The 235,558-nt window shown below is 50.8% G+C and overlaps 2 protein-coding genes across 5 annotated transcripts; both read right to left on the bottom strand.

The window, feature by feature from the left end:
• Nucleotides 1-14,349: 14,349 nt before the first annotated feature.
• LOC140714846 (rab11 family-interacting protein 4B-like) lies at nt 14,350-150,444 on the bottom strand. The gene is made up of 15 exons (XM_073026511.1): nt 149,977-150,444; nt 60,942-61,029; nt 43,441-43,532; nt 42,512-42,714; nt 39,751-39,924; nt 38,706-38,840; nt 36,346-36,381; nt 35,870-35,963; nt 33,366-33,469; nt 31,112-31,252; nt 28,718-28,799; nt 17,846-17,983; nt 17,078-17,236; nt 16,708-16,845; nt 14,350-16,360 (listed from the first exon to the last, which is right to left on the bottom strand). Exons 1-15 carry the CDS (start codon nt 150,133-150,135, stop codon nt 16,244-16,246), a joined length of 1,860 nt encoding a protein of 619 aa, XP_072882612.1. The 5' UTR covers nt 150,136-150,444; the 3' UTR covers nt 14,350-16,243.
• Nucleotides 150,445-189,334: 38,890 nt separating this feature from the next.
• coil (coilin p80) lies at nt 189,335-199,820 on the bottom strand. 4 transcript variants are annotated; one of them, XM_073026512.1, is made up of 7 exons: nt 199,535-199,818; nt 197,626-198,634; nt 195,348-195,434; nt 194,350-194,397; nt 193,791-193,860; nt 192,807-192,898; nt 189,335-189,553 (listed from the first exon to the last, which is right to left on the bottom strand). In XM_073026512.1, the coding sequence occupies exons 1-7, from the start codon at nt 199,768-199,770 to the stop codon at nt 189,467-189,469; spliced, it is 1,629 nt and encodes a 542-aa protein (XP_072882613.1). In that variant the 5' UTR covers nt 199,771-199,818; the 3' UTR covers nt 189,335-189,466. The 4 variants fall into 4 exon arrangements, with proteins under 4 accessions (XP_072882613.1, XP_072882615.1, XP_072882614.1 ...); XM_073026514.1 differs by lacking the exon at nt 193,791-193,860 and having other exon boundaries at nt 199,535-199,820; XM_073026513.1 differs by lacking the exon at nt 195,348-195,434 and having other exon boundaries at nt 199,535-199,819.
• Nucleotides 199,821-235,558: the final 35,738 nt, after the last annotated feature.

Raw genomic sequence — 235,558 nt, forward strand, 5'->3', positions numbered from 1 at the left:
GTGGTCCAAAGGTCTAGGTGACTTATCCACCTTAAGACCTTTCAGTCAGTTTGCCTAGCACATTTTCCTTTGTAATAGCAACGGCACTCACTCCTGCTCCCTTACACTCATGGACCTCTGGCATACAGCTAGTGTCTTCCACGGTGAAGATTGATGCAAAGTACCCATTAAGTTCATCTGCCTTTTCTTTGTTCCCCATTACTATCTCACCAACATAAATTTCCATTGGTCCAATATCAACTCTCACTCCCTTTTATTCATTATATAACTGAGAAAACTTTTCATATTCTATTTTATATTATCGGCTAGGTTGCCCTCATATTTCATCTCTTCCCTTCTTAGAGCTTCTTTAGTTGCCTTTCATTGGACTTTAAAAGCTTTGCAATCATCCATCTTCCCACTCACTTCTGATAGTATATATGGTCTTTCCCTGGCTTTCATGCAGTCCTTAACTTCACCTGTCAGCCATTGTTGCCTACCCCTGCCATTTGAGAACTTCTGTGGGACATATCTATCCTGCGCCTTGTGAACTATTCCTAGAAACTTCAGTCATCTCTGGTCTGCTGTCATCCCTGTCAGTATCCTCCTCCAATTCATCTGGACAAGCTCCTGTCTTGTGCCTCTGTAATTCCCTTTATTCAATTGCGATACTGATACATGTGACTTACGTTTCTCCCTCTCAAATTGCAGCATGAATTAAATTATATTATGATCACTGCCTCCTAAGGGTTCCTTTATTTTAAGCTCTGTAATAAGATCTGGGTCATTACACAACACCCAGTCTAAGATGGCCTTTCCCCGAGTAGGCTCAAGCATAGGCTGCTCTATCAAGCTATCTTGTAGGCATTCAATAAATGTGATCTTGTGATCCGACACCAATCTGATTTTCCCAATCCCCTTGGATATTGCATATCCCCATTACAATTGTGTCATTGCCCTTATTTGATGCCCTTCCCAGCTCCCTTTGCAATCTCAACCCCACATCTTGGTTACTATTAAGAGGCCTACATATGATTCCTATAATTTTTTTTATCTTTGCAATTTCTTAACTCCACTCACAAAGATTCAATATTCTCTGACCCTGTCACCTCTTTCTAAAGATGTAATTCTATCTCTTACCAACAGAGCCACACCACCGCCTATGCCTTCCTGCCTGTCCTTTCGATACAAAGGATATCTTTCAATGTTGAGCTCCCAAATGTGACCTTCTTTCAGCCACGACTCAGTGATGTCCACAATGTCATACTGACCAATCTCTAATTGTGCCAGGAGTTCATCCACCTTATTCCAAATGCTACATGCATTAAAATACTACACCTTCAGTCCTGCATTCTTCACCCTTTTGAATTTTGCCTCTATGGTATAATTTCACTCTTTGCTGTCTGCATTTGTACCCAATCATTGGCTTGTCCTTCCTTACATTCATGTTACACCCATCATCTACTGTAAACCTGCTGGCTCATCCTCAGCTCTGTCATACTGGTTCCTGCTCACCACTGCCCAGTCTGTCCTGACCCCCAAGTCCTGTCCCAGCTCACCACTTCCCTATTCCTCCTCACACCCCACATCCTGTACCTGTTCACCACCTCCCAATCCCTCCTCACCACCCTCCACCCCCTGCGCCCTGTAAATGGTCACCACGGCCCAGTCCCTCCAGAACCCCAGGTCCTGCCCCGTTCATCACTGCACCTCACCTCCCATGTCCTGTACTTGCTCACTACAGGATAGTAAAAGCTTCTTTAGGTATGTGAATAGCAAAAAAATAGTTAAGACCAAAACTGGGCCACTGAAGACAGAAACGGGTGAATTTATTATGGGGAACAAGGAAATGGCAGACGAGTTGAACAGGTATTTTGGATCTGTCTTCACTAGGGAAGACAAAAACAATCTCCCAGATGTAATAGTGGCCAAAGGAACTAGGGTAAAGGATGAACTGAAGGAAATTTATATTAGGCAAGAAACGGTGTTGGATAGACTGTTGAGTCTGAAGGCTGATAAGTCCCCGGGACCTGATGGTCTGCGTCCCAGGGTACTTAAAGAGGTGGCTCTAGAAATCGTGGATGCCAAATTTCAAAAATATATCATATTAATTTCTTAAATTATAAGTAATTTTTTCAAGTGGAATGCAGCTATATATTTCATTATTCCAATGGTCCATAGTTAAGTATGAATCTGGTTTCCAAGTAACTGCAATAGCTTTTTTGGCTACTGCCAATGCAATTTTTATAAATGTTTTCTGATAGTTATTCAATTTAGGTTTCGATATTATCCCTTCAATATCGCCTAATAAAAATAATGTTGGGCTATGTGGAAGTTGTATTCCAATAATTTGTTCCAATAAAAGTCTTAGATTTATCCAAAAAGGTTGAATTTTAAAACAAGACCAAGTAGAGTGTAAAAAGGTACCGATTTCTTGATTACATCGGAAATATTGGTCAGATAAATTTGGGTTTAATCTATTTATTTTTTGTGGTGTAATATATAATTGATGTAAAAAATTGTATTGTACTAATCTAAGTCGGACATTTATTGTATTTGTCATACTACCAAGGCATAGTCTTGACCAATTTTTTTCATCAATTTTAATATTCAAATCAGTTTCCCATTTTTGTCTTGACTTATGAATTCCTGGTTTAATTGTCTGTTTTTGAATCAAATTTTACATACAAGACGTAATTTTTTTAATTTTTCCTTTTTGAATTAAAGTTTCTATTTTATTAGGTTTTGGCATTAACATTGTTTGACCCAGTTTATCTCTTAAATAGGCCTTTAATTGAAAATAATAGAAAAGAGTGTTATTTGATATTTTATATTTATTCTTTAATTGATCAAACCACATCAATATACCTCCAAAACAGTCACCTATATATCTGTTCCCATTTTGAAACCAGTTATATAAAAGTTGATTATCCATTGTAAAAGGAATAAGTCTATTTTGAATTAGGGTTCTCTTTGCTAATAAAGATTTCTTTATCTCATCATCAACACTTATCTTATTCCATAAATCGATCAAATGTTTTAATATAAGAGATTCTTTCTTTTCCCGTATCCATTTGGATTCCCATTTATATATAAAATCTTCTGGTATATTTTCTCCTATCTTATCTAACTCTATTCTAATCCATGCCGGTTTTTCTTCATCAAAAAAAGATGCAATAAATCTAAGTCCTAACGAAGGGTCTCGGCCTGAAATGTCGACAGCGCTTCTCCCTATAGATGCTGCCTGGCCTGCTGTGTTCTACCAGCATTTTGTGTGTGTTGTTGCAATAAATCTAAGTTGATTTACTTTATAATAATTCTTAAAATTTGGGAGTTGTAACCCTCCTAGGTCAAATTTACATGTCAGTTTTTCAAACGATATTCTTCACATCTTACCTTTCCAAAGAAACTTCCTCACACATTTATTCAACTCTTGAAAAAACTTCTGGGGCAGTTATATTGGTAATAGACAATAGGTGCAGAAGTAGACCATTCGGCCCTTTGAGCCTGCACTGCCATTTTGAGATCATGGCTGATCAATTACTATCAATACCCGGTTCCTGCCTTGTCCCCATATCCCTTGATTCCCCTATCCATAAGATACCTATCTAGCTCCTTCTTGAAAGCATCCAGAGAATTGGCCTCCACTACCTTCTGAGGCAGTGCATTCCAGACCCCCACAACTCTCTGGGAGAAGAAATTTTTCCTTAACTCTGTCCTAAATGACCTACCCCTCATTCTCAAACCATGCCCTCTGGTACTGGACTCTCCCAGCATCTGGAACATATTTCCTGCCTCTATCTTGTCCAATCCCTTAATAATCTTATACGTTTCAATCAGATCCCCTCTCAATCTCCTTAATTCCAGCGTGTACAAGCCCAGTCTCTCTAACCTCTCTGCGTAAGACAGTCCAGACATCCCAGGAATTAACCTCGTGAATCTACGCTGCACTTCCTCTACAGCCAGGACGTCCTTCCTTAACCCTGGAGACCAAAACTGTACACAATACTCCAGGTGTGGTCTCGCCAGGGCTCTGTACAAATGCAAGAGGATTTCCTTGCTCTTGTACTCAATTCCCTTTGTAATAAAGGCCAACATTCCATTAGCCTTCTTCACTGCCTGCTGCACTTGCTCATTCACCTTCAGTGACTGATGAACAAGGACTCCGAGATCTCTTTGTATTACTCCCTTACCCAACTCTATACCGTTCAGATAATAATCTGCCTTCCTGTTCTTACTCCCAAAGTGGATAACCTCACACTTATTCACATTAAACGCCATCTGCCAAGTATCTGCCCACTCACCCAGCCTATCCAAGTCACCCTGAATTCTCCTAACATCCTCATCACATGTCACACTGCCACCCAGCTTAGTATCATCAGCAAATTTGCTGATGTTATTTTCTATGCCTTCATCCAAATCGTTAATGTAAATGGTAAACAACTGTGGTCCCAATACCGAGCCCTGTGGCACCCCACTAGTTACCACCTGCCATTCCGAGAAACACCCATTCACCGCTACCCTTTGCTTTCTATCTGCCAACCAGTTTTCTATCCATGTCAATGCCTTTCCCCCGATGCCCTGAGCTTTGATTTTACCCACCAATCTTCTATGTGGGACTTTATCAAATGCCTTCTGAAAATCTAGGTACACTACATCCACTGGATCTCCCCTGTCTAACTTCCTGGTTACATCCTCGAAAAACTCCAACAGATTAGTCAAGCATGATTTACCCTTGGTAAATCCATGCTGGCTTGGCCCAATCCTATCACTGCTATCTAACTGTTTGGAATAAATATTGTAAACTGGGAAATATATTCATTTTTACAGCATTAACTCTACCTACTAATGTTATTGGTAACATTTATCAAGATCATCTTGTATTTTTTTCAATAATGGCAAATAATTTAATTTATATACTTATAATTTAAGAAATGAATATGATATATTTTTGAAAATTTGGCACCCCTATCTACAAAAGATAGGATTAAATATATAGGTCCCTTTGAAGATAAAATTATTAGTTATTTGGGGAAAAAATAAAGATATATCTGAAGTTATTTTGAACTCCATGGTGCATGTAGGGATCCTCGATATCCAGGCAATTCTTCTTTCTTTCTTCTTTCTTTTTTTTTCTTTTTCCTTTTTTTTAGACAGGGATGTTAAGGGCGGAAGGGTTAAGGGGAGGGGGAGGGCTAATACTAATTTTCATTACTTTATTATTCTATTCATTGTATGTAATTCTCTTAAAAATTTAATAAAAAATATCTAAAAAAAATAGCAATCGTGGACGCATTGGTAATCACTTTCCAATGTTCTATAGATTCAGGAACAGTTCCTGCTGATTGGAGGGTGGCTAATGTTGTCCCACTTTTCAAGAAAGGAGGGAGAGAGAAAACAGGGAATTATAGACCGGTTAGCCTGACGTCAGTGATGGGAAAGATGCTGGAGTCAATTATAAAAGAGGAAATTACGACACATTTGGATAGCAGTAGAAGGATCAGTCTGAGTCAGCATGGATTTATGAAGGGAAAATCATGCTTGACTAATCTTCTGGAGTTTTTTGAGGATGTAGCTATGAAAATGGACAAGGGAGAGCCAGTGGATGTAGTGTACCTGGACTTCCAGAAAGCTTTTGATAAAGTCCCACATAGGAGATTAGTGGGCAAAATTAGGGCACATGGTATTGGGGGCAGAGTACTGACATGGATCGAAAATTGGCTGGCTGACAGGAAACAAAGAGTAGCGATTAACAGGTCCCTTTCGGAATGGCAGGCTGTGACCAGTGGGGTACCGCAAGGTTCAGTGCTGGGACCGCAGCTGTTTACAATATACATTAATGATTTAGATGAAAGGATTAAAAGTAACATTAGCAAATTTGCTGATGACACAAAGCTGGGTGGCAGTGTGAAATGTCAGGAGGATGTTATGAGGATGCAGGATGACTTGGACAGGTTGGGTGAGTGGGCAAATGTATGCAGATGCAGTTTATTGTGGATAAATGTGAAGTTATCCACTTTGGTGGCAAGAACAGGAAGGCAGATTACTATCTGAATGGAGTCAAGTTAGGAAAAGGGGAAGTACAACGAGATCTAGGTGTTCTTGTACATCAGTCAATGAAAGCAAGCATGCAGGTACAGCATGCAGTGAAGAAAGCTAATGGCATGCTGGCCTTTATAACAAGAGGAATTGAGTATAGGAGTAAAAAGAGGTCCTTCTGCAGCTGTACAGGGCCCTGGTGAGACCCCACCTAGAGTATTGTGTGCAGCTTTGGTCTCCAAATTTGAGAAAGGACATTCTTGCTATTGAGGGAGTGCAGCATAGGTTCACAAGGTTAATTCCCGGAATGGCGGGACTGCTTGAAAAGATATGTTGAAAGATTGGAGCAACTGGGCTTGTATACACTAGAATTTAGAAGGATGAGAGGGGATCTGATTGAAACATATATGATTATTAAGGGATTGGACACACTGGAGGCAGGAAGCATGTTTCTGCTGATGGGTGAGTCCAGAACTAGAGATCACAGTTTAAGAATAATGGGTAGGCCATTTAGAACAGAGATGCGGAAAAACTTCTTCACCCAGAGAGTGATGGATATGTGGAATGCTCTGCCCCAGAAGGCAGTGGAGGCCAAGTCTCTGGATGCATTCAAGAGAGAGTTAGATAGAGCTCTTATAGATAGTGGGGTCAAGGGATATGGGGAGAGGGCAGGAACGGGGTACTGATTGTGTATGATCAGCCATGATCACAGTGAATGGCAGTGCTGGCTAGAAGGGCCAAATGGCCTACTCCTGCACCTACTGTCTATTGTCTATTACAGCTCACCCCTCCTCACTCCCACACCATGTTCCCACTCACCACTGCCCATTCCCTTCTCACCATGTCCTGTACCTGCTCACCTCTGTCCAGTCCACTCTGACCCCAAGTCTTGACCCTGTTCACCACTGCCCAGTCCTTCTTCAGCCCACCATGACCTGTATCTGTTCACTACTGCCCAGTCTGTTCTGACTGCAGTCCAGCACCTGAGTACAACTACCCAGTCCGTCCTTACCCTGCTACGTTCTGAACTGCACACTACAGCCCAATCCCTCATCACTACTTCATCCCATGCCTGCTCACCACCGCACAGACCTTCCTCACACCCTGTCCTTTACCTGCTCACCACTGCCCAATTCCTCCTCACCCCCATTTCCCATACCTGCTCACCAATGCTCAGACCCGATTCACCCCAAAGTCTTGTACTTGCTCACCACTAGCCATTCCCTCCTCACCATTCCCCACTGTATCCTGTACCTGCTCACCACTGCCCAATTCCTCCTCACCCCCATTTCCCATACCTGCTCACCAATGCTCAGACCCGATTCACCCCAAAGTCTTGTACTTGCTCACCACTAGCCATTCCCTCCTCACCACTGTATCCTGTACCTGCTCACCACTACCCAAGCTCTCCTCAACATGCCCCCCTGCATCCTTATCTGCTCACCACTGCCCAGACCCTCTGAACCCAAGTCCTCTACCTTTTCACCACTGCCCAGACCCTCCTCATCCCTGCATCCTATACTTGCTCACCACTGTGCAGACCCTGCTTACCCTGGTGTCCTGTACCTGCTCACCACTGTGCAGTCCCTCCTCACCACTATGTCCTGTACCAGCACACCACTACCCACTCCTCACCACCATGTCCTGTATTTGCTCACTACTGCCCAGTCTGGCCCCAGCATCTTGGACTTACACCTGCTCACCACCCCAGCCCTATGTCCTATACCAACTCACCACTGCCCAGTCCCTCCTGTCCCCCACATCCTGCTCTTGCTCACCGCTGCCAAATCCCTCCTCACCCACTACATATACCTGCACACCACTGCCCAGTCACTCTTCACCCTGTACTTCCTGTACCTGTTCAGCATCCTGGAGTCTGTCCTCATCCCCTGTGCCCTATACCTTCTCACCACTGCTCCTTCCGTCCTCACCACCACTTCCTTTAACTGCTCACCCATCCTGTGTCTGCTCACCACTGCCAAGTACCTCCCCAAACCCCCCTGCGTCCTGCACCTGCTCACCATTCTGCAGTCCCTCCTCACCGTGCATCCTGTACCTGCTCACTGTGCAGTCCCTCCTCACCGTGCGTCCTGTACCTGCTCACTGTGCAGTCCCTCCTCACCGTGCGTCCTGTACCTGCTCACCATTCTGCAGTCCCTCCTCACCGTGCATTCTGTACCTGCTCACCATTCTGCAGTCCCTCCTCACCGTGCGTCCTGTACCTGCTCACTGTGCAGTCCCTCCTCACCGTGCGTCCTGCACCTGCTCACCATTCTGCAGTCCCTCCTCACTGTGCGTCCTGCACCTGCTCACCATTCTGCAGTCCCTCCTCACCGTGCGTCCTGTACCTGCTCACTGTGCAGTCCCTCCTCACCGTGCGTCCTGTACCTGCTCACTGTGCAGTCCCTCCTCACCGTGCGTCCTGTACCTGCTCACCATTCTGCAGTCCCTCCTCACCGTGCGTCCTGTACCTGCTCACTGTGCAGTCCCTCCTCACCGTGCATCCTGTACCTGCTCACCATTCTGCAGTCCCTCCTCACCGTGCGTCCTGTACCTGCTCACTGTGCAGTCCCTCCTCACCGTGCGTCCTGTACCTGCTCACCATTCTGCAGTCCCTCCTCACCGTGCGTCCTGTACCTGCTCACTGTGCAGTCCCTCCTCACCGTGCATTCTGTACCTGCTCACCATTCTGCAGTCCCTCCTCACCGTGCGTCCTGTACCTGCTCACTGTGCAGTCCCTCCTCACCGTGCGTCCTGTACCTGCTCACTGTGCAGTCCCTCCTCACCGTGCATCCTGTACCTGCTCACTGTGCAGTCCCTCCTCACCGTGCATCCTGTACCTGCTCACTGTGCAGTCCCTCCTCACCGTGCATCCTGTACCTGTTCACTGTGCAATCCCTCCTCACCACGAGTCCTGTACCTGCTCTTCACAGCTCAATCCCTCCTCTTCTCCCCCGCATCCTTTACCTGCTCACCACTGCTCAGTCCTTCCTCATCCCCAAGTCCCTTTCTTGCTTAGCGCTGCCTAGACCCTCCCCAAATCGTCCGCATCCTGTACCTGTTCGCTACCACCCAGTTCATCCTCAGACCTCATGTCCTGTCCATGCTCAGTCACTCTTAACCCCACATCCGGTACCTATTCTCCACTGACCATTCCTTCCTCGCCCCAGCCCCCACCAGAGAACGTATCTTTGTTGGTGGAATTAAGAAACTTCAAGAGTGAAAATACCATTATAGAAATCATATATAGGCCTCCAAATAGAAGCCAAGATGTAGGGTTGAGATTGCAAAAGGAGCTGGAAAAGGCATCTAATAAGGGTAATGACACAATTTTAATGGGGGAAATTCAATAAGCAGCAAAGGGATTGGGAAAAATAGGTTGACATCAGATCACAAGAGAAATTGTTAAATGCCTACAAAATGGCTTTGTAGAGCATCTTGCGCTCGAGCCTACTCAGGGAAAAGGCTATCTTAGATTGGATGTTGTGTATTAACCCAGATCTTATTAGTTAGCTTAATGTAAAGGGACCCTTAGGAGGCAGTGATCATAATAGGATTGAATTCATACCGCAATCTGAGAGGGAGAAGCACAAGTCACATAGAAACATAGAAAACCTACAGCACAATACAGGTCTTTCAGCCCACAAAGTTGTGCCGAACATGTCCCTACCTTAGAAATCACTAGGCTTACCCATAGTGCTCTATTTTTCTAAGCACCATGTACCTATCCAAAAGTCTCTTAAAAGACGCTATCGTACTCGACTCCACCACCATTGCCGGCAGCCCATTCCACACACTCACCATTCTCTGCATAAAAAACTTACCCCTGACATCTCCTCTGTACCTACTCCCCAGCACCTTAAACGTGTGTCTCCTTGTGGCAAACATTTCAGCCCTAGGAAAATTCCTCTGACTATCCACACGATCAATGCCTCTCATCATCTTATACACCTCTGTCAGGTCGCCTCTCATCCTCCGTCGCTCCAAGGAGAAAAGGCTGAGTTCACTCAACCTATTCTCATTAGGCATGCTCCCCAATCCAGGCAACATCCTTGTAAATCTCCTCTGCACGCTTTCTATGGCTTCCACATCCTTCCTGTAGTGAGGCGACCAGAACTGAGCACAGTACTCTAAGTGGGGTCTGACCAGGGTCCTATATAGCTGCAACATTACTTCTTGGCTCCTAAATTCAATTCCACAATTGATGAAGGCCAATACACCATATGCCTTCTTAACCAAAGTCAAACTGCATAGCTGCTTTGAGTGTCCTATGGACTCAGATCCCAAGATCCCTCTGATCTTCCGTACTGCCAAGAGTCTGACCATTAATACTATATTCTGCCATCGTATTTGACCTACCAAAATGAACCACTTCACATTTATCCAGGTTGAACTCCATCTGCCACTTCTCAGCCCAGTTTTGCATCCTATCAATGTCCCGCTGTAACCTCTGACAGCCCTCCACACTATCCACAACACTCCAACCTTCATGTCATCAGCAAACTATTAACCCATTCCTCCACTTCCTCATCCAGGTCATTTATAAAAATCACGAAGAGTAAGTGTCCCAGAACAGATCTCTGAGGCACACCACTGGTCACCGACCTCCATGCAGAATATGACCCATCTACAACCACTCTTTGCCTTCTGTGGGCAAGCCAGTTCTCGATCCACAAAGCAAAGTCCCCTTGGATCCCATGCCTCCTTACTTTCTCAATAAGGCTTGCATGGGGTACCTTATCAAATGCCTTGCTGAAACCCATGTATACTACATCTACTACTCTTCCTTCATCAATGTGTTTTGTCACATCCTCAAAAAATTCAATCAGGCTCGTAAGGCACAACCTGCCTTTTACAAAGCCATGCTGACTATTCCTAATCATATTATGCCTCTCCAAATGTTCATTAATCCTACCTCTCAGGATCTTCTCCATCAACTTACCAACGACTGAAGTAAGACTCACTGGTCTATAATTTCCTGGGCTATCTCTACTCCCTTTCTTGAATAAAGGAACAACATCCGCAACCTTCCAATCCTCTGGAACCTCTCCCGTCCCCATTGATGATGCAAAGATCATCACCAGAGGCTCAGCAATCTCCTCCCTCGCTTCCCACAGTAGCCTGGGGTACATCTCATCCGGTCCCAGTGACATATCCAACTTGATGCTTTCCAAAAGCTCCAGAACATCCTCTTTTTTAATATCTACATGCTCAAACTCTTCAGTCTGCTGCAAGTCATCACTACAATCACCAAGATCCTTTTCCATAGTGAATACTGAAGTAAAGTATTCATTAAGTAATTCATTAATGTATCAGTATCACAATGGAATAAAGGGAATTACAGAGGTATGAGGGAGGAACTTGTCCAGGTGGATTGGAGGGGGATACTAGCGAAGATGATGGCTGAACAGAGGTGGATGAAGTTTCTAGGAATAGTTCACAAGGTGCAGGATAGATGTGTCCCACAGAAATGGCATATAAGATGGCATGTATTGTTCATGTAGCACCATGGTCCTGAAAAATGTTGTCTCATTTTTTACTGTGTACTGTACCAGCAGTTATGCTCAAAATGACAATAAAAGCAGCTTGACTTGACCTGAAAAGTGAATGGGAAGTTGAATGATTGGGAAGCTTTTAAAATCCAACAAAAGGCAACTGAAGAAGCTCTAAGAAGGGAAAAGATTAAATATGAGGGCAAACTAGCCAATAATATAAAGTAGGATATGAAAAGTTTTTCAGTTATATGATGAATAAAAGGGAGGTGAGAGTTGATATTGGACCACTGGAAAATGATGTTGGCGAGATAGTAATGGGGGACAAAGAAACAGCAGATAAACTTAATGGGCACTTTGCATCAATCTTCCCTGTGGAAGACACTAGCAGTGGGCCAGAGGTCCATGAGTGTCAGGGAGCAGGAGTGAGTGCCATTGCGATTACAAATGAAAAAGTGCTAGGCAAGCTGAAATGTCTTAAGGTGGATGAGTCACCTGGACCAGATGGACTACATCCCTGAGTCCTGAGAGAGATTGCCGAGGGGATAACGAATGCATTGATCATGATCTTTCAAGAATCGCTTGATTCTGGTATGATCCCAGAGGACTGGAAAATTGCAAATGTCACACACTCTTTAAGAAGGGAGGAAGGCAAAAGAAAGGAAATTATAGGCCAGTTAACCTAAACTCAGTGGTTGGGAAAGTATCAGAGTCCATTATTAAGGATGAGGTTTCAGGGTACTTGGAGACTAATGATAAAGTCAGTCAAAGTTGGCATGGTTTCTGTACAGGAAAATCTTGCCTGATGAATCTGTTAGAGTTCATTGAGGAAGTAACAAGCAGGGTAGACAAAGGAGAGGCAGTGGCTGTCATTTACAGTACTTGGATTTTCAGAAAGCGTTTGATAAGATGCTACCCATGAGGCTGCTTAACAAGAACAAATCCTAAGGCATTACAGGAAAGATATTAGCATGGATAGAGGAATCTCTGACAGGCAGGAGGCAGCAATTTGAAATAAGGGAGGCCTTTTCTGGTTGGCTGCTGGTGACTAGAGGTGTTCCTCAGGGGTCAGTATTGGGACTGCTACTTTTCACGTTGTTTCTCAGTGATTTGGATAATGGAATTGGTGGCTTTGAGGCAAAGTTTGTGGATGATACGAAGACAGGTGGAGGGGTAGGTAGTGCTGAGGAAGCAATGCAATTGCAGCAAGACTTAGACAAATTGGAAGAATGGGCAAAAAAGGGGTAGATGGAATAGTGTTGGGAAATGTATGATAATGCATTTTGGTAAAAGGAACAATGGTAATTATCTAAATGGGGAGAAAATTCAAACATCAGAGGTGCTAAGGGACTTAAGAGTCCCTTAAGAGTCCTCATGCAAAATTCCCAGAAAGTTAATTCACAGATTAAGTCTGTGGTAAAGAAGGCAAATGCAATGTTGACATTTATTTCAAGGTGAACAGAATATAACAAGGAGATAATGTTGAAGCTTTATAAGACACTAGTCAGGCCACTTGTAGTTTGTCAACTGTTTTAGGCTCCTTATTTCAGAAAGAATGTGTTGTCATTGGAGAAGAGTCCAGAGGAGGTTCACAAGGATGATTCTGGGATTGAAAGGGTTGACATACGAGTGTTTTGCAACTTTGGGCCTGTACTCACTGGAATTTCTCATTGAAACCTGCTGGATATTGAAAGGAATAGATGAGGGTATGGAGATGATGTTTCCTATGGTGGGGTATCCAGAACTGTCGTGAACGGTTGTGGGCCCAGCACTGATCCCTGCGGCACACTGCTCACCACTGATTGCCAACCAGAATATCATCCATGTATCCCAAACTCTGCTTTGTATTGGTTAACCAGTCCCTCTTCACTCCCACGTCCTGTACCTGTTCACTAATGCCCATTCCTTCCTCACCCCCATGTCCTTCACTAACTTACCACTGCCCTGTCCCTCCTCATCCCGCTGTGTTCTGACCAGCTCATCACTATCTAATCCCTCCTCACTCCCCCATCTCCTGTACCTTCTCACCACTGCCCATTCTGTGCTTTGGATCCAAAAATGGCTCCAAACACACACCCAAGAAGTGGTGGTAGTCATTAAGGCAGCACCCAACCAAGTAAGGCAGTGAGATCTGGTAGCTCTAGTCAATGGGGAACTGCCTAGTGGTTTCAGTCAACCCCCACGCCAATGATGGAGAGGAGTCATTGCACTCAGTGTGGGATTTGTTCTAGATGGTGACCTGGGCCCCCTCAGCTCAGTGAACTGGCATGTGGGTCCTGTAAATGTTGGGCGTTAAGAGCGGGCCGGGCCCATAATCAATATTCCAGCACAATATTGTTCTCCGATCCCTGGGTCAGAGTTACTCCAGCTGGGGGATTGTGAGTGGAAACCCTTGCCTATATGGTCTGGGGCTACAGGATCAGTCTGAGATTGGACAAGAATAGATTCAGAGTGAGGCCATTCTGCCCATTGCCATTTGTTTGCCCACTCCCAGTCCTCTTCAGTGTCTATCCAAGTCCCAGGAGATTCCGAGTGTTCTGCTGTAGGTAGGCAAAAGTGACCAACTCCCCTTGCTCCATCTGGGTGATGCAATCTGCCTCTCTGACAAAGACAGAGCACGGATACTGGCCCTTTGGCCCAAATGCTCCATACTGACCATGGCACCTACCTGAGCTTCTCCCATTTCCTGCATCTGGCTCATATCCTGTCCAAGAGTAACTAAGCACTGTAAATGAACTCACCTCCAGCAGCTGGTTCCACATACCCACCTCCCATCTGTCTATAAAACCTTCCCCTCAGCTCCCCTTTCTTCCCCCCCCCCCACCTTAAACCTGTGCCCTCTAGTTTTAGGCTTCCTGATCCTGGGAAAAACGCATGTGACCCCCCCACCCACACTTTATCTACTCCCTGCAGGATGTTATAAATGCCCCTCAGCCCCCTACACTCCAGGGGATAGCATTCCAGCCCATCCAGCCTCTTTTGCTATACAGTTACTACTTATAATTCAAGCCCTCCTTCCTTGTGAATCTCTTCCTCATCCTTCCTATCTGAATGACATCTTTCCTAAAGCTGGGTGACCAAAACTGCACACAATACTCCAAGCATGGTCCCATCAATGGCTCGTACATTGTTAACATAAAATCCCAGCTCCTGCACTCAATGGGCCAACCAGCCAAGGCCAGTGTGTCATACATCTTGTTTACCCGTATCACCACTTTCATGGAACTATGTACTGATAGTAGATACTTATATTAATCCATCTACCAATTAACTTTGACCTCTGCACCAATAACTCAGCTACTCAAGCTTCCTCATACACAGTCTGATCATGCCACGCTCTGTCACTCCCTGAAGGACCCAGCCACACCTGCTGCGTCTGCACCCTTTTGTCCTACCGCCCCCACCTGCACACTCCGCCTTTCCCTGTTCCCTAACTTGTGTCATTTACCCACACCCTCATTTGCACCTTAACCCTGGAAACACTTCACCCCCCCATAGCAACAGAATTAGGCCATTTGGCCCATCGTGTCTGCTCACCACGGCTGATCTACTTTCTCTCTCAGCCCCAATCTCCTGCCTTCTCCCTGTATTCTTTCATGTCCTGACCAATCAAGAATCTATTAACTTCTGTTTTAAATATACCCAATGACTTGGCCTCCATGGCCGTCTGTAACAATGAATTCCGCAAATTCACCACCCTCTAGCTAAAGAAATTCCTCCTCATCTGTGTTCTAAAAGCCTCTTCCAAACATCTGTAGATCTCCCTCTGAGACCCCCTCCCATATACTCCATCTTCCCACCTCCGACATCAAGCAAACTAGGCTGTCCAGACTGGGGTTGTCTCCTTCACCATACCCCAGCCCTGGCTCTGTGTTCTATCACCCCACCACAGAACCAAGCCAGGCATGAGTTAGGAAGTCCTCTGGCATCTTCCACAGCCCAGCTGGAGTTTTCCACTCCTCATTGGCATTGGTTCACCTGCTGAACCCCTCCCTCAAACAGCTCTTGCCCCATGAAGCCAACTCCTCTCTGCCTCCTCAGTCCCACCCACTGGCCATTGAACCAAATTCCCAAAAATATCACTGCTCACTTCTCACAAATCCATCTGCACACTGCCTTTCATCTCACTCTGTCTGGGATGGGTCAGGTGCTGTCTGTGGTCTGAGGAATGGGACAGGTGCCATGTGTGGTCCGTCTGGGATGGGGCAGGCACTGTCTGTGGCCTGTCTGGGATGAGGAGGAGGAGAGGGTGAGGAGTAGAGAGGGAGGGCCCCATATGCAGCTTTAGGTGAGATTTGACTCCATATTTGATCTGCACCTTAAGACTAGCCTCAACCCTGAGTGACCCGTCTTCCAGGAGAACACCCACATCACTGTCCTGGTCACTCAGCAAACCCCACACTGGACGGGCAGAGACTCTCCCACAGATGCCGACCAGTGATCGGACGGGGTGGACAGAGGTGTCGGGGTTTCACTTCGTCTACGTCCCTGCAGAGTAACGAGAGTCCCATTCAACGTTTGTGTGACGTGGCTGATCACTGTCCTGTGAGGGACCGACATATGAACGTTAGCCAGGGTTCGGTGAGCAATAGCACCCAGAGCTCGCTCCCTCACTGGACATTCGGTGTGGACGCTCCCTCGGTGTGGCTGTTCACTCAGTGTGGAGGCTCCCTCAGTGTGGACGCTCCCCAAGTCTGGACGCTCCCTCGGTGTGAATATTCCCTCGCTGGGCGCTACTTTTTGATCTCAAGGATTGAGGGGTTGTGGTCAATTATTGCCAGGATGATTCGGTCCATGTACTGACGCAGACGCAGGTTAATCTCCTCCCGGTCCCTCAGCGCCTCCATCAGCTGTGGCACAGGGTCAGGGTCAGGGTCAGGTTCCCAACTTCATCCCCTCAATTCTCCCAGCCCTCCCTCTGCCAGCACACCCCTCCCAATCATCCTACACACCACCGTCAGCTGCGGCACACCACCATAACCACTCCTCCCCTCTACCCCAGCACAGTCAGGTACCCCTCCCCTCCCCCACCCTAAACCCAGCTTTTCCCCACCCTCTCACTCTGAAACCCACCACCCACGCTTCCCTACACACCCTGCCCTCAGCTGCCAGCACAGTGCTTAGGACCCCCTCCCACTTTAACCTTCCAAACTCTCCTCACTCACCAGCCCGCAACCCCTCCCAGATAGGTTCGCACCTGGTCACGGCTGGCGGTGTCGATTTCCGTGGCTAGGCTCTGCGCTGGGTTCTGGAACAGGCCAGCCGCCTCGCTCAGACTCAGGCCCAGGACCTGCCCGTTTAGCTCCACGTTCTGTTCCCGGAGCCTTGCGTTCTCCTGTCGGGGGTGGACACAGTCAGAGCACAGGTGAGAGACCGACCCGCGGCAGGGGACACTCAGCAGCCGGACACTGATTCATCCTTGCGGATTCCCACCCTGACCCAGTCCCAGGGGTGCGTGGGCTGCCTCCGAGATACCCACCTGCACTGGGGACACACACAATCCTCCACAGGCGCACTCACGAGTCTGCCCCGGGGAACATGCCAGCACCCCAGGATCCCCCACCCACCTGCCTCAGTCGGCGGACCTCGTGTTCGAGCTCAAGCTCCCGGGAGCGGAGGGAGAGGCGGTAGAGGGCGGACGGTGAACCATGAGCCCAGCCTGGCCTCTCAGTGTCCAGCTTAAAGAGGTGAAGGTGTTCCAGCTCCCTGCGCAGGTCTTCAATCAGCTAGAGGACAGGAGAGGAGAGGGGGTGAGGAGAGAGGGTGAGGAGATGGGTAGGAGGAGAGGGGGTGAAGAGAGGGGGAGAGAGGGAGAAGAGGGAGGATGAGGAGTGGGTAATGGGGTAGAGGGGGAAGAGAGTTGAGACAGAAAAGAACGGGGAGTAGGTAAGGGGGGAGAGAGAGAGGAGACAGTGAGAACCAGTGGTTTGGGGTCTGTCGGTACATCACTGATCAGAATGGGGTTGGGATAGTGGAGCATGTCTGTCTCTTGCCCTGTTGCAGGGGTTCACCAGGCTGTAGGGGCTATATTCGGTCTGAGCCTGAGGACACAGACTGGGAAGCTGAGCCCCATACTCACACCCCCCTTTGTACCCCCTCCCACAGCTGCCAATTCAACATCATCCACTGTCATTGCAGGATCACCATCTTCTCCTGTGCCACTCCATCACCCTCCCTCTCCCTTCCTGCCCCTCCCTTCCCAACATCCCCCATTCACACTGTTCCCTTATCCCCTCTTGCTCGCATCTCTCTCTCCCTCCCACCCACTCTCTCTTCCCCCTACCACCTGTCGCTCCGCTCTCCCTCTACCCAAAGCCGTCAACACCCTCCCCCACCTCCTGCATAGCCTCGCGCTCTCTCTGGAACTCCTGCCGGTTTTGCCTCATCCTGTCCACCATCCTGCGGTACAGATCCACCTCGTCCCGCAGGCGCAGGCTCGTCTCCTCCAGCTTGTACGAGATCCGCTGGTGCTCCTGAGTCGCGGGAGGGTGGGAGAGAGGAAGTGAGGGAGGGACGGGGAGGAGGAGAGGGATGTGTGAGGGACAGAGAGAGTGAATGAGGGAGTGGGAGGGAGGGATGGAGGGTGAGAGAGAGGGAGTGAGGGAGGGAGAGTGGGAGAGAGGGAGTAAAGGAGGGAGATGTGAGGGATGGAAAGGGAGGGAAGAAAGGGTGGGAAAGGGAGGGGAGAGAGGGTGAGAGAGGGAGGGGAGTGAGAGAGTGGGAGGGTGGTAGAGAGGGGACAGGGAAGAGAACGGGGAGTTACAGAGGTATACAACACAGAAACAGGCCCTTTGGCCCAACCTATCCATTTTAATCCAGATAGCTGACTAAACTTCTGTCATTTGCTAACATTTGACCATTAACTTTCTAAACTTTTCCAATTGACTTTTAAAAGCTGTTTACTGCTTTATTTTACTTAAGAGATACAGCGTGAACTGTTCTTCTGGCCTAACAAGCCATGCCACCTTGCAACCCACCGATTTAACCCTAGCCTAATCACAGGACAACTTACAACGACCAATTAACCTACTAACCAATACGTCATTGGACTCTGGGAGGAAACTGAAGCACCCAGAGAAAGCTCACGCACACAGAAAGGACAGACAAACTTCTTACAGATGGCAAAGGGAACTGAACTCCGTACTCCAACACTCCGTGTCTGCTAACCATTATGATATGTTAATGTACTTGGCTCAACCACTACCTCTGGCAGCTCGTTCCATGTAATGGCCAACCTCTGGGTGAACAAACTGCCCGTCAGTCTCTCCTCTCTCACCTTAATCCCATGCCTTCTTGTTTGTAATTTCCCAATTCTGTCCATCCCTCTCATGATTTGATACAGCTCTGTAAGATCACCTCACAATCTCCCTCATAAGGTATAAAGTTCTAACCTACCCAACCTTTCCTTCCATCTGAGACCCTCAAGTCCTGGTAACATCCTTATAAATCTTTTCTGCACTCTCTCCTGTTTATTAACATATTTTCTATCGCAGGGTGACCAAAACTGTACACATTATTCCAAAGTGTAGCCTCACCACTGGAGTAATGGACAACTGCACTGTGATCTGCCAAATATTATAGGGCATTGAACATAGTACAGCGCAATGTTGTACCCAACCAGCTAAAAAGCAAATCAAAAACACACAAATACTAGTCCCTCCTACCTACACCATGTCCATATCCCTCTATCTTCCTTATATTCATGTGCCTATCCAAACATCTCTTAAAAGCCTTTAATATATTTACTCCTACCACCACACCAGGCAGCGTATTCCAGGCATCCACAACTCTGAGTAAAAAATTCGTCCCTCACATCCCCCTTTGAACCTACCCCTCTCCCCTTCAATGCATGCCCTCCGGTATTAAGCATTTCAACCATGGGAATCAGATACTCTCTGCCCACTCTATCTATGTCTCTCATAATCTTGTAAACCTCTATCAGATCTCCCTCAGACTCCGACACTCCAGAGTAAACAACCTAAATTTATCCAGCCTCTCGTGATAGTACATGGCCTCTAAACCAGGCAGCACCCTGGCAAACCTTTTCTGCAGCCTCTCCAAAGCCTCAACATCCTTCCTCTAGTGGGGCAACCAGAACTATGCGTAATTCTCCAGATGTGGCCAAACCAGAGTTTTTTTAAGTTGCAACATTATCTCTTGAATTTTGACCTCATGACTAATAAAAGCAAGCATTCCATAAACCTTCTTAACCATCTTATCAGCCTGTGTAGCCATTTTCAAGGAGCTATGAACTTGGATCCCAAGATCTCTCTGCTCAGCAACACAGTTAATGATCTTGCCCTACTGTCTCCTACCCATTTGCCCTACTGAGGTGCAACACCTCACATTTGACTGGGTTAAACTCCATCTGCCATTTCTCTGCCCATATCTGCAACTAATCTACATCGTGCTGTATTCTTTGCCAGTCTTCTACCCTATTCACAACTCCACCAATCTTGGTATCATCCGCAAACTTACTAACCCACTCATCTACATTTTCATCCAGGTCATTTATATACATCACAAACAGCAGTGGTCCCAGTACAGATCCCCATGGAACACCACAAATTATAGACCTCCAGCTCAAATAAGTCACTTCAGCCATAAGGCCATAAAATATAGGAGCAGAATTAGACCATTGGGCCCGTCAAGTCTGTCTGCTATTTTATCTTGACTGATCTATTTTCCCTCTCTGCCCCGATCTCCGGCCTTTTCCCTGTATCCCTTCATGTCCTGACCAATCAAGAATCTATCAACCTCTGCCTTAAATATTCATAAAAACTTGGTCTTCACAGTTAAGTCAACTTTATTGTCATTTAACTACATACATGTATATAACATATATAATCATATAATGTATATGGAGATGAGAGAACGTTTCTCTGAACTAGGGTGTAAAGCACAGTAGTACTCATAACACACGATAACTTATGAAGGTAAGGATAAAGTCTACTGAGGAATCACACATAAACAGCAAACTAAAGTGCATTAATATTATATATTGTAAGGTACGGAACAGATTAACCATCACGTGGAGGAGTCATGTATTCGCAGAGGGGGATGGTTCATCTGCACCTTCCTGAAATCCACAGTGATTTCCTTTGTCTTCTCCACGTTCAGGCTTAGGTTGTTTCTCTCACACCAATCCACCAGCCACTCCACTTCCTCTCTACACTCTGTCTTGTCATCATTCTTGATAAGGCCAACCACTGTTGTGTCATCGGCAAACACAATGACACAGTTTGAGCTGGATCCTGTGACACACTCATACGTCTGCAGTGAGCTGAGCACACGGCCTTGGGGAGCGCCAGTGCTCAGTGTAACGGAACAAGAGACGCTGCTGCTCACACAGTCTGACTGTGTCCTCATTGTTAAGAAGTCTGGTATCCATTACAGAGGGAAGTGTTGAGGCCCAGCGAGGACAGTTTCCCCACCAATTGTTGGGGTATGATAGTGTTGAATGCTGAACTGAAATCTATAAACAGCAGTCTGGCATACAAGACCCCATTTCCAAGATGGGACAGGACAGAGTATGTGGTAAGTGGAGTGGTAAGTGAACTGGAAAGGGTCCAGTGTAGCTGGGAGAAAGGCTTTAATGTGCTCCGTGATGAGCTGCTCAAAGCATTTCATAATGGTTGGTTAATATCATCAGACACAATAAGACATTTAGGCAGGTTACTGTCGCCTTCTTTATTGCTTCTTGGTTGCCACCTTGAAAACCGAGAGGACAATGGATTGTTCCAGAGATATGTTAATTACATCCATTAGTCTCTCTGTCAGCTGGAAGGCAGTTTTTCAGGACCCTACCTGGTATATCAACAGACCCTGCAGCTTTGCGTGATTTCACTCATCCAGGGCATCCCTCACCTCAGCTTCAGCTAGAGAGTGTCTGCTCCCCTGAGGTGAGGGGTGTCTTCCTCGCCAGCATTTTGTTCTGCATATCAAACTCAGCCTCTCGGAGAGTGAAGCATCCTGGTTACTGACATGCAGGATAGATCCTGTGATCCTTTGAATTCCCTGCCACATGTTTCTCGTGGCAAAGAGTTCCACAGATTTACCACTCTCTGGCTAAAGAAATTCCTCCTCATCTCTGTTCTAAAAGGATGCCTCTCTATTCTGAGGCTGTGTCCTCTGGTCCTAGACTCTCGCACCGTAGGAAGCATCCTCTCCACATACACTCTATTAAGGCCTTACACCATTCAATAGGTTTCAATGAGGTCACTCCTCATTCTTCTGAATTCTTGTGAATACAGGCCCAGAGCCGTCAAACATGTTTCATATGACAAGCCGTTCAATCCTGGTATCATTTTTGTCAACCTCCTTTGAACTCTCACCAGTTTCAGCACATGCTTTCTAAGATAACAGACCCAAACCTGCTCACAATACTCCAAATGAGGCCTCACCAGTGCTTTCTAAAGTCTCAACATTACATCTTTGCTTTTGTATTCTAGCCCTCTTGAAATGAATGCTAATATCACATTTGCTTTCCTTACCACAAACTCAACCTGTAAACTAACCTTTAGGGAATCCTGCACAAGGATTCCCAACTCCCTTTGCATCTCAGTTTTTTTTTGTATTTTCTCTCTATTTAGATAATAGTGATGCACCATCAATAACTCTCTCTGAGACGTGAAGGCGAGATATCGGCTTTTATTGACTGGAAGAAAGAACAAGCAGTAGTTGACCACCATACTACATCCTGGAGACTGAGGGCAGGGCTCAGGCCTCAATCGCCTTTATACCGGGGTCTGTGGGAGGAGCCACAGTCAGTGGGAGGGGCCACAGGAGCAGCCATCAGGGGGCGTGTCCAGACAGGTATATGTAGTTCACCACAAATAGTCAACCATTTCAGTGTCCCACCAAAATGCATGACCATACACTTCCTGACACAGTATCCCATCTGCCACTTCTATGCCCATTCTTCTAATCTGTCTCTCTGTAGCCTCCCTGCTGCCTCAAAACTGTCTGCCCCTCCAAGTATCTTCATGTCATCTTCAAATTTTGCAACAAAGCCATCATCACCAGCAGCCAACCAGAAAAGGCTCTCTTTATTCCCACTCTTTGCCTCCTGCCAGTCAGCCATCACTTTATCCATGCTAGAATCTTTCCTGTAATAGCATGGGCTCTTAATTTGTTAAGCAGCCTTGTGTGTGGCACTTCGTCAGGGGCTTTCTGAAAATCCAAGTTCACAACATCAACCAATTCTCCATTGTCTAACCTGCTTGTTATTTCTTCAAAGAATTCCAAAAGATTTGTCAGGTAATATTTTCCCTTGAGGAAACCATGCAGACTATTGCCTATTTTATAATGTGCCTGAAAGTACCTCAAAATCACACCCTTAACAACCAATTCTAACAATTTCCCAACCACTGAGGTCAGACTAACTAGTCCATAGTTTCCTGACGAAGGGTCTTGGCCTGAAACACCGACAGCGCTTCTCCCTATAGATGCTGCCTGGCCTGCTGTGTTCCACCAGCATTTTGTGTGTGTTGTTTCCATAGTTTCCTTTCTTCTGCCTCTCTCCCTTCTTGAAGAGTAGAGTGACATTTTCAATTTTCCAGTCTTCCTAACCATTACACAATCCAGTAATTCTTGAAAGATCATTACAAATGCCTCCACACCCTCTCTTCATCTACCTTTTTCAGAACCCTGGGGTGTACACCATCTGGTATGAAAGGGATAGATAAGATAGAGGCAGGAAAGACGTTTCCATTGGTAGGTGAGATTAGCACTAGGGGACATAGTCTCAAGATTTAGGGGAGTAGATTTAGGATGGAGATGAGGAGGATCTGCTTGTTCCAGAGAGTGGTGAATTTGTGGAATTCTCTGCCCAATGAAGCAGTGGAGGCAGCCTCAGTAAATATATTTAAGAAAAAGTTGGATAGATTTTTGCATAGTAGATGAAATTAAAGGTTATGAGGGGAAAAGGCAGATTAGCCATGATCTCATTGAATGGTGCAGCAGGCTCAACGGGCCAGATAGCCGACTCCTGCTTCTATTTCTTATGTTGTTATGTTATTTAGCTACTTTCAGACTTGTTCTGCTGTCATCCCTGCTAACGTTCTTTTCCAGTAATTAACTGGCCTATACTTTCCTTTCTTCTGCCACTCTCCATTCTTGAAGAGTGGAGTGACATACGCAATTTTCTAGTCTTCTGGAACCATTCCAAACTCTAGTGATTCTTGAAAGATCATTACTAATGTCTACATGATCTCTTCAGCCACTTCTTTCAGAACTCTGGGGTGTACACCATCTGGGGTATACACGTCCAGGTGACTTATCTACTTTCACATCTTTCAGTTTCCCAAGAACCATCCCTCTGATTATGGTTAACTTCATGACCCCTGACACCTGGAACTTCCATCATACTGCTAGTGTCTTCCACAGTGAAAATTGATCCAAAATACTTATTCAGTTTGTCCGCAATTTCATTGTCCCCCATTACTATCTCTCCAGCATCATTTTCCAGCGATCTGATGTCCGCTCGCCTCTTTTTTTTACCCTTTCTGTATCAGAAGCAACTTTTGCAATTGCCTTTAATATTATTGGCTAACTTACTTTTGTATTCCATCTTTACCTTCTTAATTACATTTTTAGTTGCCTTCTGTTGGTTTTTAAAAGCTTCCCAATCCTCTCCTCTTAAATTCCCACTAATTTTTGCTCTATTACATGTTCTCTCCTTGGCTTTTATGTTGGCTTTGACTTCTCTTGCTAGCCATGTTTGTGTCATCTTTCCTTTAGAATACTTCTTTTTCTTTGGGATGTACAGTGCCGATAAAAAGTATTTACCCATTTGGAAGTTTTCACGTTTTATTGTTTTACAACATTAAATCACAGTGGATTTAATTTGACTTTTTTGACACTGATCAACAGAAAAAGATTTTTTTATGTCAAAGTGAAAACAGATCTCTACAAAGTGATCTAAGTTAATTGCAAATATAAAACACAAGATAATTGAATGCATAAGTAATAACCCCCTTTAATATGACACACCATACCATCACTGGTGCAGCCAATTGGTTTCAGAAGTCACATAATTAGTTAAATGGAGATTGATTGTAATAAAAATACACCTGCATCTGGAAGTTCCAACTGTGGGAGAATCAGTATTCTGTCAAAAACTACACCATGAAAACAAAAGAACATTCCAAGCAACTCTACAAAAAGGCGGAAGAGGGTTCTATGGTCTGATGAAACCAAAACTGAGCTTTTTGGCTATCAAACTAAACACTGCACGTCATCAAAAACACACCATCCCTACCGTGAAGTATGGTGATGGCTGCATCAGGCTGTGGGGATGCTTCACTGCAGCAAGCCCTGGAAGCCTTGTGAAGGTAGAGGGCAAAATGAATGTAACAAAATACAGGGAAATCCTGGAGGAAAACCTGATGCAGTCTGCAAGAGAACTGAGACTTGGGAGAGAAGATTTGTTTTCCAGCAAGACAATGACCCCAAGCACAAAGCCAAAGCTACACAGGAATGGCTTAAAAACAACAAAGTTAGTGTGCTGGAACTGCCAAGTAAGAGTCCAGATCCCAATCCAATTGAGAATTTGTGGCTGGATTTGAGAAGGGCTGTTTGCTCATGATCCCCATGCAATCTGACAGAACTCAAGCAATTTTATAAAGAAGAATGGGGAAAAAAATTGAAGTGTCCAGTTGCTCAGTGTTTCCTTTCACTGCTGTCGCTTGTTCTCTGTGGTACAGCAGAGGGCGCTCTCGTGTTGCGCAGCTTGAACAGATTTCGTCCAGGTGGATCTATTGAGTGCAATGTTTTCCCAGTTTTTACACTGAAGCTTGAGTTTCTTCAGGATCATTTTGATGTTCAAAGTAAATTTATTATTAAAGTACATGTATGTTACTCTATACAACCCTGAGATTCATTTTCTTTGGGTCAAGAAAGAAAGAAATACAATAGAATCAATGAAAAGTCACTCCCCTATCCACACAGACTCAAGCCTGTCATTGCTGCCGAAGTTGCACTTACTAAGTACTGACTTGAAGAGGGTGAGTAATTACGCAATCAGTTATTTTATATTTAATAACTGGAATAAAATTAAACTAATTTGTAGAAATTTGATTACACTTCGATACAAAAGAGTCCTTCCTGTTGATCAGTGTCAAAAAAGCCAAATTAAATCTATTGTGAATCAGTGTTGTAAAACAATAAAACATGAAAACTTCCAAGGGGTTGAGGGGGTTAATACTTTTATAGGATATATATATATATATTCTATACCTTCCAAATTGCTTCAAGAAATTCTAGCCATTGCTGCTCTGCCATCATCTCTGCCATTGTTTTCTTCCAGTCAATTCTGGCCAACTCCTCTCATGCCTCTGTAATTCCCTCTACTCCACTGTAACACTGATACATCTGACTTTTGCTTCTCCTTCTCAAATTTCAGGGTGAATTCGATCATAATCTGATCACTTGTCCATAAGGGTTCTTTCACCTTAAGCTCTCTATCAATTTTGGTTCATTGCACAACACCCAAACCAGAATAGCTGTTTCCCTAATGGGGTCAACCATGAATTGCTCTAAAAGGCCATCTCTTTGGCACTCCAGAAATTCCCTCTCCTGGAATCCAACACCAACCTGATCTTCCCAATCTACCTGCATACTGAAATCCTCCATGACTATTGTAACATTACCCTTTTGTCATGTATTTTCTATCTCCCATTGTAATTTATAGGCCACATCCTTACTACTGATGGGGGTCTGTATACAACTCCCATCAAGGTCTTTTTACCCTTTACCCTTAGCTCTACCCACAACAATTCAACACCTTCTGACCCCATGTCACCTCTTTCTAATGATTTGATTTCATTTTTTACCAACAGAGCAGCACTATCCCCTCTGCTTTCCTGCCTATCTTTTCGATGTAATGTTTGTCCCTGGATGTTAAGCTCCCAGCTATAATCTTTCAGCTATGATTCAGTGATGCCTACAACATTATACCTGCCAATATGTAACTGTGCTGCAAGTTCATCTACCTTATTCCATATACTGTGTACATTCAGATACAACACCTTCAGTCCTGTATACACCCTTTTCAATTTTTTTTTATATTGCATCTCATCCTGTTGACTGCAAGTTTGCCCTTTCAACTGCCTCTCCTGACTGCACACTGCCTCTGTTTGTAAACCAGCTACCTGATCTTCAGCACTATTATCTGCCTTTCCTACGACACTTCTTGCATTGAAATACAGGCAGCTCAGGAGAGTGGTCACACCGTGTTCAACCTTTTGATTCCTAACTTTGTCTGAGGTCTTACCAACATCTGCCTCCACAACCTCTCCACTAACTGTTCTGGCACTCTGGTTTCCATCCCCCTGCAACTCTAGTTTAAACCCCACTGTGCAGCATTAGATAGATAGATAGATACTTTATTCATCCCCATGGGGAAATTCAACATTTTTTCCAATGTCCCATACACTTATTGTAGCAAAACTAATTACATACAATACTTAACTCAGTAAAAATATGATATGCATCTAAAATCACCCTCTCAAAAAGCATTAATAATAGCTTTTTAAAATTTCTTAAGTAGTTTACTTAAATACATTGAGTCCTAACCCCGGCACTTTAACATATCTTACTCCTGGCGGTTGAATTGTAAAGCCAAATGGCATTGGGGAGTATTGATCTCTTCATCCTGTCTGAGGAGCATTGCATCGATAGCAACCTGTCGCTGAAACTGCTTCTCTGTCTCTGGATGGTGCTATGTAGAGGATGTTCAGGGTTTTCCATAATTGACCGTAGCCTACTCAGCGCCCTTCGCTCTGCTACCGATGTTATACTCTCCAGTACTTTGCCCACGACAGAGCCCGCCTTCCTTACCAGCTTATTAAGACGTGAGGCGTCCCTCTTCTTAATGCTGCCTCCCCAACACGCCACCACAAAGAAGAGGGCGCTCTCCACAACTGACCTGTAGAACATCTTCAGCATCTCACTACAAACATTGAATGACGCCAACCTTCTAAGGAAGTACAGTCGACTCTGTGCCTTCCTGAACAAGGCATCTGTGTTGGCAGTCCAGGCTAGCTTCTCGTCTAACTGTACTCCCAGATACTTGTAGGTCCCACTAGGATATTAGACCCCATCCAGTCCAGGTACAAACTGTCCCTTCTGTACAGGTCCCACCTGCCCTGGAAGAGAGCCCAATGATCCAAAAATCTTATGCTCTCCCTCCTACACCAACTCCTTAGCCATGTGTTAAAAGGTATAATCTTCCTAGTTCTGGCCTCATAATCATGTGGCACGGGTAGCAATCCTGAGATCACAATCTTGGGTGTCCTGCCCTTTAACTTATCACCTAACGTCCCTGAAACCCCTATGCAGAATCTCGTCACTCATTTTACCCATGTCATTGGTACCTACATGGAGCACGACTTCTGGCTGTTCACTCTCCCTTAAGAATGCTGAGGACTCGATCTGAGATCTCCCAGACTCTGGCACCCAGGAGGATCTGAGATCCCAGACTCTGGCACCCAGGAGGATCTGAGATCCCAGACTCTGGCACCCAGGAGGATCTGAGATCTCCCAGACTCTAGCACCCAGGAGGATCTGAGATCCCAGACCCTGGCACCCAGGAGGCAACATACCATCTGGGAATGTCATTCTCGCCCACAGAACCTCCTGTCCATTCCCCTAACTAATAAGTCCTGTCACCACAGTGTGCCCCTTCTTCCCTCTTCCCTTCTGAGTCACAGAGCCGGACTCAGTGCCAGAGACCCCTCTGTGACTCTCCTCTGTTAGATCATCCCCCCACCCCCCGACAGTATCCAAAATGATGTACCTGTTATTGAGGGGGATGGCCACAGGGGTACTCTGCACTGGCCATTTAACCCCTTTTCCTTTCCTGACTGTCACCCAGTTTCTTGGTGACAGTCCTGTACCTTGGGTGTAACTACCTCTCTATAAGTCCTATCTATCACCACCTCAGCTGCCAAAATGATCCAGAGTTCATCCAGTTCCAGCTCCAACTCCTTAACACAGTTTGTTAGAAGCTGCAGCTGGATGCACTTCTCACAGTTGTAGTCGTCAGGGACACTGGAGGCCTCCCTGTTCTCTCACATCCTGCAAGAGAAGCATTTCACTATCCAATCCTGCATCACTGCTGTCCCAGCTATGCAGATATAAAGAAGAGAAGGAAAAAACGAGCCCCAACCCCTCCCCCTCCTCATCTCCCTGCCCCCACCCCTCACCTGGTCAAGCCGTTGGGTCTGGGTCTTCAGCCGGGTGGCTGTCTGTCTCAGCTGCTGTGACTCCTCCTCTAGCTGCTGGGCCCTGAAGCAGAAAGAGGGAGCACGTTACCTATCACCGGGGAGGGGATGGGAGGGTCAGGGACGGGCACGGTACCTACCACCGGGCCGGGTGAGGGGGGGTCAGAGATGGGCACGTTACCACTGGGGAGGGGACGGGAGGGTCAGGAATGGGCATGTTACGGCTGGGCCAGGTGAGGGGGGGTCAGGGATGGGCACGTTACCACTGGGGTGGGGATAAGAGAGGATGGGCTGGGGATAGGAGAAAGATGGGGTTATCAGCTGGGCTGGAAAAGGGGAGGGATGGGCACATTACCATCAGGATGGAGGAGGGTTGTGAGGGGGTCGGTGACGGTCAGTGAAGGTGGGTGGGGATGGTCAGAAGGGGTGGGTGATGCTGATTGGTGGGGTGGGTGGTGATCATGGGGGGCTGGATGACGGTCAGTGGGAACGTGAGTGGGTGACGGTCAGTGGGGAGGGACAGTCAGTGGGGGTGGGGTGGGTTGGGGTGGACGGTGGGGGTGTTTGGGGATGGTCAGTGGGGTGGGTTGGGGTGGACAGTGGGGGTGTTTGGGGATGGTCAGTGGGGTGGGTTGGGGTGGACGGTGGGGGTGATTGGGGATGGTCAGTGGGGTGGGTTGGGGTGGACGGTGGGGGTGTTTGGGGATGGTCAGTGGGGTGGGTTGGGGTGGACGGTGGGGGTGTTTGGGGATGGTCAGTGGGGTGGGTTGGGGTGGACGGTGGGGGTGTTTGGGGATGGTCAGTGGGGTGGGTTGGGGTGGACGGTGGGGGTGTTTGGGGGTGGTCAGTGGGGTGGGTTGGGGTGGATGGTGGGTGTGTTTGGGGATGGTCAGTGGGGTGGGTTGGGGTGGACGGTGGGGGTGTTTGGAGATGGTCAGTGGGGTGGGTTGGGGTGGACAGTGGGGGTGTTTGGGGATGGTCAGTGGGGTGGGTTGGGGTGGACGGTGGGGGTGTTTGGGGATGGTCAGTGGGGTGGGTTGGGGTGGACGGTGGGGGTGTTTGGGGATGGTCAGTGGGGTGGGTTGGGGTGGACGGTGGGGGTGTTAGGGGATGGTCAGTGGGGTGGGTTGGGGTGGACGGTGGGGGTGTTAGGGGATGGTCAGTGGGGTGGGTTGGGGTGGACGGTGGGGGTGTTAGGGGATGGTCAGTGGGGTGGATTGGGGTGGACGGTGGGGGTGTTAGGGGATGGTCAGTGGGGTGGGTTGGGGTGGACAGTGGGGGTGTTTGGGGACAGTCAGTGGGGAGTGTGGGGACGGTCAGTGGGGGTGTTTAGGGATGCTCAGTGGGGTGGGTTGGGGTGGACGGTGGGGGTGTTTGGGGACGGTCAGTGGGGAGTGTTTAGGGATGCTCAGTGGGGTGGGTTGGGGTGGACGGTGGGGGTGTTAGGGGACGGTCAATGGGGAGTGTTTAGGGATGCTCAGTGGGGTGGGTTGGGGTGGACAGTGGGGGTGTTAGGGGATGGTCAGTGGGGTGGGTTGGGGTGGACGGTGGGGGTGTTAGGGGATGGTCAGTGGAGTGGGTTGGGGTGGACAGTGGGGGTGTTTGGGGACGGTCAGTGGGGAGTGTGGGGACGGTCAGTGGGGGTGTTTAGGGATGCTCAGTGGGGTGGGTTGGGGTGGACGGTGGGGGTGTTTGGGGATGGTCAGTGGGGTGGGTTGGGGTGGACAGTGGGGGTGTTTGGGGATGGTCAGTGGGGTGGGTTGGGGTGGACGGTGGGGGTGTTAGGGGATGGTCAGTGGGGTGGGTTGGGGTGGACGGTGGGGGTGTTAGGGGATGGTCAGTGGGGTGGGTTGGGGTGGACGGTGGGGGTGTTAGGGGATGGTCAGTGGGGTGGGTTGGGGTGGACGGTGGGGGTGTTAGGGGATGGTCAGTGGAGTGGGTTGGGGTGGACAGTGGGGGTGTTTGGGGACGGTCAGTGGGGAGTGTGGGGATGGTCAGTGGGGGTGTTTAGGGATGCTCAGTGGGGTGGGTTGGGGTGGACGGTGGGGGTGTTTGGGGATGGTCAGTGGGGGTGTTTAGGGATGGTCAGTGGGGTGGGTTGGGGTGGACGGTGGGGGTGTTAGTGGATGCTCAGTGGGGTGGGTTGGGGTGGACGGTGGGGGTGTTAGGGGATGGTCAGTGGGGTGGGTTGGGGTGGACAGTGGGGGTGTTTGGGGACGGTCAGTGGGGAGTGTGGGGACGGTCAGTGGGGGTGTTTAGGGATGCTCAGTGGGGTGGGTTGGGGTGGACGGTGGGGGTGTTTGGGGATGGTCAGTGGGGAGTGTTTAGGGATGCTCAGTGGGTGGTGCTCTGCAAGGGCAGGAGGCTCAGATGAACCTGGAGTTGAGGGTGAGGATCTCCTCCTCCTTCTGACGCTCGAGTCGGCTGAGCAGCTGTCGCTGTCGTCGCAGTTCCTGCTGTAGCTCCTCTTGCGCTCGGCTCTCCTGCTCCCGTAGCTGCTCCTCCATTGCATGTACCCTGCATTGGTGGGGGCAGGGTCAGACACACACACACACACACACACACACAGACTGACCCTCACACACTCACACACACACACACACACACACACACATAGACACACACACAGTCACACACTCACACATACACATTCACACCCTGCAGGGGGCAGTCAGACATTAGTCTGACCTTCGCACCCCAAATTCCACACAATCCCGATTCTTCGTTGCAGTCAGCACCATGCACACAAACTTCACACCACACCCTGTGGGGGTGTTGGGTCAGACAATGCAGCCCAGTCACACACCACACCCACCTGTGCCCCAAACCCCACCACCCTGTCCCCACCCCACCCTGCAGAGACACCAATCACCCTGTAGCAACGTAATCTCTCGAGCTGATTATGATGCCCTCCTAAGAGATTTCCATTGGTGGGTCCCCAGGTGGCCATAGAGGCCGATACAGGACCCACATATTCTGCTACAGTGTGGACAAGAGTAAGTGTTGGCTGTGGTTAGTGGTTGGGTCTTTAGGTTGTTCAGTGTCTCCTTTCACTGCTGCTGCTTGTACTCTGCCGTACAGCAGAGGGCGCTCTCGTGTTGTGCAGCTCCCTTGAACAGATTTCCTCCAAGTGGATCTATTGAGCACAATGTTTTCCCAGTTTTTACACTGAAGCTTGAGTTTCTTCAGGATCATTTTGATGTTCAAAGTAAATTTATTATCAAAGTACATGTATGTTACTCTATACAACCCTGAGTTTCATTTACTTGCAGCCAAGAAAGAAATACAACAGAATCAATGAACTGCCACTCTCAAGACAGACAAATAACCAATGTGTAAAAGACAACAAATTATGCAAGTATAAAAAGCAAAAAAAAACATAAAATGATGACAATTAATAAGTAAGCAATAAATATCGAGAACATGACTTGAAGAGTCCTTGAAAGTGAGTCCATTGGTTGTAGGAACATTTCAGTGATGGAGTTAGTGAAATTGAGTTAAGTTATCCCCTTTGGTTCAGGAGCCTGATGGTTGAGGGGTAATAACTGTTCCTGAACACAGTGGTATAAGTCCTGAGGCTCCTGTGCCTTCTTTCTGATGGTAGCAGTGAGAAGAGAGCATGGCCTGATGGTGGAGGGTTTTCTGCTGTGTAGATGTGCTCAGGAGTGGGGAGTACTTTATCTGTGATCGAGTGGGCTCTAACCACTGCTTTTTGTAGGATGTTCCGTTCAAGCCTATAGGTATTCCCAAACCAGGCTGTGATGCAGCCCGTCATTATACTCTCCAACATGTATCTAAAGTAGAAGTTGGTCAAAGTTTTAGATTTCATATTGAATCTTTACAAACTTTGAAGGAAGTAGAGGTGCTATGTGTTTTTAAAAATTTTATTATATATTTGAGAAAGGGATGAAATGTAATTGTAGAAAATTTGGGGGAAATGGCACAGACAAGCAGTTCAGTCCAGGGGCTCATCAACCATGATTACAATGAATGGTGGGATAGGCTCAAAGAGCCAAGTGGCCCTCGTCCCAGGATCTGATGTGTTCCATGGGTTGGATTGTAGCTGCTCATCTGTTCAGCTACACACAAACACCTCACACTGTTCAGTGTAACAACATTGCATATCTGCAACAGGTTCAACTGCACAGTATCATTTCCTGTGATATGGTTCTGGCTCTCAGTCAGTATCTGTGGCTGCTGGGTTCATGTAAATCCATGCAACCACTCAGTACACTCTCCATTATGCATCTATAGAAGTTTTCTTTGAAGCATTACCTTTGCCCACCAAAGGCTCACTGACCTTCCTTCAACTGGGAATGAAGGATCTGTTTGGGGAGATGTGAGTTAGGCATCTGGATGACATGGCCTATCCATCAACTCGTGCTGGAGTTGTTGTCCATGTTGGCGTCCTCCTGTACGCTGGTGTTAGTGCATCTCTCCATCCAGATGATCCTCAAAATCTTTGGAAGGCTCTTTGGTGGTGTGGTTCCAGGGCTTTCAGTTGTCTACTGTAGGTAGTCCAACACTCACTACTGCACACACACCCTCCCTCTAGGACCCTCACCCCTTCCTCTGGTTCCATCAATTCCAACGGCCTTTTGGTTCCCTTGACCCTCATCCAGGACATTACCTGTGGACCAGGTGAACATTCTCCTGTTTCAGTTTACTCTTCTGGTCGCCCTTAATGATTCGTTCATTCTCCAGCTCCGAAACCTTCCTCTCCAGGTAACACACCTGACAAAGAAAACCCAGTTCAGTTTATTGTCTCATCACACATTCCCAGGGTCAGACACAGAGTGAAGCTCCCTCCACACCATCCCATCACACACCCCTGGGGTCAGATACAGAGTGAATCTCCCTCTACACTGCCACGTCACACACTCCCAGGGTCAGACACAGAGTGGAACTCACTCCACACCGTCACGTCACACATTCCCAGGGTCAGACACAGAGTGGAACTCCCTCCACACCGTCACGTCACACATTCCCAGGGTCAGACACAGAGTGGAACTCCCTCCACACCGTCACGTCACACACTCCCAGGGTCAGACACAGAGTGGAACTCCCTCCACACCGTCACGTCACACACTCCCAGGGTCAGACACAGAGTGGAACTCCCTCCACACCGTCACGTCACACACTCCCAGGGTCAGACACAGAGTGGAACTCCCTCCACACAGTCACGTCACACACTCCCAGGGTCAGACACAGAGTGGAACTCACTCCACACCGTCACGTCACACACTCCCAGGGTCAGACACAGAGTGGAACTCCCTCCACACAGTCACGTCACACACTCCCAGGGTCAGACACAGAGTGGAACTCACTCCACACCGTCACGTCACACACTCCCAGGGTCAGACACAGAGTGGAACTCCCTCCACTCCGTCACGTCACACACTCCCAGGGTCAGACACAGAGTGGAACTCCATCCATACCGTCAAGTCACACACTCCCAGGGTCAGACACAGAGTGGAACTCCCTCCACACCGTCATGTCACACACTCCCAGGGTCAGACACAGAGTGGAACTCCCTCCACACCGTCACGTCACACACTCCCAGGGTCAGACACAGAGTGGAACTCCATCCATACCGTCAAGTCACACACTCCCAGGGTCAGACACAGAGTGGAACTCCCTCCACACCGTCACGTCACACACTCCCAGGGTCAGACACAGAGTGGAACTCCCTCCACACCGTCAAGTCACACACTCCCAGGGTCAGACACAGAGTGGAACTCCCTCCACACCGTCACGTCACACACTCCCAGGGTCAGACACAGAGTGGAACTCCATCCATACCGTCAAGTCACACACTCCCAGGGTCAGACACAGAGTGGAACTCCCTCCACACCGTCACGTCACACACTCCCAGGGTCAGACACAGAGTGGAACTCCCTCCACACCGTCACGTCACACACTCCCAGGGTCAGACACAGAGTGGAACTCCCTCCACACCGTCACGTCACACACTCCCAGGGTCAGACACAGAGTGGAACTCCCTCCACACCGTCACGTCACACACTCCCAGGGTCAGACACAGAGTGGAACTCCCTCCACACCGTCACGTCACACACTCCCAGGGTCAGACACAGAGTGGAACTCCCTCCACACCGTCACATCAGACACTCCCAGGGTCAGACACAGAGTGAAACTCCTTCCACACCGTCACATCAGACACTCCCAGTGTCAGACACAGAGTGAAACTCCTTCCACACCGTCACATCAGACACTCCCAGGGTCAGACACAGAGTGGAACTCCCTCCACTCTGTCTCCGCCATCCGAGGGTCTTGGAAACGGGTAGCGGGAGGATCTCCCCGGGCAGACTGCCTGGCAATGTTTAGAGGGTATGTTCGTGCCCGGGTAAATATTGAAAAAGAACACGCGCAGTCCATGGCAACGTTACAGGAGTTTCGAGACCGTTGGGCTCCGCGGGGTGTAAATGCCATCTTGGATAGAGATGGCAACATTTTGGTGTAATGTCTATTGTCTATTTGTAGTTTAGTAATTGTGTTTGCCACTGTTTTGTATATATTGTATAGCACCGATATTTGTAATAAAGGATTTTGTAATTAAAAAAAAGTACATTGAGCTGCTCCCCAATGGTGTAGTTTTTCTCCCAACAGTGACCATCAGGCTGTGTGGGAGCTTTGCAAATGTGGGATGTGGTCACCTCCTGCAGGGCCCTGTATACCATGAGAGAGGTTACAGTCTGTTTGAGAGTGTGAAGCAACATAGACCGTTCCCATATGCAGGGCCCCGGCCGGATCTAAGGGTGTAAAGGGACTGTTTCTCTGGCTCCAGTCAGACTTCAGCCTCATCCCTCTGACCCCTGGGCTGATGTGGAGGATTGTTGGGGGAGGTCAGTCGGGGGATCCCTCTCATCAGGCTGTTTCTGGGCCTGACCTGTGTGGTCATTCATGGGCCCAGGCCCATGGTGGTCAGTTGCGACCTCCTATCCCTCTTCCAAGGGTGTGACTTTGCCTCCAGCCATTGGGAACAACAAGGTGTAGCGGGCACCTCAGACAGACAGTTGCAGTTTATTTTAAAATGTAAATGACATCACTTTAAAGAATAAAATCTTATGAAATGAGCAATAATGAGCAGCAAGCAACAGACTGTCTGCCTCTCACCTTCTGGGCGATGTCGTCCTCACAGGGGTCGATGGTGTCCCGGAACAAGTCCTCAGAGCTGTTGCTATTGTAGTTACTGGTGTAGAAGAGTTGTCTTGAGGAGAGACGAGACATTATTGTGTTCACCAAACCGTGGTCTGAGAGAAGTCCCCGCACCCCCAGTGCTCCAGCTCTAACACCTAGCAAGACCAGCTGACCTTCCCCCCCACACCCTTCCAAAAAAAGTCCAGGCTCCTGAGATCTGTTGGCCCCCAGCACCCTGGCTGCTTCGCTCTCCATCCCAGCGAGGTCAATTACCTGATTTCTCTCCTGTGCCTCCTGTCGCTTCCCTGCCCTCTTCACACTAGCCCCTTATTCACCACCATTGGGGAAGAATGGGGAGATGCTATGAGGTGTGGAGTTGGGTTCGGGAAGGAAAGGAAGTAGACAGGAGGAAAGGGAAGAGGTGGGGAAGTGAAGGGAGGGTTTACTCTCACCTTCCAAATGCTGTAGATGACAACTTCCTGCTGGAGCTGGAAAGGCAGAGATAGAGAAAGTTGCAGATCAGTGCATGGATGCACTAACCATAAAGCATAGGAACAGAATTAGGCCATTCAGCCCATCGAGTCTGCTCTGCCATTCCATCATGGCTGATTTATTATCCTCCTCAACCCCATTCTCCTGCCTTCTCATTGTAACCTTTGATGCCCTGATTTATCAAGAATTTATTAACCTCCAGCTTATATATCCCTCTATCCTGAGGCTGTGCCTTCTGGTCCTGGACTACCACCCCACAAAGGGAAACATCCTTTCCACATCCACCCTGTCGAGGCGTTTCAATATTTAATGGATTTCAGTGAGACACCCCCAATCTGTCTTAAGTCCTTCTGCACAATCCCTGCTTCCTCAACACTACATGCCCCTCCTCCTACCTTTGTATCTTCTGCAAATTTGGCCACAAAACCATCAATTCCATCATCCAAATCATTGACATACAACATAAAAAGAAGTGGTCCCAACACAGACCCCTGCAGGACAGCACTAGTCACCCACAGCCAACCAGAATAGGCCTCATTTATTCTAACACTTAGCCTCCTGCCAGTCAGGCAATCTTCTAACCATGCTGGTATCTGTCCTGTAATACCACTGGTTAAACAGCCTCATGTGTGGCACACTGTCTAAAAATCCAAGTAAACAACATCCACTGACTCTATCTTGCCTGTTACTTTCTCAAAGAATTCCAATTGATTTGTCAGGCATAATTTCGCCCTAAGGAAACCATACTGACTTTGGCCTACTTTATCAAGTATGCCAAAACTTCCTTCTTAATAATGGTCTCCAACATCTTCCCAATCACTGAAGGCTAACTGGCCTAATTTCCTTCCCTCTTCCCCTCTACCTCTTAAAGAGTGGAGTGACATTTGCAATTATCCGGTCCTCTGGAACCATTCAAGAATCTAGTGATTCTTGAAAGATCATTACTAATGCTGCCACAATCACCTCGGCCGCCTCTTTCAGAGCCCTGGGTGTACACCATCTGGTCCCGGTGACTTATCTACCTTCAGACCTTTCAGCGTCCCAAGCAACTTCCCCTTAGTAATAGTAACTAAACTCACTTCTGCTCTCTGACACCCTTGAATTTGAAATCTGCTGATGTCTTCCACAATGAATATTGATGCAAAATACTTATTAATTTTGTTTGCCATTCCTTTGTCCCTCATTACTACCTCTCCAGCATCATTTTCCAATGGTCCGATACCCACTCTCACCTCTCTTTAATTCTTTAAAAAAAAATTAAAACTTTAAAAAAACTATCTGAAAATAAAACTTTTGGTATCCTCCTTTATCTTATAGTCTAGCTTCCCTTCAAATTACATATTTTCTGTGCAATTGCTTTTTAAGTTGCCTCCTGTTGATTTTTAAAAGCTTCCCAATCCTCTACTTTCTTATTAACTTTTGCTCTATTATATACCCTCTCTTTTGCTTTTATGCTGTCTTTGACTTCTCTTGTTAGCCACAGATGTGTCATTATCTCTTTAAAATACTTCTTCATCTTTGGGACGTATCTATCTTGTGCCTTCTGAATTGCCCCCAGAAATTCCAGTCTTTGTTGTTCTGCTGGTCTCCCTGCTCATGTCCCCTTCCAATCAACTTTAGCTAGCTCCTCTCTCACGTCTCTGCAACTCCCTTTATTTTTCTGTAATACTGATACATCTGACTTTATCCACTCCCTCTCAAACTTGCAGAGCGAATTTAATCATATTATGATTACTGTCTCCTAAATGTTCCTTTATCTTAAGCTCCTGATCAAATCTGGTTCAATACACAATCAGGAACTACCTTTTCCCCTGGTGGGCTCAACCACAAGCTGTCCCAAAAAACTATCTCATAAACATTCTACGAACTTCATCTCTTGGCATCCAACACCAACCTGATTTTCCCAATCTACCTGCATATTGAAATCCCCCCATGACTTTCATAACATTTCTCCTATTACACAACTTTTCTATTTCCATTTGAAATTCATATGCAACATCCTGCTGGAGGCTTGTATATCACTCCCATCAGGGTCTGACCACTGACCAATGCCATCCCATCCACACTGTCCACTAATCAGCCTCACCCACCCCACCCCTCAACCCCAATCCAACCCTCTGCCATCACTGCCAACCCCAAACCCTCACTCTCCACCAACACTGACTGCCTCTTGCCCCACCCCATCCACACTGACCACTCCCTAATGCCCCTCACCACCATGCCCAATGCCTCACACATCACCACCCACACAGACCACTCTCCATCTCGACCCCCACCCCACCCCTCGCAGTCCAATTGCCGTGGTGACGGCCTTCCTCACCCTTCAGCCTTGAGCTTGCGGAGCCGGGTCGCCAGGTCACTGAGCAGATCAATGCGGCGGCTACACTGAGCACAGAAAACCTCGAGACCCGTCCTGGGAGAAACGGCTCCCCCTCTCCGCGGGGTCTGTCCAGCGCTGTAGGTATGAGAGAGTCACCGCTGGGTGTAGCACACTCTATCCTTCACCCCCACCACCCCACCACCCCACCACCCCTCAACCCCCTCACCCCCCCACCACCCCTCACCCCCCATTCCCCTCTTCGAGGGGTCTGTCCAGCACCGTAGGCATGAGAGAGTCACTGCTGGGTGTAGCACACTCTGTCCTTCACCCCCACCACCCCTCACTCCCCACCACCCCACCACCCCTCACCCCCCATTCCCCTCTTCGAGGGGTCTGTCCAGCACCGTAGGCATGAGAGAGTCACTGCTGGGTGTAGCACACTCTGTCCTTCACCCCCACCACCCCCACCACCCCTCAGCCCCCTCACCCCTCACCCCCCCCACCACCCCACCACCCCTCAACCCCCTCACCCCCCCACCACCCCACCACCCCCACCACCCCACCACCCCTCAACCCCCTCACCCCCCCACCACCCCTCACCCCCCATTCCCCTCTTCGAGGGGTCTGTCCAGCACTGTAGGCATGAGAGAGTCACCGCTGGGTGTAGCACACTCTGTCCTTCACCCCACCACCCCCACCACCCCACCACCCCTCACCCCCCCACCACCCCACCACCCCTCACCCCCCCATTCCCCTCTCCGCGGGGTCTGTCCAGCACCGTAGGCATGAGAGAGTCGCTGCTGGGTGTGACCCACACCGTCCGATGGGTGGGGGAGACAAAATACCTCAGCAATACCGGGTTCAAGGAACACCCAATGTCAGAGGGAAGTGTGCAAACTTCACACACACAGTACTGGGGATGGGATCGAGTCCAGGTCCCTACTATGTGCATGGGGGTAGGGATCAATCCAATTTCAGGCGCAGCGGTACTAATCATTACACTTTGCCACCCCGATTCCTGTGGTGGAAGGTTGCTGCGACTCACCTGGAGCAGAGGGACGACCCTAGATCAGAGCAGGCATGTGTCCGTCCCTCCTCGTCGGCAGATGGGCTGCCTGGGGAGACATCTCCCTCCCCGTAATCCTCAAACTGTTCTTCGCCACTGTGCAGGGAGCTCACCGCGGGTGACACGTGTCCACTCTCCACGCAATGGCTGCTCCTGTAACATAGGGTAGCACCCAATCTCATCCCTGCACAGAGGTTGATGTGTACAGGCAGTGTGGTGTACAGGGATTGAGGTCTACAGGTGTTGAGGTGTACACACAGCATAGTGTACAACAGTTATGGGGTACAGGCAGTGAGGTGAACAGGTGGCATGGTACACTGAGGTTGAGGTATACAGTTGGTGTGATGTACAGGCATTGAAATATACTGGCGGAGTGTACAACAGTTCAAATGTACAGGTGGTGTAGTGCACAGGGATTGATGTGTACAGGTGGTGAGGTGAACAGGCAACATTGTGTACAGGCATACTGGTATACACAAGTTTAGGTGTACAGGGTTTGAGATGTACAGGCAGTGAGGTGTACAGTGATTAAGGTGTACAGGGGTTGTAGTGTACAGGCAGAGTGGTGTACACAGGGTTGAGTTGTACAGATGGCATGGTGTACAGGGGATAATGGTGTACAGCATTTGAGCTGTACAGCCAGTGTAGTGTACAGGCAGCATGGTGTACTGATGTTAAGGTGTACGGGGGCTGAGATCTACAGGTGGTGTGGAGCATGGGTTGATTTGTACAGATGGCGTGGTGTACAGGGATTGGGATGTACAAGTGGTTTGGTTTTCAGGGGCTGACATGTTCAGGTGATGTGGTGTACAGAGGTTGAGGTGTACTGGCAGAATGGTGTATAAAGATTGTGTACTGGTATTGAGATGTACAGTTGGTGTGGTATACAGGCATTGAGCTCTACAGGCAGAGTGGAGAACAGGGTTTGTGGTGTAGAGGGTTTGAGGTGTATGGGGGATGTGGTGTCTGGGGTGATGTGCACAGGAGGTATGTACAGGGATTGAGGTATACAGGCAGCATGGTGTACAGATGTTGAGATGTACAGGTGGCATAGTGTACAGCAGTTGAGGTGTAAAAGTGGAGTGGTGTATAGGCGGCATGTTGTACAGAGGTTGTAACGTACAGGCGGGGTGGTGTACAGGGGTTGAGTTGTACTGGTGGAATGATGTACAAGGATTGAGGAGTACAGGCAGTGTGGTTTACAGGCATTGACATGTACAGGTGGAGTGGTGTACAAGGGTTGAGGTGTATTGGCAGCATAATGTATAGGTGGTTGGTTGTACATGCATTGAGATATACAAGTGGCATGGTGTACAGGAATTGAGTTACCTATAATACACTCACTGTACACCTCAAACCCTGTATACCATGCCACCTGTACACCACATTGCCTGTACACTTCAATCTCTGTACACCTCACTGCCTGTATACCTCAAATGCTGTACACCACAGTGTCTGTCCACCTCAACCCCAGTATACCACTGCTGTAAACTTCAACTACTGCACAATGTAGCCTGTGCACCTCAACCCCTGTACACTACATCTCATGTAGATCTAAACTATGTACGCCACACCAATTGAACACCTCAACCCCTGCACATCATGCTGCCTGTACATCATGCTGTCTGCACACCATCACCTATACACCACGCTACCTGTACATCTCAATCATTGAACGTCACATTGCCTGTACACCTCAGCACCCGTACACCACTCCATCTGTACACCTCAACCCTTGTGCACCACACTGCTTGTAAACCTTAACCGCTGTACACCACAGCACTTGTGTACAATGCACCATCTGTACAACTCAATCCCTGTACACCATATCCCCTGTACAGCATGCCACCTCACAAACAAGAGAAAGTCTGCAGATGCTGGAAATCCGAGCAGCACACACAAAATGCTGGAGGTGCTCAGCAGGCCAGGCAGCATCTATGGAAAAGAGTACAGTCCACATTTTGGGTCAAGCCTCTGCTGAAAGGGTTGAGGTGTACAAGCAGCATGGTGCACAAAAGTTGTAGTGTATCAGGTGGTGTGGTGTACAGGTGCTGCGTTGCACAGTGGTTTCCGGTGTACAGGTGGTTGTGGTGTACAGGGGTTGAGGTGTACAGGTGGTGTGGTGTACAGGCATTGAGATCTACAGGTGGTTGTGATGTACAGGGTTTTTGGTGTACTCGGGTTGAGGTGTACAGGTGATGTGTACAGGCATTGAGGTGTACAGGGGTTGAGGTGTACAGGTGGTGTGGTGTACAGGCATTGAGATCTACAGGTGGTTGTGGTGTACAGGGTTTTTGGTGTACTCGGGTTGAGGTGTACAGGTGATGTGTACAGGCATTGGGGTGTACAGGGGTTGAGGTGTACAGGTGGTGTGGTGTACAGGCGTTGGGATCTACAGGTGGTTGTGGTGTACAGGGTTTTTGGTGTACTCGGGTTGAGGTGTACAGGTGATGTGTACAGGCATTGAGGTGTACAGGGGTTGTGGTGTACAGGTGCTGAGGTATACAGGTGGTGTGGGGTACAGGCCATGTGGTGTACAGGGGTTGTGTACAGGCGGTGTGGTGTACAGGCTTCGGACCTGTGCTGGTTCCATTTCTCCATGGAAATACCCATTTGTTCTGATTCCATGATATTTCAGAATCTGATCAGGGAAGCATAAACCCTGGCTCTCTCTCCTCCCTCCACCCCTGGGTCACTGGGCAGTGATCTCTCAGAATAAGCCAGCCTGTGAGAGACTTACCGCTGTGGGATCTGTACGGAGAGGCCATCTTTCCCCTCGCCCCTGCTGCTCTGCATGCCTGAGGTCCGGATTCTCTTGAAGGAGCCGTCCATGTCAGATTCGGGGTGCTCATTTTGATGGTCGATGGTCAGGATGAGATCACTGGGATAGTGGTTGCATCCACTGAGCCCCCTGTGGTAGCCCATGGACCCCCCAGCAGCTGCCTGTCAATAGGAGCAGACTTACAGGTCTCCAGCTTGAACATAACGTCACATTTTCTGTACTCCGTACTTTGATTTATGAAAACTAATGTGCCAAAACCTCTCTTTACGACCCTATCTGCCTGGGCCACTACCTTTGATGAATTATGTACCTATTTTCCCAGATCCCTTTGTCCCACCACACAGGCCTTACCGTTCATTGTGTAAGTCCTACCTGGGTTGGTCCTACAGAAATGCAATACCTCACACTTGTCTGCATTGAATTCCATTTTTCAGCCCGTTTTGCAGAGCCATGATAACCATTCTCACTGTACCCTACACCCCCAGTCTTGGTGTTATCTGCAGATCTGCTGATCCAATTAACCATATTATCATCCAGATCACTGATATAGATGACAAACAACAATGGATCCTGCAGTTATTCAGGGAAATTGAATCTCCCCACCTCCCCCCCCCCCCCCAGGAATGTGACTCCTGCCCTAGCCCTTGCTGATTTGCTCACATATCTCTCTCCTACACCCTACTCTCACTGACTGTTGGGGGGGGCGGCGAGCTGCAGCAGAGGAAGGGAGAGGGAAGCAATGAGATGGGAAAAGAGGCTGACAGGTAGCTTCCTACGCCGTACCTCCCCAACTCCCCTGTCCCGCCAGGTTGTGTAAAGGGGAGAGTGGGCAGTGAGGCTGAGGGCTGGTCACTGCCGGAAAGACTGGTGACGAGTGACCCCATTACCTGGTGGTATGCATAACCTCCATCCTGTGTGTGGTAATGAGCGACAGGCGAACTCTTGGCACACTCGTCCTTGTCCAACAGGTCACCACACCCTGTACAAATCAGAGACAGGTCAGCTCAGACAGATGGTGACCACTGTGATCAAACTCTGTGAACTCCACATGCACCCCCACACCCACCCTGACCCAGACAGTGAGAGTCCCACACACACACTGACCCTCACTGGGGGACAGTCCCACACAAACACTTACCCTCACTGGGGGACAGTCCCACACACACACTGACACTCACTGGGGGACGGTCTCACACACACACTGACACTCACTGGGGGATGGTCCCACACACACACTGACCCTCACTGGGGGACAGTCCCACACAAACACTTACCCTCACTGGGGGACAGTCCCACACACACACTGACACTCACTGGGGGACGGTCCCACACACACACTGACCCTCCCTGGGGGACAGTCTCACACACACACTGACACTCACTGGGGGACGGTCCCACACACACTCTGACCCTCACTGGGGGACGGTCCCATACACGCTGACCCTCCCTGGGGGACGGTCCCATACACGCTGACCCTCGCTGGGAGATGGTCCCATACACACTGAGCCTCACTTGGGAACAGTCCAACACACACACACTACCCTCACAGACCCACACACACACTGACCTTCACTGTGGGATGGTCCCACACACACACTGATCCTCACTGTGGGACGGTCTGAAACACACACTGATCCTCACTGGGGGACGGTCCCACACACACACACTGACACTCACTGGGGGACAGTCCCACACACACACTGACACTCACTGGGGGACAGTCCCACACACACACTACCCTGACAGACGCACACACACTGATCCTCACTGGGGGATGGTCCCACACACACACTGACCCTCACTGGGGGACAGTCCCACACAAACACTTACCCTCACTGGGGGACAGTCCCACACACACACTGACACTCACTGGGAGACAGTCTCACACACACACTGACCCTCACTGGGGGACGGTCCCATACACGCTGACCCTCCCTGGGGGACGGTCCCATACACGCTGACCCTCGCTGGGAGATGGTCCCATACACGCTGAGACTCACTTGGGGACAGTCCCACACACACACTGACCCTCACTGGGGGACGGTCCCACACACACTCTGACCCTCACTGGGGGACGGTCCCATACACGCTGACCCTCGCTGGGAGATGGTCCCATACACACTGAGCCTCACTTGGGGACAGTCCAACACACACACACTACCCTCACAGACCCACACACACACTGACCTTCACTGTGGGATGGTCCCACACACACTGACCCTCGCTGGGGGATGGTCCCACACACACACTGACCCTCACTGGGAGACAGTCTCACACACACACTGACCCTCACTGGGGGGCGGTCCCACACACACTCTGACCCTCACTGGGGGACGGTCCCACACACACACTGACCCTCACTGGGGGACAGTCCCACACACACTCTGACCCTCACTGGGGGGCGGTCCCACACACACACTGACCCTCACCGGGGGACAGTCCCACACACACTCTGACCCTCACTGGGGGGCGGTCCCACACACACTCTGACCCTCACTGGGGGACGGTCCCACACACACACTGACCCTCACTGGGGGACAGTCCCACACACACTCTGACCCTCACTGGGGGGCGGTCCCACACACACACTGACCCTCACCGGGGGACAGTCCCACACACACACTGACCCTCACTGGGGGGTGGACCCACACACACACTGACCCTCACTGGGGGACAGTCTCACACACACACTGACCCTCACTGGGGGGTGGACCCACACACACACTGACCCACACTGGGGGACAGTCTCACACACACACTGACCCTCACTGGGGGGTGGACCCACACACACACTGACCCTCACTGGGGGACAGTCCCACACACACACTGACCCTTACTGGGGGACAGTCCCACACACACTGACCCTCACCGGGGGACAGTCTCACACACACACTGACCCACAATGGGGGACAGTCCCACACACACACTGACCCTCACTGGGGGACAGTCCCACACACACACTGACACTCACTGGGGATGGTCCCACACACACACTGACCCTCACTGGGGGACGGTCCCACACACACTGACCCTCACTGGGGGACGGTCCCACACACACACTGACCCTCACTGGGGGACGGTCTCACACAGACTGACCCTCACTGGGGGACGGTCTCACACACACACTGACACTCACTGGGGGACAGTCCCACACACACACTGACCCTCACTGGGGGACGGTCTCACACACACACTGACCCTCCCTGGGGGACGGTCCCACACACACACTGATCCTCACTGGGGGGGACGGTCTCACACACACACTGACCCACACTGGGGGACAGTCCCACACATATACTGACCCTCACTGGGGGACGGTCCCACACACACACTGACACTCACTGGGGATGGTCCCACACACACACTGACCCTCACTGGGGGACAGTCCCACACACACACTGACCCTCACTGGGGGACGGTCCCACACACACACTGACACTCACTGGGGATGGTCCCACACACACACTGACCCTCACTGGGGGACGGTCCCACACACACTGACCCACACCGGGGATGGTCCCATACACACACTGACCCTCACTGGGAGATGGTCCCACACACACACTGACCCTCACTGGGGGACGGTCTCACACACACACTGACCCTCCATGGGGGACGGTCCCACACACACACTGATCCTCACTGGGGGGGACGGTCTCACACACACACTGACCCTCCCTGGGGGATGGTCCCACACACACACTGACCCTCACTGGGGGACGGTCCCACACATATACTGACCCTCACTGGGGGACGGTCCCACACACACAATGACACTCACTGGGGATGGTCCCACACACACACTGACCCTCACTGGGGGACGGTCCCACACACACTGACCCACACCAGGGATGGTCCCATACACACACTGACCCTCACTGGGAGATGGTCCCACACACACACTGACCCTCACTGGGGGACGGTCTCACACACACACTGACCCTCACTGGGGGACGGTCCCACACACACACTGACCCTCACTGGGGGACAGTCCCACACACACACTGATCCTCACTGGGGGGGACGGTCTCACACACACACTGACCCACACTGGGGGACAGTCTCACACACTCTGACCCTCACTGGGGGACAGTCCCATACACGCTGACCCTCACTGGGGGACAGTCCTACACACACACTGATCCTCACTGGGGACGGTCCCATACACGCTGACCCTCCCTGGGGGACGGTCCCATACACACTGTGCCTCACTTGGGGACGGTCCCACACACACACTGACCCTCACCGGGGGACAGTCTCACACACACACTGACCCACACTGGGGGACAGTCTCACACACACACTGACCCTCCCTGGGAGACGGTCCCACACACACGCTGACCCTGCCTGGGGGACGGTCCCACACACACACTGACCCACACTGGGGGACAGTCTCACACACACACTGACCCTCCCTGGGAGACGGTCCCACACACACGCTGACCCTGCCTGGGGGACGGTCCCACACACACACTGACCCACACTGGGGGACAGTCCCACAGAAACACTGACCCTGCCTGGGGGACGGTCCCACACACACGCTGACCCTGCCTGGGGGACGGTCCCACACACACACTGACCCACACTGGGGGACAGTCCCACAGAAACACTGACCCTGCCTGGGGGACAGTCCCACACACACACTGACCCTCGCTGGGGGACGGTCCCACACACACTGACCCTCACTGGGGGACAGTCTCACACACACCCTGACCCTCACTGGGGGATGGTCCCATACACACTGACCCTCACTGGGGGACAGTCTCACACACACACTGACCCTCCCTGGGAGACAGTCTCACACACACACTGACCCTCCCTGGGGGATGGTCCCACACACACGCTGACCCTCACTGGGAGACGGTCCCACACACACTGACCCTCACTGGGGGACAATCTCACACACACACTGACCCTCCCTGAGAGACAGTCTCACACACACACTGACCCTCCCTGGGGGATGGTCCCACACACACGCTGACCCTCACTGGGAGACGGTCCCACACACATGCTGACCCTCACTGGGGGACAGTCTCACAAACACACTACCCTGACAGACCCACATCCTGACGGTCTCACGCACACGCTGACCCTCACTGGGAGATGGTCCCACACACACACTGACCCTCGCAGGGAGATGGTCCCACACACACACTGACACTCCCTGGGGGATGGTCTCACACACACACTGACCCTCACTGGGGGACGGTCCCACACACACACTGATCCTCACTGGGAGATGGTCCCACACACACACAGTGACCCTCACTGGGGGACAGTCTCACACACACACTGACCCTCCCTGGGGGACAGTCTCACACACACACTGACCCTAACTGGGGGACGGTCCGACACACACACTGACCCTCACTGGTGGATGGTCCCTCACACACACTGACCCTCACTGGGGATGGTCCCACACACACTGACCCTCACTGGGGGACGGTCCCACACACACACTGACCCTCACTGGGGGACAGTCTCACATACACTGACCCTCACTAGGGGACGGTCCCACACACACACTGACCCTCACTGGGGGACAGTCCCACACACACTGACCCTCACTGGGGGACGGTCCCACACACACACTGACACTCACTAGGGGACAGTCTCACACACACACTGACACTCACTAGGGGACAATCTCACACACACACTGACACTCACTGGGGGACAGTCCCACACACACACTGACCCTTACTGGGGGACAGTCCCACACACACTGACACTCACTGGGAGACAGTCTCACACACACACTGACCCTCACTGGGGGACAGTCCCACACACACACTACCCTGACAGACGCACACACACTGATCCTCACTGGGGGATGGTCCCACACACACACTGACCCTCACTGGGGGACAGTCCCACACAAACACTTACCCTCACTGGGGGACAGTCCCACACACACACTGACACTCACTGGGGGACGGTCCCACACACACTCTGACCCTCACTGGGGGACGGTCCCATACACGCTGACCCTCCCTGGGGGACGGTCCCATACACGCTGACCCTCGCTGGGAGATGGTCCCATACACGCTGAGCCTCACTTGGGGACAGTCCCACACACACACTGACCCTCACTGGGGGACGGTCCCACACACACTCTGACCCTCACTGGGGGACGGTCCCATACACGCTGACCCTCGCTGGGAGATGGTCCCATACACACTGAGCCTCACTTGGGGACAGTCCAACACACACACACTACCCTCACAGACCCACACACACACTGACCTTCACTGTGGGATGGTCCCACACACACTGACCCTCACTGGGGGACGGTCCCACACACACACTGACCCTCACTGGGAGACAGTCTCACACACACACTGACCCTCACTGGGGGGCGGTCCCACACACACTCTGACCCTCACTGGGGGACGGTCCCCACACACACACTGACCCTCACTGGGGGACAGTCCCCACACACACTCTGACCCTCACTGGGGGGCGGTCCCACACACACACTGACCCTCACCGGGGGACAGTCCCACACACACTCTGACCCTCACTGGGGGGCGGTCCCACACACACTCTGACCCTCACTGGGGGACGGTCCCACACACACACTGACCCTCACTGGGGGACAGTCCCACACACACTCTGACCCTCACTGGGGGGCGGTCCCACACACACACTGACCCTCACCGGGGGACAGTCCCACACACACACTGACCCTCACTGGGGGGTGGACCCACACACACACTGACCCTCACTGGGGGACAGTCTCACACACACACTGACCCTCACTGGGGGGTGGACCCACACACACACTGACCCTCACTGGGGGACAGTCCCACACACACACTGACCCTTACTGGGGGACAGTCCCACACACACTGACCCTCACCGGGGGGACAGTCTCACACACACACTGACCCTCACTGGGGGGTGGACCCACACACACACTGACCCACACTGGGGGACAGTCTCACACACACACTGACCCTCACTGGGGGGTGGACCCACACACACACTGACCCTCACTGGGGGACAGTCCCACACACACACTGACCCTTACTGGGGGACAGTCCCACACACACTGACCCTCACCGGGGGACAGTCTCACACACACACTGACCCACAATGGGGGACAGTCCCACACACACACTGACCCTCACTGGGGGACAGTCCCACACACACACTGACACTCACTGGGGATGGTCCCACACACACACTGACCCTCACTGGGGGACGGTCCCACACACACTGACCCTCACTGGGGGACAGTCCCACACACACACTGACCCTCACTGGGGGACGGTCTCACACAGACTGACCCTCACTGGGGGACGGTCTCACACACACACTGACACTCACTGGGGGACAGTCCCACACACACACTGACCCTCACTGGGGGACGGTCTCACACACACACTGACCCTCCCTGGGGGACGGTCCCACACACACACTGATCCTCACTGGGGGGGACGGTCTCACACACACACTGACCCACACTGGGGGACAGTCCCACACATATACTGACCCTCACTGGGGGACGGTCCCACACACACACTGACACTCACTGGGGATGGTCCCACACACACACTGACCCTCACTGGGGGACAGTCCCACACACACACTGACCCTCACTGGGGGACGGTCCCACACACACACTGACACTCACTGGGGATGGTCCCACACACACACTGACCCTCACTGGGGGACGGTCCCACACACACTGACCCACACCGGGGATGGTCCCATACACACACTGACCCTCACTGGGAGATGGTCCCACACACACACTGACCCTCACTGGGGGACGGTCTCACACACACACTGACCCTCCCTGGGGGACGGTCCCACACACACACTGATCCTCACTGGGGGGGACGGTCTCACACACACACTGACCCTCCCTGGGGGATGGTCCCACACACACACTGACCCTCACTGGGGGACGGTCCCACACACACAATGACACTCACTGGGGATGGTCCCACACACACACTGACCCTCACTGGGGGACGGTCCCACACACACTGACCCACACCAGGGATGGTCCCATACACACACTGACCCTCACTGGGAGATGGTCCCACACACACACTGACCCTCACTGGGGGACGGTCTCACACACACACTGACCCTCACTGGGGGACGGTCCCACACACACACTGACCCTCACTGGGGGACGGTCTCACACACACACTGACCCTCACTGGGGGACAGTCCCACACACACACTGATCCTCACTGGGGGGGACGGTCTCACACACACACTGACCCACACTGGGGGACAGTCTCACACACTCTGACCCTCACTGGGGGACAGTCCCATACACGCTGACCCTCACTGGGGGACAGTCCTACACACACACTGATCCTCACTGGGGACGGTCCCATACACGCTGACCCTCCCTGGGGGACGGTCCCATACACGCTGTGCCTCACTTGGGGACGGTCCCACACACACACTGACCCTCACCGGGGGACAGTCTCACACACACACTGACCCACACTGGGGGACAGTCTCACACACACACTGACCCTCCCTGGGAGACGGTCCCACACACACGCTGACCCTGCCTGGGGGACGGTCCCCACACACACACTGACCCACACTGGGGGACAGTCCCACACACACACTGACCCAGCCTGGGGGACGGTCCCACACACACGCTGACCCTCGCTGGGGGACGGTCCCACACACACTGACCCTCACTGGGGGACAGTCTCACACACACCCTGACCCTCCCTGGGAGACAGTCTCACACACACACTGACCCTCCCTGGGGGATGGTCCCACACACACGCTGACCCTCACTGGGAGACGGTCCCACACACACTGACCCTCACTGGGGGACAGTCTCACACACACACTGACCCTCCCTGGGAGACAGTCTCACACACACACTGACCCTCCCTGGGGGATGGTCCCACACACACGCTGACCCTCACTGGGAGATGGTCCCACACACATGCTGACACTCGCTGGGAGATGGTCCCACACACACACTGTCCCTCACTGTGGGACGGTCCCACACACACACTGACCCTCGCTGGGAGATGGTCCCACACACACACACTGACACTCGCTGGGAGATGGTCCCACACACACACACTGACCCTCACTGGGGGACAGTCTCACACACACACTGACCCTCCCTGGGGGACGGTCCCACACACACACTGATCCTCACTGGGAGATGGTCCCACACACACACACTGACCCTCACTGGGGGGACAGTCTCACACACACACTGACCCCCCTGGGGGACAGTCTCACACACACACTGACCCTAACTGGGGACGGTCCGACACACACACTGACCCTCACTGGTGGACTGGTCCCTCACACACACTGACCCTCACTGGGGATGGTCCCACACACACTGACCCTCACTGGGGGGACGGTCCCACACACACACTGACCCCACTGGGGGACAGTCTCACATACACTGACCCTCACTAGGGACGGTCCCACACACACACTGACCCTCACTGGGGGACAGTCCCCACACACACTGACCCTCACTGGGGGACGGTCCCACACACACACTGACACTCACTAGGGGACAGTCCCACACACGCTGACCCTCGCTGGGAGATGGTCCCGATACACGCTGAGCCTCACTTGGGGACAGTCCACACACACACTGACCCTCACTGGGGGGACGGTCCCACATACACTCTGACCCTCACTGGGGGACGGTCCCATACACGCTGACCCTCGCTGGGAGATGGTCCCATACACACTGAGCCTCACTTGGGGACAGTCCAACACACAGCACACTACCCTCACAGACCCCACACACACACTGACCTTCACTGTGGGATAGTCCACACACACTGACCCTCACTGGGGGACGGTCCCACACACACACTGACCCTCACTGGGAGACAGTCTCACACACACACTGACCCTCACTGGGGGGCGGTCCCACACACACTCTGACCCTCACTGGGGGACGGTCCCACACACACACTGACCCTCACTGGGGGGACAGTCCCACACACACTCTGACCCTCACTGGGGGGCGGTCCCACACACACACTGACCCTCACCGGGGGACAGTCCCACACACACTCTGACCCTCACTGGGGGGCGGTCCCACACACACTCTGACCCTCACTGGGGGACGGTCCCACACACACACTGACCCTCACTGGGGGACAGTCCCACACACACTCTGACCCTCACTGGGGGGCGGTCCCACACACACACTGACCCTCACCGGGGACAGTCCCACACACACACTGACCCTCCCCTGGGGGGATGGTCTCACACACACACTGACCCTCACTGGGGGACAGGTCCCACACACACTCTGACCCTCACTGGGGGGCGGTCCCACACACACAGCTGACCCTCACCGGGGGGACAGTCCCACACACACACTGGACCTCACTGGGGGGTGGACCCACACACACACTGACCCTCACTGGGGGACAGTCTCACACACACACTGACCCTCACTGGGGGGGTGGACCCACACACACACTGACCCTCACCGGGGGGACAGTCCCACACACACACTGACCCTCACTGGGGGGTGGACCCACACACACACTGACCCTCACTGGGGGACAGTCTCACACACACACTTGACCCTCACTGGGGGGGTGGACCCACACACACACTGACCCTCACTGGGGGACAGTCCCACACACACACTGACCCTTACTGGGGGACAGTCCCACACACACTGACCCTCACCGGGGGACAGTCTCACACACACACTGACCCTCACTGGGGGGTGGACCCACACACACACTGACCCCCACTGGGGACAGTCTCACACACACACTGACCCTCACTGGGGGGTGGACCCACACACACACTGACCCTCACTGGGGGACAGTCCCACACACACTCTGACCCTTACTGGGGGACAGTCCCACACACACTGACCCTCACCGGGGGACAGTCTCACACACACACTGACCCACAATGGGGGACAGTCCCACACACACACTGACCCTCACTGGGGGACAGTCCCACACACACACTGACACTCACTGGGGATGGTCCCACACACACACTGACCCTCACTGGGGGACGGTCCCACACACACTGACCCTCACTGGGGGACAGTCCCACACACACACTGACCCTCACTGGGGGACGGTCTCACACAGACTGACCCTCACTGGGGGACGGTCTCACACACACACTGACACTCACTGGGGGACAGTCCCACACACACACTGACCCTCACTGGGGGACGGTCTCACACACACACTGACCCTCCCTGGGGGACGGTCCCACACACACACTGATCCTCACTGGGGGGACGGTCTCACACACACACTGACCCACACTGGGGGGACAGTCCCACACATATACTGACCCTCACTGGGGGACGGTCCCACACACACACTGACACTCACTGGGGATGGTCCCCACACACACACGGATGGTCCCACACACACACTGACCCTCACTGGGGGACAGTCCCACACACACACTGACCCTCACTGGGGGACGGTCCCACACACACACTGACACTCACTGGGGATGGTCCCACACACACACTGACCCTCACTGGGGGACGGTCCCACACACACTGACCCACACCGGGGATGGTCCCATACACACACTGACCCTCACTGGGAGATGGTCCCACACACACACTGACCCTCACTGGGGGACGGTCTCACACACACACTGACCCTCCCTGGGGGACGGTCCCACACACACACTGATCCTCACTGGGGGGGACGGTCTCACACACACACTGACCCTCCCTGGGGGATGGTCCCACACACACACTGACCCTCACTGGGGGACGGTCCCACACACACAATGACACTCACTGGGGATGGTCCCACACACACACTGACCCTCACTGGGGGACGGTCCCACACACACTGACCCACACCAGGGATGGTCCCATACACACACTGACCCTCACTGGGAGATGGTCCCACACACACACTGACCCTCACTGGGGGACGGTCTCACACACACACTGACCCTCACTGGGGGACGGTCCCACACACACACTGACCCTCACTGGGGGACGGTCTCACACACACACTGACCCTCACTGGGGGACAGTCCCACACACACACTGATCCTCACTGGGGGGGACGGTCTCACACACACACTGACCCACACTGGGGGACAGTCTCACACACTCTGACCCTCACTGGGGGACAGTCTCACACACTCTGACCCTCACTGGGGGACAGTCCCATACACGCTGACCCTCACTGGGGGACAGTCCTACACACACACTGATCCTCACTGGGGACGGTCCCATACACGCTGACCCTCCCTGGGGGACGGTCCCATACACGCTGTGCCTCACTTGGGGACGGTCCCACACACACACTGACCCTCACCGGGGGACAGTCTCACACACACACTGACCCACACTGGGGGACAGTCTCACACACACACTGACCCTCCCTGGGAGACGGTCCCACACACACGCTGACCCTGCCTGGGGGACGGTCCCACACACACACTGACCCACACTGGGGGACAGTCTCACACACACACTGACCCTCCCTGGGAGACGGTCCCACACACACGCTGACCCTGCCTGGGGGACGGTCCCACACACACACTGACCCACACTGGGGGACAGTCCCACACATACACTGACCCTGCCTGGGGGACGGTCCCACACACACGCTGACCCTCGCTGGGGGACGGTCCCACACACACTGACCCTCACTGGGGGACAGTCTCACACACACCCTGACCCTCCCTGGGAGACAGTCTCACACACACACTGACCCTCCCTGGGGGATGGTCCCACACACACGCTGACCCTCACTGGGAGACGGTCCCACACACACTGACCCTCACTGGGGGACAGTCTCACACACACACTGACCCTCCCTGGGAGACAGTCTCACACACACACTGACCCTCCCTGGGGGATGGTCCCACACACACGCTGACCCTCACTGGGAGATGGTCCCACACACATGCTGACACTCGCTGGGAGATGGTCCCACACACACACTGTCCCTCACTGTGGGACGGTCCCACACACACACTGACCCTCGCTGGGAGATGGTCCCACACACACACACTGACACTCGCTGGGAGATGGTCCCACACACACACACTGACCCTCACTGGGGGACAGTCTCACACACACACTGACCCTCCCTGGGGGACGGTCCCACACACACACTGATCCTCACTGGGAGATGGTCCCACACACACACACTGACCCTCACTGGGGGACAGTCTCACACACACACTGACCCTCCCTGGGGGACAGTCTCACACACACACTGACCCTAACTGGGGGACGGTCCGACACACACACTGACCCTCACTGGTGGATGGTCCCTCACACACACTGACCCTCACTGGGGATGGTCCCACACACACTGACCCTCACTGGGGGGACGGTCCCACACACACACTGACCCTCACTGGGGGACAGTCTCACATACACTGACCCTCACTAGGGGACGGTCCCACACACACACTGACCCTCACTGGGGGACAGTCCCACACACACTGACCCTCACTGGGGGACGGTCCCACACACACACTGACACTCACTAGGGGACAGTCCCACACACGCTGACCCTCGCTGGGAGATGGTCCCATACACGCTGAGCCTCACTTGGGGACAGTCCCACACACACACTGACCCTCACTGGGGGACGGTCCCACACACACTCTGACCCTCACTGGGGGACGGTCCCATACACGCTGACCCTCGCTGGGAGATGGTCCCATACACACTGAGCCTCACTTGGGGACAGTCCAACACACACACACTACCCTCACAGACCCACACACACACTGACCTTCACTGTGGGATAGTCCCACACACACTGACCCTCACTGGGGGACGATCCCACACACACACTGACCCTCACTGGGAGACAGTCTCACACACACACTGACCCTCACTGGGGGGCGGTCCCACACACACTCTGACCCTCACTGGGGGACGGTCCCACACACACACTGACCCTCACTGGGGGACAGTCCCACACACACTCTGACCCTCACTGGGGGGCGGTCCCACACACACACTGACCCTCACCGGGGGACAGTCCCACACACACTCTGACCCTCACTGGGGGGCGGTCCCCACACACACTCTGACCCTCACTGGGGGACGGTCCCACACACACACTGACCCTCACTGGGGGACAGTCCCACACACACTCTGACCCTCACTGGGGGGCGGTCCCACACACACACTGACCCTCACCGGGGGACAGTCCCACACACACACTGACCCTCCCTGGGGGATGGTCTCACACACACACTGACCCTCACTGGGGGACGGTCCCACACACACACTGATCTCACTGGAGATGGTCCCACACACACACACTGACCCTCACTGGGGGACAGTCTCACACACACACTGACCCTCCCTGGGGACAGTCTCACACACACACTGACCCTAACTGGGGACGGTCCGACACACACACTGACCCTCACTGGTGGATGGTCCCTCACACACACTGACCCTCACTGGGGATGGTCCCACACACACTGACCCTCACTGGGGGACGGTCCCACACACACACTGACCCTCACTGGGGGACAGTCTCACATACACTGACCCTCACTAGGGGACGGTCCCACACCACACACTGACCCTCACTGGGGGACAGTCCCACACACACTGACCCTCACTGGGGGACGGTCCCCACACACACACTGACACTCACTAGGGGACAGTCTCACACACACACTGACACTCACTAGGGGACAATCTCACACACACACTGACACTCACTGGGGGACGGTCCCACACACACACTGACACTCACTAGGGGACAGTCTCACACACACACTGACACTCACTGGGGGACGGTCCCACACACACACTGACCCCGCATTGAGGGACGGTCACCACACACACACTGACCCTCACTGGGGACGGTCCCACACACACGCTGACCCTCACTGGGAGATGGTCCCACACACACACCTGACCCTCGCTGGGAGATGGTCCCACAATCACACACTGACCCTCATTGGGGACAGTTTCACACACACACACTGACCCTCCCTGGGGGACGGTCTCACACACACACTGACCCTCACTGGGGGACGGTCCCCACACACACTGACCCTCACTAGGGGACAGTCCCAACACACTGACCCTCACTGGAGACGGTCCCACACACACACACTGACCCTCACTGGGGGACAGTCTCACACACACTGACCCTCACTAGGGGACAGTCCCACACACACTGACCCTCACTGGAGACGGTCCCACACACACACTGACCCTCACTGGGGACGGTCCCACACACACACACTGACCCTCACTGGGGATGGTCCCACACACACACTGACCCGCATTGAGGGACGGTCCCACACACACACTGACCCTCACTGGGGGACAGTCCCACACACACTGACCCTCACTGGGAGATGGTCCCACACACACACTGACCCTCGCTGGGAGATGGTCCCACACACACACACTGACCCTCACTGAGGGACAGTCTCACACACACACACTGTCCCTCACTGGGGGACGGTCCCACACACACACTGACCGTCACTGGGGGATGGTCTCACACACACAATGATCCTCGCTGGGAGATGGTCCCACACACACACTGACCCTCGCTAGGGGACGGTCTCACACACACACTGACCCTCACTGGGGGACGGTCCCATACACGCTGACCCTCGCTGGGAGATGGTCCCATACACGCTGAGCCTCACTTGGGGACAGTCCAACACACACACTACCCTCACAGACCCACACACACACTGACCTTCACTGTGAGATGGTCCCACACACACTGCCCCTCACTGGGGGATGGTTCCACGCACACGCTGACCCTCACTGGGGATGGTCCCTCACACACACTGACCCTCACTCGGGGACAGTCCCACACACACACTGACCCTCACTGGGGACGGTCCCACACACACACTGACCCTCACTGGGGGACAGTCTCACACACACTGACACTCACTGGGGGACAGTTCCCCACACACTGACCCTCACTGGGGGACAGTCTCACACACACTGACCCTCACTAGGGGACAGTCCCACACACTCACTGACCCTCACTGGAGACGTTCCCACACACACAGACACTCACTATGGGACAGACCCACACACACACAGACACTCACTAGGGGTCGGTCTCACACACACACTGATCCTCGCTGGGGAACGGTCTCACACACACACATACACACACTGACCCTCACTAGGGTCAGTCCCAGACACGCTGACCCTCACTGGGGGATGGTCCCACACACACCGACCCTCACTGGGGGATGGTCCCACACACACACTGACCCTCACTGGGGGACGGTCCCACACACATGCTGACCCTCACTGGGGGACAGTCCCACACACACTGACCCTCACTGGGGGACAGTCCCACACACACACTGACCCTCACTGGGGGACGGTCCCACACACTCACTGACCCTCACTGGGGGACGGTCCCACACACACACTGACCCTTACTGGGGGACTGTCCCACACACACACTGACCCTCACTGGGGGACAGTCCCACACACACTGACCCTCACTGGGGGACGGTCCCACACACTCACTGACCCTCACTGGGGGACGGTCCCACACACACACTGACCCTTACTGGGGGACTGTCCCACACACACACTGACCCTCACTGGGGGACAGTCCCACACACACTGACCCTCACTGGGGGACGGTCCCACACACACACTGACACTCACTAGGGGACAGTCTCACACACACACTGACACTCACTAGGGGACAATCTCACACACACACTGACCCTCACTGGGGGACGGTCCCACACACACACTGACACTCACTAGGGGACAGTCTCACACACACACTGACACTCACTGGGGGACGGTCCCACACACCACACTGACCCGCATTGAGGGACGGTCCCACACACACACTGACCCTCACTAGGGGACAATCTCACACACACACTGACCCTCACTGGGGGACGGTCCCACACACCACACTGACACTCACTAGGGACATGTCTCACCACACACACTGACACTCACTGGGGTACAGTCCCACACACACACTGACACTCACTGGGGGACGGTCCCACACACACACTGACCCTCACTTGTGACGGTCCCACACACACACTGACCCGCATTGAGGGACGGTCCCACACACACACACTGACCCTCACTGGGGGACGGTCCCTACACACACGCTGACCCTCACTGGGAGATGGTCCACACACACACTGACCCTCGCTGGGAGATGGTCCCACAATCACACACTGACCCTCATTGGGGGGACAGTTTCACACACACACACTGACCCTCCCTGGGGGACGGTCTCACACACACACTGACCCTCACTGGGGGACGGTCCACACACACTGACCCTCACTAGGGGACAGTCCCACACACACTGACCCTCACTGGAGACGGTCCCACACACACACACTGACCCTCACTGGGGGACAGTCTCACACACACTGACCCTCACTAGGGGACAGTCCCCACACACACTGACCCTCACTGGAGACGGTCCCACACACACACTGACCCTCACTGGGGGACGGTCCCACACACACACACTGACCCTCACTGGGGATGGTCCCACACACACACTGACCCGCATTGAGGGACGGTCCCACACACACACTGACCCTCACTGGGGGACAGTCCCACACACACTGACCCCTCACTGGGAGATGGTCCCACACACACACTGACCCTCGCTGGGAGATGGTCCACACACACACACTGACCCTCACTGAGGGACAGTCTCACACACACACACTGACCCTCACTGGGGGACGGTCCCACACACACACTGACCGTCACTGGGGGATGGTCTCACACACACAATGATCCTCGCTGGGAGATGGTCCCACACACACACTGACCCTCGCTAGGGGACGGTCTCACACACACACTGACCCTCACTGGGGGACGGTCCCATACACGCTGACCCTCGCTGGGAGATGGTCCCATACACGCTGAGCCTCACTTGGGGACAGTCCAACACACACACTACCCTCACAGACCCACACACACACTGACCTTCACTGTGAGATGGTCCCCACACACACTGCCCCTCACTGGGGGATGGTTCCACGCACACGCTGACCCTCACTGGGGATGGTCCCACACACACACTGACCCTCAATGGGGGACAGTCTCACACACACTGACACTCACTGGGGGACAGTTCCCCACACACTGACCCTCACTGGGGGGACAGTCCCACACACACCGACCCTCACTGGGGGATGGTCCCACACACACACTGACCCTCACTGGGGGACGGTCCCACACACACGCTGACCCTCACTGGGGGACAGTCCCACACACACTGACCCTCACTGGGGGACAGTCCCACACACACACTGACCCTCACTGGGGATGGTCCCACACACACACTGACCCTTACTGGGGGACTGTCCCACACACACACTGACCCCTCACTAGGACACGGTCCCACAATGGAAGGGCTGGAAATACCGTTTATGGCAAAGATTCCTCTGCAGAATTCATGGAAGGTGATGAGACCCAGGTTGTGGGGATCAAGCAGTTCAGCCATTCTCTGCAGCTGGAAATACAGGGACTATTAGACTGGCACCCAAGGCCTCACCCCACCCACCACATGGACCCCAGCTGGCAATGCAGACAATCAGAACAGTCACTAGACATGGTGCTGGTTCCAAGTTCAGAGAAGGGAGAGGCTGCTAAGCCTTCCTGCCGCTCCGTCAAGGTCAATGTCAGTCTCCATCTTATGGCAATCAAGGTTCTACTGAGCCTGAGAGCAACATGATCGATTACATTCCCAGGAGTTGATAACCCCATCAGCACACTCCCATTCCCAGGAGTTGATAATTCCATCAGCACACCCCCATTCCCAGGAGTAGATAATTCCATCAGCACACCCCCATTCCCAGGAGTTGATATCCCCATCAGCACACCCCCATTCCCAGAGGTTGATAATTCCATCAGCACACCCCCATTCCCAGGAGTAGATAATTCCATCAGCACACCCCCATTCCCAGGAGTAGATCATTCCATCAGCACACCCCCCATTCCCAGGAGTTGATATCCCCATCAGCACACCCCCATTCCCAGAGGTTGATAATTCCATCAGCACACCCCCATTCCCAGAGGTTGATAATTCCATCAGCACACTCCCATTCCCAGGAGTTGATAATTCCATCAGCACACCCCCATTCCCAGAGGTTGATAATTCCATCAGCACACCCCCATTCCCAGGAGTTAATATCCCCATCAGCAAACCCCCATTCCCAAGAGTTGATAATTCCATCAGCACACCCCCATTCCCAGAGGTTGATAATTCCATCAGCACACCCCCCATTCCCAGGAGTTGATATCCCCATCAGCACACCCCCCATTCCCAGAGGTTGATAATTCCATCAGCACACCCCCATTCCCAGAGGTTGATAATTCCATCAGCACACTCCCATTCCCAGGAGTTGATAATTCCATCAGCACACCCCCATTCCCAGAGGTTGATAATTCCATCAGCACACCCCCATTCCCAGGAGTTAATATCCCCATCAGCAAACCCCCATTCCCAAGAGTTGATAATTCCATCAGCACACCCCCATTCCCAGGAGTTGATAATTCCATCAGCACACCCCCATTCCCAGAGGTTGATAATTCCATCAGCACACCCCCATTCCCAGGAGTTAATATCCCCATCAGCAAACCCCCATTCCCAGGAGTTGATAATTCCATCAGCACACCCCCATTCCCAGGAGTTGATAACTCCATCAGCACACCCCCCATTCCCAGGAGTTGATAACTCCATCAGCACACCCCCCATTCCCAGGAGTTGATAACTCCATCAGCACACCCCCATTCCCAGGATTTGATAATTCCATCAGTACACCCCCATTCCCAGGAGTTGATAATTCCATCAGCACAACCCCATTCCCAGGAGTTGATATCCCCATCAGCACACCCCCATTCCCAGGAGTTGATAATTCCATCAGTACACCCCCATTCCCAGGAGTTGATATCCCCATCAGCACACCCCCATTCCCAGGAGTTGATAATTCCATCAGCACACCCCCATTCCCAGGAGTTTATATCCCCAACACTACCCCCCATTCCCAGGAGTTGATATCCCCAACACTTCCCCCCCCCCACACCATTTCCCAGGAGTTGATAATTCCATCAGCACACCCCCATTCCCATGAGTTGATATCCCCATCAGCAAACCCCATTCCCAAGAGTTGATAATTCCATCAGCACACCCCCATTCCCAGAGGTTGATAATTCCATCAGCACACCCCCATTCCCAGGAGTTAATATCCCCATCAGCAAACCCCCATTCCCAAGAGTTGATAATTCCATCAGCACACCCCCATTCCCAGAGGTTGATAATTCCATCAGCACACCCCCCATTCCCAGGAGTTGATATCCCCATCAGCACACCCCCATTCCCAGAGGTTGATAATTCCATCAGCACACCCCCATTCCCAGAGGTTGATAATTCCATCAGCACACTCCCATTCCCAGGAGTTGATAATTCCATCAGCACACCCCCATTCCCAGAGGTTGATAATTCCATCAGCACACCCCCATTCCCAGGAGTTAATATCCCCATCAGCAAACCCCCATTCCCAAGAGTTGATAATTCCATCAGCACACCCCCATTCCCAGGAGTTGATAATTCCATCAGCACACCCCCATTCCCAGAGGTTGATAATTCCATCAGCACACCCCCATTCCCAGGAGTTAATATCTCCATCAGCAAACCCCCATTCCCAGGAGTTGATAATTCCATCAGCACACCCCCATTCCCAGGAGTTGATAACTCCATCAGCACACCCCCATTCCCAGGAGTTGATAACTCCATCAGCACACCCCCATTCCCAGGAGTTGATAACTCCATCAGCACACCCCCCATTCCCAGGATTTGATAATTCCATCAGTACACCCCCATTCCCAGGAGTTGATAATTCCATCAGCACAACCCCATTCCAGGAGTTGATATCCCCATCAGCACAACCCCCATTCCCAGGAGTTGATAATTCCATCAGTACACCCCCATTCCCAGGAGTTGATATCCCCATCAGCACACCCCCATTCCCAGGAGTTGATAATTCCATCAGCACACCCCCATTCCCAGGAGTTTATATCCCCAACACTACCCCCATTCCCAGGAGTTGATATCCCCAACACTTCCCCCCCCCCCACCATTCCCAGGAGTTGATAATTCCATCAGCACACCCCCATTCCCATGAGTTGATATCCCCATCAGCACACTGACCCTCACTGGGGGACAGTTGATAATTCCATCAGCACACCCCCATTCCCATGAGTTGATATCCCACACACACACTGATCCTCACTGGGGATAACTGGGGACACCCCCATTCCCAGGAGTTGATATCCCCATCAGCACACCCCCATTCCCAGGAGTTGATATCCCCATCAGCACACCCCCATTCCCAGGAGTTGATAATTCCATCAGCACACTCCCATTCCCATGAGTTGATAACTCCATCAGCACACCCCCATTCCCAGGAGTTGATAACTCCATCAGCACACCCCCATTCCCAGGAGTTGATAACTCCATCAGCACACCCCCATTCCCAGGAGTTGATATCCCCATCAGCACACCCCCATTCCCAGGAGTTGATATCCCCATCAGCACACCCCCATTCCCAGGAGTTGATAATTCCATCAGCACACCCCCCATTCCCAGGAGTTTATATCCCCAACACTACCCCCATTCCCAGGAGTTGATATCCCAACACTTCCCCCCCCCCCACCATTCCCAGGAGTTGATAATTCCATCAGCACACCCCCCATTCCCATGAGTTGATATCCCCATCAGCACACTGACCCTCACTGGGGGACAGTTGATAATTCCATCAGCACACCCCCATTCCCATGAGTTGATATCCCACACACACACTGATCCTCACTGGGGATAACTGGGGACAACCCCCATTCCCAGGAGTTGATATCCCATCAGCACACCCCCATTCCCAGGAGTTGATATCCCCATCAGCACACCCCCATTCCCAGGAGTTGATAATTCCATCAGCACACTCCCATTCCCATGAGTTGATAACTCCATCAGCACACCCCCATTCCCAGGTGTTGATAACTCCATCAGCACACCCCCATTCCCAGGAGTTGATAACTCCATCAGCACACCCCCATTCCCAGGAGTTGATATCCCCATCAGCACACCCCCATTCCCAGGAGTTGATATCCCCATCAGCACACTCCCATTCCCAGGAGTTGATATCCCCATCAGCAACACCCCCATTCCCAGGAGTTGATATCCCCATCAGCACACCCCCATTCCCAGGAGTTGATATCCCCATCAGCACACCCCCATTCCCAGGAGTTGATAATTCCATCAGCACACCCCATTCCCAGGAGTTGATATCCCCATCAGCACACCCCCATTCCCAGGAGTTGATAACTCCATCAGCACACCCCCATTCCCAGGAGTTGATAACCCCATCAGCACACCCCCATTCCCAGGAGTTGATAATTCCATCAGCACACCCCCATTCCCAGGAGTTGATAATTCCATCAGCACACCCCCATTCCCATGAGTTGATATCCCCATCAGCACACTGACCCTCACTGGGGGACAGTTGATAATTCCATCAGCACACCCCCATTCCCAGGAGTTGATATCCCCATCAGCACACCCCCATTCCCAGGAGTTGATAATTCCATCAGCACACTCCCATTCCCATGAGTTGATAACTCCATCAGCACACCCCCCATTCCCAGGAGTTGATAACTCCATCAGCACACCCCCATTCCCAGGAGTTAATATCCCCATCAGCACACCCCATTCCCAGGAGTTGATAACTCCATCAGCACACCCCCCATTCCCAGGAGTTGATATCCCATCAGCACACCCCCATTCCCAGGAGTTGATATCCCCATCAGCACACTCCCATTCCCAGGAGTTGATATCCCCATCAGCACACCCCCATTCCCAGGAGTTGATATCCCCATCAGCACACCCCCCATTCCCAGGAGTTGATATCCCCATCAGCACACCCCCATTCCCAGGAGTTGATAATTCCATCAGCACACCCCCATTCCCAGGAGTTGATATCCCCATCAGCACACCCCCATTCCCAGGAGTTGATAACTCCATCAGCACACCCCCATTCCCAGGAGTTGATAACCCCATCAGCACACCCCCATTCCCAGGAGTTGATAATTCCATCAGCACACCCCCATTCCCAGGAGTTGATAATTCCATCAGCACACCCCATTCCCAGGAGTTGATATCCCCATCAGCACACCCCCATTCCCAGGAGTTGATAACTCCATCAGCACACCCCCATTCCCAGGAGTTGATAACCCCATCAGCACACCCCCATTCCCAGGAGTTGATAATTCCATCAGCACACCCCCATTCCCAGGAGTTTATATCCCCAACACTACCCTCCCCCCCCCCACCATTCCCAGGAGTTGATAACTCCATCAGCACACCCCCATTCCCAGGAGCTGATATCCCCATCAATTCCCCCATTCCCAAGATCTGATATTCCTGTCAATCCTCATTTCCAGAATCAGATAACCCATCACCCCCCGCCCCATTTTTTTGCTTAACAAGATAAAATCCTATAGCATGCAGGAGAGATACTGGCTTTGATAGAGGAATGGCTGATAGGCAGGTGGCATCGAGTGAGAATAAAGGGGGCAGTTACTAGTGGGGTTAATCAGGGGTCAGTGGTATTGTTTATGAATGATTTGGCTAGTGGAATTGATGGCTCTGTGGCAAAGGTTTTTGGATGATATGAAGATAGGTGGAGGGGTAGGTAGTGCTGAGGAAGCAATGCAATCACAGCAGATTTAGACAAATTGGAAGAAGTGGCAGATGGAATACAGTGTTGGGAAATGCATGATAATGCATTTTGGTAAAAGGAACAATTGTGCGGACTATTATCTAAATGGGAGAAGGTTCAAACATCAGAGGTGCAGAGGAACCTAGGAGTCCCTATGCAAGACTCCCAGAATGTTAATTCACAGTTTGGGGTCTCTGTTAAGAAGGCAAATACAATGTTGGCATTTATTTCAAGGGGAATAGAATATAAGAGCAAGGAAATAATGCTGAGTGTGGCAGTTGCTTTAGATGCAAAAAACATTTGATAGATTGGAATGGGATTTTTTATTTAAGGCATTGGAAAAATATGGATTAGGAGTATCTTTTATGAAATGGATTAAAACCTTAAATACTAATCCCAAAGCTAAAGTAGTGACAAATGGTCAAATTTCAACATCATTTCAGTTAACAAGGTCATCTAGACAAGGTTGTCCATTATCACCTGCTTTATTTGTGTTGGCGATAGAACCATTAGCTGAATTAATTAGAACGGACCCAGATATTATGGGTTTCAGAGTTAACCAGGAGGAATACAAGATTAACTTATTTACTGACGATGTTCTGCTTTATTTAACAAACCCATTGTATTCGCTGCGTAAATTATCTTCTAGATTGGAAGAATATGGGAAAATATCAGGCTACAAAATAAATTGGGATAAAAGTGAAATTCTACCCCTTACTAAAGGAGATTATAGTCAATATCAATTAATAACTCAATTTAGATGGCCGATAAATGGTATAAAATATTTAGGTATAAGAGTTGATAATGATATAAAGAATTTATATAAATTAAATTATTTACCATTATTGAAAAAAATTCAAGAAGATCTTGATAAATGGATGATGTTACCAATAACATTAGTAGGCAGAGTAAATGCTGTAAAAATGAATATATTCCCTAGATTACAATATTTATTCCAAATACTACCAATACAATTACCGCAGAAGTTTTATCAAGAGTTAAATAAATGTGTGAGGAAGTTCCTTTGGAAAGGTAAGATGTCAAGAATATCATTGGAAAAATTGACATGGAAATTTGATTTAGGAGGGTTACAACTTCCAAACTTTAAGAATTATTATAAAGCAAATCAACTTAGATTTATTGCATCTTTTTTTGATGAAGATAAGCCGGCATGGATTAGAATAGAACTAGATAAAATAGGAGAAAATATATCAGAAGATTTTATATATAAGTGGGAATCTAAATGGATACGGGAAAAGAAAGAATCTCCTGTATTAAAACATTTGATTGATTTATGGAATAAGATAAATGCTGATGATGAGATAAAGAAATCTTTATTAGCAAAGAGACCTTTAAATCAAAATAAACTTATTCCTTTTACAATGGACAACCAACTTTTATACAACTGGTTTCAAAAAGGGATTAGATATATTGGAGACTGTTTTGAAGGAGGTATATTAATGTCATTTGATCAATTAAAGAATAAATACAAAATACCAAACAACACTCTTTTTTGTTATTTCCAATTAAGGGCTGGGTCAAACAATGTTATTGCCGAAACCTAATGAAATAGAAACTTTAATTCAAAAAGGAAAAATTAAAAAGTTTATTTCTTGTATGTATAGTTTGATTCAAAAACAGGCAATTAAACAAGGAATTCATAAGTCAAGACAAAAATGGGAAACTGATTTGAATAATAAAATTGAAGAAACAAGTTGGTCAAGACTATGTCTTGACAGTATGACAAATACAATAAATGTCCAGTTAAGATTAGTGCAATATAATTTTTTACATCAATTATATATTACACCACAAAAAATAAATAAATTAAACCCAAATTTATCTGATCAATGTTTCCGATGTAATCAAGAAATTGGTACCTTTTTACATTCTACTTAGTCTTGTTTTAAAATTCAACCTTTTTGGACAAATTTAAGAGTTTTATTGGAACAAATTATTGGAACACAACTTCCACATAACCCAATATTATTTTTACTAGGCAGTATTGAAGGGATAAAACCGAAACCCAAATTGAATAAATATCAGAAAGAATTCATAAAAATTGCATTGGCAGTAGCCAAAAAGGCTATTGCAGTTACTTGGAAATTGGACTCATACTTAAGTATAGATCGTTGGAAGAATAAAATTTTCAGCTGTATTCCACTTGAAAAAATTACTTATAATTTAAGAGAGAAATGCGAAATATTTCTGAAAATTTGGTGCCCTTATTTACAAAAGATAGGATTAAATATATAGGTGCTCTGAAGATAAAATTACTGGTTATCTGGGGAAAGAAATAAATATACCGGTATATACTAAAGCTATTATGAACTCCATGGAGCATGTGAGGATCTTCCGATATCCAGGCATTCTTTCTTTCTTTCTTTTTTCTGTTCTCTCTTTTTTTTCTCTTTCTGTAGGGATACGTTAGGGGGGAGGGTTTAAGGGGAGGGGGGAAGGGTTGATAATTTTTTTTTCTTTCTGTAACCACTTGAAAACTCAATTAAAAAAAAAAAAATTTTTTAAGACTCCCAGAATGTTAATTCACAGTTTGAGTCTCTGGTTAAGAAGGCAAATACAATGTTGGCATTTATTTCAAGGGGAATAGAATATAAAAGCAAGGAGATAATGCTGAAGCTTTATAAGACACTAGTCAGGCCGCACATTTGAAGTATTATCAACAGTTGTGAGCCCCCTTTCTCAGAAAAGATGTATTGTCATTGGAGAGAGTCCAAAAGAAGTTCACGAGGATGATTCTGGGTTAATATATGAGGAGCATTTGGCAGCTTTGGGCCTGTACCCACTGGTATTTGGAAGAATGCTGGGGGATCTCATCGAAACTTAACGAATATTGAAATAACTAAATAAGGTGGATATGGAGAGGATATTTCCTAAGGTGGGGGTATCCAGAACTAGAGGACACAGCTTCAAAATTGAGGGGTGACCTTTAAGAACAGAGGTAAAGAGGACTTTTTTTAGCCAGAGAGTAGTGCATCCGGAGAATGCTCTACCATCGACTGCAGTGGAGGCCAAGTCCATGGGTATATTTAAGATCATTTCTTGATCGGTTAGGGCATCGAAGGAAATGGCGGTAAGACAGGTGTATGGGGTTGAGTGGGATCCATTAATAGCTTAATCCTGCTCCTGTGTCTTATGGTCTATTCTCAGGATGTGAAATCACTAACCCATCCTTCCCCCCCAATTCCCGGGAGCTGATATCACCATCATACCTCCATTCCCAGGATCTGATATCCCCATCACCTGCACATTCCCAAGAATTCATATCCCCATCACCCTGTTACCAGGAGATATTCCCATGATAACTCAATCCCAGAAGAACTATCCTCATTACTCCCCCCCCCCCATTTCCCAGAGTAAAAATCCCCATCAGCTCACATTCTCAGGATCCGATTCCCATCACCCCCCCCCCCATTCCCATGAGCTGATATCCCCATCATCGCCAACCTCCCAGGAGATATACCAACACCACCCTCCAGCGGTCTTGAGATCTAATATTCCCATTACCATCCTATTCCCATGAGCTGATATCCCCATCACTACCCCATTCCCAGGTGATGAATTCCCCATCATCATCTGTTTCCAATCACCCCTCCCCCCCCCCATTCCCAGGACATATACCCATCACCCATTAGCAGGAGCTGATATTCCCATTACATTCCTCCCCTATTCCCAGGATATGATATCCCCATCACCCCCTATTCCCAGAATCTGGTAAGTGTCACACCCTACTCCCAGGAACTGATATCCCCATCACCCCCCTATTACCAGGAACTGATATCTCCCACCCCCCATTACCAGGAAATGATATCCTCATCATCCCCACCCCCATTACCAGGAAATGATATCTCCCCCCCCCCCCATTACTAGGAACTGATATCCCCATCACCCCCTATTACCAGGAACTGATATCCCCATCACCCCCTATTACCAGGAACTGATATCTCCCACCCCCCATTACCAGGAAATGATATCCTCATCATCCCCACCCCCCATTACCAGGAACTGATATCCCCATCACCCCCTATTACCAGGAACTGATATCTCCCACCCCCCATTACCAGGAAATGATATCCTCATCATCCCCACCCCCATTACCAGGAAATGATATCTCCCCCCCCCCATTACTAGGAACTGATATCCCCATCACCCCCTATTACCAGGAACTGATATCTCCCACCCCCCATTACCAGGAAATGATATCCTCATCACCCCCCCATTACTAGGAACTGATATCCCCATCACCCCCCATTACCAGGAACTGATATCTCCCCCCCCCCCATTACCAGGAACTGATATCCCTATCACCCCCCCATTACTAGGAACTGATATCCCCATCACCCCCTATTACCAGGAACTGATATCCCCATCACCTCCTATTACCAGGAACTGATATCCTCATCATCCCCACCCCCATTACCAGGAAATGATATCTCCCCCCCCCATTACTAGGAACTGATATCCCCATCACCCCCCCCCATTACTAGGAACTGATATCCCCATCACCCCCTATTACCAGGAACTGATATCTCCCCCCCCCATTACCAGGAACTGATATCTCCCCCCCCATTACCAGGAACTGATATCCCCATCACCCCCCCATTACTAGGAACTGATATCCCCATCACCCCCTATTACCAGGAATTGGTATCACCCAACCCCCATTACCAGGAAATGATATCCTCATCATCCCCACCCCCCATTACCAGGAACTGATATCCCCATCACCCCCCATTACCAGGAACTGATATCTCCCCCCCCCATTACCAGGAACTGATATCCTCATCACCCCCCCATTACTAGGAACTGATATCCCCATCACCCCCTATTACCAGGAATTGGTATCACCCAACCCCCATTACCAGGAAATGATATCCTCATCATCCCCACCCCCCATTACTAGGAACTGATATCCCCATCACCCCCTATTACCAGGAACTGATATCTCCCCCCCCCCATTACCAGGAAATGATATCCTCATCATCCCCACCCCCATTACCAGGAAATGATATCTCCCCCCCCCCCATTACTAGGAACTGATATCCCCATCACCCCCTATTACTAGGAACTGATATCCCCATCACCCCCTATTACCAGGAACTGATATCTCCCACCCCCCATTACCAGGAAATGATATCCTCATCACCCCCCCATTACTAGGAACTGATATCCCCATCACCCCCCATTACCAGGAACTGATATCTCCCCCCCCCATTACCAGGAACTGATATCCCTATCACCCCCCCATTACTAGGAAACTGATATCCCCATCAGCCCCTATTACCAGGAACTGATATCCCCATCACCTCCTATTACCAGGAACTGATATCCTCATCATCCCCACCCCCATTACCAGGAAATGATATCTCCCCCCCCCATTACTAGGAACTGATATCCCCATCACCCCCCCCCCCATTACTAGGAACTGATATCCCCATCACCCCCTATTACCAGGAACTGATATCTCCCCCCCCATTACCAGGAACTGATATCTCCCCCCCCCCCATTACTAGGAACTGATATCCCCATCACCCCCTATTACCAGGAATTGGTATCACCCAACCCCCATTACCAGGAAATGATATCCTCATCATCCCCACTCCCCATTACCAGGAACTGATATCCCCATCACCCCCCATTACCAGGAACTGATATCTCCCCCCCCCATTACCAGGAACTGATATCCTCATCACCCCCCCATTACTAGGAACTGATATCCCCATCACCCCCTATTACCAGGAATTGGTATCACCCAACCCCCATTACCAGGAAATGATATCCTCATCATCCCCACCCCCCATTACTAGGAACTGATATCCCTATCACCCCCCCATTACTAGGAACTGATATCCCCATCACCCCCTATTACCAGGAACTGATATCCCCATCACCCCCTATTACCAGGAACTGATATCTCCCCCCCCATTACCAGGAAATGATATCTCCCCCCCCCATTACCAGGAACTGATATCCCTATCACCCACCCATTACTAGGAACTGATATCCCCATCACCCCCTATTACCAGGAACTGATATCTCCCCCCCCATTACCAGGAAATGATATCTCCCCCCCCCCCATTACTAGGAACTGATATCCCTATCACCCCCCCATTACCAGGAAATGATATCCTCATCATCCCCCCATTACTAGGAACTGATATCCCTATCACCCCCTATTACCAGAAACTGATATCATCCCCCCCCCATTACCAGGAACTGATATCCCTATCACCCCCCCATTACTAGGAACTGATATCCCCATCACCCCCTATTACCAGGAACTGGTATCTCCCCCCCCCCCCATTACCAGGAACTGATATCCCTATCACCCCCCCCATTACTAGGAACTGATATCCCCATCACCCCCCATTACCAGGAACTGATATCTCCCCCCCCCATTACCAGGAACTGATATCCCTATCACCCCCCCATTACCAGGAACTGATATCCCCATCACCCCCTATTACCAGGAACTGATATCTCTCCCCCCCCCCATTACCAGGAAATGATATCTCCCCCCCCCCCCATTACCAGGAACTGATATCTCCCCCCCCCCATTACCAGGAACTGATATCCCTATCACCCCCCCATTACTAGGAACTGATATCCCCATCACCCCCTATTACCAGGAACTGATATCTCCCCCCCCCCATTACCAGGAAATGATATCTCCCCCCCCCATTACTAGGAACTGATATCCCTATCACCCCCCCCATTACCAGGAAATGATATCCTCATCATCCCCCCATTACTAGGAACTGATATCCCTATCACCCCCTATTACCAGAAACTGATATCATCCCCCCTCCATTACCAGGAACAGATATCCCTATCACCCCCCCATTACCAGGAACTGATATCCCTATCACCCCCCCATTACCAGGAACTGATATCCTCATCATCCCCCCCCCATTACCAGGAAATGATATCCCCATCACCCCCCATTACCAGGAAATGATATCCCCATCACCCCCCATTACTAGGAACTGATATCCCTATCACCCCCCCATTACCAGGAACTGATATCCCTATCACCCCCCATTACTAGGAACTGATATCCCCATCACCCCCTATTACCAGAAACTGATATCATCCCCCCCCCCATTACCAGGAACTGATATCCTCATCACCCCCCCATTACTAGGAACTGATATCCCTATCACCCCCTATTACCAGGAATTGGTATCACCCAACCCCCATTACCAGGAAATGATATCCTCATCATCCCCCCCCCCATTACCAGGAAATGATATCTCCCCCCCCCCATTACCAGGAAATGATATCCTCATCATCCCCCCCCCCATTACTAGGAACTGATATCCCCCCCCCATTACCAGGAACTGATATCCCCCCCCCCCCATTACCAGGAACTGATATCCCCATCACCCCCTATTACCAGGAACTGATATCCCCATCACCCCCTATTACCAGGAACTGATATCATCCCCCCCCCATTACCAGGAAATGATATCCCCATCACCCCCCATTACCAGGAACTGATATCTCCCCCCCCATTACCAGGAACTGATATCCCTATCACCCCCCCATTACTAGGAACTGATATCCCCATCACCCCCCCATTACTAGGAACTGATATCCCCATCACCCCTCATTACCAGGAACTGATATCCCCATCACCCCCCCATTACCAGGAACTGATATCCCCATCACCCCCCCATTACTAGGAACTGATATCCCCATCACCCCCTATTACCAGGAACTGATATCTCCCCCCCCCATTACCAGGAAATGATATCTCCCCCCCCCCATTACTAGGAACTGATATCCCTATCACCCCCCCATTACCAGGAAATGATATCCCTATCACCCCCCATTACTAGGAACTGATATCCCCATCACCCCCTATTACCAGAAACTGATATCATCCCCCCCCCATTACTAGGAACTGATATCCCTATCACCCCCTATTACCAGAAACTGATATCATCCCCCCCCCCATTACCAGGAACTGATATCCCTATCACCCCCCCATTACTAGGAACTGATATCCCCATCACCCCCCCATTACCAGGAACTGATATCCCTATCACCCCCCATTACTAGGAAATGATATCCTCATCATCCCCCCATTACTAGGAACTGATATCCCTATCACCCCCCCATTACCAGGAAATGATATCCTCATCATCCCCCCATTACTAGGAACTGATATCCCTATCACCCCCTATTACCAGAAACTGATATCATCCCCCCCCCCCCATTACCAGGAACTGATATCCCTATCACCCCCCCATTACTAGGAACTGATATCCCCATCACCCCCCCATTACCAGGAACTGATATCCTCATCATCCCCCCCCCCATTACTAGGAACTGATATCCCTATCACCCCCCATTACTAGGAACTGATATCCCCATCACCCCCTATTACCAGGAAATGATATCCTCATCATCCCCCCCCCATTACCAGGAAATGATATCTCCCCCCCCCCCATTACCAGGAAATGATATCCTCATCATCCCCCCCCCCATTACTAGGAACTGATATCCCCCCCCCCCATTACCAGGAACTGATATCCCCATCACCCCCTATTACCAGGAACTGATATCCCCATCACCCCCTATTACCAGGAACTGATATCATCCCCCCCCCCATTACCAGGAAATGATATCCCCATCACCCCCCATTACCAGGAACTGATATCTTCCCCCCCCCATTACCAGGAAATGATATCCCCATCACCCCCCATTACCAGGAACTGATATCTCCCCCCCCCCCCATTACTAGGAACTGATATCCCCATCACCCCCCCATTACTAGGAACTGATATCCCCATCACCCCCCATTACCAGGAACTGATATCTCCCCCCCCCCATTACCAGGAACTGATATCCCTATCACCCCCCCATTACTAGGAACTGATATCCCCATCACCCCCCCATTACTAGGAACTGATATCCCCATCACCCCTCATTACCAGGAACTGATATCCCCATCACCCCCCCATTACCAGGAACTGTTATCCCCATCACCCCCCCATTACTAGGAACTGATATCCTCATCACCCCCCCATTACCAGAAACTGATATCATCCCCCCCCCCCATTACCAGGAACTGATATCCCCATCACCCCCCATTACCAGGAACTGATATCTCCCCCCCCCCATTACCAGGAACTGATATCCCCATCACCCCCCCATTACCAGAAACTGATATCATCCCCCCCCCCATTACCAGGAACTGATATCCCTATCACCCCCCCATTACCAGGAACTGATATCCCCATCACCCCCCCATTACCAGGAACTGATATCCCCATCACCCCCCCATTACTAGGAACTGATATCCCCATCACCCCCCATTACCAGGAACTGATATCTCCCCCCCCCCCCATTACCAGGAACTGATATCCCTATCACCCCCCCATTACTAGGAACTGATATCCCCATCACCCCCCATTACCAGGAACTGATATCTCCCCCCCCCCATTACCAGGAACTGATATCCCTATCACCCCCCCATTACCAGGAACTGATATCCCCATCACCCCCTATTACCAGGAACTGATATCTCCCCCCCCCCATTACCAGGAAATGATATCTCCCCCCCCCCATTACCAGGAACTGATATCTCCCCCCCCCCATTACCAGGAACTGATATCCCTATCACACCCCCATTACTAGGAACTGATATCCCCATCACCCCCTATTACCAGGAACTGATATCTCCCCCCCCCCCATTACCAGGAAATGATATCTCCCCCCCCCCATTACCAGGAACTGATATCTCCCCCCCCCATTACCAGGAACTGATATCCCCATCACCCCCCATTACCAGGAACTGATATCCCCATCACCCCCCCATTACTAGGAACTGATATCCCCATCACCCCCCATTACCAGGAACTGATATCTCCCCCCCCCATTACCAGGAACTGATATCCCCATCACCCCCCATTACCAGGAACTGATATCCCCATCACCCCCCATTACCAGGAAATGATATCCCCATCACCCCCCCATTACTAGGAACTGATATCCCCATCACCCCCCATTACCAGGAACTGATATCCCCATCACCCCCCATTACCAGGAACTGATATCCCCATCACCCCCCATTACCAGGAAATGATATCCCCATCACCCCCCCATTACTAGGAACTGATATCCCCATCACCCCCCATTACCAGGAACTGATATCTCCCCCCCCCATTACCAGGAACTGATATCCCCATCACCCCCCATTACCAGGAACTGATATCCCCATCACCCCCCCATTACCAGGAACTGATATCTCCCCCCCCCCATTACCAGGAACTGATATCTCCCCCCCCCATTACCAGGAAATGATATCTCCCCCCCCCCATTACCAGGAACTGATATCTCCCCCCCCCCATTACCAGGAAATGATATCTCCCCCCCCCATTACCAGGAACTGATATCCCCATCACCCCCCCATTACTAGGAACTGATATCCCCATCACCCCCTATTACCAGGAACTGATATCTCCCCCCCCCCCATTACCAGGAAATGATATCCCTATCACCCCCCATTACTAGGAAATGATATCCTCATCATCCCCCCCCCACCATTACCAGGAACTGATATCCCCATCACCCCCCATTACCAGGAACTGATATCCCCATCACCCCCCCATTACTAGGAACTGATATCCCCATCACCCCCCATTACCAGGAACTGATATCTCCCCCCCCCCATTACCAGGAACTGATATCCCTATCACCCCCCCATTACTAGGAACTGATATCCCCATCACCCCCTATTACCAGGAACTGATATCTCCCCCCCCATTACCAGGAACTGATATCTCCCCCCCCCCATTACCAGGAACTGATATCCCTATCACCCCCCCATTACTAGGAACTGATATCCCCATCACCCCCCATTACCAGGAACTGATATCCCTATCACCCCCCATTACTAGGAACTGATATCCCCATCACCCCCTATTACCAGGAACTGATATCTCCCCCCCCCCATTACCAGGAAATGATATCTCCCCCCCCCCATTACCAGGAACTGATATCTCCCCCCCCCATTACCAGGAACTGATATCCCTATCATCCCCCCATTACTAGGAACTGATATCCCCATCACCCCCCATTACCAGGAACTGATATCCCTATCACCCCCCCATTACTAGGAACTGATATCCCCATCACCCCCTATTACCAGGAACTGATATCTCCCCCCCCCCCCCATTACCAGGAAATGATATCTCCCCCCCCCCCATTACTAGGAACTGATATCCCTATCACCCCCCCATTACCAGGAAATGATATCCTCATCATCCCCCCCCCCATTACCAGGAACTGATATATCCCACCACCACCACCCCCCCCATTAACAGGAATTGATATCTCCCAACCCCCATTACCAGGAAATGATATCTCCCCCCCCCCCATTACCAGGAATTGATATCTTCATCACCCCCCCATTACCAGGAATTGATATCACCCAACCCCCATTACCAGGAAATGATATCCTCATCATCTCCCCCCCCCCCCCATTACCAGGAACTGATATCCCTATCAACCCCCATTGCCAGGAATTGATACCCTCATCAACCCTCCCCCATTGACAAGAGTGGATATCCCTGTTACTCCCCCATTCCCAGGACTGGATATCCCTGTCACTCCCCCATTCCCAGGAGCAGATATCCCTGTCACTCCCCCATTCCCAGGAGTGAATATCCCAATCACTCCCCTATTCCCAGGATTTTATATCTCCAACACCACCCACAGTTCCAAGGAATTGATATCCCTATCACCCCTAGACCCAGAAGTTGATATTTCCATAACCCCCTATTTCCAGGAGCTGAAAGCCCCAACACTCCCATTCCCAGGATCTGATATCTGCCCCTAACAATCTGTCCCTTGGTCACTCCTCTCCCCTTACTCACAATCTCTTCACTCTCCCAACCACCAGTCCTGCCTCTCCCCTTTCTGCCAATTCATCAATCCCCATCCACTCTTCCCCACCCACTAATCACTTCCCCCTCCCTACAACTCCCAATCCTTTCACACCTCCCCCCTATCCACATCCCCCACACCATCCCCTCCATCAGTCCCTCCCCTCCCCTCAACACTCACCAGTCCCCTCTCTCTGCCTGAACTACTCATTACAATGGACCATTGTAATCAACTTCTGATGCACTTTTGAGAAGGGATAGGATTTCTGCTGCGCCTTTGGGAAGGGACTGGATCTCTGATGTGCCTTTGGGAAGAGATTGGATTTCTGCTGTCCCTTTGGGAAGGGACTGGATTTCTGCTGGGCCTTTGGGAAGGGAATGGATTTCTGCTGCGACTTTGGGAAGAGTGGATTTCTGCTGTGCCTTTGGGAAGGGACTGGATTTCTGCTGTGCCTTTGGGAAGGGACTGGATTTCTGCTGTGCCTTTGGGAAGGGACTGGATTTCTGCTGTATTTTTGGGAAGAGACTGGATTTCTGATGTGCCTTTGGGAAGAGACTGGATTTCTGCTGCGCCTTCGGGAAGGGACTGGATTTCTGCTGTATTTTTGGGAAGAGACTGGATTTCTGATGCGCCTTTGGGAAGAGACTGGATTTCTGCTGTGCCTTTGGGAAGAGACTGGATTTCTGATGTGCCTTTGTGAAGGGACTGGATTTCTGATGTGCCTTTGGGAAGGGACTGGATTTCTGATGTGCTTTTGGGAAGGGACTGCACTTCTGATGTGCCTTTGGGAAGGGACAGGATTTCTGCTGTGTCTTTGGGAAGAGACTGGATTTCTGATCTGCCTTTGGGAAGGGACTGGATTTCTGATATGACTGAATTTCTGATAAATTTTTGGGAAGGGACTGGATTTCTGCTGTGCCTTTGGGAAGGGTCTGGATTTCTGATGTGCCTTTGGGAAGAGACTGGATTTCTGCTGTGCCTTTGGGAAGGGACTGGATTTCTGCTGCGCCTTTGGGAAGGGACTGGATTTCTGATGTGCCTTTGGGAAGGGACTGCATTTCTGATGTGCCTTTCAGAAGGGACAGGATTTCTGATAAATTTTTGGGAAGGGACTGGATTTCTCCTGTGCCTTTGGGAAGGGACTGGATTTCTGCTGCATTTTTGGGAAGGGACTGGATTTCTGATGTGCTTTTGGGAAGGGACTGGACTTCTGATGTGCCTTTGGGAAGGGACTAGATTTCTGCTGCGCCTTTGGGAAGGGACTGGATTTCTGCTGTGTCTTTGGGAAGAGACTGGATTTCTGATGTGCCTTTGGGAAGGGACTGGATTTCTGATATGACTGAAATTCTGATAAATTTTTGGGAAGGGACTGGATTTCTGCTGTGCCTTTGGGAAGTGTCTGGATTTCTGATGTGCCTTTGTGAAGGGACTGGATTTCTCATGTGCCTTTGGGAAGGGACTGGATTTCTCATGTGCCTTTGGGAAGGGACTGGATTTCTGCTGCATTTTTGGGAAGGGACTGGATTTCTGATGTGCTTTTGGGAAGGGACTGGATTTCTGCTGCATTTTTGGGAAGGGACTGGATTTCTGATGTGCTTTTGGGAAGGGACTGGATTTCTGCTGCATTTTTGGGAAGGGACTGCACTTCTGATGTGCCTTTGGGAAGGGACTGGATTTCTGCTGAGACTTTGGGAAGGGACTGGATTTCTGCTGCGCCTTTAGGAAGCGACTGGATTTCTGCGCATTTTTGGTAAGGGACTGGAACTCTGATAAATTTTTGGGAAGGGACAGGATTTCTGCTGCGCCTTTCGGAAGCGACTGGATTTCTGCTGCATTTTTGGGAGGGTCTGGATTTCTGATAAATTTTTGGGAAGGGACAGGATTTCTGCAGTGCCTTTGGGAAGGGACTGGATTTCTGATGTGCCTTTGGGAAGGGACTGGATTTCTGCTGTGCCTTTGGGAAGAGACTGGATTTCTGCTGCACCTTTGGGAAGAGACTGGATTTCTGATAAATTTTTGGGAAGGGACTGGATTTCTGATGTGCCTTTGGGAAGGGACTGGATTTCTGCTGTGCCTTTGGGAAGGGACTGGATTTCTGATGAGCCTTTGGGAAGGGACTGGATTTCTGCTGTGCCTTTGGGAAGGGTCTGGATTTCTGATGTGCCTTTGGGAAGGGACTGGATTTCTGCTGCATTTTTGGGAAGGGACTGGATTTCTGATGTGCTTTTGGGAAGGGACTGGATTTCTGATGTGCTTTTGGGAAGGGACTGCACTTCTGATGTGCCTTTGGGAAGGGACTGGATTTTTGATGTGCCTTTGGGAAGCGACAGGATTTCTGCTGCGCCTTTCGTAAGCAACTGGATTTCTGCTGCATTTTTGGGAAGGGACGGGATTTCTGCTGTGCCTTTGGGAAGGGACTGGATTTCTGCTGTACCTTTGGGAAGGGACTGGATTTCTGATGAGCCTTTGGGAAGGGACTGGATTTCTGATGTGCCTCTGTGAAGGGACTGGATTTCAGCTGCATTTTTGGGAAGGGACTGGATTTCTGATGTGCCTTTGGGAAGGGACTGGATTTCTGATATGACTGAATTTCTGATAAATTTTTGGGAAGGGACTGGATTTCTGCTGTGCCTTTGGGAAGGGACTGGATTTCTGCTGCATTTTTGGGAAGGGACTGGATTTCTGATGTGCTTTTGGGAAGGGACTGGATTTCTGCTGCATTTTTGGGAAGGGACTGGATTTCTGATGTGCTTTTGGGAAGGGACTGCACTTCTGATGTGCCTTTGGGAAGGGACTGGATTTCTGCTGAGACTTTGGGAAGGGACTGGATTTCTGCTGCGCGTTTCGGAAGCGACTGGATTTCTGCTGCATTTTTGGTAAGGGACTGGAATTCTGATAAATTTTTGGGAACGGACAGGATTTCTGCTGCGCCTTTCAGAAGCGACTGGATTTCTGCTGCATTTTTCGGAGGGTCTGGATTTCTGATAAATTTTTGGGAAGGGACAGGATTTCTGCAGTGCCTTTGGGAAGGGACTGGATTTCTGATGTGCCTTTGGGAAGGGACTGGATTTCTGCTGTGCCTTTGGGAAGAGACTGGATTTCTGCTGCACCTTTGGGAAGAGACTGGATTTCTGATAGATTTTTGGGAAGGGACTGGATTTCTGATGTGCCTCTGGGAAGGGACTGGATTTCTGCTGTGCCTTTGGGAAGGGACTGGATTTCTGATGAGCCTTTGGGAAGGGACTGGATTTCTGATGTGCCTTTGGGAAGCGACAAGATTTCTGCTGCGCCTTTCATAAGCAACTGGATTTCTGCTGCATTTTTGGGAAGGGACTAGATTTCTGATGTGCCTCTGGGAAGGGACTGGATTTCTGCTGTGCCTTTGGGAAGGGACTGGATTTCTGATGAGCCTTTGGGAAGGGACTGGATTTCTGATGAGCCTTTGGGAAGGGACTGGATTTCTGATGAGCCTTTCGGAAGGGACTGGATTTCTGATGTGCTTTTGGGAAGGGACAGGATTTCTGCTGAGACTTTGGGAAGGGACTGGATTTCTGATGTGACTTTGGGAAGCGACAGGATTTTTGCTGCGTCTTTCGTAAGCAACTGGATTTCTGCTGCATTTTTGGGAAGGGACGGGATTTCTGCTGTGCCTTTGGGAAGGGACTGGATTTCAGCTGTGCCTTTGGGAAGGGACTGGATTTCTGATGAGCCTTTGGGAAGGGACTGGATTTCTGATGAGCCTTTGGGAAGGGACTGTATTTCTGATGTGCCTCTGTGAAGGGACTGGATTTCTGCTGCATTTTTGGGAAGGGACTGGATTTCTGATGTGCTTTTGGGAAGGGACTGGATTTCTGATATATTTTTGGGAAGGGACTGGATTTCTGCTGTGCCTTTGGGAAGGGACTGGATTTCTGATGTGTCTTTGGGAAGCGACAGAATTTCTGCTGCGCCTTTCGGAAGCAACTGGATTTCTGCTGCATTTTTGGGAAGGGACGGGATTTCTGATAAATTTTTGGGAAGGGACAGGATTTCTGATGTGCCTTTGGGAAGAGACTGGAGTTCAGCTGTGCCTTTGGGAAGGGACTGGATTTCTGCTGCATTTTTGGAAAGGGACTGGAATTCTGATAAATTTTTGGGAAGGGACTGGATTTCTCCTGTGCCTTTGGGAAGGGACTGGATTTCTGATGTGCCTTTGGGAAGGGACTGGATTTCTACTGCGCCTTTGGGAAGGGACTGGATTTCTGCTGTGTCTTTGGGAAGGGACTGGATTTCTGATGTGCCTTTGTGAAGGGACTGGATTTCTGATGTGCCTCTGTGAAGGGACTGGATTTCAGCTGCATTTTTGGGAAGGGACTGGATTTCTGATGTGCCTTTGGGAAGGGACTGGATTTCTGATATGACTGAATTTCTGATAAATTTTTGGGAAGGGACTGGATTTCTGCTGTGCCTTTGGGAAGGGTCTGGATTTCTGATGTGCCTTTGGGAAGGGACTGGATTTCAGCTGCATTTTTGGGAAGGGACTGGATTTCTGATGTGCCTTTGGGAAGGGACTGGATTTCTGATATGACTGAATTTCTGATAAATTTTTGGGAAGGGACTGGATTTCTGCTGCATTTTTGGGAAGGGACTGGATTTCTGATGTGCTTTTGGGAAGGGACTGGATTTCTGCTGCATTTTTGGGAAGGGACTGGATTTCTGATGTGCTTTTGGGAAGGGACTGCACTTCTGATGTGCCTTTGGGAAGGGACTGGATTTCTGCTGAAACTTTGGGAAGGGACTGGATTTCTGCTGCGCCTTTCGGAAGCGACTGGATTTCTGCTGCATTTTTGGTAAGGGACTGGAATTCTGATAAATTTTTGGGAACGGACAGGATTTCTGCTGCGCCTTTCAGAAGCGACTGGATTTCTGCTGCATTTTTGGGAGGGTCTGGATTTCTGATAAATTTTTGGGAAGGGACAGGATTTCTGATGTGCCTTTGTGAAGGGACTGGATTTCTGATGTGCCTCTGTGAAGGGACTGGATTTCAGCTGCATTTTTGGGAAGGGAGTGGATTTCTGATGTGCCTTTGGGAAGGGACTGGATTTCTGATATGACTGAATTTCTGATAAATTTTTGGGAAGGGACTGGAATTCTGATAAATTTTTGGGAACGGACAGGATTTCTGCTGCGCCTTTCAGAAGCGACTGGATTTCTGCTGCATTTTTGGGAGGGTCTGGATTTCTGATAAATTTTTGGGAAGGGACAGGATTTCTGCAGTGCCTTTGGGAAGGGACTGGATTTCTGATGTGCCTTTGGGAAGGGACTGGATTTCTGCTGTGCCTTTGGGAAGAGACTGGATTTCTGCTGCACCTTTGGGAAGAGACTGGATTTCTGATAAATTTTTGGGAAGGGACTGGATTTCTGATGTGCCTTTGGGAAGGGACTGGATTTCTGCTGTGCCTTTGGGAAGGGACTGGATTTCTGATGAGCCTTTGGGAAGGGACTGGATTTCAAATGTGCCTTTGGGAAGGGACTGGATTTCTGATATGACTGAATTTCTGATAAATTTTTGGGAAGGGACTGGATTTCTGCTGTGCCTTTGGGAAGGGACTGCACTTCTGATGTGCCTTTGGGAAGGGACTGGATTTTTGATGTGCCTTTGGGAAGCGACAGGATTTCTGCTGCGCCTTTCGTAAGCAACTGGATTTCTGCTGCATTTTTGGGAAGGGACGGGATTTCTGCTGTGCCTTTGGGAAGGGACTGGATTTCTGCTGTACCTTTGGGAAGGGACTGGATTTCTGATGAGCCTTTGGGAAGGGACTGGATTTCTGATGTGCCTCTGTGAAGGGACTGGATTTCAGCTGCATTTTTGGGAAGGGACTGGATTTCTGATGTGCCTTTGGGAAGGGACTGGATTTCTGATATGACTGAATTTCTGATAAATTTTTGGGAAGGGACTGGATTTCTGCTGTGCCTTTGGGAAGGGTCTGGATTTCTGATGTGCCTTTGTGAAGGGACTGGATTTCTCATGTGCCTTTGGGAAGGGACTGGATTTCTGCTGCATTTTTGGGAAGGGACTGGATTTCTGATGTGCTTTTGGGAAGGGACTGGATTTCTGCTGCATTTTTGGGAAGGGACTGGATTTCTGATGTGCTTTTGGGAAGGGACTGCACTTCTGATGTGCCTTTGGGAAGGGACTGGATTTCTGCTGAGACTTTGGGAAGGGACTGGATTTCTGCTGCGCCTTTCGGAAGCGACTGGATTTCTGCTGCATTTTTGGTAAGGGACTGGAATTCTGATAAATTTTTGGGAACGGACAGGATTTCTGCTGCGCCTTTCAGAAGCGACTGGATTTCTGCTGCATTTTTGGGAGGGTCTGGATTTCTGATAAATTTTTGGGAAGGGACAGGATTTCTGCAGTGCCTTTGGGAAGGGACTGGATTTCTGATGTGCCTTTGGGAAGGGACTGGATTTCTGCTGTGCCTTTGGGAAGAGACTGGATTTCTGCTGCACCTTTGGGAAGAGACTGGATTTCTGATAAATTTTTGGGAAGGGACTGGATTTCTGATGTGCCTCTGGGAAGGGACTGGATTTCTGCTGTGCCTTTGGGAAGGGACTGGATTTCTGATGAGCCTTTGGGAAGGGACTGGATTTCTGATGTGCCTTTGGGAAGCGACAAGATTTCTGCTGCGCCTTTCATAAGCAACTGGATTTCTGCTGCATTTTTGGGAAGGGACTGGATTTCTGATGTGCCTCTGGGAAGGGACTGGATTTCTGCTGTGCCTTTGGGAAGGGACTGGATTTCTGATGAGCCTTTGGGAAGGGACTGGATTTCTGATGAGCCTTTGGGAAGGGACTGGATTTCTGATGTGCTTTTGGGAAGGGACAGGATTTCTGCTGAGACTTTGGGAAGGGACTGGATTTCTGATGTGACTTTGGGAAGCGACAGGATTTTTGCTGCGTCTTTCGTAAGCAACTGGATTTCTGCTGCATTTTTGGGAAGGGACGGGATTTCTGCTGTGCCTTTGGGAAGGGACTGGATTTCAGCTGTGCCTTTGGGAAGGGACTGGATTTCTGATGAGCCTTTGGGAAGGGACTGGATTTCTGATGAGCCTTTGGGAAGGGACTGTATTTCTGATGTGCCTCTGTGAAGGGACTGGATTTCTGCTGCATTTTTGGGAAGGGACTGGATTTCTGATGTGCTTTTGGGAAGGGACTGGATTTCTGATATATTTTTGGGAAGGGACTGGATTTCTGCTGTGCCTTTGGGAAGGGACTGGATTTCTGATGTGCTTTTGGGAAGGGGCTGGACTTCTGACGTGCCTTTGGGAAGGGACTGGATTTCTGCTGAGACTTTGGGAAGGGACTGGATTTCTGATGTGTCTTTGGGAAGCGACAGAATTTCTGCTGCGCCTTTCGGAAGCAACTGGATTTCTGCTGCATTTTTGGGAAGGGACGGGATTTCTGATAAACTTTTGGGAAGGGACAGGATTTCTGATGTGCCTTTGGGAAGAGACTGGAGTTCAGCTGTGCCTTTGGGAAGGGACTGGATTTCTGCTGCATTTTTGGAAAGGGACTGGAATTCTGACAAATTTTTGGGAAGGGACTGGATTTCTCCTGTGCCTTTGGGAAGGGACTGGATTTCTGATGTGCCTTTGGGAAGGGACTGGATTTCTGATGTGCCTTTGTGAAGGGACTGGATTTCTGCTGCGCCTTTGGGAAGGGACTAGATTTCTGCTGTGTCTTTGGGAAGAGACTGGATTTCTGCTGCGCCTTTGGGAAGGGACTGGATTTCTGCTGCGCCTTTGGGAAGGGACTGGATTTCTGATGTGCCTTTGTGAAGGGACTGGATTTCTGCTGCATTTTTGGGAAAGGATTGGATTTCTGATGTGCTTTTGGGAAGGGACTGGACTTCTGATGTGCCTTTGGGAAGGGACTGGATTTCTGCTGCGCCTTTGGGAAGGGACTGGATTTCTGCTGTGTCTTTGGGAAGGGACTGGATTTCTGATGTGCCTTTGTGAAGGGACTGGATTTCTGATGTGCCTCTGTGAAGGGACTGGATTTCAGCTGCATTTTTGGGAAGGGACTGGATTTCTGATGTGCCTTTGGGAAGGGACTGGATTTCTGATATGACTGAATTTCTGATAAATTTTTGGGAAGGGACTGGATTTCTGCTGTGCCTTTGGGAAGGGTCTGGATTTCTGATGTGCCTTTGGGAAGGGACTGGATTTCAGCTGCATTTTTGGGAAGGGACTGGATTTCTGATGTGCCTTTGGGAAGGGACTGGATTTCTGATATGACTGAATTTCTGATAAATTTTTGGGAAGGGACTGGATTTCTGCTGCATTTTTGGGAAGGGACTGGATTTCTGATGTGCTTTTGGGAAGGGACTGGATTTCTGCTGCATTTTTGGGAAGGGACTGGATTTCTGATGTGCTTTTGGGAAGGGACTGCACTTCTGATGTGCCTTTGGGAAGGGACTGGATTTCTGCTGAAACTTTGGGAAGGGACTGGATTTCTGCTGCGCCTTTCGGAAGCGACTGGATTTCTGCTGCATTTTTGGTAAGGGACTGGAATTCTGATAAATTTTTGGGAACGGACAGGATTTCTGCTGCGCCTTTCAGAAGCGACTGGATTTCTGCTGCATTTTTGGGAGGGTCTGGATTTCTGATAAATTTTTGGGAAGGGACAGGATTTCTGATGTGCCTTTGTGAAGGGACTGGATTTCTGATGTGCCTCTGTGAAGGGACTGGATTTCAGCTGCATTTTTGGGAAGGGAGTGGATTTCTGATGTGCCTTTGGGAAGGGACTGGATTTCTGATATGACTGAATTTCTGATAAATTTTTGGGAAGGGACTGGATTTCTGCTGTGCCTTTGGGAAGGGTCTGGATTTCTGATGTGCCTCTGTGAAGGGACTGGATTTCTCATGTGCCTTTGGGAAGGGACTGGATTTCTGCTGCATTTTTGGGAAGGGACTGGATTTCTGATGTGCTTTTGGGAAGGGACTGGATTTCTGCTGCATTTTTGGGAAGGGACTGGATTTCTGATGTGCTTTTGGGAAGGGACTGCACTTCTGATGTGCCTTTGGGAAGGGACTGGATTTCTGCTGAGACTTTGGGAAGGGACTGGATTTCTGCTGCGCCTTTCGGAAGCGACTGGATTTCTGCTGCATTTTTGGTAAGGGACTGGAATTCTGATAAATTTTTGGGAACGGACAGGATTTCTGCTGCGCCTTTCAGAAGCGACTGGATTTCTGCTGCATTTTTGGGAGGGTCTGGATTTCTGATAAATTTTTGGGAAGGGACAGGATTTCTGCAGTGCCTTTGGGAAGGGACTGGATTTCTGATGTGCCTTTGGGAAGGGACTGGATTTCTGCTGTGCCTTTGGGAAGAGACTGGATTTCTGCTGCACCTTTGGGAAGAGACTGGATTTCTGATAAATTTTTGGGAAGGGACTGGATTTCTGATGTGCCTCTGGGAAGGGACTGGATTTCTGCTGTGCCTTTGGGAAGGGACTGGATTTCTGATGAGCCTTTGGGAAGGGACTGGATTTCTGATGTGCCTTTGGGAAGCGACAAGATTTCTGCTGCGCCTTTCATAAGCAACTGGATTTCTGCTGCATTTTTGGGAAGGGACTGGATTTCTGATGTGCCTCTCGGAAGGGACTGGATTTCTGCTGTGCCTTTGGGAAGGGACTGGATTTCTGATGAGCCTTTGGGAAGGGACTGGATTTCTGATGAGCCTTTGGGAAGGGACTGGATTTCTGATGTGCTTTTGGGAAGGGACAGGATTTCTGCTGAGACTTTGGGAAGGGACTGGATTTCTGATGTGACTTTGGGAAGCGACAGGATTTTTGCTGCGTCTTTCGTAAGCAACTGGATTTCTGCTGCATTTTTGGGAAGGGACGGGATTTCTGCTGTGCCTTTGGGAAGGGACTGGATTTCTGCTGTGCCTTTGGGAAGGGACTGGATTTCTGATGAGCCTTTGGGAAGGGACTGGATTTCTGATGAGCCTTTGGGAAGGGACTGTATTTCTGATGTGCCTCTGTGAAGGGACTGGATTTCTGCTGCATTTTTGGGAAGGGACTGGATTTCTGATGTGCTTTTGGGAAGGGACTGGATTTCTGATATATTTTTGGGAAGGGACTGGATTTCTGCTGTGCCTTTGGGAAGGGACTGGATTTCTGATGTGCTTTTGGGAAGGGGCTGGACTTCTGACGTGCCTTTGGGAAGGGACTGGATTTCTGCTGAGACTTTGGGAAGGGACTGGATTTCTGATGTGCCTTTGGGAAGCGACAGAATTTCTGTTGCGCCTTTCGGAAGCAACTGGATTTCTGCTGCATTTTTGGGAAGGGATGGGATTTCTAATAAATTTTTGGGAAGGGACAGGATTTCTGATGTGCCTTTGGGAAGAGACTGGAGTTCAGCTGTGCCTTTGGGAAGGGACTGGATTTCTGCTGCATTTTTGGAAAGGGACTGGAATTCTGATAAATTTTTGGGAAGGGACTGGATTTCTCCTGTGCCTTTGGGAAGGGACTGGATTTCTGATGTGCCTTTGTGAAGGGACTGGATTTCTGATGTGCTTTTGGGAAGGGACTGGACTTCTGATGTGCCTTTGGGAAGGGACTGGATTTCTGCTGCGCCTTTGGGAAGGGACTAGATTTCTGCTGTGTCTTTGGGAAGAGACTGGATTTCTGCTGCGCCTTTGGGAAGGGACTGGATTTCTGCTGCGCCTTTGGGAAGGGACTGGATTTCTGATGTGCCTTTGGGAAGGGACTGGATTTCTGATGTGCCTTTGTGAAGGGACTGGATTTCTGCTGCATTTTTGGGAAAGGATTGGATTTCTGATGTGCTTTTGGGAAGGGACTGGACTTCTGATGTGCCTTTGGGAAGGGACTGGATTTCTGCTGCGCCTTTGGGAAGGGACTGGATTTCTGCTGTGTCTTTGGGAAGAGACTGGATTTCTGATCTGCCTTTGGGAAGGGACTGGATTTCTGATATGACTGAATTTCTTATAAATTTTTGGGAAGGGACTGGATTTCTGCTGCATTTTTGGGAAAGGATTGGATTTCTGATGTGCTTTTGGGAAGGGACTGGACTTCTGATGTGCCTTTGGGAAGGGACTGGATTTCTGCTGCGCCTTTGGGAAGGGACTGGATTTCTGCTGTGTCTTTGGGAAGGGACTGGATTTCTGATGTGCCTTTGTGAAGGGACTGGATTTCTGATGTGCCTCTGTGAAGGGACTGGATTTCAGCTGCATTTTTGGGAAGGGACTGGATTTCTGATGTGCCTTTGGGAAGGGACTGGATTTCTGATATGACTGAATTTCTGATAAATTTTTGGGAAGGGACTGGATTTCTGCTGTGCCTTTGGGAAGGGTCTGGATTTCTGATGTGCCTTTGTGAAGGGACTGGATTTCTCATGTGCCTTTGGGAAGGGACTGGATTTCTGCTGCATTTTTGGGAAGGGACTGGATTTCTGATGTGCTTTTGGGAAGGGACTGGATTTCTGCTGCATTTTTGGGAAGGGACTGGATTTCTGATGTGCTTTTGGGAAGGGACTGCACTTCTGATGTGCCTTTGGGAAGGGACTGGATTTCTGCTGAGACATTGGGAAGGGACTGGATTTCTGCTGCGCCTTTCGGAAGCGACTGGATTTCTGCTGCATTTTTGGTAAGGGACTGGAATTCTGATAAATTTTTGGGAACGGACAGGATTTCTGCTGCGCCTTTCAGAAGCGACTGGATTTCTGCTGCATTTTTGGGAAGGGACTGGATTTCTGATGTGCTTTTGGGAAGGGACAGGATTCCTGCTGAGACTTTGGGAAGGGACTGGATTTCTGATGTGCCTTTGGGAAGGGACTGGATTTCTGCTGTGCCTTTGGGAAGAGACTGGATTTCTGCTGCACCTTTGGGAAGAGACTGGATTTCTGATAAATTTTTGGGAAGGGACTGGATTTCTGATGTGCCTCTGGGAAGGGACTGGATTTCTGCTGTGCCTTTGGGAAGGGACTGGATTTCTGATGAGCCTTTGGGAAGGGACTGGATTTCTGATGAGCCTTTGGGAAGGGACTGGATTTCTAATGTGCCTTTGGGAAGCGACAAGATTTCTGCTGCGCCTTTCATAAGCAACTGGATTTCTGCTGCATTTTTGGGAAGGGACTGGATTTCTGATGTGCCTCTCGGAAGGGACTGGATTTCTGCTGTGCCTTTGGGAAGGGACTGGATTTCTGATGAGCCTTTGGGAAGGGACTGGATTTCTGATGAGCCTTTGGGAAGGGACTGGATTTCTGATGTGCTTTTGGGAAGGGACAGGATTTCTGCTGAGACTTTGGGAAGGGACTGGATTTCTGATGTGACTTTGGGAAGCGACAGGATTTTTGCTGCGTCTTTCGTAAGCAACTGGATTTCTGCTGCATTTTTGGGAAGGGACGGGATTTCTGATAAATTTTTGGGAAGGAACAGGATTTCTGATGTGCCTTTGGGAAGAGACTGGATTTCTGCTGTGCCTTTGGGAAGGGACTGGATTTCTGCTGTGCCTTTGGGAAGGGACTGGATTTCTGATGAGCCTTTGGGAAGGGACTGTATTTCTGATGTGCCTCTGTGAAGGGACTGGATTTCTGCTGCATTTTTGGGAAGGGACTGGATTTCTGATGTGCTTTTGGGAAGGGACTGGATTTCTGATATATTTTTGGGAAGGGACTGGATTTCTGCTGTGCCTTTGGGAAGGGACTGGATTTCTGATGTGCTTTTGGGAAGGGGCTGGACTTCTGACGTGCCTTTGGGAAGGGACTGGATTTCTGCTGAGACTTTGGGAAGGGACTGGATTTCTGATGTGCCTTTGGGAAGCGACAGAATTTCTGCTGCGCCTTTCAGAAGCAACTGGATTTCTGCTGCATTTTTGGGAAGGGACGGGATTTCTGATAAATTTTTGGGAAGGGACTGGATTTCTGCTGTGCCTTTGGGAAGGGACTGGATTTCTGATGAGCCTTTGGGAAGGGACTGGATTTCTGATGAGCCTTTGGGAAGGGACTGTATTTCTGATGTGCCTCTGTGAAGGGACTGGATTTCTGCTGCATTTTTGGGAAGCGACTGGATTTCTGATGTGCTTTTGGGAAGGGACTGGATTTCTGATATATTTTTGGGAAGGGACTGGATTTCTGCTGTGTCTTTGGGAAGGGACTGGATTTCTGATGTGCCTTTGTGAAGGGACTGGATTTCTGATGTGCCTCTGTGAAGGGACTGGATTTCTGATGTGCTTTTGGGAAGGGACTGGACTTCTGATGTGCCTTTGGGAAGGGACTGGATTTCTGCTGCGCCTTTGGGAAGGGACTGGATTTCTGCTGTGTCTTTGGGAAGGGACTGGATTTCTGATGTGCCTTTGTGAAGGGACTGGATTTCTGATGTGCCTCTGTGAAGGGACTGGATTTCAGCTGCATTTTTGGGAAGGGACTGGATTTCTGATGTGCCTTTGGGAAGGGACTGGATTTCTGATATGACTGAATTTCTGATAAATTTTTGGGAAGGGACTGGATTTCTGCTGTGCCTTTGGGAAGGGTCTGGATTTCTGATGTGCCTTTGTGAAGGGACTGGATTTCTCATGTGCCTTTGGGAAGGGACTGGATTTCTGCTGCATTTTTGGGAAGGGACTGGATTTCTGATGTGCTTTTGGGAAGGGACTGGATTTCTGCTGCATTTTTGGGAAGGGACTGGATTTCTGATGTGCTTTTGGGAAGGGACTGCACTTCTGATGTGCCTTTGGGAAGGGACTGGATTTCTGCTGAGACATTGGGAAGGGACTGGATTTCTGCTGCGCCTTTCGGAAGCGACTGGATTTCTGCTGCATTTTTGGTAAGGGACTGGAATTCTGATAAATTTTTGGGAACGGACAGGATTTCTGCTGCGCCTTTCAGAAGCGACTGGATTTCTGCTGCATTTTTGGGAAGGGACTGGATTTCTGATGTGCTTTTGGGAAGAGACAGGATTTCTGCTGAGACTTTGGGAAGGGACTGGATTTCTGATGTGCCTTTGGGAAGGGACTGGATTTCTGCTGTGCCTTTGGGAAGAGACTGGATTTCTGCTGCACCTTTGGGAAGAGACTGGATTTCTGATAAATTTTTGGGAAGGGACTGGATTTCTGATGTGCCTCTGGGAAGGGACTGGATTTCTGCTGTGCCTTTGGGAAGGGACTGGATTTCTGATGAGCCTTTGGGAAGGGACTGGATTTCTAATGTGCCTTTGGGAAGCGACAAGATTTCTGCTGCGCCTTTCATAAGCAACTGGATTTCTGCTGCATTTTTGGGAAGGGACTGGATTTCTGATGTGCCTCTCGGAAGGGACTGGATTTCTGCTGTGCCTTTGGGAAGGGACTGGATTTCTGATGAGCCTTGGGGAAGGGACTGGATTTCTGATGAGCCTTTGGGAAGGGACTGGATTTCTGATGTGCTTTTGGGAAGGGACAGGATTTCTGCTGAGACTTTGGGAAGGGACTGGATTTCTGATGTGACTTTGGGAAGCGACAGGATTTTTGCTGCGTCTTTCGTAAGCAACTGGATTTCTGCTGCATTTTTGGGAAGGGACGGGATTTCTGATAAATTTTTGGGAAGGAACAGGATTTCTGATGTGCCTTTGGGAAGAGACTGGATTTCTGCTGTGCCTTTGGGAAGGGACTGGATTTCTGCTGTGCCTTTGGGAAGGGACTGGATTTCTGATGAGCCTTTGGGAAGGGACTGTATTTCTGATGTGCCTCTGTGAAGGGACTGGATTTCTGCTGCATTTTTGGGAAGGGACTGGATTTCTGATGTGCTTTTGGGAAGGGACTGGATTTCTGCTGTGCCTTTGGGAAGGGACTGGATTTCTGATGTGCTTTTGGGAAGGGGCTGGACTTCTGACGTACCTTTGGGAAGGGACTGGATTTCTGCTGAGACTTTGGGAAGGGACTGGATTTCTGATGTGCCTTTCGGAAGCGACAGAATTTCTGCTGCGCCTTTCAGAAGCAACTGGATTTCTGCTGCATTTTTGGGAAGGGACGGGATTTCTGATAAATTTTTGGGAAGGGACTGGATTTCTGCTGTGCCTTTGGGAAGGGACTGGATTTCTGATGAGCCTTTGGGAAGGGACTGGATTTCTGATGAGCCTTTGGGAAGGGACTGTATTTCTGATGTGCCTCTGTGAAGGGACTGGATTTCTGCTGCATTTTTGGGAAGCGACTGGATTTCTGATGTGCTTTTGGGAAGGGACTGGATTTCTGATATATTTTTGGGAAGGGACTGGATTTCTGCTGTGCCTTTGGGAAGGGACTGGATTTCTGATGTGCCTTTGGGAAGCGACAAGATTTCTGCTGCGCCTTTCATAAGCAACTGGATTTCTGCTGCATTTTTGGGAAGGGACTGGATTTCTGATGTGCCTCTCGGAAGGGACTGGATTTCTGCTGTGCCTTTGGGAAGGGACTGGATTTCTGATGAGCCTTTGGGAAGGGACTGGATTTCTGATGAGCCTTTGGGAAGGGACTGGATTTCTGATGTGCTTTTGGGAAGGGACAGGATTTCTGCTGAGACTTTGGGAAGGGACTGGATTTCTGATGTGACTTTGGGAAGCGACAGGATTTTTGCTGCGTCTTTCGTAAGCAACTGGATTTCTGCTGCATTTTTGGGAAGGGACGGGATTTCTGCTGTGCCTTTGGGAAGGGACTGGATTTCAGCTGTCCCTTTGGGAAGGGACTGGATTTCTGATGAGCCTTTGGGAAGGGACTGGATTTCTGATGAGCCTTTGGGAAGGGACTGTATTTCTGATGTGCCTCTGTGAAGGGACTGGATTTCTGCTGCATTTTTGGGAAGGGACTGGATTTCTGATGTGCTTTTGGGAAGGGACTGGATTTCTGATATATTTTTGGGAAGGGACTGGATTTCTGCTGTGCCTTTGGGAAGGGACTGGATTTCTGATGTGCTTTTGGGAAGGGGCTGGACTTCTGACGTGCCTTTGGGAAGGGACTGGATTTCTGCTGAGACTTTGGGAAGGGACTGGATTTCTGATGTGTCTTTGGGAAGCGACAGAATTTCTGCTGCGCCTTTCGGAAGCAACTGGATTTCTGCTGCATTTTTGGGAAGAGACGGGATTTCTGATAAATTTTTGGGAAGGGACAGGATTTCTGATGTGCCTTTGGGAAGAGACTGGAGTTCAGCTGTGCCTTTGGGAAGGGACTGGATTTCTGCTGCATTTTTGGAAAGGGACTGGAATTCTGACAAATTTTTGGGAAGGGACTGGATTTCTCCTGTGCCTTTGGGAAGGGACTGGATTTCTGATGTGCCTTTGGGAAGGGACTGGATTTCTGATGTGCCTTTGTGAAGGGACTGGATTTCTGCTGCGCCTTTGGGAAGGGACTAGATTTCTGCTGTGTCTTTGGGAAGAGACTGGATTTCTGCTGCGCCTTTGGGAAGGGACTGGATTTCTGCTGCGCCTTTGGGAAGGGACTGGATTTCTGATGTGCCTTTGTGAAGGGACTGGATTTCTGCTGCATTTTTGGGAAAGGATTGGATTTCTGATGTGCTTTTGGGAAGGGACTGGACTTCTGATGTGCCTTTGGGAAGGGACTGGATTTCTGCTGCGCCTTTGGGAAGGGACTGGATTTCTGCTGTGTCTTTGGGAAGGGACTGGATTTCAGATGTGCCTTTGTGAAGGGACTGGATTTCTGATGTGCCTCTGTGAAGGGACTGGATTTCAGCTGCATTTTTGGGAAGGGACTGGATTTCTGATGTGCCTTTGGGAAGGGACTGGATTTCTGATATGACTGAATTTCTGATAAATTTTTGGGAAGGGACTGGATTTCTGCTGTGCCTTTGGGAAGGGTCTGGATTTCTGATGTGCCTTTGGGAAGGGACTGGATTTCAGCTGCATTTTTGGGAAGGGACTGGATTTCTGATGTGCCTTTGGGAAGGGACTGGATTTCTGATATGACTGAATTTCTGATAAATTTTTGGGAAGGGACTGGATTTCTGCTGCATTTTTGGGAAGGGACTGGATTTCTGATGTGCTTTTGGGAAGGGACTGGATTTCTGCTGCATTTTTGGGAAGGGACTGGATTTCTGATGTGCTTTTGGGAAGGGACTGCACTTCTGATGTGCCTTTGGGAAGGGACTGGATTTCTGCTGAAACTTTGGGAAGGGACTGGATTTCTGCTGCGCCTTTCGGAAGCGACTGGATTTCTGCTGCATTTTTGGTAAGGGACTGGAATTCTGCTAAATTTTTGGGAACGGACAGGATTTCTGCTGCGCCTTTCAGAAGCGACTGGATTTCTGCTGCATTTTTGGGAGGGTCTGGATTTCTGATAAATTTTTGGGAAGGGACAGGATTTCTGATGTGCCTCAGTGAAGGGACTGGATTTCAGCTGCATTTTTGGGAAGGGAGTGGATTTCTGATGTGCCTTTGGGAAGGGACTGGATTTCTGATATGACTGAATTTCTGATAAATTTTTGGGAAGGGACTGGATTTCTGCTGTGCCTTTGGGAAGGGTCTGGATTTCTGATGTGCCTCTGTGAAGGGACTGGATTTCTCATGTGCCTTTGGGAAGGGACTGGATTTCTGCTGCATTTTTGGGAAGGGACTGGATTTCTGATGTGCTTTTGGGAAGGGACTGGATTTCTGCTGCATTTTTGGGAAGGGACTGGATTTCTGATGTGCTTTTGGGAAGGGACTGCACTTCTGATGTGCCTTTGGGAAGGGACTGGATTTCTGCTGTGCCTTTGGGAAGAGACTGGATTTCTGCTGCACCTTTGGGAAGAGACTGGATTTCTGATAAATTTTTGGGAAGGGACTGGATTTCTGATGTGCCTCTGGGAAGGGACTGGATTTCTGCTGTGCCTTTGGGAAGGGACTGGATTTCTGATGAGCCTTTGGGAAGGGACTGGATTTCTGATGTGCCTTTGGGAAGCGACAAGATTTCTGCTGCGCCTTTCATAAGCAACTGGATTTCTGCTGCATTTTTGGGAGGGTCTGGATTTCTGATAAATTTTTGGGAAGGGACAGGATTTCTGCAGTGCCTTTGGGAAGGGACTGGATTTCTGATGTGCCTTTGGGAAGGGACTGGATTTCTGCTGTGCCTTTGGGAAGAGACTGGATTTCTGCTGCACCTTTGGGAAGAGACTGGATTTCTGATAAATTTTTGGGAAGGGACTGGATTTCTGATGTGCCTCTGGGAAGGGACTGGATTTCTGCTGTGCCTTTGGGAAGGGACTGGATTTCTGATGAGCCTTTGGGAAGGGACTGGATTTCTGATGTGCCTTTGGGAAGCGACAAGATTTCTGCTGCGCCTTTCATAAGCAACTGGATTTCTGCTGCATTTTTGGGAAGGGACTGGATTTCTGATGTGCCTCTCGGAAGGGACTGGATTTCTGCTGTGCCTTTGGGAAGGGACTGGATTTCTGATGAGCCTTTGGGAAGGGACTGGATTTCTGATGTGCTTTTGGGAAGGGACTGGATTTCTGATGTGCCTCTGTGAAGGGACTGGATTTCTCATGTGCCTTTGGGAAGGGACTGGATTTCTGCTGCATTTTTGGGAAGGGACTGGATTTCTGATGTGCTTTTGGGAAGGGACTGGATTTCTGCTGCATTTTTGGGAAGGGACTGGATTTCTGATGTGCTTTTGGGAAGGGACTGCACTTCTGATGTGCCTTTGGGAAGGGACTGGATTTCTGCTGTGCCTTTGGGAAGAGACTGGATTTCTGCTGCACCTTTGGGAAGAGACTGGATTTCTGATAAATTTTTGGGAAGGGACTGGATTTCTGATGTGCCTCTGGGAAGGGACTGGATTTCTGCTGTGCCTTTGGGAAGGGACTGGATTTCTGATGAGCCTTTGGGAAGGGACTGGATTTCTGATGTGCCTTTGGGAAGCGACAAGATTTCTGCTGCGCCTTTCATAAGCAACTGGATTTCTGCTGCATTTTTGGGAGGGTCTGGATTTCTGATAAATTTTTGGGAAGGGACAGGATTTCTGCAGTGCCTTTGGGAAGGGACTGGATTTCTGATGTGCCTTTGGGAAGGGACTGGATTTCTGCTGTGCCTTTGGGAAGAGACTGGATTTCTGCTGCACCTTTGGGAAGAGACTGGATTTCTGATAAATTTTTGGGAAGGGACTGGATTTCTGATGTGCCTCTGGGAAGGGACTGGATTTCTGCTGTGCCTTTGGGAAGGGACTGGATTTCTGATGAGCCTTTGGGAAGGGACTGGATTTCTGATGTGCCTTTGGGAAGCGACAAGATTTCTGCTGCGCCTTTCATAAGCAACTGGATTTCTGCTGCATTTTTGGGAAGGGACTGGATTTCTGATGTGCCTCTCGGAAGGGACTGGATTTCTGCTGTGCCTTTGGGAAGGGACTGGATTTCTGCTGCATTTTTGGGAAGGGACTGGATTTCTGATGTGCTTTTGGGAAGGGACTGGATTTCTGATGTGCTTTTGGGAAGGGACAGGATTTCTGCTGAGACTTTGGGAAGGGACTGGATTTCTGATGTGACTTTGGGAAGCGACAGGATTTTTGCTGCGTCTTTCGTAAGCAACTGGATTTCTGCTGCATTTTTGGGAAGGGACGGGATTTCTGCTGTGCCTTTGGGAAGGGACTGGATTTCTGCTGTGCCTTTGGGAAGGGACTGGATTTCTGATGAGCCTTTGGGAAGGGACTGGATTTCTGATGAGCCTTTGGGAAGGGACTGTATTTCTGATGTGCCTCTGTGAAGGGACTGGATTTCTGCTGCATTTTTGGGAAGGGACTGGATTTCTGATGTGCTTTTGGGAAGGGACTGGATTTCTGATATATTTTTGGGAAGGGACTGGATTTCTGCTGTGCCTTTGGGAAGGGACTGGATTTCTGATGTGCTTTTGGGAAGGGGCTGGACTTCTGACGTGCCTTTGGGAAGGGACTGGATTTCTGCTGAGACTTTGGGAAGGGACTGGATTTCTGATGTGCCTTTGGGAAGCGACAGAATTTCTGCTGCGCCTTTCGGAAGCAACTGGATTTCTGCTGCATTTTTGGGAAGGGATGGGATTTCTGATAAATTTTTGGGAAGGGACAGGATTTCTGATGTGCCTTTGGGAAGAGACTGGAGTTCAGCTGTGCCTTTGGGAAGGGACTGGATTTCTGCTGCATTTTTGGAAAGGGACTGGAATTCTGATAAATTTTTGGGAAGGGACTGGATTTCTCCTGTGCCTTTGGGAAGGGACTGGATTTCTGATGTGCCTTTGTGAAGGGACTGGATTTCTGATGTGCTTTTGGGAAGGGACTGGACTTCTGATGTGCCTTTGGGAAGGGACTGGATTTCTGCTGCGCCTTTGGGAAGGGACTAGATTTCTGCTGTGTCTTTGGGAAGAGACTGGATTTCTGCTGCGCCTTTGGGAAGGGACTGGATTTCTGATGTGCCTTTGTGAAGGGACTGGATTTCTGCTGCATTTTTGGGAAAGGATTGGATTTCTGATGTGCTTTTGGGAAGGGACTGGACTTCTGATGTGCCTTTGGGAAGGGACTGGATTTCTGCTGCGCCTTTGGGAAGGGACTGGATTTCTGCTGTGTCTTTGGGAAGAGACTGGATTTCTGATCTGCCTTTGGGAAGGGACTGGATTTCTGATATGACTGAATTTCTTATAAATTTTTGGGAAGGGACTGGATTTCTGCTGCATTTTTGGGAAAGGATTGGATTTCTGATGTGCTTTTGGGAAGGGACTGGACTTCTGATGTGCCTTTGGGAAGGGACTGGATTTCTGCTGCGCCTTTGGGAAGGGACTGGATTTCTGCTGTGTCTTTGGGAAGGGACTGGATTTCTGATGTGCCTTTGTGAAGGGACTGGATTTCTGATGTGCCTCTGTGAAGGGACTGGATTTCAGCTGCATTTTTGGGAAGGGACTGGATTTCTGATGTGCCTTTGGGAAGGGACTGGATTTCTGATATGACTGAATTTCTGATAAATTTTTGGGAAGGGACTGGATTTCTGCTGTGCCTTTGGGAAGGGTCTGGATTTCTGATGTGCCTTTGTGAAGGGACTGGATTTCTCATGTGCCTTTGGGAAGGGACTGGATTTCTGCTGCATTTTTGGGAAGGGACTGGATTTCTGATGTGCTTTTGGGAAGGGACTGGATTTCTGCTGCATTTTTGGGAAGGGACTGGATTTCTGATGTGCTTTTGGGAAGGGACTGCACTTCTGATGTGCCTTTGGGAAGGGACTGGATTTCTGCTGAGACATTGGGAAGGGACTGGATTTCTGCTGCGCCTTTCGGAAGCGACTGGATTTCTGCTGCATTTTTGGTAAGGGACTGGAATTCTGATAAATTTTTGGGAACGGACAGGATTTCTGCTGCGCCTTTCAGAAGCGACTGGATTTCTGCTGCATTTTTGGGAAGGGACTGGATTTCTGATGTGCTTTTGGGAAGGGACAGGATTTCTGCTGAGACTTTGGGAAGGGACTGGATTTCTGATGTGCCTTTGGGAAGGGACTGGATTTCTGCTGTGCCTTTGGGAAGAGACTGGATTTCTGCTGCACCTTTGGGAAGAGACTGGATTTCTGATAAATTTTTGGGAAGGGACTGGATTTCTGATGTGCCTCTGGGAAGGGACTGGATTTCTAATGTGCCTTTGGGAAGCGACAAGATTTCTGCTGCGCCTTTCATAAGCAACTGGATTTCTGCTGCATTTTTGGGAAGGGACTGGATTTCTGATGTGCCTCTCGGAAGGGACTGGATTTCTGCTGTGCCTTTGGGAAGGGACTGGATTTCTGATGAGCCTTTGGGAAGGGACTGGATTTCTGATGAGCCTTTGGGAAGGGACTGGATTTCTGATGTGCTTTTGGGAAGGGACAGGATTTCTGCTGAGACTTTGGAAAGGGACTGGATTTCTGATGTGACTTTGGGAAGCGACAGGATTTTTGCTGCGTCTTTCGTAAGCAACTGGATTTCTGCTGCATTTTTGGGAAGGGACGGGATTTCTGATAAATTTTTGGGAAGGAACAGGATTTCTGATGTGCCTTTGGGAAGAGACTGGATTTCTGCTGTGCCTTTGGGAAGGGACTGGATTTCTGCTGTGCCTTTGGGAAGGGACTGGATTTCTGATGAGCCTTTGGGAAGGGACTGTATTTCTGATGTGCCTCTGTGAAGGGACTGGATTTCTGCTGCATTTTTGGGAAGGGACTGGATTTCTGATGTGCTTTTGGGAAGGGACTGGATTTCTGATATATTTTTGGGAAGGGACTGGATTTCTGCTGTGCCTTTGGGAAGGGACTGGATTTCTGATGTGCTTTTGGGAAGGGGCTGGACTTCTGACGTGCCTTTGGGAAGGGACTGGATTTCTGCTGAGACTTTGGGAAGGGACTGGATTTCTGATGTGCCTTTGGGAAGCGACAGAATTTCTGCTGCGCCTTTCAGAAGCAACTGGATTTCTGCTGCATTTTTGGGAAGGGACGGGATTTCTGATAAATTTTTGGGAAGGGACTGGATTTCTGCTGTGCCTTTGGGAAGGGACTGGATTTCTGATGAGCCTTTGGGAAGGGACTGGATTTCTGATGAGCCTTTGGGAAGGGACTGTATTTCTGATGTGCCTCTGTGAAGGGACTGGATTTCTGCTGCATTTTTGGGAAGCGACTGGATTTCTGATGTGCTTTTGGGAAGGGACTGGATTTCTGATATATTTTTGGGAAGGGACTGGATTTCTGCTGTGTCTTTGGGAAGGGACTGGATTTCTGATGTGCCTTTGTGAAGGGACTGGATTTCTGATGTGCCTCTGTGAAGGGACTGGATTTCTGATGTGCTTTTGGGAAGGGACTGGACTTCTGATGTGCCTTTGGGAAGGGACTGGATTTCTGCTGCGCCTTTGGGAAGGGACTGGATTTCTGCTGTGTCTTTGGGAAGGGACTGGATTTCTGATGTGCCTTTGTGAAGGGACTGGATTTCTGATGTGCCTCTGTGAAGGGACTGGATTTCAGCTGCATTTTTGGGAAGGGACTGGATTTCTGATGTGCCTTTGGGAAGGGACTGGATTTCTGATATGACTGAATTTCTGATAAATTTTTGGGAAGGGACTGGATTTCTGCTGTGCCTTTGGGAAGGGTCTGGATTTCTGATGTGCCTTTGTGAAGGGACTGGATTTCTCATGTGCCTTTGGGAAGGGACTGGATTTCTGCTGCATTTTTGGGAAGGGACTGGATTTCTGATGTGCTTTTGGGAAGGGACTGGATTTCTGCTGCATTTTTGGGAAGGGACTGGATTTCTGATGTGCTTTTGGGAAGGGACTGCACTTCTGATGTGCCTTTGGGAAGGGACTGGATTTCTGCTGAGACATTGGGAAGGGACTGGATTTCTGCTGCGCCTTTCGGAAGCGACTGGATTTCTGCTGCATTTTTGGTAAGGGACTGGAATTCTGATAAATTTTTGGGAACGGACAGGATTTCTGCTGCGCCTTTCAGAAGCGACTGGATTTCTGCTGCATTTTTGGGAAGGGACTGGATTTCTGATGTGCTTTTGGGAAGGGACAGGATTTCTGCTGAGACTTTGGGAAGGGACTGGATTTCTGATGTGCCTTTGGGAAGGGACTGGATTTCTGCTGTGCCTTTGGGAAGAGACTGGATTTCTGCTGCACCTTTGGGAAGAGACTGGATTTCTGATAAATTTTTGGGAAGGGACTGGATTTCTGATGTGCCTCTGGGAAGGGACTGGATTTCTGCTGTGCCTTTGGGAAGGGACTGGATTTCTGATGAGCCTTTGGGAAGGGACTGGATTTCTAATGTGCCTTTGGGAAGCGACAAGATTTCTGCTGCGCCTATCATAAGCAACTGGATTTCTGCTGCATTTTTGGGAAGGGACTGGATTTCTGATGTGCCTCTCGGAAGGGACTGGATTTCTGCTGTGCCTTTGGGAAGGGACTGGATTTCTGATGAGCCTTTGGGAAGGGACTGGATTTCTGATGAGCCTTTGGGAAGGGACTGGATTTCTGATGTGCTTTTGGGAAGGGACAGGATTTCTGCTGAGACTTTGGGAAGGGACTGGATTTCTGATGTGACTTTGGGAAGCGACAGGATTTTTGCTGCGTCTTTCGTAAGCAACTGGATTTCTGCTGCATTTTTGGGAAGGGACGGGATTTCTGATAAATTTTTGGGAAGGAACAGGATTTCTGATGTGCCTTTGGGAAGAGACTGGATTTCTGCTGTGCCTTTGGGAAGGGACTGGATTTCTGCTGTGCCTTTGGGAAGGGACTGGATTTCTGATGAGCCTTTGGGAAGGGACTGTATTTCTGATGTGCCTCTGTGAAGGGACTGGATTTCTGCTGCATTTTTGGGAAGGGACTGGATTTCTGATGTGCTTTTGGGAAGGGACTGGATTTCTGATATATTTTTGGGAAGGGACTGGATTTCTGCTGTGCCTTTGGGAAGGGACTGGATTTCTGATGTGCTTTTGGGAAGGGGCTGGACTTCTGACGTGCCTTTGGGAAGGGACTGGATTTCTGCTGAGACTTTGGGAAGGGACTGGATTTCTGATGTGCCTTTCGGAAGCGACAGAATTTCTGCTGCGCCTTTCAGAAGCAACTGGATTTCTGCTGCATTTTTGGGAAGGGACGGGATTTCTGATAAATTTTTGGGAAGGGACTGGATTTCTGCTGTGCCTTTGGGAAGGGACTGGATTTCTGATGAGCCTTTGGGAAGGGACTGGATTTCTGATGAGCCTTTGGGAAGGGACTGTATTTCTGATGTGCCTCTGTGAAGGGACTGGATTTCTGCTGCATTTTTGGGAAGCGACTGGATTTCTGATGTGCTTTTGGGAAGGGACTGGATTTCTGATATATTTTTGGGAAGGGACTGGATTTCTGCTGTGCCTTTGGGAAGGGACTGGATTTCTGATGTGCCTTTGGGAAGCGACAAGATTTCTGCTGCGCCTTTCATAAGCAACTGGATTTCTGCTGCATTTTTGGGAAGGGACTGGATTTCTGATGTGCCTCTGGGAAGGGACTGGATTTCTGCTGTGCCTTTGGGAAGGGACTGGATTTCTGATGAGCCTTTGGGAAGGGACTGGATTTCTGATGAGCCTTTGGGAAGGGACTGGATTTCTGATGTGCTTTTGGGAAGGGACTGGATTTCTGATATATTTTTGGGAAGGGACTGGATTTCTGCTGTGCCTTTGGGAAGGGACTGGATTTCTGATGTGCTTTTGGGAAGGGGCTGGACTTCTGACGTGCCTTTGGGAAGGGACTGGATTTCTGCTGAGACTTTGGGAAGGGACTGGATTTCTGATGTGTCTTTGGGAAGCGACAGAATTTCTGCTGCGCCTTTCGGAAGCAACTGGATTTCTGCTGCATTTTTGGGAAGGGACGGGATTTCTGATAAATTTTTGGGAAGGGACTGGATTTCTGATATATTTTTGGGAAGGGACTGGATTTCTGCTGTGCCTTTGGGAAGGGACTGGATTTCTGATGTGCTTTTGGGAAGGGGCTGGACTTCTGACGTGCCTTTGGGAAGGGACTGGATTTCTGCTGAGACTTTGGGAAGGGACTGGATTTCTGATGTGTCTTTGGGAAGCGACAGAATTTCTGCTGCGCCTTTCGGAAGCAACTGGATTTCTGCTGCATTTTTGGGAAGGGACGGGATTTCTGATAAATTTTTGGGAAGGGACAGGATTTCTGAAGTGTCTTTGGGAAGAGACTGGAGTTCAGCTGTGCCTTTGGGAAGGGACTGGATTTCTGCTGCATTTTTGGAAAGGGACTGGAATTCTGATAAATTTTTGGGAAGGGACTGGATTTCTCCTGTGCCTTTGGGAAGGGACTGGATTTCTGATGTGCCTTTGGGAAGGAACTGGATTTCTGATGTGCCTTTGTGAAGGGACTGGATTTCTGCTGCGCCTTTGGGAAGGGACTAGATTTCTGCTGTGTCTTTGGGAAGAGACTGGATTTCTGCTGCGCCTTTGGGAAGGGACTGGATTTCTGCTGCGCCTTTGGGAAGGGACTGGATTTCTGATGTGCCTTTGTGAAGGGACTGGATTTCTGCTGCATTTTTGGGAAAGGATTGGATTTCTGATGTGCTTTTGGGAAGGGACTGGACTTCTGATGTGCCTTTGGGAAGGGACTGGATTTCTGCTGTGTCTTTGGGAAGGGACTGGATTTCTGATGTGCCTTTGTGAAGGGACTGGATTTCTGATGTGCCTCTGTGAAGGGACTGGATTTCAGCTGCATTTTTGGGAAGGGACTGGATTTCTGATGTGCCTTTGGGAAGGGACTGGATTTCTGATATGACTGAATTTCTGATAAATTTTTGGGAAAGGACTGGATTTCTGCTGTGCCTTTGGGAAGGGTCTGGATTTCTGATGTGCCTTTGGGAAGGGACTGGATTTCAGCTGCATTTTTGGGAAGGGACTGGATTTCTGATGTGCCTTTGGGAAGGGACTGGATTTCTGATATGACTGAATTTCTGATAAATTTTTGGGAAGGGACTGGATTTCTGCTGCATTTTTGGGAAGGGACTGGATTTCTGATGTGCTTTTGGGAAGGGACTGGATTTCTGCTGCATTTTTGGGAAGGGACTGGATTTCTGATGTGCTTTTGGGAAGGGACTGCACTTCTGATGTGCCTTTGGGAAGGGACTGGATTTCTGCTGAAACTTTGGGAAGGGACTGGATTTCTGCTGCGCCTTTCGGAAGCGACTGGATTTCTGCTGCATTTTTGGTAAGGGACTGGAATTCTGATAAATTTTTGGGAACGGACAGGATTTCTGCTGCGCCTTTCAGAAGCGACTGGATTTCTGCTGCATTTTTGGGAGGGTCTGGATTTCTGATAAATTTTTGGGAAGGGACAGGATTTCTGATGTGCCTCTGTGAAGGGACTGGATTTCAGCTGCATTTTTGGGAAGGGAGTGGATTTCTGATGTGCCTTTGGGAAGGGACTGGATTTCTGATATGACTGAATTTCTGATAAATTTTTGGGAAGGGACTGGATTTCTGCTGTGCCTTTGGGAAGGGTCTGGATTTCTGATGTGCCTCTGTGAAGGGACTGGATTTCTCATGTGCCTTTGGGAAGGGACTGGATTTCTGCTGCATTTTTGGGAAGGGACTGGATTTCTGATGTGCTTTTGGGAAGGGACTGGATTTCTGCTGCATTTTTGGGAAGGGACTGGATTTCTGATGTGCTTTTGGGAAGGGACTGCACTTCTGATGTGCCTTTGGGAAGGGACTGGATTTCTGCTGAGACTTTGGGAAGGGACTGGATTTCTGCTGCGCCTTTCGGAAGCGACTGGATTTCTGCTGCATTTTTGGTAAGGGACTGGAATTCTGATAAATTTTTGGGAACGGACAGGATTTCTGCTGCGCCTTTCAGAAGCGACTGGATTTCTGCTGCATTTTTGGGAGGGTCTGGATTTCTGATAAATTTTTGGGAAGGGACAGGATTTCTGCAGTGCCTTTGGGAAGGGACTGGATTTCTGATGTGCCTTTGGGAAGGGACTGGATTTCTGCTGTGCCTTTGGGAAGGGACTGGATTTCTGATGAGCCTTTGGGAAGGGACTGGATTTCTGATGTGCCTTTGGGAAGCGACAAGATTTCTGCTGCGCCTTTCATAAGCAACTGGATTTCTGCTGCATTTTTGGGAAGGGACTGGATTTCTGATGTGCCTCTCGGAAGGGACTGGATTTCTGCTGTGCCTTTGGGAAGGGACTGGATTTCTGATGAGCCTTTGGGAAGGGACTGGATTTCTGATGAGCCTTTGGGAAGGGACTGGATTTCTGATGTGCTTTTGGGAAGGGACAGAATTTCTGCTGAGACTTTGGGAAGGGACTGGATTTCTGATGTGACTTTGGGAAGCGACAGGATTTTTGCTGCGTCTTTCGTAAGCAACTGGATTTCTGCTGCATTTTTGGGAAGGGACGGGATTTCTGCTGTGCCTTTGGGAAGGGACTGGATTTCTGCTGTGCCTTTGGGAAGGGACTGGATTTCTGATGAGCCTTTGGGAAGGGACTGGATTTCTGATGAGCCTTTGGGAAGGGACTGTATTTCTGATGTGCCTCTGTGAAGGGACTGGATTTCTGCTGCATTTTTGGGAAGGGACTGGATTTCTGATGTGCTTTTGGGAAGGGACTGGATTTCTGATATATTTTTGGGAAGGGACTGGATTTCTGCTGTGCCTTTGGGAAGGGACTGGATTTCTGATGTGCTTTTGGGAAGGGGCTGGACTTCTGACGTGCCTTTGGGAAGGGACTGGATTTCTGCTGAGACTTTGGGAAGGGACTGGATTTCTGATGTGCCTTTGGGAAGCGACAGAATTTCTGCTGCGCCTTTCGGAAGCAACTGGATTTCTGCTGCATTTTTGGGAAGGGATGGGATTTCTGATAAATTTTTGGGAAGGGACAGGATTTCTGATGTGCCTTTGGGAAGAGACTGGAGTTCAGCTGTGCCTTTGGGAAGGGACTGGATTTCTGCTGCATTTTTGGAAAGGGACTGGAATTCTGATAAATTTTTGGGAAGGGACTGGATTTCTCCTGTGCCTTTGGGAAGGGACTGGATTTCTGATGTGCCTTTGTGAAGGGACTGGATTTCTGATGTGCTTTTGGGAAGGGACTGGACTTCTGATGTGCCTTTGTGAAGGGACTGGATTTCTGCTGCGCCTTTGGGAAGGGACTAGATTTCTGCTGTGTCTTTGGGAAGAGACTGGATTTCTGCTGCGCCTTTGGGAAGGGACTGGATTTCTGCTGCGCCTTTGGGAAGGGACTGGATTTCTGATGTGCCTTTGTGAAGGGACTGGATTTCTGCTGCATTTTTGGGAAAGGATTGGATTTCTGATGTGCTTTTGGGAAGGGACTGGACTTCTGATGTGCCTTTGGGAAGGGACTGGATTTCTGCTGTGTCTTTGGGAAGAGACTGGATTTCTGATCTGCCTTTGGGAAGGGACTGGATTTCTGATATGACTGAATTTCTTATAAATTTTTGGGAAGGGACTGGATTTCTGCTGCATTTTTGGGAAAGGATTGGATTTCTGATGTGCTTTTGGGAAGGGACTGGACTTCTGATGTGCCTTTGGGAAGGGACTGGATTTCTGCTGCGCCTTTGGGAAGGGACTGGATTTCTGCTGTGTCTTTGGGAAGGGACTGGATTTCTGATGTGCCTTTGTGAAGGGACTGGATTTCTGATGTGCCTCTGTGAAGGGACTGGATTTCAGCTGCATTTTTGGGAAGGGACTGGATTTCTGATGTGCCTTTGGGAAGGGACTGGATTTCTGATATGACTGAATTTCTGATAAATTTTTGGGAAGGGACTGGATTTCTGCTGTGCCTTTGGGAAGGGTCTGGATTTCTGATGTGCCTTTGTGAAGGGACTGGATTTCTCATGTGCCTTTGGGAAGGGACTGGATTTCTGCTGCATTTTTGGGAAGGGACTGGATTTCTGATGTGCTTTTGGGAAGGGACTGGATTTCTGCTGCATTTTTGGGAAGGGACTGGATTTCTGATGTGCTTTTGGGAAGGGACTGCACTTCTGATGTGTCTTTGGGAAGGGACTGGATTTCTGCTGAGACATTGGGAAGGGACTGGATTTCTGCTGCGCCTTTCGGAAGCGACTGGATTTCTGCTGCATTTTTGGTAAGGGACTGGAATTCTGATAAATTTTTGGGAACGGACAGGATTTCTGCTGCGCCTTTCAGAAGCGACTGGATTTCTGCTGCATTTTTGGGAAGGGACTGGATTTCTGATGTGCTTTTGGGAAGGGACAGGATTTCTGCTGAGACTTTGGGAAGGGACTGGATTTCTGATGTGACTTTGGGAAGCGACAGGATTTTTGCTGCGTCTTTCGTAAGCAACTGGATTTCTGCTGCATTTTTGGGAAGGGACGGGATTTCTGCTGTGCCTTTGGGAAGGGACTGGATTTCAGCTGTGCCTTTGGGAAGGGACTGGATTTCTGATGAGCCTTTGGGAAGGGACTGGATTTCTGATGAGCCTTTGGGAAGGGACTGGATTTCTGATGAGCCTTTGGGAAGGGACTGTATTTCTGATGTGCCTCTGTGAAGGGACTGGATTTCTGCTGCATTTTTGGGAAGGGACTGGATTTCTGATGTGCTTTTGGGAAGGGACTGGATTTCTGATATATTTTTGGGAAGGGACTGGATTTCTGCTGTGCCTTTGGGAAGGGACTGGATTTCTGATGTGCTTTTGGGAAGGGGCTGGACTTCTGACGTGCCTTTGGGAAGGGACTGGATTTCTGCTGAGACTTTGGGAAGGGACTGGATTTCTGATGTGCCTTTGGGAAGCGACAGAATTTCTGCTGCGCCTTTCGGAAGCAACTGGATTTCTGCTGCATTTTTGGGAAGGGATGGGATTTCTGATAAATTTTTGGGAAGGGACAGGATTTCTGATGTGCCTTTGGGAAGAGACTGGAGTTCAGCTGTGCCTTTGGGAAGGGACTGGATTTCTGCTGCATTTTTGGAAAGGGACTGGAATTCTGATAAATTTTTGGGAAGGGACTGGATTTCTCCTGTGCCTTTGGGAAGGGACTGGATTTCTGATGTGCCTTTGTGAAGGGACTGGATTTCTGATGTGCTTTTGGGAAGGGACTGGACTTCTGATGTGCCTTTGGGAAGGGACTGGATTTCTGCTGCGCCTTTGGGAAGGGACTAGATTTCTGCTGTGTCTTTGGGAAGAGACTGGATTTCTGCTGCGCCTTTGGGAAGGGACTGGATTTCTGATGTGCCTTTGTGAAGGGACTGGATTTCTGCTGCATTTTTGGGAAAGGATTGGATTTCTGATGTGCTTTTGGGAAGGGACTGGACTTCTGATGTGCCTTTGGGAAGGGACTGGATTTCTGCTGCGCCTTTGGGAAGGGACTGGATTTCTGCTGTGTCTTTGGGAAGAGACTGGATTTCTGATCTGCCTTTGGGAAGGGACTGGATTTCTGATATGACTGAATTTCTTATAAATTTTTGGGAAGGGACTGGATTTCTGCTGCATTTTTGGGAAAGGATTGGATTTCTGATGTGCTTTTGGGAAGGGACTGGACTTCTGATGTGCCTTTGGGAAGGGACTGGATTTCTGCTGCGCCTTTGGGAAGGGACTGGATTTCTGCTGTGTCTTTGGGAAGGGACTGGATTTCTGATGTGCCTTTGTGAAGGGACTGGATTTCTGATGTGCCTCTGTGAAGGGACTGGATTTCAGCTGCATTTTTGGGAAGGGACTGGATTTCTGATGTGCCTTTGGGAAGGGACTGGATTTCTGATATGACTGAATTTCTGATAAATTTTTGGGAAGGGACTGGATTTCTGCTGTGCCTTTGGGAAGGGTCTGGATTTCTGATGTGCCTTTGTGAAGGGACTGGATTTCTCATGTGCCTTTGGGAAGGGACTGGATTTCTGCTGCATTTTTGGGAAGGGACTGGATTTCTGATGTGCTTTTGGGAAGGGACTGGATTTCTGCTGCATTTTTGGGAAGGGACTGGATTTCTGATGTGCTTTTGGGAAGGGACTGCACTTCTGATGTGTCTTTGGGAAGGGACTGGATTTCTGCTGAGACATTGGGAAGGGACTGGATTTCTGCTGCGCCTTTCGGAAGCGACTGGATTTCTGCTGCATTTTTGGTAAGGGACTGGAATTCTGATAAATTTTTGGGAACGGACAGGATTTCTGCTGCGCCTTTCAGAAGCGACTGGATTTCTGCTGCATTTTTGGGAAGGGACTGGATTTCTGATGTGCTTTTGGGAAGGGACAGGATTTCTGCTGAGACTTTGGGAAGGGACTGGATTTCTGATGTGACTTTGGGAAGCGACAGGATTTTTGCTGCGTCTTTCGTAAGCAACTGGATTTCTGCTGCATTTTTGGGAAGGGACGGGATTTCTGCTGTGCCTTTGGGAAGGGACTGGATTTCAGCTGTGCCTTTGGGAAGGGACTGGATTTCTGATGAGCCTTTGGGAAGGGACTGGATTTCTGATGAGCCTTTGGGAAGGGACTGTATTTCTGATGTGCCTCTGTGAAGGGACTGGATTTCTGCTGCATTTTTGGGAAGGGACTGGATTTCTGATGTGCTTTTGGGAAGGGACTGGATTTCTGATATATTTTTGGGAAGGGACTGGATTTCTGCTGTGCCTTTGGGAAGGGACTGGATTTCTGATGTGCTTTTGGGAAGGGGCTGGACTTCTGACGTGCCTTTGGGAAGGGACTGGATTTCTGCTGAGACTTTGGGAAGGGACTGGATTTCTGATGTGTCTTTGGGAAGCGACAGAATTTCTGCTGCGCCTTTCGGAAGCAACTGGATTTCTGCTGCATTTTTGGGAAGGGACGGGATTTCTGATAAATTTTTGGGAAGGGACAGGATTTCTGATGTGCCTTTGGGAAGAGACTGGAGTTCAGCTGTGCCTTTGGGAAGGGACTGGATTTCTGCTGCATTTTTGGAAAGGGACTGGAATTCTGATAAATTTTTGGGAAGGGACTGGATTTCTCCTGTGCCTTTGGGAAGGGACTGGATTTCTGATGTGCCTTTGTGAAGGGACTTTATTTCTGCTGCGCCTTTGGGAAGGGACTAGATTTCTGCTGCGCCTTTGGGAAGGGACTGGATTTCTGATGTGCCTTTGTGAAGGGACTTTATTTCTGCTGTGTCTTTGGGAAGGGACTGGATTTCTGCTGCGCCTTTGGGAAGGGACTGGATTTCTGCTGCGCCTTTGGGAAGGGACTGGATTTCTGATGTGCCTTTGTGAAGGGACTGGATTTCTGCTGCATTTTTGGGAAAGGATTGGATTTCTGATGTGCTTTTGGGAAGGGACTGGACTTCTGATGTGCCTTTGGGAAGGGACTGGATTTCTACTGCGCCTTTGGGAAGGGACTGGATTTCTGCTGTGTCTTTGGGAAGGGACTGGATTTCTGATGTGCCTTTGTGAAGGGACTGGATTTCTGATGTGCCTCTGTGAAGGGACTGGATTTCAGCTGCATTTTTGGGAAGGGACTGGATTTCTGATGTGCCTTTGGGAAGGGACTGGATTTCTGATATGACTGAATTTCTGATAAATTTTTGGGAAGGGAATGGATTTCTGCTGTGCCTTTGGGAAGGGTCTGGATTTCTGATGTGCCTTTGGGAAGGGACTGGATTTCAGCTGCATTTTTGGGAAGGGACTGGATTTCTGATGTGCCTTTGGGAAGGGACTGGATTTCTGATATGACTGAATTTCTGATAAATTTTTGGGAAGGGACTGGATTTCTGCTGCATTTTTGGGAAGGGACTGGATTTCTGATGTGCTTTTGGGAAGGGACTGGATTTCTGCTGCATTTTTGGGAAGGGACTGGATTTCTGATGTGCTTTTGGGAAGGGACTGCACTTCTGATGTGCCTTTGGGAAGGGACTGGATTTCTGCTGAAACTTTGGGAAGGGACTGGAATTCTGATAAATTTTTGGGAACGGACAGGATTTCTGCTGCGCCTTTCAGAAGCGACTGGATTTCTGCTGCATTTTTGGGAGGGTCTGGATTTCTGATAAATTTTTGGGAAGGGACAGGATTTCTGATGTGCCTTTGTGAAGGGACTGGATTTCTGATGTGCCTCTGTGAAGGGACTGGATTTCAGCTGCATTTTTGGGAAGGGAGTGGATTTCTGATGTGCCTTTGGGAAGGGACTGGATTTCTGATATGACTGAATTTCTGATAAATTTTTGGGAAGGGACTGGATTTCTGCTGTGCCTTTGGGAAGGGTCTGGATTTCTGATGTGCCTCTGTGAAGGGACTGGATTTCTCATGTGCCTTTGGGAAGGGACTGGATTTCTGCTGCATTTTTGGGAAGGGACTGGATTTCTGATGTGCTTTTGGGAAGGGACTGGATTTCTGCTGCATTTTTGGGAAGGGACTGGATTTCTGATGTGCTTTTGGGAAGGGACTGCACTTCTGATGTGCCTTTGGGAAGGGACTGGATTTCTGCTGAGACTTTGGGAAGGGACTGGATTTCTGCTGCGCCTTTCGGAAGCGACTGGATTTCTGCTGCATTTTTGGTAAGGGACTGGAATTCTGATAAATTTTTGGGAACGGACAGGATTTCTGCTGCGCCTTTCAGAAGCGACTGGATTTCTGCTGCATTTTTGGGAGGGTCTGGATTTCTGATAAATTTTTGGGAAGGGACAGGATTTCTGCAGTGCCTTTGGGAAGGGACTGGATTTCTGATGTGCCTTTGGGAAGGGACTGGATTTCTGATGAGCCTTTGGGAAGGGACTGTATTTCTGATGTGCCTCTGTGAAGGGACTGGATTTCTGCTGCATTTTTGGGAAGGGACTGGATTTCTGATGTGCTTTTGGGAAGGGACTGGATTTCTGATATATTTTTGGGAAGGGACTGGATTTCTGCTGTGCCTTTGGGAAGGGACTGGATTTCTGATGTGCTTTTGGGAAGGGGCTGGACTTCTGACGTGCCTTTGGGAAGGGACTGGATTTCTGCTGAGACTTTGGGAAGGGACTGGATTTCTGATGTGTCTTTGGGAAGCGACAGAATTTCTGCTGCGCCTTTCGGAAGCAACTGGATTTCTGCTGCATTTTTGGGAAGGGACGGGATTTCTGATAAATTTTTGGGAAGGGACAGGATTTCTGATGTGCCTTTGGGAAGAGACTGGAGTTCAGCTGTGCCTTTGGGAAGGGACTGGATTTCTGCTGCATTTTTGGAAAGGGACTGGAATTCTGATAAATTTTTGGGAAGGGACTGGATTTCTCCTGTGCCTTTGGGAAGGGACTGGATTTCTGATGTGCCTTTGTGAAGGGACTGGATTTCTGCTGCGCCTTTGGGAAGGGACTGGATTTCTGCTGCGCCTTTGGGAAGGGACTGGATTTCTGATGTGCCTTTGTGAAGGGACTGGATTTCTGCTGCATTTTTGGGAAAGGATTGGATTTCTGATGTGCTTTTGGGAAGGGACTGGACTTCTGATGTGCCTTTGGGAAGGGACTGGATTTCTACTGCGCCTTTGGGAAGGGACTGGATTTCTGCTGTGTCTTTGGGAAGGGACTGGATTTCTGATGTGCCTTTGTGAAGGGACTGGATTTCTGATGTGCCTCTGTGAAGGGACTGGATTTCAGCTGCATTTTTGGGAAGGGACTGGATTTCTGATGTGCCTTTGGGAAGGGACTGGATTTCTGATATGACTGAATTTCTGATAAATTTTTGGGAAGGGACTGGATTTCTGCTGTGCCTTTGGGAAGGGTCTGGATTTCTGATGTGCCTTTGGGAAGGGACTGGATTTCAGCTGCATTTTTGGGAAGGGACTGGATTTCTGATGTGCCTTTGGGAAGGGACTGGATTTCTGATATGACTGAATTTCTGATAAATTTTTGGGAAGGGACTGGATTTCTGCTGCATTTTTGGGAAGGGACTGGATTTCTGATGTGCTTTTGGGAAGGGACTGGATTTCTGCTGCATTTTTGGGAAGGGACTGGATTTCTGATGTGCTTTTGGGAAGGGACTGCACTTCTGATGTGCCTTTGGGAAGGGACTGGATTTCTGCTGAAACTTTGGGAAGGGACTGGATTTCTGCTGCGCCTTTCGGAAGCGACTGGATTTCTGCTGCATTTTTGGTAAGGGACTGGAATTCTGATAAATTTTTGGGAACGGACAGGATTTCTGCTGCGCCTTTCAGAAGCGACTGGATTTCTGCTGCATTTTTGGGAGGGTCTGGATTTCTGATAAATTTTTGGGAAGGGACAGGATTTCTGATGTGCCTTTGTGAAGGGACTGGATTTCTGATGTGCCTCTGTGAAGGGACTGGATTTCAGCTGCATTTTTGGGAAGGGAGTGGATTTCTGATGTGCCTTTGGGAAGGGACTGGATTTCTGATATGACTGAATTTCTGATAAATTTTTGGGAAGGGACTGGATTTCTGCTGTGCCTTTGGGAAGGGTCTGGATTTCTGATGTGCCTCTGTGAAGGGACTGGATTTCTCATGTGCCTTTGGGAAGGGACTGGATTTCTGCTGCATTTTTGGGAAGGGACTGGATTTCTGATGTGCTTTTGGGAAGGGACTGGATTTCTGCTGCATTTTTGGGAAGGGACTGGATTTCTGATGTGCTTTTGGGAAGGGACTGCACTTCTGATGTGCCTTTGGGAAGGGACTGGATTTCTGCTGAGACTTTGGGAAGGGACTGGATTTCTGCTGCGCCTTTCGGAAGCGACTGGATTTCTGCTGCATTTTTGGTAAGGGACTGGAATTCTGATAAATTTTTGGGAACGGACAGGATTTCTGCTGCGCCTTTCAGAAGCGACTGGATTTCTGCTGCATTTTTGGGAGGGTCTGGATTTCTGATAAATTTTTGGGAAGGGACAGGATTTCTGCAGTGCCTTTGGGAAGGGACTGGATTTCTGATGTGCCTTTGGGAAGGGACTGGATTTCTGCTGTGCCTTTGGGAAGAGACTGGATTTCTGCTGCACCTTTGGGAAGAGACTGGATTTCTGATAAATTTTTGGGAAGGGACTGGATTTCTGATGTGCCTCTGGGAAGGGACTGGATTTCTGCTGTGCCTTTGGGAAGGGACTGGATTTCTGATGAGCCTTTGGGAAGGGACTGGATTTCTGATGTGCCTTTGGGAAGCGACAAGATTTCTGCTGCGCCTTTCATAAGCAACTGGATTTCTGCTGCATTTTTGGGAAGGGACTGGATTTCTGATGTGCCTCTCGGAAGGGACTGGATTTCTGCTGTGCCTTTGGGAAGGGACTGGATTTCTGATGAGCCTTTGGGAAGGGACAGGATTTCTGCTGAGACTTTGGGAAGGGACTGGATTTCTGATGTGACTTTGGGAAGCGACAGGATTTTTGCTGCGTCTTTCGTAAGCAACTGGATTTCTGCTGCATTTTTGGGAAGGGACGGGATTTCTGCTGTGCCTTTGGGAAGGGACTGGATTTCTGCTGTGCCTTTGGGAAGGGACTGGATTTCTGATGAGCCTTTGGGAAGGGACTGGATTTCTGATGAGCCTTTGGGAAGGGACTGTATTTCTGATGTGCCTCTGTGAAGGGACTGGATTTCTGCTGCATTTTTGGGAAGGGACTGGATTTCTGATGTGCTTTTGGGAAGGGACTGGATTTCTGATATATTTTTGGGAAGGGACTGGATTTCTGCTGTGCCTTTGGGAAGGGACTGGATTTCTGATGTGCTTTTGGGAAGGGGCTGGACTTCTGACGTGCCTTTGGGAAGGGACTGGATTTCTGCTGAGACTTTGGGAAGGGACTGGATTTCTGATGTGCCTTTGGGAAGCGACAGAATTTCTGCTGCGCCTTTCGGAAGCAACTGGATTTCTGCTGCATTTTTGGGAAGGGATGGGATTTCTGATAAATTTTTGGGAAGGGACAGGATTTCTGATGTGCCTTTGGGAAGAGACTGGAGTTCAGCTGTGCCTTTGGGAAGGGACTGGATTTCTGCTGCATTTTTGGAAAGGGACTGGAATTCTGATAAATTTTTGGGAAGGGACTGGATTTCTCCTGTGCCTTTGGGAAGGGACTGGATTTCTGATGTGCCTTTGTGAAGGGACTGGATTTCTGATGTGCTTTTGGGAAGGGACTGGACTTCTGATGTGCCTTTGGGAAGGGACTGGATTTCTGCTGCGCCTTTGGGAAGGGACTAGATTTCTGCTGTGTCTTTGGGAAGAGACTGGATTTCTGCTGCGCCTTTGGGAAGGGACTGGATTTCTGCTGTGTCTTTGGGAAGAGACTGGATTTCTGCTGCGCCTTTGGGAAGGGACTAGATTTCTGCTGTGTCTTTGGGAAGAGACTGGATTTCTGCTGCGCCTTTGGGAAGGGACTGGATTTCTGCTGTGCCTTTGTGAAGGGACTGGATTTCTGCTGCGCCTTTGGGAAGGGACTGGATTTCTGATGTGCCTTTGTGAAGGGACTGGATTTCTGCTGCATTTTTGGGAAAGGATTGGATTTCTGATGTGCTTTTGGGAAGGGACTGGACTTCTGATGTGCCTTTGGGAAGGGACTGGATTTCTGCTGCGCCTTTGGGAAGGGACTGGATTTCTGCTGTGTCTTTGGGAAGAGACTGGATTTCTGATCTGCCTTTGGGAAGGGACTGGATTTCTGATATGACTGAATTTCTTATAAATTTTTGGGAAGGGACTGGATTTCTCTGCATTTTTGGGAAAGGATTGGATTTCTGATGTGCTTTTGGGAAGGGACTGGACTTCTGATGTGCCTTTGGGAAGGGACTGGATTTCTGCTGCGCCTTTGGGAAGGGACTGGATTTCTGCTGTGTCTTTGGGAAGGGACTGGATTTCTGATGTGCCTTTGTGAAGGGACTGGATTTCTGATGTGCCTCTGTGAAGGGACTGGATTTCAGCTGCATTTTTGGGAAGGGACTGGATTTCTGATATGACTGAATTTCTGATAAATTTTTGGGAAGGGACTGGATTTCTGCTGTGCCTTTGGGAAGGGTCTGGATTTCTGATGTGCCTTTGTGAAGGGACTGGATTTCTCATGTGCCTTTGGGAAGGGACTGGATTTCTGCTGCATTTTTGGGAAGGGACTGGATTTCTGATGTGCTTTTGGGAAGGGACTGGATTTCTGCTGCATTTTTGGGAAGGGACTGGATTTCTGATGTGCTTTTGGGAAGGGACTGCACTTCTGATGTGCCTTTGGGAAGCGACAAGATTTCTGCTGCGCCTTTCATAAGCAACTGGATTTCTGCTGCATTTTTGGGAAGGGACTGGATTTCTGATGTGCCTCTCGGAAGGGACTGGATTTCTGCTGTGCCTTTGGGAAGGGACTGGATTTCTGATGAGCCTTTGGGAAGGGACAGGATTTCTGCTGAGACTTTGGGAAGGGACTGGATTTCTGATGTGACTTTGGGAAGCGACAGGATTTTTGCTGCGTCTTTCGTAAGCAACTGGATTTCTGCTGCATTTTTGGGAAGGGACGGGATTTCTGCTGTGCCTTTGGGAAGGGACTGGATTTCTGCTGTGCCTTTGGGAAGGGACTGGATTTCTGATGAGCCTTTGGGAAGGGACTGGATTTCTGATGAGCCTTTGGGAAGGGACTGTATTTCTGATGTGCCTCTGTGAAGGGACTGGATTTCTGCTGCATTTTTGGGAAGGGACTGGATTTCTGATGTGCTTTTGGGAAGGGACTGGATTTCTGATATATTTTTGGGAAGGGACTGGATTTCTGCTGTGCCTTTGGGAAGGGACTGGATTTCTGATGTGCTTTTGGGAAGGGGCTGGACTTCTGACGTGCCTTTGGGAAGGGACTGGATTTCTGCTGAGACTTTGGGAAGGGACTGGATTTCTGATGTGCCTTTGGGAAGCGACAGAATTTCTGCTGCGCCTTTCGGAAGCAACTGGATTTCTGCTGCATTTTTGGGAAGGGATGGGATTTCTGATAAATTTTTGGGAAGGGACAGGATTTCTGATGTGCCTTTGGGAAGAGACTGGAGTTCAGCTGTGCCTTTGGGAAGGGACTGGATTTCTGCTGCATTTTTGGAAAGGGACTGGAATTCTGATAAATTTTTGGGAAGGGACTGGATTTCTCCTGTGCCTTTGGGAAGGGACTGGATTTCTGATGTGCCTTTGTGAAGGGACTGGATTTCTGATGTGCTTTTGGGAAGGGACTGGACTTCTGATGTGCCTTTGGGAAGGGACTGGATTTCTGCTGCGCCTTTGGGAAGGGACTAGATTTCTGCTGTGTCTTTGGGAAGAGACTGGATTTCTGCTGCGCCTTTGGGAAGGGACTGGATTTCTGCTGTGTCTTTGGGAAGAGACTGGATTTCTGCTGCGCCTTTGGGAAGGGACTAGATTTCTGCTGTGTCTTTGGGAAGAGACTGGATTTCTGCTGCGCCTTTGGGAAGGGACTGGATTTCTGCTGTGCCTTTGTGAAGGGACTGGATTTCTGCTGCGCCTTTGGGAAGGGACTGGATTTCTGATGTGCCTTTGTGAAGGGACTGGATTTCTGCTGCATTTTTGGGAAAGGATTGGATTTCTGATGTGCTTTTGGGAAGGGACTGGACTTCTGATGTGCCTTTGGGAAGGGACTGGATTTCTGCTGCGCCTTTGGGAAGGGACTGGATTTCTGCTGTGTCTTTGGGAAGAGACTGGATTTCTGATCTGCCTTTGGGAAGGGACTGGATTTCTGATATGACTGAATTTCTTATAAATTTTTGGGAAGGGACTGGATTTCTCTGCATTTTTGGGAAAGGATTGGATTTCTGATGTGCTTTTGGGAAGGGACTGGACTTCTGATGTGCCTTTGGGAAGGGACTGGATTTCTGCTGCGCCTTTGGGAAGGGACTGGATTTCTGCTGTGTCTTTGGGAAGGGACTGGATTTCTGATGTGCCTTTGTGAAGGGACTGGATTTCTGATGTGCCTCTGTGAAGGGACTGGATTTCAGCTGCATTTTTGGGAAGGGACTGGATTTCTGATATGACTGAATTTCTGATAAATTTTTGGGAAGGGACTGGATTTCTGCTGTGCCTTTGGGAAGGGTCTGGATTTCTGATGTGCCTTTGTGAAGGGACTGGATTTCTCATGTGCCTTTGGGAAGGGACTGGATTTCTGCTGCATTTTTGGGAAGGGACTGGATTTCTGATGTGCTTTTGGGAAGGGACTGGATTTCTGCTGCATTTTTGGGAAGGGACTGGATTTCTGATGTGCTTTTGGGAAGGGACTGCACTTCTGATGTGCCTTTGGGAAGGGACTGGATTTCTGCTGAGACATTGGGAAGGGACTGGATTTCTGCTGCGCCTTTCGGAAGCGACTGGATTTCTGCTGCATTTTTGGTAAGGGACTGGAATTCTGATAAATTTTTGGGAACGGACAGGATTTCTGCTGCGCCTTTCAGAAGCGACTGGATTTCTGCTGCATTTTTGGGAGGGTCTGGATTTCTGATAAATTTTTGGGAAGGGACAGGATTTCTGCAGTGCCTTTGGGAAAGGACTGGATTTCTGATGTGCCTTTGGGAAGGGACTGGATTTCTGCTGTGCCTTTGGGAAGAGACTGGATTTCTGCTGCACCTTTGGGAAGAGACTGGATTTCTGATAAATTTTTGGGAAGGGACTGGATTTCTGATGTGCCTCTGGGAAGGGACTGGATTTCTGCTGTGCCTTTGGGAAGGGACTGGATTTCTGATGAGCCTTTGGGAAGGGACTGGATTTCTAATGTGCCTTTGGGAAGCGACAAGATTTCTGCTGCGCCTTTCATAAGCAACTGGATTTCTGCTGCATTTTTGGGAAGGGACTGGATTTCTGATGTGCCTCTCGGAAGGGACTGGATTTCTGCTGTGCCTTTGGGAAGGGACTGGATTTCTGATGAGCCTTTGGGAAGGGACTGGATTTCTGATGAGCCTTTGGGAAGGGACTGGATTTCTGATGTGCTTTTGGGAAGGGACAGGATTTCTGCTGAGACTTTGGGAAGGGACTGGATTTCTGATGTGACTTTGGGAAGCGACAGGATTTTTGCTGCGTCTTTCGTAAGCAACTGGATTTCTGCTGCATTTTTGGGAAGGGACGGGATTTCTGATAAATTTTTGGGAAGGAACAGGATTTCTGATGTGCCTTTGGGAAGAGACTGGATTTCTGCTGTGCCTTTGGGAAGGGACTGGATTTCTGCTGTGCCTTTGGGAAGGGACTGGATTTCTGATGAGCCTTTGGGAAGGGACTGTATTTCTGATGTGCCTCTGTGAAGGGACTGGATTTCTGCTGCATTTTTGGGAAGGGACTGGATTTCTGATGTGCTTTTGGGAAGGGACTGGATTTCTGATATATTTTTGGGAAGGGACTGGATTTCTGCTGTGCCTTTGGGAAGGGACTGGATTTCTGATGTGCTTTTGGGAAGGGGCTGGACTTCTGACGTGCCTTTGGGAAGGGACTGGATTTCTGCTGAGACTTTGGGAAGGGACTGGATTTCTGATGTGCCTTTGGGAAGCGACAGAATTTCTGCTGCGCCTTTCAGAAGCAACTGGATTTCTGCTGCATTTTTGGGAAGGGACGGGATTTCTGATAAATTTTTGGGAAGGGACTGGATTTCTGCTGTGCCTTTGGGAAGGGACTGGATTTCTGATGAGCCTTTGGGAAGGGACTGGATTTCTGATGAGCCTTTGGGAAGGGACTGTATTTCTGATGTGCCTCTGTGAAGGGACTGGATTTCTGCTGCATTTTTGGGAAGCGACTGGATTTCTGATGTGCTTTTGGGAAGGGACTGGATTTCTGATATATTTTTGGGAAGGGACTGGATTTCTGCTGTGCCTTTGGGAAGGGACTGGATTTCTGATGTGCTTTTGGGAAGGGGCTGGACTTCTGACGTGCCTTTGGGAAGGGACTGGATTTCTGCTGAGACTTTGGGAAGGGACTGGATTTCTGATGTGCCTTTGGGAAGCGACAGAATTTCTGCTGCGCCTTTCGGAAGCAACTGGATTTCTGCTGCATTTTTGGGAAGGGATGGGATTTCTGATGTGCCTTTGGGAAGAGACTGGAGTTCAGCTGTGCCTTTGGGAAGGGACTGGATTTCTGCTGCATTTTTGGAAAGGGACTGGAATTCTGATAAATTTTTGGGAAGGGACTGGATTTCTCCTGTGCCTTTGGGAAGGGACTGGATTTCTGATGTGCCTTTGTGAAGGGACTGGATTTCTGATGTGCTTTTGGGAAGGGACTGGACTTCTGATGTGCCTTTGGGAAGGGACTGGATTTCTGCTGCGCCTTTGGGAAGGGACTAGATTTCTGCTGTGTCTTTGGGAAGAGACTGGATTTCTGCTGCGCCTTTGGGAAGGGACTGGATTTCTGCTGCGCCTTTGGGAAGGGACTGGATTTCTGATGTGCCTTTGTGAAGGGACTGGATTTCTGCTGCATTTTTGGGAAAGGATTGGATTTCTGATGTGCTTTTGGGAAGGGACTGGACTTCTGATGTGCCTTTGGGAAGGGACTGGATTTCTGCTGCGCCTTTGGGAAGGGACTGGATTTCTGCTGTGTCTTTGGGAAGAGACTGGATTTCTGATCTGCCTTTGGGAAGGGACTGGATTTCTGATATGACTGAATTTCTTATAAATTTTTGGGAAGGGACTGGATTTCTGCTGTGCCTTTGGGAAGGGTCTGGATTTCTGATGTGCCTTTGTGAAGGGACTGGATTTCTGATGTGCTTTTGGGAAGGGACTGGATTTCTGCTGCATTTTTGGGAAGGGACTGGATTTCTGATGTGCTTTTGGGAAGGGACTGCACTTCTGATGTGCCTTTGTGAAGGGACTGGATTTCTGCTGAGACTTTGGGAAGGGACTGGATTTCTGCTGCGCCTTTCGGAAGCGACTGGATTTCTGCTGCATTTTTGGTAAGGGACTAGAATTCTGATAAATTTTTGGGAACGGACAGGATTTCTGCTGCGCCTTTCGGAAGCGACTGGATTTCTGCTGCATTTTTGGGAGGGTCTGGATTTCTGATAAATTTTTGGGAAGGGACAGGATTTCTGCAGTGCCTTTGGGAAGGGACTGGATTTCTGATGTGCTTTTGGGAAGGGGCTGGACTTTTGACGTGCCTTTGGGAAGGGACTGGATTTCTGCTGAGACTTTGGGAAGGGACTGGATTTCTGATGTGCCTTTGGGAAGCGACAGAATTTCTGCTGCGCCTTTCGGAAGCAACTGGATTTCTGCTGCATTTTTGGGAAGGGACGGGATTTCTGATAAATTTTTGGGAAGGGACAGGATTTCTGATGTGCCTTTGGGAAGGGACTGGATTTCTGCTGCATTTTTGGAAAGGGACTGGAATTCTGATAAATTTTTGGGAAGGGACTGGATTTCTCCTGTGCCTTTGGGAAGGGACTGGATTTCTGATGTGCCTTTCTGAAGGGACTGGATTTCTGATGTGCTTTTGGGAAGGGACTGGACTTCTGATGTGCCTTTGGGAAGGGACTGGATTTCTGCTGCGCCTTTGGGAAGGGACTAGATTTCTGCTGTGTCTTTGGGAAGAGACTGGATTTCTGCTGCGCCTTTGGGAAGGGACTGGATTTCTGCTGCGCCTTTGGGAAGGGACTGGATTTCTGATATATTTTTGGGAAGGGACTGGATTTCTGCTGTGCCTTTGGGAAGGGACTGGATTTCTGATGTGCTTTTGGGAAGGGGCTGGACTTCTGATGTGCCTTTGGGAAGGGACTGGATTTCTGCTGAGACTTTGGGAAGGGACTGGATTTCTGATGTGTCTTTGGGAAGCGACTGGATTTCTGATGCGTCTTTGGGAAGCGACAGAATTTCTGCTGCATTTTTGGGAAGGGACGGGATTTCTGATAAATTTTTGGGAAGGGACAGGATTTCTGATGTGCCTTTGGGAAGAGACTGGAGGTCAGCTGTGCCTTTGGGAAGGGACTGGATTTCTGCTGCATTTTTGGAAAGGGACTGGAATTCTGATAAATTTTTGGGAAGGGACTGGATTTCTCCTGTGCCTTTGGGAAGGGACTGGATTTCTGATGTGCCTTTGTGAAGGGACTGGATTTCTGCTGCGCCTTTGGGAAGGGACTAGATTTCTGCTGTGTCTTTGGGAAGAGACTGGATTTCTGCCGCGCCTTTGGGAAGGGACTGGATTTCTGCTGCGCCTTTGGGAAGGGACTGGATTTCTGATGTGCCTTTGTGAAGGGACTGGATTTCTGCTGCATTTTTGGGAAAGGATTGGATTTCTGATGTGCTTTTGGGAAGGGACTGGACTTCAGATGTGCCTTTGGGAAGGGACTGGATTTCAGCTGCATTTTTGGGAAGGGACTGGATTTCTGATGTGCCTTTGGGAAGGGACTGGATTTCTGATATGACTGAATTTCTGATAAATTTTTGGGAAGGGACTGGATTTCTGCTGCATTTTTGGGAAGGGACTGGATTTCTGATGTGCTTTTGGGAAGGGACTGGATTTCTGCTGCATTTTTGGGAAGGGACTGGATTTCTGATGTGCTTTTGGGAAGGGACTGCACTTCTGATGTGCCTTTGGGAAGGGACTGGATTTCTGCTGAAACTTTGGGAAGGGACTGGAATTCTGATAAATTTTTGGGAACGGACAGGATTTCTGCTGCGCCTTTCAGAAGCGACTGGATTTCTGCTGCATTTTTGGGAGGGTCTGGATTTCTGATAAATTTTTGGGAAGGGACAGGATTTCTGATGTGCCTTTGTGAAGGGACTGGATTTCTGATGTGCCTCTGTGAAGGGACTGGATTTCAGCTGCATTTTTGGGAAGGGACTGGATTTCTGATGTGCCTTTGGGAAGGGACTGGATTTCTGATATGACTGAATTTCTGATAAATTTTTGGGAAGGGACTGGATTTCTGCTGTGCCTTTGGGAAGGGTCTGGATTTCTGATGTGCCTCTGTGAAGGGACTGGATTTCTCATGTGCCTTTGGGAAGGGACTGGATTTCTGCTGCATTTTTGGGAAGGGACTGGATTTCTGATGTGCTTTTGGGAAGGGACTGGATTTCTGCTGCATTTTTGGGAAGGGACTGGATTTCTGATGTGCTTTTGGGAAGGGACTGCACTTCTGATGTGCCTTTGGGAAGGGACTGGATTTCTGCTGAGACTTTGGGAAGGGACTGGATTTCTGCTGCGCCTTTCGGAAGCGACTGGATTTCTGCTGCATTTTTGGTAAGGGACTGGAATTCTGATAAATTTTTGGGAACGGACAGGATTTCTGCTGCGCCTTTCAGAAGCGACTGGATTTCTGCTGCATTTTTGGGAGGGTCTGGATTTCTGATAAATTTTTGGGAAGGGACAGGATTTCTGCAGTGCCTTTGGGAAGGGACTGGATTTCTGATGTGCCTTTGGGAAGGGACTGGATTTCTGCTGTGCCTTTGGGAAGAGACTGGATTTCTGCTGCACCTTTGGGAAGAGACTGGATTTCTGATAAATTTTTGGGAAGGGACTGGATTTCTGATGTGCCTCTGGGAAGGGACTGGATTTCTGCTGTGCCTTTGGGAAGGGACTGGATTTCTGATGAGCCTTTGGGAAGGGACTGGATTTCTGATGTGCCTTTGGGAAGCGACAAGATTTCTGCTGCGCCTTTCATAAGCAACTGGATTTCTGCTGCATTTTTGGGAAGGGACTGGATTTCTGATGTGCCTCTCGGAAGGGACTGGATTTCTGCTGTGCCTTTGGGAAGGGACTGGATTTCTGATGAGCCTTTGGGAAGGGACTGGATTTCTGATGAGCCTTTGGGAAGGGACTGGATTTCTGATGTGCTTTTGGGAAGGGACAGGATTTCTGCTGAGACTTTGGGAAGGGACTGGATTTCTGATGTGACTTTGGGAAGCGACAGGATTTTTGCTGCGTCTTTCGTAAGCAACTGGATTTGTGCTGCATTTTTGGGAAGGGACGGGATTTCTGCTGTGCCTTTGGGAAGGGACTGGATTTCTGCTGTGCCTTTGGGAAGGGACTGGATTTCTGATGAGCCTTTGGGAAGGGACTGGATTTCTGATGAGCCTTTGGGAAGGGACTGTATTTCTGATGTGCCTCTGTGAAGGGACTGGATTTCTGCTGCATTTTTGGGAAGGGATTGGATTTCTGATGTGCTTTTGGGAAGGGACTGGACTTCTGATGTGCCTTTGGGAAGGGACTGGATTTCTGCTGCGCCTTTGGGAAGGGACTGGATTTCTGCTGTGTCTTTGGGAAGAGACTGGATTTCTGATCTGCCTTTGGGAAGGGACTGGATTTCTGATATGACTGAATTTCTTATAAATTTTTGGGAAGGGACTGGATTTCTGCTGTGCCTTTGGGAAGGGTCTGGATTTCTGATGTGCCTTTGTGAAGGGACTGGATTTCTGATGTGCTTTTGGGAAGGGACTGGATTTCTGCTGCATTTTTGGGAAGGGACTGGATTTCTGATGTGCTTTTGGGAAGGGACTGCACTTCTGATGTGCCTTTGTGAAGGGACAGGATTTCTGCTGAGACTTTGGGAAGGGACTGGATTTCTGCTGCGCCTTTCGGAAGCGACTGGATTTCTGCTGCATTTTTGGTAAGGGACTAGAATTCTGATAAATTTTTGGGAACGGACAGGATTTCTGCTGCGCCTTTCGGAAGCGACTGGATTTCTGCTGCATTTTTGGGAGGGTCTGGATTTCTGATAAATTTTTGGGAAGGGACAGGATTTCTGCAGTGCCTTTGGGAAGGGACTGGATTTCTGATGTGCTTTTGGGAAGGGGCTGGACTTTTGACGTGCCTTTGGGAAGGGACTGGATTTCTGCTGAGACTTTGGGAAGGGACTGGATTTCTGATGTGCCTTTGGGAAGCGACAGAATTTCTGCTGCGCCTTTCGGAAGCAACTGGATTTCTGCTGCATTTTTGGGAAGGGACGGGATTTCTGATAAATTTTTGGGAAGGGACAGGATTTCTGATGTGCCTTTGGGAAGGGACTGGATTTCTGCTGCATTTTTGGAAAGGGACTGGAATTCTGATAAATTTTTGGGAAGGGACTGGATTTCTCCTGTGCCTTTGGGAAGGGACTGGATTTCTGATGTGCCTTTCTGAAGGGACTGGATTTCTGATGTGCTTTTGGGAAGGGACTGGACTTCTGATGTGCCTTTGGGAAGGGACTGGATTTCTGCTGCGCCTTTGGGAAGGGACTGGATTTCTGCTGCGCCTTTGGGAAGGGACTGGATTTCTGATATATTTTTGGGAAGGGACTGGATTTCTGCTGTGCCTTTGGGAAGGGACTGGATTTCTGATGTGCTTTTGGGAAGGGGCTGGACTTCTGATGTGCCTTTGGGAAGGGACTGGATTTCTGCTGAGACTTTGGGAAGGGACTGGATTTCTGATGTGTCTTTGGGAAGCGACTGGATTTCTGATGCGTCTTTGGGAAGCGACAGAATTTCTGCTGCATTTTTGGGAAGGGACGGGATTTCTGATAAATTTTTGGGAAGGGACAGGATTTCTGATGTGCCTTTGGGAAGAGACTGGAGGTCAGCTGTGCCTTTGGGAAGGGACTGGATTTCTGCTGCTTTTTTGGAAAGGGACTGGAATTCTGATAAATTTTTGGGAAGGGACTGGATTTCTCCTGTGCCTTTGGGAAGGGACTGGATTTCTGATGTGCCTTTGTGAAGGGACTGGATTTCTGCTGCGCCTTTGGGAAGGGACTAGATTTCTGCTGTGTCTTTGGGAAGAGACTGGATTTCTGCCGCGCCTTTGGGAAGGGACTGGATTTCTGCTGCGCCTTTGGGAAGGGACTGGATTTCTGATGTGCCTTTGTGAAGGGACTGGATTTCTGCTGCATTTTTGGGAAAGGATTGGATTTCTGATGTGCTTTTGGGAAGGGACTGGACTTCAGATGTGCCTTTGGGAAGGGACTGGATTTCAGCTGCATTTTTGGGAAGGGACTGGATTTCTGATGTGCCTTTGGGAAGGGACTGGATTTCTGATATGACTGAATTTCTGATAAATTTTTGGGAAGGGACTGGATTTCTGCTGCATTTTTGGGAAGGGACTGGATTTCTGATGTGCTTTTGGGAAGGGACTGGATTTCTGCTGCATTTTTGGGAAGGGACTGGATTTCTGATGTGCTTTTGGGAAGGGACTGCACTTCTGATGTGCCTTTGGGAAGGGACTGGATTTCTGCTGAAACTTTGGGAAGGGACTGGATTTCTGCTGCGCCTTTCGGAAGCGACTGGATTTCTGCTGCATTTTTGGTAAGGGACTGGAATTCTGATAAATTTTTGGGAACGGACAGGATTTCTGCTGCGCCTTTCAGAAGCGACTGGATTTCTGCTGCATTTTTGGGAGGGTCTGGATTTCTGATAAATTTTTGGGAAGGGACAGGATTTCTGATGTGCCTTTGTGAAGGGACTGGATTTCTGATGTGCCTCTGTGAAGGGACTGGATTTCAGCTGCATTTTTGGGAAGGGACTGGATTTCTGATGTGCCTTTGGGAAGGGACTGGATTTCTGATATGACTGAATTTCTGATAAATTTTTGGGAAGGGACTGGATTTCTGCTGTGCCTTTGGGAAGGGTCTGGATTTCTGATGTGCCTCTGTGAAGGGACTGGATTTCTCATGTGCCTTTGGGAAGGGACTGGATTTCTGCTGCATTTTTGGGAAGGGACTGGATTTCTGATGTGCTTTTGGGAAGGGACTGGATTTCTGCTGCATTTTTGGGAAGGGACTGGATTTCTGATGTGCTTTTGGGAAGGGACTGCACTTCTGATGTGCCTTTGGGAAGGGACTGGATTTCTGCTGAGACTTTGGGAAGGGACTGGATTTCTGCTGCGCCTTTCGGAAGCGACTGGATTTCTGCTGCATTTTTGGTAAGGGACTGGAATTCTGATAAATTTTTGGGAACGGACAGGATTTCTGCTGCGCCTTTCAGAAGCGACTGGATTTCTGCTGCATTTTTGGGAGGGTCTGGATTTCTGATAAATTTTTGGGAAGGGACAGGATTTCTGCAGTGCCTTTGGGAAGGGACTGGATTTCTGATGTGCCTTTGGGAAGGGACTGGATTTCTGCTGTGCCTTTGGGAAGAGACTGGATTTCTGCTGCACCTTTGGGAAGAGACTGGATTTCTGATAAATTTTTGGGAAGGGACTGGATTTCTGATGTGCCTCTGGGAAGGGACTGGATTTCTGCTGTGCCTTTGGGAAGGGACTGGATTTCTGATGAGCCTTTGGGAAGGGACTGGATTTCTGATGTGCCTTTGGGAAGCGACAAGATTTCTGCTGCGCCTTTCATAAGCAACTGGATTTCTGCTGCATTTTTGGGAAGGGACTGGATTTCTGATGTGCCTCTCGGAAGGGACTGGATTTCTGCTGTGCCTTTGGGAAGGGACTGGATTTCTGATGAGCCTTTGGGAAGGGACTGGATTTCTGATGAGCCTTTGGGAAGGGACTGGATTTCTGATGTGCTTTTGGGAAGGGACAGGATTTCTGCTGAGACTTTGGGAAGGGACTGGATTTCTGATGTGACTTTGGGAAGCGACAGGATTTTTGCTGCGTCTTTCGTAAGCAACTGGATTTCTGCTGCATTTTTGGGAAGGGACGGGATTTCTGCTGTGCCTTTGGGAAGGGACTGGATTTCTGCTGTGCCTTTGGGAAGGGACTGGATTTCTGATGAGCCTTTGGGAAGGGACTGGATTTCTGATGAGCCTTTGGGAAGGGACTGTATTTCTGATGTGCCTCTGTGAAGGGACTGGATTTCTGCTGCATTTTTGGGAAGGGACTGGATTTCTGATGTGCTTTTGGGAAGGGACTGGATTTCTGATATATTTTTGGGAAGGGACTGGATTTCTGCTGTGCCTTTGGGAAGGGACTGGATTTCTGATGTGCTTTTGGGAAGGGGCTGGACTTCTGACGTGCCTTTGGGAAGGGACTGGATTTCTGCTGAGACTTTGGGAAGGGACTGGATTTCTGATGTGCCTTTGGGAAGCGACAGAATTTCTGCTGCGCCTTTCGGAAGCAACTGGATTTCTGCTGCATTTTTGGGAAGGGATGGGATTTCTGATAAATTTTTGGGAAGGGACAGGATTTCTGATGTGCCTTTGGGAAGAGACTGGAGTTCAGCTGTGCCTTTGGGAAGGGACTGGATTTCTGCTGCATTTTTGGAAAGGGACTGGAATTCTGATAAATTTTTGGGAAGGGACTGGATTTCTCCTGTGCCTTTGGGAAGGGACTGGATTTCTGATGTGCCTTTGTGAAGGGACTGGATTTCTGATGTGCTTTTGGGAAGGGACTGGACTTCTGCTGCGCCTTTGGGAAGGGACTGGATTTCTGATGTGCCTTTGTGAAGGGACTGGATTTCTGCTGCATTTTTGGGAAAGGATTGGATTTCTGATGTGCTTTTGGGAAGGGACTGGACTTCTGATGTGCCTTTGGGAAGGGACTGGATTTCTGCTGCGCCTTTGGGAAGGGACTGGATTTCTGCTGTGTCTTTGGGAAGGGACTGGATTTCTGATGTGCCTTTGTGAAGGGACTGGATTTCTGATGTGCCTCTGTGAAGGGACTGGATTTCAGCTGCATTTTTGGGAAGGGACTGGATTTCTGATGTGCCTTTGGGAAGGGACTGGATTTCTGATATGACTGAATTTCTGATAAATTTTTGGGAAGGGACTGGATTTCTGCTGTGCCTTTGGGAAGGGTCTGGATTTCTGATGTGCCTTTGTGAAGGGACTGGATTTCTCATGTGCCTTTGGGAAGGGACTGGATTTCTGCTGCATTCTTGGGAAGGGACTGGATTTCTGATGTGCTTTTGGGAAGGGACTGGATTTCTGCTGCATTTTTGGGAAGGGACTGGATTTCTGATGTGCTTTTGGGAAGGGACTGCACTTCTGATGTGCCTTTGGGAAGGGACTGGATTTCTGATGAGCCTTTGGGAAGGGACTGGATTTCTAATGTGCCTTTGGGAAGCGACAAGATTTCTGCTGCGCCTTTCGGAAGCGACTGGATTTCTGCTGCATTTTTGGTAAGGGACTGGAATTCTGATAAATTTTTGGGAACGGACAGGATTTCTGCTGCGCCTTTCAGAAGCGACTGGATTTCTGCTGCATTTTTGGGAAGGGACTGGATTTCTGATGTGCTTTTGGGAAGGGACAGGATTTCTGCTGAGACTTTGGGAAGGGACTGGATTTCTGATGTGCCTTTGGGAAGGGACTGGATTTCTGCTGTGCCTTTGGGAAGAGACTGGATTTCTGCTGCACCTTTGGGAAGAGACTGGATTTCTGATAAATTTTTGGGAAGGGACTGGATTTCTGATGTGCCTCTGGGAAGGGACTGGATTTCTGCTGTGCCTTTGGGAAGGGACTGGATTTCTGATGAGCCTTTGGGAAGGGACTGGATTTCTAATGTGCCTTTGGGAAGCGACAAGATTTCTGCTGCGCCTTTCATAAGCAACTGGATTTCTGCTGCATTTTTGGGAAGGGACTGGATTTCTGATGTGCCTCTCGGAAGGGACTGGATTTCTGCTGTGCCTTTGGGAAGGGACTGGATTTCTGATGAGCCTTTGGGAAGGGACTGGATTTCTGATGAGCCTTTGGGAAGGGACTGGATTTCTGATGTGCTTTTGGGAAGGGACAGGATTTCTGCTGAGACTTTGGGAAGGGACTGGATTTCTGATGTGACTTTGGGAAGCGACAGGATTTTTGCTGCGTCTTTCGTAAGCAACTGGATTTCTGCTGCATTTTTGGGAAGGGACGGGATTTCTGATGTGCCTTTGGGAAGAAACTGGATTTCTGCTGTGCCTTTGGGAAGGGACTGGATTTCTGCTGTGCCTTTGGGAAGGGACTGGATTTCTGATGAGCCTTTGGGAAGGGACTGTATTTCTGATGTGCCTCTGTGAAGGGACTGGATTTCTGCTGCATTTTTGGGAAGGGACTGGATTTCTGATGTGCTTTTGGGAAGGGACTGGATTTCTGATATATTTTTGGGAAGGGACTGGATTTCTGCTGTGCCTTTGGGAAGGGACTGGATTTCTGATGTGCTTTTGGGAAGGGGCTGGACTTCTGACGTGCCTTTGGGAAGGGACTGGATTTCTGCTGAGACTTTGGGAAGGGACTGGATTTCTGATGTGCCTTTGGGAAGCGACAGAATTTCTGCTGCGCCTTTCAGAAGCAACTGGATTTCTGCTGCATTTTTGGGAAGGGACGGGATTTCTGATAAATTTTTGGGAAGGGACTGGATTTCTGCTGTGCCTTTGGGAAGGGACTGGATTTCTGATGAGCCTTTGGGAAGGGACTGGATTTCTGATGAGCCTTTGGGAAGGGACTGTATTTCTGATGTGCCTCTGTGAAGGGACTGGATTTCTGCTGCATTTTTGGGAAGCGACTGGATTTCTGATGTGCTTTTGGGAAGGGACTGGATTTCTGATATATTTTTGGGAAGGGACTGGATTTCTGCTGTGCCTTTGGGAAGGGACTGGATTTCTGATGTGCTTTTGGGAAGGGGCTGGACTTCTGACGTGCCTTTGGGAAGGGACTGGATTTCTGCTGAGACTTTGGGAAGGGACTGGATTTCTGATGTGCCTTTGGGAAGCGACAGAATTTCTGCTGCGCCTTTCGGAAGCAACTGGATTTCTGCTGCATTTTTGGGAAGGGATGGGATTTCTGATAAATTTTTGGGAAGGGACAGGATTTCTGATGTGCCTTTGGGAAGAGACTGGAGTTCAGCTGTGCCTTTGGGAAGGGACTGGATTTCTGCTGCATTTTTGGAAAGGGACTGGAATTCTGATAAATTTTTGGGAAGGGACTGGATTTCTCCTGTGCCTTTGGGAAGGGACTGGATTTCTGATGTGCCTTTGTGAAGGGACTGGATTTCTGTTGTGCTTTTGGGAAGGGACTGGACTTCTGATGTGCCTTTGGGAAGGGACTGGATTTCTGCTGCGCCTTTGGGAAGGGACTAGATTTCTGCTGTGTCTTTGGGAAGAGACTGGATTTCTGCTGCGCCTTTGGGAAGGGACTGGATTTCTGCTGCGCCTTTGGGAAGGGACTGGATTTCTGATGTGCCTTTGTGAAGGGACTGGATTTCTGCTGCATTTTTGGGAAAGGATTGGATTTCTGATGTGCTTTTGGGAAGGGACTGGACTTCTGATGTGCCTTTGGGAAGGGACTGGATTTCTGCTGCGCCTTTGGGAAGGGACTGGATTTCTGCTGTGTCTTTGGGAAGAGACTGGATTTCTGATCTGCCTTTGGGAAGGGACTGGATTTCTGATATGACTGAATTTCTTATAAATTTTTGGGAAGGGACTGGATTTCTGCTGTGCCTTTGGGAAGGGTCTGGATTTCTGATGTGCCTTTGTGAAGGGACTGGATTTCTGATGTGCTTTTGGGAAGGGACTGGATTTCTGCTGCATTTTTGGGAAGGGACTGGATTTCTGATGTGCTTTTGGGAAGGGACTGCACTTCTGATGTGCCTTTGGGAAGGGACTGGATTTCTGCTGAGACTTTGGGAAGGGACTGGATTTCTGCTGCGCCTTTCGGAAGCGACTGGATTTCTGCTGCATTTTTGGTAAGGGACTAGAATTCTGATAAATTTTTGGGAACGGACAGGATTTCTGCTGCGCCTTTCGGAAGCGACTGGATTTCTGCTGCATTTTTGGGAGGGTCTGGATTTCTGATAAATTTTTGGGAAGGGACAGGATTTCTGCAGTGCCTTTGGGAAGGGACTGGATTTCTGATGTGCTTTTGGGAAGGGGCTGGACTTTTGACGTGCCTTTGGGAAGGGACTGGATTTCTGCTGAGACTTTGGGAAGGGACTGGATTTCTGATGTGCCTTTGGGAAGCGACAGAATTTCTGCTGCGCCTTTCGGAAGCAACTGGATTTCTGCTGCATTTTTGGGAAGGGACGGGATTTCTGATAAATTTTTGGGAAGGGACAGGATTTCTGATGTGCCTTTGGGAAGGGACTGGATTTCTGCTGCATTTTTGGAAAGGGACTGGAATTCTGATAAATTTTTGGGAAGGGACTGGATTTCTCCTGTGCCTTTGGGAAGGGACTGGATTTCTGATGTGCCTTTCTGAAGGGACTGGATTTCTGATGTGATTTTGGGAAGGGACTGGACTTCTGATGTGCCTTTGGGAAGGGACTGGATTTCTGCTGCGCCTTTGGGAAGGGACTGGACTTCTGCTGTGTCTTTGGGAAGAGACTGGATTTCTGCTGCGCCTTTGGGAAGGGACTGGATTTCTGCTGCGCCTTTGGGAAGGGACTGGATTTCTGATATATTTTTGGGAAGGGACTGGATTTCTGCTGTGTCTTTGGGAAGAGACTGGATTTCTGCTGCGCCTTTGGGAAGGGACTGGATTTCTGCTGCGCCTTTGGGAAGGGACTGGATTTCTGATATATTTTTGGGAAGGGACTGGATTTCTGCTGTGCCTTTGGGAAGGGACTGGATTTCTGATGTGCTTTTGGGAAGGGGCTGGACTTCTGACGTGCCTTTGGGAAGGGACTGGATTTCTGCTGAGACTTTGGGAAGGGACTGGATTTCTGATGTGTCTTTGGGAAGCGACTGGATTTCTGATGCGTCTTTGGGAAGCGACAGAATTTCTGCTGCATTTTTGGGAAGGGACAGGATTTCTGATGTGCCTTTGGGAAGAGACTGGAGTTCAGCTGTGCCTTTGGGAAGGGACTGGATTTCTGCTGCATTTTTGGAAAGGGACTGGAATTCTGATAAATTTTTGGGAAGGGACTGGATTTCTCCTGTGCCTTTGGGAAGGGACTGGATTTCTGATGTGCCTTTGTGAAGGGACTGGATTTCTGTTGTGCTTTTGGGAAGGGACTGGACTTCTGATGTGCCTTTGGGAAGGGACTGGATTTCTGCTGCGCCTTTGGGAAGGGACTAGATTTCTGCTGTGTCTTTGGGAAGAGACTGGATTTCTGCTGCGCCTTTGGGAAGGGACTGGATTTCTGCTGCGCCTTTGGGAAGGGACTGGATTTCTGATGTGCCTTTGTGAAGGGACTGGATTTCTGCTGAGACTTTGGGAAGGGACTGGATTTCTGCTGCGCCTTTCGGAAGCGACTGGATTTCTGCTGCATTTTTGGTAAGGGACTAGAATTCTGATAAATTTTTGGGAACGGACAGGATTTCTGCTGCGCCTTTCGGAAGCGACTGGATTTCTGCTGCATTTTTGGGAGGGTCTGGATTTCTGATAAATTTTTGGGAAGGGACAGGATTTCTGCAGTGCCTTTGGGAAGGGACTGGATTTCTGATGTGCTTTTGGGAAGGGGCTGGACTTTTGACGTGCCTTTGGGAAGGGACTGGATTTCTGCTGAGACTTTGGGAAGGGACTGGATTTCTGATGTGCCTTTGGGAAGCGACAGAATTTCTGCTGCGCCTTTCGGAAGCAACTGGATTTCTGCTGCATTTTTGGGAAGGGACGGGATTTCTGATAAATTTTTGGGAAGGGACAGGATTTCTGATGTGCCTTTGGGAAGGGACTGGATTTCTGCTGCATTTTTGGAAAGGGACTGGAATTCTGATAAATTTTTGGGAAGGGACTGGATTTCTCCTGTGCCTTTGGGAAGGGACTGGATTTCTGATGTGCCTTTCTGAAGGGACTGGATTTCTGATGTGATTTTGGGAAGGGACTGGACTTCTGATGTGCCTTTGGGAAGGGACTGGATTTCTGCTGCGCCTTTGGGAAGGGACTGGACTTCTGCTGTGTCTTTGGGAAGAGACTGGATTTCTGCTGCGCCTTTGGGAAGGGACTGGATTTCTGCTGCGCCTTTGGGAAGGGACTGGATTTCTGATATATTTTTGGGAAGGGACTGGATTTCTGCTGTGTCTTTGGGAAGAGACTGGATTTCTGCTGCGCCTTTGGGAAGGGACTGGATTTCTGCTGCGCCTTTGGGAAGGGACTGGATTTCTGATATATTTTTGGGAAGGGACTGGATTTCTGCTGTGCCTTTGGGAAGGGACTGGATTTCTGATGTGCTTTTGGGAAGGGGCTGGACTTCTGACGTGCCTTTGGGAAGGGACTGGATTTCTGCTGAGACTTTGGGAAGGGACTGGATTTCTGATGTGTCTTTGGGAAGCGACTGGATTTCTGATGCGTCTTTGGGAAGCGACAGAATTTCTGCTGCATTTTTGGGAAGGGACGGGATTTCTGATAAATTTTTGGGAAGGGACAGGATTTCTGATGTGCCTTTGGGAATAGACTGGAGTTCAGCTGTGCCTTTGGGAAGGGACTGGATTTCTGCTGCATTTTTGGAAAGGGACTGGAATTATGATAAATTTTTGGGAAGGGACTGGATTTCTCCTGTGCCTTTGGGAAGGGACTGGATTTCTGATGTGTCTTTGGGAAGAGACTGGATTTCTGCTGCGCCTTTGGGAAGGGACTGGATTTCTGATGTGCCTTTGTGAAGGGACTGGATTTCTGCTGCATTTTTGGGAAAGGATTGGATTTCTGATGTGCTTTTGGGAAGGGACTGGACTTCTGATGTGCCTTTGGGAAGGGACTGGATTTCTGCTGCGCCTTTGGGAAGGGACTGGATTTCTGCTGTGTCTTTGGGAAGGGACTGGATTTCTGATGTGCCTTTGTGAAGGGACTGGATTTCTGATGTGCCTCTGTGAAGGGACTGGATTTCAGCTGCATTTTTGGGAAGGGACTGGATTTCTGATGTGCCTTTGGGAAGGGACTGGATTTCTGATATGACTGAATTTCTGATAAATTTTTGGGAAGGGACTGGATTTCTGCTGTGCCTTTGGGAATGGTCTGGATTTCTGATGTGCCTTTGTGAAGGGACTGGATTTCTCATGTGCCTTTGGGAAGGGACTGGATTTCTGCTGCATTTTTGGGAAGGGACTGGATTTCTGATGTGCTTTTGGGAAGGGACTGGATTTCTGCTGCATTTTTGGGAAGGGACTGGATTTCTGATGTGCTTTTGGGAAGGGACTGCACTTCTGATGTGCCTTTGGGAAGGGACTGGATTTCTGCTGAGACATTGGGAAGGGACTGGATTTCTGCTGCGCCTTTCGGAAGCGACTGGATTTCTGCTGCATTTTTGGTAAGGGACTGGAATTCTGATAAATTTTTGGGAACGGACAGGATTTCTGCTGCGCCTTTCAGAAGCGACTGGATTTCTGCTGCATTTTTGGGAGGGTCTGGATTTCTGATAAATTTTTGGGAAGGGACAGGATTTCTGCAGTGCCTTTGGGAAAGGACTGGATTTCTGATGTGCCTTTGGGAAGGGACTGGATTTCTGCTGTGCCTTTGGGAAGAGACTGGATTTCTGCTGCACCTTTGGGAAGAGACTGGATTTCTGATAAATTTTTGGGAAGGGACTGGATTTCTGATGTGCCTCTGGGAAGGGACTGGATTTCTGCTGTGCCTTTGGGAAGGGACTGGATTTCTGATGAGCCTTTGGGAAGGGACTGGATTTCTGATGTGCCTTTGGGAAGCGACAAGATTTCTGCTGCGCCTTTCATAAGCAACTGGATTTCTGCTGCATTTTTGGGAAGGGACTGGATTTCTGATGTGCCTCTCGGAAGGGACTGGATTTCTGCTGTGCCTTTGGGAAGGGACTGGATTTCTGATGAGCCTTTGGGAAGGGACTGGATTTCTGATGAGCCTTTGGGAAGGGACTGGATTTCTGATGTGCTTTTGGGAAGGGACAGGATTTCTGCCTAGACTTTGGGAAGGGACTGGATTTCTGATGTGACTTTGGGAAGCGACAGGATTTTTGCTGCGTCTTTCGTAAGCAACTGGATTTCTGCTGCATTTTTGGGAAGGGACGGGATTTCTGCTGTGCCTTTGGGAAGGGACTGGTTTTCTGCTGTGCCTTTGGGAAGGGACTGGATTTCTGATGAGCCTTTGGGAAGGGACTGTATTTCTGATGTGCCTCTGTGAAGGGACTGGATTTCTGCTGCATTTTTGGGAAGGGACTGGATTTCTGATGTGCTTTTGGGAAGGGACTGGATTTCTGATATATTTTTGGGAAGGGACTGGATTTCTGCTGTGCCTTTGGGAAGGGACTGGATTTCTGATGTGCTTTTGGGAAGGGGCTGGACTTCTGACGTGCCTTTGGGAAGGGACTGGATTTCTGCTGAGACTTTGGGAAGGGACTGGATTTCTGATGTGCCTTTGGGAAGCGACAGAATTTCTGCTGCGCCTTTCGGAAGCAACTGGATTTCTGCTGCATTTTTGGGAAGGGACGGGATTTCTGATAAATTTTTGGGAAGGGACAGGATTTCTGATGTGCCTTTGGGAAGAGACTGGAGTTCAGCTGTGCCTTTGGGAAGGGACTGGATTTCTGCTACATTTTTGGAAAGGGACTGGAATTCTGATAAATTTTTGGGAAGGGACTGGATTTCTCCTGTGCCTTTGGGAAGGGACTGGATTTCTGATGTGCCTTTGTGAAGGGACTGGATTTCTGATGTGCTTTTGGGAAGGGACTGGATTTCTGCTGCGCCTTTGGGAAGGGACTGGATTTCAGATGTGCCTTTGGAAAGCGACAGGATTTCTGCTGCGCCTTTCGTAACAACTGGATTTCTGCTGCATTTTTGGGAAGGGACGGGATTTCTGCTGTGCCTTTGGGAAGGGACTGGATTTCTGCTGTGCCTTTGGGAAGGGACTGGATTTCTGCTGTGCCTTTGGGAAGGGACTGGATTTCTGATGAGCCTTTGGGAAGGGACTGGATTTCTGATGTGCCTCTGTGAAGGGACTGGATTTCTGCTGCATTTTTGGGAAGGGACTGGATTTCTGATGTCCTTTTGGGAAGGGACTGGATTTCTGATATATTTTTGGGAAGGGACTGGATTTCTGCTGTGCCTTTGGGAAGGGACTGGATTTCTGATATATTTTTGGGAAGGGACTGGATTTCTGCTGTGCCTTTGGGAAGGGACTGGATTTCTGATGTGCTTTTGGGAAGGGGCTGGACTTCTGACGTGCCTTTGGGAAGGGACTGGATTTCTGCTGAGACTTTGGGAAGGGACTGGATTTCTGCTGCATTTTTGGGAAGGGACTGGAATTCTGATAAATTTTTGGGAAGAGACTGGATTTCTGCTGCGCCTTTGGGAAGGGACTGGATTTCTGCTGTGTCTTTGGGAAGGGACTGGATTTCTGCTGCGTCTTTGGGAAGGGACTGGATTTCTGATGTGCCTTTGGGAAGGGACTGGATTTCTGCTGCATTTTTGGGAAGGGACTGGATTTCTGATGTGCTTTTGGGAAGGGACTGCACTTCTGATGTGCCTTTGGGAAGGGACAGGATTTCTGCTGTGTCTTTGGGAAGAGACTGGATTTCTGATCTGCCTTTGGGAAGGGACTGGATTTCTGATATGACTGAATTTCTGATAAATTTTTGGGAAGGGACTGGATTTCTGCTGTGCCTTTGGGAAGGGTCTGGATTTCTGATGTGCCTTTGTGAAGGGACTGGATTTCTCATGTGCCTTTGGGAAGGGACTGGATTTCTGCTGCATTTTTGGGAAGGGACTGGATTTCTGATGTGCTTTTGGGAAGGGACTGGATTTCTGCTGCATTTTTGGGAAGGGACTGGATTTCTGATGTGCTTTTGGGAAGGGACTGCACTTCTGATGTGCCTTTGGGAAGGGACTGGATTTCTGCTGCATTTTTGGGAAGGGACTGGAATTCTGATAAATTTTTGGGAAGGGACTGGATTTCTCCTGTGCCTTTGGGAAGGGACTGGATTTCTGATGTGCTTTTGGGAAGGGACTGGTCTTCTTATGCGCCTTTGGGAAGGGACTGGATTTCTGCTGTGTCTTTGGGAAGGGACTGGATTTCTGCTGCGTCTTTGGGAAGGGACTGGATTTCTGATGTGCCTTTGGGAAGGGACTGGATTTCTGCTGCATTTTTGGGAAGGGACTGGATTTCTGATGTGCTTTTGGGAAGGGACTGCACTTCTGATGTGCCTTTGGGAAGGGACAGGATTTCTGCTGTGTCTTTGGGAAGAGACTGGATTTCTGATCTGCCTTTGGGAAGGGACTGGATTTCTGATATGACTGAATTTCTGATAAATTTTTGGGAAGGGACTGGATTTCTGCTGTGCCTTTGGGAAGGGTCTGGATTTCTGATGTGCCTTTGTGAAGGGACTGGATTTCTCATGTGCCTTTGGGAAGGGACTGGATTTCTGCTGCATTTTTGGGAAGGGACTGGATTTCTGATGTGCTTTTGGGAAGGGACTGGATTTCTGCTGCATTTTTGGGAAGGGACTGGATTTCTGATGTGCTTTTGGGAAGGGACTGCACTTCTGATGTGCCTTTGGGAAGGGACTGGATTTCTGCGCATTTTTGGTAAGGGACTGGAATTCTGATAAATTTTTGGGAAGGGACAGGATTTCTGCTGCGCCTTTCGGAAGCGACTGGATTTCTGCTGCATTTTTGGGAGTGTCTGGATTTCTGATAAATTTTTGGGAAGGGACAGGATTTCTGCAGTGCCTTTGGGAAGGGACTGGATTTCTGATGTGCCTTTGGGAAGGGACTGGATTTCTGCTGTGCCTTTGGGAAGAGACTGGATTTCTGCTGCACCTTTGGGAAGAGACTGGATTTCTGATAAATTTTTGGGAAGGGACTGGATTTCTGATGTGCCTTTGGGAAGGGACTGGATTTCTGCTGTGCCTTTGGGAAGGGACTGGATTTCTGATGAGCCTTTGGGAAGGGACTGGATTTCTGATGTGCCTTTGGGAAGCGACAGGATTTCTGCTGCGCCTTTTGTAAGCAACTGGATTTCTGCTGCATTTTTGGGAAAGGAATGGATTTCTGATGTGCTTTTGGGAAGGGACAGGATTTCTGCTGAGACTTTGGGAAGGGACTGGATTTCTGATGTGCCTTTGGGAAGCGACAGGATTTCTGCTGCGCCTTTCGTAACAACTGGATTTCTGCTGCATTTTTGGGAAGGGACGGGATTTCTGCTGTGCCTTTGGGAAGGGACTGGATTTCTGCTGTGCCTTTGGGAAGGCACTGGATTTCTGCTGTGCCTTTGGGAAGGGACTGGATTTCTGATGTGCCTTTGTGAAGGGACTGGATTTCTCATGTGCCTTTGGGAAGGGACTGGATTTCTGCTGCATTTTTGGGAAGGGACTGGATTTCTGATGTGCTTTTGGGAAGGGACTGGATTTCTGCTGCATTTTTGGGAAGGGACTGGATTTCTGATGTGCTTTTGGGAAGGGACTGCACTTCTGATGGGCCTTTGGGAAGGGACTGGATTTCTGCTGAGACTTTGGGAAGGGACTGGATTTCTGCTGCGCCTTTCGGAAGCGACTGGATTTCTGCTGCATTTTTGGTAAGGGACTGGAATTCTGATAAATTTTTGGGAATGGACAGGATTTCTGCTGCGCCTTTCGGAAGCGACTGGATTTCTGCTGCATTTTTGGGAGGGTCTGGATTTCTGATGTGCCTTTGTGAAGGGACTGGATTTCTCATGTGCCTTTGGGAAGGGACTGGATTTCTGCTGCATTTTTGGGAAGGGACTGGATTTCTGATGTGCTTTTGGGAAGGGACTGGATTTCTGCTGCATTTTTGGGAAGGGACTGGAATTCTGATAAATTTTTGGGAAGGGACTGGATTTCTCCTGTGCCTTTGGGAAGGGACTGGATTTCTGATGTGCTTTTGGGAAGGGACTGGTCTTCTTATGCGCCTTTGGGAAGGGACTGGATTTCTGCTGTGTCTTTGGGAAGGGACTGGATTTCTGCTGCGTCTTTGGGAAGGGACTGGATTTCTGATGTGCCTTTGGGAAGGGACTGGATTTCTGCTGCATTTTTGGGAAGGGACTGGATTTCTGATGTGCTTTTGGGAAGGGACTGCACTTCTGATGTGCCTTTGGGAAGGGACAGGATTTCTGCTGTGTCTTTGGGAAGAGACTGGATTTCTGATCTGCCTTTGGGAAGGGACTGGATTTCTGATATGACTGAATTTCTGATAAATTTTTGGGAAGGGACTGGATTTCTGCTGTGCCTTTGGGAAGGGTCTGGATTTCTGATGTGCCTTTGTGAAGGGACTGGATTTCTCATGTGCCTTTGGGAAGGGACTGGATTTCTGCTGCATTTTTGGGAAGGGACTGGATTTCTGATGTGCTTTTGGGAAGGGACTGGATTTCTGCTGCATTTTTGGGAAGGGACTGGATTTCTGATGTGCTTTTGGGAAGGGACTGCACTTCTGATGTGCCTTTGGGAAGGGACTGGATTTCTGCGCATTTTTGGTAAGGGACTGGAATTCTGATAAATTTTTGGGAAGGGACAGGATTTCTGCTGCGCCTTTCGGAAGCGACTGGATTTCTGCTGCATTTTTGGGAGTGTCTGGATTTCTGATAAATTTTTGGGAAGGGACAGGATTTCTGCAGTGCCTTTGGGAAGGGACTGGATTTCTGATGTGCCTTTGGGAAGGGACTGGATTTCTGCTGTGCCTTTGGGAAGAGACTGGATTTCTGCTGCACCTTTGGGAAGAGACTGGATTTCTGATAAATTTTTGGGAAGGGACTGGATTTCTGATGTGCCTTTGGGAAGGGACTGGATTTCTGCTGTGCCTTTGGGAAGGGACTGGATTTCTGATGAGCCTTTGGGAAGGGACTGGATTTCTGATGTGCCTTTGGGAAGCGACAGGATTTCTGCTGCGCCTTTTGTAAGCAACTGGATTTCTGCTGCATTTTTGGGAAAGGAATGGATTTCTGATGTGCTTTTGGGAAGGGACAGGATTTCTGCTGAGACTTTGGGAAGGGACTGGATTTCTGATGTGCCTTTGGGAAGCGACAGGATTTCTGCTGCGCCTTTCGTAACAACTGGATTTCTGCTGCATTTTTGGGAAGGGACGGGATTTCTGCTGTGCCTTTGGGAAGGGACTGGATTTCTGCTGTGCCTTTGGGAAGGCACTGGATTTCTGCTGTGCCTTTGGGAAGGGACTGGATTTCTGATGTGCCTTTGTGAAGGGACTGGATTTCTCATGTGCCTTTGGGAAGGGACTGGATTTCTGCTGCATTTTTGGGAAGGGACTGGATTTCTGATGTGCTTTTGGGAAGGGACTGGATTTCTGCTGCATTTTTGGGAAGGGACTGGATTTCTGATGTGCTTTTGGGAAGGGACTGCACTTCTGATGGGCCTTTGGGAAGGGACTGGATTTCTGCTGAGACTTTGGGAAGGGACTGGATTTCTGCTGCGCCTTTCGGAAGCGACTGGATTTCTGCTGCATTTTTGGTAAGGGACTGGAATTCTGATAAATTTTTGGGAATGGACAGGATTTCTGCTGCGCCTTTCGGAAGCGACTGGATTTCTGCTGCATTTTTGGGAGGGTCTGGATTTCTGATGTGCCTTTGTGAAGGGACTGGATTTCTCATGTGCCTTTGGGAAGGGACTGGATTTCTGCTGCATTTTTGGGAAGGGACTGGATTTCTGATGTGCTTTTGGGAAGGGACTGGATTTCTGCTGCATTTTTGGGAAGGGATTGGATTTCTGATGTGCTTTTGGGAAGGGACTGCACTTCTGATGTGCCTTTGGGAAGGGACTGGATTTCTGCTGAGACTTTGGGAAGGGACTGGATTTCTGCTGCGCCTTTCGGAAGCGACTGGATTTCTGCGCATTTTTGGTAAGGGACTGGAATTCTGATAAATTTTTGGGAAGGGACAGGATTTCTGCTGCGCCTTTCGGAAGAGACTGGATTTCTGCTGCACCTTTGGGAAGAGACTGGATTTCTGATAAATTTTTGGGAAGGGACTGGATTTCTGATGTGCCTTTGGGAAGGGACTGGATTTCTGCTGTGCCTTTGGGAAGGGACTGGATTTCTGCTGTGCCTTTGGGAAGGGACTGGATTTCTGATGAGCCTTTGGGAAGGGACTGGATTTCTGATGTGCCTTTGGGAAGCGACTGGATTTCTGATGTGCCTTTGGGAAGCGACAGGATTTCTGCTGCGCCTTTCGTAAGCAACTGGATTTCTGCTGCATTTTTGGGAAGGGACGGGATTTCTGCTGTTCCTTTGGGAAGGGACTGGATTTCTGCTGTGCCTTTGGGAAGGGACTGGATTTCTGATGAGCCTTTGGGAAGCGACTGGATTTCTGATGTGCCTCTGTGAAGGGACTGGATTTCTGCTGCATTTTTGGGAAGGGAATGAATTTCTGATGTGCTTTTGGTAAGGGACAGGATTTCTGCTGAGACTTTGGGAAGGGACTGGATTTCAGATGTGCCTTTGGAAAGCGACAGGATTTCTGCTGCGCCTTTCGTAACAACTGGATTTCTGCTGCATTTTTGGGAAGGGACGGGATTTCTGCTGTGCCTTTGGGAAGGGACTGGATTTCTGCTGTGCCTTTGGGAAGGGACTGGATTTCTGATGAGCCTTTGGGAAGGGACTGGATTTCTGATGTGCTTTTGGGAAGGGACTGGATTTCTGCTGTGTCTTTGGGAAGGGACTGGATTTCTGATGTGCCTTTGTGAAGGGACTGGATTTCTGATGCACCTTTGGGAAGGGACTGGATTTCTGCTGTGTCTTTGGGAAGGGACTGGATTTCTGCTGCGCCTTTGGGAAGGGACTGGATTTCTGATGTGCCTTTGGGAAGGGACTGGATTTCTGCTGCATTTTTGGGAAGGGACTGGATTTCTGATGTGCTTTTGGGAAGGGACTGGATTTCTGATATATTTTTGGGAAGGGACTGGATTTCTGATGTGCTTTTGGGAAGGGACTGGATTTCTGCTGCATTTTTGGGAAGGGACTGGATTTCTGATGTGCTTTTGGGAAGGGACTGCACTTCTGATGTGCCTTTGGGAAGGGACTGGATTTCTGCTGCGCCTTTGGGAAGGGACTGGATTTCTGCTGTGTCTTTGGGAAGAGACTGGATTTCTGATCTGCCTTTGGGAAGAGACTGGATTTCTGCTGCACCTTTGGGAAGAGACTGGATTTCTGATAAATTTTTGGGAAGGGACTGGATTTCTGATGTGCCTTTGGGAAGGGACTGGATTTCTGATGTGCCTTTGGGAAGCGACAGGATTTCTGCTGCGCCTTTCGTAAGCAACTGGATTTCTGCTGCATTTTTGGGAAAGGAATGGATTTCTGATGTGCTTTTGGGAAGGGACAGGATTTCTGCTGAGACTTTGGGAAGGGACTGGATTTCTGATGTGCCTTTGGGAAGCGACAGGATTTCTGCTGCGCCTTTCGTAACAACTGGATTTCTGCTGCATTTGTGGGAAGGGACGGGATTTCTGCTGTGCCTTTGGGAAGGGACTGGATTTCTGCTGTTCCTTTGGGAAGGGACTGGATTTCTGCTGTGCCTTTGGGAAGGGACTGGATTTCTGATGAGCCTTTGGGAAGGGACTGGTTTTCTGATGAGCCTTTGGGAAGGGACTGGATTTCTGCTGCATTTTTGGGAAGGGACTGGATTTCTGATGTGCTTTTGGGAAGGGACTGGATTTCTCATGTGCCTTTGGGAAGGGACTGGATTTCTGCTGCATTCTTGGGAAGGGACTGGATTTCTGATGTGCTTTTGGGAAGGGACTGGATTTCTGCTGCATTTTTGGGAAGGGAATGAATTTCTGATGTGCTTTTGGGAAGGGACAGGATTTCTGCTGAGACTTTGGGAAGGGACTGGATTTCAGATGTGCCTTTGGGAAGCGACAGGATTTCTGCTGCGCCTTTCGTAACAACTGGATTTCTGCTGCATTTTTGGGAAGGGACGGGATTTCTGCTGTGCCTTTGGGAAGGGACTGGATTTCTGCTGTGCCTTTGGGAAGGGACTGGATTTCTGCTGTGCCTTTGGGAAGGGACTGGATTTCTGATGAGCCTTTGGGAAGGGACTGGTTTTCTGATGAGCCTTTGGGAAGGGACTGGATTTCTGATGTGCCTCTGTGAAGGGACTGGATTTCTGCTGCATTTTTGGGAAGGGACTGGATTTCTGATGTGCTTTTGGGAAGGGACTGGATTTCTGATATATTTTTGGGAAGGGACTGGATTTCTGCTGTGCCTTTGGGAAAGGACTGGATTTCTGATATATTTTTGGGAAGGGACTGGATTTCTGCTGTGCCTTTGGGAAGGGACAGGATTTCTGATGTGCTTTTGGGAAGGGGCTGGACTTCTGACGTGCCTTTGGGAAGGGACTGGATTTCTGCTGAGACTTTGGGAAGGGACTGGATTTCTGATGTGCCTTTGGGAAGCGACAGGATTTCTGCTGCGCCTTTCGGAAGCAACTGGATTTCTGCTGCATTTTTGGGAACGGACGGGATTTGTGATAAATTTTTGGGAAGGGACAGGATTTCTGATGTGCCTTTGGGAAGAGACTGGATTTCTGCTGTGCCTTTGGGAAGGGACTGGATTTCTGCTGCATTTTTGGGAAGGGACTGGATTTCTCCTGTGCCTTTGGGAAGGGACTGGATTTCTGATGTGCCTTTGTGAAGGGACTGGATTTCTGATGTGCTTTTGGGAAGGGACTGGATTTCTGATATATTTTTGGGAAGGGACTGGATTTCTGATGTGCTTTTGGGAAGGGACTGGATTTCTGCTGCATTTTTGGGAAGGGACTGGATTTCTGATGTGCTTTTGGGAAGGGACTGCACTTCTGATGTGCCTTTGGGAAGGGACTGGATTTCTGCTGCGCCTTTGGGAAGGGACTGGATTTCTGCTGTGTCTCTGGGAAGAGACTGGATTTCTGATCTGCCTTTGGGAAGGGACTGGATTTCTGATATGACTGAATTTCTGATAAATTTTTGGGAAGGGACTGGATTTCTACTGTGCCTTTGGGAAGGGTCTGGATTTCTGATGTGCCTTTGTGAAGGGACTGGATTTCTCATGTGCCTTTGGGAAGGGACTGGATTTCTGCTGCATTTTTGGGAAGGGACTGGATTTCTGATGTGCTTTTGGGAAGGGACTGGATATCTGCTGCATTTTTGGGAAGGGACTGGATTTCTGATGTGCTTTTGGGAAGGGACTGCACTTCTGATGTGCCTTTGGGAAGGGACTGGATTTCTGCGCATTTTTGGTAAGGGACTGGAATTCTGATAAATTTTTTGAAAGGGACAGGATTTCTGATGTGCCTTTCGGAAGAGACTGGATTTCTGCTGTGCCTTTGGGAAGGGACTGGATTTCTGCTGCGCCTTTGGGAAGGGAAAGGATTTCTGCTGCGCCTTTCGGAAGAGACTGGATTTTCTGCTGCGCCTTTCGGAAGAGACTGGATTTCTGCTGCGCCCTTGGGAAGGGAATGGATTTCTGCTGCGCCTTTGGGAAGGGACTGGATTTCTGCTGCGCCTTTGGGAAGGGACTGGATTTCTGCTGCGCCTTTGGGAAGGGACTGGATTTCTGCTGTGCCTTTGGGAAGGGACTGGATTTCTGCTGTGCTTTTGGGAAGGGACTGGACTTCTGATGTGCCTTTGGGAGCGGACTGGATTTCTACTGAGACTTTGGGAAGGGACTGGATTTCTGCTGCGCCTTTCGGAAGCGACTGGATTTCTGCTGCATTTTTGGGAAGGGACTGGATTTCTGATAAATTTTTGGGAAGGGACAGGATTTCTGCTGCTCCATTCAGAAGCGACTGGATTTCTGCTGCATTTTTGGGAAGGGACTGGATTTCTGATAAATTTTTGGGAAGGGACAGGATTTCTGCTGTGCCTTTGGGAAGGGACTGGATTTCTGATGTGCCTTTGGGAAGAGACTGGATTTCTGCTGTGCCTTTGGGAAGGGACTGGATTTCTGCTGCATTTTTGGGAAGGGACTGGATTTCTGCTGTCCCTTTGGGAAGGGACTGGATTTCTGCTGAGACTTTGGGAAGGGAATGGATTTCTGCTGTGCCTTTGGGAAGAGACTGGATTTCTGCTGCGCCCTTGGGAAGGGAATGGATTTCTGCTGCGCCTTTGGGAAGGGTCTGGATTTCCGATGTGCCTTTGGGAAGGGAATGGATTTCTGCTGTGCCTTTGGGAAGGGACTGGATTTCTGATGTGCCTTTGGGAAAGGACTGGATTTCTGCTGTGCCTTTGGGAAAGGACTGGATTTCTGATGCACCTTTGGGAAGGAACCATGGATGACAAGTGAGGTGGAAAATCTAGTCAGGTGGAAGAAGGCAGTATACATATGGTTTAGGAAGCAAGGATCAGATGGGTCTATTGAGGAATATAGGGTAGCAAGAAAGGAGCTTAAGAAGGGGCTGAGAAGAGCAAGAAGGGGGCATGAGAAGGCCTTGGCGAGTAGGGTAAAGGAAAACCCCAAGGCATTCTTCAATTATGTGAAGAACAAAAGGATATCAGGAGTGAAGGTAGGACTGATTAGAGATAGAAGTGGGAAGATGTGACTGGAGGCTGTGGAAGTGAGCGAGGTCCTCAATGAATACTTCTCTTCGGTATTCACCACTGAGAGGGAACTTGATGACGGTGAGGACAATATGAGTGAAGCTGATGTTCTGGAGCATGTTGATATTAAGGGAAAGGAGGTGTTGGAGTTGTTAAAATACATTAGGATAGATAAGTCCCTGGGGCCTGATGGAATATTCCCCAGGCTACTCCACGAGGCAAGGGAAGAGATTGCTGAACCTGGTATGAGAATATCTGGGGACCTGTATGACGTTCTGACTCTGCTAGCTCCATCAGGGGCACAGCCCTCCCCACTATCGACAAAATCTTTCAAGGCAATGCCTCAAGAAGGTGGCATCCATCTTTAAGGACTCTCACCATCCAGGTCACGGCCTCTTGTCATTACTACTGGGAAGAGGTACAGGAGCCTGAACACCCACACTCAACATTTTAGAAACCTAACCTAACCAAGGGACAAGTTACAATGACCAATTAACCCACTCAGTATGCCTTTGGACTGTGGGAGAAGACCAGAGCACTCATGGAAAACTTATTCATTCTACAGGGAGAACATACAGATTCTTTACAGATGGCATCAGAATTGAACAAACTCTGGAACACCCCCAGTTGTAATAATAACTTTCCAACTCAATTCTACTTCCTTTACACTCTGCCCAAGGGATTGGATTGATCCCAGCTGCTGAACCTGACAAAAACCTCCTCCTTCTAACCAAAGCCTCTCTATCCAGGGTTGCCTAATCCTGCCAGCTTCACCCTTCACTCTGACAACAACGTGCAGAATTCCTTGTCTCACTTTTAAAAGACATGATAAAGGTATACAAGATATTAAGAGGAACAGATACAGTGGACAGCCAGCGCCTCTTCCCCAGGGCACCACTGCTCAATACAAGAGGACATGGCTTTAAGGTAAGGGGAGGGAAGTTCAAGGGGGATATTAGAGGAAGGTTTTTTTACTCAGAGAGTGGTTGGTGCGTGGAATGCACTGCCTGAGTCAATGGTGCAGGCAGATACATTAGTGAAATTTAAGAGACTACTAGACAAGTATATGGAGGAATTTAAGGTGGGGGGTATCTGGGATGCAGGGTTTAACATTGTGGGCTGAATGGCCTGTACTGTGCTGTACTATCTATGTTCTATCTAAAAGCCTCCAACTTGTCAGATGTCCCTTTAGTGGTTTGCAGCCTCTCCCAACCAAACAGCGTGATGGCCATTAACTTGTGGACCTTTCTCTTTTTCTGTAATAATTTTAAAACTGTCAGAACTATGAGCACAGATTGCACCATTCCTTCACTGTCCCATCTACCCTCCAGCTTCACTCCCCAGCAGGAGGTCCAATGTTGCCCCATCTCTGGTAGGACCACCTGCATATTGTTTGGGAAGATGATCCTGCACATAGTTAACAGGTTTCTCCCAATGTAAATAGCCAATGTTAAAGTCACCCACTATTATAAACCTCTTGTATCCACAGCTCTCTGTGATCTGCCCAGCTTTGCTGCCCATTGACTATGAGGGGGGAAGGAGCTGTGTACAATCTTATCAAAGTGACCTCTCCTTATTCTTCAGCTCCACCCTTATGCCATCATTGGACATCCAATCTAAAGACCTGAATGACTATCCAATCAAAAAGCACAGCTCTCTTCTCTCTTACCCCACCTCTATCAGGCCTGTACCCTGGACAATTAAGCTGCCATTCCTGCCTTCCTTCAATTATGTTTCTGTTATAGATTAATACCCCAATCCCATGTACCTAGCTGTCTCCTAAACTAATCTACACCATCTATCTTGCATTTAATTAAATACAGTTTAGTTTACCTAGAGCACTACAGCACAGTACAGGCTTTTCAGACCACAATGTTGGAACAAACTTTAACCTATTCTAACCTTTCCTTCTACATCGCCTCCCATTTTTCTATCAACTATGTGCCTAGCTAAGAGTCTCTTAATTGCCCTTAATGTATCTGACTCTACCACCACCACTGGCAGCACATTCCACACACCCACTGCTCTCTGAGTAACAAAACCCTACCTCTGACACCTCCCTCAGAACGTTCTCACCTCCTGCCCTGCCCCCACCTACTGAAAAAACTTACCTCTGACATCCCCCTTAGAACGTCCTCACTCATTGCCCTGCCTCATCTACTGAAAAACCTACCTCTGACACCTCCCTCAAAACGACCTCACTCCGTCTGCCCCACCCCCTAAAAAAACCTTAGATAGCCCCCTCAGAACATCCTAACTCCTGCCCTGCCCGTTCCACCTACTGACCTTGCTCGTTTTAACTTCTACATTTCCCTCAGCTTGGTTGGCATGGGCGAGTTGGGCCGAAGGGCCTTCTCCCCTCTCCCCCCCCACCCCCCCTCCCCGCCCCCGACCAGACACACTAGCAAATCTGCCAGGCAAGACATTGGTCCCCTCCAGTTCAGGTACAACCCGCCCAGAAGAGATTCCAATGATTGACGAACCTGCTCCCCAACTACAGATTCCTCTGCCTATTGTCTGATTCAGCACTTGGTACTGGGAGTAATTCAGACACGACAACGCTGAAGGTCCTGCTTTTTAATCTTCCGCCTATCTCACCCCATCTTGCGTCTACCTCTGGCCTGTGCCCTCCACCTCGGACATGTCCTTGACCCCGGAACCCGGGAGGCAACACACCACCCTGGTGTCTTGTTGGAGACCATACGGAGCGCCCCCTTGCACCGCAATTCTCCCAGTCTCCAGAGCCAGTTCTGCTCCCTTGTTCCCTCACCTTTTCCTGAGGGGCCGTTCTTACCCCCGGTGGGAACTCGTTAGCAGAGGTAGGGGGACGAGGCAGAGAGGCGTGGGTATGACCCACCAACGGGGTTATCACGGGGTGAGGGCTCCCACCCTAGGTGCAGACAGAATGTTCCTTCTGAGGATGGGGAACCGGGAATTCTCACATCAGGTTATGGAGCCGTTCAGCCACTCCTGGGGAGAAATTGGTCTCTCCCCTCCGTATGGGAGGTTCAGAGTAACCGACAGAACCTAAGGCTCTGTTTTTACCCGAGGGGAGACTATTCCCTGACTGTGCTGGCGGAAGGCCCAATCCCGCTCCCATTTCTTATAACAAACTTTGTCCCCGTTAACGATCGGGGCCACGGTGTCTTCCAGTTATCGGCTGGGGCCCGGCACTGGTAAATGGAAGGGTCCCGGTCCCGGTCCCGTCCCGTCCCGTCCCGTCAAATCACGGGTTACTGCATCTTCCCGTTACCGGACGGGACCTCTCACCTCGTCTCCCTCCACGAAGCGCAGCCCCATCTGAATGAAGCGCTGCACCGGCAGGAAGCCGCCCGGTTCCTCGGCCACCGCATCAAACACGAGCTGTAGTTTCTGCACAAACTCGCCCAGAGATTCCTCCTCCGCCGCCGGCGTCTCGGCCACCTCCATCCCCTCTCGCTGCTTGCAGCAGTCGGTCGTCGGGCTTTCGGAAGCCGGCCGCCATCAGCACCGAGCCCAGGGCCAGCGCCGAGCCGGTGACATCACTCTCTGGGAGAGCGCAGTACCAATGCAGCACAAAGACAGACCCTCGGCGTGCAGGGCAGCCCCGCTGCAGCACAAAGACAGAACCTTGCTTGCAACGCAGCACCGGTGCAGCACAAAGATAGACCACCAGCGTCAAATGCAACATCAAAACAGCACTGAAGCAAAAGACAGACCCCAACATCCAACACAGCACTGCAATGCAGCAAAAATGCATATCACAGGCACCAAATATCGCACGACAGCAGCAGAGAGACCAATGGCATCAAACACACCAATACAGCAGGCAGGAGTGTCCTGCATCAGAAACAGCAATAATTCAACTCAAGTGCATTCCCTTGGCAATAAGCATAGCTGATCATCTCCTGATATAAAATATGGCACTAATGCTGTGTGGCCATAGAGAAGCTGTAATGTGGGAACGGTCCGGTGTGTGAAGGAAGTGGGAACAGGGTCTGGTGTGTGAAGGGAGTGGGAGTGGGAACAGGGACTGGTGTGTGAAGGAAGTGGGAACAGGGTCTGGTGTGTGAAGGGAGTGGGAGTGGGAACGGGGTCCGGTGTGTGAAGGGACTGGGAATGGGAACGGGGTCTGGTGTGAAGGGAGTGGGAACGGAGTCTGGTGTGTGAAGGGGAGTGGGGACGGGGTCTGGTGTGTGAAGGGAGTGGGGACGGGGTCCGGTGTGTGAAGGGGAGTGGGAACAGGGTCTGGTGTGTGAAGGAAGTGGGAACGGGGTCCGGTGTGAGAGGGAGTGGGAGTGGGAACGGGGTCTGGTGTGTGAAGGGAATGGGAACGGGGTCCAGTGTGAGAGGGAGTGGGAACCGGATCCAGAATGTCAAGGGAGTGGGAGTGGGAACGGGGTCCGTTATGTGTGGGAGTGGGAACGGGGTCCGGTGTGAGAGGGAGTGGGAACGGGGTCTGGTATGTGAGGGAGTTGGAGTGGGAACGGGGTCCGGTGTGTGAAGGGGAGTGGGAACGGGGTCCAGTGTGTGAAGCCGAGTGGGGACGGGGTTCGGTGTGTGAAGGGGAGTGGGAACGGGGTTCGGTGTGTGAAGGGGAGTGGGAACAGGGTCCGGTGTGTGAAGGGAGTGGGAGTGGGAACGGGGTCCAGTGTTGGAGGGAGTAGGAACGGGGTCTGGTATGTGAGGGAGTTGGAGTGGGAACGGGGTCTGGTGTGTGAAGGGACTGGGAATGGGAATGGGGTCTGGTGTGAGAGGGAGTGGGAACGGGGTCCGGTTTGTGAAGGGAGTGGGAATGGGAACGGGGTCCAGTGTTGGAGGGAGTGTGAACGGGGTCTGGTATGTGAGGGAGTTTGAGTGGGAACGGGGTCCGGTGTGTGAAGGAAGTGGGAGTGTGGACGAGGTCCGGTGTGAGAGGGAGTGGGAATGGGGTCCAGTTTGTGAAGGGAGTGGGAATGGGAACGGGGTCCAGTGTTGGAGGGAGTGGGAACGGGGTCTGGTATGTGAGGGAGTTGGAGTGGGAACGGGGTCCGGTGTGTGAAGGAAGTGGGAGTGGGGACGGTGTACGGTTTGAGAGGGAGTCAGAACGGGATCTGGTGTGTGAGTGGGAGTGGGAACGGGTTCCAGTGTGTGAGGGAGTGGGAGTGGGAACAGAGTCGGGTGTGTGAAGGGGAGTGGGAACAGGGTCCAGTGTGTGAAGGCACTAGGTGCGGGGTCCGGTGTGTGAAGGTGAGTGGGACGGGGTCCGGTGTGTGAAGGGGAGTGGGGACGGGGTCCAGTGTGTGAAGGGTGTGGGAACGGGGTCCGGTGTGTGAAGGGAGTGTGAGGGGGAACGGGGTGCGGTGTGTGAAGGGGAGTGGGGAAGGGGTCCGGTGTGTGAAGGGTGTGGGAACGGGGTCCGGTGTGTGAAGGGAGTGGGAGTGGGAACGGGGTGCGGTGTGTGAAGGGAGTGGGAGTGGGAACGGGGTCCGGTGTGTGAAGGGAGTGGGAGTGGGGACGGGGTCCAGTGTGTGAGGCCGAGTGGGAACGGGGTTCGGTGTGTGAAGGGAGTGGGAGTGGGAACGGGGTCCAGTGTGTGAAGGGAGTGGGAGTAGGAACGGGGTCCGGTATGTGAGGGAGTTGGAATGGGAACGGGGTCCGGTGTTAGAGGGAGTGGGAACGGGGTCCAGTGTGTGAAGGGAGTGGGAATGAGAATGGGGTCCGGTGTGGGAAGGTAGTGGGAACGGGGTCCAGTTTGTGAAGGGAGTGGGAATGGGAACGGGGTCCAGTGTTGGAGGGAGTGGGAACGGGGTCTGGTATGTGAGGGAGTTGGAGTGGGAATGGGGTCCGGTGTGTGAAGGGAGTGGGAATGGGAATGGGGTCTGGTGTGGGAAGGGAGTGGGAGTGGGAACGAGGTCCGGTGTGAGAGGGAGTGGGAACGGGGTCCGGTGTGAGAAGGGACTGGGAATGGGAACGGGGTCTGGTGTGAGAGGGAGTGGGAACGGGGTCCAGTTTGTGAAGGGAGTGGGAATGGGAACGGGGTCCAGTGTTGGAGGGAGTGGGGACGGTGTACGGTTTGAGAGGGAGTCAGAACGGGATCTGGTGTGTGAGTGGGAGTGGGAACGGGTTCCAGTGTGTGAGGGAGTGGGAGTGGGAACAGAGTCGGGTGTGTGAAGGGGAGTGGGAACAGGGTCCAGTGTGTGAAGGCACTAGGTGCGGGGTCCGGTGTGTGAAGGTGAGTGGGACGGGGTCCGGTGTGTGAAGGGGAGTGGGGACGGGGTCCAGTGTGTGAAGGGTGTGGGAACGGGGTCCGGTGTGTGAAGGGAGTGTGAGGGGGAACGGGGTGCGGTGTGTGAAGGGGAGTGGGGAAGGGGTCCGGTGTGTGAAGGGTGTGGGAACGGGGTCCGGTGTGTGAAGGGAGTGTGAGGGGGAACGGGGTCCGGTGTGTGAAGGGAGTGGGAGTGGGAACGGGGTGCGGTGTGTGAAGGGAGTGGGAGTGGGAACGGGGTCCGGTGTGTGAAGGGAGTGGGAGTGGGGACGGGGTCCAGTGTGTGAGGCCGAGTGGGAACGGGGTTCGGTGTGTGAAGGGAGTGGGAGTGGGAACGGGGTCCAGTGTGTGAAGGGAGTGGGAGTAGGAACGGGGTCCGGTATGTGAGGGAGTTGGAATGGGAACGGGGTCCGGTGTTAGAGGGAGTGGGAACGGGGTCCAGTGTGTGAAGGGAGTGGGAATGAGAATGGGGTCCGGTGTGGGAAGGTAGTGGGAGTGGGAACAAGGTCCGGTGTGAGAGGGAGTGGGAACGGGGTCCGGTGTGAGAAGGGACTGGGAATGGGAACGGGGTCTGGTGTGAGAGGGAGTGGGAACGGGGTCCAGTTTGTGAAGGGAGTGGGAATGGGAACGGGGTCCAGTGTTGGAGGGAGTGGGAACGGGGTCTGGTATGTGAGGGAGTTGGAGTGGGAATGGGGTCCGGTGTGTGAAGGGAGTGGGAATGGGAATGGGGTCTGGTGTGGGAAGGGAGTGGGAGTGGGAACGAGGTCCGGTGTGAGAGGGAGTGGGAACGGGGTCCGGTGTGAGAAGGGACTGGGAATGGGAACGGGGTCTGGTGTGAGAGGGAGTGGGAACGGGGTCCAGTTTGTGAAGGGAGTGGGAATGGGAACGGGGTCCAGTGTTGGAGGGAGTGGGAACGGGGTCTGGTATGTGAGGGAGTTGGAGTGGGAACGGGGTCCGGTGTGTGAAGGAAGTGGGAGTGTGGACGAGGTCCGGTGTGAGAGGGAGTGGGAACGGGGTCCAGTGTTGGAGGGAGTGGGAACGGTGTCTGGTATGTGAGGGAGTTGGAGTGGGAACGGGGTCTGGTGTGAGAGGGAGTGGGAACGGGGTCGAGTTTGTGAAGGGAGTGGGAATGGGAACAGGGTTCAGTGTTGGAGGGAGTGGGAACGGGGTCTGGTATGTGAGGGAGTTGGAGTTGGAACGGGGTCCGGTGTGTGAAGGAAGTGGGAGTGGGGACGGTGTCCGGTTTGAGAGGGAGTGAGAACGGGATCTGGTGTGTGAGTGGGAGTGGGAACGGGTTCCAGTGTGTGAGGGAGTGGGAGTGGGAACAGAGTCCGGTGTGTGAAGGGGAGTGGGAACGGGGTCCAGTGTGTGAAGGGAGTGGGAACAGAGTCGGGTGTGTGAAGGGGAGTGGGAACAGGGTCCAGTGTGTGAAGGCACTAGGAGCGGGGTCCGGTGTGTGAAGGGGAGTGGGAACGGGGTCCGGTGTATGAAGGGGAGTGGGGACGGGGTCCAGTGTGTGAAGCCGCGTGGGAACGGGGTTCGGTGTGTGAATAGAGTGGGAGTGGGGACGGGGTCCGGTGTGTGAAGGTGGAAACAGGGTCCGGTGTGTGAAGGGGAGTGGGGACAGGGTCTGGTGTGTGAAGGGGAGTGGGACGGGGTCCAGTGTGTGAAGGGGAGTGGGGACGGGGTCCAGTGTGTGAAGCCGAGTGGGAACGGGGTTCGGTGTGTGAAGGGGAGTGGGAACGGGGTCCGGTGTGTGAAGGGGAGTAGACAGGGTCCGGTGTGTGAAGGGAGTGGGAGTGGGAACGGGGTCTGGTGTGTGAAGGGGAATGGGAACGGGGTCCGGTGTGAGAGGGAGTGAGAACCGGATCCAGAGTGTGAAGGGAGTGGGAGTGGGAACAGGGTCCGGTGTGTGAAGGGAGTGGGCGTGGGAACGAGGTCCGGTATATGAAGGGAGTGGGAGTGGGGACGGGGTCCGGTGTGTGAAGGGGAGTGGGAACGGGGTCTGGTGTGTGAAGGGAGTGGGAACGGGGTCCGGTGTGTGAAGGCACTAGGAACGGGGTCAGGTGTGTGAAGGGGAGTGGGAGTGGGAACGGGGTCCGGTGTGTAAAAGGGAAAGGGAACGGGGTCCGGTGTGAGAGGGAGTGGGAATGGGAACGGGGTCCAGTGTGAGAGGGAGTGGGAACGGGGTCCGATGTGAGAGGGAGTGGGAACGGGGTCTGTGTGTAAAGGGACTGGGAATGGGAACGGAGTCTGGTGTGAGAGCGAGTGGGAACGGGGTCTGGTGTGTGAAGGGACTGGGAATGGGAACGGGGTCTGGTGTCAGAGCGAGTGGGAACGGGGTCCGGTGTGTGAAGGGACTGGGAATGGGAACGGGGTCTGGTGTGAGAGCGAGTGGGAACGGGGTCTGGTGTGACAAGGGACTGGGAATGGGAACGGGGTCTGGTGTGAGAGCGAGTGGGAACGGGGTCCGGTGTGTGAAGGGACTGGGAATGGGAACGGGGTCTGGTGTGAGAGCGAGTGGGAACGGGGTCTGGTGTGTGAAGGGACTGGGAATGGGAACGGGGTCTGGTGTGAGAGCGAGTGGGAACGGGGTCCGGTGTGTGAAGGGAGTGGGAGTGGGAACGAGGTCCGGTGTGAGAGGGAGTGGGAATGGGGTCTAGAGTGTGAAGGGAGTGGGAGTGGGAACGGGGTCCGTTATGTGAGGGAGTGGGAACGGGGTCCGGTGTGTGAGGGAGTGGGAGTGGGAACGGGGTCTGGTGTGTGAAGGGAATGGGAACGGGGTCCAGTGTTGGAGGGAGTGGGAACGGGGTCTGGTATGTGAGGGAGTTTGAGTGGGAACGGAGTCCGGTGTGTGAAGGAAGTGGGAGTGTGGACGAGGTCCGGTGTGAGAGGGAGTGGGAATGGGGTCCAGTTTGTGAAGGGAGTGGGAATGGGAACAGGGTCCAGTGTTGGAGGGTGTGGGAACGGGGTCTGGTATGTGAGGGAGATGGAGTGGGAACGGGGTCCGGTGTGTTAAGGAAGTGGGAGTGGGGACGGTGTCCGGTTTGAGAGGGAGTGAGAACGGGATCTGGTGTGTGAGTGGGAGTGGGAACGGGTTCCAGTGTGTGAGGGAGTGGGAGTGGGAACAGAGTCCGGTGTGTGAAGGGGAGTGGGAACAGGGTCCGGTGTGTGAAGGCACTAGGAGCGGGGTCCGGTGTGTGAAGGTGAGTGGGAACGGGGTCCGGTGTGTGAAGGGGAGTGGGGAAGGTGTCCGGTGTGGGAAGGGGAGTGGGGAAGGGGTCCGGTGTGTGAAGGGTGTGGGAACGGGGTCCGGTGTGTGAAGGGAGTGTGTGTGGGAACGGGGTCCGGAGTGCGAAGGGAGTGGGAGTGGGAACGGGGTCCGGTGTGTGAAGGGAGTGGGAGTGGGAACGGGGTTCGGTGTGTGAAGCGGAGTGGGGACGGGGTCCAGTGTGTGAAGCCGAGTGGGAACGGGGTTCGGTGTGTGAAGGGAGTGGGAGTGGGAACGGGGTCCAGTGTGTGAAGGGAGTGGGAGTAGGAACGGGGTCCGGTATGTGAGGGAGTTGGAATGGGAACGGGGTCCGGTGTTAGAGGGAGTGGGAACGGGGTCCAGTGTGTGAAGGGAGTGGGAATGGGAATGGGGTCCGGTGTGGGAAGGTAGTGGGAGTGGGAACGAGGTCCGGTGTGAGAGGGAGTGGGAACGGGGTCCAGTTTGTGAAGGGAGTGGGAATGGGAACAGGGTCCAGTGTTGGAGGGAGTGGGAACGGGGTCTGGTATGTGAGGGAGTGGGAATGGGAACGGGGTCCAGTGTTGGAGGGAGAGGGAACGGGGTCTGGTATGTGAGGGAGTTGGAGTGGGAACGGGGTCCGGTGTGTGAAGGAAGTGGGAGTGTGGACGAGGTCCGGTGTGAGAGGGAGTGGGAACGGGGTCCAGTTTGTGAAGGGAGTGGGAATGGGAACGGGGTCCAGTGTTGGAGGGAGTGTGAACGGGGTCTGGTATGTGAGGGAGTTGGAGTGGGAACGGGGTCCGGTGTGTGAAGGAAGTGGGAGTGTGGACGAGGTCCGGTGTGAGAGGGAGTGGGAACGGGGTCCAGTGTTGGTGGGAGTGGGAACGGGGTCTGGTATGTGAGGGAGTTGGAGTGGGAACGGGGTCTGGTGTGAGAGGGAGTGGGAACGGGGTCCAGTTTGTGAAGGGAGTGGGAATGGGAACAGGGTCCAGTGTTGGAGGGAGTGGGAACGGGGTCCGGTGTGTGAGGGTGGGAGTGGGAACGGGGTCTGGTGTGTGAAGGGAATGGGAACGGGGTCCAGTGTTGGAGGGTGTGGGAACGGGGTCTGGTATGTGAGGGAGTTTGAGTGGGAACGGGGTCCGGTGTGTGAAGGAAGTGGGAGTGTGGACGAGGTCCGGTGTGAGAGGGAGTGGGAATGGGAACGGGGTCCAGTGTTGGAGGGTGTGGGAACGGGGTCTGGTATGTGAGGGAGTTGGAGTGGGAACGGGGTCCGGTGTGTGAAGGAAGTGGGAGTGGGGACGGTGTCCGGTTTGAGAGGGAGTGAGAACGGGATCTGGTGTGTGAGTGGGAGTGGGAACGGGTTCCAGTGTGTGAGGGAGTGGGAGTGGGAACAGAGTCCGGTGTGTGAAGGTGAGTGGGAACGGGGTCCGGTGTGTGAAGGGGAGTGGGGAAGGGGTCCGGTGTGTGAAGGGTGTGGGAACGGGGTCCGGTGTGTGAAGGGAGTGTGTGTGGGAACGGGGTCCGGAGTGCGAAGGGAGTGGGAGTGGGAACGGGGTTTGGTGTGTGAAGCGGAGTGGGGACGGGGTCCAGTGTGTGAAGCCGAGTGGGAACGGGGTTCGGTGTGTGAAGGGAGTGGGAGTGGGAACGGGGTCCAGTGTGTGAAGGGAGTGGGAGTAGGAACGGGGTCCGGTATGTGAGGGAGTTGGAATGGGAACGGGGTCCGGTGTTAGAGGGAGTGGGAACGGGGTCCAGTGTGTGAAGGGAGTGGGAATGGGAATGGGGTCCGGTGTGGGAAGGTAGTGGGAGTGGGAACGAGGTCCGGTGTGAGAGGGAGTGGGAACGGGGTCCGGTGTGAGAAGGGACTGGGAATGGGAACGGGGTGTGGTGTGAGAGGGAGTGGGAACGGGGTCCAGTTTGTGAAGGGAGTGGGAATGGGAACGGGGTCCAGTGTTGGAGGGAGTGGGAACGGGGTCTGGTATGTGAGGGAGTTGGAGTGGGAATCGGGTCCGGTGTGTGAAGGGAGTGGGAATGGGAATGGGGTCCGGTGTGGGAAGGGAGTGGGAGTGGGAAAGAGGTCCGGTGTGAGCGGGAGTGGGAACTGGGTCCGGTGTGAGAAGGGACTGGGAATGGGAACGGGGTCTGGTGTGAGAGGGAGTGGGAACGGGGTCCAGTTTGTGAAGGGAGTGGGAATGGGAACGGGGTCCAGTGTTGGAGGGAGTGTGAACGGGGTCTGGTATGTGAGGGAGTTGGAGTGGGAACGGGGTCCGGTGTGTGAAGGAAGTGGGAGTGTGGACGAGGTCCGGTGTGAGAGGGAGTGGGAACGGGGTCCAGTGTTGGTGGGAGTGGGAACGGGGTCTGGTATGTGAGGGAGTTGGAGTGGGAACGGAGTCTGGTGTGAGAGGGAGTGGGAACGGGGTCCAGTTTGTGAAGGGAGTGGGAATGGGAACGGGGTCCAGTGTTGGAGGGAGTGGGAACGGGGTCTGGTATGTGAGGGAGTTTGAGTGGGAACGGGGTCCTGTGTGTGAAGGAAGTGGGAGTGTGGACGAGGTCCGGTGTGAGAGGGAGTGGGAATGGGGTCCAGTTTGTGAAGGGAGTGGGAATGGGAACGGGGTCCAGTGTTGGAGGGTGTGGGAACGGGGTCTGGTATGTGAGGGAGTTGGAGTGGGAACGGGGTCCGGTGTGTGAAGGAAGTGGGAGTGGGGACGGTGTCCGGTTTGAGAGGGAGTGAGAACGGGATCTGGTGTGTGAGTGGGAGTGGGAACGGGTTCCAGTGTGTGAGGGAGTGGGAGTGGGAACAGAGTCCGGTGTGTGAAGGGGAGTGGGAACAGGGTCCGGTGTGTGAAGGCACTAGGAGCGGGGTCCGGTGTGTGAAGGTGAGTGGGAACGGGGTCCGGTGTGTGAAGGGGAGTGGGGAAGGGGTCCGGTGTGTGAAGGGTGTGGGAACGGGGTCCGGTGTGTGAAGGGAGTGTGTGTGGGAACGGGGTCCGGAGTGCGAAGGGAGTGGGAGTGGGAACGGGGTCCGGTGTGTGAAGGGAGTGGGAGTGGGAACGGGGTTCGGTGTGTGAAGCGGAGTGGGGACGGGGTCCAGTGTGTGAAGCCGAGTGGGAACGGGGTTCGGTGTGTGAAGGGAGTGGGAGTGGGAACGGGGTCCAGTGTGTGAAGGGAGTGGGAGTAGGAACGGGGTCCGGTATGTGAGGGAGTTGGAATGGGAACGGGGTCCGGTGTTAGAGGGAGTGGGAACGGGGTCCAGTGTGTGAAGGGAGTGGGAATGGGAATGGGGTCCGGTGTGGGAAGGTATTGGGAGTGGGAACGAGGTCCGGTGTGAAGGGGAGTGGGAACGGGGTCCAGTGTGTGAAGGGAGTGGGAACAGAGTCGGGTGTGTGAAGGGGAGTGGGAACAGGGTCCAGTGTGTGAAGGCACTAGGAGCGGGGTCCGGTGTGTGAAGGGGAGTGGGAACGGGGTCCGGTGTATGAAGGGGAGTGGGGACGGGGTCCAGTGTGTGAAGCCGCGTGGGAACGGGGTTCGGTGTGTGAATAGAGTGGGAGTGGGGACGGGGTCCGGTGTGTGAAGGTGGAAACAGGGTCCGGTGTGTGAAGGGGAGTGGGGACAGGGTCTGGTGTGTGAAGGGGAGTGGGGACGGGGTCCAGTGTGTGAAGCCGAGTGGGAACGGGGTTCGGTGTGTGAAGGGGAATGGGAACGGGGTCCGGTGTGTGAAGGGGAGTGAGAACCGGATCCAGAGTGTGAAGGGAGTGGGAGTGGGAACGGGGTCCGGTGTGTGAAGGGGAGTGGGAACGGGGTCCGGTGTGTGAAGGGAGTGGGAACGGGGTCCGGTGTGTGAAGGGGAGTGGGAACAGGGTCCGGTGTGTGAAGGGAGTGGGCGTGGGAACGGGGTCTGGTGTGTGAAGGGGAATGGGAACGGGGTCCGGTGTGTGAAGGGGAGTGGGAACAGGGTCCGGTGTGTGAAGGGAGTGGGAGTGGGAACGGGGTCTGGTGTGTGAAGGGGAATGGGAACGGGGTCCGGTGTGAGAGGGAGTGAGAACCGGATCCAGAGTGTGAAGGGAGTGGGAGTGGGAACGGGGTCCGGTGTGTGAAGGGGAGTGGGAACGGGGTCCGGTGTGTGAAGGGAGTGGGAACGGGGTCCGGTGTGTGAAGGGGAGTGGGAACAGGGTCCGGTGTGTGAAGGGAGTGGGCGTGGGAACGAGGTCCGGTATATGAAGGGAGTGGGAGTGGGGACGGGGTCCGGTGTGTGAAGGGGAGTGGGAACGGGGTCCGGTGTGTGAAGGGAGTGGGAACGGGGTCCGGTGTGTGAAGGGGAGTGGGAACGGGGTCCGGAGTGTGAAGGGAGTGGGAGTGGGAACGGGGTCCGGTGTGTGAAGGGGATTGGGAACGGGGTCCGGTGTGTGAAGGCACTAGGAACGGGGTCCGGTGTGTGAAGGGGAGTGGGAGTGGGAACGGCGTCCGGTGTGTAAAAGGGAAAGGGAACGGGGTCCGGTGTGAGAGGGAGTGGGAATGGGAACGGGGTCCGGTGTGAGAGGGAGTGGGAATGGGAACGGGGTCCAGTGTGAGAGGGAGTGGGAACGGGGTCCGATGTGAGAGGGAGTGGGAACGGGGTCTGTGTGTAAAGGGACTGGGAATGGGAACGGAGTCTGGTGTGAGAGCGAGTGGGAACGGGGTCTGGTGTGTGAAGGGACTGGGAATGGGAACGGGGTCTGGTGTCAGAGCGAGTGGGAACGGGGTCCGGTGTGTGAAGGGACTGGGAATGGGAACGGGGTCTGGTGTGAGAGCGAGTGGGAACGGGGTCTGGTGTGTGAAGGGACTGGGAATGGGAACGGGGTCTGGTGTGAGAGCGAGTGGGAACGGGGTCCGGTGTGTGAAGGGACTGGGAATGGGAACGGGGTCTGGTGTGAGAGCGAGTGGGAACGGGGTCTGGTGTGTGAAGGGACTGGGAATGGGAACGGGGTCTGGTGTGAGAGCGAGTGGGAACGGGGTCCGGTGTGTGAAGGGAGTGGGAGTGGGAACGAGGTCCGGTGTGAGAGGGAGTGGGAATGGGAACAGAGTCCGGTGTGTGAAGTGGAGTGGGAACAGGGTCCGGTGTGTGAAGGCACTAGGAGCGGGGTCCGGTGTGTGAAGGTGAGTGGGAACGGGGTCCGGTGTGTGAAGGGGAGTGGGGAAGGGGTCCGGTGTGTGAAGGGTGTGGGAACGGGGTCCGGTGTGTGAAGGGAGTGTGTGTGGGAAAGGGGTCCGGAGTGCGAAGGGAGTGGGAGTGGGAACGGGGTCCGGTGTGTGAAGGGAGTGGGAGTGGGAACGGGGTTCGGTGTGTGAAGCGGAGTGGGGACGGGGTCCAGTGTGTGAAGCCGAGTGGGAACGGGGTTCGGTGTGTGAAGGGAGTGGGAGTGGGAACGGGGTCCAGTGTGTGAAGGGAGTGGGAGTAGGAACGGGGTCCGGTATGTGAGGGAGTTGGAATGGGAACGGGGTCCGGTGTTAGAGGGAGTGGGAACGGGGTCCAGTGTGTGAAGGGAGTGGGAATGGGAATGGGGTCCGGTGTGGGAAGGTAGTGGGAGTGGGAACGAGGTCCGGTGTGAGAGGGAGTGGGAACGGGGTCCGGTGTGAGAAGGGACTGGGAATGGGAACGGGGTCTGGTGTGAGAGGGAGTGGGAACGGGGTCCAGTTTGTGAAGGGAGTGGGAATGGGAACGGGGTCCAGTGTTGGAGGGAGTGGGAACGGGGTCTGGTATGTGAGGGAGTTGGAGTGGGAATCGGGTCCGGTGTGTGAAGGGAGTGGGAATGGGAATGGGGTCCGGTGTGGGAAGGGAGTGGGAGTGGGAACGAGGTCCGGTGTGAGCGGGAGTGGGAACTGGGTCCGGTGTGAGAAGGGACTGGGAATGGGAACGGGGTCTGGTGTGAGAGGGAGTGGGAACGGGGTCCAGTTTGTGAAGGGAGTGGGAATGGGAACGGGGTCCAGTGTTGGAGGGAGTGTGAACGGGGTCTGGTATGTGAGGGAGTTGGAGTGGGAACGGGGTCCGGTGTGTGAAGGAAGTGGGAGTGTGGACGAGGTCCGGTGTGAGAGGGAGTGGGAACGGGGTCTGTGTGTAAAGGGACTGGGAATGGGAACGGAGTCTGGTGTGAGAGCGAGTGGGAACGGGGTCTGGTGTGTGAAGGGACTGGGAATGGGAACGGGGTCTGGTGTGAGAGCGAGTGGGAACGGGGTCCGGTGTGTGAAGGGACTGGGAATGGGAACGGGGTCTGGTGTGAGAGCGAGTGGGAACGGGGTCTGGTGTGTGAAGGGACTGGGAATGGGAACGGGGTCTGGTGTGAGAGCGAGTGGGAACGGGGTCCGGTGTGTGAAGGGACTGGGAATGGGAACGGGGTCTGGTGTGAGAGCGAGTGGGAACGGGGTCTGGTGTGTGAAGGGACTGGGAATGGGAACGGGGTCTGGTGTGAGAGCGAGTGGGAACGGGGTCCGGTGTGTGAAGGGAGTGGGAGTGGGAACGAGGTCCGGTGTGAGAGGGAGTGGGAATGGGAACAGAGTCCGGTGTGTGAAGTGGAGTGGGAACAGGGTCCGGTGTGTGAAGGCACTAGGAGCGGGGTCCGGTGTGTGAAGGTGAGTGGGAACGGGGTCCGGTGTGTGAAGGGGAGTGGGGAAGGGGTCCGGTGTGTGAAGGGTGTGGGAACGGGGTCCGGTGTGTGAAGGGAGTGTGTGTGGGAACGGGGTCCGGAGTGCGAAGGGAGTGGGAGTGGGAACGGGGTCCGGTGTGTGAAGGGAGTGGGAGTGGGAACGGGGTTTGGTGTGTGAAGCGGAGTGGGGACGGGGTCCAGTGTGTGAAGCCGAGTGGGAACGGGGTTCGGTGTGTGAAGGGAGTGGGAGTGGGAACGGGGTCCAGTGTGTGAAGGGAGTGGGAGTAGGAACGGGGTCCGGTATGTGAGGGAGTTGGAATGGGAACGGGGTCCGGTGTTAGAGGGAGTGGGAACGGGGTCCAGTGTGTGAAGGGAGTGGGAATGGGAATGGGGTCCGGTGTGGGAAGGTAGTGGGAGTGGGAACGAGGTCCGGTGTGAGAGGGAGTGGGAACGGGGTCCGGTGTGAGAAGGGACTGGGAATGGGAACGGGGTGTGGTGTGAGAGGGAGTGGGAACGGGGTCCAGTTTGTGAAGGGAGTGGGAATGGGAACGGGGTCCAGTGTTGGAGGGAGTGTGAACGGGGTCTGGTATGTGAGGGAGTTGGAGTGGGAACGGGGTCCGGTGTGTGAAGGAAGTGGGAGTGTGGACGAGGTCCGGTGTGAGAGGGAGTGGGAACGGGGTCTGTGTGTAAAGGGACTGGGAATGGGAACGGAGTCTGGTGTGAGAGCGAGTGGGAACGGGGTCTGGTGTGTGAAGGGACTGGGAATGGGAACGGGGTCTGGTGTGAGAGCGAGTGGGAACGGGGTCCGGTGTGTGAAGGGACTGGGAATGGGAACGGGGTCTGGTGTGAGAGCGAGTGGGAACGGGGTCTGGTGTGTGAAGGGACTGGGAATGGGAACGGGGTCTGGTGTGAGAGCGAGTGGGAACGGGGTCCGGTGTGTGAAGGGACTGGGAATGGGAACGGGGTCTGGTGTGAGAGCGAGTGGGAACGGGGTCTGGTGTGTGAAGGGACTGGGAATGGGAACGGGGTCTGGTGTGAGAGCGAGTGGGAACGGGGTCCGGTGTGTGAAGGGAGTGGGAGTGGGAACGAGGTCCGGTGTGAGAGGGAGTGGGAATGGGAACAGAGTCCGGTGTGTGAAGTGGAGTGGGAACAGGGTCCGGTGTGTGAAGGCACTAGGAGCGGGGTCCGGTGTGTGAAGGTGAGTGGGAACGGGGTCCGGTGTGTGAAGGGGAGTGGGGAAGGGGTCCGGTGTGTGAAGGGTGTGGGAACGGGGTCCGGTGTGTGAAGGGAGTGTGTGTGGGAACGGGGTCCGGAGTGCGAAGGGAGTGGGAGTGGGAACGGGGTCCGGTGTGTGAAGGGAGTGGGAGTGGGAACGGGGTTTGGTGTGTGAAGCGGAGTGGGGACGGGGTCCAGTGTGTGAAGCCGAGTGGGAACGGGGTTCGGTGTGTGAAGGGAGTGGGAGTGGGAACGGGGTCCAGTGTGTGAAGGGAGTGGGAGTAGGAACGGGGTCCGGTATGTGAGGGAGTTGGAATGGGAACGGGGTCCGGTGTTAGAGGGAGTGGGAACGGGGTCCAGTGTGTGAAGGGAGTGGGAATGGGAATGGGGTCCGGTGTGGGAAGGTAGTGGGAGTGGGAACGAGGTCCGGTGTGAGAGGGAGTGGGAACGGGGTCCGGTGTGAGAAGGGACTGGGAATGGGAACGGGGTGTGGTGTGAGAGGGAGTGGGAACGGGGTCCAGTTTGTGAAGGGAGTGGGAATGGGAACGGGGTCCAGTGTTGGAGGGAGTGGGAACGGGGTCTGGTATGTGAGGGAGTTGGAGTGGGAATCGGGTCCGGTGTGTGAAGGGAGTGGGAATGGGAATGGGGTCCGGTGTGGGAAGGGAGTGGGAGTGGGAACGAGGTCCGGTGTGAGCGGGAGTGGGAACTGGGTCCGGTGTGAGAAGGGACTGGGAATGGGAACGGGGTCTGGTGTGAGAGGGAGTGGGAACGGGGTCCAGTTTGTGAAGGGAGTGGGAATGGGAACGGGGTCCAGTGTTGGAGGGAGTGTGAACGGGGTCTGGTATGTGAGGGAGTTGGAGTGGGAACGGGGTCCGGTGTGTGAAGGAAGTGGGAGTGTGGACGAGGTCCGGTGTGAGAGGGAGTGGGAACGGGGTCCAGTGTTGGTGGGAGTGGGAACGGGGTCTGGTATGTGAGGGAGTTGGAGTGGGAACGGAGTCTGGTGTGAGAGGGAGTGGGAACGGGGTCCAGTTTGTGAAGGGAGTGGGAATGGGAACGGGGTCCAGTGTTGGAGGGAGTGGGAACGGGGTCTGGTATGTGAGGGAGTTTGAGTGGGAACGGGGTCCGGTGTGTGAAGGAAGTGGGAGTGTGGACGAGGTCCGGTGTGAGAGGGAGTGGGAATGGGGTCCAGTTTGTGAAGGGAGTGGGAATGGGAACGGGGTCCAGTGTTGGAGGGTGTGGGAACGGGGTCTGGTATGTGAGGGAGTTGGAGTGGGAACGGGGTCCGGTGTGTGAAGGAAGTGGGAGTGGGGACGGTGTCCGGTTTGAGAGGGAGTGAGAACGGGATCTGGTGTGTGAGTGGGAGTGGGAACGGGTTCCAGTGTGTGAGGGAGTGGGAGTGGGAACAGAGTCCGGTGTGTGAAGGGGAGTGGGAACAGGGTCCGGTGTGTGAAGGCACTAGGAGCGGGGTCCGGTGTGTGAAGGTGAGTGGGAACGGGGTCCGGTGTGTGAAGGGGAGTGGGGAAGGGGTCCGGTGTGTGAAGGGTGTGGGAACGGGGTCCGGTGTGTGAAGGGAGTGTGTGTGGGAACGGGGTCCGGAGTGCGAAGGGAGTGGGAGTGGGAACGGGGTCCGGTGTGTGAAGGGAGTGGGAGTGGGAACGGGGTTCGGTGTGTGAAGCGGAGTGGGGACGGGGTCCAGTGTGTGAAGCCGAGTGGGAACGGGGTTCGGTGTGTGAAGGGAGTGGGAGTGGGAACGGGGTCCAGTGTGTGAAGGGAGTGGGAGTAGGAACGGGGTCCGGTATGTGAGGGAGTTGGAATGGGAACGGGGTCCGGTGTTAGAGGGAGTGGGAACGGGGTCCAGTGTGTGAAGGGAGTGGGAATGGGAATGGGGTCCGGTGTGGGAAGGTATTGGGAGTGGGAACGAGGTCCGGTGTGAGAGGGAGTGGGAACGGGGTCTGGTATGTGAGGGAGTTGGAACGGGGTCCAGTTTGTGAAGGGAGTGGGAATGGGAACGGGGTCCAGTGTTGGAGGGAGTGGGAACGGGGTCTGGTATGTGAGGGAGTTGGAGTGGGAATCGGGTCCGGTGTGTGAAGGGAGTGGGAATGGGAATGGGGTCCGGTGTGGGAAGGGAGTGGGAGTGGGAACGAAGTCCGGTGTGAGCGGGAGTGGGAACTGGTTCCGGTGTGAGAAGGGACTGGGAATGGGAACGGGGTCTGGTGTGAGAGGGAGTGGGAACGGGGTCCAGTTTGTGAAGGGAGTGGGAATGGGAACGGGGTCCAGTGTTGGAGGGAGTGGGAACGGGGTCTGGTATGTGAGGGAGTTGGAGTGGGAACGGGGTCCGGTGTGTGAAGGAAGTGGGAGTGTGGACGAGGTCCGGTGTGAGAGGGAGTGGGAACGGGGTCCAGTGTTGGAGGGAGTGGGAACGGGGTCTGGTATGTGAGGGAGTTGGAGTGGGAACGGGGTCTGGTGTGAGAGGGAGTGGGAACGGGGTCCAGTTTGTGAAGGGAGTGGGAATGGGAACAGGGTCCAGTGTTGGAGGGAGTGGGAACGGGGTCTGGTATGTGAGGGAGTTGGAGTGGGAATCGGGTCCGGTGTGTGAAGGGAGTGGGAATGGGAATGGGGTCCGGTGTGGGAAGGGAGTGGGAGTGGGAACGAGGTCCGGTGTGAGCGGGAGTGGGAACTGGGTCCGGTGTGAGAAGGGACTGGGAATGGGAACGGGGTCTGGTGTGAGAGGGAGTGGGAACGGGGTCCAGTTTGTGAAGGGAGTGGGAATGGGAACGGGGTCCAGTGTTGGAGGGAGTGGGAACGGGGTCTGGTATGTGAGGGAGTTGGAGTGGGAACGGGGTCCGGTGTGTGAAGGAAGTGGGAGTGTGGACGAGGTCCGGTGTGAGAGGGAGTGGGAATGGGGTCCAGTGTTGGAGGGAGTGGGAACGGGGTCTGGTATGTGAGGGAGTTGGAGTGGGAACGGGGGTCTGGTGTGAGAGGGAGTGGGAACGGGGTCCAGTTTGTGAAGGGAGTGGGAATGGGAACAGGGTCCAGTGTTGGAGGGAGTGGGAACGGGGTCTGGTATGTGAGGGAGTTGGAGTGGGAACGGGGTCCGGTGTGTGAAGGGAGTGGGAATGGGAATGGGGTCCGGTGTGGGAAGGGAGTGGGAGTGGGAACGAGGTCCGGTGTGAGAGGGAGTGGGAACGGGGTCCGGTGTGAGAAGGGACTGGGAATGGGAACGGGGTCTGGTGTGAGAGGGAGTGGGAACGGGGTCCAGTTTGTGAAGGGAGTGGGAATGGGAACGGGGTCCAGTGTTGGAGGGAGTGTGAACGGGGTCTGGTATGTGAGGGAGTTGGAGTGGGAACGGGGGCCGGTGTGTGAAGGAAGTGGGAGTGTGGACGAGGTCCGGTGTGAGAGGGAGTGGGAACGGGGTCCAGTGTTGGTGGGAGTGGGAACGGGGTCTGGTATGTGAGGGAGTTGGAGTGGGAACGGGGTCTGGTGTGAGAGGGAGTGGGAACGGGGTCCAGTTTGTGAAGGGAGTGGGAATGGGAACAGGGTCCAGTGTTGGAGGGAGTGGGAACGGGGTCCGGTGTGTGAGGGTGGGAGTGGGAACGGGGTCTGGTGTGTGAAGGGAATGGGAACGGGGTCCAGTGTTGGAGGGAGTGGGAACGGGGTCTGGTATGTGAGGGAGTTTGAGTGGGAACGGGGTCCGGTGTGTGAAGGAAGTGGGAGTGTGGACGAGGTCCGGTGTGAGAGGGAGTGGGAATGGGGTCCAGTTTGTGAAGGGAGTGGGAATGGGAACGGGGTCCAGTGTTGGAGGGTGTGGGAACGGGGTCTGGTATGTGAGGGAGTTGGAGTGGGAACGGGGTCCGGTGTGTGAAGGAAGTGGGAGTGGGGACGGTGTCCGGTTTGAGAGGGAGTGAGAACGGGATCTGGTGTGTGAGTGGGAGTGGGAACGGGTTCCAGTGTGTGAGGGAGTGGGAGTGGGAACAGAGTCCGGTGTGTGAAGGGGAGTGGGAACAGGGTCCGGTGTGTGAAGGCACTAGGAGCGGGGTCCGGTGTGTGAAGGTGAGTGGGAACGGGGTCCAATGTGTGAAGGGGAGTGGGGAAGGGGTCCGGTGTGTGAAGGGTGTGGGAACGGGGTCCGGTGTGTGAAGGGAGTGTGTGTGGGAACGGGGTCCGGAGTGCGAAGGGAGTGGGAGTGGGAACGGGGTCCGGTGTGTGAAGGGAGTGGGAGTGGGAACGGGGTTCGGTGTGTGAAGCGGAGTGGGGACAGGGTCCAGTGTGTGAGGGAGTGGGAGTGGGAACAGAGTCCGGTGTGTGAAGGGGAGTGGGAACGGGGTCCAGTGTGTGAAGGGAGTGGGAACAGAGTCCGGTGTGTGAAGGGGAGTGGGAACAGGGTCCAGTGTGTGAAGGCACTAGGAGCGGGGTCCGGTGTGTGAAGGGGAGTGGGAACGGGGTCCGGTGTGTGAAGGGGAGTGGGGACGGGGTCCAGTGTGTGAAGCCGAGTGGGAACGGGGTTCGGTGTGTGAATAGAGTGGGAGTGGGGACGGGGTCCGGTGTGTGAAGGTGGAAACAGGGTCCGGTGTGTGAAGGGGAGTGGGGACAGGGTCTGGTGTGTGAAGGGAGTGGGAACAGAGTCAGGTGTGTGAAGGGGAGTGGGAACAGGGTCCAGTGTGTGAAGGCACTAGGAGCGGGGTCCGGTGTTTGAAGGGGAGTGGGAACGGGGTCCGGTGTATGAAGGGGAGTGGGGACGGGGTCCAGTGTGTGAAGCCGCGTGGGAACGGGGTTCGGTGTGTGAATAGAGTGGGAGTGGGGACGGGGTCCGGTGTGTGAAGGTGGAAACAGGGTCCGGTGTGTGAAGGGGAGTGGGGACAGGGTCTGGTGTGTGAAGGGGAGTGGGACGGGGTCCAGTGTGTGAAGTGGAGTGGGGACGGGGTCCAGTGTGTGAAGCCGAGTGGGAACGCGGTTCGGTGTGTGAAGCGGAGTGGGGACGGGGTCCAGTGTGTGAAGCCGAGTGGGAACGGGGTTCGGTGTGTGAAGGGAGTGGGAGTGGGAACGGGGTCCAGTGTGTGAAGGGAGTGGGAGTAGGAACGGGGTCCGGTATGTGAGGGAGTTGGAATGGGAACGGGGTCCGGTGTTAGAGGGAGTGGGAACGGGGTCCAGTGTGTGAAGGGAGTGGGAATGGGAATGGGGTCCGGTGTGGGAAGGTAGTGGGAGTGGGAACGAGGTCCGGTGTGAGAGGGAGTGGGAACGGGGTCCGGTGTGAGAAGGGACTGGGAATGGGAACGGGGTCTGGTGTGAGAGGGAGTGGGAACGGGGTCCAGTTTGTGACGGGAGTGGGAATGGGAACGGGGTCCAGTGTTGGAGGGAGTGGGAACGGGGTCTGGTATGTGAGGGAGTTGGAGTGGGAATCGGGTCCGGTGTGTGAAGGGAGTGGGAATGGGAATGGGGTCCGGTGTGGGAAGGGAGTGGGAGTGGGAACGAGGTCCGGTGTGAGCGGGAGTGGGAACTGGGTCCGGTGTGAGAAGGGACTGGGAATGGGAACGGGGTCTGGTGTGAGAGGGAGTGGGAACGGGGTCCAGTTTGTGAAGGGAGTGGGAATGGGAACGGGGTCCAGTGTTGGAGGGAGTGGGAACGGGGTCTGGTATGTGAGGGAGTTGGAGTGGGAACGGGGTCCGGTGTGTGAAGGAAGTGGGAGTGTGGACGAGGTCCGGTGTGAGAGGGAGTGGGAACGGGGTCCAGTGTTGGAGGGAGTGGGAACGGGGTCTGGTATGTGAGGGAGTTGGAGTGGGAACGGGGTCTGGTGTGAGAGGGAGTGGGAACGGGGTCCAGTTTGTGAAGGGAGTGGGAATGGGAACAGGGTCCAGTGTTGGAGGGAGTGGGAACGGGGTCTGGTATGTGAGGGAGTTGGAGTGGGAACGGGGTCCGGTGTGTGAAGGGAGTGGGAATGGGAATGGGGTCCGGTGTGGGAAGGGAGTGGGAGTGGGAACGAGGTCCGGTGTGAGAGGGAGTGGGAACGGGGTCCGGTGTGAGAAGGGACTGGGAATGGGAACGGGGTCTGGTGTGAGAGGGAGTGGGAACGGGGTCCAGTTTGTGAAGGGAGTGGGAATGGGAACAGGGTCCAGTGTTGGAGGGAGTGGGAACGGGGTCTGGTATGTGAGGGAGTTTGAGTGGGAACGGGGTCCGGTGTGTGAAGGAAGTGGGAGTGTGGACGAGGTCCGGTGTGAGAGGGAGTGGGAATGGGGTCCAGTTTGTGAAGGGAGTGGGAATGGGAACGGGGTCCAGTGTTGGAGGGTGTGGGAACGGGGTCTGGTATGTGAGGGAGTTGGAGTGGGAACGGGGTCCGGTGTGTGAAGGAAGTGGGAGTGGGGACGGTGTCCGGTTTGAGAGGGAGTGAGAACGGGATCTGGTGTGTGAGTGGGAGTGGGAACGGGTTCCAGTGTGTGAGGGAGTGGGAGTGGGAACAGAGTCCGGTGTGTGAAGGGGAGTGGGAACAGGGTCCGGTGTGTGAAGGCACTAGGAGCGGGGTCCAGTGTGTGAAGGTGAGTGGGAACGGGGTCCGATGTGTGAAGGGGAGTGGGGAAGGGGTCCGGTGTGTGAAGGGTGTGGGAACGGGGTCCGGTGTGTGAAGGGAGTGTGTGTGGGAACGGGGTCCGGAGTGCGAAGGGAGTGGGAGTGGGAACGGGGTCCGGTGTGTGAAGGGAGTGGGAGTGGGAACGGGGTTCGGTGTGTGAAGCGGAGTGGGGACAGGGTCCAGTGTGTGAGGGAGTGGGAGTGGGAACAGAGTCCGATGTGTGAAGGGGAGTGGGAACGGGGTCAAGTGTGTGAAGGGAGTGGGAACAGAGTCCGGTGTGTGAAGGGGAGTGGGAACAGGGTCCAGTGTGTGAAGGCACTAGGAGCGGGGTCCGGTGTGTGAAAGGGGAGTGGGAACGGGGTCCGGTATGTGAGGGAGTTTGAGTGGGAACGGGGTCCGGTGTGTGAAGGAAGTGGGAGTGTGGACGAGGTCCGGTGTGAGAGGGAGTGGGAATGGGGTCCAGTTTGTGAAGGGAGTGGGAATGGGAACGGGGTCCAGTGTTGGAGGGTGTGGGAACGGGGTCTGGTATGTGAGGGAGTTGGAGTGGGAACGGGGTCCGGTGTGTGAAGGAAGTGGGAGTGGGGACGGTGTCCGGTTTGAGAGGGAGTGAGAACGGGATCTGGTGTGTGAGTGGGAGTGGGAACGGGTTCCAGTGTGTGAGGGAGTGGGAGTGGGAACAGAGTCCGGTGTGTGAAGGGGAGTGGGAACAGGGTCCGGTGTGTGAAGGCACTAGGAGCGGGGTCTGGTGTGTGAAGGTGAGTGGGAACGGGGTCCGGTGTGTGAAGGGGAGTGGGGAAGGGGTCCGGTGTGTGAAGGGTGTGGGAACGGGGTCCGGTGTGTGAAGGGAGTGTGTGTGGGAACGGGGTCCGGAGTGCGAAGGGAGTGGCAGTGGGAACGGGGTCCGGTGTGTGAAGGGAGTGGGAGTGGGAACGGGGTTCGGTGTGTGAAGCGGAGTGGGGACGGGGTCCAGTGTGTGAAGCCGAGTGGGAACGGGGTTCGGTGTGTGAAGGGAGTGGGAGTGGGAACGGGGTCCAGTGTGTGAAGGGAGTGGGAGTAGGAACGGGGTCCGGTATGTGAGGGAGTTGGAATGGGAACGGGGTCCGGTGTTAGAGGGAGTGGGAACGGGGTCCAGTGTGTGAAGGGAGTGGGAATGGGAATGGGGTCCGGTGTGGGAAGGTAGTGGGAGTGGGAACGAGGTCCGGTGTGAGAGGGAGTGGGAACGGGGTCCGGTGTGAGAAGGGACTGGGAATGGGAACGGGGTCTGGTGTGAGAGGGAGTGGGAACTTGGTCCAGTTTGTGAAGGGAGTGGGAATGGGAACGGGGTCCAGTGTTGGAGGGAGTGGGAACGGGGTCTGGTATGTGAGGGAGTTGGAGTGGGAATCGGGTCCGGTGTGTGAAGGGAGTGGGAATGGGAATGGGGTCCGGTGTGGGAAGGGAGTGGGAGTGGGAACGAGGTCCGGTGTGAGCGGGAGTGGGAACTGGGTCCGGTGTGAGAAGGGACTGGGAATGGGAACGGGGTCTGGTGTGAGAGGGAGTGGGAACGGGGTCCAGTTTGTGAAGGGAGTGGGAATGGGAACGGGGTCCAGTGTTGGAGGGAGTGGGAACGGGGTCTGGTATGTGAGGGAGTTGGAGTGGGAACGGGGTCCGGTGTGTGAAGGAAGTGGGAGTGTGGACGAGGTCCGGTGTGAGAGGGAGTGGGAACGGGGTCCAGTGTTGGAGGGAGTGGGAACGGGGTCTGGTATGTGAGGGAGTTGGAGTGGGAACGGGGTCTGGTGTGAGAGGGAGTGGGAACGGGGTCCAGTTTGTGAAGGGAATGGGAATGGGAACGGAGTCCAGTGTGAGAAGGAGTGGGAATGGGGTCCGGTGTGTGAGGGAGTGGGAACGGGGTCCGGTGTGTGAAGGGACTGGGAATGGCAACGGGGTCCAGTGTTGGAGGGAGTAGGAACGGGGTCTGGTATGTGAGGGAGTTGGAGTGGGAACGGGGTCCGGTGTGTGAAGGGACTGGGAATGGGAACGGGGTCTGGTGTGAGAGGGAGTGGGAACCGGGTCCAGTTTGTGAAGGGAGTGGGAATGGGAACGGGGTCCAATGTTGGAGGGAGTGGGAACGGGGTCCGGTGTGTGAAGGAAGTGGGAGTGGGGACGAGGTCCGGTGTGAGAGGGAGTGCGAACGGGGTCCAGTTTGTGAAGGGTGTGGGAATGGGAACGGGGTCCAGTGTTGGAGGGAGTGGGAACGGGGTCTGGTATGTGAGGGAGTTGGAGTGGGAATGGGGTCCGGTGTGTGAAGGAAGTGGGAGTGGGGATGGTGTCCGGTTTGAGAGGGAGTGAGAACGGGGTCTGGTGTGTGAGTGGGAGTGGGTACGGGGTCCAGTGTGTGAAGGGAGTGGGAACAGAGTCCGGTGTGTGAAGGGGAGTGGGAACGGGGTCCGGTGTGTGAAGGGAGTGGGAGTGGGAATGAGGTCCGGTGTGTGAAGGGGAGTGGGAACAGGGTCCGGAGTGTGTAGGGAGTGGGAGTGGGGACGGGGTCCGGAGTGTGAAGGGAGTGGGAGTGGGAACGGGGTCCGGAGTGTGAAGGGAGTGGGAGTGGGAACGGGGTCCGGGGTGTGAAGGGAGTGGGAGTGGGAACGGGGTCCGGTGTGTGAAGGGAGTGGGAGTGGGAATGGGGTCCGGTGTGTGAAGGGGAGTGGGAACAGGGTCCGGAGTGTGAAGGGAGTGGGAGTGGGGACGGTGTCCGGTGTGTGAAGGTGGAAACGGGGTCCGGTGTGTGAAGGCGAGTGGGAACGGGGTCCGGTGTGTGAAGGGGAGTGGGGACGGGGTCTGGTGTGTGAAGGGGAGTGGGACGGGGTCTGGTGTGTGAAGGGGAGTGGGGACGGGGTCCAGTGTGTGAAGCCGAGTGGGGACGGGGTTCGGTGTGTGATGGGGAGTGGGAACGGGGTTCGGTGTGTGAAGGGGAGTGGGAACGGGGTCCGGTGTGTGAAGGGGAGTGGACAGGGTCCGGTGTGTGAAGCGGAGTGGGATCGGGGTCCGGTGTGTGAAGGGGAGTGGGAACGGGGTCCGGTGTGTGAAGGGAGTGGGAGTGGGAACGGAGTCTGTTGTGTGAAGGGGAATGGGAACGGGCTCCGGTGTGAGAGGGTGGGAACCGGATCCAGAGTGTGAAGGGAGTGGGAATGGGAACGGGGTCCGTTATGTGAGGGAGTGGGTACGGGGTCCGGTGTGTGAGGGAGTGGGAGTGGGAACGGGGTCCAGTGTGAGAGGGAGTGGGAACAGGGTCCGGTGTGTGAGGGAGTGGGAGTAGGAACGGGGTCCGGTGTGTGAGGGAGTGGGAGTAGGAACGGGGTCCGGTATGTGAGGGAGTTGGAATGGGAACGGGGTCCGGTTTTAGAGGGAGTGGGAACAGGGTCCAGTGTGTGAAGGGACTGGGAATGGGAACGGAGTCTGGTGTGAGAGGGAGTGGGAGTAGGAACGGGGTCCGCTGTGTGAGGGAGTTGGAATGGGAACGGGGTCCGGTGTTAGAGGGAGTGGGAACGGGGTCCAGTGTGTGAAGGGACTGGGAATGGGAACGGGGTCCGGTGTGTGAAGGGAGTGGGAATGGGAACGGGGTCCGTTATGTGAGGGAGTGGGTACGGGGTCCGGTGTGTGAGGGAGTGGGAGTGGGAACGGGGTCCAGTGTGAGAGGGAGTGGGAACAGGGTCCGGTGTGTGAGGGAGTGGGAGTAGGAACGGGGTCCGGTGTGTGAGGGAGTGGGAGTAGGAACGGGGTCCGGTATGTGAGGGAGTTGGAATGGGAACGGGGTCCGGTTTTAGAGGGAGTGGGAACAGGGTCCAGTGTGTGAAGGGACTGGGAATGGGAACGGAGTCTGGTGTGAGAGGGAGTGGGAGTAGGAACGGGGTCCGCTGTGTGAGGGAGTTGGAATGGGAACGGGGTCCGGTGTTAGAGGGAGTGGGAACGGGGTCCAGTGTGTGAAGGGACTGGGAATGGGAACGGGGTCCGGTGTGTGAAGGGAGTGGGAATGGGAATGGGGTCCGGTGTGGGAAGGGAGTGGGAGTGGGAACGAGGTCTGGTGTGAGAGGGAGTGGGAACGGGGTCTAGTGTGAGAAGGGACTGGGAATGGGAACGGGGTCTGGTGTGAGAGGGAGTGGGAACGGGGTCCAGTTTGTGAAGGGAGTGGCAATGGGAACGGGGTCCAGTGTTGGAGGGAGTGGGAACGGGGTCTGGTATGTGAGGGAGTTGGAGTGGGAACGGGGTCCGGTGTGTGAAGGAAGTGGGAGTGTGGACGAGGTCCGGTGTGAGAGGGAGTGGGAACGGGGTTCCGTTTGTGAAGGGAGTGGGAATGGGAACGGGTTCCAGTGTTGGAGGGAATGGGAACGGGGTCTGGTATGTGAGGGAGTTGGAGTAGGAACAGGGTCTGGTGTGTGAAGGAAGTGGGAGTGGGGACGGTGTCCGGTTTGAGAGGGAGTGAGAACGGGATCTGGTGTGTGAGTGGGAGTGGGAACGGGTTCCAGTGTGTGAGAGGGAGTGAGAACAGGGTCTGGTGTGTGAAGGGAGTTGGAGTGGGGTCGGATGTGTGAAGGGGAGAGGGGACGGGGTCCAGTATGTGAGGGAGTGGGACGGGGTCCGGTGTGTGAAGGGGAGTGGGTCGGGGTCCGGTGTGTGAACCGGAGTGGGGACGCGGTCCGGTGTGTGAAGGGAGTGGGAGTGGGTATGGGGTCTGGTGTGTGAAGGGGAGTGGGAACGGAGTCCGGTGTGTGAAGGGAGTGGGAGTGGGAACGGGGTCCGGTGTGTGAAGGGGAGTGGGAACGGGGTCCGGTGTGAGAGGGAGTGAGAACAGGGTCTGGTGTGTGAAGGGGAGTGGGGACGGGGTCCGGTGTGTGAAGCGGAGTGGGAACGGGGTCCGATGTGTGAGGTAGTGGGAACGGGGTCCGGTGTGTGAGGGAGTGGGAGTGGGAAAGGGGTCCAGTGTGTGAAGGGAATGGGAATGGGAACGGAGTCCAGTGTGAGAAGGAGTGGGAATGGGGTCCGGTGTGTGAGGGAGTGGGAACGGGGTCCGGTGTGTGAAGGGACTGGGAATGGCAACGGGGTCCAGTGTTGGAGGGAGTAGGAACGGGGTCTGGTATGTGAGGGAGTTGGAGTGGGAACGGGGTCCGGTGTGTGAAGGGACTGGGAATGGGAACGGGGTCTGGTGTGAGAGGGAGTGGGAACCGGGTCCAGTTTGTGAAGGGAGTGGGAATGGGAACGGGGTCCAATGTTGGAGGGAGTGGGAACGGGGTCCGGTGTGTGAAGGAAGTGGGAGTGGGGACGAGGTCCGGTGTGAGAGGGAGTGCGAACGGGGTCCAGTTTGTGAAGGGTGTGGGAATGGGAACGGGGTCCAGTGTTGGAGGGAGTGGGAACGGGGTCTGGTATGTGAGGGAGTTGGAGTGGGAATGGGGTCCGGTGTGTGAAGGAAGTGGGAGTGGGGACGGTGTCCGGTTTGAGAGGGAGTGAGAACGGGGTCTGGTGTGTGAGTGGGAGTGGGTACGGGGTCCAGTGTGTGAAGGGAGTGGGAACAGAGTCCGGTGTGTGAAGGGGAGTGGGAACGGGGTCCGGTGTGTGAAGGGAGTGGGAGTGGGAATGAGGTCCGGTGTGTGAAGGGGAGTGGGAACAGGGTCCGGAGTGTGTAGGGAGTGGGAGTGGGGACGGGGTCCGGAGTGTGAACGGAGTGGGAGTGGGAACGGGGTCCGGAGTGTGAAGGGAGTGGGAGTGGGAACGGGGTCCGGGGTGTGAAGGGAGTGGGAGTGGGAACGGGGTCCGGTGTGTGAAGGGAGTGGGAGTGGGAATGGGGTCCGGTGTGTGAAGGGGAGTGGGAACAGGGTCCGGAGTGTGAAGGGAGTGGGAGTGGGGACGGTGTCCGGTGTGTGAAGGTGGAAACGGGGTCCGGTGTGTGAAGGCGAGTGGGAACGGGGTCCGGTGTGTGAAGGGGAGTGGGGACGGGGTCTGGTGTGTGAAGGGGAGTGGGACGGGGTCCGGTGTGTGAAGGGGAGTGGGGACGGGGTCCAGTGTGTGAAGCCGAGTGGAGACGGGGTTCGGTGTGTGATGGGGAGTGGGAACGGGGTTCGGTGTGTGAAGGGGAGTGGGAACGGGGTCCGGTGTGTGAAGGGGAGTGGACAGGGTCCGGTGTGTGAAGCGGAGTGGGAACGGGGTCCGGTGTGTGAAGGGGAGTGGGAACGGGGTCCGGTGTGTGAAGGGAGTGGGAGTGGGAACGGAGTCTGGTGTGTGAAGGGGAATGGGAATGGGCTCCGGTGTGAGAGGGTGGGAACCGGATCCAGAGTGTGAAGGGAGTGGGAATGGGAACGGGGTCCGTTATGTGAGGGAGTGGGTACGGGGTCCGGTGTGTGAGGGAGTGGGAGTGGGAACGGGGTCCAGTGTGTGAAGGGAATGGGAATGGGAACGGAGTCCAGTGTGAGAGGGAGTGGGAACAGGGTCCGGTGTGTGAGGGAGTGGGAGTAGGAACGGGGTCCGGTGTGTGAGGGAGTGGGAGTAGGAACGGGGTCCGGTATGTGAGGGAGTTGGAATGGGAACGGGGTCCGGTTTTAGAGGGAGTGGGAACAGGGTCCAGTATGTGAAGGGACTGGGAATGGAAACGGGGTCTGGTGTGAGAGGGAGTGGGAGTAGGAACGGGGTCCGCTGTGTGAGGGAGTTGGAATGGGAACGGGGTCCGGTGTTAGAGGGAGTGGGAACGGGGTCCAGTGTGTGAAGGGACTGGGAATGGGAACGGGGTCCGGTGTGTGAAGGGAGTGGGAATGGGAATGGGGTCCGGTGTGGGAAGGGAGTGGGAGTGGGAACGAGGTCTGGTGTGAGAGGGAGTGGGAACGGGGTCTAGTGTGAGAAGGGACTGGGAATGGGAACGGGGTCTGGTGTGAGAGGGAGTGGGAACGGGGTCTGGTATGTGAGGGAGTTGGAGTGGGAATGGGGTCCGGTGTGTGAAGGAAGTGGGAGTGTGGACGAGGTCCGGTGTGAGAGGGAGTGGGAACGGGGTTCCGTTTGTGAAGGGAGTGGGAATGGGAACGGGTTCCAGTGTTGGAGGGAATGGGAACGGGGTCTGGTATGTGAGGGAGTTGGAGTAGGAACAGGGTCTGGTGTGTGAAGGAAGTGGGAGTGGGGACGGTGTCCGGTTTGAGAGGGAGTGAGAACGGGATCTGGTGTGTGAGTGGGAGTGGGAACGGGTTCCAGTGTGTGAGAGGGAGTGAGAACAGGGTCTGGTGTGTGAAGGGAGTTGGAGTGGGGTCGGATGTGTGAAGGGGAGAGGGGACGGGGTCCAGTATGTGAGGGAGTGGGACGGGGTCCGGTGTGTGAAGGGGAGTGGGTCGGGGTCCGGTGTGTGAAGCGGAGTGGGGACGCGGTCCGGTGTGTGAAGGGAGTGGGAGTGGGTATGGGGTCTGGTGTGTGAAGGGGAGTGGGAACGGGGTCCGGTGTGTGAAGGGAGTGGGAGTGGGAACGGGTTCCGGTGTGTGAAGGGGAGTGGGAACAGGGTCCGGTGTGAGAGGGAGTGAGAACAGGGTCTGGTGTGTGAAGCGGAGTGGGAACGGGGTCCGGTGTGTGAAGGGGAGTGGGAACGGGGTCTGGTGTGTGAAGGGGAGTGGGGATGGGGTCCGGTGTGTGAAGCGGAGTGGGAACGGGGTCCGGTGTGTGAAGGGGAGTGGGAACGGGGTCTGGTGTGTGAAGGAAGTGGGAACGGGGTCCGGTGTGTGAAGGGAGTGGGAGTGGGTATGGGGTCCGGTGTGTGAAGGGAGTGGGAGTGGGAACGGGGTCCGGTGTGTGAAGGGAATGGGAGTGGGAACGGGGTTCGGTGTGTGAAGGGAATGAGAGTGGGAACGGGGTCCGGTGTGTGAAGGAAGTGGGAGTGGGAACGGGGTCTGGTGTGTGAAGGGGAGTGGGAACGGGGTCTGGTGTGTGAAGGGGAGTGGGGATGGGGTCCGGTGTGTGAAGCGGAGTGGGAACGGGGTCCGGTGTGTGAAGGGGAGTGGGAACGGGGTCTGGTGTGTGAAGGAAGTGGGAACGGGGTCCGGTGTGTGAAGGGAGTGGGAGTGGGGACGAGGTCCGGTGTGAGAGGGAGTGCGAACGGGGTCCAGTTTGTGAAGGGTGTGGGAATGGGAACGGGGTCCAGTGTTGGAGGGAGTGGGAACGGGGTCTGGTATGTGAGGGAGTTGGAGTGGGAATGGGGTCCGGTGTGTGAAGGAAGTGGGAGTGGGGACGGTGTCCGGTTTGAGAGGGAGTGAGAACGGGGTCTGGTGTGTGAGTGGGAGTGGGTACGGGGTCCAGTGTGTGAAGGGAGTGGGAACAGAGTCCGGTGTGTGAAGGGGAGTGGGAACGGGGTCCGGTGTGTGAAGGGAGTGGGAGTGGGAATGAGGTCCGGTGTGTGAAGGGGAGTGGGAACAGGGTCCGGAGTGTGTAGGGAGTGGGAGTGGGGACGGGGTCCGGAGTGTGAAGGGAGTGGGAGTGGGAACGGGGTCCGGAGTGTGAAGGGAGTGGGAGTGGGAACGGGGTCCGGGGTGTGAAGGGAGTGGGAGTGGGAACGGGGTCCGGTGTGTGAAGGGAGTGGGAGTGGGAATGGGGTCCGGTGTGTGAAGGGGAGTGGGAACAGGGTCCGGAGTGTGAAGGGAGTGGGAGTGGGGACGGTGTCCGGTGTGTGAAGGTGGAAACGGGGTCCGGTGTGTGAAGGCGAGTGGGAACGGGGTCCGGTGTGTGAAGGGGAGTGGGGACGGGGTCTGGTGTGTGAAGGGGAGTGGGACGGGGTCCGGTGTGTGAAGGGGAGTGGGGACGGGGTCCAGTGTGTGAAGCCGAGTGGGGACGGGGTTCGGTGTGTGATGGGGAGTGGGAACGGGGTTCGGTGTGTGAAGGGGAGTGGGAACGGGGTCCGGTGTGTGAAGGGGAGTGGACAGGGTCCGGTGTGTGAAGCGGAGTGGGAACGGGGTCCGGTGTGTGAAGGGGAGTGGGAACGGGGTCCGGTGTGTGAAGGGAGTGGGAGTGGGAACGGAGTCTGGTGTGTGAAGGGGAATGGGAATGGGCTCCGGTGTGAGAGGGTGGGAACCGGATCCAGAGTGTGAAGGGAGTGGGAATGGGAACGGGGTCCGTTATGTGAGGGAGTGGGTACGGGGTCCGGTGTGTGAGGGAGTGGGAGTGGGAACGGGGTCCAGTGTGTGAAGGGAATGGGAATGGGAACGGAGTCCAGTGTGAGAGGGAGTGGGAACAGGGTCCGGTGTGTGAGGGAGTGGGAGTAGGAACGGGGTCCGGTGTGTGAGGGAGTGGGAGTAGGAACGGGGTCCGGTATGTGAGGGAGTTGGAATGGGAACGGGGTCCGGTTTTAGAGGGAGTGGGAACAGGGTCCAGTGTGTGAAGGGACTGGGAATGGAAACGGGGTCTGGTGTGAGAGGGAGTGGGAGTAGGAACGGGGTCCGCTGTGTGAGGGAGTTGGAATGGGAACGGGGTCCGGTGTTAGAGGGAGTGGGAACGGGGTCCAGTGTGTGAAGGGACTGGGAATGGGAACGGGGTCCGGTGTGTGAAGGGAGTGGGAATGGGAATGGGGTCCGGTGTGGGAAGGGAGTGGGAGTGGGAACGAGGTCTGGTGTGAGAGGGAGTGGGAACGGGGTCTAGTGTGAGAAGGGACTGGGAATGGGAACGGGGTCTGGTGTGAGAGGGAGTGGGAACGGGGTCTGGTATGTGAGGGAGTTGGAGTGGGAATGGGGTCCGGTGTGTGAAGGAAGTGGGAGTGTGGACGAGGTCCGGTGTGAGAGGGAGTGGGAACGGGGTTCCGTTTGTGAAGGGAGTGGGAATGGGAACGGGTTCCAGTGTTGGAGGGAATGGGAACGGGGTCTGGTATGTGAGGGAGTTGGAGTAGGAACAGGGTCTGGTGTGTGAAGGAAGTGGGAGTGGGGACGGTGTCCGGTTTGAGAGGGAGTGAGAACGGGATCTGGTGTGTGAGTGGGAGTGGGAACGGGTTCCAGTGTGTGAGAGGGAGTGAGAACAGGGTCTGGTGTGTGAAGGGAGTTGGAGTGGGGTCGGATGTGTGAAGGGGAGAGGGGACGGGGTCCAGTATGTGAGGGAGTGGGACGGGGTCCGGTGTGTGAAGGGGAGTGGGTCGGGGTCCGGTGTGTGAACCGGAGTGGGGACGCGGTCCGGTGTGTGAAGGGAGTGGGAGTGGGTATGGGGTCTGGTGTGTGAAGGGGAGTGGGAACGGAGTCCGGTGTGTGAAGGGAGTGGGAGTGGGAACGGGGTCCGGTGTGTGAAGGGGAGTGGGAACGGGGTCCGGTGTGAGAGGGAGTGAGAACAGGGTCTGGTGTGTGAAGGGGAGTGGGGACGGGGTCCGGTGTGTGAAGCGGAGTGGGAACGGGGTCCGATGTGTGAGGTAGTGGGAACGGGGTCCGGTGTGTGAGGGAGTGGGAGTGGGAAAGGGGTCCAGTGTGTGAAGGGAATGGGAATGGGAACGGAGTCCAGTGTGAGAAGGAGTGGGAATGGGGTCCGGTGTGTGAGGGAGTGGGAACGGGGTCCGGTGTGTGAAGGGACTGGGAATGGCAACGGGGTCCAGTGTTGGAGGGAGTAGGAACGGGGTCTGGTATGTGAGGGAGTTGGAGTGGGAACGGGGTCCGGTGTGTGAAGGGACTGGGAATGGGAACGGGGTCTGGTGTGAGAGGGAGTGGGAACCGGGTCCAGTTTGTGAAGGGAGTGGGAATGGGAACGGGGTCCAATGTTGGAGGGAGTGGGAACGGGGTCCGGTGTGTGAAGGAAGTGGGAGTGGGGACGAGGTCCGGTGTGAGAGGGAGTGCGAACGGGGTCCAGTTTGTGAAGGGTGTGGGAATGGGAACGGGGTCCAGTGTTGGAGGGAGTGGGAACGGGGTCTGGTATGTGAGGGAGTTGGAGTGGGAATGGGGTCCGGTGTGTGAAGGAAGTGGGAGTGGGGACGGTGTCCGGTTTGAGAGGGAGTGAGAACGGGGTCTGGTGTGTGAGTGGGAGTGGGTACGGGGTCCAGTGTGTGAAGGGAGTGGGAACAGAGTCCGGTGTGTGAAGGGGAGTGGGAACGGGGTCCGGTGTGTGAAGGGAGTGGGAGTGGGAATGAGGTCCGGTGTGTGAAGGGGAGTGGGAACAGGGTCCGGAGTGTGTAGGGAGTGGGAGTGGGGACGGGGTCCGGAGTGTGAACGGAGTGGGAGTGGGAACGGGGTCCGGAGTGTGAAGGGAGTGGGAGTGGGAACGGGGTCCGGGGTGTGAAGGGAGTGGGAGTGGGAACGGGGTCCGGTGTGTGAAGGGAGTGGGAGTGGGAATGGGGTCCGGTGTGTGAAGGGGAGTGGGAACAGGGTCCGGAGTGTGAAGGGAGTGGGAGTGGGGACGGTGTCCGGTGTGTGAAGGTGGAAACGGGGTCCGGTGTGTGAAGGCGAGTGGGAACGGGGTCCGGTGTGTGAAGGGGAGTGGGGACGGGGTCTGGTGTGTGAAGGGGAGTGGGACGGGGTCCGGTGTGTGAAGGGGAGTGGGGACGGGGTCCAGTGTGTGAAGCCGAGTGGAGACGGGGTTCGGTGTGTGATGGGGAGTGGGAACGGGGTTCGGTGTGTGAAGGGGAGTGGGAACGGGGTCCGGTGTGTGAAGGGGAGTGGACAGGGTCCGGTGTGTGAAGCGGAGTGGGAACGGGGTCCGGTGTGTGAAGGGGAGTGGGAACGGGGTCCGGTGTGTGAAGGGAGTGGGAGTGGGAACGGAGTCTGGTGTGTGAAGGGGAATGGGAATGGGCTCCGGTGTGAGAGGGTGGGAACCGGATCCAGAGTGTGAAGGGAGTGGGAATGGGAACGGGGTCCGTTATGTGAGGGAGTGGGTACGGGGTCCGGTGTGTGAGGGAGTGGGAGTGGGAACGGGGTCCAGTGTGTGAAGGGAATGGGAATGGGAACGGAGTCCAGTGTGAGAGGGAGTGGGAACAGGGTCCGGTGTGTGAGGGAGTGGGAGTAGGAACGGGGTCCGGTGTGTGAGGGAGTGGGAGTAGGAACGGGGTCCGGTATGTGAGGGAGTTGGAATGGGAACGGGGTCCGGTTTTAGAGGGAGTGGGAACAGGGTCCAGTATGTGAAGGGACTGGGAATGGAAACGGGGTCTGGTGTGAGAGGGAGTGGGAGTAGGAACGGGGTCCGCTGTGTGAGGGAGTTGGAATGGGAACGGGGTCCGGTGTTAGAGGGAGTGGGAACGGGGTCCAGTGTGTGAAGGGACTGGGAATGGGAACGGGGTCCGGTGTGTGAAGGGAGTGGGAATGGGAATGGGGTCCGGTGTGGGAAGGGAGTGGGAGTGGGAACGAGGTCTGGTGTGAGAGGGAGTGGGAACGGGGTCTAGTGTGAGAAGGGACTGGGAATGGGAACGGGGTCTGGTGTGAGAGGGAGTGGGAACGGGGTCTGGTATGTGAGGGAGTTGGAGTGGGAATGGGGTCCGGTGTGTGAAGGAAGTGGGAGTGTGGACGAGGTCCGGTGTGAGAGGGAGTGGGAACGGGGTTCCGTTTGTGAAGGGAGTGGGAATGGGAACGGGTTCCAGTGTTGGAGGGAATGGGAACGGGGTCTGGTATGTGAGGGAGTTGGAGTAGGAACAGGGTCTGGTGTGTGAAGGAAGTGGGAGTGGGGACGGTGTCCGGTTTGAGAGGGAGTGAGAACGGGATCTGGTGTGTGAGTGGGAGTGGGAACGGGTTCCAGTGTGTGAGAGGGAGTGAGAACAGGGTCTGGTGTGTGAAGGGAGTTGGAGTGGGGTCGGATGTGTGAAGGGGAGAGGGGACGGGGTCCAGTATGTGAGGGAGTGGGACGGGGTCCGGTGTGTGAAGGGGAGTGGGTCGGGGTCCGGTGTGTGAAGCGGAGTGGGGACGCGGTCCGGTGTGTGAAGGGAGTGGGAGTGGGTATGGGGTCTGGTGTGTGAAGGGGAGTGGGAACGGGGTCCGGTGTGTGAAGGGAGTGGGAGTGGGAACGGGTTCCGGTGTGTGAAGGGGAGTGGGAACAGGGTCCGGTGTGAGAGGGAGTGAGAACAGGGTCTGGTGTGTGAAGCGGAGTGGGAACGGGGTCCGGTGTGTGAAGGGGAGTGGGAACGGGGTCTGGTGTGTGAAGGGGAGTGGGGATGGGGTCCGGTGTGTGAAGCGGAGTGGGAACGGGGTCCGGTGTGTGAAGGGGAGTGGGAACGGGGTCTGGTGTGTGAAGGAAGTGGGAACGGGGTCCGGTGTGTGAAGGGAGTGGGAGTGGGTATGGGGTCCGGTGTGTGAAGGGAGTGGGAGTGGGAACGGGGTCCGGTGTGTGAAGGGAATGGGAGTGGGAACGGGGTTCGGTGTGTGAAGGGAATGAGAGTGGGAACGGGGTCCGGTGTGTGAAGGAAGTGGGAGTGGGAACGGGGTCTGGTGTGTGAAGGGGAGTGGGAACGGGGTCTGGTGTGTGAAGGGGAGTGGGGATGGGGTCCGGTGTGTGAAGCGGAGTGGGAACGGGGTCCGGTGTGTGAAGGGGAGTGGGAACGGGGTCTGGTGTGTGAAGGAAGTGGGAACGGGGTCCGGTGTGTGAAGGGAGTGGGAGTGGGGACGAGGTCCGGTGTGAGAGGGAGTGCGAACGGGGTCCAGTTTGTGAAGGGTGTGGGAATGGGAACGGGGTCCAGTGTTGGAGGGAGTGGGAACGGGGTCTGGTATGTGAGGGAGTTGGAGTGGGAATGGGGTCCGGTGTGTGAAGGAAGTGGGAGTGGGGACGGTGTCCGGTTTGAGAGGGAGTGAGAACGGGGTCTGGTGTGTGAGTGGGAGTGGGTACGGGGTCCAGTGTGTGAAGGGAGTGGGAACAGAGTCCGGTGTGTGAAGGGGAGTGGGAACGGGGTCCGGTGTGTGAAGGGAGTGGGAGTGGGAATGAGGTCCGGTGTGTGAAGGGGAGTGGGAACAGGGTCCGGAGTGTGTAGGGAGTGGGAGTGGGGACGGGGTCCGGAGTGTGAAGGGAGTGGGAGTGGGAACGGGGTCCGGAGTGTGAAGGGAGTGGGAGTGGGAACGGGGTCCGGGGTGTGAAGGGAGTGGGAGTGGGAACGGGGTCCGGTGTGTGAAGGGAGTGGGAGTGGGAATGGGGTCCGGTGTGTGAAGGGGAGTGGGAACAGGGTCCGGAGTGTGAAGGGAGTGGGAGTGGGGACGGTGTCCGGTGTGTGAAGGTGGAAACGGGGTCCGGTGTGTGAAGGCGAGTGGGAACGGGGTCCGGTGTGTGAAGGGGAGTGGGGACGGGGTCTGGTGTGTGAAGGGGAGTGGGACGGGGTCCGGTGTGTGAAGGGGAGTGGGGACGGGGTCCAGTGTGTGAAGCCGAGTGGGGACGGGGTTCGGTGTGTGATGGGGAGTGGGAACGGGGTTCGGTGTGTGAAGGGGAGTGGGAACGGGGTCCGGTGTGTGAAGGGGAGTGGACAGGGTCCGGTGTGTGAAGCGGAGTGGGAACGGGGTCCGGTGTGTGAAGGGGAGTGGGAACGGGGTCCGGTGTGTGAAGGGAGTGGGAGTGGGAACGGAGTCTGGTGTGTGAAGGGGAATGGGAATGGGCTCCGGTGTGAGAGGGTGGGAACCGGATCCAGAGTGTGAAGGGAGTGGGAATGGGAACGGGGTCCGTTATGTGAGGGAGTGGGTACGGGGTCCGGTGTGTGAGGGAGTGGGAGTGGGAACGGGGTCCAGTGTGTGAAGGGAATGGGAATGGGAACGGAGTCCAGTGTGAGAGGGAGTGGGAACAGGGTCCGGTGTGTGAGGGAGTGGGAGTAGGAACGGGGTCCGGTGTGTGAGGGAGTGGGAGTAGGAACGGGGTCCGGTATGTGAGGGAGTTGGAATGGGAACGGGGTCCGGTTTTAGAGGGAGTGGGAACAGGGTCCAGTGTGTGAAGGGACTGGGAATGGAAACGGGGTCTGGTGTGAGAGGGAGTGGGAGTAGGAACGGGGTCCGCTGTGTGAGGGAGTTGGAATGGGAACGGGGTCCGGTGTTAGAGGGAGTGGGAACGGGGTCCAGTGTGTGAAGGGACTGGGAATGGGAACGGGGTCCGGTGTGTGAAGGGAGTGGGAATGGGAATGGGGTCCGGTGTGGGAAGGGAGTGGGAGTGGGAACGAGGTCTGGTGTGAGAGGGAGTGGGAACGGGGTCTAGTGTGAGAAGGGACTGGGAATGGGAACGGGGTCTGGTGTGAGAGGGAGTGGGAACGGGGTCTGGTATGTGAGGGAGTTGGAGTGGGAATGGGGTCCGGTGTGTGAAGGAAGTGGGAGTGTGGACGAGGTCCGGTGTGAGAGGGAGTGGGAACGGGGTTCCGTTTGTGAAGGGAGTGGGAATGGGAACGGGTTCCAGTGTTGGAGGGAATGGGAACGGGGTCTGGTATGTGAGGGAGTTGGAGTAGGAACAGGGTCTGGTGTGTGAAGGAAGTGGGAGTGGGGACGGTGTCCGGTTTGAGAGGGAGTGAGAACGGGATCTGGTGTGTGAGTGGGAGTGGGAACGGGTTCCAGTGTGTGAGAGGGAGTGAGAACAGGGTCTGGTGTGTGAAGGGAGTTGGAGTGGGGTCGGATGTGTGAAGGGGAGAGGGGACGGGGTCCAGTATGTGAGGGAGTGGGACGGGGTCCGGTGTGTGAAGGGGAGTGGGTCGGGGTCCGGTGTGTGAAGCGGAGTGGGGACGCGGTCCGGTGTGTGAAGGGAGTGGGAGTGGGTATGGGGTCTGGTGTGTGAAGGGGAGTGGGAACGGGGTCCGGTGTGTGAAGGGAGTGGGAGTGGGAACGGGGTCCGGTGTGTGAAGGGGAGTGGGAACGGGGTCCGGTGTGAGAGGGAGTGAGAACAGGGTCTGGTGTGTGAAGGGGAGTGGGGACGGGGTCCGGTGTGTGAAGCGGAGTGGGAACGGGGTCCGGTGTGTGAAGGGGAGTGGGAACGGGGTCCGGTGTGTGAAGGGGAGTGGGGATGGGGTCCGGTGTGTGAAGCGGAGTGGGAACGGGGTCCGGTGTGTGAAGGGGAGTGGGAACGGGGTCCGGTGTGTGAAGGAAGTGGGAACGGGGTCCGGTGTGTGAAGGGAGTGGGAGTGGGTATGGGGTCCGGTGTGTGAAGGGAGTGGGAGTGGGAACGGGGTCCGGTGTGTGAAGGGAATGGGAGTGGGAACGGGGTTCGGTGTGTGAAGGGAATGAGAGTGGGAACGGGGTCCGGTGTGTGAAGGGAGTGGGAGTGGGAACGGGGTCCGGTGTGTGAAGGGGAGTGGGAACGGGGTCCGGTGTGAGAGGGAGTGAGAACAGGGTCTGGTGTGTGAAGGGAGTTGGAGTGAGGTCAGATGTGTGAAGGGGAGAGGGGACGGGGTCCAGTATGTGAGGGAGTGGGACGGGGTCCGGTGTGTGAAGGGGAGTGGGTCGGGGTCCGGTGTGTGAAGCGGAGTGGGGATGGGGTCCGGTGTCTGAAGGGAGTGGGAGTGGCAACGGGGTCTGGTGTGTGAAGGGGAGTGGGAACGGGGTCCGGTGTGTGAAGGGAGTGGGAGTGGGAACGGGGTCCGGTGTGTGAAGGGGAGTGGGAACGGGGTCCGGTGTGAGAGGGAGTGAGAACAGGGTCTGGTGTGTGAAAGGAGTTGGAGTGGGGGCCGATGTGTGAAGGGGAGAGGGGACGGGGTCCAGTATGTGAGGGAGTGGGAATGGGGTCTGGTGTGTGAAGGTATTGAGTTTTTTGACGAAGTGATAAGGGTTTTTGATGAAGGTAGAGCTGAGGATGTTGTCTACATGGATTTTAGTAAGTAGTTCGACAAGGTCCCTCATGGGACAGTCTCCAGGAGATTAAGATTCATGGGATCCATGGTGTATTGGCCATTTAGATTCATACCTGGCTTGCCCATACAAGACAGGGTGGTGTTCAAATGTTTCATGCCAGCTGGAGGTGTGTGATTCGTGGTGTCTGCAGGGATCTGTACTGAGACCTCTGCTGTTTGTGACGTTAAATTGCAAATGTCATTTTGCAAATTTGTAAATTGCAAAAGGAAGAAAACAAAAGCAAGGAAATTATAGGTCAGTTAGCCCTACCTCAGTGGTTGTGAAAGTCCATTATTAAGGACGAGGTTTCAGGGTACTGTACTTCAACATTAATGATAAAATAAGTCAAAAGTCAGTATGGTTTCAGTGAAGGGAAGTCTTGCCTGACAAATCTGATAAGAGTTCTTTGAGGAAGTAACAGGCAGGGTGGACAAAGGAGAGGCAGTGGATATCATTTACTTAGATTTTCAAAAGGCATTTGAAAAAGTGCTTCAAATGAGGCTGCTTAAGATAAAATCCTATGGTGTTACAGGAAATATACTGGCATGGGACTTGTACAACAGGAACAGGCTACATCTGAACATAAAACATACAGAACATTACAGGCCCTTCAGCCCATGATGTTGTGCTGGCCTTTTAACCTACTCTAAGATCAATCTAACCATTCCACCCCCCCCCCCCAACATAGTCCTCTATTTTTTTTTATCATCCATGTGCCTATTTAAGTGTTTGTTATATGTTCCTAATGTGTTTAGCTCTACCACTAACCCTGGTAGCATGGTCCACGCACCCACTACTCCATGTACAACAACTTATCCGAGGGGAAGCACACCCATGCTACTTGGGAGGGTTTACACTAAATTGGCAGTGGGAAGAGGGAGCTGGTCAGCAAGTTGAAGGATTGAGAAGGTGGATATCATGATCAGTAAGTTTGAGAGATGAGTGGTGCAGTGTTAATGAACGTGGTTGGATTGATGGACTGAGTGTTTCAATGTAGAGTACAACACATAAGGCAGATTAACTTGGAGCCTTGATCAGTACATGGAACTGTGATACTGTGGCCAGTACAGAGACATGGTTACAAGGACAGTTCAATGTTATAGATGCATTAGAGAGGGTATAAAAGAGAAGGGAGTTGCCCCACTGATCACAGAGAATGTCATACCAGCATTGAGACAATATCCTGGAAGGCTTGTACACTTTGTGAAGAGCTCAGGAATAAGAAAGGTGCAGTCACTTTGATGGAGTTTTATTCCTTGCCTCCCAGTAGCCAGAGGAAGATACCGATGTAAGTAGATGATGTAACACTTTATTTTGCATCATTATTGCTCTACCTCATTGCACTGTACATGACAATCAAACCAATTCCAATATACCACTAGGAAATCTGTAGATGCTGGAAATTCAAGCAACTCACACAAAATGCTGGTGGAACACAGCAGGGCAGGCAGCATCTATAGGGAGAAGCACTGTCGACGTTTCCGGCCAAGACCCTTCGTCAGGACTGGCGAAGGGTCTCGGCCCAAAACGTCAACAGTGCTTCTCCCTATAGATGCTGCCTGGCCTGCTGTGTTCCACCAGCATTTTTTGTGTGTTCCTCTTCTGCCACGATGAGGCCACTCTCAGGCTGAAAGTGCAACACCTCATATTCCATCTGGGTACCCTCCAACCTGATGGCATGAACATAGGTTTCTCTAACTTCTGGTAATTGCCCCCCTTCACCCTTGCCTCTACTTTCATTTCCCACTGAGGTTCCCCTCTCACCCTTCACCTGTCCATCACCTCCCTCCTCCCATGGTCCATTCTCTTCTCCTATTAGATTCTTTCTTCTTTAGCCTCATCACCTCCTCCCCCCCCCCCCCCCCCCCCTCAGCTGGTCTCACCTATTACCTATTAGTTTGCACTCCTCTCCCCTACCCCCTCCATCATCTTATTCTGGCTTTCTCCCACTTCCTTTCCAGTCCTGAGGAAGTGTCCTCTCCATAGCTGCTGCCTGACCTGCTGAGATCTCCCAGCATTTTGTGTCTTTCTCCAATACACATTCTTGTGTGTAGGAAGATATAAAGGCAGAAATTTAATAAACAAAAACATTTATTCCATGATTCACAAAGGTACCAAAGCCATCACAGTCCAATTGCATGGTTCACCTACAACACACAGCTCTATACAGCAAAGTGTGGAGGAGGGAGTGCAGGAAGGAGGGGGTTAACAGGCCATCTCCAACGCCTCGGTCTCAGCAGCAGAAGGCACTATCAGACGAGGCTCCACCAGTGAACTCCAGCTTTGTGTCAACTGTAAGAACACAGGAAAAACAAGGCAAAACGTTGGTAGCTAATGGCAGACATAACTGAACCAAAAGGCCAATCAACCCATCTCCACTGCAGCTGTCGCCAAATGCTTTATCAAAGCTCCCACTTTGCACAAGGAGGACTGCAGGCCCAAGCTTGTCCAACTGTTCTCCCTGCAGAAATCTTCCCAGCCAACCACCCTCCTTCCCTCCCACCTGCCCCTCTCTGGTTACCAAACGAGCATTTCTCAGGACATCAGGATGGCTGCCAAGTTTTCCCATGGTCACATGGACACTGCCCTGACTGGCTTTTCTCTCCAGCCTCTTTGCCACCTTCCCTGAGCTCCTCTCCCAGAAACTTACCCCATACCATCCATCCCCAGTGTCCAGTCCCCTCCCTGATTAGCATCTGCAACTACCATAGCCACTGTCCTCATCAACATTGCCAGGTCAATCCAACACCACCAATAACAGTTTCTGACCCAGTGACCCACCGAAGCTCCACTTCCTGCCCCTCCCCAGTCGCAGTGACCCTAAACCCAGTTCCATCCTTACCCGCCAATCAGGAAGTAGGATCATCATTGAGAGTTTGTCTGTTTTGTTGATTAAATATCCTGGGATCTTCCCTAGAGTGAGTCTATGGGTCTCCCCCTCTCACTCCATGGGTCTGTGGTCAGATCATAGCTCTTCAGACATTTTTTGATGCATCTTGTCCATGCTCCCAATTCCTATCCAAAAACTAATCCCACTTGCCCATACAAGTCCTGTCTCCATCTATTCCCTTCCTATTGAAGTGTGGTTTAGACCCTGTCACTGGATTTGCTCCAACTATCTCTTCTGACACCTCATTCCAAATATTCATCATGACCTTTTGAGCGGAAACACTTACTCCTTAAATCTCCCTTCTCATCTCAAACCAGTGCCCTCGAGAGGGATAAGAAATTGAGGATGAGGCAGTTGATATATAAGCAGAGCAGTGTGTAGTGAGACTGACAGGAAGGACAGGCAAATGATTGGCAAAATTGCAGTCAGCGGGATGAGCTGAAGTGTAATAAGGACAAAATTGAAAATGGTGACAAATACAGGACTAAAGGTATTTGATAAAGTGCCACGCGTGAGGTTGCTTAACAAGATAAGAGCCCGTGGTATTACAGGAAAGATACTACTATGGATAGATAGAACATTATCTGATAGGCAACAGGCAAAGCGTGGGAATAAAGGGTCTTTTCTGATTGGCTGCTGGTGACTAGTTGTGTTCCACAGGGTTCGGTGTTGGGACCACTTCCTTATATGTCAGTGTTTGGATGAGGGAATTAATAGCTTTGTGGTCAAGTTTGCAGATGTTATGAAGACAGGTAGTGTTCAGGAAGCAGGAAAGCTGAAGGACTTGGACAAGTTAGGAGAATGGGCAGTGGCAGATGGAATACAGTGCCAGGAAGTGTACTGCCATGCACTTTGGTAGAAGAAATAAAAGTATAGACTATTTTCTAAACAGGGAGAAAATTTCAAAATCCAAGGTGCAAAGTGACTGGGGAGTTTTTGTGCAGGATTCACTAAAGGTTAATTTGCAAGATGAGTCGGTGGTGAGGAAGGCACTGTTAGCATTCATTTCAAGAGAACTTGAATATAAAAACAAGGATGTAATGTTAAGGCTGTATAAAGCACTGGTGATGCCTCACTTGGAGTACTGAGAGTAGTCTAGGGCCCCTTATCTAAAAAAGGATGTGCTGACATTGGAGAGAGTTCAAAGGAAGTTCACAGAAGTTACTCTGGGAATTAAAGGATTATCATATGAGGAGCAGTCGATGATGCTGGACCTGTGCTCACTGGAATTTAGAAGAATGAGAGGCGATCTCATTGAAACATATTGAATATTGAAAGGCCCAGATAGAGTGGATGTGAAGAGGATGCTTCCTATAGTGGAGGAGTCTAGGACCAGAGGGCACAACCTCAAAACAGAGGGACATCCATTTAGGACAGAGATGAAGAGAAATTTATTTCGCCATAGGCTAAATCTGTGGGACTCATTGCCACAGGCAGCTGTGGAGGCCAGGTTATTCTGTGTATTTAAGGCAGATGTTAATAAATGTTTGATTAGTCAGGGCATGAAGGGTTAAGGCAGGAGACTGGGGTGGAGACAGAAATGGATCAGCCATAATGAAATGGTGAAGATTTGATAGGTCGAATGGCCCAATTCTGAATGGTGAATTCCTATATCTTATAGTCTTATGGAATTCTACACTCACCTGTCTAGAGAAAAAGACACTATCTACCCTAACTCTGTCTCTCATCACTTCTCTAATGTAACCAGCACTCCAACCTCTGACACTCAACGTATCCAGTCCCTCTTTGCGACTACACACTCCATTCCAGCTAACACAATATAGACTCTTCAGCCCACAATGTTGTGCCATTTAATGTACTCAAACAACAATCTAACCCTGACATAGACCTCCATTTTTTTAAAAAATCAACCAGGAGTGTCCTTAATATATCTGCCTCCTCCCACCACCCCTGGCTGTACTTAAATGCCCCTAATGTATCTGCCTCTTCTATCTCCCCCGGGCAGTGCATCCCACACATGTGCCGCTCTCAATGTAAAAAAACTACCTGACATGCCCCTTATACGCTCCTCCAATCATTTTAAAGTTATACCTTCTGATAGTAGCCGTTTCCGCCCGGAGAAAAAGGTATTAATTATAATTATCCACTCTATGGTTCTCTCACTTCCACAAAAAAAAGTCAATCAGGCCTGTGAGGTATAACCTGCCCTTCTCAAAGCCCTGCTGGCTATCCAGAGCGTTTCCAAAAGCTCTTTAACCCTGAGTCCCCTCTAATAGTTTGTCATCACTGGCAGAAGACTCACTGCTTTATAATTCCCAGGATCATCATCATTACCTTTCTGAACAATGCAGTATTTGCCCTAAGCAATATTCTGGTATTACTCCCGAGGGAAGTGAGGATGCAGAGATTCTGGTGAATCTCTCCTGCGCTCTGACCATTGCCCCACACCCCTAGTGCCGTGTGGTGACCAGAACCGGACATGGCTCTCTGAGTGTATATCGTGCAGCTAGAACATGATTCTGCAGCCCCCGTACTCAGATTCCTGCAGCCGATCCCGAGCTGGGAAAGGAGCTGCTGGATTGGGCGACCCTTTCCCTACCATTCCCCCTCACCATCTCCACCAGGGGCTAAGACCAGAAGTGGCCCGGGTTGGAGCGTCGGGCAGGGTGAGGTGAGCAGTTAGCCAACAGGTACCTGGGTCTCCCTTGTCACTGCATACTCCACCACCGCCTCTCCGTTCTCAGACTGATAAACGAGGTCGAACTTTCCAGGCTCTTTGGAACTTTCTGGAAGAGAGAAGAACTGTGATCTAAAGTGTCAGAAGAGCAGTCATTTTATTTAACAATGAACAGGGTAAGAGCTGGTTACACGGGATTGAGGCTCCGAAATGTGAAATGTGTAAGATTACGGAGACCAGTGATTCTAATGAAAGAGGCAATTCAGTCAGGAGTAGGAAGAAAGATCATCGGGCAACAGAGCTGAGCCAGCCCATCATCAGGCCCCGCTCCTGTCAGGAGCAGGAGGAGAGAGAGCATCAGGCAACTGAGCTGAGCCAGTCCAAAACCAGGGTCCTGCTCCCCACTCCACCAAACCCCCCGAACCCTTTTCCACTGTCAGCTCCAGGAGTGGTCACCAGGGCCCTAATCCCTGCTCCAGTCTGAAGAGAGAGCCACTGAGCAGTGCTGAGCTGTTCTGTCACCAGGACCCTGCTCCCCACTCCATATCCCTCTGAACTCCTCTCCGCTGTAGGTCCCAGAGCTGAGCTGGTCCATCATTGGATCCCCGCTCCCCACTTCACTGTCAGCTTCTGGAGTTGAGTTCAGTCCACTATCAGGCCCCACTCCCCACTACACCTTCTCTCCAAACCTTTCTCCACTGTCCACTCCTGGAACTGAGCCAGTCCATTATCAGCCCCCATTCCCCACTCCACAATCCCTCCAAACTCTGCTCCGCCATCAGACCCTGCTGCACTATCAACCCCATTTCATCTGACCACCCCCCCAGATCCCTCTACATGTCACTCCATGCCATCCTGACCACCAAATCAGATGCTAGAGCCTTCAACACAGAGTGCAGTGAGCCAAGGGATCACATCCCATCCAAAGGAACGTATGTCTCCTAGGTCTAACTGCGGGCACAGCAAGTGTAGTAGTCAGCGCAGCTGTGCGGAGCATTCACCTGAGGATTCCGATTCCACACTGAGCTCCACCTGCTGGGTTTCAGCATCGTAGCTCACGATTCTTCCTTCCTTCAGGAGAAAGTTACCAAACAGTCACACAGTGAGCTTATGCTTCCCGTTGTTCCCTCCATCTTCACCGTGACTGGTCTTTTAATCCCACCATTCCCTCTAACTGCACACCCAAAGTCCGTTAATCCTACCATCCCCTCTATATCTGCACACCAACCATCCATTAATCCCACCGTTCCCCTTGATCCACACCCTGATTCCCCATTAATCCTGCTGTTCCCTGAATCCACGTTACAACAACCCCCTCTAGCAAAATGTTGCCTACTCCTCACCTCCGCCTGCATCCCACTGCCTGGCTGCAACTGGGTCTTGCCCCTCCACCCCCCCAACACCCACCCAGACCCTCCCTCTTCACTGGTGCAGAATTCATCAGCCCTCCTCCCACCCATTACCAAGCCCATAATCAGCTCCTGCTGGCATGTGCTCTGCACACCAAGGCAGTGCTACAGAGTCCGTACATGAGTGCGATAAGAAAGGATATCTCAGTACCTTGTAATCAGACAGTTCCGGTGTGTAATTCTCCGACAACTCCAGCACCTTAATGGGAAATCCAGAGTCACAAGCGCCAGAGGTTCAAGAACGAACAGACTGCCCTCTTGTAGACATTTCCCCTTTGCCCTCTCACACCATCCTGAAACCCACACAACCCCTCAGACACCCACAGAATGGAAATGTCCCCACTCCTCACTCTCTGGGGTCCTTCACACAGTGCTCTCAATGCTCCACATAACTTGAAAACCTTCTTTCACTAAAACAGTTTAGTTCATGAACATATTGAGGCATGTTGGCCTTCAGAAATCAAAGTATTGAGTACAGGAGATGGGATGCTATGTTGAAGTTGTATAAGATGTTGATGAGGCCTAATTCAGAGTATTATTTACAGTTCTGATCACTCACCAACAGGAAAGATATCAATAACCTTTAGAGAGTACAGAGAAATTTCACAAGGATGTTGCTGGGGCTTGAGAACCTGAGTTATAGAGAAAGGTTGAATAGGTTAGGAATTATTCCCTGGAGTGTCAGAGAATGAGGGATGATTTGACAGAGGTATACAAAATTATGAGTTGTGTAGTTAGGATGCTTTTCCACTAAGGTTGAGTGAGACTGGCACTAAAGGTCATATGTTAAGAGTGAAAGGTGAAATATTTAAGGGGAACCATCATTCAAACGGTGGTGAGCATGTGAAAAAAGCTGCCAATGGAAGTGGTGGATGTAGGTTTGATTGCAATGTTTAAGAGAAGTTTGGATAGGTACATGGATGGGAGGGATATGGAGGGTTATGGTCCGGGTGCAGTCGATGGGAGTAGGTAGAATAACAGGTAGTCACAGAGCAGATGGGCTGAAGGGCTGTAGTGCTCTATGACTATATGATATGTCCACTCTCTGCATTTCTCCCTAGGGCAGAATCACCTGTGAGGATCCCAGCTCTATCTTCACAGAGACAATCTAGGTCAACACTGGTGATACTCAGCTAGTGCAGAGCTTACCTTGAAGGCAATCCGTTCCCCAACCTGCGGTGGAGCGGCCAGGAGCGGCAGCTTGCTGTAATCCCTCTGAGGAACCTTAGGGACACTCTGCTCAGGGTAGAGCACAGACAATGTTATTAAGGCTGCCGGGAGTAACAGATGGGAACTGCCTATCCTGGATCAGTGCCGGACTGCCTCTAGTCAGTGCTGGACCACCCCAGTCAGTGCCCACTGGACAGTGCTGGCCTGGTCAGTACACAAGATACAGGAGCAGAATTAGGCCATTTATTCCAACAAGTCTGCTCTGCCATTTCATCACGGCTGATCCAATTTCCCTCTCAGCCCCAGTCTCCTGCTTTCTCACTGTATCCCTTTGTGCCCTGACCAATCAAGAATCTATCAATCTTTACCTTAAATATACCCAATGCCTTGGCCACCACAACAACCTGTGGCCATGAATTTCACAGATTCACCACTACCTGGCTGAAGAAATTCCTTCACATCTCCGTACCACCACCTTGTCAATGCCAGAACACCAGCCTCTCCCTTATCAGTACCAGGCTGCACCCACCCCCAGCCAATGCCCGATTGCCCTGGATCAATGCTGCCCCTGTCTGTACCAGACCATGGCTCCCACCTTCCTGGTCATGGCCAGGCTTCCCTGAGGCTAGGGCCCTTCCCACAGGCCCTGGGCCTGCTGACTCATGCAGAGCCCCACTCTGTAACGCCCACACACAGACTCTGCCAAACTGCCAGGACTTTTCCCAATAGAAACAGGACTGGTGCAGGGAGCTATTGCATCTCTATCACACAGGCAGTATCCCAATCACCTGACAAACCTGCAGGGCTCACAAATCAGAGGCAGTGGAACTGAAGCACAATCCGATCCTAAGACCCTGATTCCAGAATTACAAACAGCTTGATTTTCACTGCCTCAGATGACATTGTTTGTTTTGTGGTAGCAGTACAATGCAAGGCATAAAATCACAAATATATACATAAATAAAAAGGAATAATGCAGTCACATTCATGGATTGCACAGAAAACTCTGGTCAGACCGCAGTGGAAAATTCTGTTCAGTTCTGGTCAGCTCATTATAGAAATGATGTGGAAGCTTTAGAGAGGGTGCAGAGATTTACCAGGATACTGTCTGGATTAGAGAGCGTGTCTTATAAGGACAGGTTGAACGAACCTGTTTCCTGAGGAACTCTATTTCCTGAGGAGACTGAGGTCCTTTAACATCCGCCGGACAATGCTGAGGATGTTCTACGAGTCCGTGGTGGCCAGTGCTATCATGTTTGCTGTTGTGTGCTGGGGCAGCAGGCTGAGGGTAGCAGACACCAACAGAATCAACAAACTCATTCGTAAGGCCAGTGATGTTGTGGGGGTGGAACTGGACTCTCTGACGGTGGTGTCTGAAAAGAGGATGCTGTCCAAGTTGCATGCCATCTTGGACAATGACTCCCACCCACTCTGTAATGTACTGGTTAGGCACAGGAGTACATTCAGCCAGAGACTCATTCCACCGAGATGTAACACTGAGCGTCATAGGAAGTCATTCCTACCTGTGGCCATCAAACTTTACAACTCCTCCCTCAGAATGTCAGACACCCTGTGCCAATAGGCTGGTCCTGGACTTATTTCCACTTGGCATGATTAACTTATTATTATTTAATTATTTATGGTTTATATTGCTATATTTCTACACTATTCTTGGTTGGTGTGGCTGTAACAAAACCCAATTTCCCTTGGGATCAATAAAGTATGTCTGTCTGTCTGAACTAGAGCTTTTCTCTTTTGAGCAAAGGAGGATGAAAGACAACTTGGTAGAGGTGTATAAGATGATAAGAGGCACAGATTAAGTGGACAGCAAGAAACTTTCCCAGGGAAAAAATGGCTAATACAAGGAGCCATAATTTTAAGGTGATTGGAAGAAAGTATAAGGCAATGTCAGAAGTAAGTTTTTCTTTTAAATCCCAGAGAGTGGTGGGTGTGTGGAACATGCTGCTGGGGGTGTTGGTAGAGACAGATACATTAGGGACATTTAAAAGGCTCTTAGATGGGCACATGGATGAGAGAATAATGGAGGGCAACATAGGAAGGAAGGGTTAGATTGATCCTGGAGTACACAAGGGCCTGTACTGTGCTGTGTTCTATGACGGGAGAGGGGAAGAATATCGGGCTTGACACAGACCAACACAACAGTAACCCAGAGACAAGCTCCCAGGGGGTTTAGCAAGAATGGACAGAACAAACTGTTCAGCCACCCCTACCCAGACCCCAGCTCTGTACCGCTCACCTCTGAGGTCCAGTGCTGTGCAGGTGAGGGGTCCAACCATTCTCCTGGCTTTGTATCACGGCCACGTGGACAGCGGTTATGTGGGCCTCCAGTCCCTCGGCCCCTGCCCCGGGTGGGACCCCGCTGCTGCCAGCCCCTAGCACCGACCCACGGTGGAGTCACACCTCCTCGTCCACGGCCCCTCCCGCACCCCAGTCCAAAGCCTATTCTCCCTGGATGACAGGGTGGGGCAGGTGGAGAGGCGGTCTGACATCCTGATGCAGTCTCCACTCCCCCGGACTTCTCTGGCTGGGAATCCCTGCAGCCTGCAGACGAGCTGGAGGCAGGAAGGGCTGTGATCGAGGCAGGGCTAGGAATAGCCTCCCGGCTCCCCATGGGGGTGTCTGAATCACTGCTGGGTGTGTCGGTGCTGCTGCTTGTCTCTGCTGCTGCCGGCATGCTTCTTGTCTGCTCCGAACTCCTGCAGTCCTGTCCCTTCCCAGTGAGGCCGGGCACCGATAAAACACCATTAGTCGCCAGAGCATGGTGATCCAGTTCACCAGCTGAGAACCTGTCTGAGGTTGAGGCAGTGCACGTTGTGGCTGGGGGGTGTCGTTGTAATGTAGGGCTCTCACTGCGAGGTACAACCCTCTCCCAGTCTCTGCTCCCCAAGGCTGGGACAGTGCATGTTGTGGCCAGAGAGTGTCGTTGTAACGTAGGGCTCTCACTGCAAGCTTCAATCCTCTCCCACTTTCTGCTATGCTTATATTTTCTCTTCTTGCCATGTTTTTTCTGAGCACCATCCTCTGCTGCCTTCTTTCTCTTCCCCAAACGTTCTGTGGTTACGCCGCAGACAGATTCCTCAGTCGAGTTGGGGGTTTGCCCCTCACTCAGCTCCGCGAGCTTCCTCCGCTTTCTACTCTTCCTCTCTGCCGATCGGTGTCTGTTCCCTTTCCTGTTCATCAGCAGCAGCCCACCTGCATCCTCACTGGCCACAGGCCCGTCCGCCGGCAACTCCTCTTGTCTCACCCTGTCAGAGAATGCACACCACACGGTCACACACACCCACACCCAGCCACGACCATACTGTGTGACCAGTCACACTGACCAGAGCGATGATCTGTCCACGACACCCCACAGCTGCCTGTGCCTCTCGGTGGCTGACTCCATCCCCCACCCCCCAGTGCATAGGTCACATGTACATTCTTAATGCAATTTCAGTAGGTCAATTGGTCAGGAGACTGCCCACCCCTCCTCCTCCCACCCCACCCAGCCCTGGTACAGATTTGCAGGGCACAGGGAGAGGGAGCAGAAAAGGAAGGTCACGGGTTGGGAAGACAGTGGATAACAGGAGGTGCTTGGGGCAGTGGGTTGAGGGGATCTGCTGGGGGGTATTGAGGGATTTCAGTAGAATGGATATCAGGGAGGGTCACTGGGGAATGGTGGGGGTATTAGGGTAACAGTGGCATCAGCACCAGATGATATACTGGCAGAGATCCCCTGCATGGGAGGGTATTGCAGGCAGAGTACCGGGCAGATGATGAGGATACAAGAGTGTGTAGCAGGGTATATCAGAGGTGTTACCCCGGGGTAGAGGGTGGGTTATCGAGTTACTGGGGACGTTGGTAGTGGAAGAGTGTATGTAGGGTATATCGGAGGTGTTAGCTCAGGGTACCGGATGTATTATCGGGGTAAGGGAAGCATGGTACTGCAGAATGTACGCAGACTACATTAGGAGTGTTTCCCCAGGTTACGAGTGTCAGGGAGATGGGTACCATGGGGATTTAGGCGCCGGCCCTCCAGCCTCACCAGATCGAATCGTTGTCCCGGGATATCGGGTGCCAGAATGGATATCTAGGTATTGGGGCGTTGTTACCCAGGGTATTCGGGATCGAGGGTTACCACGGGCGGTATGCCGCTCCAGCCTCACCGGATCGAGTCGTTGTCCCGCACCAACAGGACGCTCTCGTTGGGCGGCAGCAGACCACCGTCCAGGAAGAGGTGCAGCCGGGTGCGGCGACTGAAGCCAAAGCGGCCACGGATGATGCTCTCCAGGTCGGCCACCACTCGGCATTGCTCGTCGGGCAGTAGTAGCCAGCAAAACCGGGCGGAAGGCAGCAGCGGCGGCGGGTAGTCGAAAGCGAGGCGCAGGCGGAGCGCCGCCATGGTAGGCCGCTGGTTGCCGGGATAAGTCCGCCGGAAAACCCGCCCCTTCCGGCGTTGAGGGCGGGTCCACTGCAAACTCCACCCCTTCTGCAACGGGGGTGGTGGAGCCTCTGCAGTCCCGAAGTGGGAGGGGCTACTGGCAAGAAAGATGACCCACTGCGACCCCGCCCCTTTTGCAGATGGGCGGAGCTGCCTCAGACCGCGCCCATTCTTACCTGGCCAAGATAACAGCTGCAATCTCCCACACTATCCTGTGATCTCCCTTTTCCTATTTCTAACCTGCCCAAATGGCCTGACTGAGCGATCCCTCACAAATGCAGAGTCATCGGGAAGTATAGCACGACAGCAGGCCTGCAAAAGGTATGGATTCGGCCCAGTATATCACTGATAAAGCCCTCCCAACCATTGAGCGCATCTACATGAAATCCTGTTGTAGAAAAGCAGCATCCATCATTAAAGATCCTCACCACCCAAGCCATGCTCTTTTCTTGCTGCTGCTATCAAGTAGAAGATATAGGTGCCACCACCAGGTTCAAGAACAGTTACTACAGACAGACAGGCATACTTTATTGATCCCAAGGGAAATTGGGTTTCGTTACAGTTGCATCAACCAAGAATAGTGTAGAAATATAGCAATATAAAACCATAAATAATTAAATAATAATAAGTTAATCATGCCAAGTGGAAATAAGTCCAGGACCAGCCTATTGGCACAGGGTGTCTGACACTCTGAGGGAGAAATTTTAAAGTTTGATGACCACAGGCAGGAATGACTTCCTGTGACGCTCAGTGTTACATCTCGGTGGAATGAGTCTCTGGCTGAATGTACTCCTGTGCCTAACCAGTACATTACAGAGTGGGTGGGAGTCATTGTCCAAAATGGCATGCAACTTGGACAGCATCCTCTTTTCAGACACCACCGTCAGAGAGTCCAGTTCCACCCCCACAACATCACTGGCCTTACGAATGAGTTTGTTGATTCTGTTGGTGTCTGCTACCCTCAGCCTGCTGCCCCAGCACACAACAGCAAACATGATAGCACTGGCCACCATGGACTCGTAGAACATCCTCAGTATTGTCCGGCGGATGTTAAAGGACCTCAGTCTCCTCAGGAAGTAGAGACGGCTCTGACCCTTCTTGTAGACAGTCTCAGTGTTCTTTGACCAGTCCAGTTTATTTTCAATTCGTATCCCCAGGTATTTGTAATCCTCCACCATGTCCACACTGACCCCTTGGATGGAAACCGGGGTGACCAGTGCCTTAGCCCTCCTCAGGTCCACCACCAGCTCCTTAGTCTTTTTCACATTAAGCTGCAGATGATTCTGCTCGCACCATGTGACAAAGTTTCCCACCATAGCCCTGTACTCAGCCTCATCTCCCTTGCTGATGCATCCAACTATGGCAGAGTCATCAGAAAATTTCTGAAAATGGCAAGGCTCTGTGTTGTAGTTGAAGTCTGAGGTGTAGATGGTGAAAAGGAAGGGAGACAGGACAGTCCCCTGTGGAGCCCCAGTGCTGCTGACCACTCTGTCTGACACACAGTGTTGCAAGCGCACGTACTGTGGTCTGCCAGTCAGGTAATCAATAATCCATGACACCAGGGAAGCATCCACCTGCATCACTGTCAGCTTCTCACCCAGCATAGCAGGGCGGATGGTGTTGAACGCACTGGAGAAGTCAAAAAACATGACCCTCACAGTGCTCGCCGGCTTGTCCAGGTGGGCGTAGACACAGTTCAGCAGGTAGACGATGGCATCCTCAACTCCTAGTCAGGGCTGATAGGCGAACTGGTGGGGGTCTAAGTGTGGCCTAACCATAGGCCGGAGCTGCTCTAGAACAAGTCTCTCCAGGGTCTTCATGATGTGGGAGGTCAATGCCACCGGTCTGTAGTCATTGGAGCCACTGGGGCACGGCGTCTTCGGTACAGGAATGAGGCAGGACGTCTTCCACAGCACAGGAACCCTCTGTAGACTCAGGCTCAGGTTGAAGACATGGTGAAGTACTCCACATAGCTGGGGGGGCACAGGCTTTGAGCACCCTGGGGCTGACATCATCCGGGCCTGCAGCCTTGCTTGGGTGGAGACGTTTCAGCTGTCTTCTCACCTGTTCAGCTGTGAAGCCCACCATGGTGGTTTCAGGTGTGGGAGGGGTGTAGTCACGAGAGCAGGGTGGGGGGCTGTGAGGGAAGGGTAGGAGGGGAGAGTGAAGTATGTGTTGGTTGGGGGCCGACAATAGATGAATTATGTGGGGGATGGGCAGGGGCCACAGTGTCAAATCTGTTGTCCCCAATCATCAGGCTTGTGAACCATGAACAAAAGGAGATAACTACACTCACTTAAGGACTCTTCTATTTTCTTATTCCATGCTTGTTAATTATTGCCATTTATTTATTATTTGTATTTGCACAGCTTGTTTACAGTTCCTGATGATCACAGTTTACTGATTCTGTTTAGAGTTACTGTTCTGTAGATTTGCTCATTATGCCTGTTAAAAAAAAGAATCTCAGGATTGTATGTGGTGACATGTACATTGATAATACATTTTACTTTGAACTTTGAACTTTAGTTTGCGCTGAAACAATTTAAACAGCCTCCTCCCACTGACCTGCACTGGGACCACAGCCCTCCATATTCCTACTATCTATGTATCTATCCAATTTTCTCTTAAATGTTGCAATCGAGCTGACAGCACCACTTGTGCTGCAGCTCAGTCGACACTCTCATGACCCTCCAGCCATGGCCTCTGGTTGTGGTCCTACTCAAGCACAATGGAAAAAGCCTGCTTGCAGTGTAAGACCTACCCTGGTTGGTCCTACCGAAGTGCAAAACCTCACATTTATCTGCACTAAATTCCATCTGCCATTTTTCAGCCCATTTTTCCACCTGATGCAGATCCCACCGCCCACCGCCTTGCCTTCATCCACTTTCCTGGCAAATTCCTCAAAAAACTTTTTAATCTTGGTTTCACATGATCTTCCATGTACAAAGCCATTCTGACTATCCTTAATCAGTCCATGTCTATCAAATACTTATATCCAGTACCTTAGAATACCTTCCAATAACTTTCCCACAACTGATGTCAGACTCAATGGCCTATAATTTCCTTGTTTACGTTTAGAGCTTTTCTTAAATGGTAGAACAACATGGCTGTTCTCCAGTGCTCTGGTTCCTCTCTTGTCACCAAGGATAATTTAGATAACTCCACTAGGGCCCTGCCAATTTCTGCACTTGCCTCCTGTAGGGTCTGAGGGGACACCTTGTCAGGCCCTGGGGATTTACCACCCTGATTTGCCTGAGGGTAGCAAACAGTTCCTCCTCTGTAATGTGTACAGGGTCCATGAAGTTGATGCTTTGCCTCACTTCTGTAGACTCTGTGTCCATCTCCTGAGTAAATGTAGATGCAAAGAATGCACTTTAAACCTCCTCCATCTGTTTTGGCTCCACATATGGATTACCATTCTGGTCTTCCAGAGGACCAATTTTGTCCCAAACAATCCATTTAACGTACCTGTAGAATCACTTAAGAGTCTCCTTCACATTATCTGACAGAGCAACGTCCTGCCTTCTTTTAGTCTTCCTGATTACTTTCTTAAATGTCTGCTTGTATTGCTTGTCCTCTCTATGTAACTCATCTGCAGTTAATTGCCTGTACCTGCTATATTTTTTCCCTTAACCCCTAGCCAAAGCTTCAATATCTCTTGAAAAACAAGGTTCCCTACACTTGTTATCTTTACCTTTTATTCTGACAGACACATACAACCTTTGTACTCTCAGAGTTTCACTTTTGAAGGCCTCTCACTTTCCAACTACACTTTTGGCAGAAAACAGCCAAACCACACTTGCCAGATCCTTTCTGTTACCATCAAAATTGGCCTTTCTCCAATTTAGAATTTCAGCCCACGGACCACACCTACTGTTTTGCACATTTCCTTTGAAACTAATGACATTGTGGTCACTGGATGCAAAGTGCTCCCCTACACCTACTTCTGTCTCATTCCCTAATAATAGATCCAGTATTGCACACTCTCTCTTTGGGACTTCTACATACTGAAAATCCTCCCGAAGGACTCTTGTTCCTTCTTCTTTCATCAACAAAGGAGCACCCACTCTTCTCTTCTCTGAACCTCTGTCACACCCTTGTAAGACCATAAGATATAGGAGCAGAATTAGGTCATTTGGCCCATTGAGTCTGTCCCACCATTTTATCATGGCTGATCCATTTTTTCTGTCAGCACCAACCTCCATTCCTCTTCCTATATCCCTTCATGTCTTGACCAGTCAAGAATCTATCAACCTCTGCCTTAAGTACACATAAAGACTTGACCTCCACAACTGCCTGTGGCAATGAATTTCACAGACTCACCACTCTCTGGCTAAAGAAATTCCTCCTCATCTCTGTTCTAAAGGGATGGCCCTCTATTCTGAGGCTGTGGCATCTGGTCTCAGATGCTCCCACCACAGGAAATGTCCTCTCCACATCCACTCTATCAAGGCCTTTCACTAATCAATAGGTTTCAATGAGATCACCCCTCATTCTTCTGAATTCTAGTGAATACAGGCCCAGAGCCAACAGACACTCTTCATATGACAAGCCATTCAACTTTGGAATCATTTTCGTGAACCTCCTTTAAACCTTCTCCAGTTTCAGCACAACCTTTCTAAGATAGGGGCGCTGAACATCGATGGCTCCTCGGTAGAGATCGTAAAGAGCACCAAATTTCTTGGTGTTCACCTGACGGAGAATCTCACCTGGTCCCTCAACACCAGCTCCATAGCAAAGAAAGCCCAGCAGCGTCTCTACTTTTTGCGAAGGCTGAGGAAAGTCCATCTCCCATCCTCCATCCTCATCACATTCTACAGGGGTTGTATTGAGAGCATCCTGAGCAGCTGCATCACTGCCTGGTTCGGAAATTGCACCATCTCAGATCGCAAGACCCTGCAGCAGATAGTGAGGTCAGCTGAGAAGATCATCAGGGTCTCTCTTCCCGCCATCACGGACATTTACACTACATGCTGCATCCACAAAGGAAACAGCATTATGAAGGACCCCATGCACCCCTCATACAATCTCTTCTCCCTCCTGCCGTCTGGGAGAAGGCTCCAAAGCATTCAGGCTCTCACGACCAGACTATGTAACAGTTTCTTCCCCCAAGCTATCAGACTCCTCAATACCCGAAGCCTGGACTGATACCTTGCCCTACTGTCCTGTTTATTATTTATTATAATGCCTGCACTGTTTTGTGCATTTTATGCAGTCCAGTGTAGGTCTGTAGTCTAGTGTAGCTTTCTCTGTGTTGTGTTTTTTTTTACGTAGTTCAGTCTAGTTTTTTGTACTGTGTCATGTAACACCATGGTCCTGAAAAACGTTGTCTCATTTTCACTATGCACTGTACCAGCAGTTACGGTCGAAATGACAATAAAAGTTGACATGACTTGAAATCTGCTCACAATACTCCAAGTGAGGTCTCACCAGTGCTTTATAAAGTTTCAACATTATATCCTTGCTTTTATATTCTAGTCCTCTTCAAATAAATGCTGACATTGTATTTGCCTTCTGCACCACAGACACCATAGTCAACCCTTTCATTTCTTCTACAAGCATTTTGTGTGTATTAATTATATTTGCTTTCCTCAACACCGACTCAAATCTGCAAATTAACCTTTAGGGAATCCTGCACAAGGACTCCCAAGTCCCTTTGCACCTCAGTTTTTTTTTGTATTTTCTCTCTATTTAGAAAATGGTCAACTCTTTCATTTCTTCTACCAAAGTCCATGACCATACACTTCCCGACACAGTATTCCATCTGCAACTTATTTGCCCATTCTCCCAATATGTTTAAGTCCTTTTGTGGCCTCCCCACTTCATTAAAACAATTTCCCCTCCACCAATCTTCATATCATCTGCAAACTTTGCAACAAAGCCATCAATTCCATCATCTAAGTCATTAACATATAACAAAAAGAATAGGTCCCAACACAGACCCCTGTGGAACACCACTAATTACTGGCAGCCAACCAGAAAAAGTACTTTTTATTCCCATTCTTTGCATCCTGCAAATGGGCCACTATTTTATTCATTCTAAAATCCTGATACTGAATCAACTGATTCTCCTTTGTCCATCCTGCTAGTTATTTCCCAAAGAATTCTAACAGATTTGTCAGGCAAGATTTTCCCTTGAGGAAACCATGCTGACTTTGCCTCTGCCTCTGTTCCTTCTTAAAGAGTGGTGTGACATTCGCAATTTTTCAGTATTCTGAAACCATTCCAGAATTTTGAAAGATCATTACTAATGCCTCCACGATCTCTTCAGCTACCTTTTTCAGAACCCTGGGATGTACACTATCTGGTCCAGGTGGTTTATCTACCAAGAACCTTCTCTCTAGTTATGGTAACATCACACACTTCATGCCCCCTGACAGCTGGAACTTCCATCATGCTTTGGTGTCTTCCACAGTGAAGGCTGATTCAAAATACTTATTCAGTTTGTCTGCCATTTCCTTGTACCCCCATTACTACCTCTCCAGCGTTGTTTTCCAGTGGTCAAATATCCACTCTCGCTTCTCTATTACACTTTATGTATCTGAAGAAACTTTTGGTATCCTCTTTAATATTATTAAATATTTATCTGTATTCTGGACATTGAACTGCAAATCCTGCCCTTCGCTTAGCCATGTTTCTGTTCTGACTCTGATTTCTCAGTTCCCGGAACCAATCTGCACATTGGGTTCATCCATCTTCTCTGTCAATCCTCTTCTATTCCAGTCCTGATGAAGGGTGTTGGCCCAAAATGTCGACTGTTTATTCATTTACATAGATGCCACCCGATCTCCTGAGTTCCTCCCGCATTTTGTATGTGTTGCTTTGTATTTCCAGTATCGGCAGACTTCCTTGCGTTTAGTATTGATCCCTGCTTTCTCCTCAGCCACTCCACTTTCAAGGTCCTACCTCTCTGCCACTCAAGTTTAAACACGGCTGAGTAGCATTTGTAAATCCCCCAGCCAGGATGTTGGTACCCCTCCAGCTCAAGTAGAAATCATCCCTCTTGTGTAAGGCACCCCAGAACCAGAAAAGTTCCCTATGACCCAAAAACTTGAGTCTCTGCCTGTGCATTTCTCTTCAATATTATTGGTTCTATCTTTATCTTCATAATGACATTTTTCATTGCCTTCTGTTCATATTTAAAAATTTCCCAGTCTTCTAACTTTGGTGAACCTCCCTCGAACCCTCTGCAGTGTCAGCATATCCTTTCTAAGATAGGGGACTCAAAACTACTCACAGTACTCTAAATGAGGCCTCACTAAGTGCTTTATGAAGCCTCATCATTACAACTTTGCTTTTATATTCTTGTCCTCTTGAAATGAATGCTAACATTACATTTGCTTTCCTCATTACAGTCTCAACCTGCAAAGTAACCTTTAGGTAATCCTGCACAAGCACTCCCAGCAACAGACACAAAATACTGGCGGATTCCATAGATACTGCCTGGCCTGCTGAGTTCCTCCAGCATTTTGTGTGTGTTGCTTAGATTTCCAGCATCTGCGGATTTGTTTGTGAAAGCATTCTCAAGTCCCTTTGCACCTCAGATCTTTGAAGTTTCTCTCCAGTTAGAAAATAATCTACCCTTTTATTTCTTCTGCCGAAGTGCATGACCATACACTTCACTGTATTCCATCTGCCACTTCTTTGCCCATTCTTCTAATCTGTCTGAGTCCTTCTGTAGCCTCTGTACTTCCTCAGAACTATTTGCCACTCCAGCTATCTTTGTATCACACCAAAGTTTGCAACATCCAAGTCATTAACATATAACATAAAAAGAAGTGGTCCCATCACAGACAGACAGCTGGAAAGGCTCCTTTTATTCCCATCTTTGCCTCCTGTCAATCAGCCACTGCTTTATCCATTCTAATACCTTTCCTGTAATACCATGGGCTCTTAATTTGATAAGCAGCCATGTATGTGGCACTTTGTCAAAGGCATTGTGAAAATCCAAGTGCACAACATCAACCAATTGTCTGTCCTGCTTGTTATTTCTTCAAAGAATTCCAACAGATTTGTCAGGCAAGATTTTCCTTTAAGAAAACCATGCTTACTACGGTCTATTTTATTATGTGCCTCCAAGTGCCCCAAAATCACATCCTTAACAATTGATTCCATCATCTTCCCAACTAGTAGGTACAGAGAAGATGTCAGGGGTAAGTTGTTTTTTTTTTACAATGAGTGTGGTGAGTGTGTGGAATGGGCTGCTGGCGACAGTGGTGAAGGTGGATACGATAGGGTCTTTTAAGAGACTCCTGGATAGGTACATGGAGCTTAGAAAAATAGAGGGCTATGGGTAACCCCAGGTAATTTCTAAAGTAAGTACATGTTTGGCACAGCATTGTGGGCCAAAGGGCCTGTATTGTGTTGTAGGTTTTCTAGTCCTGGTGATTTACCTACCTTCAGACCTTTCAGTTTCCCAAGATCTTCATCCCTAGTAATGGCAACTTCAGACACTTCTGACCCAACACCAAAGAAATTCCACCATTCTGCTAGTGTCTTCGACAGTGAAGACTGTTGCAAAATGCTTATACATTTTGTCTGCCATTTCCTTGTCCCCCATAACTACTTCTCCAGTATCGTTTTCCAGTGGTCTGATATCCATGCTCACTTCTCTTTTACACTTTATGCATCTAAAGAAACTTGTAGTATCCTCTTTAATATTATTGGCTAACTTACTTTTGTATTCCATCTTTTCCTTTTTAATTACATTTTTAGTTGCCTTCTGTTGTTTTTTTTTTAAAAAGCTCCTGAATCTTCTAACTTCCCACTAATTTTTGATTTATTGTATGTCCTCTCTTTGGCTTTTATGTTGACTTTGACTTCCCTTGTTAGCCACTATTGTGTCATCTTGCCTATAGAATACTTCTTCCTCTTTGGAATGTATATATTCTGTGCTTTCTGAATTGCTTCTAGAAATTCCAGACATTGTTGCTCTGCCAACATCTCTGTCAGTGTTCTTTTCCAATCAACTCTGGCAAACTCCTCTCTCATGCCTCTGTTATTCCCTTTACTCCACTGTAATACTGATACATCTGACTTCAGCTTCTTCTCAGATTTCAGAGTGAATTTGAACATATTATGATCACTTTCCCCTAAGGGTTCTTTTACCTTAAGTTCTCTAATCAATTCTGGTTCATTGCACAACACCCAAAGCGGAATAACTGATCCCCTAGTGGGCTCAACCATCAGCTGCTCTAAAAAGCCATCTGATAAGCATTCAAGAAATTCCCCTTCTTGAAATCCCACACCAACCTGGTTTTCCCAATCTGCCTGCATATTGAAATCCCCATTGTCTATTGTATCCACTCTTCAAGGAGGGAGAGAGACAGAAGAAAGGAGATTATACACCAGTTAGTCCGATATCAATGGTTGTGAGGATGTTGGAGTCGATTATTACAGATGAAGTCTCACGGTACTTGGTGTAACATAAAATAGGCCATAGTCAGTATGGTTTCCTCAAGGGAAAATCTTGCCTGACAAATCTTTTGGCATTCTTTAAAGAAATAACAAGCAGGATTGACAAAGGAGAATCAGTTGATCTTGTGTACTTGGATTTTCAGAAGACCTTTGACAAGGTGCCACACATGAGACTGCTTAACAAGCTATGAGCCAGTGGTATTACAGGAAATGTACTAGTTTGGATAAAGCAGTGGATGATCGGCAGAAAGCAAAGAGTGGGAATAAAGGGAGTCTTTTCTGGTTGGCTACTGGTAACTAGTGGTATTCCACAGGGGTCTGTGTTGGGACCAAATCTTTTTACATTATACGTCAAGGACTTGGATGATGGAATTAATTGCTTTGTTGCAAAATTTGCAAATGATACCAGGATAGCTGGAGGAGCAGGTAGTTTTGAGGAAGTAGAGGAACTACAGATGGACTTAGACATATTAGGAGAATGAACAATGAGATGGTAGATGGAATACAGTGTCGGGAAGTGTATGGTAATGAACTTTGATAGAAGAAATGAAAGGGTTGACTATTTTCTAAATGCAGAGAAAATACAAAAAAAAAGAGGTGCAAAGGGACTTGGGAGTCCTTGTACAGGATTCCCTAAAGGTTAATTTGCAGGTTGAGCCTGTGGTGAGGAAGGCAAATACAATGTTAGCATTTCTTTCAAGAGGGCTAGAATATAAAAGCAAGGATGTAATGTTGAAACTTTATAAAGCACTGGTGAGGCCTCTCGGAGTATTGAGAGTAGTTTTAGTCCCCTTATCTTAGAAAGGATCTGCTGAAACTGGAGAGGGTTCAAAGGAGGTTCACAAAAATGATTCCAGGATTGAATGGCTTGTCATATGAAGAGTGTTAGATGGCTCTGGGCCTGTATTCATTAGAATTCAGGAGAATGAGGGATAACCTCATGGAAACCTATCAAATGGTGAAAGGCCTTGATAATTTATTGTGCAAGTATTCACCCCTTTTAATATGACACACCAAATCATCACTGGTGCAGCCAATTAGTTTTAGAAGGCACATAATTAGTTAAATGGAGAACACCTGTGTTCATGGTGTTTCAGTTGATACTGTTGGTGAGTCAATATCCTGGGAAAAAACTACACCATGAAGATAAAAGAATATGCCAAACAACTCCATTAAAAGGTTATTGAAAAGCACAAGTCAGGAGATGGATACAGGAAAATTTCCAAGTCACTGAATATCCCTTGGAATACAGTTAAGTCAATCATCAAGAAATGGAAAGAATATGGCACAGCTGCAAATCTGCCTAGAGCAGGCTGTCTTCAAATACTGAGTGAACATGCAAGAAGGGGACTAGTGAGGGAGGCCACCACAAGACCTATGACAAATCTGGAGGAGTTACAAGCTTCAGTGGCTGAGATGGGAGAGACTACGTAAATGACAACTGTTGCTTCATCAGTTGCAGCTTTATGGTAGAGTGGCAAAGAGACTTGAATTTGCCAGAAGGCATGTGGGAGACTCTGAAGTCAGCTGGAAGAATATTCTATGGTCTGATGAAACCAAAATTGAGCTCTTTGGCCATCAGACTAAACATTATGTTTAGCATAAGCCAAACACCACACTTAATCAAAAACACACCATCCCTACCGTGAAGTATGGTGGTGGCTGCATCACGCTGTGGGGATGCTTCACTGCAGCAAGTCCTGGAAGGCTTGTGAAGATAGAGGGCAAAATGAATACAACAAAATACAGGGAAATCCTGGAGGAAAACCTGATGCAGTCTGCAAGAGAACTGAGACTTGGGAGAAGATTTGTTTTCCAGCAAGACAATGACCCCAAGCACAATGGCTTAAAAACAAAGTTAATGTCCTGGAGTGGCCATGTCAGAGTCCAGACCTCCAATCCAATTGAGAATTTGTGGCTGGATTTGAAAGGTACTCACAATCTCCAAGCAATCTGACAGAGCTTGAACAGTTTTGTAAAGAAGAATGGGGGAAAATTGTGGTGTCCAGATGTAAAAAATTGATAGAGACCTATCCACACAGACGCAAGGCTGTAGTTGTTGCCAAAGGTACATCTACTAAATATTGAAGGGGGTGATATTTCTTCAATCAATTATTGTGTTTTTTTATTTGTAACTAATTTAGATCAGTTTGTAGAGATTTGTTTTCACTTTGACATGAAAGATTTTTTTCTGTTGATCAGCGTCAATAAAAGCCAAATTAAATGCACTGTCAATCGATGTAAAATGATAAACTATGAAAACTTCCAAGGGGGGTGAATACTTTTTATAGGCACTATATATTTAAGGCAGAGGTTGATAGATTCTTAATTGGTCAGGGCATGAAGGGATACGGGGAGAAGGCAGGAGATTGGTGCTGAGGGGAAAATTGGAGCAGCCATGATGAAATGGCAGAGTAGATGCTATGGGCCAAATGGCCTAATTCTGCTCCTATATCTTATGTCAACATTGCCCTTTTGGCATGCATTTTCTATCCCCCTTTGTAATTTGTAGGCTACATCCTTACTACTGTTTGGGGGTCTGTATACAACTCCCATGAGGGTCTTTTTACCCTTGCAGTTCCTTGGATCTAGACACAATAATTCAACATCCTCCAACTCTGTCACCTCTTTCCAATGATTTAATTTCTTTTTTTTTTAAAAAAAAAACCAACTTCACATCTCTGCTCTTCTGAGCCACAGCACCAGACCCAGTGCCAGAGACCCGATCACTGTAGCTACCCTCTGATTTGTTTCCCACTCAATAGTACCTAAAGTTATAAAGTTATTATTGATAGGAATGGCCACAGGTGTACTCTGCACTGGCTGAGCAGTTCACCTCTTTCTCCTGACAGTCATTTTCCTGTCTCCTGCAAGCTAGGGCTAACTACCTCCCTGTAGCTCCTGTCTGTCACACATTGTTTGTACTGTGGGGAATTGGGGCATTATCTGGCCATGTGCCTCAAGAGGTCAGTAAACTCCAGGGGCTGTCCATTGAGGGGAGGTCTGTGACGATCTCCATGGCTTCTCCTATAAGTACTTCTTCGGGATAACATTTACCCTCTTGTCTGATATGAAATCGAAAGGACTTTCCCATTCGTGCATTTGTTGACTTGGGTTCAGTAGCTAAGTTTTTAGATTTAGGGTTGGCACTTACAAATGGGGCTCCTCTCTCAAAGCTTTATCATCCCTTTACTGCCACTGCATAGGATAGTGGGCCTCTCAAGACAGGGAAAGTTTGTTATATTTCCAGACTGTTAGGCTCTCGGATTGGGAAACACCATGAAACATTAAAGTTCCAATCAATTCATTCCAGGAATCCCTCTTATTCTTGTTTGTCTTAGCCTGTCTCTGTGATTGACTGATCTGGGGGAGTTATTACTGGTTTGTCCGCTAACTTCCAGAATATTTGTTTTTCCACTGGCCTTTTGTTGGATTTTAAAAGCTTCTCAATCATTCAACTTCCAACTCACTTTTGCTACCTTATAAGCCTTTTCTTTGGCTTTAAAACAGTCCTTAACTTCCTTTGTCATACAAGGTTGCCTACTCCACCACTTGAGAACTTTTTCCTGTGGGATATATCTATTCTGTACCTTGTGAACTATTCCCAGAAACTTCAGCCATCTCTGCTCTGTCGTCATCCCTGCCGGTATCCTCCTCCAATCCACCTGGGCAAGCTCCTCTCTCGTGCCTCTAATTCCCTTTATTCCATTGCGATACTGATACATGTGTCTTATGCTTCTCCCTCTCAAATTGCAGTATGAATGCAATCCTAAGGGTTCCTTTACATTAAAGTCCCTAATAAGATCAGGGTTATGACACAACACCCAATCTAAGATAGCCTTTTCCCGAGTAGGCTCAAGCACAAGATGTTCTAAAAAGCCATCAATAAATTCTCTCTTGTGATCCGACACCAACCTTATTTTCTTAATCCCCTCACATATTGAAGTCCCCCATTACATTTGTGTCATTACCCTTATTACATGTCCTTTCCAGCGCCTTTTCCAATCTCAACCCTACATCTTAGCTACTATTTGGAGGCCTATATTTGATTCCCAAAATCATTTTTTTTACCCTTGCAATTTCTTAACTCCACCCACAAATATTCAACATTCTCTGACCCTATGTCACCTCTTTCTAAAGATGTAATTCCATCTCTTACCAACAGAAACACACCACCGCCTTTGCCCTTCTGTCTGTCCTTTTAATACAAAGTATATCCTTTAATGTTAAGCTCCCATCTATGGCCTCCTTTCAGCCACAACTCAGTGACGCCCCCCTCATACTGACCAATCTCTAATTGTGTCACAAGTTCATTCACCTTATTCTGAACGCTACGTGCACTTAAATACAGCTCCTTCAATCCTGCATTCTTCACCCCTTTGAATTTTGCTTCTGTGGTACAATTTAACTCTGCTCTGTCTGCATTTGTACCCAATCATTGGCTTGTCTTTCCTCACATTCATGTTACACCCATCATCTACTTGTAAACCTGCTGGCTCATCCTCAGCTCTGTCATACTGGTTCCCATCCCCTTCCATAATAGTTTAAACCACTCAACAGCTCTAGTAAATCTGCCCGCAAGAATATTGGTCCCCCTCGGACACAGGTACAGGTCCCACCTGCCCCAGAAGAGGTCTCAATTATCCAGAAAACAGAATCACTGCCCCCTGCTCCAGTTCTTCAGCCACGCATTTATCTGCCACCTCATTCTATTCCTATCCTCACTGTCACGTAGCAAAGGCAGTAATCCCGAGATTACTACCTTTGAGGTCCTGCTTCTCAGCTTCCTTCCTAACTCCTGTATTCTTTTTTCAGGACCTCCTCCCTTTTTCTACCCACATCGTTGCTACCAATATGTACCGCAACTTCTGGCTGCTCACCCTCCCTTTTTGGATATTGTGGATGTGTCCAGAAACGTCTTGGACCCTGGCACCTGGGAGGCAAACTGCCATCTGTGTTTCCTTTTTCTGTCCACAGAATCACCTATCTGTCCCCTTGACTATAGATTCCCATATTACTGCTGCCATCCTCTTCTGTTCCCTACACTTCTGAGCTACAGGGCCAGACTCTTCCCCCAGATAGGCTGTCTCCCCCAACAGTACTCAAAATGGAGTAATTGTTGAGGGGGCTGGCCACAGTGGTGCTCTCCACTATCTGATGTTTTCCCTTCTCTCTCCTGACAGTCACCTATTTATCTGTGTCCTGTAGCCTTGGGGAGACTACCTCCCAGTAACTTATGTCTGTCACTGCTTCACTGACCCCAACAAGCCAAATGTCATTGAGCTGCAGCTCCAGTTCCCCAACATGGTCTCTAAGGAGCTGTATCTCGATGTGCCTGCCACAGATGTGGCTATCGGGGAGGCTGGGAGTCTCCTGAAATTCCCACATCTGATACCTGGAACAGAACACTGGCTCTGTAGACATACCCTCTATTCTCTCTAGAGTTAGATAAGAAATAAGGAACAAACTTACCTGGTCTCCATCTGTTCTTGCCAAAGCCTTACTACTCTGATTCAAGACCACTTAAAAGACGACTGGTCCCATGATCAGCTCCACTAAGTGGTACCTCACTTTTATAGAGACTGGGGTTTTTAAAAACTCTTTGTCAGACCTGTGCTTGAACACTGTTGTGGCATCTGTGCAGTACTCCAATCAACAACTCCCATTGAAAAACTTGCTGCTTTTTTCAAACTTGCAGGTTCAGTCAGTGGTGAGGAAGGCAAATGCAATGTTAGCATTCATTTGAAGAGGGCTTGAATACAAGAGCAGGGATGTGATGCTGTGGCTTTATAAGGCACTGGTGAAGCCTCACCTTGAGTATTGGGAACAGTTTTTTGTCATGGGGGGCGTTGAGACTGGACCCAAATGCAGGACGCAGACACCGAGGTACTAGGAACAGGACGGGACAGGTCGCAGACAGGGCTGGGGAAGCAGCACTGGGACGAGGGACTGGAAACAAGGAGCCTGGGATGGACTCCGAGCTTGAGACTGGACACGGACCCAGCACCTGGGCCTAGACTCTTGCTTGAACCCCCAAACCAGGCGGAGACATGATAAGGCCTGGGTTCTAGGAGTTGGAGTCTCAGAGACTTGGGTTCCTGGAGTTCTTGGATAGCTCGAGGCTAGAGTCTTGGGGCTTGGAGTTCTTGGGTCCTTGGAGCTAGCCTCCTGGGCAGGACGCAGGACACAACCCGACAGAGGCTAGGAACAGGAAGGGACAGAACCAACCACAGGGTAACAGCAAGCGACCTGGCTTACTCAACAGAGGCGAGGGACAGGGAGGGAGCTTGGTCTGGGGTGGCTCCAAGACTCGAGGCAGCCGGTAACCTCGGCAGGCTATCGAACAGCCAAATCCATAACTCACTGAATGAGCTAGCCTTCCACCAGTGGGTTACTCCAAATAGGGACTGACAACCCCAACTACATACAATCCCAGAGCCACTTATATTCCCAGCCAACAAGATGAGCATCAGGTGCAAATGCTTGAGTCCAACTGAAACAAGGGACAGTCAGAGGACCTGGAGTCCGGAGCCTGCAGACCGGAATGTGAACTGGAATACAGACTTCTGACTGGATCATGACATTTTTGGCTCTTCATCTAAGAAATGATGTCCTGGCATTGGAGAGGATTTGGAGGAGTTTCACAAGGATGATTCCAGGAATGAAAGGAATATCATACGAGGAATGTTTGATGGCTCTGGGTCTGTACCCACTGGAATTTAGAAAGATGATGGGGGGGGGGGGATTTCATTGAAACCTTTCAAATGTTGAAAGGCCTAGACAGAGTAGGTATGAAAAGAATGTTTCCCATGGTGGGGGACTCCAGTACAAGAGGGCACAGCCTCAAGATAGAGGACTGTCCATTTAAAACAGAGATGCAGAGAAATTTCTTTAGCCAGAGGGTGGTGAATGTGTGGAATTTATTACCACAGGCAGCTGTGGAGGCCAAGTTGTTGGGTGTATTTAAAGCAGAGCTTGATAGGTTCTTGATATGGATTCCCAAGTCAGACAAGTACCTGAGGGGAGTAATCTAGTTCCCAGTAACGTTCCCCTAGATTGCCTTTCTGCGTCACTTGAACTTAGGCCGAACCTCCTTAGATAGAGCATGCATCCAAGATAATAGCCCATCCTGTGATTTTACGCAGCCTAAAATTCATAAAAATGTTATTGGTAGCCTGGTATGAATAGAGACGTCAAGTCATTTGTCCCTAGCCTGTGACATTTGTACCTGTTCCAAAATCTCCTCCCAGGGTCATCTTCCTCCCACCCATCTCTGGTCTCATCTCTTGCTGGATTTTATCACTAGTTTACCCCTTCACACTACTTTGCTGTTATTTTAGTCATTGCTGATTGATTTTCCAAGGCTTTTAAATTGTTTCCCCTCACTAAATTACCCACAGTCTGTGAAACTACAAACCTTCCATTGAAGCAGGTGTTTCCTTCCAATATTGTCTCCAACAGGTGTCCACAATTTATTTCTAAGTTTTGGCAAGCAATTTGTAAACTTATTGGAGCCACTTCTAACCTTTCTTCCGGTGTTCACCCACATACAAATGGTCAGACCAAGCGGACTAACCAAGAGTTTGATTGCACTCTTCATTGCCTTGTTTCTGGTAACCAATTCTCTTGGAGAGACCACTTAATTTGGGCAGAGATCACTCATTACAATCTTCACCAGTCAGAGATAACTCATTACACCCTTCACCATTCGTAGATAACTTGTTACACCCTTCACCATTCAGAGATAGCTCATTACACCCTTAACCATTCAATGATAGCTCATAACACCCTCCACATTCAGAGGTAGCTCATTACACACTTTACCATTCAGAGATACTCATTAGATCCTTCAACACTCAGAGATAACTCAATACACCCTTCACCATTCATTGTCCAATACACCTTCTGCATTCAGAGACATTTATTACACCCTTCAGGCATTCAGAGTAACTCATTACACACTTTACCATTTAGAGATAGCTTATTACACACTTTACCATTCAGAGATAACTCATACTCTTCACCATTCATAGATAACTCATTACACCCTTCCGTTTTCAGCAATAGTTGATTACATCCTTCATGATTCTGAGATACCCATTACACCCTTCACCATTCAGAGATAACTCAGTACACCCTTCACCATTCATAGTTCAATACGCCATTCAGCATTCAGAGATAGCTCAATACACCCCTCACTATTCAGAAATAACTCATTACACCCTTCAACATTCAGTAATAATTCATTACACCCTTCACCATTCAGAGAGAGCTCATTACAGCCTTCACCATTCAGAGATAGTAAATAACACCCTTCACCATTCAGAGATAGTAAATAACACCCCTCACTATTCAGAAATAACTCATTACACCCTTCAACATTCAGTGATAATTCATTACAGCCTTCACCATTCAGAGAGAGCTCATTACACCCTTCACCATTCTTTGCTTAATATGTCTCTTCCCTAAGCAGGAAGAGGAACTCCATGTTCTGCCTGCTGTCAGCAGTGATGGCTTAAAGCCAAGAAGACTTTGGAACTTTTTTCAGTGAGGCAGCAATTCCATATCAACAGGAGGTGACAAGGTCTTTTTTTTGTGTGGTCAGCTGGTTTGGCTTTCTACCAAAGACCTCCCCATAAAACTGAATTGTGGAAGCCAGCTCCTTGCTTCAATTTCACTTTAGAATTGTTAAGTTCTGTAACTTATAGATTACAGTTTCTTAGGTCTCTCTAAATCCATCCCATCTTTCACATCTCTAAATTTAAACCCTGACTTTGTAGTTCTTTGGCCCTTATTGCTAAGCCTCCCCCTAATCCTGGAATTATAGACGGAGGGCCTGTTTACACTGTCCACAGATTGCTTAATTTCCAGAAAGTTCAGGAGCAATTCCAGTATTTAGTTGATTAGGAAAGGTATGGTCTGGAGGAGAGGAGTTGGGTTCCAGTCTGGAATATTTTGGATCCTGACCTGATTAGATAGATAGATAGATACTTTATTCATCCCCATGGGGAAATTCAACATTTTTTCCAATGTCCCATACACTTATTGTAGCAAAACTAATTACATACAATACAATACAATACATAAAATTACTGATTTTCATTGGCTTTACCCTGCTTGCTCTAAGCGACCAGGAGTTGGCTTTAGAAGGGTTGGGGGGGGGGGGGGGAGTTTGTCAGAACCAGGGGCTATTTAAAAAAATTCAGTGGTGTGTGTTACCTCACGGGTATGCAGTGTTCCTAGGATTGTTTACCTTTTATGCTGAATTGTTTGTGTTTGGACTTGCTCTGAGTTTTCACTTTGTGTTGCAGGTGTCTCATTTGGGATCATAGGCATTGTTAAGCTCTCTTTGTATTTATCACTTTCATTCAATTTGGGGTGATTAAATTAGCTCGGGATTTCCAAAGTCTTGTATTGTAGTTGTTGTCTTTGAGGTCATTTTATCTGTCTGGACACTGGGGCTATCTGATTGGTTCTGAATTCCTATGCACTCTAGGGTGTATTTCAGGGGGGCTTGCCAACCAGTCTTTGCTCAGTCATTGTGGATCCTTGTCTGGTGAAACTCTGACCGAGTTCTTCACTGTATCGTGAGCGACTTCAGTTCTTCAAGATTCCATATAGTATACCTGAGTACTTATTAGTTTTGCTGATATATTTCTGTAATAAAATTTTGTTTTGTTTGAAGTCTCTGGGATTCCTGCACTTGAGTTTGCAAGTGACCCTGACATTAATTCTCTTGGAGATCACTGAGCTACCTGCAGCCTAAACCTTAGGTGGGATTACCTCACTAAAACTCTGGTCTATAGAGCTCTCAGCAGCCTGATGGTCTTCAATATATTCATCTTCAGCTCTAATTCCTTAATGCTGTGAATCAGGTGCTAGCCCTGACCTGAGCACTCTGCTCATGAATGTAGTTTTCAGGGAAACTGGCAGTCTCCCTGATCTCCCATAACCTCAGGAGGAACACACCACTGTCCTGACCAACATCCCAATGACACTCATTCTAAAAAGTGAAGTTAAAAAGGACATACAAGGCCTCACTGGTTCCCTTCTTCTACTCAGCCACCTCTTGCCAAAGCCTTACAAACAAAAACCTCAGCACATTTCTCAAACACTCCCTCTTTTTGTATAAAATAGTGTGGCTGCATCTTCCCCCTGCCCACCAGAAGTATTTATTTCACTATCTGCAGAATCCTGGAAGATGATAACTAATGTATCCACAATTTCCATCATTCCCTTTGGGATTCAGTCATCCTGCCCAATACATTTATGAGTCTTAGGGACATCAATTGCTTGAACTTTTTTTTAACCAAATCTTGAGCAACATACACAAAATTCTGGTGGAACTTCAAGTTCAAGTTTATTGTCATTCAACCGTACACATGTATACAGCCAAATGAAACAACATCTTCTGGCCCAAGGTGTATAACACATTAATATAACTCACACATAACACATAAAGTAATATTACCAGAAATAAATCTCAGACCAAAACATCAACTGTTTATTCCCCTCCATGGAAGCTGCCTGACCTGCTGACTTCGTCCAGTATTTTGAATGCGTTGTTCAAGATTTCCAGCATCTGCAGAATCTTTTTGCCTGTGTTTAACCAAAACTTCCTCTTTCTCATTGCATTCTCAGTTCCCTAACATCTTGGGAAGTTGCATCCTCTACTATGAAAACAAATAAAGTACCGTAGATTCCGGACTACAGAGCGCACCTGATTAAAAGCCGCTGGCTCTAATTTTAGAAATAAAATCAATTTTTTAATTGTAAAGGCCGCATCGGATTTTAGGCCGCACCGGATTTTAGGCCGCACCGGATTTTCGGCCGCAGGTGTCCCACGTTGTAATATGAGATATTTACACAGAAAGATATTACACGTGAGGATTTTTTTAACTTTTAATTAAATCCATATGGTAACAAAAACAAATACATATTGCAAATGCTTTTTTTCGAACCGTGCCCGTACGCGGCTACTTTTAAATATACGTTGCGTATACTTCTTTACTGAACAACATTCCAATATCTCCTAACGACTGGTAAAAAATATATATATTGCAGCCTACCAGGAAAAGTTATTGATCACCTTTAACTTAAAAGCAGCGTTCGCTCAGATCCAAAGCCGCTCGCGTAATGCGCTCCCTCCCTCCGTCCCGTTTCATCGCAAACCGGCATTTAAAAGCAGCGTTCGCTCAGATCCAAAGCCGCTCGCGTAATGCGCTCCCTCCCTCCGTCCCGTTTCATCGCAAACCGGCATTTAAAAGCAGCGTTCGCTCAGATCCAAAGCCGCTCGCGTAATGCGCTCCCTCCCTCCGTCCCGTTTCATCGCAAACCGACATTTTCCCACAAGACACCGCGAAACCGGGTGTGACGTCATAGCATCCCGCGATGTAGTACAGAAAACAAATATAGTTAAAACTCTTCTAACTTTAACTAGAAAATGAATTACTAAGCAAAAATATTATAAACTAAGTAACTGCCATAAGGCAGCACAATGCTTCGAGTGTTTTCCATGTTGATGAGGGTGAGTACAAATGACTGATTTACAATAATTTAATTGTGAAAGTGCGCTTGATTTATCGTACAATTTCATTGGACCTCTGTGAACTACTCATCAATTTTATTGGTCTACTGTTACGAGGCAAAATGTTTACGAGGCGGCATGAAAAAAAACCATGCATTAGCCGCTCCGGATTATAGGCCGCAAAGTTCAAAGCTGTTCAAAATGTGGGAAAAAAGTAGCGGCTTAAAATCCGGAATCTATGGTACTTGCTTTTGAGTCAGTATAAATCAGCACAGTCCAGGCCTCTTGGCCCTGCTCATTCATGTTGACCATATTCCCCCAAGGCCATCCCATTTGACAACATTTGACCCACATTCCCCTAAACCTTTCCTATTCATGTATCTATTCAAAAATCTTTTAAATACCATTATTGTACCTGCCTCAACCACTTCCTTTACATATACTGACCCTCCTTGGTGTGAAAAAGTTCCCCTTGATATGCCTTTTAAATATTTTCCCTCTCACCTTAAACCTGCACCCTTTAGTTTTGAGTTCCTCCTCACTGGGAAAAAGACTGTGTGCATTCAACCAATCTAACCCTTCATGATTTTATATACTCTCAATCTCCTACACCTAGCCTGCCCAATCTCTTTCTGAAATTCAGGCCCTCGGGTCCTTGTAACATCCTCATAAATCTTTCCTACCTTCTTTCCACTTTAATTACATCTTTCCTATAACAGGGCAACATAAACTGTACACAATACTTCAACTATGGGTTCACATACATCTTGTACAACTTCATCTTCACACCCCAACATGTCCTGACTGATGAGGGCCAATGTGCCAAACCTGGATCCACTGCAGTTTGCCTATTGCTACAGCGAATACGATCTCATTGATTCCTCACAAGGCCTTGGATCACCTGGGCATTACTAATGTTTATGTCAGTCTGCTGTTTATTGACTACAGCTCAGCGATTAACACAATTGTTTCTACAATTCTGATCATAAGGCTCCAAAACCTGGTCCCTCTGTACCTCCCTCTGCAACAGGATCCTCAACTTTCCCACCGGAAGACCACAGTCTCTGCAGATTGGAAATAACATCTCCATCTTGCTGACAATCAACACTGGTGCACCTCAAGGATGTGTGCTTAGCCCACTGCTCTACTCTCTCTACACCCACGACTGTGTGGCTAGGCACAGCACAAATGCCATCTATAAATTTGCTGATGACACAACTATCGATGGTGGAATTTCAGATGGTGACGAGGAGGCGTACAGGAGTATTATGGATCAGCGGATTGAGTAGCGTCACAGCAACAACTTTATGCACAAGGTCAGTAAGACCAAAGAATTGATTGTAAACTTCAGAAGGGGTAAGAGGAGGGAACACATACCAGTCCTCATCGAGGAATCAGAGGTGGAAAGCATGAGCAATTTCAAGTTCCAGGGCATCAACATCTCTGAGGATCTATCCTGGGCTCAACATATCGATGCAGTTACAAAGAAGGCACAATAGCGACTATATTTCATTAGGAGTTTGAGGAGATCTGGTATGTCACCAAAGACATTTGTAAACTTCTATAGATGTACAGTGGAGAGCATTCTGACTGGCTGCATCCCGTCTGGTATGGGGGGGTGTGGGTGGGAGGCACTGCTCAGGATTAAAGTAAGCTGCAGAAAGTTGTTAACTTAGTCAGCATCATGGGCATTAGCCTTCCAAGCATCGAGGACACCTTCAAAAGGTGATGCCTCAGAAAGGCAGCATCCATCATTAAGGATGCCCATTATCCAGGACATGCCCTCTTCTCATTGCTACCATCAAGGAGGAGGTACAGGAGCCTCAAGATCCAGGAACAGCTTCTTCCTATCTACCATCAGATTTCTGAATGGACACTGAACCCCAAACACTACCTCACTACTTTTTTTTGTCTTTTTGCTCTACTTACAGAATTCAATTTAACTTAAAACAATATGTAAACTTCTTACCGTATTTACTGTTTCTATTATTATGTATTGCAATGCACAGCTGCCTGCAAGCAACCAATTTCACAACATATGCCAGTGATATTAAACCTGATTCTGGCCTTCTTCACCTTTGTTTACTTGTGATGCATTTTCAGTGAACTATGCACTTGTTCTCCAAGGTTGCTCTGTTCCATAGCACTTCCCAGGGCCTTACTGTTCACTGTGAAAGTCAGTAGCTGGTTTGATTTCCTAAAATGCGACAGCTCGAACTTATCTGAATTGAGAGCCATTTGCCATTCCACAGCTCAGTTACCCAAGTAATGAAGATTACTCTGTGATCTTTGATCATTTTCTTCACTGTCTATTCTTCTGCCATTTTTTTTTTGCTTCTCATTGCAAATTCCACCATTTCTGTCTGTAAAGTACTACTGTACATTTGTCTCCACTATTTTTTTCTTTTTACATACTTGTGCAACCATTTCCTGCTGCTGCAGCAATGATTCACATATATATCTCCCACTTCTGCAGCCCACACTGAGCTCTCCTCCTCAATGGACAAACCAAACCAAGATTGAGGGACCTTAGTCCACAGGGGAGGGTGATCTGTCTCTTTAATTCTCTATCCCATGCCCACTCTGACCTCCCTGTCTTCCAAGTAAATCTCAAGGAAACACGTCTTATCTCTCATATTGTAGACTCAACAACATCAAGTAATCAGCATTCTGGAATTCTTATTCCAGATTCCTCCTAGTAATCGTTCTGCAGTTCCACTAAATTGTCCTCACTTCATACTGGCCCACTCTAAATTATCCTCACTTCATACTCTCCCATTCTAAATTGCCCTCACTTCATACTGCCCCACTCTAAATTGCCCTCACTTCATATCCTCCCACTCTAAATTGCCCTCACTTCATATTCCCCCACTCTAAATTGCCCTCACTTCATATTCTCCCACTCTAAATTGCCCTCACTTCATATTCCCCCACTCTAAATTGCCCTCACTTCATATTCTCCCACTCTAAATTGCCCTCACTTCATATTCCCCCACTCTAAATTGCCCTCACTTCATATTCTCCCACTCTAACTTGCCCTCACTTCATATTCTCCCACTCTAAATTGCCCTCACTTTACACTGTCCCACTCTAAATTGTCCTCACTTCATTCTGTCCAATCTAAATTGTCCTCACTTTATACTCTCCCTGGTTTTACCAGTCAGCCCCTCTGATGCTGCCCTCCCTTCCTCCCATTTAGCAGCCTACGAGCTGGTGAGGACCTACTGACAGTTCCCCTCTCCAGGAAGGTTGTAACATCGAACATAGAACACTACCATTCAGTACAGGCCATTCAGCCCACAATGGTGTGTCAACTCTTTAACCTATTCCATGATTAATCTAACTTTTTCCAAACATAAGGTGGGACAAACTTGGGCTATTCTCTCTGAAATATCAAAGCTGAGGGGAGACCTGATATAAGCAAATAAGATTATGACAGGATAGACTCAGAGGCTTGAGCAACACACACAAAATGTTCAAGGATGTCAGCAGGTCACAAATCATTTATAAATAAACAGTCAACAAAGCAATATTCTGAATTATGTTTTTTAAAAGGTGAGATTATAGCAAATTGACATTGACATTGTTTGCTGTGTGTACAAAGAACCCTGATACAGATTTCAAGCAGCCTACAGCTCCAATATTCTGCAAGAACTCTTCTTTCACAAGAACATCAGATGAAGGCAGATAATGAGCACTAAATGATTTTACTGTGCTTGTGCAATAATTTCAGACTGGTGACTGGGACTCAAGTTTAAGTTTGAACACTTAAGGGTTGAAGGCCAGCATCAGGGCTACTTCATTTAACTCCATTCTCATTCTGGTGAATCAGGAACTGGGAGCACACAGTAAAACCCTTTCATTTGATGAAGATGTTTTCATGCAACAGAAGTCACATTCACAGTGACTGCGCAGGCAGAGGGGGCGGAGAAGGCACTGGCACACTGGCCTTGATCAGTCAGGGCACTGAGTACAAGATGGCACAGAATGTGAATTAGATTTATATCACTGACATACTTGATGTGAAATTTGCTGTTTTATGGCAGCAATACATAAAAATTAAATTACAAAATAAAGAGTGCGATGAAAAAGGAATAATGAGGTGGTGTTCATTGGCTTATAAACCTTTCAGAATTCTGATGGAGAAGGGGAAGAACTTCTGAGTGTGGATCTTCAGACTCCTGTACTTTGGTGGTGGTGGTGATGGTGGCGGTAAAAAAAACTCCCAGAAGGTTAATTTACAAATTGAGTCTGTGGTAAAGAAGGCAAATGCAATGTTGCCATTTATTTCAAGGAAAATAGAATATAAAAGCAAGGAGATAATGCTGAGCTTTTATAAGACTCTAGTCAGGCAGCACTTGGAGTATTGTCAACAGTTTTGGGACCCCATATCTCAGAAAAGGTGTGTTGTCATTGGAGAGTCCAGAGGAGATTCACGAGGGTTATTCTGGGAATGAAGGGGTTAACATATGAGGAGCATTTGGCAGCTTTGGGCCTGTACTCACTGGAATTTAGAAGAGTGAGGGGGGATCTCATTGAAACCTACTGAATGTTGATTTGACTAGATGAGGTGGATGTAAAGAGGATGATTCCTACGGTGGGGGTGTTCAGGAGGGCACAGCTTCAAAACTGAGGGGCGACCTTCTAGAACAAGTCAAGTCACTTTTTATTGTCATTTTGACTATAACTGCTGGTACAGTACACAGTAAAAACGAGACAACATTTTTCAGGACCATGGTGCTACATGAAACCATACAAAAACTACACTGAACTACGTAAAACAACACAAAAAAACTAGACTACAGACCTACCCAGGACTGCATAAAGTGCACAAAATAGTGCAGGCATTACAATAGATAATAAACAAGACAATACGCACAGTAGAGGCCAGTAAGTTGGTGTCAGTCCAGGCTCTGGGTATTGAGGAGTCTGATAGCTTGGGGGAAGAAACTGTTACAAAGTCTGGTCGTGGGAGCCTGAATGCTTCGGTGCCTTTTCCCAGATGGCAGGAGGGAGAAGAGTTTGTATGAGGGGTGCATGGGGTCCTTCATAATGCTGTTTGCTTTGTGGATGCAGCATGTGGTGTAAATGTCTGTAATGGCGGGAAGAGAGACCCCAATGATCTTCTCAGCTGACCTCACTATCAGCTGCAGGGTCTTGCGATCCGAGATGGTGCAATTTCCAAACCAGCCAGTGATGCAGCTGCTCAGGATGCTCTCAATACAACCCCTGTAGAATGTGATGAGGAAGTGGGGGGGGGGTTGGCAGAAGGACTTTCCCCAGCCTTCGCAGAAAGTAGAGACACTGCTGGGCTTTCTTTGCTATGGAGCTGGAGTTGAGGGACCAGATGAGATTCTCCGCCAGATGAACACCAAGAAATTTAGTGTTCTTAACGATCTCTACCGAGGAGCCATCGATGTTCAGTGGAGAGTGGTCACTCCGTGCCTTCCTGAAGTCAACAATCATCTCTTTTGTTTTGTTCACATTCAGAGACAGGTTGTTGGTTCTGCACCAGTCCATTAGCCGCTGCACTTCCTCTCTGTATGCTGACTCGTCGTTCTAGCTGATGAGACCCACCATGGTTGTGTCATCGGCGAACTTGATTATATGGTTCGAGCTGTGTGTTGCAGCACAGTCGTGGGTCAGCAGAGTGAACAGCAGTGAACTGAGCACACAGCCCTGGGCAGCCCCCTTGCTCAGTGTGATGGTGTTGGAGAAGTTGCTCCCAATCCGGACTGACTGAGGTCTCCCAGTCAGGAAGTCTAGGATCCAGTTGCAGAGGAAGGTGTTCAGGCCCAGTAGGCTCAGCTTTCCAATCAGTTTCTGAGGTATGATTGTGTTGAATGCTGAACTGAAGTCTATGAACAGCATTCGAACATAACGTGTCTTTTTTGTCCAGGTGTGTTAGGTCCAGGTGGAGGGTGATGGCAATGGCATTGCCTGTTGAATGGTTGGGACGGTACGCAAACTGCAGGGAGAACAGAGGTAAGGACGAATTTTTTAGCCAGAATCTATGGAATGCTCTGCTATGGACTGTGGTGGAGGCAAGTCCATGGGTATACTTAAAGCAAAAATTGATAGTTTTCTGATTGGTCAGGGCATCAAAGGTTATGGGGAGAAGGTACGTGTATGGCATTGAGTGGGATCCGGGATCAGCCATGATGGAATGGTGGAGCAGACTCGATGAGCTGAATGCCCTAATTCTGCTCCTATGTCTTATGGTCTTTTTTTTTGTAATTTATTTTTTATTGAAGTTCATCATCAAACAAACATTTCTATAAGATGTATTTCAGATACTGTACATATATATCATATAGTAATATATGCCACAGATCTCCATATAATATTTATCTGAGGTATACACATTTATAGAAAAAAGAAAGGAAGAACAAGCAAAAGGAGAAAACTGTGTACAAGTAGAGAGTGATCTTTTAAAAAAAAACTTATTCGTTGATTTGTGAGGATAAAATCAGGCCTATGAGGTGTTATGTAGTTAAACCATTTTTTCCAGTATGAATCAAATTGTTCCAAATTATGATTAACAGATGCTGTTATCTTCTCCATTTTGTAAATGTCCATCCATGTATTTAAAGTTGGGCTCCCTGTGATGTCTTATGGTTTTAAGGATAGTTTCTAAATGTTGGCTCAGACATTTCCAAATTGTTATATGCTGATGATGGTGCAGTGTGGAAGAGGGGCAGGAATATAAATTACGTAATTAGGAAACTGCACGCAGCTATTAATGAAGTAGAGGACAATTTGACTTTTTTTCTCTGTACATTGGGTGTTTGATGATCTTTTGGGTTTCTTGTTTTGTGGCTGATGAATCTCAAGGTTGTATAATGTATACGTACTTTGATAATAAATGTACTTCAAACTTTTTCTGTACAGATTGTTCAAAAGATCCAGTGACAGCTCATTCAGGTGTTTTTGTTTATTGTTTCTTTTCTTTTGTAATTTATTTTTTTATTGAAGTTCATCATCAAACAAACATTTCCATAAGATGTATTTCAGACATTGTACATATATATCACAAATCTCCACAAAAAGTATTTATCTGAGGTACACACTTATAGAAAAGAGTGGAAAGAAAAAACAAGCAAAAGGAAAGAACTATGTACAAGTAGGGAGTGATCTTTTTTTTAACAACAGATTCATTGATTTGTGAGAATAAAATCGGGCCTATGAGGCATTATGTAGTTAAACCGTTTTTCCCAGTATGAATCAAATTGTTCCAAATTGGATAAAATTCTCTTACGTTTGATTGGATTTAATAGCCCATTGACATTAAAAGAAATGAATTAAAAGCAACAAACATGTGATTCCAAGGCTGAGGTCTCTAATAGATGACCCTGCGTTGAGCTAGAGGAAATGTCTAGCTGTGGGGGATAACCCCTCCTACTTGTGAGTTGAGGGCCCCCATTGCAGTATTCATAAAAGTCAGTGAACAAATCCATTACACAGAAAAGATTTCCCTGTGTACTCCTCCTATATATACATATATACACATACACAAACACATATTACATACATACATATATATTCTCATTTTGGTGGGGAAAAAGGAGTAAGTGAGCGAATAAAGAATAACTAATTAATATAAAATCCACATTATAATAAGTATTTCTTGAGATAGGTATATCACTGTGTACTTTTGCTTCCATTTAGCTTCTCAACATTTTTAAAGTTAGCCAAACCTTATGGCTCTTCTGAAGGGGGTGAGGACTGTCTTTGGGAAACTCCTGGTCTCTTCCTGATATATTTCTCTCGGCCTCCTCCAGTCTCCTGCCTTCTTGATTCTCGCACTATTTCCCAAGCGGAACAGGATAATTCCCCAGCCAGGTTTTCCCTCATTTTGGTGACGCTGACGGGCAACCCTCTGGCCTTCATGTCTGTAGTCGCCTCTTCCACTGTCTGGTACAACCGCGTCCCATCGTCATAAAACACTCGAAGTTTAGCAGGGTATGGAGTTTGAAATCTAATCTTTTTTTGCTTTAGTACTCGCTTTACTTCAGAGTATTCTTTGCGTTTCTGCAGGTCTGCGGTGGGGGGGGTAATCTTGGTCGAAATATACTAATTTATCGTTGAAAAACACTCTCTTCTTACCCCAGGTCCTTCGTAGAATCTCCGCCTTGGTGCTGTACCGAAGGAATTTAATTATTATTGAGCATGGCTTTCTATCCTGGGTAGGTTTCAGGACTAGCACACGATGGGCTCTTTTGACTTCCAGCTCCATAGCCGAAGGAAGATCCAGCGCGTCCCACAGTAACTTTCCGACAAACTCCGTCATAGACGAGCCCTCCACTCCTTCAGGAATGTTGTAGATTCTGATATTTTTCCGCTGTGATCTTCCTTCCAGGTCAAGCAGTTTACCTCCTTGGTGATGTAATATTTTTATTGTCTTACTCAGTATCCGGTCCACGTTTTGAACGTGATCTTCCACCTTCTCAATTCGAGTCTCTGCCACCGCTATTTTTTGATTGACGCTGGCAAGCTCTGACTTAATATCATGGAGCTGCTGTTTTATATCTTTCTGGACCTCCATTATTTCTTACAGAATTTCGATCACATTCGCCACTTTGCCTGAATGAGGCCCAGCATCCGCCTCGCTAGCACGCGGTCGGGTCAGAGAGCCACTCGCTGTACTCCTCTCGGCTGCAGGCTCCGCAGTGTCACTTTTTTTATTTCCATTCTTTTTCCCCATTCTTGCCCCTCTTTTCAGTTCAAATATTTTTTGAAAAATATTATATTTGATGGGTTAACGGGGCTTAATATGCGTTTTTCCAGAGGAGCTAGTGACTTAAGCTGCAATTCTCGACGATGAGGTCACCGGAACCCCCTTTGTTTATTGTTTCAACGTTTCAGGTGAATTTATTATCCATGATTCTATCAGACAAAGTGTCGATATTCACATCTGAGATGGTTGCTATCATTTGGAATGGGTTGAAGAAGTACGATCTTGTTTTCTACTTTGTGCTCTGATTCGCTCTTGGTCTTCACATCTATTAAAACAGGTATTTTAAATTGGAGGCCAGACATTCTTCTTGAGATTGGACAAAATCTAGTTCAAAGTAAAATTTGATAAAGAGCATCTTGCTGTATGCATCTTTACTCTCCAGATGTTCAAGGGTTTTGTGAAAAGCCAACGAGATAGCATCTGCTGTAGGCCTGTTGCTTTGGTAGGTGAATTGGAGCGGATCCAAGTCCCCATTCAGACAGGAGCTGATATGCTTCAACACCAGCGTCTCAAAACACTTTGTCACTGTGGGTGTAAGTGTCAATGGATGATAGTCATTTAGACAGGTTCCTATGCTCTTCTTGGGTACTGGAACGATAGAAGCCTGTTTGAAACAGGAGGGTACCACACATTGCTGGAGCGAGAGGTTGAAGATATCTGTGAATACACAAGCCAGCTGGCTGGCACAGGTCTTCAGTGCTTGGCCAGGTACTCCATCCAGACTGAATGCTTTCCTTGGATTCACTCTCTTGAAGGCAGCCCACGTCATATTCAGATACTGATACCAAAGGATCACTGGGTGATATGAGGGTGTGTGTGATGGTTCCTCCCTGTTCTGATGGTCAAAGCGAGTGTAGAAGGCATTGAGTTCATCTGGAAGTGAAGCTCTGCTATCCCCTGTTGCAAGGTTTAACTTTGTAGGAGGTTATGGCGTTCAAACTCAGCCACAGTTGTCGAGCATCCCTCGTTGATTCTAGTCTAGTCCAGAATCTCCACTTTGCCCCAGAGATGGCTTTCTGGAGATCATATTTGCAACTCTTATAGCATTCTTGATCTGGCTCACAGCAGGTTCCGGATTTCATTGTTTATCCAGGGCTTCTGTTTGGGGAAAGCCCTCAATGATTTTGTGGGGACACACTCATCCACAGCTGTTTAATAAAGTCTGTAACACAACTCTGTTGTAGTCATTCAGGTCGTCAGATGAACACAGCCCAGTCCACTGCCTCGAGGCAATCCTGAAACCGTTCCTCTGCCTCTCATGAAGGCTTCTTAGCTGCCTTGATTTCTGGAGCCTTGCTCTTCAGACTCTGTCTGTATGCAGGTAGCAGGAGTATAGCCAAATGATGAGGCTGTTGAGGTTGCAGGGTGTAGGCCTGTATATACATTGTAGCGGTGTGCTACACACAGACGGTGAGTTGCAGTTGTGTAAAAGATTTATTCAAACTTCGCGGGCTCGCTTTTAAGCCTTCCTGTTTCCGCCCTCCCCGGGCGGGAATGCTGTAGGGGGGTGCATATTCACAGTCCCTTCCCGAGCATGGGCTTTTCCCCTTGCTGGTGAAGAAGGCCTGGCGCCCTTTTTGGGGCCGGCCTCTCTGCCGGCACGCGCCATTTTGTGAGCCGGTTTGAGTGCGCTGGAAAGTGGGTCACCACATAACCCCCCCCCCAGAACCAGCGATACACCCCACAATGTCCACAGTCTGAGTCGGCCTCTGTTTGGGAGGTCTGCCTATGCACCGCGGTGCCTGATCTCCGACTGGCTGCGCTGTCCACATGGGCCGGTTTGAGTCAGTAAACTGTGAAAACCTCCTCTTTCCCCGCAATGTCCTGCACGAACGTGGACCCTTTGTTCCTGATCACCTTAAACAGCCCCTCGTAGGGCCGCTGTAGCGGTGCCCGATGTCCACCCCGTCGTACAAAAACAAACTTACAGTGCTTCAGGTCTTTGGGTACGCAGGTCGGGCTCTGCCCATGCTGCGAAGTGGGTATGGGGGCCAGGTTACTGAGCCTCTCACGTAGTCTGTCCAGGACTGCTGCGGGTTTTTCCTCTTGCCCCCTTGGGGCTGGTATGAACTCTCCTGGGACGACCAGGGGTGCGTCATACACCAACTCGGCCGACGAGGTGTGCAGATCCTCTTTGGGCGCCGTGCGGATTCCGAGCAGACCCAGGGAAGCTCGTCTACCCAGTTAGGTCCTCTCAGGCAGGCCATGAGAGCCCACTTCAGGTGACGGTGGAAATGCTCCACTAGTCCGTTCGACTGTGGATGGTAGGCAGTTGTGTGGTGTAGCTGTGTTCCCAAAAGGCTGGCCATAGCTGACCACAGGCTGGAGGTGAACTGGGCACCTCTGTCGGAGGTAATGTGGGGCGGTACACCAAAGCGAGATAACCAGGTTGCAATCAGTGCTCGGGCGCAAGATTCGGAGGTGGTGTCGGTGAGCGGGACCGCCTCTGGCCATCTGGTGAACCGGTCTACGATAGTTAGGAGGTGCCGCGCTCCTCGCGACACTGGCAGGGACCCCACGATATCCACATGAATGTGGTCGAAACACCAGCGGGTGGGGTGGAACTGCTGCGGCAGGGCTTTGGTGTGCTGCTGCACCTTGGCTGTTGGCACTGCATGCACGTTTTCGCCCATTCACTGACATGCTTGCGGAGTCCATGCCAAACGAACCTGTTGGTCACCATCCGGACCGTTGTCCTGATGGAGGGGTGCGCTAAGTTGTGAATGGAGTTGAAAACTCGCCGCCACCAGGCTGCTGGGACGATGGGGCGAGGTCAGCCAGTAGCTATGTCACACAGTAGGGTCCTCTCACCTGGGCCTATGGGGAAGTCGTGGAGCTGCAAACTGGAGACTGCAGTTCTGTAACTCGGGATCTCATCATCTGCCTGCTGCACCTCCGCCAGTGCTGCATAGTCCACCCCCTGGGACAGACCCTGGATGGTAGGTCTGGATGGTGTGTCCACCACGATGTTGTCCTTTTCTGAGACATGCCAAATGTCCGTCATGTATTCGAAGATGTAGGACAGATGTCGCTGCAGGTGGGACGACCAGGGATCGGACGCCTTCGTGAATGCAAAGGTAAGTGGTTTGTGGTCCGTGAACGTGGTGAAGGGCCTACCTTCTAAGAAGTACCTGAAATGCCGGATTGCCAGGTATAGTGCCAACAGCTCCTGGTCGAAAGCACTGTATTTGAGTTCAGGTGGTCGTAGGTGTTTGCTGAAGAACGCCAGGGGTTGCCAGCGATCCTCGATGAGTTGTTCCAGCACTCCACCGACTGCTGTGTTGGATGCGTCCACTGAGGGCAGTAGGAACATCTGTTCTGGGGTGAACTAGCATCGCAACGTTTGCCAAGGCTTCTTCGGTTTTAACGAAAGCGGCTGTGGCCTCTTCGTCCCAGGTAATGTCCTTGCCCTTACCCGACATCAGGGTGAACAGTGGGCGCATGATTCGGGCTGCCGAGGGGAGGAAGCGATGGTAGAAATTCACCATACCCATGAATTCCTGCAGGCCTTTGAGTGTGTTGGGTCAGGGGAAGTAGCGGACAACATCTACCTTGGCAGGCAGAGGGGTTGCCCCGTCTGTAGTGATCCTGTGGCCCAGGAAGTCGATGGTGTTGAGTCCGAACTGGCATTTGGCCGGGTTGATTGTTAGGCCGTATTCACTCAGTCGGGCGTAGAGTTGACGGAGGTGGGACAGATGCTCCTGACGACTACTGCTAGCTATGAGGATGTCATCCAAATAGATGAATGCAAAGTCCAGGTCACATCCCACCACGTCCATGAGCCGATGGAACATCTGTGCAGCATTCTTTAAGCCAAACGGCATTTGGAAGAATTCGAAAAGGCCGAACGGAGTGATGAGTGCTGTTTTAGGGATGTCGTCCGGATGCATCGGGATTTGATGGTATCCCTGGACGAGGTCTACCTTGGAAAAGATCCTTGCGCTGTGCAGGTTTGCTGCAAAGTCCTGAATGTGCGGTGCAGGGTAGCGGTCTGGTGTTGTAGCCTCGTTCAGCCTGCGGTAGTCGCTACATGGTCTCCAACCCCCGGCTGCTTTGGGCACCATGTGCAGGGGGGAGGCCCATGGGCTGTCAGACCACCGTATGATCCTCAATTCCTCAATCCTCTTGAACTCCTCCTTCACCAGTCGGAGCTTGTCCGGGGGAAGCCTTCGAGCACGGGCGTGGAGGGGTGGTCCCTGGGTTGGGATGTGGTGCTGTACTCCGTGTCTGGGCACGGCTGCTGTGAACTGCAGTGCCAGAACTGATGGGAAGTCCACCAGGACTCTGGTGAATTCGTTGTCGGAAAGCATGATGGAGTCCAGGTGTGGGGCCGGCAACTTGGCTTCACCCAGGGAGAACGTTTGAAAAGTCTTGGTGTGGACTAGTCTCTTCCCTTGCAGGTCGACCAGCAGGCTGTGAGCTCGCAAAAAATCCACCCCCAGGAGTGGTTGGGCCACGGTGACCAATGTGAAGTCCCACGTGAACCGGCTGGAGCTGAACTGTAGCCGCACCGTATGGGTGCCGTAGGTCCGTATTGAGCTGCCATTTGCGGCCCTCAGGGTGGGTCCTGGTTCTCTGTTGCGGGTGTCATAACTCATCGGAGGTAAGGTGTTGACCAAAAAGCGGCGTCCCGACTGTTTGTCCCAGACATACAGGAGGCTATCCCGATGGCCAGCCGCCGTAACCATTAGTGGCGGCTGGCCCTGGCGTTTCCCGGGAAGTTGCCAGGGTGGGCTACAGCAGCGGGCTTCTGTGCCCCACCGCTGGTGGTAGAAGCACCATTGTTCGTTGGCCTCCACACTCCTGTCTCTGGGTTTTGTGGGCTCTGCTGCCGGGCCTGGTCTGGTCTGCTGTTGGGCGCGTGGCTTGGCGATCTGTGTGACGGACGCCCCACTCTCCTTCTTGGCTTTCCACAGCACATCTGCCTGGGCCACCACCTACCGGGGGTCGCTGAAATCCGCGTCGGACAGCAGCAGGCGTATGTCCTCGGGCAGCTGCTCTAGGAACGTCTGCTCAAACATGAGGCAGGGCTTGTGTCCTTCAGCCAGGGCCAGCATCTTGTTCATTAATGCTGACGGCGGCTTGTCTCCCAAACCATCCAGGTGCAGTAAGCGGGCAGCTCGCTCGCACCGTTAGAGTCCAAAAGTCCTTATGAGCAGGGCTTTGAATACTGTGTATTTGCCATCCTCCGGGGGCGACTGTATGAACTCTTCAACCTGGGCGGCTGTCTCCTGGTCGAGGGAGCTCACCACGTAGAAGTAACGTGTGGCATCCGAGGTTATCTGCCGAATGTGGAATTGGGCTTCGGCTTGCTGGAACCATAGGTGAGGTCGCAGCGTCCAGAAGCTTGGCAGTTTTAACAAAACTGCATGAACAGATGTGGCGTCATTCATCTTCAGTCCAAATATCGTTTGGGCCATCGGGGTCACCAATTGTAGCGGTGTGCTACACACAGCGCTGGAATAACGACACGCAGACGGTGAGTTGCAGTTGTGTAAAAGATTTATTCAAACTTTGCGGGCTCGCTTTTAAGCCTTCCCGTTTCTGTAGGGGGCACATATTCACAGTCCCTTCCCGAGCGTGGGCTTTTCCCCCTTGCTGGTGAAGAAGGCCTGGCGCCCTTTTTGGGGCCAGCCTCTCTGCCGGCGCGCGCCATTTTGTGAGCCGGTTCGAGTGCGCTGGAAAGTGGGTCACCACAACATTACCTGCCTTTGTTGGGGTTGAAGAGAATGAGGTGGCAGACATTCTTGCCAAGCAATTACTTAAAATTAAGGATATAAATGTAGATAACACACACTAAATGCTGGAGGAACTCTTTTCTTTGGAAAAGAGTGCAGTTGACTTTGGGGCTGAAACCCTTCAGCAGGGCAGAAATGTCAATTGTACTTTTTTCCATAGATGCTGCCTGGCTTGCTGGGTTCCTCCAGCATTTTGTGTGTGTTGCTTGGATTTCCACCATCTGCAGATTTTCTCTTGTGTGTGATATAAATGTAGAGAGCCTTTGCATGGGGTGGGGAGGGGAGAAAGCCATAATCAAGAAGTCTATTCATTCACCATGGCAAAAAAGT

This window comes from Hemitrygon akajei, chromosome 22 (assembly GCF_048418815.1).
Source record: "Hemitrygon akajei chromosome 22, sHemAka1.3, whole genome shotgun sequence".
Classification (NCBI taxonomy): domain Eukaryota; kingdom Metazoa; phylum Chordata; class Chondrichthyes; order Myliobatiformes; family Dasyatidae; genus Hemitrygon; species Hemitrygon akajei.

Coding starts and splice junctions, on each gene's coding strand:
- LOC140714846 (XM_073026511.1), bottom strand. CDS start 150,135: ATGGAGGTGGCCGAGACGCCGGCGGCGGAGGAGGAATCTCTGGGCGAG. Junction 43,533..60,941: donor AGGAATCTTTGCCATAAACG/GTATTTCCAGCC, acceptor TGATTTGTACAG/GGTGTGGTGACCTGTTGGAC. Junction 36,382..38,705: donor CGCAAGCTCAAGGCTGAAGG/GTGAGGAAGGCC, acceptor CTGCCTTTCCAG/CTCCAGCAGGAAGTTGTCAT.
- coil (XM_073026512.1), bottom strand. CDS start 199,770: ATGGCGGCGCTCCGCCTGCGCCTCGCTTTCGACTACCCGCCGCCGCTG. Junction 198,635..199,534: donor CGGGACAACGACTCGATCCG/GTGAGGCTGGAG, acceptor ATTCTCTGACAG/GGTGAGACAAGAGGAGTTGC. Junction 189,554..192,806: donor CAGTGACAAGGGAGACCCAG/GTACCTGTTGGC, acceptor GTGTTCTTACAG/TTGACACAAAGCTGGAGTTC.